Raw genomic sequence first — 264,825 nt, 5'->3', positions numbered from 1 at the left:
GGGGATAACACTAGTTTACAAAAAAAATGAAACTTCGTGAAAAAGTATTTTCTAGTCTAATTTTTGGGTCGCTGAACACGAAAACTGTATTCAACAGTGTTTTTGTTCAAAGAAGCGATTTTGAGACTTTCTAAAAAACTTGTTTTTGAGTACTTTTTTTAGTTTTTAGTCAATATTTCGTGTGAAAATTATACAATTAATGTAATTAATATGCAAGTTGGAAGGTGCCGAGATGCCCTTTCCATAAAAATGTATAATATGTGAGGATCATATGGTCGGTGTTAAGTCAGACCGGACTAAGTGACAAAATATTGATTTCGTGAAAAACGAGTTTAAAGTTTGAATCGCAGCATCCTTTACATTATGATTGGAAATTAATTTTTGCCGTAATTCTTGTTTATTGTTACATATTTCAAATCTGGCAAGAGTCGAATGTAGCTGACGAAATTCTGTATCCATTGCTATAATTATCTCATTTTTTTATGTTTTGCGACTTAGTCCGGTTTGACTTAACACCGACCATATGTAAAATTTTTAGTGTTGCAAGCGTCCCAAGTTAGAAAAAGAGATTTTTGACCATTTTTTAAAGTTATTGTACAGTCAAGGCTTTGTAATAGCAAGACGTAGAGGAAATGTGTATGCTACCACTTAATGGAATTAAACATAAATCTTCTTTCTACCGTCTATTAATATACGCTGGTGCTGTTCACACAATCACGAATTTAGCTTAGAATCCGAAATAATGTTTATAAACAGTAAGAGCATTTTCAGCCAACCGATTTCTGGAACGATTGGTAAATATGTAATCACCACAGACAAAACAAAGCTTTTCAAACGAATATTTGCACATTTTTAAAAAGAACACTTAGTTGTACAATGAAAAAACCTGTTTTAATCCACCTAGCGGTGCAATTGTGCCTTTCTCAAACATCAACACGAGAATTTTTGCGTTGTTTATATTCATTATAAGCTTCCAAATGTACATATTACATTTTTATTATACACGACATGACAACTATATACAAGAATAGAAATCATTATTCGAGTTCTAAAACTTTGTAAAAGAAAAAACAGCCACATTAATATTAAATTGAAAAAAAAGGTGCGAAATCGGCAAAGTCCTAAAAAGTCGATTTTTATAAAAAAATTTTCTTCGTGATAATATAAAATCTCGACGTTTCATGCATTTTAAAGATGTTTGGCATCAAAAATACGAATTCGATTTCTGAAATTTCATGGGGTCCCCCCTTTGAAAAAAAAATTAGAGTTCCGGCTTATATAGGAATTTCATATGTGACCGGACGATTTAGTCTATATTTCCGGACCCATATAAGCGATCCGTACGAAATTTTATAGACATCTGTGGGGATATTATAGCTATCATTTGGGACGAAGTTTGTGAAAATCGGTCCAACCATTTCCGGGAAACTGATGTGAGTACGTAAATTTTGAAACATGGCCGCTTTTCCCGGGCACTTCCGGCACCGTCTATGGTGGTCAATGTAGTCAACGAAAGTTTGGTTGGCCGTCGGTGACCTAGAACAGCAAATTGAAGTTGTTTGAGAGACATTTTAGCGAAATTTTTACCTTTTTTGCTTTCATCGGAGTATCGGTTTGAATCACAATTTGCTATGTGATCGCACGCCACAACCTGTAACTCCGGAACTGGAAGTCGGATCGGGATGAAATTAAATAGCCATTTACGGGGACGCAATACCTTTCATTTGAGACCAAGTTTAGTTGAATCGGTCTAGCCATATCCGAGAAACCGATGTGACTATTATTCTGAATTTAGATACTTCCGCCGGGGCTTCCGGAACCGATGATGGTGGCCAATGTGGCCAAATAGACTTTGAATGGATGTTAGTGACCTAATACTACAAATCGAAGCAGTTGTGGTTATATTTTGGAAAAAATTTCACCTTTATACATTCATTGCAGAATTTATTAAAATCGACATTTTCTGCGTGTTCGTACTTATCACCCTGTAATTCCGGAACCGGAAGTCGGATCCATTAGAAATTCAATAGCAGCCTATGGGAACGTTGCACCTTTCATTTGAGACTAAGTTTGTCAAAATCGGTTCAGCCATCTCTGAGAAAAATGAGTGACATTTTTGGTCACACACACATACGCACATACATACATACATACACACATACATACACACACAGACATTTGCCGAACTCGACGAACTGAATCGAATGGTATATGTCACTTGGCCCTCCGGGCCTCCGTTAAAAAGTCGGTTTTCAGAGCAATTGCAATACCTTTCTATTGAGAAAGGCAAAAATCCGAAACAATTCAAATCTCGACAAACATATGATTACGGCCTAAAAGCCAACTGTCAAAATCCACTTTGAGTGAAAATTCCGAACAAACCGTTACGCGCCAATCGCAGATGTTGGTAGTAAAGGAAAGAGAAAAGTTTTCTCTTTCATAAACTGTTGTAAACTGTGTTCGGCTAGTAACGGTTTGTCCGGAATTTTCATTCAAAGTGGATTTTGACAGTTGGATTTTAGGCCGTAATCAAATGTTTGGCGAGAAATGTCGCAGTTAAAAAACGCTATACAGGGTGGCAACGTGAAATGATACATTCATTTGAGAGCCCCTTGTTGCAACACCATGAGAAATCTATTTGTATTTTTTTGTCCAGCAGTTAATATATTATATTGTCTTCGAATAAATAATTTTCGTACAGACTAAAATACTATGCTAACTTAAACCTATTTTGAATTTGAACATTTTTCTACTTATATTAAAGTCGTAAAAATGAAAAACGCTATTGAAGAGCTGGCAGCAAACATCCATTGGGTTATTCTGGCTGTACTGCGTGCGATGAGAAGAGCGCCGAAAGAAATCTATTCTTCGCAACGATCTACTGGAACGTTGAAGTTCAGCTTTGCAAGAAGCACAGGGCAGTCAATGTTGTCTGCGAGAAGATCGAAAATAAAAAGTCGCTGCAGAAAAACTCTCCTGTTTCGTAGTGTAGGCAGGTTGATGAGAGCACAGCGATGTTCATATGGTGGTAGTTCAAATCGATTACGCCAGGGAAGCCGTCGAAGTGCATACCAGACGAAGCTCTTTTGCACACGTTCTATACGATTAATGTGCACGGTGTGATACGGGGCCCAAACGATAACTCCATATTCTAGAATACTGCATACTAGACTGATGTACAGTGCCTTCAGGCAATACACGTCGTTGAAATCTCGGGTGTTTCGTTTGATGAGTGCTGGTACTGCATAGGCTTTAGCAGTTACTGCGTTGATGTGTTCGATGAAGCGTAGCTTACGGTCAAGTATAACACCAAGGTCCTTGATGGAAGAAACTCGTTCTACTGGAACAGCGCTCACAGCATACTCAAACGTAATTGGCGAGAGTATTCCTGTGAATGTGATTATGTTGATTATATCACACCATGCCTTGATCCTATCGATGTCCATCTGAAGTGCACAACAATCTACCATAGTTGTTATGATGCGATAAATTTTCAGATCATCTGCGTACATCACTTTACACGATGTCAATTCGCTGCAAATGTCATTCACAAAGAGCACGAAAAGAAGAGGTCCAAGGTGACTCCCTTGAGGTACACCCGATGTGATGTCGAAAGGGTCTGAAAGTACAGTTCCAAGTCTCACAGATGCACTGCGGTTTTTAAGGTACGAGGAGATCCAATTGCTCAACCAGTTCGGAAATCCGATTCTTCTCAGCTTTTCAACAGCTAGCTGATGAGGAAGACGATCGAAGGCTTTTGAGAAATCTACATACACTGCATCAATTTGTTGTCGTTTCTCTAATTTATCGATCAGCGTTGACACATAGCTCATTAGGTTCGTCGTTGTTGAGCGCTTTCTAACAAAGCCACGCTGATCACTAGTGATGATGTTTTTCACTGCAGGGTAGAGAATATCTAGCAGCATACTTTCAAAAACTTTTGGAAGGCAGCTCAGGATTGAAATTCCCCTGTAATTTATGTCGTCATGGACGGTGCCGGCTTTATGAAATTGTTTTATTAAAGCTTCCTTCCACTTGGCGGGAAAAATACTTTCACCGAGAGAGCGATTGAAAAGCATGGATATCGGTGCAGCTAACGAAGAAGAGTAAATGCGATATCAGGGTTCTTGGGACGGGGACATGGTAGGTGACTACTACTGGATACAAGCTCGAGAAGACTGTACCCAACACAAACGATAAATAAAAACAAATTTATAACTATCAAGTGTAGAAGATCATTTCAGCCCAAGAGGGTGAATGTTTTGACGTTTCCTTGAAAAATGAGTGAAGCCATCATAAGCTGGCTTCCTGGCTCGGCTGGCTTACCAAAAATGACAGCGAACGCGCTTTAAGCAACGTTCGCATTGCTACAAGCCAATGTTGTTTACTCGACCTGAAAGTAGTCGAATGCAAACAAACTTCATTTTGATGTGCTTAGCCGGTACTCAGGTGACAAAACTCTATTTTTGCTCGCTTTTTGTTCGATCGTTAAGACTCTATTTTTGCGCCCACGGTTCAAAGTTTACAAGAGATTTCGTCTGGGAAAATTGACATTCACAAAATAATTCCTCCAGGAGTCGCCCATTACCTCCTAAAAATAAATAGATATGTTTTCATAGGAAATTTAACAATGAAATAAAGTCTCAAAGACTGCGACACGATCTGATGCTTGTGAAAAAAAGTTATTAAGCAGAAACCGATCAATGGTTTGACGATTTATAAAATATTCATTTCTTCTAGCAGTTGAATTTCGAATTATATACAATGTTCTATAACTTTCTCTTATAGAGTCGAAAACAATTATCTGAGCTGGTCACTTCATTATAGTTTTTTTTAATAAAATGAGACTTATTTTGTACACAGAGAAACTTTAAAAAATGTGCATAATTCGAACGTCAGCAGTAGGGATGCTATGAAACTTTAAATGTTCGTCAATTGTCAGAGAATCAATCACGCAAAGCCACTCCACGAACGTTCCAAGTAGAGCTTCCATTTCTCAACAGTTTTCAGTTTCCCGGGATTCGGGAAATAATTAATAAATTTACCGGAAAATCCCGGGATCTTGGGAATAAAGAAGAAAAATAAAAAGGTGAATGATTTTCTTGAAAACAAAATAATAAATTGAAAAGTTTTCAAACCTCGTTTGATTGCATGTATATCTGTCCTAAAAGCAGTTGTCAGAAGATGGCGATTTGGTGGCCTACACATCATTCAATCATTTGATAACGTCAATAAGTTTACGCAACATCAACTTCTTTTGATGATTTTTCTTGGCTATAGTACAACCAAAATTTTGGTAATTACGATTATGATTGGGACGGTAACCAAACCAAAAATTCTAATGTAACACCATGTATATATTCGGGACAAACTGGATTTTAGAAAACACAAATAGTTTCATAAATACTAGGTTTATTATTCGTAATGTCAGGAGCTTGGTCACGGTTTTCGTAAATCGTTCAGTTCACGAGATCATGACCTTTTGTTCATGAATTTATGAACTGATTTTTTCCGTGTATTGCTCGGTGAACTTTCAATGTAGAGACATGCCACCTTCACTGGCGTTTTCAAAAATATATGCTCAATAATATACATTTGGGCAAGAAATATGCTGCCCATAAAAGCATAAGAGCATAAGGATTTTTTTCGAAAATGAGTTATATGTTGGATTGTATTCTGTACCACCATTGAATCACAATGCACAAATAAGATTACCAGGTTTGTTTAGTAAATATTGAAAAAAATATCAAAACATGGTTGTCCCATCCATAAGGCTGAATGGAAATGGAAATCTTGAACAGCGTTTATCTCGGCTTGCTGTTTTTCAATATGAGACTCTTATGCTTTTATGGGCAGTATGTATTAATTAGAAAATAGGCATACATATCAAGTGTATGAGCGGCCCTTACCTTCAGGAATGACTCCGTACAATGCAATCCAACTAAAAACAGTATTATAACGAGTTCACCGATATGTGAGCTACAACACAAAATTTACTGATTGCGAATCGATTGACTACTTTTTCTTAAAACCTCGGAAAACGAACGAGAAAACTTGAATTTCCGTAAGACTCAATGTGGGGTTAGACCCTTTTGGACGCCAGCTAGTACTGGGGTTACCTCCATGGTCAACTTTGACTGCTAATAGAAAAAAAATCCAAAAATTATTTTCAAAATTCTTGTATGTGATTAATTAGAAATATCAAACAATGTAAAAATGTCGATTTCGGAAAAAAATTTGGACGCCAGCCATTCAAATTTGTAAAAATCGGTTAAGAGTTTGCTGCGAAATGGGGCAATAGCTCGGGAGCTTGGCGATTTATCCCCGGAGGCATCAAGATCCGTCATAGGTGGCCAATGTTGTCAACACTACTTTGATTGGTCATTAGTGATCTAGACCCGCAAATCCAAGTACTGTTGAACGTATTTGAATAGGGGAGACTGAGGAGACTTGATCCCCTTTTTTATTTTTCAGTCCAACTCCGTGGAATGATAAAAAACTATGTATTTTTTGTAGTTTTATATTGTTTCTAGGGATGACTAATAATCATAAAAAAATTACATGGAAATATTATACTGGACATGAGCTATGAGCATTTCTGGAAAACAACAAAAAAATGGAAAATTCTTAGATTAGTGGAGACTCGATCCCTAATTTGGGGACACTTGATTCCTTTATGAAAACGTGTTTAAAAGAGCATGTAGGGTAACAAGCCTATTTTTGCCCTGTTTCTACTATCATCCTATCCATCTGAAGCCTTTGGTTAGAGCAGCGTCTGCCATCTTTGCTCAACGCATTGACTCAAATGGTATTGCGATAATGGGGGTACTCGATTAGAGATTTTGCTGCGCTCAAACAGAAGATTTTCACAATTCTCAAGACAATTTTGTTATTATATTGGCTCTTAATACGAGGCGAATGACCTTAACGTTAAAACCTCTATAATCGAAATAAAAAAAATGGACCTTAATAACAAATCAAAGAAGCTGAAATAATAAAATTATTGTAGTAATAATGTGGTACCCTTCTTAATAGGGCAAAAACGGGTACATTACCCCATTCAATTTTATAAACGGATTGTAGTATTGATTAAATTGTTATGATTAGATATTGTTATTTTTGTTACTACATATTACGCATCTCTCACCTGATTTTTTTTACGAATTCCCCAAATCTCCGTGTAATTATTTGAAAGCTGTCTTTATTATGGTTGAGGAACGTCAAATGTGGGATGAATGGTTGCTACGTATACTGTAGTAAACAATTACAGTTATGTTTCTTTACGATGAAGCGTTCATTTTTGACATTTTTTATGACAACAATGACTTCAATTGTTCTGGTGTGAATTTGGTTCTTTTCAGTGGTGTGTATGAAGTATGGCGAAGGGGATCAAATCTCCACGAATTTGAAGGGATCAAGTGAACCCATAGCATCTATTTCAGCAAACTTTAGTAAAAATATAGTTGAACAAAAGAATCAGCTCAATCATAACGAATTTATATAATTGACATTCTCCTGTAATTCTGTATGCAAAAGTAGAGTATGTAGTGGGTGATTTTATCACTTTTATAAAAATTTGAAAATTTGAAAAATAAATCTTCTTCAGTTCTTCTGAGACTTTTTTTAAATCGGTAAAAATTCGGTTACACAAAAGACCAATTTCTTTTTTCTGTGTTAATGAAATTTATGTTTAGATAAAACTACGCAACTTTATAGCGTATTCGATTAATGTATTCTGATCCGCCTTTGAGTTACAATGATGGGATCAAGTCTCCCCGGGGATCAAGTCTCTTCAGTCTCCCCTATGTGTTACATCATTAGGACCTCATAGGGTTATCAGTGTATGTGGAAATTTGCCGTGTGACCGCACTCTTCAACCCTTAATTCCGGAACCGGAACTCCGATAAACGAAAAATTCAAGAGCGTCTTATTGGGCCATTATACAGTTCATTTAAAATCAAGTTTGTGTAAATCGGTCCAGCCATCTCTGAGAAAATTTTTAGTGTCCTTTTCCTGCATTATATGACAGACATTTTGCGATCTCGACGAACCCTCCGGGCCTCGGTTGAAAAGTCGATTTTTGGAGAGATTGCATAGCCTTTCTTTATATGAGAAAGGCAAAACTGATATTTTGCGTTCAATTCAAACCATTCGATGCATCGGACGTTGAACAGCTTAACATTTTACAAGAACATTTTAGCGCAATACTTTCTTTGGCAGTTGTTGGGCATATCCCAGACTACCCATATACATTATAGGTTGCATTTTTCCCGGATTTTCCAGGGAGTAGACACTATGTTATTACCGCGTTTGGATCCGAAAAGCAAGACCATAATTTACGTGATCCTTTTGATAACGAATGATGAAACCTTGTATGGGGTACAGGCATAGCGTAATGGATAAGCCGATTGGCTTTTATGCAGTTATGCGTTACGTTTGATGTTACTTACCGAAGCTTTCGCAAGAATTCATCTCAGACAGAAACCATGAAATCTAACCAAAATAACAAAGAGAATAGGGAAAGAGACGAATAGTGTGAAGCCAAAAATACCTTATTGAGCAGACCAATCGTGCAATGTAAATAAACATTACTCACGCCTGAGTTGGAGGAGATAAGTATTGTACATCTATCAAAAAAGAAATTTCAATTTTCGTCAGAATTTGGTTTAATCGTGATTGTGAGGTGTATTCTAGAGTATATGTATGAGTAAAAACAAGCTCTAGAATTATTTCATCTCTTTGTTTCGAAATGCGCATCGTTTGATAAACAAATCCAACGATCGACAAAAGGTTTGTTTTCAAAATATAATAGGAGTCATTTAAAGTGCTGCCTGTGGAAGCGGTTGCCAAAATTTTAGTGTTGAAATCATCATAAAGGTAGTGTTGCCGTTTTGACTGATTTTCACTCTTCGTCTCTTTCCCTATTCTCTTTGCAAAATAACACACTGAGTTGTGCGGTGTATGTTCCGTTTCGTTTTCGTTACCCTTTTATACCAATTCACTCGCTTAGGCGTTGCGGCGGCTGGTAGCAACATATCGTTTTTCTGTCACCCAGTGAGAGTAAACCTCCCGTGGTTGTACATTCTGCTCTGAGTTGTCCATCGCGTTTTTAGTATCCTTTTCCTGCTCAAAGCTCAACTGGGTAGCAAAAAAATTGGTTTGACTGGTGGGTGGTGTGGTGTTTATGTTGGAAAATTTGGATTTTCCTGCCGGATGACGGCTCTCCCGGCTTTTTTTCGCTCTCACTGCTGGTGTTGACTGCTCACTGGGGTACCATCAGAGTAGCAGGCAGAAGTCCTATACCTTTCCTGCATCGGTCATCATAACACATTTTCCCTTGTGATCGTAAGCAAGCGAAACTTTTCCTCCCAGTGTGTGGCGGAGTCGCCTGGTCCTAGCACATATGAAAAAGTGAAGTTAGTACCGAGATTTTGTTTCCTACCATCCGTAGCACAATATCCTATTTCCTGGTCGTAGTGTATTAATCTAAGTTATTTAGTAGATGCTATAAGATCCTCAGGGATGTGAAAAAGTTCAACACTTAGTGGTTTGTGGATTAATGTGAAGAAGGGTGAGAAAAAATCACTTATTTGCAATCTGCAACAAAGAGTGTAGTGGCGATTTTTATGCAGGATTAAAGACGTTCGAGCAAGTATCTGCTATTTTTTTCGGTGCCGAAACTAGTGCTAAATAGTTAGAATTTCAAATTTATATTGTTCTACTACAAGAGGACTGCTTATGTTTCGAAAAATATTTCTGTGTGAAAAAAGTGCAACAGTTATCAGTGCAAAAGTAGAAATCAAAATCCACTGTTGGTCAGGGAGACGGTAACAACTAATCGCCTAATGCATTAGCCTTGGTAAACAAAGTAGGTAGTGTTTCCTTAAACTATTACTCCTGCTCTGAGGCTTCAAAGTATTGGAATCGTCAAAGAAAAACGAATGATTATAAGTTTGTTCGGGAACCTTTTCTCGTTTCACTGGCCTTTCTTAAATTTGTGTTAGTTGGAGAAAATATAAGATTCCTTTATCCCGCGTCCGGTTAATTTTCCAACAAATAAAGTGTTTCGAGAGCTTGTGTCACACAAATTCCGATAGCAGTTAATTTTTCTCCAGAAAAGTGTAAAACTAATGTGGCAGCGTTGTTCAGTTGTTTAGGCGTAAAATACAACCAGAGAAAGGTGACCTGTGCATACCAATGTATAATTGTCTTTAGTCCTGAATTATACTTCTTACCACCCGTGACTTGGGACTACAGGTAGTGCAGATTGTCAAAAACAAGAGCGAGTGGAAGAAAGAGCGAGCACGCGAGTAAAACTTCTCTCGACCCGTGACCCAAGCTTTTCTGCTGCGGAATTCTGTGGCACCCCCTGCTCCTATCACAACCAGAACCAGAATAACAACATTAACATCGAAAATGTCGGCGAATGATGCGAACTTTATGCTGTTTCCCAAAATTGGCGATTGTTCCTACGATTCGTGCTACTGGTAAGTATGAACTAAGGTGCTTTGAAAAAAAGATGACTTGTTGAAGCCGTTAACGCTTGGCTTAGTCATGTTTCGGTTTCTTGTGCGGATTTTCGGACCATGCTTCACATATTATTCAATGGATTTCAATGTCGTTTAGGAACATATTTCCGTACACAGCTAGTTCATACTGAGTACATGTTGCATTTCGCTTACAGCATTATTCGAACACATTGTTTTCCTTTTCGAAGGTTGCTTGAATAGTTACTTTATTAAAGAATGCATACTGCTAGTTAGACGGAACTCTGTTCATTTGGCGTTTGTTCAATGGAGCTATTTCAAAAGCACAATATTCCAATGGGTTGCATGATGTATATTTTTTTACAAAAAGGTATTCCTTATAGGATTACTAATCTAGTTAAACTGGAATGCCGAGATCCGTTTATCGGAGCAAACTAATTTCTTTGTTTAGTTCTTATTCGACCAACTAGTAAACTAATCCGCTGGGTATTTGATGCGCGTGGGGAATAAATACGCATGGTCTTGTATGAGTGAATGATGACTTTTGAATTATGTATGAGGCTTGAGACTTGACAATTCGCAAGAAGAATTCAAAACCAGTTACCAATTTTCGGCAGTCATATCAGCACGAAGAACAAATGTTTTATTGTAATATTCATTAGTTTGTTTTGAGTCCCTTAAATCATCAATAAATCATTAATTGTTCTTATTGTATTGAGTACTTGCATATGCTTTGGAGTAGTCCATGCACTATATTACTGTCACGTTAATCATATTTCTTCATGAGTATATTTTATTGCTTGGTTGCTGTATTTGTTGCTTGATTATTGACGCAAATAGTGACAAGTTAGTTTTTTTTCGTTCATATTGTTTTCAATATTGTTCTAGTAATTAGCGCAAAAAATGCGCACATGTCATCGGTTGTATATCAGATATTCAGAGTTAGCCGTTTCAGGTATTTCGGTAGGGCTTATTGTATACCGTTTAAAATGTGCCAATTGTCCGTGGAGAAAGAAGCCAATACATTATGGCCAAAATTTATACATGATAAATAATGCATTTATTACGAAACCTTTAATTACATAGATATGTTGACAAAAGTCTCAAGACATTGAAAATAATTGCCTTTCATTATGATGTCTCGTTTTTGGAATGTTATGTTTCGGCGGAAAAGGAACAAGGAATAAGAAAATTGTTCACCTGCCGTTTGATTCCATTAAACATAAGCACGGGAGGTTTGACTGTCCGGAGCTGAAGTTGATTTTTCTACAAACCGGGCATTTAATAAACGATAAACCTATCATAAATTCTCGTCAACCGGCTGCCCAGAGCAATAAACACATGATAACACTTCTGAGAGTTGCATAGATCGTATCGCTAGATTTGTGTAACTCTTTACCCCATTCTACTATCAAAAACTCCTGGCAAACGTGGAGATGCAGAGGTCTCCATAATAACGTTTTTTACACTAACATTCCTTCCCTTCCTCAATGACTGTAAGGACGCAGCCGGCGACGTCATTGGCAAATCAAAGTATAGAACTCTCGAAACGTGCACATTGAGGATGGATAGATACTCCCAGGCCCAATTCGTTGAATCTCTGTGCAAATTTGCTTGTTTTGGTCAATCACGGAGTAGCAACTAGGAATTGTATGGACACCATGCTCTTGTTCAATGCTAAGACCCATGTGTTTATTAGACTTATTGAAATTCTTCTGAGGTATTTTGAAATTTGATAAGAAATTGTCTGAAGCAATGAAGACACGATTTTGCCAGCCCACGATTTCGTCAGTTTATCGATATCACCCAAACTTGATGTTCATAGAGCATGGTAAGGTCTAGATTTGTTATATTAGGCGAAGGGGTGTTAGGGGTTTATTAATAGTTGATATATAAATTACGACAGGTTTTAAAGTAGATGTTTTACTTCTACTGTTTTAATAACTAATTACTAAGCATTTTTATCAAAATTTGTGGTAAAAATTCAATAGAGAGAACTAATTATTTGACATATTGCAAGGATATCTAGTCAACTCTCGTAAAAATATGTCGTGTTATCTACATACACAATTAAAATTGTACTACTGACACAACTTCCTATGCAAGCCATTTGTCCTTGGGGGGAGATTATACAAAACTGTTCTATTTTGTTACTTCTCACGAAGATTCCATCTTTTCGGTAAAGTAATAAATTCCTATTACCGAAAAGATAATAAGCGGTGGAGACAATCTTTGAAAGCTATATGTGTCAATATGTGTGGAAAACATTTTTATTGAAAGTTTCTCTTTGATCCAAATATACTGAATAAGTTTCTTTTACGTCTTTAAAACGACAAACATTGACATTTTATGATGGGGTAACGCGAATAACTTTTAAAAAGGTCATAATAACACGAAATAATTATTTTTGTTGGAGCAAAATTCCAAATATCTCGATAACTATCGCCTTTTGGAAGATTTTTGTTAAATGCATTTTAATTTAAAATGATACTTAGAATTATATTCTCCCTCTCCTAGGTTGACGGGTTTGACGGTATCGCAAACATCTTCAAGCATATTTGATCATACACCTGCTTTAAGATGGTCATTGCATTACGCCTCGGTAGTGGTGCATCGAGGAGACCGAGAGGGCTTATGGGCCTTTTTCATGTTTTGTGTTTTTTCATACTCTACACCAGCCCAAACTAACAGTCAACTAAGAGCCTGTGCACACTGGCGTGGCCGATTGGCGGGTCGCCGTGGATTGACTTTTTCTGTGGGCTGTGTTTGCAGATGTTGTTCAACAGCTTAACGGCAGTCTTTGTGAGCACGGCTCGCAGTGGAAGTCATTGTGTGTCGATTTATCGGTCGACCTCGTCAACGTGCACAGGCGCATTAAAAAAATAACAGTAGAACCCTATTAGTTGTGTTGTGTTGTAATGACTATTCGCTGACATCAGACGTCGCCAGGTTTTAGAAAAATTGAGATGTACTTTCATACTCAATTGAATCAGATAAGTAGGAACGAACAACAAACTGCAAGTAGAATATTACACATGTCTTATTTTAACATCATGCATATTTGTATTAACATATTATTTACAGAGTTTTTGGCATTTTTCAATGCACGGCTAGCGACCTCAAAAAATATAAGAAATCCGCTTCAAGATGATGATTACAATACGCCTCGATAGTGGTGTATCGAGGTGGCCGGGAGGGCTGATATGAGCCTTTTTCTGTTCTATACCTTTCCTTTATTTACCCTCTCATAGCCGACAAACAACCAGTAACAAATAAATAACTGAGAAAGGATGTGGTATGTGTGGTGGTGGGCTATTCACGTATTGCTAGAGTTTGAAGTACTAATGTATGTCTTTCATGTGATGATCATGAATTCAGCTATATCCTGTACCTATCTAATCTATTACGTCTCTCATATGTTGTCCTTTATTTCTTCTTTTCGAGTCCTATACTACCATTCTACACCCGCCTTCAGCTGGGTCAGTAAAGATGGTGATAATGAACGTCTTAACACTCACACATTCTCAAACGCGGTCTCAAGCGGGACCCTACAAAAATGCCCTCGCGCACGCGATTACGAATCGATCACGTCCGGAAGTCTATCCTTGATCCTAGAAGCCTAGGTCCATGCCTTCAGCTGGACCAATTAAGAAAATATTAGACAACACGTCTCATGGCGACATGACCGGGAACTCTATGGACATAAACGATCCCACTCTCTGCCAGAATTCTAACCGCGCACCGAAAATTTAATATCAGACTCACGGTTCGCGCGACCATTCAAGAACACACGTTATAAAATCACGTTAGCGCACAAACATTAGAGCCCCTCGCGATTTTCCAAGCAACCTACGCCCACGAACTCGCAAACATGATAACACCCCGGTGATAAGGTGAAAATCTCAGCACTCGTAAACTTACCAACGCGATCTCAAGCGTCAACCTACAAACTCCCGCGCTCGCGCCGTCATGAATCGGGATCGTCCGGAAGTCTCTATCCTCGGTACCAACAATATAGGTCCTTGTTAATTATTAAAAAAATAATAAAATTTAAAAATAACTCCCATATCCACTAGACAAAACGTTCCATGGCGACATGACCGGAAACTCTAGTGATATGGGGTAGCTATCTCCCTGTCAGAATGTGATCCGTACACCGATAACTAAAGATCAGAATGACGGTCCGCGAATATATAAATGGTTTCAAAATCGAATTTATACACGCGAAGTCACATACACGCGAGCACACGCGACAAACACGTCAACATACGAACGCTTAAGCCCTTCGCGATCATCTACGTACACCTATGCCAGCGATCGCGTAAACTTGATAACACTCCGGCAATTGTGTAAACGTTTTAGTACTTACGAAGTTACAAACGCGGTCTCAAACGCGAACTCGCAAACGCGTGCGATCATGAATCGGTCACGTTTGGAAATCTTTGGCCTTCATTCTAGCAATTTAGGTCCATACATTCAGTTGGACCAATAAAAAAAATAAAGCTCATATCCACTAGACCACGCGTTCTACGGCGACATGATTCGGAACTCTAATGATATGGAAGAACCCACTTTCTTCTGGAATCTGAACCGTACATAAAAAAATTAAGTATCAGATTCACGGCCCGCGCGCGATCATTCTAGAACACACGCGAATGTGCGAAAGGCACACGGTTGAAATAGAATTTATACACGCGAAGTTACATACACGTTAGCACACGCGACATACAAACGCACACGCGATCGAGCACGTTAACGTACAAATGTTCGAGCCCTTCGCGATGATACACGCGATCGCGAGTCCCTGCGCCCGCACATACCTGAACCGTACAATGAATATCACATTCAGAATCACGGCCCGCTACAATTGGCCTAATGCAGTGTTTTATTGGGCGACATTGCCTGTCTCGTCTGCAAATTGTAGTATGTGATTCTGACGGGGAGCCCTTCCGAGAACCTAGCTCTACAGCTCCAGTAGGACAACTCCCGAAAAAAATGATACTTAGAATTATATTCTGTAATAGAATTACAGTTTTGTATGTCATCGATTATGAAATGTAGAAATATGTATAAAGTCATTCTTAGAAAAACTTTTTTACCGATAAGTACTCCATCATGCAATCACATTTAAAATGTTTTTCTCTATTGGTCTTTGTTGACAAAATATTAAAAAATCAAAAAATAGTTGTTTTGCTATTTAAGTTTTTACATAAATTTTTGTTTTTGTGAGAAATGACGCAACATTTTTTGTGTGTATTTTTTGTACAGGAGTATTGATTCCTTGTAACTCGTTCTCATATAGTTTTTCTGTATAAAATACAGTAATCGAACATTTTTTTTCAAAAGTAATGCACGTAGAAATGTCTACGCCCTTTTGAAAGATTGCTCTTGTATCAAAATATTGCATTTGACAGAGAAAATCATGGAGATTCATAAACCGATATTGACACCAAATTAGAGGTAATTTGAAGCTCTTCAATGTTAACCCATAAAAAAGAGAGAAAAATTTACTGTTTACATTTTAATTGTTTATTGAAGTAAATAGCTAAATAAAACTCCCCTATAACTAAGTTGACATTTTAACACCTACGAAGTTATATATGCGGCCTCCAGTGTTACTATACATATACGTTATTCCACGCGATCGTGAATCGGTCACATTTAGTTGGACAATTTTCAAAACAGATAGACGACTCTCTTATATTGTTTTATTTGAAGCAGGGAAAAGCTCCCTGGAGCTAGGTTTCATTCAAACCCTTCTCCAGCAGTACCTATTTTATTCATTAATGTTATTAGTTCAATAAGCTATCTTGTACTAGATAAGCACCTTAACTCTTCATTATAATTTACGAAAACAAGTATTGATGAAAGGGTTGTATACACGCGCTTTTCTACTGGATTACTTTGCGGTGGAATAGGATGGGGGCATGTGCTGCTGCGTACCTCGTCATGGAGCTGCCAGTGTTGGTCATTGTAGAATGAAACTTCTTCAATTTGAGCCATCACCTGTTAGATTTTGTTTCGATTATAAAGTTTTTAACATTAGGGTCATTGGCTTCTTTTGCGGATTAGAAATAATTGTCACTTTAAGTGCAGTGGATACTGAACCCACGTGAGCTGCATACAAGACATTAGGCCCGCCCACTCTCCACTGTTAGTTGTTTTATCTTATTATCGTTGACTTGGTGAAAATATTTTGATGTTTGAAAAATGGGAAATGATAAGAACAGGTGTTATTCGTCACCTGCTTTCAATTGGTTGTGATTTGGAAAATTTTGGGATCATTTTTCATCATTTTTTAAAGTTTACCTGGAAATACAATTTTCAAAATTTCTTTATGGTATTTCCGCGGAAACTATAAAATAAGACGAAATAAGACAAGATTAAATTTCTGCTGACAAAAAAAAAAATCGTCACAGTTATCTAGATGAAAGATGGGTTTAATTTTTCCATAGTTACGAAATTATCAGCAAAAGTCCAACAAGGCTCATTAAAGTGCTCACCATATGCCAATTTCCAACACAGAACTTTTTGAGACCCTTCTGTGGTCCTCAATGGCTGTGCGAACTTTGGTGGCGTTTGGTTTCTTCTCGGATTTGCGGATTGTGTTTAAAGTGTGTATGGAAATTAGTATGGAAAACACTATATTTTTGTCATCTCCGCATGTTCAGATCGCTATTTCACTCAAATTGGAAAACCAATCCTGTAAAAAGTTAGTTCAGAATGTGGTCAACATCTTTGCGTCAAACAGTAACTTGATAGATTTTTTTTACAAAAATGTGATTACGATTTTCAGATAGAAAAGTCGAATTAATTGTGCCTCTAACACCTGTGATTCAATCTCAAATATCTCAGAACATGTTCATCGCAATGGTTTGATATCTCAGAAATTTTTTCGGAATGATTTTTTGTATCAAATAAATGTAGTTGGAAAGTCAATAAACTGATTTAATTTACCTAACATTGAGATTGAACCATTCCGATACTAGCTACCACTTATATTTTTTGCATTTGATCAACCAATTGCCTTTAGCCATTAGACACATAATCAAGCCCTCATTAGTTCGATTTCCGGTCAGAAACGATAGTCAGTGTCACTAGAAGTATTTTTATCAAGTTTGTCTGAGCAGTCAAATACTTTACGTACCTCATTACAAATTAGTTAGAAGACTATTTGAATCACATTTGGGATCACAAAGGTAGCCAAAAAGTGCTGTACTCACTAATCATGATCATTTTTATTTTTTTTTTACATATAGCCACGAGCCAGTCTAATGGCCTACATACAAATGGGGCTTAAAATGTAGCACTCTACTGACATTTTTAATGCAAAAAGAAAATTCGCACCAACAATGTTCTAGTTTCGTTTCCATTAACCTATCATAGCGGTTGGAATCGTTTCGCTTTACTTAGTTGGCTTTCATTCTTCCTACTATAGCATCTAGCTATCGTTATGATGAGAATTGTGAGATTGATGTTAAGCATACATGGTGGACTCTGAGCATATCATGTAGCAAGTTTGAAAATGTCACATTTTATGCAAATTTAAGTGCCCTTGTTAGGAGAAATCCAACTCTGCATGGTTCTTTTGTTGCGCATATTCTCGACGATTTACATGTTTGGATTTTTATTACAGTTGTATTAAAATTCGACCCATGTTAGAGGTCAATGCGGGCATGTAAACGATTTTTCTTATACGTTGGTTGGACATGGTCTCACCATGTTCTGTGCTACTGGAAAATTTTCTTTTATATATGTAACTGTATGGATGTTTGGATTTGTTATACACATCATATCGTACATTGTGTTATTCTTTCCAGCTGCGTATGAAACTGATGATATCATGTTGTGCTGGGTACAGGCCACCGAATGAGCCAGACGTCGGGGCGCCAATATGTGTCTATATAGGATACACACTGTTAATTGCACTGAAGGCTTTTACATCACACTTTAGTGGTGAGACTTTGTAAGCGAGAAATCTCATACCGTAATAGCCGCGGACCGAAGCCGACATTCTTCGAGCCGGTTGGAATTTTACACATGTGCACATCATAAACCAGTGAAATCGTCTTAGGTCATATTTGCGTCTGGCGGTTTTTCTGAAAGCCCTAAAGGAAGTGGTCGAATTTCAGTATGAACCATTACCGTTTGAATATGGGTAATGGGTAAGTTCTTTAAGTATGCATACATATATAAATAATTATTGGACATTAAAATTGTCTAATGTGTTCAAAACATTAGACACAATATTGGAAGATGTCAGAATCCATTATCAACCTGTCCCAATAATGATTATCAAAGTTCTTGACATACAGATATCTAATAGGGTGGGGCATTGTTATATGGAAAAACGTAATCATAGCCACATCAACCGAGCACAGTACTTTTTTGGTACCTTTTGGGGTCCCAAAAAACTGTGCAAAATTTGGAATTGATTGGTGTTGACCCGGCGTGGCGCATTGCGTTTGAAATTTGTATGGAGATTAGTATGGGAAAACCTACATTTTTGCATTTTAAATTCTACAGACTACAATTCTTCCTGTAGTATGCCAACAAATATATAGAAGTATAGTCCAGGATATGCTGAACAACTTTGCCGAAGGATGTATGGTGTTAGAGTGTCTCTAAGTCAAGTTATAGCTGTTCAAAGTTCGATACATCGAATTAAATGCCAAAAATCATTTTTATTGCCAACACTGCAGGTGTACCAATGGTATTTCATATAGCATTCCAAAATAACATTATATATTTTATATTTACCACATTGGAATGTTTGGATGAATTATTCAAAAGCCTTAGCTCAATTTCATGAGTGTAGGTAGTTGAGCAATAGGGCGTAGCGAGGGGTGAGGGGGGGGGGGACTTTAATATGTAGAAATTCGAACTGGAATGTTGTCGAGTTGGAATGTTCAGACGAATTATTTCAAAACATTTACACAATGTCCTACGCATAATAGTAACAATGAAATAAAACATACTGCATCCTTTTACCTCGACTTTTATCAATAGAAGTTACGTTACAGACTGAATCAACTGATGTCGAGTTGATATGTCAGAGGATTGCATTGATTGTATTTCAGTTTAATACGGACTATGATTTGATGGGATGCTCATTTCGATGCTGTTCGATCACCTGAAGCAAAAATTGATGTAGGGATCTGGTGGATTTCATGTTGAAATCCAGAAATTAGCTTAACGCCTCGTGATCGAACAGCATAGAAATAAGCATGCTATCAAATCATGCATATTATACCGAAATATAATCCTCTGATATATCAACTCGACATCAGTTGATTCAGTCTGTAACGTAACTTCTATTAATAAAAGTCGAGGCAAAAGGATGCTGTATGTTTTATTTCATCGTTACTATTATGCGTAGGATATTGTGTAAATGTTTTGAAATAATTCGTCTGAACATTCCAACTCGACAACATTTCAGTTCGAATTTCTACATATTAAAGTCCTCCCCCCCCCTCACCCCACACTACGTCCTATTGCTAAACTACCTACGCTCATGAAATTGAGCTAAGGCTTTTGAATAATTCATCCAAACATTCCAATGTGGTAAATCTAAACTATATAATGTTATTTTGGAATTCTATATGAAATTCCATTGGTACACCGGCAGTTTTGGCAATAAAAATGATTTTTGGCATTTAATTCGATATATCGAACTTTGAACAGCTATAACTTGGCTTAGAGACATTCTAACACCATACATCCTTGGGCAAAGTTGTTCAGCATAGCCTGGACTATACTTCTATATATTTGTTGGCATACTACAGGAAGAATTGTAGTCTGTAGAATTTAAAATGCAAAAACGTAGGTTTTCCCATACTAATCTCCATACAAATTTCAAACGCAATGCGCTACGCCAGGTCAACACCAATCGACCCTAAATTTTGCACAGTTGTTTGGGGCCCCAAAAGGAACCAAAAAAGTGCTGTGCTGAAAAAACGATCATTTTGCCCCACCCTAATATCTAAATCATTGGAAAGCTTTAATAGTTCTGACGCCCTCAAAACTATACCGGGAAAGTTTTTAACATTTAGTATTAATAAAACCTTCAAATAATTCAATATTGTTAGAATTGTTGATACATATTTTCGTAGCTATAGAACGTGTTTTAAAGCTGCATACGGAATTATTATGTATTGTAAGACGTAGTGTTAGTTCAACGTGCTTGTATGATTGTTGTTATGTAGATGTTAATATAATCAGCATGGGATGAATTAGTAAGGGGCACCGAGACTAGTTGATGGTGTTTTAATTTTTCATTTTTTAATCTGTTTGATTTAGGCAGTTCGCGAAAAATAGAACTAATTGCATTAAAAACTACATCTAAAAATTTAATCAATGTGATAGAATTTTTGTGTCAGTTTTAAGCACGTTGATTCTAATAGATTTAAAGCAGGTTTTACGAAGCATGTTCTGTCCTAACCACTTTTATTTTCGGTAGCTCATATGTGACGCGGAAACTCCACCGACTCACAAACAAAAGGATCTGCTTGGTTGAATTTGATTAAATACTTCAGGAGTATAGGTACATATTTGAGTCTAGGTACATATTTGTGTGTACGTTTTTTTAGAACGTTACTTGAGGCTTGTTTTTGCATAACGGAATAGCAGAGAGATGATGATGTTTTGTTCCACAAAGGCACATTTCCGTTCGCGGTATGATGTTTTATTTGGTGTCGCATCAAATTTATCTCGAATGGATTTTTAATAGTTAGCGACAGCCGTGGTCGAATATCAGAATGGTAGAAGGCGCTCGCTATGGCCAAAAAATGCCAAAGCTCGGTCATAGTCTCCATCGGCACATCGAACTGTAAAAACAGAATAAAACGAAACGATAAAAACCAGAACCCCCAAACTGGTTAGTTGTTATAAAGATGGGGCCAATATTTGCCTTGATTTTATGACAGTATTTTTTGAATCAAAAGACGATGCCTCCTTCTTTCCTTTTATGTGCTCGATAGGATAGAAGGGTTTTTTTTGCATATTTCCGAAATTGAAATTTTATTGTTTCTTTTTGTTCTGCTTCATGTAACGCTTGTCACTGGATGTTTTCGTAAAATGACTGACAGATTGAAAGGATACGAAAGTGAAGGAAAAATAGCCAATACTAATCTATATAATGGAACTTTAAAATTACTTATAAACAAAAAAGCTTAACTCTCTTTTTTTCCTTTTTTATTTCGACTATGTTAGTCACATTTTCTTTTTTTTACATTTTAACGACATTCAATTAGCTAGAGATTACTGGGTAGGGAAAGTTATGAAACTTAGAGCCATAGTACTCAAGTGAGAGCAAGGATGTGAAGTAAACAGATCGGAAAACTAGAAGTGGCAGGGTCATTAGAACAGGCTTAATATCGTACATGCTTAATCTTTGTCTTCTGTTAATGAGGGTCGAGCTCGAGCTAAGCTCGACCCTCATTAGCGGAAGACAAAAATTAAGCCCGTACGATATTAAGCCTGTTCTAATGACTCACTTCTAGTTTTCCGATCTGTTTACTTCACATCCTTGCTCTCACTTGAGTACTATGGCTCCAATTTTCATAACTCTCCCTACCCTGTAATCTCTAGCTAATTGAATGTCGTTAAAATGTAAAACAGATAATGTGACTAACATAGTCGAAATAAAAAAGGTATGTGTTTAATTTTACAAACTCCACAAATTTTCGAACATTATTCATAGTTCCACTGTTGACTCGTGATTGTATTCATAAATTTAGGAACATTTTTTTGTGGTCCGATCATATGATGTGAACCCTTTGTACATGGGCCTAATATTTTCACGTGAACAATTTTATGTAACAATTATTCGTGGTTCATTTTTTTGGCTTTTGAAGTATACTAGTCACTTATTTAGAAGATATCCCTAATAATTATCACTTTCTTAAACTCAGATCATAATAATTCGCAAGCGTAAACCATTGCACCTTATTTATAATATTATTCATGGATCTAATCTTGCTTCGTGGCCTGGTTCCTGATTCATACTATATTGTTTACTATCTTATATTTGTGCCCGTTAAATTATTCACGCAACCACAACATATGTTTCCACTTATATGATATAGGTCATATAATATGTAATGTAGTAGTAATATAGTTTGATTGTTTTTAGAGAGAAATAATATTGGAACAATTAATTATATTAAACTAATGATTAAAAAATGACAAAGATCTTAAAACTAGAAATGATGTTCAATAAACTAGAGGGAGTGATTGAAATTTATTAGACTATTTTTTGAGTAGTAGTACAGTTGGGCATTTTTAACGACAGTATTGAGTTTCTGCATTAAAACCGGAAAAAACGAGGAAGGCAAAAATGCTTCGAGGAGATACTCAGGAGGGGGGGGCAACTTCCTCCTTTTTGTTATTAAAGAGAGTGGAGTGAGGGTGGCCAATGATAACAGGGAGAATAATAACTTTTAGTTTCGAGCAAACGGGAGATCAACAGCATTGATTACAGACTCGGACGGTCTTCATCAGAAGACGACAGGTGATCTTTCCTGAACCGGGAGGGGTTCTTCCAATCGGTTGCATAGTACGGCTCAGATGCAGATTGGCAACACACCGTGTCTCATGTGTGATGTTTGTGCTGTAGGTCCCGTACTTGTTAACCCATTCGACAGAGATGTTTCGTGTCACCTTGCAGTCGCATCAAACCGTAGATGGTGTACGGTCGACATACGCGGAAGAGGGCACTTCTGAGAATGATAATAAAAATAAAGCTAGTGAATCTGTGGAAGGGCATCCAATAGTTAAGATCTGGTAGAACAATACTCGGCGTATGCCCAGACAATATGTTTGATATCGTGATAAACGTCGCCACAAGCGCAGATACCAATACGTCGAAGATGAGCGTCTAATGTGGACTAGACATGTGCCAAGGTATCATACGAATGAAATCCTGACTCACATTATTTCCTCTAAACCAGCGGTTCTCAACATTTTTCGTATTATGGACCTCTTAGAAATCACTCTGGGTTGTTGCGGACTCCCATGGAAAAACGTCGATTTTGTATGCTATCAATATGCTATTTTCAGTTTGTTAGGAAACAAGACTTGAAATTTCAATGTGCACTTGAAAAATATATTTTTCTTTGCGGACCCTCAGCAACGACTTCATGGCCCCCTAGGGGTCCGCGGACCCCAGGTTGAGAATCACTGCTCTAAACCAAGGTCTCGATAATATCTTCAGGACAATAGAATGTAGTCACTGTTCTAGCTCTCCATTGCTCCACGATGTCTGCCAGCGTCCTCTGACAAGAGATATTGAAAAACTCATTGAAGGCCCGCCTTAGTACACTTCTCATTACGCAGGATAGACAACGCGAGCAGACCCAAACGAAGGTAATTTTATCTTACAGATAAGTTACGCAAGAACTTCCATATTTTCTCCAGAAAATAAGGAATGTGCTTTCTAGGTTTCACCGAGCGAAGAGCCTTTATTGGACTGAGGCTGTCCGAAACGATAAAATAATGATCGGTGGGCAAAGTATTAATGATCCTAAGGGTGTACTGAATGGCAGCAAGTACTGCGACGTAAACTGAATCAGGATCATTGAGTTTGAATGAGGCGGCGAGGTTTTGGTTGAGTATACCGATGCTAGTGGAGCCGTCGAGTGTTGAATATCTTGTTGCAGTCGACTTCTTGAAATTTACCATAAAAATGTTTGGGATCAATTGCAGACTTATGCTAATCTCATCTTTCATGAATGTGTATTCTTCGAATTTTCGAGTTGAATCAGAAGCATGACATAGATTGATATGGTTGGGATAATACGAAGAAGAATTGATATTTTGTGCCATGTAATCGAAGTACAACGACATAAATCGAGTATGAAAATTGAGGTTGACAAGCCTTTCGAAATTTGCAATTACTAATGGATTCAAGATATCGTATCAAATGAGCAAACGATATGAGAGCAAATCGACATATCATTTGCCTGCTTCAGACTATTTACCACCACCTCAAGCTTATCAGTGCCAATTTCCTGTATTTCTGTCACGGCCAAATATAGTTCCGTCAGAGCTCGAGAAATATGTAATAGATTTAAAAAAATTGTCTGGCCCGGGAAAAAGATAACACATAAAACTCGGTTAAGAGGCATGAAAATAATTTGAGCCGGGGAGTCGACTTTATTTCGATCTCCATCTTACCTTGAGGTGGATTACTGTCGATCTTCACTAATGTTTCTTCTGATCGAAGCGAACCTTAGTCAAACCCTCAATACAGCCCAATCGCTATTAAAATATATGAACTGACAGTGGTTGAGTCTAAAACCAGACTTAGCCCTTCCTTACTAAATCGAGACCAAGATAACGGATATTCATGGCTCTTCGAGATTTAACCTGCATGAAAAAACAGTTAGCTTCACGCATCGAGGTACCGACCGACCACAGCCTACCCGGTTTCTTAGATAAAAAGACTTTACAATCCCGTAATTTCCTATAGACTGATTCAAACACTGAAGAAGAATTCAAGTAGTAATCGATATTGCCGGTATCTGTTAAATAGTGAAGTGCAAGTGCATTTAACTATAAAAAACATAGTGGAATTAAAAGGAAGAAAACCTTTGAAATATTCCGTACATTAGTACGTACATTGTATCCTGTAACAATTTTAATTAATGATAAGATTCAGTACCACTACCGGTAATCTATATTGAATGCATTTTGTTTCAATCCAGTACCTTTATTGACTTTTGTATAGGATTCTTAAAATGACCAATCCCCTGCTAGATCAATTTTTTTTGCATGTTAAGCTCTCATCGTAGACCACACCGTCGATTTCGACTTTGTGGGTCAGCACGTAGACATGATAATCATACGAAAAACGTATCAAACAAACGATCTCGTTTGCCTGCTTTCAACTAGTTGGAACAACTATCAGCTAAGCTCGGTTATGGTCGAGTAGTATGTCGTCAGATCGTAACGGTAATTGTACGCCTTAACATTTTTTCTTCGTGTTCCTTAAAAAATATTTCCGAAAAACTTTACGAAAAAGTAAATTGAAAATTCTTTGAAAAATCGTCAATATTTTCGATAATTTTACTTCGGTATGTTTTGTAAGGTTTTATACTTCTAGTTATAGACGTTTATATGAGTTTGTCTAGAAACCTGGTCATATTTTCCCAAGTTTCCCTTTGTTCAGACAAAAAACGCAGTTCGGATACATTTTTGGGCTCTGCTGCGTAGAATTACAAACTAGTATATACACTGTACGTAACAATGAAATTGACGAGCGAGTTTCCATTGAAGTGGATTTATGCTATAGGTACATGAGCAACAAAATTTCCACTGATGTGCTTCAGGATTTGATATTCTTATAGGCCAAAATGCTGACAAGAAAATATCCGAGTTAAATGAACATGTTCAACGTTTACATAATGGAAATGTTTTACGATTGTGATAAAGTGTATTATTCATTTCTACAGTTGCAAATTTCCAGTAGCATATTGTAGGGTATTGCATCTGTATTCACCCTATTCCTATTATCACACCATTGGTTGTACAGCACATTGGCATCAGTGGTAGAGTGAAAATTAGGACATTCGATACGAGTTTTCGTTGCGCTCAAACACTTTTTTTATTTCACTGTTTTCTATAAACGAAGCAAATGTGTTGATACCTATTTATAGACATTCCATCGATTATAATTCGAGAAATTAACAAAACTGTGTTAGACTTTCCCCGATGTTATTAAAAACGCCTAAATAATATAATTACCCTATATATCATATTTTCAGTTCACCGTTCAGATATTATAATTTGAATCCCAGTTCACAATCCGACGATGTGTGTTATGTGGGAAATTCGCCAGTAGGGCGAATATGCCTGATGAACTTGATGTTTTGCATAATAGAGAAAGCATGGACGCTCATGGTATATTTTCATACGGTGTTAAGAAAACGAGAATGTTATTCAAAAAACCAACTCCTGGAAAATAAAATTGTGTAATTCGAAATGTGTGATAACAAGTATTATCTATCATTCGGAGAATATCTATCTAACTACCTAATCACTACACATTGAGATTTTGACAAAATGTCGTAAAACAAACAATTTGTATTTTCAGAGCTTATATATCCACCAAAATATTTCAAAAATGTGGTTAGGCATGTCGTCTAATAGAATACCTCTATGATCGTGCCTCGTTCGAACAAAGGATACTTATTCGGAATCATAATTTGCGTATAATGTTTGTCATCCCTCTCGCGTGGTGTCAGATGATTCTAACGAGTAGCACAAAGTCACATGCCTGATACAGATATCGCATGCGTATGTAACCGGCATGAAATGACCATTTCTCATAGAGAACTCATATGGCGCGTATACGTTCTGGTGCACAAAACTACTGGCTGTAAATGACACTCCAGCCAACCGTTCACAGCGCTAATTGCCCAGCGAAGAGCGGAAGGTAGACGATGGGCGAAAACCAATTCGTTTACAAACCAGGTATTGTAGCATAGCACGAAAGCACAGGACTGACTTTCGCATTCGCTGGAATCGTGTCACGATGATGTTTTAATAATTAATTTCTGCATATTTATTCCGCGGATATACTTGGCAGTGGAATGGCAAAGTGGAGCTAACTACACACTACTGAACAGCTGGATAGGAATTCGTGCGACAAATAGAGGCTCTCATCCGGTCATAGCAATAGGTTGGTTGTGGCAATAAATTACACAGTCCAATTGGACTAGAACAATTTTTTTTCCAGCTAGAATATCAAGGTACCTCCAGAAAAGACGAATGAATGCTTGACGTTATCCGATATATAATCCATTGAGATTATACAGTACATTATGTCTCATAAAAATAAAATTTTATGCTGTAATAGAGGCCTCAGTTCTCTGTTGTGAAATGTGCTTTATTTTCGTCCATAACTTTTGATCGGTTCATCCAATTTTGATAGTTGAAAAAGCAGTCAGCTTTTTTATGTTTGTATGTTTCCGTTATCTTGAAAGTATCAATTCTTTTCTGTTCATTTTAAATTTCTGAAAACTAGGAGATTGCCATTTGAAATTATTATTATATTGAAAGCAAGGGGAACAATTTTGTAGCTATCTTAACACTAGGAATACATTCGATGCACAAGAGGGAATAATTGAAGGAGGAGAGGGGTCAATGAAGGTTGTTTTTAGAATTAGTAATTCATTTTTTAAAAGAAAGCAACAAAAGCAACACAGCTAATTCCGTGCTTCAGTAGATCAATGCACGATGAATTCGAATCGGTGACTACATCGTTGATCTCTACTTTGTGTGCAGGCATGTAGACGCAACAGTCCTTCATAAAATTCTCATTCCCTGTAATGCTATTTGCTTGATTTAGACATGAGTAAAGCCATGTCAAGTGATCCTCGAATTTTTCGCAAAATCACCGATCTTCATGAGGTATATTTTATTGTATAGGGATTATGGTGATTAGCTTTTGGTATAAATATTTCGTTACAATTCCTTTTTTTCTTTAAGATATTAACCCTTAAACTTTATTACATGATTAAATTGAAAATTTTATATCTCAAAAACTACTGAAGATAATTCAATAAATTTTTGTACACTTATGGAATGATACTTGCACTATCTTATAAAAATATTTTTACTTTATAATTGTGTGAATAACGGTACTTTGCATCTATTTAAAATTTTCAATTGTATTTTTTCTTATGTTCTTCACGCTATATATTCTCAAAATGTATATCAAATTATGCGGCAATCTTTCACCTTTAATAATCTGTATTTATAATTTTTCATTTTTGTTCCTATCGAGAGTTATAGAGGATTTTGTAACAGTGCGCTCTTTCAACGCACGGCCCACTTTGATGCAACCCGCGAGAACGTACATATTGGCAATGCCGCACGTCGCATCGTCCTAATGCGCATCGCTTTGAAGAAGCGTATCTCATGTTCAAAATTGGCATCTCTGAGATTAAAGCAAAAAGACAAGCTTTTCTTTATGGATAATTGAAAGTGAATGTTTTCTGAGTAATTTGCATGCTCTTTAGCGTTATTATATTGTTCAGGAGTTATTAAATTTTCTGTCACTCAATACCTCGGACAAGCGCGCTCGGATGTTGCCATCCGATGAGCAAAGTTGAGCAGTGGGCATGTTTTAACCTGCGTTGACATATTTTTCGCAAATTGACATACTCCACCACGTTTTTTTTCAGTTGGTTCGTCTGAGAAGTAGCACGGTATATTGCGAATCTTTTCTTAAATCCACATTGCGACTTTTCAGCCATGCGCCATTAGGTCGTGCGTTAAATTACGCGCTCATTTGATTTGCATCAGTGCGAGTGAGAAAACGTTTTGACGTTTGTTTTTGTTTCGATTGCACTTGAGTGTTTCCCATATAGAGACAACTCGACGAAATGCTATATTATCTGAAGATAGACAATATTTGCTCAAAAAAACATTCGATTGTTTTATGTTATAAATATGGGTCGATCAGACGAATGATGTATTCCGTTAAAAAATTTCATCAGTATGTTCGTCGTATCTTGTTTTTGTGGCATCCATGTGGAGTGATAAATTTAAAATTATATTGGTCAACACATGTGTAGCATATGTCGTAATGAGCGCAAAAAATACAACGAAAATAAATATGGACATGAACAAAACACAACTTTCGTTAAATTTTCAATTTTACATCCCATGTCTATAGTAATTGGTTCCTCTATAACGCGTTTAAAATATAGGAAATTTTACACGTTTAATTTTCCTTCTTATAGGGTTTTTGCCAAAGTAATGGGACTGGAATATTCGATGACTCAACAGGTACATGCGGAAAACTGTAACGATGATTTTGAAATAAAGATCGTAGATGATTAATTGAAATTCGATAAAGTAAATAATATCTTACTAGAACTTAGAGAACCACCAATTAACAGAATTAACAGAAGCAATATTGATAAAAAAACCCCAACATCGATGCGATTGAACAACAGATTTTATGTAAACTTTTTTCACAAGACACATCGTTGTTTAAAGGTAATATCACTCGGTGAAAAAAAAACGTGAAATAAAATGCTGTTGACATAAGATTTTCCATTTTCATATATTAATGTTGCAGACTAAAAATGAATTTGGATATAACGTAGATGTATTTTGACTAACAAAAGTGTTTTTAAAGATGTTAATTGTTAGTAACGTTAAATTATAATAATAAAAAATATATTACGCAACTATAATTTTTGTTGTGCACTTCGGTCTAAAAAATTTAACGCATCTCAAAATATCCAGAAAAAATCACCTTCGATAATCCGTATAGAAAAGTTTGCCCTTTTGCGCTAATAGAGAGATGTGATTTCTTTTAGACATGCGATGCGCACTTTCCACGCGATGCGCATTCTGACGAAGCGACGAGCGACGTTGCCAATATGTACGTTCTCGCGGGCTGCATCAAGGTGGGCCGTGCGTTAAAAGAGCGCACTATTACAAAATCCTCCATAACTCTCGATAGAAACAAAAATGAAAAATTATAAATACAGATTATGAAAGATGAAAGATTGCCGCATAATTTGATATACGCTTTGAAAATTTGTAGCGTGAAGAACACAAGCAAAAATACAATTGAATGAATGAATTGATGTACGTTCTCGCGGGCTGCATCAAGGTGGGCCGTGCGTTAAAAGAGCGCACTATTACAAAATCCTCCATAACTCTCGATAGAAACAAAAATGAAAAATTATAAATACAGATTATGAAAGATGAAAGATTGCCGCATAATTTGATATACGCTTTGAAAATTTGTAGCGTGAAGAACACAAGCAAAAATACAATTGAAAATTTTAAATAGATGCAAAGTACCGTTATTCACACAATTATAAAGTAAAAACATTTTTATAAGATAGTGCAAGTATCATTCCATAAATGTGCAAAAATTTATTGAATTATCTTCAGTAGTTTTTGAGATATAAAATTTTCAATTTAATCATGCAACAAAGTTTAAGGGTTAATATCTTAAAGAAAAAAAGGAATTGTAACGAAATATTTATACCAAAAGCTAATGACCATAATCCCTATACACTAAAATATACCTCATTAAGATCGGTCATTTTGCGAAAAAATCGAGGATCACTTGACATGGCTTTACTCACATGCTTTCACAATTCAGACGGGTTGAATTCCTCAATCAATCGTTTGCTCAGTTAACCGTTCTGCGTGTCTCTCAGAAGAATGATCCGCCGGGTACCTTCAAATGTCTAGCGTCAACTGTTTTCATAAAGTCTCTCGAGAAGATGCTCCGCTCATCGTCTTCAAATACAGCGATGATGAAATTATAAACAAATTTGCAGTCCTACTCGTCCAGTTTGTGTCAGTGGAAAGTTATACAACTTCTGTTGTATTCAATTTTTTATGTAAAATCGTTCATTCTTTGAACCTGAAATCACCGCGACATATTAGCTAATACAGTGAAGACCCGATTTCATTAGCCCCCGATTTTATCAGCTTTTTGACTCGATTATGTCATCCTCATATGAAAAAAACATTAAACCCTTTCTGGAACATACTTTTCTTATCTTAAAGATGCCCAATATGCAAAAAATTCATTTTTTTTTATTTTGCACTGGCCCTTAGGTTCATAAATTACGTAACGCTTTTAGGGGGGGGGGGGGGTTCGACAAGTTCTGACATGTTGTGACATAGGAGAGAGGGGGAGTAAACTAGATTGTTACGTAACATGTTTTTACCGAAGAAATATTTTTTTCATGGAATTTGTTACGTAATAGGGGAGGGGGGGATGAATAAATTTGTGACAATTTGTTACATGGGGGGAGGGGGAGTCAATTTTGGGCAATTTTTACGTTACGTAATTTATGAATGGTCCCTTACTTATCCTTAAGGGGGAGGTAAGGGCTTCAGCGTGACAAAAAAGCCTTTTTGAGATTTTTTAGAAATTTGGATGAAGCGAATTGATCGAAATTTTTGTTCATTATACTGAATCATTTCAATAACATTTTGGACTTTTTCTATGCAAAAATATCGACAAGCGACTCGGTGACGAAGCATTTTTTGGAACATCTCTAGAAAAAACACGATGTTATCATTATGCTGAAAACTTATACATCTGACAGTTATGACTTTTTGCCACCAATCGGTTCAGCAACATTTGACTCAAATTTGATAGTTACACGGTTGTTGTATGCTGATACTGATGAAAAATCTGCTACATTGAAAAGTTTGCGAACACGCCGAAATCCTCATGCATGAGGTGGCCTTTTCTCTAATAGAAGTTAGGAACACCTAAAGGGCACAATCAATATTTCGTGAGGTTGTGAATAAGGTATATTAACCATAGATAGTTACTTTAGTGACGGTGAAAGAATACACAATAGGGCATTGCAAAAAAAAAATTTGGATTCTCAAAGCCCCCCCCCTCTCATATTGTGATAAATGTCAAAGTAGTGTCACTTCTCGTGGAATTTTTGAAAATGGTGCTATGAGAAAATATGGAGGAAAAATATATTAAATGCTATAACTTTTGAAGTAGCAATCAAAAAATTACAATTTATACCTCTTTTTAAAGGAAATAACCTTAGTATTGGAAAGGAGGTATTCCTGTTTCTATAAAAATACGGAAAAGTGGGGTACTGAGTCATTTTGACCACAAAATCCCCTATTTTTTAAATTTTTCTGCTACGTGGTGCAAACCATACATATTTTGCAGTTTTTCTAATGCAAAAAAATCTCAGAAATCGAACGGAACCTTTTTGACCTTTGTTCAAATACGAGAAGTTGGGGTTTATAGGGCTTTTTGTCATTCGTATTAAATTTTATCACTTTCTCGTGCATATATCTCTATTATTCTTCATTAAATTTTCATAAATTGTACCATACCTGGAAAAATAGGTGAAGTTGAGGTATTAGGACCAAGGATGCAAAATGCCTTTATCGGTACCGTTTGCATCCCTGATTAGGACAGTTAATGAAATAAATGTAGTTTGTAGAGTAAATGTCAAAAAATTTGATGTTTTTGAATTTTAACGCAAACGAATCTATTTTTGTTTTATTTCTAAGAATTTTCCACGTTCAACAAGGTACAATTTATTCAAATTGAAGGAAGAGAAAATGATAAAATTTAATATAAATGACAAAAGGATTTTGGGGTCAAAATGACCCAGTACCCCACTTTCCCGCATTTTTCTAAGAGCATGTCCATTCCAATACTAAGGTTATTTCCTTTAAAAAGAGATATAAATTGTAATTTTCTGATTGCTACATCAAAAGTTATAGCATTTAATGTATTTTTCCTCCACATTTTCCCATAGTACCAATTTCAAAAATTTCAAGCGAAGTGGGCGGGAGTCTAGAATTGTCCAAATGATGTGAAATTTGGCATCTGAGCTTACTTTGACATTTGTCACAATATGAGAGGGGGGTCTTTGAGAATTAAAAAAAATTTTTTTTCAATGCCCTAATGCACAAACCGCCGTAGATTGTTCGCAACACCGTCCGTTCGAAAACACAGAGAGAACGTTGGTCTTCCGTCAGCCCGACTACTTTATTCAAACGAAGGGTTTTTCGAAGCCCAAAGGAAGCAATGATTACCGGTTGGTGTGAAACGCGAAAAATGTGATGGTTTTGAATAATTTTGAAATTGTTAGTGGAAGAGATATACTACTTTCGGAAAAATTTATGACAATAGGATGACTCTTCGTTTTTAGAAAAAGTTTGTTGAATTATTCTCCTATAAGTGAAGTTCAAAGTTTATTTCTCGTATAATTAGAGATAGAAAACTGGTTTATTCTGCAAAATGTACTAAATTCTTCTACAAGAAACTTTGCCAAAGGTGTTAAGATCCTATCTTTAATAATCTTTGAAATATGGAGCATTATTTGGGAAAAAAATCAAAAAAAATAAGATTTTTCATTAGAACTTCTTGAACCGACAAAATTGTGTTTGGTTGCTCATCATACGGTAAGGATTCACACATGGTACTCATCCCCTAAATGCCAGATATCTCCACCATCATTCGTTGTTGGTTGTTCGCACGAACTTTTACGGATTAATCGTAGCTTGCTCCGCATTAATTTGTGTACTTGTTTACCAGGGCAAGGTTTCGTCTCAGTTGCAGCGAATTAATTTGCTTGTTGCATGCTAAAATGGGTTGTGTACGCCACATTCAAATTATGAATATAGTAACTTTTACGAACATCTACTCGCAAATTATTTTTCACCAATCAATTTTTCAATTGCATTTGCACACAACTTTATTTTTTGTACCGTAGTTGTAATAGCGGTCACGGTCACTATTTTCTTGCTGAAGGCCTGCATGACTTCCGTTTCATGATTATTAAATAGAGCTTCTCCAATCGCATACAGTACAATGACATCAATAACCTTTAGTAGCCGCACATTTTCCCTCCCTCGGAAACAACAAACGTCTACCGACGTCATTCCGACAAAAATCAAACAGATCTAATTTCCTTAGCTTTTCGGCAAAATATATTTATGCCTCCATTGCTCTACCAGAGCTAATTGGAAACCTTAAAATTTTTTGGACAGGGGGATTTAGTACTTGTAGGCAACCTACTTAATTGGTCCGTGGTTGCTAAATTAACAGTGCCAATTCCCCACCCTCATTCTGGTGTAAGTTTCTCATGACCAATAGTCACATGTGCGTGTGTTTTAAGAAGCCGTTAAGTTGCTCCTGTAATCACATTATGTGGATTAACTTTACTGGCTGAATGTTACTGTGCTGAATTCTCCATAGTGGACTTTTTTCTCCATCTAAGGACATTTGCGTGTTAATGGCACAAAACTTTGAATAACATAAAATTGAAGTAACCTATGGATTCTTGAATTGGCTCGTAATTTATTCCTATTCCTCGTAATTTCAACCACAAGCTTTCAAATCCAAAATTAGTGATATTTGACTAAGTCACAGAAGATTGAATCAAATGATTCAGGCAAAAAAAATCTCGAATTTCGCGCATTTCTTCTAATTTTTTTTGATGACAGTTCGTCGCTGTTGTGCTATCTTATGACAAACGCCATTTTGGGGTAAACTGAGTTAGATATGCCACATTACTTGTTGGAAAATTCTCTACAAAGTGGCGTTTTCAAAATTTTGAAATTCTACTTGGTTACTTAGATATAGCGAGAAACGTGATGAGAAATTGTGAGTTTTTTGCTTCAAATCACTGTATCTAGCGATTTGCTCAAGTTATATTGAAGTTTTAGATGTTTTTATGTGTGAAAATGTCTGAGGAACGCAATGGCATAAATGTTTTTAAAAGGAAATTACACGAGTTGTGAGAAAAACACAGTTTTAGTTTTAAACTGGAAATAAAGCATATTTGGCAACACTGCAATCAAAAATAACAATTTTTTCTAGATTCCCTGACTCAGTTCCTTCAAAATGCATTTCACCGATTGTTTATAGACTATATGAACGCAAAGATATGAATAAAAGTTAAAAATTGATGATTTTTTTCTATGAAAAATTTTCCATGCACGATTATGACACGTCATACAAATTTTGTCATCAATACACGCCTATGACAAGTGTGAGTGCGACTTTTGTTTACATTCATAGTAAAAACTCGCAACATAATCAACTGATCTTCGTAATATTTGAGAGATTAATGCAGAATAGACAGAAGCATCAATTGTCTTCTTTGGATTGTTTATACCATTTATAAGTTTCAAGATATTCAATCTCAAACTTTAAAAATCGTTTTTCTAGAAATGTGCTAAATGGCGCTTGTCATAAGATAGCACAACAGCGACGAGTTGCCATCACACACTAGGTTGTTATAGGGTAAAGTGCCTATTTTCACCATACTAAGCAGGGTGCTTAACTAATTCATTAATTTCTTGGCTTACAATCAACGGAATGCGTAAAAAATTACATCAACAGCTTTGCTTCGTTGTTAAGAACCAATATAATAACACAAATGCGCTGAAAACACTTATTCTCGTGTTTGAGCGCAACGAAAACTCAAATCGAGTGTCCCTATTGTTGCGCTACCATTTGACTCAATGCGTTGAACAAAGATGGCAGATACTGCACTAACCAATGGCTTCAAATGGGTAGGGTGATAATAGATACATAGCGAAAATAGGCTCATCATCCTAGGCACTTTTACTATTTCAAAATCTTGAAAAAAAATTGAAGGTAAGCGCTCACACCAATGACAATACAAACATTTGCGATACCCCCTTCCCTTCCCCATGGACAAGCGTGGACTTTCTCGTGACCCCTACCCTCCCCTAAATTGTCCACGTGGTATATGGATGCCCCGTTATTGAATTTAGTTATTGAAACTAGAAAAACACAGAACGTGCAAAAATTTATATATTAACTAGTGTAAGCCCGTCCCGTTCCGAAGCGCCATATGGCCGGCAGTTAATCCCCAACCAATAGCACATAAAAACGCTCCATAACAAATGTCTACTACATGTAAATTTTTACGGTAATCGGTTAAGCCGTGTGGGAGTCCATAAATCATATACATACAAACATTGACTTTTATAAACACTCAGGTTTTTTTACGCGGGGGATACATGCCGCGTAAATGAAAACCGCGTAAATGAAAACCGCGTAAATTTCAAAGTCCGCGTAAATGAAAGCCGCGTAAATTTCAAAATCCGCATAAATGAAAACCGCGTAAATTTCAAAATCCGCGTAAATGAAAACCGCGTAAATTTCAAAAACCGCACAAAAAATACCGCGTAAAAAACTTGAGTGCATATACTAGCTAATACCCATCGCGCGTTGCTGCGATATTCAACGAAATAGGAGGAAAACACAATTTGTTCCAAGGCGCCATCTGGCAAGCAGATAATCTCCAATCAATATCACACAAACACACCCCATAACAAATACCTACTGTGTACAAATTGTTACGGAAATCGGTTAAGCCGTTTGGGAGTCTATAAATCATATACATACAAAATGATTTTTTTTACAGATAGCTATTTATATATATATATATATATATATATATATATATATATATATATATATATATATATATATATATATATATATATATATATATATATATATATATATATATATATATATATATATATATATATATATATATATATATATATATATATATATATATATATATATATATATATATATATATATATATAGATTTTTATTTATTTACTGATACTTATTGAAATGCAGTTATCAGTCTTGTGATCTTTTGTAGTCATAAATTATTATTTTTATGCAAGATCAAATTTGTGTTCATGATCTATGCTATGCGATTTTCTCGCTGAGAGCTAGCACCTCATTGTCGGTATAGCTGAGACCGTTTTTGATGAATTTCGCTAACTAGTTAACCCTTTGCGACTCAGTAGGACGTACACGTCCCACCTACTTCTCCTAAGCTTTTATTGGATTTCTAGTTAGCGTTCACATATAAATACGAATTCTTTCTTTTAATCAACTCTTATAGTTGTAAGGAGTACAACTAACGCAAACAACTATGTGAATTTGTTAATTACTTATTAGTTATAAGCAATTAAAACTCGAAATATTCGTTTTTTTTTCAATATATACGGCTGTGTCTGAACTAAAAGTCGTAGAGACCTAAAATTATTTTTGGAAGTATCTCAAACATCTGCAAAATGGAGTTACTATTTTGGTCTATAAAAGATTCTGAGAGACAGGGATAACTTCTCAACTAGCATAGAAATAGATTATGTTATTTTTGAGGATGATTGATTACGATTCTTTTTTTATTTTGGATGGATGATCACGATTGTTTTTTTTTTATTTTGATTATAGAGGTTTTAACCTTAGAGTCATTCGCCTCTTTTCGGGTTAGAGAAATCTTGGAAAAATCTCTAACCCTATGGGCGGGGTTGGGAATCGAACCCAGGTGAGAAGCGTACAAGACAATTGATTTACCAACTACGCTATGCCCGTTCCCCCTTGTAAGACGTTTTTGGCCAATATAAAAAACATGAAATTTAGGCAAGCAATGTCGCCATATTGGATCCGCCGTTTTGAATTATACATTTTCGACGTAAGAATCTGAATCAGCAACCACGAATTCTATATAAAGCTAAAAATAAAAATATCAACAATGAAAAAAAATTCGCGTAGCAAAGGGTTAATGGTTGTTTCATTGTGGCCAGATAGTCTGGTTTTCAGGGGATTGGTCGTCATCCCAATATATCATGACTGGCAATTTTGTCAGTGAATGCTGTACATAACATTGTAATGTTGTAATTTAAATATGCTATATTTAGCAGGAGGAAAGACTCTTCCGGCATTGGTCGTAGCGCTATAGAAAATTTTGTTTGCGTCATACTTTATGAAAAATTCTGCGATGTGGATGAAACCTGCGGTTGTTTGGTTATTTTGATTGCATTGTATCCAGGCTTTCACTAGAAGGACATTGCATGTGTAACCATTGTACCTATAAGGATTGAGGAAAACGTTAAAACGTTAACCATTGGCTTTTATCAGAATCTTTAATTGTTTTTAATTTTACGATGTGTCGTCCTTGTCGAAACAAGCTCACATTTTTTCCGACTTTTGATATCTTTGGTTCCAAGCGTTTTCCGTAAGTAGATGGTAGGACTGTTATGAAATAAAAACGCTTGTAAGGACGCACAGTGATCACCTTCATTACAAAAGTCGGACAAAACCTCAAAAGTGGCCCGAATTTGATGAAAACTTCACATTAGGGTAATTTTGTGACGCTGAATTCATATTTGATGTTTATTTTTTGTTTTTTATTTCCTCAAAATTTTGGCACTTAGGGTGGTTCGAAAATTCAACATTTACAAATATAAAGTGCACTATTTCCAAAAATTCACTTTCAAAAAATTAGGTGCAGTGAATTTTTTAGCAGAACACACATTTTTTCAATTGTTGATAATGATAAGACACATCTATAAATTATATTGCGAACCCTGGGTAGTCAAAGGCTACCATGCGTCTCCTTCAGACGTATCATGAAAAATCACCTTTTTTCATACCTCGGGGCAGAAAGGGGCAAAACAAGATATTCATTTTCGGAAAGTACACTAATTTTCGAGTATCGTGAACAACAAGCGATCTTTCCGAACCGTTTCAAAAAAAAGTACAGCCACTTTGAACATTATAACTTTAAACTATTGCTCGATTTATTATTTGTTTTTCATGTCTGAGCGAGAAGAAAGGCATGTATTGCACAAATTGAATGGCAGCTATAAGTCCAGCGAATAACCTTTCACATGAAATCAGTTTGATCCCAATCGGAATCTTAACTAAAAAGATATATGCATTTGAATAACTTAGATTTGAAAATAGTTTTCCTCAGAATTTATCATCTATTTCACCTTTGAAGTCATGTAAAAAATCGAACTATCGTCCTCGGGACTTAATATTTCGAGAAGACTCTATTCAACCTGTTAAGAAACAGAGAAAAATGTTAAATCATGAAAAATCAAAAATAAAATTTTGAGGTTTTGTCCGGCTAGGCGACACTGTGGGACGTGGCCAGGTGTGTGGAGTTGAGCGGGTCTACGTCATTGTAGATCATGGTGAAATCTGATATGACAAAGGATATGCTTAATTCTGCAACTCCATCTACAATTTGTGCAGGTGGTCGTGCTATGCTACACCCAAAACTCGGCCGTAATACTTTTACGGTAATAAGGAGAAATGCTCTAATAGCAAGACGTTTAATACTAAAACAATCGCAACAAAAAATTCCCCAAACGGCAATGCCAACACATTCAAATCTTCTCTGCGTTGCACTTATGTTTCATCAATTCTTATACAATAAATATTACCGCGTTGGATTGTCTGGAACTGTGTAGCACTTCGCTTGTCATTACATTGCGCATCAAGTGAAGCAAACATAATGTAGATAAAGACGATTTTCCATTTTCTCTACACGACGCATTGCGTATTTGAAGAGGCAGCCCTAAGTTTGCGTCGCTAAAACAACAGAAATGATCCATAAAAAAATGTAAAACGATCCATGAAAAAGTTTTCCATGTTCCATAAAAGAAAACTGAAAATCCCTAAAACAGTGTCAATGATCCATACAAAAGGGCGATTTGATCCATAGATTATGTAAAATTTAACAATAAAACGGTCGCAAAAGAGCATTAAAATAAAGTAATAAAGGAGCAATTAAAATCAACCATATTGGAAATGTTCCATAAAATGTTACATTTTGCGACATAATTATAATATTTACATTGTACATTAAACACGTTGATATGTTCCATAATATCGACAAAAAATTTTCACGGTACTATAAAAATGAAGCAATAAAATGTTAGAAAAAGATTCATAAATTTGATGAAAATGTCTGCTAAATAATTTTTTTGGTCCATAGAAAATGTAAAAACCAACATTAGAAATGCTATGTATTGATTCATAGATATTTACAAAACGATCCATAAGAAAAGAAAATGTAAAACGATCCATTAATATGTGCTTTTGTACCAGAAAAAATAAACTTAATGAATTCATGCGAAATTTTTGCCATTCGAACCAATAATAAAGTATACTACATTTGGTTGTAATGCCAAACTACAACAAACAATGGACGGGTAGGAAATCGATCACTGCTGTATTAATGTTTCACAGTCCCATGTGTTTGTTCTTGAATTCGTTCATTTCTATAGAAGCATAATAATATACCATAATATACCAGCATAATAAGACTTGATCAACAGCAACGGACCCAACATAGTTTGATTTGAACAGTTGAAATTCCTCTAATCTAGATTCAAGTAAATAGGTTTAGATAGGGTGACCATATCAGGCGAGTAAAAACCCAGGACAGTCGAAAGGGGACTATCGCCTCCGTTACCATTTAATTTAATCGGCAATCCAGCATTGAGCGGATGAGACGAAATATTTTAAGATCGTCTGTACAGGACCGGCGATGAGTTTTTAGCACTAAGTACACGTCATTGAAGTAAAGCAGAAACATCAACAGTTCCAAGTAGCTTCCCTGCGCTATTCTTGATGTAAAAATAAATACCTGACAACCGCCAAGGACAACCACTATCTTTAGTTGTGAGAGCTAGGATCAAAACGTTTGCAAAAACTGCCGTTGATTACAATTTTCTCCGTTTTAACGATTGTTATATGAAAAATATTCCGATCTATATGCCATAATATCAGTTTAAGTACCACATTCCATACTCCCTGTTATGTAGCATGCTAAACTCGACAGGTTGGTCGCTGTTCAGCATCCATTTAATCGTGGATTAGGTACTGCTTATTCCACGAAAGTTATGGATGTTTTTCCATTTCCCTTTTATGGATTGGAAACTCATTCGCGAATCTCGAATAAGACGAACAAATGCAACTGGCAAGAGAACCTAAGCAGAAGCAGAGTCACTAATACGTCGATATATCTTCTCCCGGATTGAAAGCTGATTTAAGCCGAGAGGAAGTTCTGGTAATCATTGTTTCATTCATATTACTAGCGGCCAGAGTTTGGTCCACAACTGTAATTGCAATTCAATTTGTTCGGCTGCCAAATTCCCTAGAAAACGGACATCTCGTTCTTTCTCTCTTAAATATCCTTCAAGAAAAGAAAGTTGTGAAGCGAAATAACGAGGTACTATTGAGAGATTAAAACTGATAGGATTGTACAAATGGAAGATTCGAGTGAATTAAACTGTTGTGATCGGTTATAACTGCGATTTGGACAAGTCTGAATAACTCGAAGATTCAATAAAGAAAAATATTTTGAGCTTACAGATGAAAAACCAGGACAAATCAAACGTTTTCTTCGACTTCCCAGGACACCAGGACAGTCAGCGAAAAACCAGGACATGTCCTGGGAAACCAGGACGTATGGTCACCCTAGGTTTAGAAGGGCCTGTCAGTAATACCAGCCTTGGGGCCCGACGCGGCTCTCGACGGCCCTGGTTCGGATCACAACCCCCGCTCTATGGCTAAACATTTTGTTAGTTCAATAAATAGGTTAATAGCCCTAATATTAAAATTTCCATAATAGAAACAAAACAAAAAAAAAGAAAATGAAAATGAGCTTTAAAATACGAATCAGAAAACCAAGTTTGATTCTTTAATAAAATAGCTTTGAAAAGTTTATAAAACTAAACTACTTCAATGATTCGAAGCTTTTACCTAAAACCGTAATTATTTCTACTCGAAGAAACTTTTCAATTGCTGCCCGCAATCAGATGACAAATGAAGTTACAAGTTGCTGCCAAACCTCGTTCCCCAACGAATGACTATCTCTATCCAATCCGCTTTGGACTTCCTGTCGTTGAGTTAACTAATTACGAACTCGTTAAAACGCTTTCCCACAACAAAATAAAAAGAGGTGGAGTCGTGTTCCGCCATTATTGCTAGCCTTGTCGTTGCATCAGCATATCTATCATCGTCTCGGCATCAGTTTGCCACAAGCACTTCTGATTGGCTTTCCTTCGCTGCTATAATGCCTATTACGGAGCACCGCAACTCATGGCTGCTTGTTGGGACCTTCGTGCCAAGATTATACAGATTTACCGGCACCCGTTTCACTGTTAGCTCACTACCATCTACCATCGTAAGCAGCACCTATATTTATCGTGACGACGATAACAACGAGTGTGAGTAAGCAGTCAAAACTTATTAAGTGCTTGCAAGGCTGCTACGTAGCATTAAAATTTCATCCTTTTGTTCCAAGTTTGCCATTCCTGGAATCAGAGAGCGGAACGGTACCGTAGAGTCCGCCGGTTGGTAATAAATAATGCAATTGTGATTGTTTCGCAAAATTAGATGACCTTGAGAGGTGCAACTTTAAACTTTTTCAGAAACAAGGTTAACATTTTACTCGTTAGGAAAATCATAATACTAACTTTTAGCACTCTGGTCAAAATGAAAATTACGAAAATTTATAGGAAAAGTTAGATGAAATTTCTGTTCTGTCATCCTTGCTGTTCTATTGCAACTTGAATGTGTTAAATGAGCTACGAGCGGTTAGAACGAAACTTCCAGAAAAAACTAGGAGCCTATGTTCTTTCGCATACACAAAAATCCTACATCGTAGCATCAACAGTGCAAAATTTGAGCAGCACAATTTCAGTCACAATACACTGGAAAAGAGCATCCGTTCGAAAAATGAAGAAAGCGAGCGTCGTTCTAAGTTTGAACCAGAAGTCTGCGTCCGCCAACTTTTCAAGCACCGCTGCAAGTGGCACGAAAAAGTTTCGGTATAGAATTATCAAACATTCATGTATGCATCATACGTGAACTATACATTTACTGGATACGGAAAGTCTTACAGCGTCCACTAGCTTTGGCGAATAGTTTCAGTGGAATCCAGTGTTGAAGGTAGGAAGTTGAAACTGTAACAATAGACCATGCGTTCTGCATGGTAATAACACAGACTAACAGACATAACACTATGAGGGAATTCCCTAAAAAAACATCGATCCGACAATTTTCCCAGAACACTAGCTCCACCTTTTATTCACAGTCCCAAACACTCATTAACTGGTGGGTTACCCCTCAGGTTTGGGAACAATTTTTCACTAGTGGTCTATCCCCCATATGCTTGTTCATATGTCAGTGGCGCCATAATTTCAAATGTGGCCACAGTCCCAACTACAAATATATTTAAAATGACCGTTAAAGCGGGCGAAGCTTTGTTTTTGAGTGTTATGTCTGTTAGTCTGTGGTAATAATTTGAACGTAAACGCCGAGTACATTTTGTTCCTTTTCCATATATCCAGATGTAGAGTTGATCGAATTCAGGTTTTTGGTTCGAACCCTGGACCTGATGCATACTGAATGAACTCAGATTGTATTAATGTTCAAAACATTTTGAATTGCAAACTTCTTGTAGCGTCGGCGTCTAAGAATCAAAGAAATTGCGAGTTTCGAAAGGAATTAAGTTACAAAGGGAAACCAGACTATTTAATATTAAATGGGTTAAAATGGCATTTTATTTTCCTCAATACTAAGTTATCACCAAGAAAAAAAAGTGCAAGAGGATGAGAATAAAGATTCATAGCATTGAATGAGCAGAAACCACTCTCAGCAGTTGAACCCTGGAACCAAAAAAGTGCTCCTCTGCCACCACATTGGAATGTGAAGAGCGTGTTACTTGCAATGCATATACGATGTTCAAGAGTCTATTGTGTGCCTGCAAGCTTTGCAGCAGGATCATGTTGTTGGCTTGTAACAGTTCTAGTATAATTCCGTCCGAACGTCCTCACATCCACCACCATCGCCACCCACATCGAAACCGGTTCGGTCTAGGAAGTAAATTGCACTTTTACACCGGACTAAGTGAGCCGCCAGCCGAACGACACTGGGTACGTGAGAGATAGTCGGTAGTGAACGTAAAGAAAATTAGAATGATAATTTTTGTAACGGGCAACCTGTTGTCGGTGCGGTTGTAGGTGGTTCCGACACTGGCTGTTGACAGTATTTTACTACATTTATATGAGAATTCCAACAGAGCGACTGTACATGGAAGAAATTTAAAATTGGAACTTTGTCATTATGACAATGTTAAACCAGTCAATGAAATTTTACGACCGTTGTTCAAAAGAAAATAACTGAAAACAAAAATTAAAATAAACGGGCTGTTACATTGCTCTTGAAATCGTTGCGAATTCATGCGAGAATAGATGGTCTCTACATTCAGCCTTGGCCATGCAGTGGTCATTAGACTGCCCTAGAAAATAATGAATTTTTGAAAACTCAATAGGCCCGCCGCTAGGTGGCACTGTATGAATCGCATTATCACTGTAAGTGAAAACAAGAAAGATAATTTAATTGTCTACAACTTTGTCGAAGACAGCTAGTCAATCCGGCTTTGCTAAAAGAAGTTATTAAACTTTTACCGAACTGATGTCTGAGTTAGTTTTGCATGGGGCCTAGCAGTGCATGGTTGTGTATCGGTACTCGATTCCCACCAACTATTAATTTTTGTGAGTTAATGGTTAGATTCAGCTGAATAGTATGTTCAGCAGTATTGTAGTACATAATATGAGTTATATTTTGGTTAGAAAATTTTAGTTCCACCTGTTACCGCATAGAGGGCGCCAATATTAACTTGTCAACGAAGAGAGATAGAATATCGATATGTTCGGAAGAATTACTGAAAAATGTCTATTCTACAACTTTGTAGAAGACATCTAATTCCTATCTCTCTCCGTTGAAAAGTTAGTGTTGGCGCCCTCTATGCGGTCACAGGTGGAACTAAAATTTTCTAACCAAAACATAACTCGTATCACATACTACAATTCTTCTGAACATTCAGCTCAATCTAACCATTAGATCACAAAAATTAATAGTTGGTGGGAATCGAGTACCGATACACAACCATGCACTGCTAGGCCCCATGCAAAACTGACTCAGACATCACTTCGTTAAAAGTTTAATAACTTTTTTTAACAAAGCCGGATTGACTAGCACTCTTCGACAAAGTTGGAGACTATTAAATTATTTTTTTTATTTTCACTTACAGTGATAATGCGATTCATACAGTGCCACCTAGCGGCGAAAATGCGCTCTAGTGGGTTTTCTCCATGTAAATTGTCGAAGAATCCCATACAAATTTCGAGCATGTTGGTCCGGTAGCTAGACTTGTACGATTTGCTTTGCTAAAATAGAGTTAACCGTTCCATTCCCAAATTTTCTCGTGGGTATAGAGTTTCAAAACTTTGTTTTTTCTTGAAAATGGTGGAGTCAAGAAAGACGAAAACACTCTTTTCATAAAGATAGCTGCTTCCCTCGCCGTGCTAGAAGCTACTCAATTTTTATACTAAAAAATTCAATATAATTCTCCTCGAATATTTAGAATAGTCCAATAGCGTGGAAAACATAACCGACAATGGTCTAAATTGATAAATTTTATGAGTTTTCAACAATATTGCAAATATTGAAATATTGAAAGAATAAAGATAATAATAATAATTGCAAAATAATCATTTTTCGTCTTCATCGTAAACTGCCCCTGGCAGCACTGTTCCATCGGAATCCAATCAGACTTATTGCAATAATTTCTGTTCTAAAGCTGATGCTTGTAATTGTTAGTGCTCAAATGAAAGGTAATAGTCACATTTATTAGCCTTACTTGTGTTTTTGAGCAAATCCGATATAAATAAAAAAAACTGTTTAAATACCGATTTAATTCACCGAACAGTGAGATGAGACATTTCTTACAAATATCACTGTTGGATAATTCATTAGTTTGCAGAACTCACGCGAAGTTGGCACCAAAGTAGAGGTGAACACAGTTTTAAGTCATGCACGAAGAAAATCTCGAATAAACTGAATAAATTTCAGAAAATCAATAAAGCAAATAAAATTAAAAAATTAAGAAAATAAAAACATTAAACGAAGATATCAAATTCATGAAATCGGTAGAATGATCAATATAAATCAAATTAATAAAATAAATAAATCAAATTATCTCAGCTCTAATGCAAATTGGGCAATTCAAACTAACAAACTAGATGAAATGAATTAAAAGAATGCACAGTGGAAGAAATCCATCCAAAAAGACAATTAATTGGAAGCCACTGAAAAAGTATCACAATATACCCACCAAAAGTTGCGGAATTTTTAAGGTAATAAAATGCAATCAAATATGTTCACCGCACGCAACTGTAACCGGAGATATGGGACTTTAAAGATCCGGAATATTACCGGTTTTCTTCCAATCTGAGGCCTAATTCGAAAGCCGCTGTAAAAGTACAAATAATTATACCCTTAAAGTTGTGGAAAACTCCAGCGATCAAAATGCAATCAAATTTGTTCACCGCACGCACTTGTGACCGGAGATATGGGGCTTTGAAAATCCGGAACATTACCGGTATTCATCAAATCTAAGGCCTAATTCAGAAGCCGCTGAAAAAGTTTAAAGAATTATACCCTTAAAGTTGTGGAAAATTCTAGCGATCAAAATGCAATCAAATTTGTTCACCGCACGCACTTGTGACCGGAGATATGGGGCTTTGAAAATCCTGAACATTACCGGTTAAAATTACAAAGAATTATAACCTTAAAGCTGCGGAAAACTGTAACGATCAAGATGCAATCAAATTTATTAACCGCACGCACTTGTGACCGAAGATATAGGGCTTTGAAGATCCGCAACATTACCGGTATTCTTCAAGTCTGAGGTCTAAGTGAAAAGCCGCAGTAAAAGTGCAAAGAATTATATCTTTAAAGCTGCGGAAAACTCTAGCGATCAAAATGCAATGAAATTTGTTAACCGAACGCACTTGTGACCGGATATGGGGCTTTGAAGATCCGGCACATTACCGGTATTCATCAAATCTGCGGCCAATGCAGAAACCGCTAAAAACTTTAAAGACCTAAACCCTCAAAATAGCGGAAAACTCTAGCGATAAAGATGCAATTAAATTTGTTCACTGCTCGCACTTGTGACCGGAGATATGGGGCTTTGAAGATCCGGAACATTACCCGTTTTTAACAAATCAGTGGCCTAATTCAGAAGATAACAAATCTTGATCGCTAGAGCTTTCCGCAACTTTTGGGGTATAATTCTTTGAACTTTTTAAGCGGCTTCTGAATAAGGCCTCAGATTTTATGTAGACCGGTAATGTTCCGGGTCTTCAAAGCCCCATATCTCCGGTCACAGTTGCGTGCGGTGAATAAATTTGATTGCATTTTATTACCTACTCTTTCCGCAACTTTTGATGTGTATATTGTGAGACTATTTCAGCGGCTTCCAATTAATTGCCTTTTGGTTGGATTTCTTCCACTGTGGAATGGCTGAAGAGAATTGATAAATTTAGTAAACTGAATAAAATATAGAAACTGGAAAAAATGATAAAATAAATAAAATTAATGAAACGAATAAAATAAAGGAAATTAATAAAAGAGCTGTTTGAAAACGTTGTTGTGTATAATCAACATGGACATGCAAGAGTTAATAAAATCAATCAATAATTAAGGAGGTTTTTACTTATAAAATGGCGGAAATGCTATTTTTCATGAAAAATTCTGCCCTTTTATGAGTTAAAAACCTACTCACCTGAAAAATTATCTCGAAAACTCAACGTAGAGGTTAACTATTTTTACATAGAATGTAGATGCAAAGTTTGAAATAAATCGGTTAAGCACATTTTGAATGGCAGTTAACAACGCAAATCGTGTTTTTCCAGAGACGTTCTACAAAAAGCTTCGTCACCTGTATGGAAAAGTTCCAGAATGTTATTGAAATGATGCATTATAATGTACAAAAGTTTTGATCAATTCGCTTAATCTTTTTATAATCTTATGCTTGTTTATTTCCCTGCAAAATGTGCTGCCAAAATACTATAAGTTTGATGTAATGTAATCATTGCATTTGGCATTTTTCGCATAAAAAGGTATGTAACCCCTTAACCCACATTGCCAAAACAAATTCACAAAAAAAAATTATGCTGAAACCCTTACCCTCTCCTTAATTATAGTGTATATTGACGCGATTTGTATAAAATTGAAGTTGATGTAGTTTTCGATTTTTGGTCACATGCCTCCCCAACGTTTCGAAGGCATATGGGTCATTCCACGCGAAGTGATCAAAAAAAGATGCAAATTTGAAATCGACCTTCACGGATTTGAACCAAATTTGGAGAAATAATTCTAGGGACAAAATATAAAACCCCAATTTTTTGTGTCGATTGAACTACCCCTCGGGTCATGGAAGCACAAATACCTTGATTTTCTTTTGATTATATTTCCGGTTTTATTTACTCTAGAATAAAACCGCAAGATGACTTTTGACGAGAATTGTTCAAGGAACCTAGAAAAAGTATTAATTTTTGGCGGCAGTGCTGCCAACTATGCGATTTTTTCAGTTAAATATTAAAAGTTAATTTTACTCCCAACACATATATTTTAATTTTGAAAATTCCAATGCCATTGCGTTCCTCAGACATCTTTACATAAAAACACTTATCATCTCAATATAATATGAGCGCATCCTGAGATATACCGTTTTGAAGGGAAAAACTTGCATTTACTCATATAAAGCTCTTTACTGTTCATTAGTGCGTTCGATGCTAGAATTTGGCAATGTCGTTTATAACCCTTGCCATGCTGTTTGGATCAATAGGATCGAAGGCGTTCAGAGATGGTTTCTCAAGTACGCTCCGCGTTTCTTGCCATGGAGTGATCCGCAAAACCTGACGCCGTAGGAAGACTGCTGTCGTTTGTTAGGCTTGCACACCCTTGCTGAAAGGAGAATGACATCGCATGCAGTCTTTGTGGTCAAAATACTGCTGGATAAATACGATGTACCTGACCTACTAGCACAAATGCATTTCTATGCGCCATCTCGTACTCTTCGTCAAAGAGTTATGCTTATTTCTGAAATGAGACCAACTGGCTATGCTGCCAACAGTCCTGTCATCGCAATGGTTCGGAGGTTCAACGAGTTCTCCGAATTATTTGATTTTAACCTCACCGCATCTGGATTTAGAAGACGAATCGAATCACACTAGTTTTAGGTAATATCATTGAGACATTTAATGCTAGATGAATAAAATATTAACAAATACAAATCTTCAGGGGAAAGTAGGGTTTGAACACAAATTAGTTATAGTTTTCTCATAATAGAAACATTTTACGAATTTTCTCAGAACCACAAATATTTTCTTTGCCAAGTAGGATGTAGTATTAGATATGTTTCCGCGATTGGCTCTGCTCTACACTATTAAATTAAAAAAAACTATTTATAGGGAAACAGCAGACAAAAAAGCTGTCTTCCAGAACCATGAGTATTAACAAATATTTCAGATTAGTAGACATAACACACAACTTAGAAAAAGAGAAATAGCAAGATAGATTTAAATCGTGACATTTACTACAAACACGAAGAAAAAGAGAGATAGGGGGAGAGAGACAAAAAAGAAAAAGAGAGAGAAAGGTTGGGGAGACATGTGAGCAATGGTACATGAGGATTCCTTACATCTTTATTATAAATGCTGCAACTGACAACGTTTGCACCATGATCATAATAAAGGGCGAACACAAAATTATTGCGACACCGAAAATGTCATGCCAATTTTCTTATAATGTTTAAAATCAAACCAAAATTTTAGGGTAGTTTTATACATATATTTACTTCAAAAATCAAAAGAAAAGTTAATCGATGGAGCCTTGAGTGTAAAATTGAACGCATTTTCGCTTGATGCCCTCCATCAAAGTCTTTACAGTGTCATCCGGTACCAGTTTCTCAGTTTTTTTCCATTTTCTTAACATGTCCTTCTCGTCTTTGACTGTCTTCTTGCTCTTCCGAAGTTCCCGCTCCATCATTGCCCAGTACTGCTCCACCGGGCGCAGCTCCGGACAGTTTGGCGGATTCATGTCCTTTGGAACAAAATGGACAGAATTGGCCTCATACCACTCCAGGACACTTTTAGAATAGTGGCATGATGCAAAATCTGGCCAAAATAGCGGAGCTTCGTCGTGCTCCTGCAAGAACGGCAAAAGGCGCTTCTCGAGGCACTCAGATTTATAGATCTTGCCATTTACTGTGCCCTTTGTCACGAAACGCTCACTCCTCAGTCCGCAAGAGCAGATGGCCTGCCAAATGAGATATTTGGAGGCGAACTTCGAATATTCTTCTTCTTAAATTTGTCGTCCACATAGAACTTGCTCTTGCCGGTGAAAAACTCCAACCCCGGAATTTGCTTAAAATCGGCTTTTATATACGTTTCGTCGTCCATCACACAGCAGCCATATTTTGTCAGCATCTCGTAGCGCTTCCGTGCCCGAGTTTTAGCCGTCGATTGTTGCCGCTCATCGCGGTTTGGGAAGGTACCTTGTATGTATGTAGCCCAGCTCTCTTCTTTGCATTCTGGACGTAGCTCTGCGACATGCCGATCTTTTTAGCCAAATCACGGCTTGAGACGTTGGGATTTGCTTTAATCATCCGCTTCACCTTTCCCTCCGTCTTTTTGTTCTCCGGTCCCGGTTTTCTTCCAGCTCCTTTGCCGTGGTCCAAAGTCAACCGCTCCTGGAACCGCTTCAACACTCTGGAGACGGTTGAATGGTGAATGTTCAACATTTTTCCCAACTGCCGGTGCGACAGGTCAGGAAATTCCAGGTGTTTGGAAAGAATTTGTTCTCTCGACTCACGTTGGTTCACCTCCATTTTCGTTGAATCGAAAAACACGACTGCGAGTTTAACAGCATGTAAACAATACACATCAATGAGAAAGTGTGCAAAATTTGGTTGATTTTTACCCAATGGTAAAAAAGTTATACCCTGTTGAATGTGTCGCAATAATTTCGTGTTCGCCCTTTATCAAAATCTGGCAAAAGAAGTCAAATTTTCATTAGAAATTATGAGTTTAAAGTTTTGCTCGGAGATGCCACGAGTATAAAATGAATATGAACTATATGACAAATCTATTATCTCACTGCTAGGGGGATTACTTTGTGATCAGTGTGATCATATACTACCCCATCTGCCTCATGACCAAACGCAATGCCAAAACCAACGGGTAAATACATTAACTCTGGGCAAATTTTCACTTTGAAGCGAATTCACACATCGTTTTTTCTTTGAAGGGAACTCACATATTAATTTTTGAGAAATAGTTCATGTAATATTAAGTTAATTCAAGAAATTTTTTCGGAAATAAATTCCTCGAATAACGTAGATTTCATACCCGGATATTCAAAATCGGTTTAGTTTTGTTAATAGTAATGCAAAACTCTTTATGTAACGATCTCATTTTTAGTTTTGAGAAAATTGGTAAGAGAGAAAAAAAATAAAAAAAAAGTTTAATGTCTCCCCCGCTCGTGAACGAATTTGGACCATCTATGGCTTGCTCGGAAGGTGTTTTTTAAAGTTTAAAGCTTTAAATTTCGTATTTAGCGTGACGTAACTACTTTGTTTAAAACCTGTTGTATTTTGACAAAATGGCCCACATCTAAGAAAGTAAACAACATATCCAAAATCAAAAATAATAGTGTCGAATTGTCACGTTAGGCCTTTGATTTGAAACTCGTTTCGCGAAGATCGGTTCATCCATTGCTAAGATAATTATACGACATTAGTGCACATACATAAAGACATTGTCCCTATTTGTCGAGCCGAGTTGAGTGGTATATGAGACTAGGCCTCGGAAAAATGTTTTCAAAGTGTGAGCGAATCCTTTACAGAACAAATTTTTTAAAGGATTTTATGCGCTAGGGGAGGGGCTAAAAAAATTGTGACGAATTGATACATGTGTGGAGAGGGAGTCAATATCGGGCATTTTTTTTACGTAATATATGAATGGTCCCTAAGACACTACTTAAGGCTAATTACAGCAGTCCGCGATTCTGGTGTATGATTTTGATGTACGGTTCAGATGAGGGACCATGGACGCTTCATGGTCGCATGATTATGTTTGTGACCAGGTTTGTATTATGGTGAAGGTCACGAGCGATTCTATGATAACGTTTGTATGTCGCGTACGCTAGCGGTATTTGACTTACCTTCACTTTACTGCCCATGATCGCATATTTGTTCTGTTTTCTATGGGATTTCCTATCTTTACGGGACTGATTTGCGATCATGGGCAGTTTAGAAGTGCATAACTTTGAAAACCACACTGCACTGCAATATTTAATTCAGGGATCTTAGATATTCTTCAAATAGCCACTTTTTGACTGATTTGCTTATTTATAAAGTATAAAAGATATGCAAATGCTCGTAATTATCGACACTGACCCGGTAAGTTGTTTCTTATCATAATGTGTTATAATCTTAAATAGTATTGACATCGATATAAGTGAAAAAGGTGATTTTTTAACTTTGTAAACAGACTAACAGACTAGATACACGGAAGCTAAAGCGTTTATTCGATAAACTTAACAGCAATCATGGCATGTTTACACTGATTGCATCAACTTTCGGGAAACTCGCTTACTAATGCCAAAGTTTGAATCGGTACGGTATAGTATAACCGTTGCAATAGAGCTACAAGCTTCGTTCACCACCTCAGATGGAGTTTTTCAAAGTATCATCTACTATCCACTAGAAGAGTATTTCCCCTGATGATTGTAGAACCGTACGCTGTCCTTCGTTTTGAAAACGAATGAATTTATTTAGCTCGTAATTGAATTTTCATCCGTTCCATTCGATTAAACGAACGTTATATCTTATACTGTACCCCGGCAAAATTGAAAAACAGCATAGGAACAAATGAATTTTCGAATCCATAGCTATAAATGTGGCTGTAAACCTTCAGCGCAGCTGGATGCATTTGCATTGTCACGGGCTTCGTTTTGAATAATGAATCGGTAATTTTCGCATTTTTGTGTTCTACTGTGATTTGAATTCAAATCAATTTTGTTTGTGTTTCAGGGCAGATAACAAAACAAGCAGTACTCATGAATGGGACAGTGACGGGGTTGTTTGCTGTTTCTAGTTTATTTGTAGACTTTTATTCAACATGGCCTGTGTCGTGTTCAATTAAAATTTGTGACTTGCAATAATATTTAATGTATCCTTCTGATTGATTTTGTATGCAAATTTTGTAGCATCAGATTTACGTTCTGAAATTATTTGAATCAGTTGCCGGAATCTAGGGAATATCACCAATATTATCTTATGGTAGACAATTAGCAGCGGTATTTTTTATTCATACGGATTACAACTTTAATTATCGCTTCAATAGCTATTCGTGATAATGATCAAATGGTCCATACGTATTCTGCATCTAGATATCTCTATTCCTTTATGATGGTTTTGCAGCACTACTTTAGTTGTGTGGTTTACTGAACAAACATTGACCTTTATTACGCTCAGGGCCAACGGATGCCTTGTTAGGGGTATAACAAACTCCACACCTGAAAATTTTCGTGTGAGGAATTTCACACCTGACCTTACGTTGGAGCTTTACTGCAAAAATTTTCAAAACGCCTGTGACTTTTGCTATGTTAAAAAATAATTACAAAGTATAGTTCTATTTTATCTTTATATTTTATTAAAGTGTAGTTCTATTTTATCTTTTTAGACTTTCCTTTGCCCCCCCCCCCCCTACTCTTCCTCCCTATTGACCGTCTTTTTTTTATTCCACACGAAGAAACAAACTTTTTTGTCAGCCCTAATTATATTAACCGGGAGAATCAAACATGGTTTCGACAAGGACGACATAGTATACACCCAAAATCCGACAAGTATGTTTCTATTACTTTTGGATAAGATTCTGTTGTTTTTCCGGTAACAGACCACGCAATTGCATATTGCGGTATTAAACTCATATTCCCGCAAATGTAGTAAACGGTGGAATGACACTTGTTCAGTATGTGACAAACACTTGTTCAGTATGTGTTAACCTCGACTCTGTTCATATGTAGGATAATTCGGTCGATTTCTATGATAGTGTTAGTACCGGGTCAAACCAACCGACAGACTTGAATCTGTTCCAATATTGGCAGAAACCAGCCGGAATTACGGATTTTTTACTGGGTAGGTTTAATAGTGAAATAAAAAGTATAGCCAGTTTCCGGATCCGGCACAGCTCCCAATCCAGACCAGTTCTCAAACTCGGTTCTCCCGGATCTGGACCAGTACCCGGATCCGGACCAGTACCTTGATCCAGCCCATCCCCTTTTCCCCTTACCAGGTCCGAACCTGAACCTGAAAGTGCCAGACTTGGTGCTTAGATCCAGACAAGTCTAAATCCGGATCCTCGGTTCAGATGCGTGTATCCAAACCGTATGTCTTGCTTCCCGTACATGACGAAAAAGACTATGCATGTTTTGTGCAGTTGCTACCTTGCTGTTGACGTCCGTGATAGAAAAGAAATTTCAATTTAGCACCCACCGAAATACCCCAGCACTATTCCGAGTCGGTTTTTTCTGACTGTGCTTTGAAGCTAGCCGAGTGTGAACCGATCTTCAAATGGCAGCCCTAAGTTTACGCCGCTAAAAGAACAAAAATGATCCATAAAAAATTGTAAAAAGTTGTCCATGTTCTATAAAACAAAACTGAAAGTCCCTAAAACAGTGTGAATAACCCTTAAAAAAGGGCGATTTGATCCATAGATTATGTAAAATTGAACCATAAAATGTTCGCAAAAGAGCACTAAAATAGTAATAAAAGAGCAATTAAAATCAACCATTGCCCCATAAAAATATAGGAAATGTTCCATAAAATGTTACGTTTTGCGCCATTAATTAACTGAAATTTATCCATGCACACCAAAATTTGGTTGTCGATTTCAGCAATATTTTGTTGAATTTTCATCAGCTGAAAGTTTCAGCAATGCAAGATGCCGAAAAATCGGCAATTTGAATTGAACCTGTTTGACAGATTCGCTTTGCTGAAAATTCAGTAAGTCAAATTGTCAAATTGACAGCGCAATTACCGGATTTACAGCAATATATCCCAGAATACTGAGAATCCGGCAATTGCGCTGTCATTTTGACAATTTGAATTACTGAATTTTCAACAAAACGAATCTGTCAAATAGGTTCAACTCAAATTGCTGATTTTTCGGAATCCTGTATTACTGAGACATTCAGCTGGCGAAAATTCAGCAAATTTTTTCTGGAATTCGGCGAAAAAAATTGGTGTGTAGAATATTAATCATGTACATTAAAACACGTCGTTATGTTCCATAATATCGACAAAAACGTTCCACGGTATTACAAAAATAAAACAATAAAATATTAGAAAAAATTCCATAAATTTGATGAAAATGTCTGCTAAATAATTTTCTTGGTCCATAGAAGATGTAAAAATGTACATTAGAAATGCTATGTATTGATTCATATATGGAACTTTAAATTATGCTTCATGGACATTTACAAAACGATCCTTAAGAAAAGAAAATGTAAAACGATCCAGTAATATGTGCTTATGCACCAGACTTAATGAATTCATGCAAAAATTTTGCTATTCGAACTAATAATAAAGTTAATTACATTTGGTTGTAATGTCAAACTACAACAAACAATGCATACATGATAGTTAAACTTAAGCTTCCGTATCCCACTTGTCAGGTAACTGACCTTAGCTAACCTGAAATCATTGTGGTAACTCTCAAAACAGCAGGGTATCTATGACATTAGCGGGGTGAGAGTTATTAGACCACTTATACAGGCTGGCATAAGTCGCAAATACCAACTATCTGAAGCGAAAACGGATACTTTATACTTGAACACTGACTAATGTGGCTATGCCACATCGCTTTCTAGTGCACTGTCCGACTTCGCTGCCGCTCAGTCGGCTTTTAACTAGCTATAGCCCTTATATTTAAGTAAACCGGGCAAACGAGTGGATCACAGGTTCGCTTGCAATTCCAGCTACGGGTTAATCAATGCCTCGTTCAACGGATTCTCAGCGGCTTTGCGCCGCTTCGGATCCTTGGCCTCGGATATGCGGCCAAGCCGCAACACACTAGCTCCCAGTATAAGCTCACTTGTTAAAGCACTGTCACTGTTATGAGTAGGGGAAACCGAGGGGATTTGAAACAGGAGAGTTGAAACACTGCCAATAACTAGCGAAACAGTGCCGTTAGGGATAAAACAATAATACATTTGTTTTATCTATATCGTGCCCACAAATCCCCCAATACACGCCAAATACGTCACATAAGTGGCTGAGTATTTACGGTAAACACACTACAAAAAATTAGCAAAGGAAAGTTTTCATTATTTCCTTCAAATTGGTATAAATAGTATAATAAGTGATGTTCGATCATGAAAATATCACTATTTTGTAGTCTAAGCTTTAACATTTATGAATTGTATGCGTTTCTTTCTATCTTTGCGATGAATAAATTGTAAATTGTCCAACCTTTACTTCCCGGCCTAGGAGAGTTGAAACACATTGTTTCAACTATATAGTATTCCAGCAAACGCCCATTGGCTCCTGAAAATAAACGATATGTGTTTTCCATAGAAAATTTAACAAAGAAATCTAAGTCTTGTAGACTTGTTGAAAAAGTTATTAAGCAGAAATCGTTTGATGCTCTGACTATTTTTCTAGCACCACTGCTGTTGTCTGTCGAATTATCGAAATTTTTTTAGACCTTTTCTTATTGTGCCCAAGCAATGATCTAACCTGTTTAGTCACTTCACAAGAGTTTCGAGGGATAAACCGAGGCTTATTCTGTACAGAATGCATATACATATTAGTTGCTAAGAACTATACAACATAACATGCTGATCAAAATAAAAAACCGACAGCTGGTTACCAGGAATAAACAAAACAAATCAAAGAAAAGCAAAGCATCCTCGATTACCAACGTGTTTTCTGTTTGACATTTCGAGGAACTTTCTAGTATAACCAGGGGTACCAACCTTCCAGATTTATGTGGATTCTTACAGATTTTCAAGCGTCGTCCAGACATACAGATTTATGTTTGTCTGATCCAGATTTGAAAAAAAAAATTGTCCAGATTTATCCACACAATTTGAAAAATGAGGAAATAAGTTACAATAATGTATAGTCGATTTTTAAACTACCTTTAGAGCTACAATTGTTCAAAACAAAACTTTTTAGAAAAGCTGGAAGTACACCATGCCCTAGTTTTTTCTTCAAAAAAAAAATTGTATCGATTTCGTTGGCTATTTTCGGCAAATTTGAGACTAAGAGAAACGAAAGCAATGAAATTGAAAGACGGATAGGTATTCTAGAGCGAATCAGTTATAAACTTAGAACGGAAAACTCATTATGTTTTACCGCCGGCGTCGGCGGTAAAACATAATGATGAGTTATGTTCTACCATAGACCATGCGGTAGACTTGGGTTAAACGCCCAACTCCTACTCTGCAGAAGGCAAAAAATTCTTCACATTTCCTTTCGATCATGCCCATATGAGCCTGCCTAGTTCTAGTTTTCCGTTCTAAGTTTATAACTGATTCGCTCTAGAATACCTATCCGTCTTTCAATTTCACTGCTTTCGTTTCTCTTAGTCTCAAATTTGCCGAAAATAGCCAACAAAATCGATACAGTAGAACCTTGCGGCAATTAAAACATAGTAACAAAAAAAAATTGGTAGAATTTTCATCAGCTAGAAGTTCAAGCAATCCAAGATACTGATAGCTCAGAGACGCAATTTTAATCCATATGCTCTACGCTGAAAATTAAGCGTTTGAGATGGTCAGATTGACAGTGCAATTATCGAAATTTCAGTAAGCCGTGATATATTTGTTAACATACAAATATGTTTCATTATTATTTTTTTATTATTTCGATTATAGAGGTTTTAACCTTAAGGTCATTCACCTCTTCGGGTTAGAAAAATCTCTTATGAAAAGTTTCTAACCCTATGTGCGGGGTCGGGACTCAAGCGCAGGTGCGCTGCCTACAATGCAATCGATTTACCAATACGCTACGCCCACTCCCATGTTTCATTAATAAATTGTAACATTTATAACTCTCCCAAAAAAAAATTAGGCTCTCCAGACAATTCCAGATGTTTTCAAAGAATATTACAGATTTTCTGGAAAAACCCTTGGCATCCCTGAGTATAACATGAGTTAATACCTTTTGAGTCGTGGGAAACTATATCTAAAAACAATATTTTGCATGCCATTTCATACAGTTACCATGAAGTTTTATCTTAAATTTGTCATCAAAAATGTTTATCAGATACGAAAGTGCAAATAAATAGGGTAAGGGGTCTATTTATCCCCCCCCCGTATCCATTATCACTCTACCCATTTGATGGTGTAGGTTAAAGTAGCGTCCGTCATCTTTGCTCAATGCATATCATTGGCTCCACTGGTTAATTAGGACATCTGATAGGAGTTTTCATTACGCTCAAACAGAAGTATTACACCGTTTTCAGGCCAGCTTTATTATTATATTGATTACTAAGAACGAAGCAAAGATGTTGATGCCTACACGTTTCGTCAATTGTAGGCCAAGTAATTTATGAAATAGTGCCGAACTTTTCCTAACAGAGCCAAAAAAGGCTCTTATTCTAAAAAAAAAACAAAAAACCTGTTTTAATCCACCTAGAGGTGCAATTGTGCCTTTCTCATTTCTCCAAATTATGATTTAATAGCTGGTTCGTACAATATAACATTATGGAAATGTCTTTCATTCTTATTACACTTGGTAAGTATATATAAGAGCACCTTTTTGCATTCATCGCGGTATCGGTTTGAATCGGAGTTTTCTATATCATCGCACTCCACAACTCGTAGCTCCGGAGCCGGAAGTCGGATGGAGATGGAATTTAATATCAGTTTCCGGGGACGCAACACCTTTCATTTGAGACTAAGTTGATCAAATCGGTCTAGCCATTTTCGAGAAACCAATATAACCGTTATTCTGAATTTGGATGCTTCCGGATCCGTCGATGGTGGCCAGTGTGGCCAAAGAGACTTTGAATGACTGTTGGTGACCTAGATCTACAAATTCAACAGTTGTGTTTACATTTTGGAAAAAATTTCACCTTTTTACATTCATCGCAGAATTCGTTAGAATCGGGATTTGTTGCGTGATCGTACGTATCACCCTGTAATTCAGGAACCAGAACTCGGATCCACACAAAATTTAACAGCATCTGATGGACCTTTCATTTAAAATCAAGTTTTTCAAAATCGGTTCAGAAAATTCCGAGAAACCGATGTGGACAAATCAACAAATTTTGTTTTGTAACTATACTCTTCAACTCGTAATCCGGAACAAAATGTCGGTTGAAAACGAAATTCAATAGCAACCTATGGGAATATTATACCTTTCATTTGAATCTTAGTTTGTAAAAATCGGTTCAGCCATCTCCAAGAAACCGATGTGGACATTTTGTTACATACATACATACATACACACATACATACACACAGATATTTTGCGATCTCGGCGAACTGAGTCGAATGTTATATGGGACTCGACCCTCCGGACCTCGGTTAGAAAGTCGGTTTATGGAGCAATTGCATAACCTTTCTATATGAGAAAGGCAAAAGAATAATATTTAATTAGCTTAATCAGCATGAGTTCAATGTTATCTTCATGTGATTATATTTTGAAATGTTGGTGGAATGGGTTTGAAAGTGGAGGGAATGGGGGCTTAGTAGAGTGGGAGTGGAGGATGCGTCAGGAATCCTTCATCTTATTTCGGTATACGGGGTGGATGAAGGAAATGCGGGCGTGAGGGCGGTCCAAGGGGAGGGGAGTGATGAAGGAGGGAGGTGTAAGGGCAAGGCGGGGGTGAAGGGCGGCGACGCAATACTCAACTGCATATTTTGCCTTCCATTTGAGATTTGGTTTGAGAAAATCGGTTCAGTCATCACCGAAGAACCGATGTGACTTTAATTGTGGAATATGCCCGGAATTCCGGAATCGTCGATAGTGGACAATATTTTCAAAGAATGTTTGATTGGCAATCAGTGATCTAGATCTGCGATTAGAAGTAATCTTTCATTTGAAATCAAGTTTGTAAAAATCGGTAGAGAATTCGTTGGGGAATGGGTGTGATATTAGCTTAGGAACTTGGCGGGTTCCCCGGGGGCGTCATGAACCGTCATAGGTGGCCAATGTGATCAAAGCTGCTTTGATTAATCATTAGTGATCTAGACCCGCAATCTAGAGTAATGCTACATCAATTTTAATATGTTTTACATCATTTTAACATCATGGTGGTACCAGTTTATATGGGAATTTGCTGTGTGACCGCACTCTTCAACCCGTAACTCTGGAACCGGAAGTTGGATCAACTAAAAATTCAATAGCAGCTTATGGGAGCGTTATACATTTCAGATGAAACTAAGTTTGCGAAAATCGGTTCAGCCATCTCTGAGAAAATTGTGTGAGTTTAAATGACACACACATACATACACACACAGACATTTGCCGATCTCGACGAACTGAATCGAATGGTGTATGACACTCGGCCCTCCGGGTCTCTGTTAAAAAGTCGATTTTTACAGTGATTGCATAGCCTTTCTTTATATGAGAAAGGCAAAAAAATCATTCAGAATGAAACATCGAGGCTTTTATCTCATAGAAATGCTTTACTGTACAAAGAACGGCGTGACTGTCCACAAATAGTATCACTTCTGTCAATACGAGTCGTTTTTCGCATACGCATTGGCGGGGACGGCAACACAATTTGAATAATGGACAGAAATCACTTTGCACTCCGAAAGATTATATCGAAAACTAGCATATTGCATATTTACCTGATTGGGTGCGATGAGAATGTGATGTGCATTAATGCAATCAAACTTAAAAATATTTTCGGAAAAATTTGTAGCTCGAAATACTGGATAAAGTGAGAGTAGGCTTACAATCTCCCAAAGTTTGTGAAAAGTGAGCTCGCGTCAAAATATGGTAATGACATGCATGGTTTGACATAGATGTCACTAGTACTCAAACTATTTTGGGTGGCCCCTTTCTGTCACCTTTAGGTATAAAATAGTTCAGGTTAGGTATAACTGCCACTCGAAAAAACAATTCGTGAATAAAATACTGGATTATTATTTCGCGTGTTAAACACTAATCACCGCCCTTGCACTTTCTCCTATTCCCATACTGATTCTTCGCGTTCACTGTTTTCTCTTGGTGGGTCATACCAATCATTTTCGAAGCCGAGTGTGTATCTGACCATCAGTCACGTTATATCCAGCCCAAAACAAAGCCCCAATGAAGGTTCCCGATCAACACCAGGCTCGGGCTAGTGAACCGTATATAGTGAGTGTTTATATGGGGTTAACGTTGAGTATCAAACACATCTTTTCTGCCCATTCTGTTGCTTGTTCGCACACAACCAACTTTAAACGGGGGCATGAAATTCGTGCGGAAAACGGGGCCTTCCGAAAGTAGCAAATATCAAGTCATAAATCATGTGAGCTTAAGCAAGTCCTGCAATGTTGCGGGTTCTTCGATAGGGGTGTTCTCATTTGTCTTTCTGGTTAATGACTAATGTGTATTACTAAAATTCTGTCAAAGTACAACTGGCATATGTAATATTGATTTTTGTTCAACATTCTTGTCTTTATTGTATTTCAATATATTTTGCGCGTCCCTAGTCATCCTGTAGCATTTGCAGCCTTGGGTTTCGTTCGGCTAAAAAGTTAGTCAGAAGTAGTCATGGCGGCTGCTTCACAAGTCACGATGACCGAGACCACAATTGTTGTTCGCCTGTTGACTACCTACCGTAGGATGGAAAACGTACTGGATTCAAAGGTTCCAACTACAAGGACTGCGTGGGCACTTTGGTACTGAATTTCTTTGGGAAAACTCGAGTTCCTTTTCAACCATTATTCACAGTGCAATGATTTTTGATATTAAAGAAACGCAATGTGCTGTGCCAGATGGTCGTCTACGCCATTATTGCAGCTTAATGCACACTTGTACTTCTGAAGGACAATAATTTTAGCGGTCGAATTAACTGACACGATCAGCCATGCCGCAATCGGAAGGCTTAAACGCATACTAAAAATCGATGGCTTGATTTGAAAAAGATTGCATGAAACTTTGAGTGGAATATACTTTGTCTTTCATGATTACGTTGATTCCATGGATGTTTTATTCAATTATAGATACATATTGACAATGCGCTTTATAGCAGCTTGTTGAAAAACGTAACATTCATGGGTGTGACTACCAACTATCCCGAATTATTATTTCTAGTAGGAATTCGAACACAAGGCAATTGTTTTATCACCAGGCTGGGTAATATTCCTGCGCTGAAGAGGTTGGCCGATTTTTGCCTTTCTCATATAAAGAAAGGCTATGCAATCACTGTAAAAATCGACTTTTTAACCGAGGCCCGGAGGGCCGAGTATCATACACCATTCGATTCAGTTCGTCGAGATCGGCAAATGTCTGTGTGTGTGTATGTATGTGTGTGTGTGTGTGTCATTTAAACTCACACAATTTTCTCAGAGATGGCTGAACCGATTTTCGCAAACTTAGTTTCATCTGAAATGTATAACGCTCCCATAAGCTGCTATTGAATTTTTAGTTGATCCAACTTCCGGTTCCAGAGTTACGGGTTGAAGAGTGCGGTCACACAGCAAATTCCCATATAAACTGGTACCACCATGATGTTAAAATGATGTAAAACATATTAAAATTGATGTAGCATTACTCTAGATTGCGGGTCTAGATCACTAATGATTAATCAAAGCAGCTTTGATCACATTGGCCACCTATGACGGTTCATGACGCCCCCGGGGAACCCGCCAAGTTCCTAAGCTAATATCACACCCATTCCACAACGAATTCTCTACCGATTTTTACGAACTTAATTTCAAATGAAAGATACAGTAATGCCATTGACTGCTGCTGAATTTCATTCGGTTCTGACTCTTGCTTCCGGAGTTACAGGGGTGTTAGTAAGGATACACTGGAATTTCCCATATAAATCGGTACAATCGTAATACCTCAGAGGCTAAAAACTATTGAAATGGTCACCAAATTACTTCTAATCGTAGATCTAGATCACTGATTGCCAATCAAACATTCTTTGAATATATTGTCCACTATCGACGATTCCGGAAGTCCGGAATTCCGGGCATATTCCACAATTAAAGTCACATCGGTTCATCGGTGATGACTGAACCGATTTTCTCAAACCAAGTCTCAAATGGAAGGCAAAATATGCAGTTGAGTATTGCGTAGCCTAGGTCCCCAACAGTCTTGTAGATCTAGGTCCCCAACAGTCATTCAAAGTCTCTTTGGCCACACTGGCCACCATCGACGGATCCGGAAGCATCCAAAGTCAGAATAACGGTTATATTGGTTTCTCGAAAATGGCTAGATTTGCTCAACTTAGTCTCAAATGAAACTGATATTAAAATCCATCTCCATCCGACTTCCAGCACCGGAGTTACGGGTTGTGGAGGTCGATCACATAGAAAACTCAGATTCAAACCGATACCGCGATGAATGCAAAAAGGTGCTCTTATATATACTTACCAAGTGTAATAAGAATGATAGACATTTCCATAAAGTTATATTGTACGAACCAGCTATTAAATCATAGTTTGGAGAAATGAGAAAGGCACAATTGCACCTCTAGGTGGATTAAAACAGGTTTTTTCAATATATAGTTGAAGTTTTATACAAATTAGCTAAAACCTCTTGGTTAGCTGGCATATTTGCATGTGGTCATTAAAAAATTGTATGCAAATATTAAAAATAGTGCATCGCTTTGGCTCGTATTTGAAGAAACGGTAAAACAGTTTGTCTGAATGTAATAAGTTAGGGACTCCAACTTCAGAATTGGCTATTTTTGCATGCACTAATATTTTAGGTTCAAGTATAGCATTACCTTATGTTGAGTGGAGGTTTTTTGAATGGCAATGTCAGTATTATTAGAAAAAGTAAAGAGTTTTTCATCATCCAACATAATCACGACGTTGGGCTTGAACGATTTTCGCCGTAGTTTGTGATATTTACCAGGAATCACTTGCTGCTATTTTTCGGTGTACTTCGGTTTTTAGCTCGTAAAAACCTTTTCACGCCTTCCATGATTAGTACCGACTGCGAAGTGTTGAATTGTTTTGATAACCATGCAAACATCATCAAGCATATTGCGTGCATCAGTGCTAAAGATCCCCTGATAGACAATTGTTTGAAGATGGTTATTGCATTACGCATCGAGGAGACCTAGAGGGCTTATGGGCTTTTTTATGTTTATGTTTTTTGCCTTTCTCATATAGAAAGGTTACACAATTGCTCTAAAAATCGTCAACCTAATCCCGGCCCGTAGGGCCGAATGTCATATGATATTTGACTCAGTTCGTCGAGATCGAAAAATGCCTGTGTGTGTTTTTTTTACAATGGAGAAGACCTTTACGTCCTAGCCCAGTACACGTGCTATTGGTAGGGTCCAAGCTACCGCACGGGGTGCACTGGGGGCGTGTCGGGCTCGAATGGTGACGCTGCCATTAATACCGATTAAACTCCATTGGGCTCCGCCGCCTCTGTTTCTCAGAGATGGCTGGACCGATTTGCACACTTAGTCTTAATTGAAAGGTACAACCTTTCCATCGGCTGCTATTGAATTTTTTGTTGATTTAACTTCTGGTTCCCTGGAATTACGGGTTGAAGAGTGCGACCACACATCAAATTCCCATATAAACTGAAATGAAAAATTCTCAAAGGGGGGAGTAAGGGAAAATTTCTAAATCGAATTTGTATTTGGATGCCAAATGACTTTAAAAAATGAAACGTTGAGATTTGATGTAATCTCAAAAAAAATTGCTGGCGAAAATTGACTTTTTTGATTTTGGCACATTTTTACCTTGCTCATATAGAAGGGTTAGGCAATCGCTCTAAAAATCGTCAACCTAATCCCGGTTTTTTTGGCTTGTATTGGCTTAGGTAGGAGTATGCAGTAAGGGGTTGCTACTTTAAAATTATAACTAGTTTAAAATTTCTTAACGGATCTTCCTCCTTGATCTGCCGCTGGTTTCAAGCGATGTTTCAGTGTTGACACATAGTTTCTCAAAATCGTGGCTGTCGATCCATTGTATGTAGTATATGCAAATCGTACTGAATATGTAATATACATTTCTACCATTGTACTGAGCATAGCCAGCTATGGAATCGTAGTTTGGACAAATGAGAAAGGTACAATTGCTAGGTGGATTAAAACAGGTTTTTACAGGTACAGGTTACAGGTTGCGCCTGCCCTTACTAACACTACTCTGTGCGCGCTGGTGTGGCCGGCTGGTGGGTCGACGTGGATTGACTTTTGCTGTAGGCCCGTTTTGGTAACATTGTTCCTCAGTTTAATGGCACTGTTGGTGGACGGGGCTCACAGGGAGGGTCATTGTATGTCCATTTATCGGTTGATTTCGTCATCACGCACAGGCTAATTAAATTTACTCAATAATTAAATTAATTTAATAAATACATAGGAAGAAACTTATTAGTTGTCGTTTCGTAATAATTGTAGTTTTGAGTACTAGTGTACAATTGTTATATGCTAGTCGTATGTGTATGTGTTCGTCCAGGGGCGGCGAAAAACTTTACGCCCGAGTGGGTAGAAAGCATAGGGTGAGGGGTCCATTAGTAAGGATTTTTTCCCTTTTCGCAAAGCACACGCTTACATTACATTCACATTAAATCACGTTCGTTAATGCAAATGGAATTATGGTACATCAATGTTTTCAAATGTTTATAGAGCGCGATACATGCGTTGCACATCTAAATTTTTTGAAATGGTTCAAAATTTCGAGTGGGTAATTACCCACTCGGTTATTTTTGAGTGGGTAGTACTACCCATACTACCCACGCTTTCCGCCGGCCCTGTGTTCGTCTGAGTATTTGTGACAGTTGGGTCAGGGAATGGATGCAGAACTGGCGTATATGATAAAATAGTAATTAATACTTCCGGTGTTCAATTTGTGCTTTCGATTCTATTCATTCAGGAAGGTCGGATTGGATAAATTAAGGAACAATGAATTCACCGACGCACGTGAATCATCCATTCCCGGCCAGCATAGCATGATGAAAGTCTAACAGAATGCAATTGTCGATAATGGTGAAAAAACAACATTTGCTGCATTTAGACGAGTTAAAGTATTCTACTTCATTAGTCTATTTGCTTTTCCATTACTCATGTATACCAGAATAGTACCGGTCAATTTATACATTTCTAATTCAGTTCTTTGCATCTCTTTTTCTTTTTTCGGCATGTTATGATTCCTTTTATTAGTATATCTCTACTATACTCTATATATACTCATATAGGTACAAACGTACAAACGCTCGTGCTATCTTATGACAAACGCCATTTTGGGGTAAACTGTGTTAAATATGCCACATTACTCGTCTAACGAATCTCTATGAGATGGTGTTTCCTGAATTTTGAAATTTTGCTTGGTTACTGAAATATAGCGAGAAAAGTGATTAGAAATTGTGAGTTTTTTGCTTCAAATCATTATGTCTTGGGATTGGCTCAAGTTATAATAAAGTTTTAGTTGCTTTTATGTGTCAACATGTCGTAGGAACATTAATAATTTTCAAAAGAATAATAAATGTATTGGGAGAAAAACGCAGTTTCAGCTTTAAACTGGTAATATAACATATTTGGCAACACTGTAACCAAAAATAACTATTTTCTCTAGATTCCCTGACTCATTTCCTTCAAAATGCATCCAACCGATTGTTTATAGACCTAATTAAGCCAAAGATATGAATAAAAGTTCATAATTGGTGATTTTTTTCTATGGAAAATTTTCCATGCACGATTATGACACGTCAAACAAATTTTTTCATCAATGCACACCTATGACACGTGTGAGTGAGACTTTTGTTTACATTTTTAGTGAAAACTCGCAACATAGTCAACCGATCTTCGTAATATTTGAGAGATTAATACAGAATAGGTAGAAGCATTAATTGTCTTCTATGAATTGTTTCTACCAATTATAAGTTTCATGATATTCAATCTCAAACTTTAAAAACCCTTTTTCTCGAAATGTGCAAAATGGCGCTTGTCATAAGATAGCACAACAGCGACGACATACTTACGCTCGCGATTTCGCTAATATGAAACACTCCGGTAGTTAAGTAAACGTAGCACCTATAAACTCCCAAACGCGGTCTCAAGCACAGAGCTGCAAATTTTCAACAGTTTATTTTGAACTTGAAGGAGGAAAAAATCTCAAATCATGCCCTACTATGTTCAACTAGAAGTTGTTCGTTTCCATTATTCATTCAAACAGCCGACCTGCTCAATCATTTTCCATTCATTTTCAATTTCATTGACCCTGTGAATATCTCTTTACTGGGGTATTGACTAGGTTTTTCCAACAAAACTACTCTGAACATAGTTCCTACAGTCCATGTAAGCTTGAAAACGCAAAACATGTTGACATTTAACCTAAACTGGCCTCTACAGAGCAGATGACAGGTTTGGTTGGTGAATGAAAAAGCATCAATTTGAAATGAAGACGTACGATTCAGTTATGAAAATCCTGCCAAATTGAAAGTGAATGATTGAGGGAGGCTTTGAGTTTGAATCATGGTTGGGTTTGATTGAACTGAAAGTTTGCATTTGAAAATGAAAATTTGCACCACTGCTCAAGCATAAACCCACCACTCGCGCGATCATGAAACGGTCACGTCCGGAAGTCTAACCTCGGTCCTAGCAGTCTAGACTAATACCTTCAGTTGAACCAATCAAAAAAGTGACGCTCATATTCACTAGACAACAGGTTCCAGGGTGACATGACGTGGAACTCTAGTGATGTGGGGAACCTGACTCTCTCCTACTATCTGTACCATACACTAAAAATTAAGCATCAGATTTGCGGTCCGAGCGCGATCATTCATGAATACACGTTACATGATTATAAAATCGAAATTATTCACGCGAAGTCACATACACGTGACAAACACGTTAACATATAAATGCTTGATCCCTTCGTGACCATCCGCCCGGCACCTACACCCGCGATCTCGCAAACATGATAACATCCCGGTAATAAGGTGTACGTCTCAGAGCTTATAAATTTTTAAATGCGGACTCAATCGTGAACTTAAAATCTCCCGCGCTCGCACGATCATGAATCAGTCACTTCCGGAAGTTTCTATTCTTGGTATCATCAGACTAGCTCTATGCCTTCAATTGGACAAATTAAAAAATGAAAGCTCTCATATCCACTGGACAACACGTTCTATGGCGACATGACCGGGAACTCTAGTGATATGGGGTAGCTCATTCCCTGTCAGAAAGTGAATTGTACACCGAAAACTAAATATTAGAATGACGCGAATTACAAAATACAACGGTTACAAAATCCAGTTTTGTACACGCGAGCACACACGACAAAGACGTTAACATACGAACACTTTAACCCTTCGCGATCAACTACGCACATCGACGCCTGCGATCGCGCAAACTTGATAACACCCCAGTAATAAGGTGAACGTTTTAGCACTTACGAAGCTTCAAACGCTGTCTCAAACGCGAACCTACAAACATCCGGGTTCGCGCGATCATGAATCGGTCACCTATTACCCTCTGTCCTAGCAACCTAGGTCCATACATTCAGTTATACCAATAAAAAACAAAACTCATATCCACTAACAATACGTTCCATGGCGACATGATCGAGAGCTCTAGTGATATGGAAAATCTCACTATCTTCTCGTATCTGAACCGTACACCAAAATTAAGTATAAGATTCACCGATCATGTTAGAACACACGTGAATATGCGAAAAGCACACGGTTATAAAATAGAATTTAAACACGCGAATTTACATACACGTTAGCACACCCGACATACAAACGCATACGCGATCGAACACGTCAACGTTAAAATGCTCGAGCCATTCGTGATGATACACGCGATCGCGAAGTCTCTACCCCCGCACATATCTGAACCGTACAATGAATATCACATTCAGAATCACGGCTTGCTGCTATTGGCCTTAAGCAGTGTTTTAGTAGGCGACATTGCCTGTCTCGTCTGCAATTGTAGTATGTGATTCTGACGGGGAGCCCTTCCGAGAACCTAGCTCTACAGCTCCAGTAGGACAACTATCGAAAGAAAAAAAATTCTCAACGAAGATTGATGCACATACATAAATTTAATAAGAACTGACAGTCAGCGTTGCCAACATTTTTTTCAAAAAGACTGGAACCTTTCTAAAAAAAACTGGAAAAACTGGATGCTCGAAAATTACCCTTGTAATGTTTAAGTCAACGATTCAACGAACGCAATTTTAAGTAAACACGTATGTTCCATACGTTTTACTAAAAATTCGGAGTCGGTTTTTTGATATTGTGTCCAAATTAAAAAAATATATTAAAGCTCTCGAATTTGATTGTAATTGTAATAGTTACAGTCGAATTCTACTGTTTTGAAGGTTTCAGTCTACACATCCACAAAATCCTAAATTTAAAACCATTTGCTAACTTGAGGATGCGCTTAAACCTTTCTTACGATACCACTATAGCAACTAGTTGAGAATTCAACGAATGTTCATCAAAATATTTGACACAATGTACAATATCTTTATGTTTGAGTAAAATTCATTTGAAATCATATCAAAATGTACATTCCCGATCCGTTTTACTCACAAGTGGTATAAAAAGAGTTCAGATTACGGTGGATTAAAATCTTATTCTGGGGCACGCGGCATCATCGCTTGCTTGAAAATTCTATGAATTAAGTTACAATTTGTGAAAAAAAAACTAAATAAATGAATATTTTAAACAACTGGATAAAACTGGCTCAAATTTTAAAAAAAAACTGGAAGATTTTGCGATTGTCTGTTTGACTGGATGTTTTTAAAAAAACTGGAAGAATCCAGTTTAAACTGAAAGGCATCGCTGCTGACAGTCGTGAGCATAAAGAAACTTGCAGGATTTGGACCAAGTAAATTGTGTTCGATAAAAAATCCAATGATAAAACTACGACTTACTGTTACAGTTTTCTGGCAGTATATTTGATACCCAGTTAGTAAGCAAAATTGAACCGCACAAAATCCGATAGATGCGACCGCAAAAGTTCCCAGAAGGATTATACAAACAACCTGATAAACATGTTTCACTGCGGATTGAACTGATATTTAGATTTTCAGCTTGTGGTGTTAATACGACAAATGTTCTGTTCATGAAAGCATCCTCCATAAGTATGGAAATGGCCCGTAAACTATGAGACACGTGCGATCGAGTTTCCACTCGAGCGCGCATGGCAGGGGGAGGGTGTCATATACGCAGGCTTTCGAAATGTGTTCGGCTGAACGTGAAAGCTATACGATATGATTCGGAAACATTTTCGGACCAGTTGTCAACCCGTGCCCTTACGTATGGGAAAGCATGTGGTTTTGACTACGCCTGTCGGCAAACGCATGGCTGTGCAGACATGTTGTGGCTCTGTCCGTGTTTATGTGATTGTAGAAATATTTGCTTCCCCACGGGTGGTGAGTTGATGGCGCCGAAGTTTCATGCTGCATCATCGCTAGGGCACTTGGTGATGACTCAATGTTGTGCCGTAATTGAATCCATTTTGTGGATGAAGAGTTCTCGTTTACAGATTTAAATTGAGTGCAACGGTATGAAACATGCTCATGACTTATCCATTACTAGTTTCTGTGGAATCATAGCAGAATTTACACGATGATAAAAGTTTTATATTTTTAATAAAACATTTGCAGGAATCTAAAATTGTTTTTTCTCTCTTTTTGTAGGTAAGCAGATTTTGTCCAAATTCGAAAATATAAACATCAGGTAATTCAATGTTTTAATGTTGATTTGGATACTTGATCAATCAATCAGTGATGCGAATTTTCATTGTCAAATGCAAACTTTCAGTAAAATCTACCGCAACCAAGATTCAAATTCAAAGCCTGCCTCAATCATCACTTTCAAGTTGGTGGGATTTTCATGACAAAACCGAACGCTATCGTTTCAAATTTAGGCCAATGGAAATGAATATGAATTGAAAATTATGGAGTGGTGTGGCTGTTTGAATGTATGATGCAACTAACAACTGCAGTTTGTATATAGTTGGGAATGAATTGACATTTGTTCTTCCTTCATGTTCAAACCAACTTGTCGAAAATGTGCAGCACTGCTATCAGCATCGAAGCAACGTTTCTAAGATGCAGTATAACCTAAGTAATCAGAAAGTTGTGAAGTACTTGTGTTTGAGTGTAACGAAAATTCAAATTATTTTATCTTAGTAAACTAATTTAGGAAAATTCATAATTGCATAATTATTAATATTTGCGGTTTATTTCATTACATTTTATACTATAATTTTAGCTTTTTTGGGAAAAACCGGCGTCGGCGATAAAACATGGTGATGAGTTATGTTTTATCAACGATCATGCGGTAGACTTCAATTTCATTGCTTTCGTTTCGCTTAGGGCCGATTTCTTCACCCTCGCTTAACTTTTAAACCAAATTCACCAGTACGTTTAAAGCATCAAGCGAGGGTGAAGAAATCGGCCCTTAATCGAACATTTGCCGAAAATAGCTAACAATTCGATAAGTAGAACTTTGCGCCAATTAAAACATAATAACTACGATTAATTTGCCGATTAATCGGAAATTTAGAATCGTTGGTTCTAATTAGCCCTTTCATGCCCATGTTTTTTTTATAAACAACTACGTTTCAAACAGCTATAACTTTTAATTTAGGCAAGATTTGCTCACAAATACAAGTAACGGTAATAAATGTGACTATTACCTTTCATTTAAGCACTGACAGTTACAAGTATCAGCTCTAGAACTGAAGTTATTGTAATTAGGCTGATTGGATTCCGATGGGGGGCAGTTTACGTTGATGACGATACATGATATTTTCTTTCTCTTCCTTATTTTGCAATATTATTGAAAACTGATAAAACCAATCAATTTACACTGCCTTCGACTACGTTTTCCACCCAATAGGACTATTGTGAATATGCTAGGAGAATTGTATTGAGCATGGGAAGGTAAAAATTCAGCAGCTTCTGGCACTGCGCATGAAGCATATGACAAAAAGGTTTTACGTGTTTCTTGACTCCAGTGTTTTCAAAGAAAAATAATTTTGGAACCCTATAATCACTAGAACAAAGTTGGGACATGAAAGGGTTAATACTGCTAGTTTGTGAAGCCATGAAGTATGTAGAGAACTAACATTAAATATGCAAATATCCCAGTGTTTAGATTATTATTAGAGTGTAGCTAGTTTGGATGAAGGCAAATGTGAACAACCGCACTACCTTGGTATTTCACCAGAAGAGCGGCCTGATCATTGAATTATATCCTTTTCCAGAGCATTTCTTTTTCGTTAACTTCTGAACCGCATTCAATGTGGTTTAATTTCCAGGCAGAACCAGTCCACCCACTTCTATTTGAGGTAATCACGTTCATGCAAAAGCTTCTTTTCTGCTTCGAGTCGCAAATAGTATACTAGAGCGCGGTAGATATTAACGTAAATGCTTTGAAAATTCTGTGTCAGCATGTTTCAAACTGTCGGATGCAGTACATATTATATTTTCACTCTTTGTAATATTGTTTGAAGTCTTCGTTCTTCTTTTCTATGCCGCATTTGTAATTGTGGTTGAGAAATTGAGCGTTGTTTTGGCATTACTAAAAGTAAAGACTTGGTAGTGCATTCCGTTGCGGAACTTTACTTTTTATTTTATCTTCGCAGCCGATCCTTGATGTAAAGGATAACTAAGAACCTTGCCTGACTGGGGTGCAAACGCGCGACCAGATACTTGTGGGACAAGCGCACAATCACCATGGGCCACAAATCGATTTTTTTTCGATCCAGAACTTATAAACCGTTAGTACTAGACTTTCAGTGTCTTTGGAACAAATTTTCTACAATAAGTGCCCTTCATTTTGGGGAAAACAAAATTAGGGTAGTTCTCTCGATTTTTGAAATAAAAAAATTATCTCCTGAATGAAAAAAGATAGAAGGATATGACCTTCCAAAGAAATGTAGAGAAATCAATTTTGAGTAACTTTACTGAAAACGTCGAAACTATCTTCAACGGTTGTTATTTTACAGCAATGTCCCTTGTTCCGCTTAGGGTGACTCTTAAAAATTCAGCTTTTTTAATATAACATCTTTGAAGTTGATTTCTCGTGAATGTCGACTTAGAACAAAAGTTAGCTCTTTCAAATGCGCACATTTCTTCTTCAGAGTCCAACTCATTATCTTTTAAATATCTTTTATATAAACAAATATAAACGATTTTATGCTCAAAATTCGATATTTTCTAAGCAAAATAACTCCGAAGGTGGCAAAAAGTGGCAATCAATGTTATGACCATCTGATAGTACTTTAAAAACACTGCAAAATAAGGGGCACATGGTTTGTCTCCCAGCGACTCTTCATGTGAAATGTTTGCTTATAAACTACCTCTGTTCCATGGGCCAAAAATCGATTTTTTGTTGAAAGTTCTTATATCCCGTAAGTGCTAGATATTCAGTGTCTTCAAAAGAATTTCTTCGCAATAAGTGCGCTTCATTTCGGTGTAAAAAACAGGGTGGTTTCCTTGATTTTTGAAATGAAAATAATTTCTCCTGAACAATAACAATAGAAGTATAAAGCCCTACTGAAAATTAAAAAATAATCATGTTTGAGTAACTTTGTTGACAATTCCTAAACTATCGACAGAGGCTTTTATTTTCCGGCGTTTTCTTTTAATTGGTTTGGCCTGACTTTTTGAAAAAATAGTGTTTCAATAAAATACTTTTGAAGTCAATTTTCCAAAAAAAAAATGAAATTTTGTTCTGATAAATGTCTATTTTTTCTTTGGAGACCAACTTATTAGTTTAAAAAACTAAGATATTGATTTTTTTCAGTGGTAAAATTTTCTCTCAGCGTTTCAACAATTTCTACACTGATAAAATAAAGTACCTATTAATGCGCAGAAAACTGCCAATTTTTAATAAAAGTGGAATAACCCACTTCATGGGTAAAGAGCTTGTACGTCAACCTGGTTACCTTTTACCTATTATTTCTTGTGGAAAAATCGTCCCAGAATGAAAAAAATCCTGAATTTAAAAAAAAATATACAGCACCAGTTTTACACTATTTCCCTGAATGCTGATAGAATCTCTATCTTAAAGCCTAAAATCAACATAAAAACTGTCACTTGACAGAATCCCTGAATCTTCTAGAGCAGTCGAAATTGTTGAATTATCGCATATTTGCACCATCCTTAGAAGTCTAAACTGCCGTTTTTAATTTGTTGGTTATCTCGCTTGAAGTAATTCATAAAGGACCCATTATTAGCATCAATATACCCATTGGCATAACCTTATCGCGCTATTGTGAAATGGATTAGAAGTACTCATTGTTAGAAGCAAAAAAGTACCCACAGTTGACAGCTCGAATAACTTCCGAAAATAAGCAATTTATATTGATATCATTGATAAAGTTTTTTTTGTCGTGTATGGAAAATAACTCCGAAGGAGGAGGCCGTCAATCTATCCGTTTGATAAAAATAAAAAATACTTTTAAATGAGAGCTGAGCAGCTTGTTCCCCAACGTACATTCACGTGGAATTTTTTATTGTTAATTTCCGACGGCAAGAAATGATATTTTGGGAATTTTTTAGGGCAAATTACAGTAAACTGAAACAGAGGAGGTAATATAATTAATAAAAGACAAGTAAATCATTAATGCTAAACAAAGGGTGCTTCCTTTACCATAAACCCGAGCTTTCAATAAATTGTAATATGTTGATAATAATTTCTTTTTTTGCCATGCCAATAAAACGTATGCCATGCAAATACTCCAAACATTCATTTTATAAACTGTAGTCCAAAAACCACATGTTTTATGTACAATTTTACTCCACGAAACAAGTTTTGAATAACATCTTCTGAGAGCACCATTAAATTTGATTTGCATCGGAGATCCGGATGTGTGTATTTAAGAACGGCGACTATGATTAATATATATTTTAAGTACGAATTTAGATGAATACCACATACCTTCTCTATAACAGAGGTAATTTATAAGCAAACATTTCACATGAAGAGTCGCTAGGAGGCAAACCACGTACCCCTCATTTTGTAGTATTTTTAAAGTACTATCAGATGGTCATAACAGTGATTACCACTTTTTGCCACCTTCGGAGTCATTTTGCTTAGAAAATATCCAATTTTGATCATAAAATCGTCAATAACTCTGTTTATATAACAATTAATGAGTTGGTCTCTGAACAAGAAATGTGCGCATTTGAAAGAGCTAACTTTTGTTCGAAGACGACATTCACGAGAAATCAACTTCAAAGATGTTATATTAAAAAAAAAACTGAATTTTTAAGAGCCACCCTAAACGGAACAAGGGAAATCGCTGTAAAATAACAACCGTTGAAGATAGAGTTTCAGCGTTTTCAGTAAAGTTACTCATAATTGATTTCTCTACATTTCTTTGGAAGGTCATATTCTCCTATATCTTTTCATTCGGGAGATAATTTTTTTATTTCAAAAATTGAGAGAACCACCCTAATTTCGTTTTCCCTAAAATGAAGGGCACTTATTGTAGAGAATTTGTTCCAAAGACACTGAAGCTCTAGTACTAACGGATTATAAGTTCTGGATTTTCGACCAAAAAAGTCGATTTGTGGCCCATGGTGCAATGGTTGGAACCTGTTAGAACATTGAACTGAAATTGCTACTCTAATGTCGGTTTCGATTGAGAACCTAGAAACCAACCCAGGTAAGTTACTTCAAACCAACGTTTTTAATGGAATTGAGTTCGGTTCTAGCAAAACAGCGGTGGTATGAGCGAACCCGAAATATATTTCAGATTAGAACCCAACCCGGTTTTTAGTTCAGTGGCGCATAACCTGGCTTCAAACAAACGGTTTGACAGCAGTTAGGTCCAGTTATCAAGTAGCGAGCTTAACTTTCATCGCAATTATTTCGCAACTAAAAGGTGACCAATCGATGAACAACATATTTTGATTACCGTTGAACAAATCAATCAGAAATTTTTAGAGGCAGTTCATATTTACAATAGCTAGTAACTGAATGAAAGAATTGCAAAGTGAACCATCATTACTAATCCTAGGGACCATTCATAAATTACGTAACGCAAAAATTGCCCAAGATTGACTCCCCCCTCCCCCATGTAACAAATTGTCACAAATTTCTTCATTCTCCCCTCCCCTGTTACGTAACAAATTCCTAGAATTTTTTTTTATTCGGTAAAAACATGTTACGTAGCGATCTAGCGGACTCCCCCTCCCCCCTATATCACAACATGTCACAACTTGTTGTACCCCCTCCCCCCTAAAAGGGTTACGTAATTTATGAATGGTCCCCTATTACTAAAAAAACAAAATAAAATGCTCTCAAAATTCGATGTATTTATCAAAATCGTACCAATTTTTGTAAAAAAAATTCAGGGACTCGCGCGATATTGTAATTGCCACAAGCGATGAAAAAAGCGCTTTGGGGCGGTTGATATCTCCGATGTTTGTTGAAATCTATCGATTCAAATTTTTTTATTGGCTGGGGACGGCAAACGCTATTGACATGGCATTACTTTCGCATTGGTAAATGCGGAATCAACTCATATGTTCACTTAACTAGCGACTAAATATACCAAACAAAAAGTTTGTTTTGATCATTTGTGCATCTGGTACGAGGAGTCCCGGTACAAAGTAAATTAGTGCAAAACATTCCTTGGGAAATTGGCTTTTATTGACAACAATATTTTGGATGTCGAATGAAATACGCATTTCCAAAATACGTGAATTGGGTAGTTGTGAATTATAGTGGGTATAATTTTTATAAAAGAACATCATAGCTCGAAACTCAGCGATGTCCCATACATATTATACTATCATTTTTGTATGAAGAACAGGATTCTAGAATAATTAAGTTACTTTTTAATTCAAAGACCTACAATAACTCTAAAAATTACATATAATAAAGGAAATTCATTCCTTTTCTATATAAACATAAAAATTTTCGCAATAACACATACATATTATGATGCCGAAATATTCGAAATAATGTGAGGGACACGTTGCTAGTACATTTGAGATTTTTTTTTGTTTTGAAGAGCTTCAATATTTTCACAGCGCAGAAATTTACATCTTTCTGTTCGAACATTAAATTTAACGAAATGATCCATATATCCATTTTTTCGTGTAATGTGAAGAACAAGTATCTAGAAAATTTAGAACCCTGTATGTTAAAAGTTTTTTATATAACTTTTAGCAACCCAGTCAACCGATAATTTGTTGGATATATAAATCAATCATTAACACAAAAAGTAAAAAAGAATTTTTATGAAGGAATGCCAGACAAATTTGTTTTAATTACGTAAAGACAAATTTGATTTTATTACCCATGGGTATTTTTCCTCTTTTTCGTCTTACAAAAATCTCTTACCATATGTGTTGGGATTGGGAATCGATCCCAGAAACTGCGTACAAAGAAATCGGAGCGCTAGTGATCTGAAAATCTAGCGAAATCGTCTTAGGGCACATGCTGCTGCCTGCTCAGTGAGCCGTTTGCGCATCTTTCGGAGGGTTAAAGATTTTCTAGCGATACAGAAAAAATGCGAATGATTCGAGATCTACTGGACAAATTGTTTTGAAATTTTGCACAGAGCTTCTTCGCGTAATTCTGCAAATACAATTGAAGCCTTTGCTTTTGTAGGCGCACATGGCTTACTGTTAATTCACATACTCGGGATCAGAGCCGAACAATGTTTTTTTCGTTTACCAAAATCAGGCGAAAATGACGAGAGAGCGACGCTACTTTCTAAACCACCAGAACATTGTGAAAACGAAAATGATACAACGGCCTACGCCAAAGCATGCATGTAAATTCAATTTCATTATTTCTTCCGTACGCTCGTTTTCGCTTTGAGATTGAGAGCGACATTAGTCCCTTCAATATTGAACATAGTGCTGGATAAACTAAAATATACTATTAACGATATTTACTTGTCGTTGTTCGATTTCTCAGGCGCGAACCGGCAAACGTGCGCGATCATGATTGGGTCACGTCCGGAAATCTTTACTCTTCATTCTAGCAACTTAGGTCCATACATTCAGTTATACCAATCAAAAAATAAAGCTCACATCCACTAGACACGTTCTATGGCAGCATTATTGGGAACTCTAGTGACATGGAAGAACCCACTTTCTTATAGAATATGAACCGCACATGAACAATTAAGTATCAGATTCACAGCCCGCGCACGATCATTCTAGAACACACGCGAATATGCGAAAGGCACACAGTTTTAATATAGAATTTATACATGCAAAGTTACATATACGTTAACACATGCGATCGAACACGTTAACGTACAAATGCTTGAGCTCTTCGCGATGATACACGCGATCACGAAGTCACGGCCCGCTTCAATTGGCCTAAAGTAGTGTTTTAGTGGGCGCCATTGCCTGACTCGGCTGCAATTGTAGTGTGTGATTCTGACGGGGAGCCCTCCCGAGAACCTAGCTGTACACAGTTCCAGTGGGACAACTCTCGAAAAAGAAAAATAAATTTTGATTTGAAATGTTGTTTAGAATATTCAAAAAGAAAATTGTATTTTTGACTGCATGTAGTATAAATTATAAAAATATGTCAAAAGGTGTTGTTGATCCAAATTCACCAAAAAAGTTTCTTTTACGTCTGTATGTTTATCGTTCCAAAAATATAAAATCCTCAAAATAAAACAAATAAAAAATTATAATGACGTAATTCCAAACATGAAGCAATTTGACAAAAAAATCAAAAATTGACAAATTATTTCAGCTTTTTATCTAATGTTTCATGAAAGATACTAAAAATATTTCTTTAGGTTTGTAGCGACATACAATCTTTTGGTTCATGGAATTAAACGTCATGCAAAATTATAAACAACCGTAGAACTATATCTTTTTTATGATGAAGCCTAAAGTTAAATGATTTTTCTAAAGTGTGTTCAAATCACAACAATTGGTCGGTGTTAAGTCAGACCGGACTAATGTGGTTTTTGTTTGAGGCGAAACTGAGTCAGTTCCTAACCCCAACTGCTGTCCAAATGTATGAACTGACAGCGGTTGGGGTTAGAACCTGACTCAGTTTCAGGTTCAAGCGAAATCGCCATAAGTAACAATTTATTGATTTCGAGAAAACGAGTTTGAAGCTTGAGTCGCAGCATGAAATTACTTTTTACAATACTTCTTGTATATTGTTACATATTTCAAATCTTGCAAAATTGGAAGGTAGCTTAGGAAATTCTAAATCCAATGCTATCATTATCTCATTTTTTATTTTTTGCGACTTAGTTCGGTGTGACTTAACACCGACCAATTGAGATGTTGTTTAACGCTGTTATATTTCTTGCCTGCTGAGCTAACTTACCCTGTTTTCCCCTACAAATGCTACAGAAACAATTACAACATGTGGTGTAAAATGTGAGAGCATAGCGATATGTTATCGACTTCATTGGTTAGCTGATGTTCGCAGTATGTTCTATGTTCAATCGAATAATGTGGGGGTGGATGATAACGGTCGAACATTTGGAGCCTAGTGTCTTTAAGCAAAAGCAAATATTGATCGTTTGCTTGTTGTCGTTTGGCATGTGATGATTACGTTACTTGTAGGATACAAAAAAAATCAGCTATTTTATTATTGGCATTTCTGGAATCCGTGGTTCAGTGACAGTAATACTCTCATATTGTTTCTTATTTCGGATAATGTTAACTTCTTGTACCCTATGAACCACAGGTTGAGACTAAAGAGTTCAATGTTAAACCTTTATTTTATTCTGCATGTTACGAATATTTTAAATACAATTGAAATGGATCATTTCCACCAATGGCAATGATCAATAGTATGCAAAGGTCGAATCTGTGACCTGCGAATAGCAGCGTATATCCATGATCCAATTGTAGATAAGACCAAACTGAAAGCCGTCCCAAACCCACGCTACTTTTCCAGTAAGCTAGCATATCAACAAACATGTATTTTGATTGAAATATCCATCGACAGTAAATAATGGAAGTGTAGCTAATGCCATCATGATTGTTGATTTGTATGTCAACTAAAAAAACAAACTGATTGAATACTATGACCGGTGGAAATTTTGTGCAACTCGAAGAACGAACCGTGCATCATATACAAGTAAATCTCTAATCTGATTATACGTAGAAGATTAATGTACGCCAACATGCTATATACACTAAGCTGTGTATTCATGGTAACCGGTTGCTCCAGTTCCAGAAGGTTGATTTATGATTGACTTGATTTACGGAATTTGTCTGATTCATAAATGTACTTTAATACATGCAATATGCTATGCTGCATGCTTTGTTACGCTGGCGAACGGTGGCTGGTATTTATTGTCCCATTATATTGAAACATATTTTCTGGGTTATAGCAATGAAATATGATTTAAAATTATTGTAAAAATATGAAGCTTGGAGAGCACAAACAGCTAAACCGATTACAACAAAAATATGTGTGATATGGTGAAAATCAATCTATGCGATGAAATATCAACTGTGGAACAATGCTGGTTGGAGATTTTTGAAGCTCTGCCCGCAATTCGAGCCCCCGTCTTGTCTACTACTTCTGCTTTGAAAAGAACTGATAAAGACAAATATAACAGTCTCTAACCACCGAGCGTCAAACGTTCGTCCGGCACAGAGATTTTTCAAAATCTCAGCGATTGGAAGTGGTTAGAGCGACAAAAAAAAGCTTGGCTAACGAAGTAATGTGCTTGATGTTTGCATGGCACTTCTCGACAATTAACATGCCAAAAACCCCTTTACCTCACATTTTCACCACTATGTGGAACTGTACGCATCAGAGATGTTCATTAATAAAGATATTAAGACACCGCATGTTTTTCTCCTATAACTTTTTTAATAAACTACGTATCAATCCAGTTGTGTTAAGAAAAGTTACTGAACTTTTGACGCAGTAATGTTGGAGTCGGTTTTGCATGGAGCCCAACAGTGCATAGTGGTGAATCCCATGATATTTTTTGTTAAAAAAATGATTGGATTTAGCTAAATCGTTTGTTTGGAAGAACTATAGCGCATAAAATGAATATTTGTTTGGCTAGAAAATTTAAGTTTTACATTAACTTCTCAAAGAATGATAAAATTTTGATGTCTTATACGGAGCTCTTAAAAAGGGCTGTTATAATATATTAAAATTCTTCAAAACATACTATTCAGTTATACTCATTACAACAACAACAACAACAACAACAACAACTACAGCGAATGGTGGTGAATCAGTAGTCGATTCCCTTGATAAGTTCACAGATATCCACTACTGATTTTTTGGAAGAGAAGTAAAAATTAATTAAAAATACAACAAGCATTTTTAGTAAGTCTGTTGAACATCTTCATGCTCTATCTCTCTCCCTTGGAAGTTGGCGTTGGCGCCATCTATTCGGAGAAATGCATAATGAACGTGAAACTGTCCGCTCTAACAACGGTACGATGGTCCGATCTTGCTTGAATCCCTTTGCATTGCAGTAAGTGTTCATTCTCTGAACGAAGGCTCTCCTATTTTCCAAGATGAGTGAGTGAGAATTCGCTGCATAGATTGACTGAACAAGACAGCCACATGTTAAACAATAACTCCATCAAAAACTAGGCCGCTTTTACGTTTGCTCCTTAACTCTTAGCATAATATGCTAGACGACATCAGAGTCTTTCGATATTTATGAAAACAATGTTGGCAAGTTTTATGATGACGCCCTAATAATCGAAAGAGAAAGTAAACACAGAGAGGCTCTCATTTGCGATATGCCCTTTTCACATGTTTATCCAGGTTGACGGATGAAATGAGAAATCTTCGCGCAGGGTTGTGCGCGATCGGTGTGCGTAGGGATGCATTTGTTTTCACTTTTTGAGTTTTCATTTTATTCTTAATGTTGAACATCTTCTAATTATTGCAGCAATCAAACTTAAACGTAACAAATGTTGACCATAACAGCTCTTCAGGTGATCCATTCGAGGGGTCTAATTTTTCTTGACGTGTTCGAGCATTTCAAGTGGTGTCTGGCTAATTATTCGAGTAATGTTGACTTCCAATGCTTCAATCGTTGTAGGCTTAGACTTTTTACTTCAAATAGTCTCACAGGAAAAAGTTTAGAGTTGTGATATCGCATGATTTATGCGGCCAATTGACAGGTCCACAGCGACAAATTAAACGTTCATCGAATTTTTCACGCAATAATTCCATTGTTATATTAGTGTCATGTGGCGTCGCCGTCCTGTTGAAACCAAACGTTGTCAGGAATACGGGCTACAAGTACGTGGCCATTCACAGTAACATTGCGTCCATCCTCATTTAATACGCCATGTGTTGCATAAGACAAACCAAGCTGTTGAGAACAATGTCGGATCGATTCTTCGCGATCCTCGCGTACACTCTCTGTCACCACCTCTATGTTTTCTTTAGTGCGTGTTGGATGTGGTGTGGTCGCTTATCATCCAATATCGTGTACTGCGACTCTAATTTTTCGATTGTATGGCGGAAAGTGGAATCAGTTGGCCGATTATGTCGACCACAGACTTGGTCGGAGCGTACGGAACACAGAGTACTGATTTTAGTTGAGCTTGAAATTATCAATAATTTGATTACAATATCAGGAAAAGCGCTTAAGCAGTTCTCTTGCAATCCGGGACGTCAACTGAAAAAAGTGTTGATTTTGCGCTTTAATATCTCTGAAATGAAGGAGATATTAAAGCGCAATGTTAACGAATAAAATTTATCATATTTAAAATAAAGTCCTCAAAATTTAAAAAAAATAACGTTTCACGTGTAATTTTTTTTCAAGCATGCGTAAAGATTCAGTTTGATTTTGACCGTTTATATGATAGTTCCCTCTGAAGTTCGTTTTTTGTCGAGCCATCGTGCTATATTTTGTTTTGATATCGAGATAAAAAACACTCAAATCCGATCGGATTTTTGCCAGTGTATGCTAGGGGCTTGGAATTGCCTGAATCACTATGATAACTGTCCCAGCACAAGTGGCACAATTTAAAAATTTAGCTACCTACGTTGGCATTATGCTGAAATGCAAAATTCGCAGTGCCCAAAAGAAAGAATCCTTTGTCGGCAGGGAGGCAAACTTTTTCACATCATACAAACTCGTCATTCTGTTGCTCTCGAAAGGTAGGGCCAAATAAAATTCACATCATCATCATTATCCGCCCACCAGCAACTGACTGATTGGACCAAGAATACTTCAACAAGGGTTTGAAACTGGGAGTAGTCAATGATACAGGGTCATGCAGTGTTAGACAAATGCAACCATCCGAGCACAGTATGGTAAAAATGGACTAGAAATTCAAGTTGAGCGATTTTTTTGCGACGACATCGTTGCTGGTCGGAGGCTGGCTATATAAAATTGCCAATGTAATGGAAATGAAAATGGAAATGTGATATCCATTGGGGGTAAAGCTTCCTAAGTCTGGTAACAAATAAGCATTGAATTATGATGATGTATTAAAAGGGGAAAATCCGTTCGTTTATATCGCAGCGATGTGGGCAGACAGTGTTTGTTGTGGGGGACATAGTTGATGGGAAATCAATACCATTTTTCGATGGATCGGAAAAGGTTAGATTAGTTCCTAGTGTCTCTCTGTCAATAAACGAAGCAATTTGAATACATTGAAAATGGAAGAGTCAATATTTGGTTTTTATCAAAGTTTTTTAAACTTCATGAGCTATTAGGCCGCGATCCTGCGTCAAATGGGTTACTTAAGCATTATATGCTTCAACTTTTCTCAATAGTTGTTTGAAACGCGAAAATAAATAACAAGACCGCTCATTAGTTGTATCAGAGCCATTAGATGAAAAACTTAGAATGAGTTAGTTAGAATTTTTTTGAACGGCCGCTTAACCGTTATGTGTTCGATGGGGTAGGTTTTTAGGTTTCAATTAAGGGGGGGTAAGGGTTCCAGCGCAAAAAAAATCAAAAAAAAATTTTTTTGTCAAGTTATTTTAGAAAGATGGGTGAAGCGAATTGATCGAAACTTTTGTACATTATACTACATCATTTCAATAACATTCTGTAATTTTTCCATGCGAAATTATCAACTAGCGACTCGGTGACCTAGCTTTTTGTAGAACGTCTCTGGAAAAACCTGTTTTAATCCACCTAGCGGTACAGTTGTACCTTTCTCATTTATTTAAACTATGGCTCGGTGGCTGGTTATGTTCAATATAATTGTGGAAATGTCCATTACATTCTTAGTACACTTTGCACATATACACAATGGCTTGCCAACCACGAACTTGATGAGCTACGTGTTGACGGTGAAACACTTGAAACAAAAAAAAATAATACATAGTTAGCCTAATCAGCATTAGTTCAATGTTATCTGCTTGCTAACTCATTTTGTCATGCGGGGGTGGGTGAGTGAGGAGGGCGAAAATCCCACGAACGAACGACTCTCCAGCTTAATTTGGCATGGTTTGTGATATAGTGGTGGCTTAAAAATTATGGGTTTGAGAGGATGGGGGTATGAGGGCTGGATGGGGTGGTGGTCTGAGGGGTGATTTAAGGGGACTTTAAAGGGAAGAGAGTGAACAGTAGAGGGAGAGGGGGGGGGGGGGGGTAAACCCTCTCTGTATACCTTCAACTATGCCCTGTTAAAATCCAGAAACCTTATGCCAGTTAAAAAAAAATTTGGCCTTTGGCCGGGATTATGTTGACGGTTTTCAGAGTAATTGTATAACCTTTCTATATGAGAAAAGCAAAAATGCACCAAAATCCAAAAAAAGTGAATTCTCGTCATTTTTTTTTCAAATTTGCATCAAATCTCGACGTTTCATGCACCTTAAAGACATTTGGCATCAAAAATAAGAATTCTATTTTAAATTTTTCCTCTAGTTTATATGGGAAATTTATGTGTGGCCGCACTCTTAAACCCGTAATTCCGGAACCAGAATTCCGATCGATCCAAAATTCAATAGCAGCCGATAGGAAGGTTGCACCTTTCATTTGAGACTAAGTTTGGGCAAACCAGTTCAGCCATCTAAGAGAAAAATGACATTTTTGACACATACGCACATACATACACACACATACAGACTTTTTCCGATCTCGACGAACTGAGTCGAATGGGATACGACACTCGGCCCTCAGGGCCGGGATTAGGTTGACGGTTTTCAGAGTGATTGCATAACCTTTCTATATGAGAAAGGCAAAAACATGATTTGCGGTGTTACCTGCCATTAAAAAAATATTTAACCGATTTCTTTCAAACTTTGCATACACATTCCTTGTAAAAAATACCTAACCCCTACGTTGAGTTTTTGAGATAATTTTTCAATTAAGGAGGCTTTTTACTCATACAATGGCGAAATTTTTCTTGAAAAACAGCGATTCCGCCATTTTATTAGTAAAAACACTCCTTGATTGAAAAATTATCTCAAAAACTCAACGTAGGGTTTAGGCATTTTGTACATAGAATGTGTATGCAAATTAATCGGTCAAGTAATTTTTGATTGGCAGTGAACATCGCAAATCGTGTTTTCCAGAGACGTTCCGCAAAAAGCTTTATCACCAAGTCGCTTGAAGATATTATTACATGAAAAAATTATAGAATGTTATTGAAATGATGTAGTATAATGTACAAAAGATTCGATCAACTCGCTTCACCCATCTTTCTAAATAAAATTTGACAAAACTGATTTTTTTACGGTGCAACCCTTAACACCCCCCCACCCCTTAATGAAATTCCAATGGTTTATCCATAGTTGTAAAATTTAAACTTTGTGACATCTTAGAACTTCACTAAGTCAAGCTTTTAGGTTAATAATATTGTTGATGTAGTAACGGGGGGGGGGGGAGTGAGGAGGGATTCCTGAATTTTTTTTACTACGTAAGGACAAGGGTACCCGCATACCAACAAAACTGAAATGCCAATAGCTAAGGCAATTTCCAACTGATTTCGACACTGTTGGGTGTTTTGGGTTTAAGAACTCATCCACTATTAGACTTGGTAAAATGAATTGGGTTAATTCATTCGGTTCCCGGGAATCCGGATTTCCGGAAGCATGCTCCAGTGCTGGGCTTGTGATTTTCAATGGAATACTGACAATATGGGTATCAACATTCTTGGAATTGCATCAGCAGGCTGTATCTTATGCTTTTGGAACCATTTGGTGATTTGACCCCAAAACGGACATTGCGGAGCAGATTCGTCTTTCGTAGATGGCACCTTCTAAAGCGCCCGCCTTAGCTGAAGAGTCATAACCTGGAATGGAGCAATGTGAGGGACTAAGGTAATCTTGTACGATCTTACAGACAGCATACGCAGGCGCTCCCAGAAAGCATCTACAACTTTCTAGAACATTGAAAAACTGTAAAAAATTAAATAAAAAATTACAGTAAAAACACTTTTTAAGAAGGTATTCCGGCATGTACTTCAATTTCACTCAATAATTTTTTTTTCTTAACAGATAGCAATTTCGCTACTTCAACAAAGTTTCATAAAATCATTTCGTCTACAAACTTTTCATACATGACTATCAATTTTCGCAACAACTTGTAAAGTAATTTTTTTATCTGCGTATATACCCCCTTAAATTAAAATATTCCATCATTATATTAAGCTTCTTAGAAAATAAAGAAATCTTTCCGATGACATCAAAGTGACATAATCATCAAGTGACATCTTTCGGCTTTTTTTTGATTCCGTCCCACTGCACAGTGCTTCCAGCCCTTCAGAGAGACGGTCATAAATATATATGCAATGCAAATATCGATACAAAACTACATTTCTTTAGTAAATTTTGGGTCGCTAAATCCGAATTCCGCATTAAAAAATTGATTGTATCCACCTAACAGTGGTATGTAACCTTTCTCATTACACTAATCATTCACATTTAATTATTATTATTTTTACTCTAACATAGTTTTAGAGAATCAAACAGTACATGTTTTGATGCGCCTGTGAAATTTTTTTATGATTTTTCATTAAAAATTCTCGAAACTGCCCCTTGTGTGCTTGAACGTCAATATTTTGTTATTGTTTTCAGTGAGCATGATATCTCGTGAATCAACTCACAGACCAATCTTCAATTTCGGAATGTTGTTCGTGATTATAATGGCAAGTTCACGACATAATTTGAAATTAGTTGTAAATTTTTCCTAAAGGACATTTTATGAATATAAATAGTTTACTCACCTTAAAAATAAATTTTTGCGCATAAATAAAAATACCCTCGTTAGGGTACCAATTATTTTAAGTAAGTAATAGTTCATGACTTCAAATTTATTTGTATATTCGAACTATGGACATCGTATGAATCGCAACGGGCTTTCTCAAAAAATCAGTATTTGAGAATATCATTGTGGTACGAAGTGGAGTGAGCCGTTTGCCTCGTATATTGAATATTCTGTACCGACATGTGTTTTTCCAAATGTAGCGACCAATAAATTTACATAACTGAAGTTGCAATGATCCGATCGAAAAGAAATTTTGGAAAAATGATGATTAAGCTATATAATTTTAAGTAATAATAAAACAATAAAATTTTAAACCGCGAAATAAATTTTTTCATCTTGTATTATCTCGTCAAACATATACAACATATTAGATCCTCTAGGCATTCTGAGCGCAGATTTTCGCAGCTAAATTCTAGTTTAAGTGGAAGTGAATAGTATGAAGATCATTTTAAAGAAAAAATCGCGAGGGATATCGAGGGAAAAAGTTAGTTAAAGCCAAGTTCAATATTTTAGCTAATTTCGTCGAATGCATATACAAACATACTCATTTTTCTGCACTCCATACTTACTAAAACACGATAATCATCGTTCAACACACAACTACTAGTAACGTTGTCCTATAAAAATACTAATATTGATAACTACAGTTTGACAAAAAAAAATTCTGACAAGCATCAACGATTATCAATATTTAACTTATCGGTAAACAATGAACCACCCTATGCATTCTTCTATTTACTAAAAAATCAGTTCATTATTGGCAAAATAAAGTTTGAAACAATAAAACATACATCTAAAACCATATAATCGCAAGATGAAAACATGCTTTTCCCGAAATATTTTTTTTTATTATTGGGACCACTGTGCACCGTGCGTCGGCGTAAAAAATCGTGTGACAGACGACTTCTCGAAATTTACTATGAAAGATGCTTGGGATCACTTGCGGAGGTACGTGATGCGGGATTCCACTAATCTTGTACGCGGGACATGACGGGAGATTATGTGGGGTTCTCCCACAGTAGAGACACTTGTCGACATCCCTTCCACAGGAATAATCCACATGATTCCCACCGCATTTCCCACAACGAACCTTATTGCTACAATGGGAGGCTGTGTGTCCCAATTGTTTGCAATTAGTACAGTTCATGACCCGCGGCACAACAGACAGACGAACCTTGGCAAAGAGGAGTTAGTTAAGTAGGACAGACCTGGCAAAGGTCACCCGATAAGAGTCTGAGTTGACATATGTCCTCTTTCCGTCAGTTGCGACCAACGCGGCATGCTAACGTTTGCACTCCAGTATTTTCACTGGCTAAAGCATAGGGTCTTTAAAACAGCCAAACCCATGTGTCAGCAGGTTCTCAGACTCGAATCGGAAACTACTCCGCAGATTTCAACCCTGTTAGCTGGTATATATACTCTGTACTCCTCCGTAAAGGGCCCGTAGCCAGCAATATCGTTTGCCTGATTCAAACTGTTTTCCACCACACGAAGCTTATCAGGGCGAATTTTCTATATGTCTGTCATGGCACAATGTCGTTCCGTCAGAAATCTGCAATAGATTCAAAAACTTTTTGTATTTGGCCCGATCAAAGACACGCTCGGTAACCGAGGATGGATCAAAGTATAGTCATTTTTGCACGGGCCTACTGCCCAGTACAAGCTGGTAATATAAGCTAGAACCAAAAGTGTAGTATTATAGCGGTACTTAATTTGTATGTATAATGGCATCCAGACGGCTTACTAGATGGTAAACTCGCAGAAACACAAAGGAAGGGAAAAAATACTGAATCCTCGACGAGGTGGAGAATGCGAAAGATAACCTTGGCAGTGGATTATTTTACTATTATTTTCAATGTTACACTGCACGGATTTGAAAGATAGGCCGTTCGGTCCGAGAGTCACAGAACGAGTGTGTGTAGATACTGGTCGCAATTGATAAAAGAGGTTTAATCATACTTTGATGCAGAATTGATTTTTAGAAATGTGTGGCATCTCTCCCGAATTTATCATTCCCTGGAAATCTTGTCAATTCACAAAATTAAGTTCATTGTCTTATTTGTCGCAAATTCGTTTATTTCCGCCCCCTCTCTTTCCCTAGCGCGTATAAATTCTTACAATCCTTTTTTTCAGTAAAAATATTTTTCTCCTCCTCCCACATTTGTCACATTTTATCGTACCAAACCCCCAGCCCCCATGCCTACAGTTGTAACGTGTACCTGACATGTGTCAAATTTCATCTAGATAGAAACGGATCTTATCTATTATTAACTATTGCTGTCGAATTTGTCCTGGGAGTGCTCGAATAGCTGCAGATGAACATTGTTGTTTATAAATATCAGGGACACGAGAGGGTAACCAGCTCAAAATCATATATATTTATAATGACTTTGATTCCGTCCATTTTTTAGAACTTTCTTATTTTCATAAGAATTAATTTCTAATCCTATAGCTTAATGCTTCATTATCGCAAAGAAATTTAAATCACGTTGTTAATATACAATACAGTACTGACATAAATGCAGAATTATGAAATTTAAATAGTTGTTGCAGTTAGCAATTTATCGGTTCTAACAGATGAAACTAAAATAGTGACAGTAGCAAGCTATTCAATCCGCTTGAATAATGCCGCAAGTCGTCAATATCAACGCTTTAATCATACCTGTGCCTTATTCTAAAAGCGCCAATGTTCTATCTTCGACGTGATAAGCTCTTCTTAGAGTCAAACTCGGCACAATATTCCCTGAATTTTGTGAATTTGATTATGTTAGGATGAGGATTTCATGGAAAATGAAAAGTTCAAGAACGTTATGGTGAAACTGAAAGTCTGTCCTTTTTGTATAGGAGTTGCCTGCACGTACTCGTTCATAATAAGTAGCCGCATGACTTAGGATCCTCGGTCACAGTGCGAATGAATACATTGTAATCCTTCATAGTTTACTTGTAGCACGTTCGTTTGCGTGTACGTGAATTGAATGTGAAAAAGTTTGAAACGTTTTTCACCGATTGGGGTTGGCATTTAATATATGGTGTATGGCCCGTCAGTAACAGTACTTATCGAACTAGTTTAGTAGTTTACATTGATAGATTGTATTTATTGTTGTTTACAGTTGGGACTGACGTGAACAGCCGTTAATGTTGCTTTTGATTCATACATAGCAAAACCAAACTGAGCGCTAACATTTTTTACTAAAACTTATCACATGTGAATGAACATCATTATCAAAAAATAAATGGTCGTCACAAAGGAGATAGAATAGCGTATCAAGGAAAGGTTTATAGTTTTGATGATATTTAAAATTTCATTTTATTTTTTTTTATTCGGCGGGGTTGGTAATCGTGATCTGCCTACAAGGCAATCGATTCACTAACTATGCTATGCCCGCCCATATTTTCTTCTGATGTAGAGATATTCGTTGCATTTATAAGATTGGAATGAAGAATGGGGCAATGTACACCGAAGTGAGCCAGTTTCGATTTCTGGTCGTAAAGCTGTTGAAATCGGAAATTTCTGCGTTTTCTGTATCGAAGAGGAATCAATCATTGCACCATTTTTTTAAATTGGATCTCATTTTTTTTTAAATATTTTAAAACAAGTGCTTTTTTGTATTTTTTTAAATTGAAGGGAAAAGTGGGCCACTCAAATTATTTCTCAAAGAATGCACAATTTTATAGTTAAGTGTAGATTTGCAAAATTCCTTTCGATCATGTCCATATGAGCCAGTCTAGTTCTAGTTTTCTGTTCTAAGTTTATAACTGATTTGCTCTAGAATATCTATTCGTCTTTCAATTTCATTACTTAATCCAACGTTGCCATCATTCCCAGCGCTCTGAAACTGATCCCCAATATAGGGAAAAACCGAGGAGAGTTGAAACAGAGGAAAGTTCAAACAATGCTCATTTCTAGCAAAACCATACCGTTGAGGATTTTGCAAATATACTTAACATAAACATATACGAAGGTGCAAAACAGAAGTACTTTGACCAGATTTCTAATGGCATGGTTTCGCTAGCAATGGGCGTTATGTTTCAACTCTTCTTCACGATACCATACAGCATTGATTCTGAGAGTTTCAATTGCGTCGTCCATTATCGTATAAAGGAATGATGTGTATTTTTATGTTCTAAGCTATGCTTTGAGACTTTTTTCGCTTCCCTTGACATGTAGGTCTAATATTCTGTAGTGACTAATGTATAATGCAAGTCTTAAAAAAACAACAACAAAAAACAATCAACGCGGTATTTTTCGACCATGGAATATCCAGATATTATTGCATAGATTAAATTAAATTTCATTGCGACATGACAGCCAGACAATATTTGGGATTTGTACTTGTACTATTATTATCTACCGTACGATCACAGTTTTAGGACCATCAGCGAATAAATAAAGCAAAAGCAGTTCTTTCACTTTCATACTGGTAGGCACATAACATAGATGTTTCCCAGTTGCATACACTATAAACATAAACTTCGTGCCGACATGCGATCGTAAAAACTCACAAGATTATTATCATGCAGGCAGGAAGCGCGTGCATTACATTGAAAAGGCTGTTTCATTATTGCTACATACTTCCTTCACCAACGCTGACCGACTGTTTTTTTTACCGAGAGTAAGTACAGTAAGTACATTCTATGAAGGTCCATTTTTAGTTTCCGGTGAACCATCAATGTTTTGCTGCACAATTAAAAACGCTCCAATTTCATAAACATAACTACCAATCTTATTTTAAATCATTTCAATCCTAATGGCTAATTCTACTTAAATCATAAAAGTTGTAACTACAGATGGATTCCATGACAAAACAGCAGACCATTAAAAGCGATCTTCTTCCATTCCAACGCAACTTTGCAGTTGTGATTCTCCATGTTTTACACAGGCGATCAAACCTTTTTGAACTCACGAGGAATTTATGCGTTAAAATCATCCAAAAATGAGAGAATTACGTCTTCTTTGTAAAAGATGTTAGGTACTAAAAGTAGTATATGGGGGTTTCATTCGAAAAAAGAGGTCCAGAAGACTTTTCTCCTAGGTTGTTACAAACAATTAATAAAAATATCGAAAATGAGACTTCACAAATCGTAAAAAATCGGCATGTACCAACTATGATGAGTTCATTAAAATTAGTCAATTGGGTCGCCCGTAGTAAATTTTTCAATCCGATCGGACCAAAAATTTCAAATGGTAATAGTTTCCTCCAATTTTTTTCGCGAAGTTTATCTGGATTTGATTTTGCAAGAACAATAATACTTCTGAAAAAAGGATCTTCCATTGAAATTATCATTTCACCTGATTTGGGTAACCCGTTTAAGAAATTTTGACACAATAAAAAGTCTACCTTAACACAGTTTCTAACACATTTTAAAACTTACACCACTTGAAGAAATAAAACAATGTTTTTATTGAATATGATAAATTTTAATAAATATGATTTCAAATCAAAATTTTCCAAGAATCAGTAGGTTAGAATTCGGTTCCAACAAAAAAATTAATTTGTAAAATTATTCATGTTTCTCCTTCAAGAACAAGGTTATTCAAAATGGACAAGTAATTTCTTGTAATTACCTTTTTCATATCTTTACTATATTGCATGGTAATAACCATAGTGTCTTCAAGATATACTTAAATTGGGGCCGTAGAGAGTTTTTGGAATTAAATAGGTTTTAAATTTTCAGTATTTGTGCTACGATTATTTTCTCGCGTTTGGTGCACTAACATATGCAGGTCACCGCTTTGAATATACATTTATTTGGGATTAAAGTGCTTTTGTGAATTTTTACGTTTTCTTTCGCACTTTTCATATCGTGCGGCCAAGGTTATGCAATCACTCTGAAAATGGACAAACTAATCCCGGCTCGGAAGGTCGAGTATCATATTGCACTCAACTCAGTTCGTTGGGATCGCAATAGTTTAAGGTTTAGTTTGTACGTCTACCGACTAAGCTTTAAACTTTTGTATCCTCCCTGTTTTCGTCCTCCCGGGACTACTGTTGGGTATTACTACACAAAGGATTGTAGTCTTGGACTTCTTCTACCCTCTCGGTCCGTTCTCTGAGGCATTTAGCTTCGTGCTTTTTGGCGATTTACTCGAGTAGTCCCCGGCGATGCCTACTTCGTCTGAGAGTTCCCCGGTGGCGGAATTTCACCCAATACCGATGGCTATTTCTTTTAAGCCATTTAGCTCCCAGCATTGTCACGATCTACTCGGACAGTCACTGTGAATCTATTCTACTCCTACTGAGAGTTCAACGGCGGCGGAACTTATCGCGATGCTAATGCCCATTTGTTTGATCCATTTAGCTGCCATCTTTCTCGCGATGTAAATACTTGGATAGATCCAGGCAGTGAATCTACCCCATTACCACGGAGAAGACTTTGGACTTTCTCCAGCAACCGAATTCCCAATTTTCTTCCAATTGGTCATTCTGCTTTTGCCAGCACGCTGTTTAATCCGTATGTCTTCCGTTTGTCACTAATGCCAGAACCTGTCGAGAGTTGAATCAATCCGAACTTGTCTACAAACATGGCTTACATTCCTGTACAGCCACCCTTGCAGGGTTTTTTCACTGATTTCGAGCTTACCCGTTCATATTCTCCTGCTAGTTGCGTTAAAGCTTAAGTGTTAGCATACCGCTATAGATCCCATTCCAGCGCGTGGGAGCCAGGATAGAGCTATGCAGGACCTGCCGAAATTCTAATCGATTTCTGTCTCATGCTTTTCTCATATACTAGAACCCGGTTCTGGAAATAGTTCCTCGGAATTCAGCGATGGCTTCTCATCTAGCGATACCGAATGCTTTCTTGACGTCTATTGTCATCACGGCACAATATCGATTTCCTTTTCTTTTCTCTTGAAGCACCATATCAGCTCTCTCGATCACTATCCAAATACCGTCTACAGTTAACTTGCCTTTTCGGAATTCAATCCATCATTCCATCTACATAAATGTTGTCAGTCTTTTGAGTATAATCCTAGTATAAGAGTATCCTGAGCGTATCCAACAGACATACTGGTCTATACGATGCTGGATCATCTGGAGGTTGCCTGATTTTGGTAGTAGCGCTAACTTCTGTATCTTCTATGTGTCACGGGAGTGACCTTCGTCCAGAAGTTTTTGGAGCACTTTTCTAAACATATCCGGGAATGATTTGATGGACTCACTTCCTGCGACATTGGGGATTACATCTGATCCGGGTGCTTTCTTCACCACAGCTACGAGTTCCTCGTTTCAGATTTGTTTCACTTTGGCGTTGTCCTTCTCTACTTCGCCAAACGATGTATTTTGGCATAACATTGAGTCTTGCTCCGGGATATCCTTTAGTTTGTCGGATATCCTTTAGTTTGTCGGAGAACTTTTTCAGAGGTGTCACTGGGCTATTGATCTTTGCCGACGCACTGTGTCGCCTAACTGGACAATATTTTAATTTTTTTGGCTTTCTCGTAATTTAATGTTTTTTGCCTTTCTCCCTACAAGGCTATAAATCACTTTGAAAATTTGGCCAAGGCTGAGTCTCTTATATTATTCGACTCAGCACGTCGAGTTTGGCAACTCCTCGACACACCACCAGTTCTCCATTATCCACACAGACTGGCAATTTCTGCATGGCAGTCGGAAAGCTGGCTGTTAGTCGAGTTAGTGCTCCTCCCCTACGAAGACAATCAGGGCGGCAAAGATAATTCACCGAGCCTTTGGGCTCGCATATGCCATTCAGCACCACGACTCGGCTCCCTTGTGTCAGTTAGTACTGCAACTCCCTTCTCGTACAAATCAGCGCCATTTACTCGATGAGCTCCCGACTTGTTCGCGAACCTGTCGAATATCCACTGGACTGAAATTCTCGACAATGATGATGTCAACGTTGCAGTGCAGACCTTCTCCAATGTTATGAGCTATGCTATCGATCGCTATGTACCCAAAAGAAGTGGCCTTCAATCTAAGCACCCAGCGTGGCACACTGCCGAGCTGAGACGGTTAAAAGCGACTAAAAGAGCCGCTCTGAAGAAGTACTCCAAGTTTGGGGGCTACGTGCTGCGACAACACTACGTTCGTGTTAACCAAGTCTATAAAAAGACATCGAAGCGTTGCCATGCCGATTACTTGCGAAACGTGCAACGTAAGTTGAAGTCCGAACCTAAAACATTCTGGAAGCATGTAAACGAGCAAAGAAAGGAATCCGGGTTGCCTTCAACGATGAGCTATGGAGGACGTATGAGCTCTAGTTTACAGGAGATTTGCCAACTATTCTCTGAAAAGTTCGCGAGTGTTTTCTCCAACGAAAAGCTGACACCGACCCAGGCTTCACGCGCGGCTCTCAATATACCTCAATCATACCAGTCTTTGAACTCTATCAATATCGACAATAATATGGTACAACTGGCGGTTAGGAAAATGAAGGCTTCAACCTCGGCAGGCCCAGATGGTATACCAACTATTATTCTAAAAAAAATGCTCTGCCGGTCTAATTGAACCTCTTTGTCATCTGTTTCAATTGTCGCTAACAACCGGAGTATTTCCCGAACTCTGGAAATCCTCCTTCATGTTTCCAGTTCACAAAAAAGGTGATAAAAAGGTAGTTGACAATTACCGTGGTATTACAACGCTAAGCGCAGTTCCTAAGCTGTTTGAAATGCCTGTGTTGGAACCCATCTCCAGCCACTGCAAACAGTATATCTCCGAGACTCAGCATGGATTTATGCCGAAACGTTCAACATCTACGAATCTTCTGTCGTTCACAACATATGTTACAGATGCTATGTCGGACGGCCTTCAAACTGACGTTATCTACACGGATCTTTCAGTTACTTTTGACAAGATAAATCACGCTATTGCAGTGGCAAAATTGGATAGACTTGGCTTTGGTACTAATATTCTCCGTTGGATGCAATCGTATCTCAGTGATCGTCGTCTAGCAGTCAAGATAGGTGATTGTGTATCCGAAGAGTTCTTTGCTTCATCTGGTATTCCGCAAGGCAGCCATCTCGGTCCATTGATTTTTCTTCTGTATTTCAACGACGTTAACTTTTGTTTAGAAGGACCACGGTTGTCTTTCGCCGACGACCTCAAGTTATACCATAGAATACGGAATACTGATGATGCAGCTTTCCTTCAACGCCAACTGGAAACCTTTGCGGAATGGTGCGAGATCAACCGAATGACCCTAAACCCCAAGAAATGTACGGTCATTACGTTCTCGAGGAAAAAAACGCCACTTCGATTCAATTACTGTCTAGCTGAATCCACAATTGACAGAGCGAATTGCGTCAAAGATCTCGGAGTTTTTCTCAATGAACAACTGACGTTTAAACAGCATATCAGCTATATTGTCGCAAAGGCATCACGCTGTTTGGGGTTCATAATGAGAATATCTAAGCACTTTTCAGATATTTACTGCTTGAAATCTCTCTACTGCTCACTCGTTCGATCAACTCTGGAATATTGTTCAGTTGTGTGGAACCCTCATTATCTCAACGGTGTCCATCGAATTGAGACAGTACAGCGCAGATTTGTTCGGTTTGCCCTTCGTCGATTGCCTAGGAGCAACCCTCACCAGCTGCCAAGTTATGAAAGCCGGGGTTTGCTTATTGGACTCGATACATTGCAAGTGCGACGGGATCTATTCCGTGCTATGGCGATTTCGGATATTTTGCAAGATCGAATTGACTGCCCCGAGCTTCTCAGTGCGATAAATATGAATGTTCGCCCTCGCGCCCTTCGCAATAATTTATTCCTCCGATTACCTCTTCGCCGGACTAACTATGGAGTAAACGGTGCCATCATTGGTTTGCAGCGGACCTTCAACAGAGTTTCATCCGAGTTCGATCTTCACATTCCACGTAGCAGATTACATGTTGACTTTTTAAATAGATTAAGAAATTATCATTAGGACCACACTGTGTCTGTTGATATTAATTAATTATAAATAAGAACCGCTCGGTCTAGTCCCCTACGGTGGACCTAGCCTACTCCGACGGAGAATTCCCCGGTGAGATAAGTTCTCCCAAAACCGAGTCAACCAATCAGGTGTCGATGTCAGTATGGCGATTCCGGTGGAGCAGAGCATCCGGTTCGCTGGTGCTCCGACGACCGGTTTACCCAAACTCGGTGCTACGTCACGTACCACTCAACTGGTCCCCGGCGGTGGACCTAGTTTACACAGACGGAGAGTTCCCCGGCGGCGGAATTTCTCTCGAACCTGATTCGTGGCTTTTTGTTGGCCCCTTTCTCCTTCCTTTGCAGCTCGGAGAGTATGCTCGTAACCACTATGTTGACAGCGTCCCAGCTATGCTCGTCGTGGCACATCTCTCGGCATTGTCAACTGTCACACCAGGTATACCCCTACGAGTTTCTTCGAACATATGGCATTGGAGGACCACGTGTTTCGGTGTCTCTTGCACGGTCGCACACTCCGGGTCCGGGCAAAGGGGTGAAGAAGCATGTCCAAACCGATGCAAGTACTTTCGGAAGCATCCGTGCCTCGATAAAAACTGCGTCAAATGGAAGTCCACCTCTCCATGCTTCTTATGCACCCAAGCCGACACATTTCGGATGAGTCGGTGGGTCCACCTTCCTTTCTCCGCGTTGTCCGACTCCTGCTGCCATTTAGCCAACGTGTCCGCTCGGACCAATCTCCTTGCGTTACGTTCATTTCTCCGCTGTTAGCATTCCACGTCCTCCGCCAGAGTGATGCAGATGGGGATCATCCTGGCGATAACGCATACTGCCTCCGACGATATTGTTCTGTAGGCACTCGCGACTCGTACGGCCATCCCGGAATGTGCTGTTCAGCTTTTCACGGTTTCGCTTGGTTTTCAGCGCAGCACGCCAGGCAGAAACCCCATATCGGAGTATCGATGACTAAACAGTAGATAGCAGATGTCTCGTGCTGCTTCTCGGGCCGCCGACGTTTGGCATGATTCTCGCTATTGCGTTCGTTGCCTTCGCCGACTTTTCGCAGGCGTAGTCGACGTGGTTGTTGAAGCTCAACCTGTCGTCGATTATCACTCCCAATTGCTTCAATGCACGCTTCGATGCAATCACGTGCCCTCCAACGACGATCTGCATCCGCTGAACCGCTTTGCAGTTGCTGACCAACAACACCTCCGTCTTGTGATGGGCTATTTGCAGCTTGACCCCGTTCATCCAGCTCTCGATCGCGTCTATTGTTTAAGTCACCGACACCTCCACTTCTTCAAGTGTCTCGCCCATCACCGTTAGTGACACGTCGTCCGTGATACCCATGATTTTAACTTTCCTGGGCAACCGCAGTGCTAGGACTCCATCGTACATCCCGTTCCAAAGCCCTGAGGAACGCCCGCTCTGACTCGCATTGACTTCTGCCCTTCGCTCGTCTCGTGCAGCAGAACTCTGCTCTGGAAGTAGCTTTTCAGGATCTGGCATAGATAGTCGGGAACCCTCATTTTGTGCAGTGCTGGCTTCCAAGCTGGCGCTGTTAAATGCATTCTTCGAGACCACCGCGCAGTATTGAACTCCTTTAAGCTTCTGTTTAGATGCCTTCTCGGCACTCTCGAGTACTGTCCGAATTACATCCACTATCGATGCTCCTTTGCGGAATCCGAACTGCATCGTGGACATCGCCTTCCGTGAATTTCGTCAACCTGTTAAGAACGATCCTTTCCAGAAGTTTTCCGAGTATATTCAGCAGGCATATGGGCCTGTACTAGGCCGGATCGCCCAGTGGCTTTCCTGGTTTCGGCCGCAACACCAGCTTCTGGACCTTCCACATTTCGGGGAAGTTGCCTTCATTTACACACTTCTGCAGCACCATCTTGAACATGTTCGGATATGCCAGAATCACAGCTTTCATCACCACGTTTAGTATTCTATCCGGACCGGGGTCTTTCTTTGATTTCAGGCTCTTCAATGCTTCTGCGACTCATCATTAGTTACTTGCCGATCGTCCGTGTTTGCTCCTTCTTCTTCGCCGTACGGTGTTGGTGGCCAGACAGTTGGATCGTGCATCGGGAAAAGACCCTCGACGATTGTGTTCAGCTTAATCGGGCACATTTCGGCAGGCGTCGTCGAGCCCTCCATTTTCGCCATCACGACTCGATACGCATCACCCCAGAGATTGGCGTCTACTTCTCGGCACAGCTCCTTGTGGCAATCTAACTTGCTAAGTCTAGTCTCCCGTTTTAAAGCGGCCCTAGCTTCCCGAAACGCTGCCTTGCGCTCTTCTCTATCTGGTTCCGATATCTCTCTCTGAGCCTCCCTTCTGGCTCTGAGACAAACAGCGCGTAGCGTGCTAAGAGTCTCGTTCCAGCATTTCGTTGGACGCCGTTTGTTGTGTGGTTTCAGCTTTTGCGGCAGCAGCATCCACGTTCTCGGTCCCGCCGTTCGGCCGAAGTGCCTCAACGAAGAGGTCTTTGTTGAAGGCTTTCGTCTACAACTTTCGTTCACCGGACTTCTTTTTCCATACTGCAGCAAGGTTTCGTTGACCGATACGGTTGGGAATCGCCTGGTGGTCACTATGCGTATTCGTTTCGCATACTAACCAATCCATGTCCGCCATCAATGAAGGACTACAGAATGTGATGTCGATGATAGACTCCCTCCCGTCTCTCCGAAATTTACTAACAGAACCTTCAATGTACATTCGTTCGTCTAACTTCGCTAGAGCTTCCTGCAGGATACACCCTCTTGTATTGGATACTCTACTGCCGCATTCCACAGACCACCGATTAACTGTTCGGTTAACTGCTCCAGCATTAGGCTGAACTGCTCTACTGTCCACCTTGATTTTAGCGATCACGAAGCCATCATATGAGCGTTCTAACACTTCTTGAATGGGGAATCTGCCCATAACTTGTATCACAGCCGTTTCTGATCTATCCGCCACCCAGTTACCGTTGCCAGGGGGGACTTGATGAAGCTCTGCGATCAATGCGACATCGTACATAGTTTCTGTCGTAGATTGCTACAACAGTTGCTGTGCAGTGTCACAGTGATTCAGGTTTATCTGGGTTATCTCCATTACCGTTGACCTGCAGTCGCCTTCTTGTAGGCAGCGCATTTAAAGCCACCCGTCTGGTTGTCGTTTTCGTCTGCTAGGGTGCAAAGCAAGAACTTCGGCCTCTGCGTGCAGTCTCTTGCAATATGTCTCGTCTCCCCGCATTTCCAGCACATCCCGGATCTGCCCGGGCCTTTGTAAGACTCTGCTAAATATCCAAAGCCCAAACACTTGAAACATGTTTCCGCTTGTTTATTTACTCGTGGGGCGGCTCTCAGTAAGCGTCTCGACCATCCAACCGTAACTTTGCCTACCTCCAGTGCCGGCAAATGTTTGTGTGTGCGTATGTGTGTGTATGTGTGTGTATGTATGTATGTACGTATGTATGTGACTAAAAAAATGCACATCGGAGTTGGCTTCACCGATTTTCTCAAACTTAGTGTCAAATGAAAGGCACAACGTTCGCATAGGCTTCTATTGAATTTCATTTAAATTCAACTTCCAGTGTCGGACTTACGGGTTGAAGAGTGTGCATGAAATGTCATATAAATCGGAATCAGCATGTTATCTAAAATATGCAAAACTTCATAAAATGTGTTCTAAATTGTTCATTTCCCCTATAATCGTAATATCTTCTAAACATTCTTCGGCTGTACATGGTGCCTCAGAATAGGTGTCACTAAAACAAAATCGAATAGTAGCAAAACAAATCAACTGAATTCAATCATTTATCTTTCATTCAACAGATTCTTGTTATGGAACCAACTAATATTAATCGTAATAACTTTTTGCAAACTTTTCTATGGGTCTTTGTACTTGAGGCATAACTGCTGATAAATGAATGAGGAGGCAATCCCTTTTTTCATCAGTGAGCAGTCAAAAGGATAGCCTCAAATATTAAGAGATTCCTCTCTTCCGTGAATTCTACCAAAAAATTAAATCAAAAAATGATCACACCGATTCTGAGTTACCAAGTATGTAGGTTCTGACATGTTCTTCATAATTTAAAGTAGCATTAAGGGGTTATATACAAAGTTGGAACTCAAAAAATCGAACAATATTTTATTGGATATTCTGAAAGTACATACTTTTGGAAATATCTGTGCGAAATTTCATCCAGATCGGAGCACTAGATTTCAAACTACAGCCGTTCGCAGCGCGCTGGTTCTTCCGCGTATGAAGTTAACACAAAACTTTAAACGCAATTATCTCGGAACTAAGTTGTTTGAAAAGTACCGTTGTGGCGAACGATATCGCAAAAACTATTCATTCGATTTTCATAATTTTTTTTGAATTGTTTGTATTTACATTCTCATGTACTTGAACGGTTCCTTTTTTATCCAAATTTTTTTGATTCTCTGCCATGAATTTTTGTTTAAAATTTTGAATACCACAAAACTCAATTTTTTGGTTAACACGTTTTTTTGCAGGAACATTTTTTCGGGAAACCGACCCGTTCAAGTACAGCATAATACATTTTTCTTCAACAATCTTTTTACTTTTTTTTATTTCAGTTGAGCAGTTCGGCTTGGAGAGCGTTCACCGCAAACCTCTTCCAAAAAAAAACTCGCTACCGGGGATGGGCCATAACTCCGCCGACCTTCAATATTTTTTTTAATTCAACTTGTTTTTTCGAACTTCGATAGCACTACCAACGAGCTGTCTTTTGCTTTTTCAAAAACAATTTGCATGAAACGCTTTAAAAAATTCACGAACTTGGCTCACTTTTTCGCCACAACTTTGTATATAACCCCTTAATATACCACAAATCCACGTTGGAAGAACGTAATTTCCATGCAAATTTAAACTTTTGTTCATCCTCAATGAAACAATTCTGCCCTCGTCGTACTTCAGCATCCTGTAAATCGGGGCGCTATAATGACGATAAAATGCTATCGTAATCAGCTTTAATCCATAATTAAATGTGAATCTGATGACTGGTTGATTATTGGCGATGTCCCTGTACTTTTTCTATCGATATCGAATAATAATGTGTTTTTGCTTTACCCAGCCGCCATTGCGGCAAAGTAGAACTTGGAACTGTGAGTTGATTATCTGTGGGAGGCAGGGAATGAGAAGAAAAACAAATGAATTTTCATCATTTCAGAGCGACTGCACAAATACCTAACTAAATATTTAAAGTCTTCGCTGAATGTGGAATATGGCTCATACTAGTCAATCGCGGATTACGGATTCTAAGCCTATTGGAGTTATTGATCTTACTATTTTTTATCAAAACAAAACACACTTTTTAAAACAATTTTCCATGGTTTTATCCTATTAGAAAAATTAATCAAATTGCAATTAACTGTTTTCAATATGTACTAATCCATTCTTTCTCATCTGTCTTTGTTCTTTTTGTCCATGGTTAGCGAGGAGAACGTGTGGAAGCTGTGCGAACAGGTGAAAAAGACACATCCGGCCGAATTGTCGAAATGCTACGCCATATTCGTGTCGAACGAGAGGAGAACGGTGCCACTATGGAGGCAGAAGGCAGGTCGTGGCGATGAGAAACTGGTGATATGGGACTATCACGTGTTCTTCATGCACAATCCATCGCCCAACCGGTGTCTGGTGTTTGACTTGGATACCACGCTACCCTTCCCAACCTATTTCCACAAGTACGTCACAGAAACATTCCGCTCCGACTACGCGGTGACACCCGAACATCACAGGTGAATGCATCCATATGTGGCTATGTAATTGAACTTATATTTCAAAGTATTGTTCAATCTATCGTTCGAACAGATTTTTCAGAGTAATACCTGCAGAAAAATACCTGGCGGAGTTTTCGTCCGATAGAAGGCACATGCGTAGACCGGACGGTTCCTGGATAAAGCCTCCGCCGTCGTATCCACCCATTCAAAACAACTGTGAGTATTGTTGGATTACGTTCATGATGTTTGTTCTTGAAAGCTTTCGATGTGTTGGATTCAAAAAACGGTTCATCGTTTTTCGTTGTTCGCTATTGACTCATATTAAATATTTATTTCGAGATCCCGGTCTATTTCTAATTACTAAATAACGCAACGCGATATCCAACAGTTCCAGAACTTTAATAATTTGCTTCGACTGAAAATATCAGATCTACCTAAACAAGCCTTTTCTTTATTACTCTGTATTCAAAGTTCAATTATTCACGTTTTTCATGTCGCTCGCAGTGGTACAAGCTATAATGATAGATACTATACTATAGATACGATATGTGTAATTGAGATACTAACGTTCGGTATTTTGTACCGCTACCTTCTCTTGCTCGTTGCAGCCAACACGCACAGTCTTGATGATTTCATCTGCATGAAACCTGGCAAAGGACCCGGCAGCGTGTACGATCTGCTACACTTCGTGCAACAATTTTACAAACCGCCCGATAGGAATATAACCAAAACCCAGAACTAAATTATGCTTAACGGGTTTGCTGCTCCGGTTACTGGTGAAGCGACGGAGAGCACCTCCTCCTACCTTCATTTGGCTTCGGGGTACCGGCGAGTGGAGTTTGTAATAATAATGATGGGCGCGAATTTGTTACTATCCGTTGTTTTCATGTTTTTGGTCGGTGGCAAGCTTAATTATTTCCACCAGGTGGAAAAAATGCCGGGGATTAACTGGAGGGGCGGGTGAAAAGTTTGCTGAAAAGGGTGTAGTGTAAAACGAATAACAATTTATAGTTAAATATTGTACGAAGAGATGTAACACAAAAAAGACGATTTAAAATTTTATGATGATATCAACTTTTTCAATGTGAGCGCGTCCAACAAGAAGACAAAAGAGGTGTGAAATCATATTTGAACGTATGTTTTCGTGTTATGGATTACTAGCTAAGCAAATGATAGGTAAACAGTTTAACTAACAGTAAAGTTACAATTTATTATTATCATATTATATTCGATACCTTATACTGCAGAAGAAAGACATGTAGGTAATTAAGGTAACAATCTGTGGAACAAATGTGGCATTTATAACATAATATAAGTGGAGCGGAGAGTAGCGGCATGGCAATAGAATTGAATGATTGATTAAAACACCTTTCCCAAAACTTTTGAGCACAAATTTGTACCGCAAAAACTGATACGACTTATTAAAACGTAACATACAATGTGAAAAAATAATCCGTTTTAATTCCAGTGTATTAATATATCAATATACTGGAATTAATATGGAAGATTTTTTCAGGTTTAAAGCATTTATATGGAAGTTGTTCGAAAAACAATGGTAGACGAATTTGTTTAGTCTTAATAATATTTTTGTTTTTGATAGTGACGAACGTGTCATATTAAAAGAAGCGTCAGATAATTTTGAAATACTACTACTATGTGATATAAGTTGACTAATTCCAAACAGCAAACTTTGCTTCCATCGTGTCGTCTTCCCCGGCTTTGTCCCATGTGTATGATCTTAACTCTAGCATTTTTGTGGATGAAAGTCGCTCTGCGAACGTTTGTATCAACATTTACATTGTACATGTTAAACCATATGAATTATTAATCCGTAGAGACGCGTTGACCTTGTAAAAATTTATTATTTTTTTTATCTAAAAAGGGTCAGTACGCTGATCGAAAAAATTCTAAGGATAAATTTCTAATGTCTAGGATGCCTAGGAAGAAGTTGGGATACATGAACCAACTTTTGTTAATTTTTATATGTATTATACCTTTTGCGATAGAATATTCTATATGCATGAATATGAACAAACATTGCTTTACTACATGCAATACCATTTGTATACAAAAGTAACGTGTTTTCAAAATTATATGCATTTTTGTTAAGTATATCAATCTTATTTATAATCTTATTTATAAACAATGAAAAAGATAAGTAGTCAATTCTGTTTCTTGTTGTCCAAAATCAGCTTCAATTACTTTTCTCGTCCTTTTTAAGTTAACGACTTAAAGTAGGATACGAGATATTGTGTATTTTACCTGCTCGACGTATTCTATGTCCCTTTTCAAGATTGTAAATTAGCGCAGACTTCATAGTTACACTCATAGTATAGCCTGTTTGCGCTTAGCGTTTATAGTTGCACATTATTTTGACAACCCTTAACAAAAAATTACAAAAATCCGAACCTAGAAGTGGTTTATGTATCTCCACATGCCATAAGCAAATTTGAATTAATATAAAGCTGGCAGGAAATATTTCCCTATGCAAATTTCTTCATCAAAATAACATATTTTGCACCTACTTACAAAATAGAAAAGCCTTGTAATGTTTAGTCTCACAGAAAGGACACCACAAACTTTTTCCAAAAAACGCGAGGTCTCAATTGAGGCAACTTTTAATCTACAATAACTTTGATTATCTATAAAAGTGACAACAAACACTTGACGCTATCGCAAATGCGTGTGAGGTTAGCTTACCGACAGCTATCAAAACGCATAAGGTTTGCATTAAAATTGGTGGAATGTGACGTAATATCCTTAGTGGTCCACCTATCCCCGTGATTCATCTATCCTCACTCTCCCCTACCTAATAATTGCAATTTTTCTACATTTGACATGCGCGCCGCCGCCGGCTCGTGGAATAGTCCACTAATTCAAAAGAGAACTTCCACTTTCAAGACATAGTTAATGAAATTTGCGATTTTGTGCCTGATCTCAATTTTTGCAAGTAAACGATTACATGGAACTTAGTGTATTATTCATGGATTATTTAACCGGTTCATGATTCCTAGTATGCTAGTTACGAGTCACCAGCAGACCTCGTGAAACAGTTCATGAAGTAATTAATTTTCTGTATGACCCTAATATATTTACATATACAATTTAAGGAACTCAGACTATGATTCACGGATTTGAGAACTGTTTCTTGTGTGCTTTTGAATGTCACTCTGCTCTCTGGTCTTGCAATTTATATGTGAGCTATTGTGTACAACTGTTAGCAACTAGTTCCATAGGTGCGAACATTAAATGCAAGAAAACTACTGGGACCTGCAATCTTATCATTCTTTTGTTAAGATTCGATGGATTGTTTAGAATGAAATTTGCTAAGCATCAAAAATATATCACATAGCCACAATTCATGTTCGTGAAATAATTAAGAAAACTATAAGATGCTGCTGATCGGATACAATTTAATTATTCAGTTCATAGTGTCACGTGACTCTGCGTAGAAATTCGACGGTAAGCTCAATACTAAAATATCACGATACTGTGTGGCGTGTAATTTCCGCATAAGATAGTGTAGTAGCAACCTAACTGTTAAGCTGCATGAACACTGTTTGGCGTCGACATAACTGAGTCGACACTCACAGCGACTTCCGCCGAGAAAGAAGCAAACCGCCATTATTCGCGGCTTTTGGATTCTTAACGCTGAAGAGGTAAGACGTGCAATCGAAGTCGCTGCTGATCGTCGCACTGGTTGATTTCCTTATGGCGTAGAAAACCACATTGGCGATCCTGCCAGTCTTTCAACATTATTTCTATATCAAAATACCTGGCTTAGATTATAAAAGCAAAAGAAATCAACCAGAAGCTCAAATTGAACCCCCAATTCCCTGAATTTGAGGCAATAAATTAGTAAGTTAAAATCGGTTAGTGGCTTGGTAAAGAAATACGTTGGTGTTCTAATTCAGGTAAGCAATTACACAGCCAAAGTTATTCACGTCAAAGTGGAAAACGGAAAATGTACTTGTATTCCGTGGCACAGTAAGAACATAGTGTTCCGGCGGAACGGGACGTCCGCAAAACAAAATGGCTGTTTAATATGAGTGGCACAGTAAGACCACAATGCCTAGTGAAATGGAACGTTCAAAAAATAAATAAAAGTACTCTTTGTATGTAATCAAAGTGGTGTAAGACCACAGTGCTCCGGCGGAACGGGACGTCCGCAAAACAAAATGGTTTTTAACCCAAGTGGCACAGTAAGACCACAGCGCTCAACAAAACGAGTCGTCCATAAAATGTACTTGTATGTAATCACAGTGGCACAGTAAGACCACAGTGTTCCGGCGGAACGTGACGTCCGCCAAACAAAATGGCCATTCAATCCAAGTGGCACAGTAAGACCACAATTCCCAGCAAAACGAGTCATGCAAAAATGTAGAGTGGCACAGTAAGACCACACTGCACTAGTGGAACGGGACATCCGCGGAAATTTACTTAAAATACTTTGACAGTTTTCAATGGAATTGAATGGAATCGAACAGAACGTATTTCTTTGACCCCTGCAAAAATATTTTTTTTTTAGTTGACAGATCTTTTATGTTAATAATGGTAGTTTATAAATATCACCCGATTGAATTGCGAATATTGTTTTACATGTTCCGAATATATCCCATATTTCAGATTGCGACTAAGTTAAAAAAATGGCAAATAACGGAAAATACGTTCGAGCACCTGCGTGTGAGGACAGTAATGAAGAATGTACTCAGGAAGTTACGAGTGACCAGCTCCCTGACGATGTTTCTGAAGCGGAAAACAGTTTTTCGTGCAATGAGGTTGGCGACAGTAGCCACCAACGCGAGCAGGATGAGTCCACCAGCGGTGTCAACTCGGTTAATGAACTACTGAGTTCTTGCCAAGCGACCAGTAGCAATAGCAGCGAAGCTCCCGTCGACACTGTAAGCAGCCCTAAACCGATCAGCACCGATGACCGTCTTCAGAGAATGGAAAATGTACTGGCTGATATTACGAAAGCAATGAATTTCTTTCAAACCTCAACCTCGACCTCGACCAAGGACATCGATCAGAGTTGGGGCGCTCCAACCGCCTTCACCCACACCTCCGACGCCGTCGCGCCAAGCATCCGCTGGGATAATATTAAACCTTTCCCAAATGGTGTGGCAGCTAACAAAATGTGGGAGGCGTGGAACCGTTATATTGAGAATTTCGAGATTGCTGCTACTCTCAATAACGCTAACGACCCAGTCCGAAGGTCACAACTCCTATTCTTATCGGTTGGCGAAGAATTACAAGAGATCATCAGAGCAGCGAACTTAAAACCAAGTCTAACCGATGCAAATTGTTACAATACCTTCGTAAACAACATCAAGAACTATCTTCAGTCGATGACTGATTCAGCAGCCGAGCACGAAGCATTCTCAAACATGAGGCAGGAAAAGTCTGAGTCGGCAATTGCTTTTCATGCTCGTCTAATGGGCAAAGTCCGCTTGTGCGAGTATAGCCCAGCAGATCAAGAAAGATTCGTTCGAGCACAGCTCTTGAAAGGCCTGAGGAACAAGGAGTTAGTGAAAGCCGCTCGTACATACGGGTACGTAACGAAATACATCGTACAGGCTGCGACTCGTGACGAAGCATACCAAGCCGAAGTAGCGATCACGGATTCGACAGAAGTGTGTACAGTATACCGTGGCCGCCAACAATCGCAAGATCAACGCGACAATAAGAAACGGACATGGACCAATAATCGGTATAATCGAAAACCAGCTAAGCGACCCTACGATGATGAACAAAACTATCGACGTGACCTGAAGGATCGTGGTCGTCGAAACCGCTGTGCAAGATGCAATCGATTCCCCCACGTGAACTATCCTTGCCCGGCGTTGAAACGAAAGTGTAACTCGTGTCAAGAGTTTGGACACTACGCAGTCGCGTGTCGTAAAACAATTATACGGCAACTTGGAACGACGAAGGATGAGCCTTCTAAGAGAGAAAATGAATTAGACGATAATCAGGTATAACAAGATTTTATTTTGTTTGCTGTAATATTTTTGTTCGAAATACATCTCGTAAACATATTTTTATTTTGCATTTCACACAAAAATTTCCGTCTCTCCTATTGTAGACTGTGTGCACACTCTCTCTAGCAGACGTACTGGTCAACTGCCAGTTAGGATCATCTATCCCTATCCAGTTCCTGGTCGATTCGGGCGCAGATGTCAACGTCATCGGTGGGGAGGACTGGATCCGTCTGAAAAAAGAGTTAAAATCAGGTATTGCGAAGCTCAAGATTCTTGATAACACTAACTTACAAGGTTTGCATGCATACGGCTCACCATCACCCATGATTGTGGAATGCCTAGTGGAAGCGGAAGTTATAGTGCCAGGGTGCAAATCACTAGATAGCGCGATCTTCCATGTTGTTCCAAGAGGGCTGAGATCGCTCCTCGGTCGATCCACGGCGAGCGACATGGGACTACTACAAGTAGGGCTAAATCTTAATAATATGGAAATTCCTCTGAAGGCGGAGAAATTCCCAAAAATGCCGAAAGTCAAAGTGAAATTCAGTGTTGATAATACAGTACCTCCAGTCAAGAACGCTTACTATAACGTGCCTGCGGCCTATCGTGAAGCTGCAAGAGCGAGATTAGAAGAAATGGAAAAGCGTGGAATTATCGAAAAGGTTACATCGGCGCCCAGCTGGATAAGCGGAATGTCCGCAGTTGCAAAAGGCAAAGATGATTTCCGTTTGGTAGTCAATATGAGGGCTCCAAACAAGGCTATCAACCGCGAATATTTCCGCTTGCCCCTATTGGAAGAAATGAAAGTGAAGCTTCACGGTTCCAAATTTTTCACAAAACTAGACTTGAGCAACGCTTTCTATCACCTCGAACTTAGCAACGAGTCGCGAGACCTTACAACTTTCCTCACCGAAAGTGGCATGTACCGCTTTACAAGGCTAATGTTCGGGGTGAATTGTGCACCTGAAATTTTTCAGCGAGAGATGACACGAATTCTTAAGGATGTCGAAAATGTTATCATCTATATCGATGACATTCTTATCTTTGCAAAAAGCCTGCAAGAGCTACACAAAACTGTGAACCAAGTTTTACACATACTACGAGCCAACAACCTAACATTGAATCCAAGTAAGTGCGAGTATGATAAAACGCAGCTAAAATTTCTCGGCCACCAGCTTGACGAAGAAGGATTTCATGTGGATGAAGAGAAAATCAGAAGCATCCGACAGTTCCGAGAACCTACAACCATTTCTGAGCTGCGAAGTTTTCTAGGTTTGGCTTCTTTCATAAGCGCACATGTAAAGAACTTCGCTGAGATCACCAGCCCCCTGTGGGCCATCACCACCACTAAATCATGGACATGGGGGTGTGAACAAAGTCGAGCATTTCAAACCATCAAAGAGCAAATTCTACAAAACTGTGTTACACTCGGATTTTTTTCTGAGAGTGATAGAACAATTTTATACACCGATGCTTCCCCTATCGCACTGGGTGCAGTTTTAGTTCAAGAGGAGGAAACTGGATCATCGAGAATAATAAGCTTCGCATCAAAATCGTTAACCACCACAGAAAAGAAGTACGCCCAAAACCAAAGGGAGGCTCTCGCTGCGGTATGGGCAGTAGAACACTTTTCGTATTTCCTATTGGGGAGAAAATTTACTCTACGGACGGATGCACAAGGAGTATCATTCATACTGAACCGTTCCCGGGAAGAATCCAAGAGAGCCTTAACTCGAGCTGACGGTTGGGCGCTAAGACTGAGTCCTTATAGTTATGAAGTAGAGTATATACGAGGAATAGAAAACATCGCTGATCCACCTTCACGACTATACAGCGGTGAGGATACGGCATTTGACGATAATTCAAGCCCTTGGGAAATAGCTTTCCTTGAAGCGAACGCGGTTGGGTTCCTGACAGACGACGAGATAAAAGCAGCCACATCCGATGACACTATTTTGCAAGAAGTAATTTGCTCTCTGAACTCGGGGAAATGGCCAGTGCATTTGAGGCAATATCAGCTCGTAGCCCATGATTTGACCACTCGAGACGGAATGTTAGTGAAAACTGGCTGTGTTGTCATTCCTACTACACTACGAAATAAAACAATGAAGCTGGCTCACGATGGCCATCCTTCAGCAGCTAAACTCAAGAGTATCTTGAGACAACGTGTTTGGTGGCCTGGAATGTCAACCGAGGCCCAGAAGTGGGCCGAATCGTGTGAAACATGTGCAGTTAATGGGAAACCTGAAAAGGCTACCCCAATGCAACGCATTTTTGCACCAAAGACCGTTTGGGAAACAATAGCGCTGGACTTCAACGGTCCATACGTTAAGTTTGGAGGCATTTCCATACTAGTTATTGTAGACTATAGATCGCGGTACCTTATCGCTCGATCCGTCAAATCTACGAGTTTTGAATATACGCGGAAAATTCTGGAAGAGATTTTCGAAAGAGAGGGCCTACCTAGAACTATAAAAACGGATAACGGACCTCCTTTCAACGGAGAAGAATATAAAAAATACTGTGCAGATCGTGGGATAACTACTGTCTTTTCGACCCCTCTATTCCCTCAACAAAACGGACTTGTTGAGGGTTATATGAAGGTTATCAACAAAGCAATGATCAGCGCAACGATCAACAAAACGAATTATATCGTAGAGTTGCGCGAAGCAATACATGCGCATAATGCAGCAGCGCATAGCGTGACAAAACTACCTCCAGAGGAGGTGATGAATGGCCGGAAGATTAAGCGTAAACTCCCCCTACTAGAATACAATAAGGTATCTGTCAATGAAGAACTCCTCAATAAGCGGGACCGAGAAGCAAAGTTAGCCGGTAAGAAACGAGAAGACGAACGCCGTTGTGCGCGCCAGTGTCGAGTTAAACCTGGAGATAAGGTGATTGTGGAGCGTCAAACTCGAGGAAAGGGGGAATCGCGGTTCTCCCCAATCCAATATACAGTTACGGATGAAAATAATGGGAGTCTAACGCTTAGTGACGGAAGTGGTCATTTGATGAAACGTCACGTTACTCAAACTAAGAAAGTCTTTGAGTGGCGAAAAGAAAAATCACCAGTTGCTGAGAGGCGCGATGACCATGCTTCGAATTCGACTGATGTTTCTCAACGGAAGACTCGCGAAAAGAAAACCCCCATGTATCTGAATGATTATGTGCAACCTGTAGCAATTAACTGAATTCGAAATGAAGCCAGCAATAAAATTTCACAAGCGCAATATTCTTTTAAATCCCTGGAACATTTTTTTTCGAACTCCTTTTAGAACTTACAGTACTAAAATGAGAAAATAAAAAAGTTCAACATCAAACGAAAATCATTACCTAATGCAGTACATCACTTGTACGCTTATCCTTAGCTCTGCTTCCAATTTGTTTTCAAAGCAAGGTTATCATTACATCGGCACTTGCTACCTTTTTGAATGGAATGTCTCCCCAGGTACTTCCAACTAATAACTCGATTGTTCGTCAGCATCTACATTTACCATTCCACTCTTGAGCACCAATCAAGGTCGGTAGCTAAAACAATTACCGCCAACGGCGACACATATCATTTTTTAATTAAATTAAATGCATGATTCTTAAGCTACAATTTGATAACGACACACAAAATGATTTGTCATCTCATTTTTGTTTTGCTTGCCACCTTCGCTTGTGGAGTAATCCATGTGCATTTGTATTAGTGCGAGATTGAGGATAAACCGGGTGAAATTCTTGACAAATTTGACTAAATCAGAGGGAAAATCTTACTCACACACTTTTATTTCGTATACGTATACGTGTTCTAGAAATCAAATAAGCACATAACTTACTGGGCTCACAGTTGATATAGCCCCAGTTTACAAACTGTGGTGCGACTGATAGGGTTGTGTTGTAATAATGTGTCGGAGTTTAGCGTGCACCTAGGATAATACGAAAGGTGGAAACATTTATTCATGTATAAAGTAGGTTGTCATTATACTCCATAGAACCGAATGATTCGAAAAGCAAAACGAACTCTATAATTAAGATTTTTGATTGCCTTTTCATAACCACAGATGCAAAGTCAAGTCAAAGGATCTTGGTTTGTTCTGATCACGGAATATTTCAATGCCTTTTTTTCAACGTGTATAGAAATGCTTATATAAAGATTTGTTTATTTCGATTATAGAGGTTTTAACCTTAAGGTAATTCGCCTCTTCGGGTTAGAAAAATCTCTTATGGAAATTTTCTAACCCTATGTGCGGGGTCGGGACTCGAACCCAAGTGTGCTGCGTACAAGGCAATCAATTTACCAATGCGCTGCGCCCACCACACATTTATATAAAGTGATTGTAGTATACTATAAATTAAACGTATCTATAAGGATGAAGATGTAAAGGTGGCGCCAATAAAACGTATTTGTGGAATAGTAAAGTTTTCGTTTTTTTGCACCCCCTGGACTTTTTTTTAAAGAAGAGGGGAGATGTGTGGCGTGTAATTTCCGCATAAGATAGTGTAGTAGCAACCTAACTGTTAAGCTGCATGAACACTGTTTGGCGTCGACATAACTGAGTCGACACTCACAGCGACTTCCGCCGAGAAAGAAGCAAACCGCCATTATTCGCGGCTTTTGGATTCTTAACGCTGAAGAGGTAAGACGTGCAATCGAAGTCGCTGCTGATCGTCGCACTGGTTGATTTCCTTATGGCGTAGAAAACCACAGATACCACGAAGAGAATTTACGAAAATCGAACTCTCGACTTTTTTTTGTCGATAAAGTTGATACAAATCAGTGTATCCTCAAGTTATGAATTAGAATCATAAAAATAATGAACATATTCAGACACAACCACAGTAACCCTACTAAACGTTTGAGAATAACGCCATTTGCGTGAACTAGTTTTATGAAAACAAAAATTAATTTCAATAAGAGGTTTATTTATCATTGATTAAAACGTGATCATTTTTAGTTTTTTTCTCAAAGAATTGTTGACTTTTCGCGACGCTGGTGCTCTGATGTGGTGATACAGAGGGTAAGATTTCTGGTCTCATAAATTATTCGCCGTGTGGGCGAGCCAAACTGAGGAAAGATTTTCAGTGCCACTGTCCTTACACGATAATTGAAAGTGACAATTCTACGCAGTAATGTCATTAATAACGCCTTGTGATAGAGAGTACAGTAAGCTTCCGTTTTTGGCACGTTCCGTTTTTGGCATGCTCCCAATTTAGCACACTCCGATTTTGGAAACAAATGGGTTCCGTTTTTGGCAACATTCTTGTTGTACATAATAAATCTTTTAAAAATGTGCAATAGATATTTTTTGAATCAATTGAAATCACATTTGACTTTATTTCCAAACATGGGAGTCATATTAACCCTCAAAGGCGTAAATCATTTTTTGTTTTCAAATTTTGTTAAAATTTTCTCATAGTTTCAATACATTACTGTAATAATTTTGAGATGATTTGCGCAATGTTATTTCATAACAGCGTTATGCATTTAAGGGTTAACTATATTTTACACTATACATGTCGTATTTAATGATTACAATAAGTATTGAAATGTATTATTTATGTATAATATAACTGGCAACAGTGCAACTAGTGTCTGACGGAATCAATTTTTATAGAACGACCCAGAGCCTGAGATTTTAAGAGTCAAGTACAAAGGAATGCGCTACACTGCATAATAAGATTAGATCTGGACAAAATTTTCAATTGATCTTAATAACATTGCGAAGCTCTTTCTCTTTCGATTAATTCGACGTCACTACAAAACTTGGCACTAAATTTTCAGTACATACTCCGTATTTTTGAATACAAAACTGATTGCTCTCAAAAAATTTGTTTCAGCTTTATGATGTCTTTGGCAAATTTGTTAGTTTTTTGCCGATTTTTTGAAATGAATTGAATTAGGGTGGTCCTTGTGGTTAGGGTGTTCAAAGTATAGACTGTTTAGATATGTGAAGTTTTCCTGCACAATGCCCTACAATATAATAACACAAATAAATTGAAGCAAGTTTGCTGAATAAACAAGGCTATCTATAATGGTTAATTCGTTATGATTTATTTTTAAGATTTGAGGTAGGGTGGCTCTTGAAATGCCGGGTTGCATTGTTCTAGAGATTTAGGAACATTCATTGGAGCACATTTTTACCGTAGCACTGATGTTTCAATCCCTTTTGTTTGGACAACTGCAAGTGATTTTTACAACAAAAATGGTTTTCTTCAAACCTAAATATCTTCAAGCATTGCGATTTGATTTTCAATCTATCAAATCTATATGAAAGACGAACGATTGGTTAGCTATGGAGAGTTGATAAGTTTATTTATTTTTTAAAAGAGCTGTGTTTTTTAAACCAAATTGTTCATTAATTTTCAGAAAGAAAAGATAACAGCCCCAGGAGCGAAATCAACACTACTATGCAGTGAATTGTTTGAGTTTTGACGTCCAGTGGTCGAAGAAAAGCGATTCGAATTAAATGATATGTTACACCTCCGTCATGAGGGGCATTGCAACCGAGAAATGCGCGAAGATTGTGAGAATTTTACTAGAAGGGGCACAGCGTCGCCTAGCCGTACAAAACCACAAAAATTATTTTGGGTTTTTCATTATTTAACAATTTTCTCTGTTTGCAAACAAGTTGAATAGAGTCTTCCCAAAATATTTATATTTTGGGAATATTAATATTTGTCTTGAGGTCAAAAGACAGATTTTTTACAGAGCGTCAAAGGTGAAATAGATGATCAATTCTCGATAAAACGGTGTTCAAACCTATGATATGCAAATGAATATATCGTTTTAGTTAAGATTACGATTAGGGTCGAACTGATTTCATTAGTAAGGTTATTCGTTGAACTTATATTTGTCATTCGATTTTGTTGGTACAAAGCTTTCTTCTAACTCACTCTTTCAGAAGAACAAATAATAAACGTGCATAAAATTATAATTATAATGTTCAAAGTGGCTGTACTTTTTTCGTAACAGTTCGGAAAGATCGCGTATGGTTCATGTGTGAACCATAAGCACATGAACCATGAAAAAGGTGATTTCTCATGATATGTCTGAAGGAGACGCATGGTAGTTTTTGATTACCTAGGGTTCGCAATATAATTTATAAATGTCTCTTAGCATTATCAACAATTGAAAAAATGTGTATTCTGCTAAAAATTCACTAAACCAATTTGAATTTTAAGATATAGTGCACTTTATATTCATAAATGTTGAATTTTCAAACCACCCTAGGTGCCAAAATTTTGAGGCAAAAAATAAAAAATTAACACCAAATATAAATTCGTAAAATTACCCCAATGTGAAATTTTCATCAAATTCGGACCCCTTTTGAGGTTTTGTCCGACTTTTGTATGGAAAGTGATCGCTGTGCGACGACTGAATTTGATAAAAACATGAATAAAATTGAATTTTCTTATTTTTTTTCTCATCGCATTCCATTTCACACATGATTAAAAATCCTTGAAACATTTTTGAAGTCGCAGATTGAAAATCCTAAATTTAAAAATAAGGTTCCATTTTTGGCACGGTTCCGGTTTTGGCAACTGAAAAAAATTAAGATTTTGCCAAAAACGGAATCCTACTGTACCTGATACCCGCGGGATTCTAAAAGAGCGACGGTAAAGAAGAATAAATTCAGACCAACATGTGAAAAGTGCGTAAGAGAGGCTCTCATTTGCACTAACGCCCTTTTTACGTGTTGGTCTAGAAATATAAACAAAAAACAATAAAACGACAACAAGAATTGATTTTCGCAAACAAAAAAAACTTTTTTACCGTTGCTTAATTTCCTAAATATAGAACAAAAGTATATTGTGTGTATTCCCTCCGATCGGTTGTTTGTCTGCAAATCTGCTATCGATTTTTCGTGGAAAATTGTGTGATCGATTTACACAACATATTTGGTTGCCATTCGCTTATGCAAGTTATAGTGCACCGTTTTTCGGATCGTATATTTTACATCGGTAGCGATATTAAAGATATAAAGCCAATTTTTCTCCCGCTCAAACGAACAGTCCATTTTTGCTACTATTCGACACTACCGCTTCTATACAGTCGAATACGATAGAACGATTTATCATACTAGCAGTATTGAATAAGAGAAAGTCGCGCTGATTGAAGATGATTTGCTGTGAATGTGCCTTGCCTATCGCGCCCGGAGAAGTAATCATTTCTTGTGATGGATTTTGTCAGGATAATTATCATGCAGAATGTGCTGTGCTGACTACTGCAGAGGTCAACTGCTGCAACAGGTACAAGAATATCTGGTGGATGTTTACCCCGTGTACGACGATCATGGACGGCGTTCGCATGATGCAGATGCGAGGCGATCACCGATACTACTTCATTTACCCTTGCTGTTGCTACTGCGGCTACTGTTGCTGTCGATGTGAATACTCAGACAGATAAATACAGTGCTAATTTAATCGAAGATGCGTCTAACATGAAACATGAAATCGCCGCAATTCGTGAATCGATTACCGAAATGGCTGGTTCGCGATTTTCGTTCACGGAAACAAGTTCACCTCTAGCTCAATCCATCCCGCAAATGTCATCCACTCGATTGAAACAGGGGTGTAGGGTTGCTGGTTCTTCGGAGTCAAATAATTCTACTAATCTTTGCTGGCTCTTCTTTACTCGTGTCAAGAACACAGTAAGTGAGTAAGATATTGCTACTCTGGTCGCTGAATCACTTGGAACAAATGCTGCAATTGTGAAGAAACTCGTACCTGAATGGAAAGACGAGGCATTAATGCCGTTCATTTCATTCAAAGTAGGAATTGACGCGAGGCTAAGAAAAACAGCATTATCTCCATCAACCTAGCCGTTAGGACTCTGTTTCCGACAATTTCACGAGAAATTTGACATTTGGGAGCCTCCGCAGCACTGAATTTAGAATAACATTTAGTTTGAAATATTGTATTGTTACTTTTGCACATTGTTCGACTACTCGTTTTGTTATATATTGTTATTGAATATGTTAAATTAATTTAAACAGTCTGTACGGCAGAATTCGCCAAAGAAAGTCGAAGTATGTGACATCAGCAATTTTTCAATTCCGCTCTTCAAAATTGATTACTATAAAAATAATCCCAATTTCATTTGTTATCTTACACTAGGCAAGCTGGGTGGGTACTGTCGGTTGCAAGAAATGTATTTGATACGGTTGCGAGAGTCACATGCAATGTGTTCAACAGATGTGGGCAATAATTTTTTATGTGGCTGTATGCCGCGAAGTCTGTTACAGTAGAAACCGAAACTTCGGGAAAGGAATTGTACTACTAAGATTTTTTTTGGTTACATAGCTTGTCAACATTCGTCACGCCGACATACGCCATCGGGCTGATGCCGATAGGGTCCAACGGCGTGGCGCCGCTAGCACCGCCGCCGCCGTCCAAAAATGTCAACTATGCCGCCGTCGATCAAGGGCCCTATTCTCACAGTCACGTCACCTAGTGACTAAAAGAAAATTTCCTTCTAGTCACTAAGCGACGTGACTGTGAGAATAGGGTCCCAAAAATACATCGGCACACATATCTATAGTCACACCTATTTTCCTGCGAACTTTTAACCGATTTCTACAAACTTGAATTCTAATGAAAGAAATAATACTGCCATAGCCTGCTAATGAATTTCGTTCAGATCTGACTTTTGGTTCCGGAGTTACAGGTTGATTATTGCGATTTCTGATATAAACCGGTACAATCGTAATACCTCATGGGTTAGAAATGTATTGAAATGAGCTCCAAATTACTTGGATTCGCAGGCCTAAATCACTGATAGCAAATCTAAGATTGTTGTAACATATTGTCCACCATCGATAATTCCTAAAATCTCGGGCTCCGGGTATATTTCAGAACTAAAGCCTCTTCGGTAATGAATGAACAAATTTCCGCTAACCTAGTCTTAAATCGAAGGTATAATATCCAGTTGGGCGTTTTTCAAAACAACCATGTTTTGATTAAGGGTTGATATTTATTTGGTGTCATATCTTACGAAAACCGAGCGCAATAGAACTATGTGCTTCGTGATACAGCAGCTGTTAACTCGGGATTCTGCTGAAGAATTTGCTCAAAAGCTCCACGAACGAATAGAAGAACGACCTGGAGATACAAGGGTTAGTTGTGTTAAATGTTAGTTGAATACCTACTTAAGAAGATACGGGGAACCCATGCAATCTCCATAGGTATTGCGGATGTTCGATTTTGTTAGCAGGGAAGTAAAATTGGATGTAGGTTTGGAGTGATTTTATATATTCAACAAAGTGGATAATTATAATTATTATAAATCGGATTGATCTCACCAGATTCATTTGGGTGGTGGCACCACCGACAGACTACTTTCTCCAAACATACCGCTTAGCTGGGTCACCACCGCAATGAAAAACTTGAGATGTAGTTGACGAAGAACGCATCGGTGAGGAACCGGGTGACGATTTTGACTGCAAATCAGCAACAAACCGATACCGATGCTGACGTTTACACTAAACTGACTGATTTTCACTATTTTGCACAAGAAAGCTTCACAGTTTGAAGAATTTATTTCTTCAGTAAAAATAGTCTAAACTAACAGTATCAAGAACTATTTTTCGATCGGTGAAAAAACGTGACACATCAGGAATTTGCATCCAACTTTGCTCAAAGCCTACTTCGATCTTTTCACCTGTATATGAACGAAAGTTCCACGAAAAAGATTTCAGGAAATCCGCGGGCAACTTTACTCTTAACGACGTGGAATTTTTTGACGAAACGATTAGCAGCACAAAGATAAAAGCTCTATGGTGGTACCAGGTATGATTGGGATGAGAAATCGGTTGATAGATTGTAGAAGAGTAACTCCCAGGTGGAGGAGAAAGAATCAGTTACAAAATTTATAGATTTGGAGATTAGAACCTCGCCCGATTTCAACTCAAGTATATACTATTTGTTCAGTTACTCTTGAATATTATATTTTTAAATTCCTATACCGTAGAAAAATGTAAACTTCGAAACAGATGTCAAAGCAGCTAAAATGTTAAACATTATATCCTCCAGAAGGACAAAATTCTACTGTCTCTTTGAATGTATGGGTCGAACTATTGGTCTCGCTTTAAAATACCGTTACCCATTACTTTGATTTGCATATTGCTACGCAATTTTCAAATTAGAGGAGATAATTTATGTATTATTTTCCCACTGTGTTTTTTGCTGTGCATGTTTTAAACAGACATTTGAAAAGAGACTTTTTCAAATGAAGCTCTAGATCATTGCATGGTATTTCTTGTCAAAACTAAAAACGCTGAATTACTGAATAAAGACTCGCCATCTTATCCCAACTAAATAAAATGGTTTGGCAACATTATTTTCTTCAAACTAGCACCACTGTCACAGCGTTAACATCAGTTGACTCGTTAACTACAGTTACCTCAGTTTTTTCATCATGCTGTAAAGTTTTGTACCAATAAAACTACCGCCAGTTTTAAAAATATTGTTTTTTTTTTTCGCTTCCTGGTAAACTACTACGTGCGGAATGGGTCTGGTTCTGTGATTTACCAGAAAATTACAACATTACGGATGGCTGAAGCATTTTTAGAACACACCGTAAAGATAAAAGTTATATGTTTTACCTTGCCTTAGAGATTCGATTCAGAAATTTATTCAAAATATTTTAACTCACTATCACAATGCTTTCCAAAATTCATTCATCAGATTGCAACATCTGACAAGTCTTCTGCTCGATTGGAATGATATTGACAGGTCTCGTGCTCGATTGGAATGACACTGACAGATAAATGGTAAACAAACAATTGACGTGTCGAGTCTTTATCCAGAGGGATTCAGCGTCGTTAGTCAAAACAATCAAAGTAACCAACATTGTTCCTAAAATACTTTCACCGTCAACATATTTTCTTCCATTGAAGTGGTCCCTTGAATACAATTTTTTCGCAACGTTTCTTAGCAAATTATTGAGTCTTTACTTCAACTACCTGCGTGATCCTTCACACTATACGGTGATCAATTTTTCTTCCTAACTACGGTCAAACGTTCGTTGTACCGTTTCAAAACACGATTTCACGTAGATTGACCATTCCCAGCTTACTGCTAATGACACGGTGACGGAGATTCGGATTTTTAAGTACATGTGCAAAAACTTGTTTATGCCAGCTAATTTGGCTGGTTGCTTTACTATTATTGCTTCTGAAAGACTAAAAAATGGATAACAAAATCTAATTTCTTATTGACGAGTATTCAATAAGAAATTAGATCCCCCCTAAAAGCGTTACGTAATTTATAAAAGGTCCTCAATACTGATACTCTTTTAAAGCATAGTATCACAGACTAACAGACATAACACTATGAGGGAATTCCCTCAAAAAACATCGATCCGACAATTTTCCCAGAACACTAGCTCCACCTTTTATTCACGGTCCCAAACACTGATTTATTGGTGGCTCAGGTTTGGGAACAATTTTTCACTAGTGGTCTATGCCCCATATGCTTGTTCATATGTCATTGGCGCCATAATTTCAAATATGGCCACAGTCCCAACTACAAATATATTTAAATTGACCGTTAAAGCGGACGAAGCTTTGTGTTTGAGTGTTATGTCTGTTAGTCTGTGGTAAGATCATCGAGGTCTTGATGCTTCGACAACAAGACAACGCAATGGAGTTTATTGTGGTCTGAAAATCGAGCGGTAAGGATTTAAAGTGTTTGTGGATGTATTTAACGAGAGGGACATCGTGTACCAAATCCTCAACACGAAAAATATAAAGGATGCAAACAGTTAGTGCAGAAAATCACATGGTTCATTGATCGGGGGGAAGTGACACGAATTACTTGCGTGATTTAACCAAACAAAACAAACGTTGATCAACAAAGAATTAATAGTACGTTTACTTTTTTATCAGTGATAATGATTACTTCAAGAGTATTATCATGAAACTATTGTAACACCGTAAGTTATTTTTGTTTAAAGTACGCCCAACTCCTAATTATTTATTTTAGACTATGTACATCCAAACGAGCAATATTCTTCTCAGTGTGCTTGAATATGTTTAAGTCGACGTTTTCCATTTATAAATCAATGTGAACTTAGAAACTGTTGCTACATATTATAACTAAAAGAATTGTTACAGAACTGCTTAAAACTGGAAGGCCTACTCATCATTGAATCATTAAAATAATCGAAGTAGTGATTTGCATACAATTAGTAGTTTTTTTGTTATTTTTATCAACTTACGATACCTTTTCGCAATATTCTGAATCAATCGAACAAGTATAATCATGAGAGCCAAATTTTGATATAGTGATGCAAAACAGCTCAAGAACTGATAGACATAAACAGCTAATTTGCAATCGACAGTAGCGCCACCACACTTTCAGTCACAAAATATCATCTTGAGCAGGCGAAGTGTTAGTGTTATTGCTAAGATTGTTACTCTTTTCCACTATTCTGTACTGTTGAAACATATATTGAAGGAAAAGTGAATATATTCTTGGTGCATTATTTACCCTAGCTAAAACATCTATACATTGTTAGTATTTTGAGTAATTTTTCCCGCGTTTCTCTTAAATCAATAACATTATAACTTTTATCGAATGTTTGACTATAGTTAATCTTAACTAGAATGTCGAGTAGAGTTAAACTATACTACAAACGAAGTTTTTGATGCCTGCACACAAAACAACCCTCCACATATTTTTTTTAATACATTAAAACGGATTGATATAGGCTGTGGCGAACAGACAGAAAATGTGTTTGAATTCCAATAATAAAGTTCACGCTGAATAAGCATAGATACCTATTATTTTTCCACTTGCATACATTTTAAACACCTCAAATCCAAATAAACTGAGCCGAGAGCATTGCAAACCTTTTTTTTGAGTACTTCGACTTGCATCGTCACTATGAAAACGAATGTTAACATTTATTGAGAAAGTAATGTGAAAGCGAAATAACTAGAAACAAATCAACAACAGTAACATTGCTATAGAAAAAATAAACTGTTGAAAATACGTTTAGAGAAAATATGTACTCCACTTTAATTTTTAATTTAACTTGATATTCTTAGAAAAAATTAAATATACATGAAAACCTATCGATTGGATACAGCACGTGAACAAAACAAAAAAAGCAGCTTTGGATAGCAGCTGCCATTATACAAGCTCTTGCAAATGAATTTAATTCAATCCTAATCGTAAAAATACATTCAAATATTTCAAGACGATATGCGATAGTCTAGCGTCTGCTGTCAAAAATCCATCTAAACAGTCTATGCAATATTGGAGCTATTGAAGCTCATTCAGGAATGTATTTTTTTGTCTCGGCCTACTAGTTTTCAATTATTTTTTATTCATTTCCAATCGGGCACTTTAAGAAATTGAAAACGATAACTTGAACAGCCGAAGGAAATCTGCAGCTTTGAATCTGCGTTACCTAGTGTTAAAAGCTCGTCAGTCGCGAAACATTTCGCGTCAGGCAAAAGTTCCACGAGTCTGTGAAATATTTCTCACCATGTGAAATATTTTAATGGACAACGTGTTATTACCCATTACATCTCAGCCAGATAGGCGTTATTTTAAAACTACGATTTTAGTAACCAACAACGGTAAATTAACATTATTGTAATATTAAACAAGTAGAATCCATCAGAGTACACAAAAAGGTGAAATCTCAATCGGGTAACCGGTTCACGAGTAAATATATAAGAATATTGTGATTGCAAATAGTCTTGTGGTTTACTGTAGTTTGTTTTTATTGAAGTAATGATTTATATCAAATCAATTTTTTTATACAAATATATAAACAAAAAAAGAAAAAGGGTACTTATATTTACAAAACAATAATCAAATTGATCTGTGCAAAGAAATAATAACTAAAACGTTTCGAACTGCATTTGAAAGCGGCATAAATTTTTTGTTCAATCGAACTGGCAAACCTGCTCTAAGGAAACCGAATCAGAAGTTGCTACACGTTTTGCATTTGTATCCGATTTTCCCACTTACACAACGTCCAATTCTACGAACCATTTATGAGCAAGCAACACAACCAAAAGAAGTGCTCTTTTTACTCCCAGAAAAAGTGCACACGTTTTTCACAATAGGTAACCTAATTTTTACACATACCATATTTGAACAGCAAAGCAAAACAAATAGGTAGTAAAAGTTAAGATTGGTAAAGACTTTTGTCCGAGGCACCTTCTTGCATTAATAGTTGTACAATTTGAACATTTTGATAACCAATTACCTTTAAAATACTATTACAACCACCTTTCATCGTAAGCAACTCCTCAGTTGTACTACATTAATTATCCAATACGCTGCTACAACAATTACATCTACTTTTACAAATATATGGTAAAGACTATGCATAAAAATCCACCTAGAACTTTATATGTTTGTTAATTTTCTCCAAAACCTCTTACACCTAGGAAGCAAAGAAAATTGAATCCAAAATCATACAAGTTTAGGATAATAAATACGTTTTGATGTGCGTCTTGTAATTCCAAAAAATACTTACGAAAACATGTTTGATTCTAATATGAAATATTATTACCAAACCAAACAAAAACTCGAATATGTAAAGAAGTCGTAAAGAGTAAGTTGTAATCATTTTACTGCATTTGATAACGCTAGATAACGAAAGGATACAGGCACAACTAACAGAAGAAAAAATAGAAGTAACACAACACTAATGAGAAGCCAGTTCAAACCAAAAGTCACCAAGCTATTGCAAAAGATCAGAACATGAAGCGAACCGAACAATGAATAAATACTTACTCGATACGGCGATGGTTGTTGACAATTAAAAGCGTAGGTAGCTTGAAGGGCAGTCTTAGGTCTTCGGGCCAACAAACGATGAAAGTGGATAGGTTTAGAGAGAGTGAACAAAAGATCGAACAGAAGAGCAGATTCAAAGTGTGATTGCTTCAATAAAATTAATATATTATATACATAAAGCAGTTATAGAAAATTACTTGCCCCTGATGACTATTCATTTATTCATTCATTTATCTTATTGAGATTTTGGCTTGTAGCTTTCCAATATAGGTATACTTCGATAGTTTGTAACGTGAATATGTAACAATGTAATAATGTAACCTTCATTTACAAACATATTTATTTGTTCCATTTGGTGAACTTCAAGAAAATGGGACACATTTTTAGGGAGTCCTATGGGTTTCAAGGGAATTTCTGCAACCTTTACTGGACTTCTATGCAACTGAGAGCAGTTTTGCGAACTTTAGAAAAGTATTTCGAACTTTAAGTAATACATAAGTGGACCATGGAAATCTATCAAGTTTTAAAAGAATCCTACAATCATTCACTCCTACTAATTTCAGAAAAATTCTGCAAACTACAGGAATTTATTGAATTTTAGTGAGATTTTTAGAACTTTAAACAATATGTACGAAACTCAGGCCAATTCTAGAGTATTCAGGAAAGTCGAACAAATTTTGAGGTGTTTTTGTTGTAAAACATTAGGGATCCGATTAACTATTTAATTTTTTAACATCCTACTAAGTAATACATCGATCTCAAGAATATCGTACTGAATTTATGAGATTAAATTCTGATTAAAGATAGATAAATTAGCATGAATATGTTTCTCCTTGAATACAATTAATTTTAGTTTGAAGAGGGTTTTAACCCCCAAACCCTTCTCCCCCCCCCCCTTGGCTACGCCACTGAATTTGACAAATAACCCTCAAAATATTCTCCAGTGCACTTGTTTTGCCAATTTATGAAGTTTGACACACCGGTCGAAAAGTGACCTCTTTGACGGAGGAACCAGGTTCTTGGAATATCCCGGGTTGTGGCTAATTCAACCTAAAACTCTCAAAATGACCTCCAGTGTACTTGCCCTGCATAATCATGAAGTTTGAAATGTCGTAAGGCGGGTTTTATGACTGGTCAAAAAGCGTCCTCTTTTCCGGAGGGTCCAAGATTTTAGAAGGGTGTGGTCAATTCGGAGAAAAACTTCAAAATTTCCTCCAGCGCACTTTTTTTTTACAAAATTATTAAGTTTTACATGTCGCAAGACTGAAAGTGTCCTCTTTGTCGGAAGAACCACGGGCGGCATTGTGGTACCATTTCGAATCGACTTTTTCATACAAGCTACAAAAAACCTTTCGTTTCGAGATGTGCAATGTAACCCCAGGTTTTCGGAATACCTCGGAAATATGGCCAATTAGACAAAAAAACCTCAAAATGTCTTTTAGTGTACTTGTTTTGCAAAATCATAAAGTTTGATGTGTTTGGTCTTGCAATTAGCCGAAACGTGCTCTCTTGGCCTGTCAAAAAAAAAAATTATTACCTCAGGCGCTTTATAAAACAATAAACTAGAGAGTGGATTTCATCTCTGCTGCAATCCCTCTAACGTAACAAATTTCTCGGATTTATCAACGGCTATATGGTTAGTAGACTGGTTCAATTTTTGACTTTTAGCCTATGATTGCTATGATTAATAATAAAATCCACTTGTTTTGAAGCCATCCTGCTTTTTTAGTTAATAACTTTTCTCAGCGAATTTTCACAAACTTACAATGTTCCACGAATGTGTTCAGTAGAAGAATACCTTTAGAAATATATAGTTTTCTCATGAATTGATTGATGAGGTGATTTTTTAAGAATTTATTTTTAATTTTAACCGATTTTCCATACTAATTTCCATATAAACTTTGGAGTTTTTGGAGCAGTGGCGTAGTAGCGGGGGGGGTTTTGGGGACGAAACCCCCCCCCCCCCCCGAAGTATTTTGGAGAAATTTGAAAAAATTGAATATGTTAAACAAAAATATGCCTAATATTTTAAATGAAATTCTCAAAGTTTCATTTGCAAAAGTTATCTTGTGAAAATATTTCCTTGTAGTGAAAATTGGCTGCAGACTCGACACCTACCTGTCGGCACGTTGTGGAGGCTTGCTCAACCGCCGAGGACTATAACGAGTAGATCGCGGCGAAGCGAGGAGCTAGTAGCTTAATGGTTCACGAAACGGATATCGGTACCGAGAGAAATTTCGCCACATTCTGTAGTCTTTGACTGACGGCGAACATGGACTGGAGAGTGTGAGAGAAGTATCCCCAGAGAGACCACCAGGCGATTCGCTACCGCATCGGCCAATGGAACCCTGCCGCAGCACGAAGAAGGACGGGCGGCAAGCTAAAATGGAAGACGAAAGCCTTTAACGAAAACCTCTTTGTTGAGTTACTTCGGCGAACAACGGAATCAAGTACGTTGATACGGCTGACGGCTAACAAGAAGGATTGTGACGGCTTGTGACGTTACAATGTCATGAGAACTAGGACCATGCAGTAGGCGGCGTGCAGCTTACTGGTTAAATGAGTAACTCAGTACGCTACACGCTGCTTGTCTTAGAGCCAGAAGGCGGGCTCAGAGCGCAAGATCGGAGAGTGAGAGAAGAGCGCAAGCGACGTATCTAGAAGGTAGGGACTCTTTAAAACGGGAGATCAAGCTTAGCAAGCCAATTGCCATAAGTAGCTGTGCTGAGAAATAAACGCCAATCCCTGGGGGACGCGTGCTGATTCGTCATGACGAAGACGATGGTCCGTCGACACCAGCTGAAATATGCCCGGGTAAGCTAAAGATAATCGTTGAGGGTCTCTTCCCGAATCACGATTCAACTGCCTGGTCACCGACACCGTACGGCGAAGAAGACAGAGGTAACACAGTCGAGTGGCAAGTGACTAACGACGAGCTCAAAGACGCGTAGATGTGACTAAAATCAAAACAAACCCTCGGTCCGGATGGAATACCAACCGTGGCGCTGAAAGCTGCGATCCTGGCATATCCGAACATGTTCAGGATGCTACCAAATACAAATATGTAATATGTAATAATAATAATAATAATAATAATAATAATAATAATAATAATAATAATAATAATAATAATAATAATAATAATAATAATAGTTTGTATTTGATGCTACTGCTGAAGTCTTTAGACGATGGTAATCCCCGAAATGAGGAAGGTGCAGAAACTGATGTTGCAGCCAAAGTCAGGGAAGTCACCAGGCCATCCAGCCTCGAATAGACCAATGCTGCAGCGTGACTTAAAAGAATGAGCCAGATCATGAAGAGCTGCTTCCAGAGTAGAGCACTGATGTACCAGACGAACAAATGGGCAGAAGGCAATGCGAGTCGCAGCGGGCGTTACTCAGGGCTCCATTCTTTGTCCAACACTTAGGATGCACTGATAATATAAATTTGTGAATATAATGAATCATGCAATGCACGAATTCATTCGTCGTTTTCTGCAACGAAGTATTTTCGTGCATTGTAAATAGTAAGTTTCGTTCAATTCATGAACAAGAATGGCCGTATGGTGAACGAAAGCTTTCGTAAATTTTACACATTTAATGTACACTGCACGAATGTTATCGTTGATAACGACATTATTTTTCGTGAATGAAATGAAATGTTTTGTTTATTTTAATAAACGTTTGTGTATATTACGAACGATTTCTTTGGTCGCACGAAATCTTTTCGTTTATCTTAGAAAAGTTTTCGTATTTATTAGTCTCTTATTGTTTTCAGTCGATCTTTTCGGATCGATGTCTTTTTTATTTAAACAAATCGATGTGGCCAAATCGATTTTATTGTGATACGAATAAATGGCCGCTTGATTGATGCACGAAAGTTTTCGTAAATTTTACTTATTTAGTTTACATTGCCCGAAAGTTATCGACATTATTTTTCGTGAAAGAAACGAAACGATCTTTTAGGATCGATGTTTGACAGCACGGACGCGACGGCTTAACTGATTCTGTACTGCTCCAGATTCTGAATCAACTGGAAGGTTCAGGAAATCTTCCTGCAACAGGCGGACACGGACACAACTACTAAATAGTCAGACAACAGCAATTATCTGACGAATAGCAACAATGGCTCCATATTGCTCTTTTGGCGTGGACGGTTTGACGAATGGTGCTCGTGAATATTATAAAGATATTCGTATATAACAGCGAACGACTCGTTTGCTGAATGAAGCTGTTTCGTAATAAGCTAACGAAAGTCATTTCGTGGTTTTCACGAAAAACTCGTAATAAAAAATAAGTGTTTCGATAGAACTACGAACGATTCATCATATGTACGAAAAATTCGTATATTTTATGAAAGTTGTTTGTACGAAATTAATTCCTAGCGATTTACGAATATATTCTATCAGTGTGGGGTCTTAACACTGCGGCTGCCCAGGAAAGTGAAAATCGTTGGTTTCGTGAACGATGTGTCACTAACGGTGAGACACTTGAAGAAATAGAGGTGTCGGTGACGGAGACAATAGATGCGATCGAGAGCTGGATGAATGGGTCAAGCTGCAAATAGCTCACTACAAGACGGATTTATTGTTGCACAGCAACTGCAAAGCGGTTCAGCGGATACAGATCACCATCGAAGGGCTTGTGAATGCATCGAAGCGTGCACTGAAGCAATTGGGAGTGATATTCGACGACTGATTGAGCTTTAACAATCACGTTGATTACACATGCGAAATGTCGGGTCTTTATCGAGTGTCTCGTCATCGATACTGCGATATGGGGCTCCTGCTTGGGGTGCGGCGCTGAAAACCAAGTGAAACCGCGAAAAGCTGAACAGGACGCTTCGAATGCTGATCGTACGAGTTGCGATTACGTACCGGAGGCAGTATGCCTTGACGCCGAGATGATCCCCATCTGCATTACCCTGACGGAGGATATCAAGTGCTACAATCAATGAAACGTCAGAAACGTGAGGAAGATGATGAGAATCGATTCGATGATGACGCAGCAGTAGGAATGGGATAATACGGAGAAAGGAAAGTGGACCTACCGGCTCATCCAAACCTGTCGACGTGGGTCAATAGAAAGCACGGAGAGATGACCTTCCACCTGAAACAGCTCCTACCGAACCATGGCTGCTTAAGGAGTATCAGTGTGGGTACGTAACGTCAACACTGTGCCTGGAGCGTCTTTGAATGTCCGAGGTTTGAAGTGACGTGCAGGGAGCTACTTAAAACGGGAGGACCGGACATCAACCCGGATACTGTAGCCTACAGAATGACAAGCGACGTAGAGACGTGGAACGCAGTAAACAGAGATATGGTGTAGATCAGTGATTCTCAACCTGGGGTCCGCGAAGTCATTGCTGGGAGTCCGCGAAGAAAAATATATTTTCCGAGTGCATATTGAAATTTCAAATCTTGTTTCCTAACAAATTGAAAATAACATATTCATAGCATATAAAATTGATGTTTATCTGTGGGGGTCCGAAGCAACGCAGTGTGATATCTAAGGGGTCCGTGGTACGAAAAAGGTTGAGAACCGTTGATGTAGATCATGACCGTCTTACAGCAGAATGGACATCGAACAACGGTTTCGGGAGAGCAATCACCGCCAGGGAACTCTCCGCAGGTATAAGCTAGATCCACCGTCGAGGACTAGTCGAATAGACTGCAACAGAGCAGCGAGTATGGGTCGTCGAAACGCCAGCGAACCGGACGTCACGCTCCATGATTCGCCAGACCGACCACGGCACCCCACCGGTTGTTCCGATATAAAAATAGCGAAAACCAAAGAAGAATCGATATTGAGAAAACTTCTTTCGCCAGGGAACTCTCCGTTAGCGTAAGCTAGATTCACCGCTGGGGACTAGACTGAATAGGCAGCGACGAGACACCACTATTCGCGAGTCATCGGCGCACCAGTTCATCGGATACCCTGCTTCACCAGAATCGCCGAACTGACCTCGGCACCTAGCTGATTAGCTCGATCTCGGGAGAACTTCTCTCGCCGGGGAATTCTCTGTTGGAGTAGGTCAGGTCCATCGTCGGGGACTAGACCGAGTTGTTCGCGAACAAGTCGAGGACTGAATGGACCATCAAGGAAGTAGTGCTAAATGGCCCAAGAAGAGAACTAAATGGCTTAAAAAAGTTGCGGTGCTAAATGGCATCGGTTACGGAGTCAAAGGGCTCAAGAAGTTGTGGTACTGAAACCAAAGAAGAATCGGTATCGGGAGAACTTCTTTTGTCTGAGACCTATCCGTCAGCTTACAGTCAGATTCACCGCCGGGAATGAGACCGTGTAGACCGCGACGATACACCACCAGTCGCGCCGGGGCTCCAGCAAACCGGATGCCCTATTCTACCGGAATCGCCGAACTGACCGCAGCACCTGGCTGGTTGGCTCGAACTTCTCTCGCCGGGGAACTTTTCGTTGGAGTAGGCTAGATCTATCGTCGGAGACTAGACCGAGTAGTTCGCGAACCAGTCTGAAGCTCAACGAGGAAGTGGTACTGAATGGCACAAGGGAACTGAAGGGCTCAGTAAATTAGACTGTCTGAAGTTTGCCGCCCAGATTGTCCTCGTAGGGGAAGAGCATTTATTCTATACCAACAGCTAGCTTTCCTACCTTGACTACCCAAACCCGTTCCCTGAGTTGTTGGTTTTTGAACATTTTTTTCCTGCTCAGAATGTTTTTGAACATTTTTTCATATATATACAAAAAAAATTTCATATCCCCCCCCCGAAAAATTTTCTTACTACGCCACTGTTTTGGAGGGTCCGTACATACAACCGATCGGTACCAAAATTTGCACAATTACTAAGGGCCATAAAAGGAATCAGTAAAGCCTGGTGGAGCTAAAAGTCAAAAATTGAACCAGTCTAATGGTTAATTTAGTTCATCTTCGGTAGATTGCTGAAAACTTTCAATCGAAGAATATACAAAAAGATTCAGTAGTAAGTGAGGTAGTTGAAAAGAATCTCCATATTGTCATATTCCTGCTTCCGCCTCGCCATCGAAACGATTCACACCATTTTCTTTACGTTTCTGGTGTTTCTTCAATTGTACCACTCGATATACTTCGCGAGGATGATGCAAATGAGGATTATCCCGGCGATAATGCATACTTCCTCTGACGATATTATTTTGTATACGCTGTACGGTCATGAGTCTGAGTGAACAGTTCTGCTTTTCGCGGTTCCGCTTGGTTTTCAGTACCGTGCCCCAAACGGGAATTCCATATCGCAGTATCGATGACGAAACATTAGATAGCAAACGTCTCGTGCTGCTTCTCGAGCCGTCGACGTTTGAAATGATCTTCACTATTGCGTTCATTGCCTTCACCGATTCCACGTGCTTGTTGAAGCTCAACCGGTCGTCGATTATCGCTCCATATTAATTCAGTGCACGCTGTGATGCAATCACGTGCCCTCCGGCGTCGATCTCCATCCGTAGAACCGCTTTGTAATTACTGGAAAACAACACCTCCGTCTTGCAACTGTACCCGGTTAATCCAGGTCTCGATCACGTCTGTTGTTTCCGTCAGTGATACCTACCCTAACTCAAGTGACCCATCACCATTAGTGACACGTCGTCCGCGAAACCTACGATTTTCTGGACAGGCGCATTGTCAAGACCCCTCGTTCATCCCGTTCCGAAGAATTGGATCGCGAATGGAGCCCTGAGGAACGCCCGATGTTACTCGCATTGACTTCTGCCCTTCGTTTGTCTCGTACAGCAACACTCTGCGCTGGTAATAGCTCTTCAGGATCTGGTATAGATAGTCGGGGACTCTTATTGTGAGCAGCGCTGCGGCGATGGCTCCCTGCTGGCGCTGTTAAAGGCATTCTTCACATCTATCGTGACCACAGCGCAGTATCGATCTCCTCTTCGCCTACGTTTAGATGCCTTCTCCGCGCTTTCGAGCACTGTTCGAACTGCTTCCACTGTCTATGCCCCTTTGCGGAATCCGAACTGTATTTTGGACAGTCCGCCATCGCTTTCCGTGCATTTCGCCAGCCTGTTAAAAATTAGTAAACGCAAGCTTCTGTACCTTCCACATTTTAGGAAAGTTGCCTTCATCTAGACACTTCTGCAGCACCATGCTAAACATGTCGTGGTATGCCAGGATCGCAGATTTCAGCACCAAGTTTGATTTCAGTCACTTCTATGCCTCTTCGGTGTCGGTGGCCAGGTAGTTGGATCGTGCTTCGGAAAGATGCCCTCAATGATTATCTTCAGCTTAGCCGGGCACATTTCGGCTGGCGTCGACAGGCCCTTTATTTTCACCTTCACAACAAGGTACGCGTCGCTCCAGGGATTGGCGTCTACTTCTCGGCACAACTCCTTGTGGCAATCTGATTTGCTACGCTTGATCTCCCGTTTTAAACCCGCCATAGCTTAGCTCTCGTTCTATCAGTAAGCTGAACGCTGTCTATTTCGTGGCTCCAGTTTTCTCGGCATTGTGCGTCACAATCCTTCTTGTTAAATCCAAGTTCTTGGCCTCGCCATCTGGTCGAAATGCTTCAACGAAGAGGTTTTTGTTGAAGGCTTTCGCCTTCCACTTTTGCTCGCCTTTTTCCTTCGTGCTGCAGCAGGATTCCGTTGTCCGATACGGTAGCGAATTGCCTGGTGGTAGCTATACGTATATTTCTCCCTTACTCTCCAATCCATTTTCGCCGTCAGTGAAGGGCTACAGAATATGACGTCTATGACAGACTCCCTTCCGTCTCTCCAAAATGTGTTAACGGAACATTCATTGCACAATCGTACGTCTAACTTCGCTAAAGCTTTTTGCAGTATTTAAACTCTTGTGTTGGTTAGTTTACTGCTCCACTCCACAGCCTAAACGTTGAAATGACTTTCGGCCGATTAACTGTTCGGTTAACTGCCAAATCATTAGGCTGAACTGCTCCACTGACCACTTTTGGGGAGCGTAACAGATGCACAAGAAGACGCCGTTGATTTTTGCGATTACGAAGCCTCCGTATAAGCGTTCAACCACTTATTGAATGAGGATTCTGCCCTATCTATCCTCTTCCCATTTACCGTTATCGATTGGGAACTTTAGATGGCTCTGCAATCAAAGCAACGTCACACATTGTTTATGTCATAAACTGCCACAACAGTTGCTGTGCGGTGTCAAAGTGATTCAGATTTATCTACACTTAAAAAATTTAAACTTTATGCCTATTGATTTTACACATAGATTTTTGCAATTAGCGGAGGCAGATAGACACTATTTGCTGGCATATAAACCTAATGTGTGTATTTACAAGACATACTAATCTTACATTCATATTTGATAACCATAAGGCACATAAAATCCAATTCTATAGCAATACGCACATTTAACTTATGTGTGCGCACAAGGATGCAAAATAACTACCTTTTCTACGGCTGTAATTTTTCTGCCTACATTCTCCTTACTCACGCGACGCTGCTGTCGTTCGCTCGTGCAAGACGCCCAGCGCAGTACGGCACAAGGATGCAAAATAACTACCTTTTCTACGGCTGTAATTTTTCTGCCTACATTCTCCTTACTCACGCGACGCTGCTGTCGTTCGCTCGTGCAAGACGCCCAGCGCAGTACGGCAGCCTGTAAGCAAAGCAGAAACATGACAAAAAATAATGTTCCCAGTACAGCCACCAGTCGCGAGCGATACAGCTTCTCTTTCCTTATTGTACACTTTTGACTACATTTAATCAATTTAATATTTTTAATCACAAACTACGACAATGAATGCGGTTTATTTACGCCACGACCGGCATCAACGCTTTCGTGTGCGGGCCTCTCCCTATGTCTATGCAGAGAAAAGTGTACAAAACGAGAGAACAAACTGTACTACGCCACACCCTCACCGAGCAGTCGGGGTACAGCAGCAAAACAAAAATGTATTTTGCTGCTGTACGGAAAAGTGTACTCAGTTGGGCTACCGTTCTGGCAAGAGCAGTGAAGATGCGTCGCTGTAACGGGCTGTAATGCAAATGGAAATGTACCAGTAAAAATTTAGCTTATCGGTACCGTTCGCATTTCTGTGTGCGCATACATAGTTTATACAGTTGACACATAGAAGGTATGTGTGCGCGTGATAACATTAGCATTTCTTCTTCATATGGATTTTAAGTGATTTGAAGCAAATAGAATTAATGTTTGAATTTTTTTCAGTGTAGGTTATCTCCATGACCGTTTGCCTGCAGTCGCCCTCTTGTAGGCAGGGCATTTGAAGCCACCCGTTTGATAGTCGTTTCCTCCCGCTGAAGTGTAAAGCATGCTTTTGGCCTTTGCGTGCAGTCACAAGATGGCCCGTCTCCCCGCATTTCCAGCGTATTCCGGATCTATCCGGGCCTTTGCAAATCCCCGCCAAATGTCCAAAGCCCAAGCACTTAAAGCATTTCTCCGCTTGTTTATTCACTCGAGGGGAGGTTCTCAATGGGCATCTCGACCTTCCAACCGGAACTTTTCCTACCACTCGCTTTGTCAGCAGTGGTTACCGGTAAACGAATCATCACTGTCTGAGTTTCCCGGCACCCCTTTTCTAACCGGATCGTTATGTACACCTTGTCCTGGTTGCACTGCTGCTTCGGTACACCTCTCAGCTCGTCTTACGTCGTGATCTCATCATGGTCTTGCAAACAATCACCGTCTCTGGACACAAGGCTGTAACTTCTGTCTCCGCACTAGCCAGGCAATTTTTGTAACCTCACTCGATTTCGAAGAGCACCGGGCTGAAAAAGTTTTCGTTTGGCCCAGAGTGTGGAGCTGTATTATATGACAACGGTTTTTGTAGCTGGGCAGCTCAAATCTGTTTCGCCAAGGAAGATGTCGGAGTGCAAAGAGTATGAGCCGGCGTTGGACGGCCTCGATTCTATCAACGCCGTTCTGGTAGTATGGTTTCCAAACAGCAGAACAATATTCTAGAGTTGAGCGAATCACCACGCAAAAGAGGGATTTTAAACAGTATACGTCACAGAAATTTTCCTCTATTCGAAAAATGAACCCAAGCTGTCTTGATGCCTTACCCATGATGAATGAAGTATGTAATTTGAAAGTAAGTGATGAATCCATGATGACTCCAAGATCCTAGACGTGAGAGTGTCCCAAACCAACAACTAGCATCGCCAATAAAGAAAAAAGTACCGATGTAGACGGATTTACAACAGCGACCCGTAAGAACAAGAGACAAATAAGAATCTCTGATCGTGAACAGCAAGAAAGCAGTAGGGGACCGCGGGGCAAGTCCGACACCTTAAGCGCAATAATTTTTCTAAAATTCCACAAAGCTCCTAAAATTGTATATTCTGTGCATAATCCTTGTTTAGGTAGTTCTTAACAAAATATAATTTTTTCAGCGTTTCAAAAAATTGAATTCATTAAAAATTATTGGTTGCCAAAAAATGGAGAAAAATGACATTTTAAAAACGGTGCGGGTAAGAGCGACACCCCAAAGGGGCAAGAGCGACCCCCTTTTGAACTTTCTTTTTGTCCAATTTTTTCCATTTAAAATGTATTGTGTATGTGTGATAAAGTGCAATTATGTGTATATGAGTATGTGTGATGCAAACGCATGCTTTTTGTAGTTTCATCGCGTAGCAAGAGGAAGAACATTCGAATGCGTGGTGTTATGAATAAATAATGTTTAACGCATGGTTTATATTATGGTACGGATTTTCTTAAGTAATTCTTTCGAGCTTTATTGCCACTTGTATAGCAATTATAACGAAGAAGAGCTGTTCTGCAAGCATATTATAAACGCTGTTACAAGGACTCATTCACTTAAAAGTGACGCACGCTTCGTAGTGAGCTATCCGGTTCGTGTTGTGATTTTTCGGAACACTGTTGATCAATAATCCGACGGTCAATGAAAATTTTTCATCAATATTATTCATATTAGATTATACTTTTCATTTCTTTTTGTAATATAACTATGAATCACGTTCAATTTAATTCTTATTTTTTGGTCGGCTTGAGATAATACTGAAAAATAAATGAAAAAAAAATAGTTTCCGTGTATATCAATTGTTAACATGACGTAATTATAGTATAATTGAACACAACAAATATACCGAGTCGTTTGTATCGAATCAAAAACGAACCCAATCATCTAAACACCGTGTCGGTCTTACCCCACCCAAAAACTGTCGGTCTTACCCCAACAGCGCACATTTTTGTTAAATGCTCAATTAACAGTATTGAAATACTCAAACATATCTTCAATACACACAAATAACGATATGAAGAGTAGAATAGAATGTGTGACACAAAAACTGGTTATTTTCAAAGCTTTTGTGTTATTAAAACCTTAAAATGTATCAACTAAAAATAACATCCAAAAGCGCATCAACTTTGCTTTCGCTTGTTTTGTTTATTTCGTTGACGTTTAATGAACCCATATGGCATCGATGTGTATCGAAATGCCTAAAATAATCGTACTAATAATATCCTGTCATTATTGTATGATTTAAAATTTGATATCTGGGAAAAGTCGTGGGGTGTCGGACTTACCCAGGGTGTCGGGCTTACCCCCAGTTCCCCTACCGATGATGACATGGACGGGAACGATAACGCGAGAGAAGGCAGACTGAATTACCCCTAAGCGGCTTCACCGCCAAGGAAAAGAATCTCAACACGCAGCAGCAAACTGCGCCAATAAGATCTGGAAGACCGACATTCTTAGCATCTTATTTTTTTATTTTTACTTATTGTAAAAAATTAAAAGACCCACGGCACAGTTGTACTAACGCATTGAGTCGTTTCAAATAAATCTTTAGATTAAAATAAATCTTTGACATCAGTCAACATATGATGGGCCTAGCCGCCCATGCTATTGCATTGGGTTGTTTTGATTTTAACAAAGGCAGGACAAAATGGCCGCCTAGCAGGGGGCTCGTTCACCCGCATGGACTATGAACCACTACACGCTGTGTTACATAGCGGTACTTTCCGAGCCCCTGCTCGACCGGAATGACATTTGCTGCGCTCTTTGTTTAGTTGTCTGATCGGCTGTTGACAGGATTCCTAAAGAACAGCTGATCAGCCAAGTAAACAAAGAGCGCACCAAATGTCATTCAGCTCGAGCGGGGGCTCAGAAAGTACCGCTTTGTAACACAGCGTGTTTTGTTTGATTAGCTAACCTCTCGCCGAAAAGCGTTTTTGGGAGATGGCACAAAACCAGCGTGATGTTTCAAAAGGGACCAACACATTTATCAGTAAAAATTGATCAAAATTCAATTTTTTAAATAAATCATGGTAAATTATTCACAAAATAGGACTAATTTAAAACGACTTTACGTTATTTGATATTAATATCAAGCTTCTGTTGATTGATAGGAATATAAGATACGATATATTCTTTCCGTCGTTATTTTCTCAACATCAGCTTATTGTATTTAGTGCCATATGAAATGTTGACGTCAATATTTACTATTCTGTGGTACCTGCTAATACACGTACACGTTAATCATGTCAGAAAAAATCCCACCTTAACCACCAGTCTATATCTTTATGGTACTAGTAAACAAAGTTAGTAGTTATATGGCCGATTTCGTAACGTTCACACTACAGACACTTTATATAACAGACTAGCGGAGAAAAAAACAGTAAAACTAGCAACCATGAATGTAAACTGGCATCACGATAGCTCCCATAAGCTGTGCATGGGCTTCCTCTTCCACTTCCCCTCTCAAAACCTTCATGCTCGTTTGGCTGCACTTTTTGACAGTCCGTTTGGCTGCAATTTTTGACACTTCGCTAGTCTGTGTATAAAGTGTCTGTAGTTACCACGTGCAATGTAATCAGTACAGCTAATCCCAAAAAGAAAACACATCAAAACGTCAAAATTCATGAAATACAATCCTTTTATATTTTGTACTGATACTAAAAACCTCAACAATAGTGAAAAAATTGATTACAGAATGTTTTATGTCATTATTTTTAGTTCTGATATTTTTGGTCAAGATTCCCCGTGGTGGGAAGACTATCACAGAAAAACATTTATAACTTATATAAATGATCAATTCTGCAAAAAATGAATACGCACAATAATTTGCACATTACATTTCAACAAGTTTTGCAGAATTGAAAACTTTTCAGAGATTTATTTAGGCTTAACTGAAAACCTGATAAGTCTCTCCCTGTTCCCCTAAGTACTAAATACTAGCACTAAACATATTGGTCCAGAATTTGGAGAATTGTAGTGTTCTCCTGCCGTTTCGATGTTGCAATAATACAATTATAAGTAACACTATTTATAACTTAATTTATGTTTTTCTGTTGTGGGATATTCTGCCTTCACATATTTATATTGTGAAAATTGCAGTGCATAATAAAATTATTGATGACATATGATTACATGATGACTGTGCAATCATTTGTCATCATTAACCAAGCAGGAATCCTGGAGTCACTAACTATGCAATACTAAAGTCTGCTGCGAAATCAGTTTGGATACCCAAGATACACAACATAAGGCAGTACCAATCAATTCTTACGGTTTCTATGGCAACTCACTGCATCTTTATCGAAGGCCATCCGTTCAGAGAAACCGCTCCTTTCCTAATTGGCAAACATTGGATATATCCCATGCTTCCATAATTCGACTAGTCAGGCGATGCTATTATCATATCATTTAGCATCAGTTCTGCAAAAAGTTAGATAACTCAATAATTCGCACAGCACAAGCGACAAACGAAAGAATATGGCGCGACGCTTTCAAACGCCCGTTCTAAATAGACATTGACGCTCTATTGTTTGCATAATATTCCTGACCGTTTATCAGACAATCGCCGATTTGGTACGCCTTTCATGATAATCGAGTGATTCTTTGAGTGGTCTGCTAAATATTTATTGCGTTTATAATGCCGTCTGATATTTTTTCAGACTTTTGCTGTGTTATCATCATTCCCGACATCAGGCGATTCTATGCGTACAATACCCGGCTCTTATCTAAGGAATCCTCAGAAGACACTGTAATAATGACTATATAATTTATGAGAAAGCTCTCCGGACAGATATATCCATTTTTTTAATCGGATGTCACGTGCAGCTTCCAGGGTATGACCAGTTCATGATACTTGGCATTTTGAATAGTGCGTTCAACTCCACGCGAGATTCACGAACCCGTCCCATGCTTTCTCGCGACACACAGAATCATACGATGCGAACAGTCACCACATTTAGCATCATTAGTAGAGCTGTTCAGACCGCTTTTGTGCAATCTCGTCCCCGCCCAATTAAGCGAATGCTGTCGTTACGTTGACCAATTTGAAATGTAGCTAACTACCAGTGATCAGTAATATCATAGTACATAGTAGAAATTGACCAGACATAGTGCATGACACTTCCAGGGAGCCCTTGAAAAAAAACTCATTTGATTAAATATTGCTTACATTAGTGTTTATTAGTTGAGAAATATTTTCTACAAGGTACAATTTACTTATACATTAGACGGTTCTGGCAATTTGTTTTCTATTCGGATTAACATATTGAATGGGCGTCACTACTATTTTGACACGCAAAGTTCTCAATTTTTTTACCTCAACCATAAATGCAATCGGAGTTAACATTCAGTGACTTCGTAACTGTAGATAGAAACTTTCTATTAATCAACAGCATCGCCATTGACTCTGTCGTATTAGCTTTACAGGGTTGTACGGTGTAGTACTATATCGTCGATGCTTGTTACAAAACACCGGAATTTTGCAAGGTTAATCAGTTTATGTGTGAACGACTTGCGCGGCTGAAATAGCTCTAGCTAATCATGCGGCGTGGCAATAACAGATTGGAAAAAAAAATGTAAACACACGGTATTATAGGCTCAAGAATCGCTCCAGACATTGCGTCGTCGTGATTTCTCGTCATATTCCCCTTCTATCACGGGAACCTATTACTGTTGTGAGTCGATTAGTCATTATAAAAGTGTGCGAGTCGTGGAGGCTTGTTCGCGAGTTCGAGTGGTGTTAATCAGCTGATTCAAAGATCGGAACACAGAGTTAATTTAATTGAGTTCTGGAGTGTACTAATGCATGTTATCAGTATAGAGTTCAATTGTAGCCAGAGCCGTAGCGTGCGGTTGGCTCCTACCAAGGGCTTCAACCTTAGAGGGTCCTTAGTCTAGAATAAATAACGCACAAGACAAGGATTTCAAATTTCAACGAAAATAGTAAAAAAAATTTGTAAACTTTTTCCGCTCGTTTTCTCAGTTTCATAGAAACAATGGAAACGGAAACGTGGTCATAGGCAGTACAGCAGCCAACCTTTTTAAAGCTATAACAAAGAGTGTAGGGGAAGCCGCCGTACTCATTCCGTACTCATTTCTGGCAGAATTACCTCTTGCAGGTATATTTGGCGGCCTCTCAAGAGAAAAAAATGTGTAGCAAAGACCCATTCGCTTGTAACTAATGCAATACTGCATACATAACGCGCGGCACAAACAACCGATCATGCAGACGATCCTTGTAGAAGAAGGCGCAAAGCAGTCTTGCCAAAGCCAACACTAGTTTGAAGGGACACCTCTTTTTTCCGCGTCCGGTGCGATTGTAATTCAATATCTTCGCTCACTGGAGCAAGGGTTCCTTGAAACAGCCAATCCTGTCCTTTAGTAGATCCACACATGCCTAGTTCTAATCGATAGCTACACCATCGATCTCAGCTTTGTGAGCGAACATGTAAACGCGTTAGTTCTTCTTAAAAGTCTTGTCGCCAAATTTGTTTGCTTTATACCAAATATCACAATTCTGAGCTTATCTAGTCGAGCTTTCGAGATATCTGGAACAGCTGAATATTTCTGCGTCTTGTGGAATATTAGAATACCTAGCGGACTACCTTTAAGCCGAAAGAAGGTAAGATATGGTCGAACCCAGTTCAATGTGTTTTATTTTAAATGGAAACTAGAGCCAGATGCAAAGTAAAAACTGAAGAATATAAAGGAAAAGACAGGAATCATGGGAGATATAATTTGCAAGACAAGTCTGAATTTGATAATAAAGAAATAGTTTGGTTATCTATCTTCACACGATATAGGGCTGGATGCAACCTATTTTATTGAAAATTGGAACGAAGAATATGTGAAAAACTAAATCAGCAATGGATCATAGAAGCATCTTTGTTTCACTTGCTTATACAAAAAGATTGGTGGGTGCTGTCTAGAATATAACCCGAATGCCCTTGGACTGGTAATTCAAATCTAATGATATGCACCGTAATCAACAATCCATCAGTTCAAAGTTCCCAAAAATTGTTTCCTCAACAATATAAAAGCAGTCTTTTCAAACCCCAGTATCAACACAAATCTAGAATTTTTCAAGTTCCATTAAGGCTATCTTAAAAGAATATTTCAAGGTGGCAGTAGATTTCCATGTTACATTGTATCCTAAGCCATTTAGCATCAAAAACTCGAATTCAATTTCTGAAATGGTTACTGCGATCTTCTTCGCAGCTTCTCAAAAAGAATGCTGATATAAAATTAATCAAAAGCCCCCTGTCCAAGAAAACTCATGCCATTTACTCCTTGCTAGCAAAGGCCATTTGAATTTCTGTTGAGAGCAACGCAAGGCTCTCGTCCTTTTGCCTTTGCGGAAACCAAATTGTGTATCTGACTGTAAGCCATTTGCTTTGACGCAATTGTCCAGGCAAATACAAGATCATATTCTCAAACAACTTCCAGACACACGAAAGTGTTGGGATTGGTCGATAGTAGTTGTGATCGAAGGCTAGTTTTCCTGGTTTTTGGATGGTTGAGTCTAGTTTTCCTGATGCTTACTTTTCTCCAATCGTGTGGGATAATGTAACCCTAAAGAAACTTATTGAATAAATTCAATAAGCATCTCTTGGCAGAGTCTGGTCGGTTCTTCAACAATTTGATTCAGTCTTGTAACAATATAAGAGAGCAAGTGAGAACTTAACTCTCGATAAAGGTGTTTCATCCGCGGTATCGGAAGGGGTCACCTTCTCATCTTTACAAGGAAGCTTCCTATAAATGCGAGTCATCATCATCAGAGTCGCTCTCGTCAGAGGACAAGAGAGCAAAGAGATTTGTTGGTGATGGTGGCGTAGCATTCTTTAGAATTTCTGCAAATGATCGCTTGGAATGTTTCTTAAGAGAACGTCCCAGTTTGTCTTCGCATAGTTCCACTTAATGCGCGGGACATGTCGATTAATTCCCCGCGATTAATACCAAATTCATTCGCTTGCAATCTAGTATTTTCACCGGCTGAAGTAAGGGGTCTCTAAAACAGCTGACCCCGTTGTGGACAACCCCAACTATCTCTACTTTGTGAGCTGGCAAATATACAAAATGATCCTTCGTTAAACGCTCGGAAGATGTAATCTCATTTACTTGCTTTGAGCTGGCTATCACGACGTTAACATTGTCTGAGCGGATCTTTGAAATTTCGGTCACAGTTGGGAAGCGTTACGTAAAGTTTTTTGTAATTTGTAATAGATTTAAAAGCCGGCGATTATAACTACGGGTAACGATATTTTTTTTTGCAAAAAATTGATTGGGGCGAACGATTTAACACGACTAACGCGTATACCTGCTGCGATCAGATATTGGGGCCAAAACTTGTTAGAACTCTAGGTTTTATATCTGTAAGCGAAATCGAATTTTGTTAAGCGTTTCCACTTTGAAACACCAATAGCGTTTTCGTTTTTTCCTTGTGCTACACCGGTGTAGTGCAAAGAGACAGACACCACAACCAGATTACACCCAAGGTTGAATAAGTGTAGCACCGACTACACCGGTGTAGTGCACAGTCAAAAACAAAAATGGCATAAATCTAAAAAATACAGCATTCCCATAACAAGCATTTCAAAACACAAAAATTCGAGTCCATGTGAAATTAGACCAATTCTTTAAATAAATTATGTATGTCTGTTATTCACTATTTTCTAGTGAAAAAATATATAATGATCTGCTGATTTTTAGGCATTTTTGAAGCATGGTACTCGTGTCTTATATCACAATTCTTGCGAAGTGTGAAGCTCTCTGTTTCTCTTGCTGAGAAGAAACATGTGTTTGTTTTCGTCAAAATTAGCACAAATTCATAGAAGAAATGTAGATACATTCCTGTATTCTGTACCAATATCCAATTTCATCAACTTATGAATACTGAATTATTTAAAATCGTTAAAATCGAAATTTCACATCCCCCTCCCCACGAATGGTTTTTTAAATGGAATAACATCACTTTAATTTCAGAAGCTTTGGAGTGTTGAATAATTGTAAAAATTCAAGAAAATTATTTTCCCTAGCCGGTTTTTCTTTCAAACAAGACATGAACATGTGGATTTTTCAATTACGTCAAAAATAAATTAAAATCAGACAATTTCCCATCAACAATGCACTTGGATGACAAAGTACATTTTAGCTCGGAAGAAATCTACTATCTATTTGCAACATTCTTCCAAGAAATATATTCTACTTTTTCTGAACAAAACCGTGAAATTTAAACGTTATACCTATTGATTTTACAATAGATTGTTGCAATTAGCGGAGGCTGATAAACACCATTTGCTGGCACATAAAGCTAATGTGTGTATTTATTAGAAATATTAATCTTACATTCACATTTCATAACTATAAGGCACATAAAACCCCATTCTATAACAATACGCACATATAACTTATGTGTGTGCATACATAGTTTATACAGTTGACACATAGAAGGTATGTGTGCGCGTGATAACATTAGCATTTCTTCTTCATATTGATTTTAAATGGTTTGAAGCAAATAGAATTAACGAATGGATTTTTTTCAGTGTATGGATATTAGTGTCAATCATGTCATAGTGGAAGACATTTTCAATGCTCTAAAACATTTAGATGCATCAAAAGGTTCTGGCCCGGATGGAATAACACCATTATTTATTAAAAACCTAGCAACGGAGTTAACTGCCCCATTGTTCTGGCTGTTTAATATGTCTTTGCAATCTGAACAGTTCCCTAAAATATGGAAAAAATCTTTTTAGTGCCTATATATAAATCTGGCGAAAAATCTGACGTACATAATTATCGTGGGATAGCCATAATCTCCTGTATTCCGAAACTTTTCGAATCAATCATTAACGAAAAAATATTTCTTCACATAAAAAACAGAATTTCCAATCTCCAGTATGGCTTCTTCAATGGTCGTTCGACCTCAACAAACTTACTAGAATTTATTAACTATTCACTGATTGCAATGGATAATGGAAACTACGTGGGGGCACTTAATACAGCCTTTAGTAAAGCATTTGATCGCATTGACATCCCAATGTTACTTTATAAATTGACAAAGATCGGCATTGAGCCTGGGCTACTTACATGGTTAAAATCATATCTCTCCGAACGTCAGAAAATAATTAAATTTAAAGGAAAGCAATCTAATCCAATTAAAGTCACCTCAGGAGTTCCACAAGGCTCTCATTTAGGCCCTCTATTGTTTATTTTATACGTGAACGATATCTCCTTCATTCTCAAAAAACTGAAAATATTAATTTATGCGGACTCGCATTTCGTTTCGCATCGTATCGATTCAGCTGAAATTTTATCCAAATTGAACTTTTATTCACCCTCACGACAGCTACGCAATCGAAGTATATTTTCAATAACTCCTTTTCGCACAAACTATGCAAAATATAGCCCTATAAATCTAATGATGTCTATTCATAATCACTTTTGCGACTCAATTGATTTTACAATGTCTAAACTGAAACTAAAACAATATTTTATACACAAAAGAAATTCTAACGCGTAAGAGGATGATTCTGTAAAAGCCAAAATTGCTTCATTTATACTAAATTCACGGAATATACACAATAGTAATTAAGGAAAACTGTAGTCTACATCGATTGACGAAATAAATAAATAAATAACTGAGTTGTATTAATCAAAACATGATCGGGAACGAGAGAACTCACTCCCTTCTAGCATCTGAACCGCACACACTAAAAAATGAGTATCAGATTTACGGCCCGCGCGATCATTCAACGACACGCAAATATGTGAATGGTACCGCGGTCACAAAATCGAATGTATACACGCGAAGTCACATATGCACTAACACACGCGAAAAACACGTTAACACACAAACACTTGAGCTCTTCGCAACCACCCACGCACACCGACGCCCGCGATCTTGCAAAGATGATTACACCTCGGTGATAGGGAACGTATTAACACTCATACATTCTCAAACGCGGTTTCAAGCGGGAAAAATGCCCTCGAGCACGCGATCCCGAATCGGTCACGTTCGGAAGTCTATCCCCGTTCCTAGAAGCCTAGGTTAAGAAAATTTAAAAAAAAAATAGGAAAATGCTCATGCTCATACCTATTAGTCAACACGTCTCATGGCGACATGAACGGGAACCCTAGCGATATAAGGGAACCCACTCTCTTCTAAAATCTGAACCGTACACCGAAAACATAAGACTCACGGTTCGTACGACCAGTCAAGAATACACGCAAATATGTTACAAAATCACGTCACCATACAAACGTTTGAGCCGCTCGCGATTATCCAAGCAACCTAGCAACGCGATTACCCAAGCAGCAGTCTAGGCCCATGTCAATTAATAGAAAAAAGAAAAATGAAAAAATATAAAATTGAAAAAATAAGAAAAAGTAACTCACATATCCACTAGACAAAACCTTCCATGGCGACATGACCGGGGACTCTAGTGATATGGGGTAACTCACTCCCTGTCAGAATGTGATCCGTACACCGAAAATTTAATATCAGAATGGCCATCACACGCGAATAGGTGAATGGTCACAGGGTTACAAAATCGAATTTATTCACGCAAAGTCACATACACGCCAGCACACACGACAAACACGTGCCATGGCGACATGACTGGGACATCTAGTGATATTAAAAAAACCCACTTTCTTCTAGAATCTGAACCGCACACGAAAAATTAAGTATCAGATTCACGGTCCGCGCGATCATTCTAGAACACACGCGAATATGTGAAAGACACACAATTTTAATATAGAATTTATGCATACGAAGTTAGCATACGCGATCGAACACGTTAACGTACAAATGCTCGAGTCCTTCGCGATGATACACGCGATCGCGAAGTCCCTACGCCCGCACATTGGCCGCTGTAATTGGCTTAAAGTAGTGTCGTCTGCAATTGTAGTGTGTGACTCTGACGGGGAGCCCTTCCGAAAGCCAAGCTCTACAGCTTCAGTAGGACAACTCTCGAAAAAAAAGAATATGATTCGAGATTTCATTTTAATCAAAATGCATTAAACGAAAATCTTCCTAAATGGTATACTTTTCGAATTTTGCTTCAAAAAAACTATTCGCCTTTCTTCCTTATGAATTTTAATATTAATTTTAATATTTTTAATATTAAACGGTTTATCGCTTTGGAAAAAGAAAAAAATATTTGTATTTGGTTCATAGAGAAGCTATCAATAAGAAAGTTTTCATAATAATGACTTTGACATATTTTTATAATTCATTCTCTTTTTAATCAAAATTACTATTTTCTTATTGATTCTAAATGCCATTTCAAATCAAATTGTTTCTTACAAAAAAAATCGAAAATGTAGTAGTTTTGTTTTATTACGACCTTCTCATATTTTGTTCGCCTTTCTCCAGTGGGTGTGGTAATTCTTAATACAACCGAAGTGAAAAACAATTTACGTTGAAGCACTTGAGGGATCGTGGGATGACATCGATCTACAGCACTTCCAAAACCTATAGTAGAGAGTATTCTAAAATGCCTGCAATAGTACTGAAGGCGAAATGAGTACAAATGAAATACTAACAATCTTTGCTCATACAATCGTTTGTTCTTGATAAATTATAATTAGAGGTGGACCCTTTTTATCATATAACCTTTTTCAGAATAATCCATATTGTTTCGATTGAACATGCATTTCTACTTTATTTCAATGTTTTACGAATAAAAATTGAAAACGATATATCTACTAAATAAGATATCAAACTTTTTACAATTTGTTCATTTGTTTTATTGAAAGACAAAATTGGGCACTTTTTTCGCCAATGATTGTAGGGATTCATCAATGTACATTTAATTTTTTAGCATTGTTTGTTTGTTATATGTATGGAGCAAGTCAAGTTTTAAAAACATGATTTATGCGAATGTTATGTTCACTTAATCATACCATTTATTTAAACTCTGGTATAATCAGATGGAAAAGATACCGTCTACCCCAGATCAATTTCGTTATATGCAGCTTTTTATCGCGTTATAACATAACAAAGTGCTTTGTAATCAGTAATCACGCTACACAATCCGCCAAGTAGTCATGTACTTTCTTTTCGAAAAAAATAACAATAGCGTCAACAGCGGTGAAATTATCAACAGTTATTCTTATTCCAATTGCAATATGATGTATCGTATAACGTAGGGTGACCATACGTCCTGGTTACCCAGGACATGTCCTGGTTTTTCACAGACTGTCCTGGTGTCCTGGGAAGTCGAGAAAAATGCGTGATTTGTCCTGGTTTTTCTCCTGTAAGCCTAAAATATTTATCTCTATTGAGTCTACGCTGTTTTCACTCTGGCCCAGCTCGCAGTTACGACCGACCAGCATACGACAAACACCGCTTAATACACTTGAATCTGCCAATTATAGCATCCGATGTATTCTGTAATCACTCAAAAGTGTCTGGTTATTTCACTTTTCAACTTCGTTTTCTTACATAGAAATTGAAAAGACTAGGGGCGTTCGTATGTACGTTGGATATGAATGAAGTGTAGTCCGTTTGCAATGAAATTTGGCAGTCGAATAAATCCAACTGATTCCAGTTGTGGACCAATATCAATGTCGATATCACTGTCGGCCTATATCAATGTCGATGAAACGAGCTTCTTCTCGGCTTAATGTGTCGTTCAATCCGGACCTGAAAAATTTCCTTTGGTCGCTGAGAAGCCAAGTCGACGTTTTGACTCATCTTCTGCTAGAGTTATCTTGCCAATGGCATTTTTTTTGTTTCTGCTGGAAATTCGCGAACATGCTTCCAATCCTTAAAACGGGAAATGGCGAAACTTCAATAACTATCGTGGAATAACTTCATTGAGCGCTCTCTTGAGCTGGTGATTATGGAACCACTTAAGGATCAATGCAAGCAGTACCTAATCTACGATTAATATAGCTTCTCACCTGGACGCTTAACAGCGACTAACTTGCCGAGTCTCGCATCCTACATAAAAGGAAGTATGGAATGTCGTGCTTAAACTGATTTGATTTACACCAACTTATCCCCTGTTTGACATATAAAAATTGAAATTTGGTATAAACGGTAGATTTGCGACTGCTTCGGTCCTAGCTATCCGATCGAGAGATGGAGATTGTCACGTACTTATTTTTACATTAGGAATAGCGGATGGAAGCTACTTGAGACCGTTGATGTTTCTATCTTACTTCAATGACGTGTATTTAGTACTGAAAACTCATCCGCTCAATTCCGGATTGCCAATTTTTCCAAAAATAGCATGAAACCTTCGCTGAATGTAGTGTAGCAAGCACTGGAGGTGTGTTAATCCGAAAAAAGTGCCCGGTGATTGAATTCTAATGGTAACGGGGACAGGCGGTCCCCTTTCGACTGTCCTGGTTTTCTACTCGTCTGATATGGTCACCCTATATAACGATAGCGTTAACCGCCTATCATCTAGAATTCTCTTATACGCACAATTGTCTTATATACTGAACATGGAACAATTATGCGTAGAACGGCAGTAAACAAGTATTGAACATGAAAATTCGTTGCAATTGCTTGCCCCGCTGGCGCTACCAATTTTTGTAAATCTGATCAATGGTAGCCGTCGCTTGCATGTGTGCGTATATGGCGCTTGACGCCCGCCGCAGCCAGCAGCTGACCAAGAGTGGTGAACAGTGTTGGTGATAGCGACCAGCGCCTGTGTAAGTACACCTCACGACGGCATTCGCTCGGAAATCGCATGTGTGGCAGCATCGGCTGGCACATGCAATACGCCTGTCTACCCTGAGCCAATCAGAGTCCATCGTACGATCATCCGATGTCGAAACAGCTGTAGTGGTGTGCCTACACAAGCAGCCGCGTGCTAACCCGGTTTACAGTGTTTGACAGTTGCATGCAGCACGCAGAAGAATCGGGCCTTTTTGAATCAACAAAACGTTTAGTTGAATCAAAAACGTGGCGAATGACTGTTTCAAACTGAACTGGGCGTTTTTCGAAAGCATGTATTTGGCTTAGTTCAACAAATATTTCTGTTTACATTTTAAATAGAAACATTGTTGAATCAAAATAAAATTTGTTAGAGCTAACTGATCCCTTTGTTAAATTTCAACTAAATTCGAGTTGCTCTCTCCTTTGGTTAATACAAACGATTTGTTTTTGTCTCTTCAAACTTGTTTGTTCGGTTATACTTATCATGATTTTGTTGTTTCAAACGAAATATTTGTTGAAACTACTGAAAAGCCAACAAATGAATTAGTTGGTAATTTCAACCAACAGTATTGATTGAAGCAAACCTGAATCTTGTTTGTCACTATATCAAACGGGAAAATTGTTATTTAAAACCAAAATTTGTTTATTTTTATTTACACATGAGTGTTAAAGTTAGTCGGAATCTAGAACAGGACCCGCCGGCTCTTTTGTAGCATTTGAACCATCAGCTCGTGATTAGGTGAAACTTGCGTCAACGGGAGTTTGACATCACAATATGCTCATGTTGAGAAAATGAACAGGAGCTTGATTTAAGGACCAAACAACTCAATGCCGTGTTAAATTAACCATTTTTTTTTCCGAATAATATACCAGATTTATTAAAAAAATTGTATTTTGAACGATTTTTGCAGATAAATGTTTTGGTCCCTTTTGAAACATCGCACTGGTTTTGTGCCCTATCCCATAATCCCGGCGAGACGTTAGCTTATAGTGCGTTAGCTTATAGTGCGTGCGGAGCCCTTTTGTTTACAGCAAATGATTATGTGACGTTTATTTTGATCCCTTTCTTTGTGTTGCTATGTTTTTGTTCCCTTTTCAAGTATAGTCTATTTCATTAAGAAAAGGGCCCATAAACAAATTTTTCCGTTTTTTTGTTTGGTGTATATGAACCGTTAATTTTTGAGGGGAAGTGAAAGGGAACATAAGCAAAACAAGTTATTTCGCTTATGTGCCTTTTCGATAATCAATTATTTCGCCAACAGCCAGGCTTCAGAATCGGCTTATTCAAGGTATGTATAAAGCATTGTTAGTGTCAATTTGAAGTAAGTATTAACCGGAATTGTTTACGTTTTGTTTATCGGCCCATTTGACATGTTCTCGTTGAATTGAAGTTTTATAGCACACTACCAGTGCAATCTAAGTTTTATGAGTGGCTATAAAACTTTCATAGAACCAGAATTGTTACTAGGGACATAAAGCAGGTGATGAAAAATAAACTTTCGTTTCCAAACACATGCAAAATAGTTTGGACTCTAGTATTCAAGCAAATTCGCACGATGTTTTTAATCTAAGCAAGTTAAATGCAGTATATAACAAATATATTGGCACCAGTGTTGTTTTACTTTTAACAGGGGTCAACAAAATACGAGATTTTTTTTTGCTTGAGAGAAGGTGATTAGCTGATACTATCTTTAGTCGAAATGAGAAAGACTATATTTGCATAGAGAGAAACAGTTGTATATGGCTGAGTCGAGTGAGAAAAGAGCATGCTGGTTAAAATATCGTGAAAAGAACACCTCGTGACATATGAATAATTTGCATATTTTCTTGATTCTACCTGATTTTAGCCATAAGATATCGATAATTAAGTTTCGAATATGTGAATCAGTCTGATAGCCCGAATACTGTTGGTTACCATTTTTAAAACACCTCGAAAATGATGAAAAATATTTTTTCGGTGTAGTGCGCCTTGTTCTTGAAAGAGTGACGAATAAATTGTGAAGTATGCTCTCTATGTATGCTTTTATATTATGTTTTATCCACTTCTGCCCAGATGTTATAGTTTGGTCTGTTAGGCATTTTCTTTTTACTTCACTCAAAGAACCGTGTTGACACGATTACATACTGTAACTCAACTCTTGTTTTATCCCATCAACGTAATCTACTTATACTAATACATGTAAACCTTAAAGCTAATTTTCCTAACTGATAGCTAACTTAATTCTAGCGGGCGTTTGTTGTTTTCGTAAAATGTGCTGATACTTGGATCGGCTTTTGTCGTTCAAGTGCGGAAGGTTAAATTATTACGGTCAATGATTTGAGGTTTGTTCTTGTTTTTGGGCTCAAGTTTGTGTTGTTTTATTGCGTGCTAGAAACGTGTTTTGAGATTTGGACGTAAGGTTGGTTCTGTGGCTTGTATGTAGATCAGTTTTCGGTTTGGATGTAGGTCTGTTTTCGAAAGTGCTAAAGATGCAGGTCTGTTTTAGAAATGTGTTTGGTTGAATATTACTAGCTGTGAAAAACGTAGTTGTTTGGTACTGTACATGTTGTCTTTTACGAAGTGAGTTTTTATGTCAATAGGGGCTAAGTGTTATGCTTGAAATTCATGGTCTGAGAGTTTAATTTATTTTAGCTTTGTCAGTAATTCTAGTGTGGTATGGTTTTGTCATGTTCGTTGTAAGATTTTCGAGTCGTTCAATTAGTATTATGTTTGGGGTACGCTTGGTATTGGTATAGTACAGGCATAGTACACTTTCTTGTTCGTTGAGTTCGTTTTTTCTTTTGATCCCTAGCTTTATGTATAATATTCTAGTTAAAGTCACAAAATTTCGATATGTAGAGTAGAATGGGGTCAAATAGGTATGGGGTACAATAGGTATAAGGGATTTTTGCTATTTTATTGCAAAGGTCGCTCATGTTGTGTCATTTCGGCAGTTACCGTGGATCGGCTGTAATAGTTACGGCGTTTTTCTTACGTAAAAGTTCATGCTGAACACGAGTATTGTATTTTTTGTTTTGAAAAAATACGGGCATCAACATGAAACATACGCTTGGCGGTGCGATAGGTCAGCCGTTTGGGGGCACTATAGGTCACTACTATTAAGGGGGCGTCTGGTGTAATGGCCAAAAAAATCGATTTCTTTTTTATCCGCTTAATTGTTATTATTGAACCTCTAGAATAGTCTCCCGCAATATCGGTGGCCATGCTGAGCTTCTTTTGTTTTAAACAGCCATGCATTCATCACGCGTATTTACTTTAACACACGCACATTTCAATCTACCAGCAACAATGGGTTTGCGGCAGCGCGAAAAAAAAAACACTTTCTTTGCGATTATTTAGAACTTTGCGTGAAGCGAATTTATCAAAACTTTTGTACATAATAATTCATCATTTCAATAACATTGAATAATTTTTTATGCAAAAATATCGTCAATAATAATTTATGTCGAATGTCCATTATGCCAATCATCTGTTATGCCTAACGTATTTATGCCTAATGGGGTACGCCCGGTCAGTTCAATACCAAGCTCAAATAAATAAGAACAATATTTAACAATAAGTTGAATCTAATTGGAATTAATACCGGAATCTTAAAGCCTTTTTCTCTGCGTGCTAGTGCAGTGGAAATGTGTGTGTACCATGTGTTCAGTCTGCATGTGGCAGTGTTGGTACCCATTTGGCTACCAACCACGCGCGTATGCCACCGCACCGTTGTTCGTCTGTGCCTCGTCATACCCGATCAAGAAAACAGTCATCAGTGCAGTCGCAAACCGAGCAGGCAGTTATAGTAATATTCAAATCAAGGCTGCTGAACATTAGGATCCAAACGCTCGGTCGCGCAGGTTGTGTGTAGTCGGTCTTTCGTTTGAGAAAATCTACTCTTGGTGGAAGCAAAATTATTATTATTTATCTTCACTTGTCCCGTTCATCACGTTATCTACTTATCAGGGAATAAAAACGTTGTGTGCTGCAGAACGGAGAGAAAATTGAGGTTTTTGTAATCGATTATACGGGCAGTGAATTGAATCGAAGCTTTGTGTATCCGACGGTGCGCGGTTCGAATACGAAAATAATAATTGTTCAGTGTGCCACATTACAGGAAAAGTGACAACTTTGACCAAATACTGGCAAGGTTTAGTGTTGGAAGCTACCGAAAAATATATTGATGAAATTTATTATATTTGCTGGTAAAAGCGAATCCTCTGGAAACACCGTTCCCTCCAACAGGGCCAACTTGTAGTGAAGTGCATTGCCACCGTGGTTTATTTATTGATTGATCTGTGTTTGGAAATATCGTCTGCTGCAAGCGAGCTGTCAAAATCCATACAAAATGAACGGATACGCAGACCTGTCGAGCTCCATAGAAAACAACCGGTAAGTGAAAGTGGTCCCATCAGTTGGGTTTCATTGTTGACGATAGAATCATTTTTACAAAGCTGGATGCCTGCTGCTTTGTATCAGTGATTTTTCCACCCCAACCTCAAATTCCCCCAATCACGAATGAACGCATTGCATACCGTCATAGCAATGTGAGTTTTTTTTTACTGAATCATCAGCTTGGGCGCTCTGGGAAATGGTTACGCATTGTAGAAATCGTTTTGTATGCTTTGTTCTTACCTGGGAGTTCTTACTAATGCTTATAGTGCACGTAGTAAAGGCTCAAACGGATTGTTAAAACACGGATTGTTAAAACACGGATTGTTAAAACACGGATTGAAAATTTAGTCCTTGCATGGATTGCTGTCTGTTTCAAGGGAAATAAGGGTGTCTCGATAGCTTGGATAAGTATTGTACTTAAAAATGTATCTACACTCTCAGTGGTTGAAGCTTGAGGATCAACTTATTTACTAGAACATAAAACAAGAACAAAATCATAACACTACATTATTGTGGAAAACCAACTAAAAATAAAAATCATTTACTTAATTACCTTTTGTTGTCCCAATTTCAAATTTGAATGATGTCAAAGAATATGGAATTATTCAATAATAGTTGTAAATCAAACTTGAATTTGAAACCGAAGTTAGTTATTGCAATGAACTTACATTTAAGTAATTTCAAATCAATACCTATGATCACTGCAAAAGCGTGTAGATGGTTCAGCAAATGGCGCATTTCTTGTTATTTTGTACAGCTGCTTGTCCAACTAAAATCGAACTTCACTTCCGTTTGTCGATGCTAACATAAACAAGTTAGTTAATTTTCTAATAAGAACGGTACGTTTATTATGATTAATATGCAGCTAGTCTGTTGTAGGTTGATGAAATTCCTACCTTTCTTATAGGGTTATGCGCCATTTTTCGATCGCTTTCTTTGGACAATGCGATTCTTTTTATAAAGGTACGATATGGACATAAAAAATGTTTCTAGAAGCTCCTACGTACCTACGACCTCGTCTTTCTCCGGCAGCTGTTCAACTGTACTATTCTTTCGTACGGAATATGTTGCACTCCAATTTGATTACAAATCGAACACAGACCGGGAATGCAATGAACAATAATATTTTAAAACTTCTTATGACGACTGTATCTAGTTGCAATGTCACAATATGTTGCCAAATATTGTTATTTTTCGGAGTGATGATTATGGGTGCCGGGAAATAGGTATTTTGTGAAACCTGAGCTGAGACCGTTTCTTTAGTTTATATGAACTAGCTATTGATAACACAGAGCCACAAGATAAAACAAATTGAATGTACTTTTCAAGTGATATAGTAAAGGTTGTATGTCTTGTCAAATACAATACAAAGCCATCTTTGATCAATTTAATATACCCTCAAAATCTTGATGTACAGCAAAAACAATTTTTGGGACTATCTGCACTAAAAAATTAACGTCACCGCATTTTTTCAGACTATTTGACTTTTTTAAATGTTGAAAAAAGACCTTTCCAGTGGTATGTTTGTTATGTTCTTTTGTTAAAAATACTGTGCGGTTTTCAGACAACAATATGAAAATAACAATTATATTGCGACGAAAATTTGTTAACATTTTTATGAAGAAGCGTCTTCTGAGAAAATGTTTGATTCCGCATCTAATGACTAGTTTATCACCGAAAACGATTGTTTTTGATTTTTTCTTAAAAACTTACTCGCATAAACTTTTAGAGATGGTTTCATAAAAATTTTCAAAATTTCGATTTTTTTGTTCGATTATGTATACAGAGCGCGCAATGCCTCACTAATTACGATCAAGTTCCCAATTTGATAATATATAATAACTAGCATTTTTCAACCGATTTTCATAATAAACTGGTCGTTAGATATGAAACAACATGTTGTTGTAATTTTCAACTAGAACGTAGACGTTCCATTATAAACATGTTGAGAAATTTTCATATTTTTCATGAAAAAATAAAAAATAATGTTTATGTTCATATTGTTGTCTTGAAACCACAAAGTATTTTTAACAAAAAACGTAACGTAGCACCATTGGAAAGGTCATTTTTTCTTCTTTACAGAATTAAAAAAAGAAAATCGGTTGAAAAATGACAGCGTGGTTTTAATGCCGAAAGTCCCGAAAACTAGTTTTATGCTATAAATAAAGAAATTTAGGGGATTACAGTGAAGACCCGATTTTATCAGCTCCCGATTTTATCTACCCCCGATTTTGTCAGCTTTTTGACCAGATTTTGTCAACCTCACTTAAAAATCCGCTTGATGGGGTCTAGCAGACGAACCAAGTCAACTTCGAGTAAATTCTTCATGTGCATATTCTTTCTGATGCCAAATATGCAAAAAAATGGAATTTTGGGCAGTAAAACTCTCTTAAGGGAAATTTATACTGAATAATCGGAAATGGTTATAAGGTTGTGGGTAGGGACTAAAAAGAATATTTTAACAGGTTCGCTTTATCAAAGAGAAAGAAAAAAATATGTTCCGATTTTGTCCCCGGTTTGTCAGCCTTAAATTCACCAAGTGGCTGTGGAACATTACCTAGTGGACCGATTTTTTTTCAAAATTGAAGACAATAAACTATAACCTATTAGAAAGCTTCTAGAATATTAATTTCATTCAACTTAAATACCATAGCCGTAAGCTCGCACCTTAAGCTTAACTCCACTCATCTAGTTGCAGTTTCTTCTGTAGGAAAACCTATTTTTCTTCATGTCTTCCTCAGATTTGACCTCCTTGGGGTGCTTTCTTAGTGCCTCATAATTTCCCAGTATTTTTCGATGGGCCATATTTTCGGTGCGTTACAGGGTTTATGACTTTGGGTACGAAAGTGACCCCGTTGGCTTCGTGCCACTTCAGGACAATATTTGAATAGTGGCACGAAGCTAGTTCTGGCCAGAAGATCGTAGGCCCTCGTGTTGCTTCAACAGAGAAAGCAGACGCTTCTGTAGACACTTCCCGAGGAAGATCTCCCCGTTTACAGTCCCAGTAATTACGAACGGCGCACTCATCTTGCCACATGAGCAGACCGCTTGCTAAATCATCTATTTATTGGCTTATTTTGAAAGTTTTTGCTACCTTACTTTCTTCGAAACATCAAATTTGCACTAAGTCTTGGAGCCTTCTGCACTTTGTACGTATGCAGTCCCTCCTGGTTCTTGGCTCTCTGAACAAAAGACTTGGACAAATTAAATTTTTTGGCCACATCCCTGACTGAAGCATTGGTATTCCGCTTAAACGCTTTTACTACACGCTTGTGATCCTGATCACTAATAGAATAACCATACTGATCGCATTTCTCTTTCCGTTCGATGCTCAGAGTTTAGTAACGTTTAATCACACGTGCAGTCAACGGTGAGACTGAACGATTCCGAGTTTTCCAATGTCCCTATGAGAGAGTTGAGTATTTCCTAGGCACAAAATTGCACAAAATCAATTCGCTGCGTTGCTTTTCGGGTGACGCAATTTTTTCTATTTTTCGAAAAACTGAAGGCGGTAAAAATACAATGTAAACAATACACTTTAAACTCCAAAGGGGTTTTTGTTGTTGTTGTTGGAGACGAACCACTGCGACCAGTATTTAGATCTATTGTGGTACTCCAATGGGTTACTTTCTACAGCGTTTTTTTCCATGATGTAATTTGATGAGGGACACCCTTTAGATATCATCTCATCAACCCATGGACAGGGAGCAACGGCTTTACTTAGCTTTTAAAGTAAGACATGACTAGAAAGATTTTGCGCCTCAGAAAATTTCAACGATTTCGGCTAGGATTGAACCCAGACCCACCCACTGAGAAGCGCTTACTGGTGCCGACTACTTGTTGATTTAGATGTAATTTGACAAAATATTTATGACAATAAGCTTCTACTTTTTAATGGAAAATTTGTAGATTTTTGAGATTAGAATTTCTATTATTTCTGTCCAATTCCGATCAGAATAGTTCTACTTGCATAAACCAAAAAACGCGATCAGTCAAACTTTCAACAATCAACAACAATGCTTGTTCTGGTTATTCCAACTGACAAACAAATCACCATTGAGAAGAATATTCTTGAAAATATTCACGCTCAGCAAAACTGTTCCGCACAAGTGCCCGATCGCTCGCACCCAACCGAAGCCGCTTAGAAGGACATCCGCTTGTTTCGTGTTTGGCTTGTGTCGATATATTGCACATATTCTGTCTGCTGGTGTTATACTGCTATGTATGTATATGCTGGGCATTATACCCACCTTTCCTCTCCTTCCTTGTATCGATATTACGCAAAGAATAGACCTCGCTGCGTGGCTGGTCGGTGCGCACGAACGGCGGTGTCCAAATCAGTTATCTTTCGACGCGAGCTGCCCCAGCAGTGTCCGTTCGTTCGGTTTGGCGGCGGTGCGTAAAATCCGTCCGACGACGATCGAACGCGCAACTGGATGACCTCGAAGGATCACAAAGGCCTGGAAAATATGCGAACGCGGCGAGTGAGATTTTTGTTGTATTGCGACTAAGCTTAGCTTTCGATGCTAGGGGGATTGATTTATTTTCAGCTTTCGAAGCAGTTTGCTAAATTGGCTAACCAATTTTCGGAACCTTCATAGGTGATAGTTTTTTAGAAAACCGCGCTGAAATCTGTTTGCAATTTTCCGTTGCAATCTGTGCTCATGATTTTGCAGTTTGCTATTCCACAGCCAAATCAGCTTTGTTTGAACGACAGCACCGATCTGAATCGTTGTGCGAAGAAACAACAACCGAACTTTGCATAGCACCCGGATTTCCTAACCGAGAGATTAAAAATTTAAGTTTACCCTGTAAATATTATCCAATTACCGGATAGCTTAATCGGTTTTATTCGCATCGCAGAACCGGACCGGTTTACTCGGGAGGGTTTTTCGTATTTTTTCGCTCGGTTTCTACCACATTTGGTCCATTGGAAACAGCAGGTTTCTCAGGGGAGGCACAATCAAAAGATTCTCACCGAAAGGTGCTGGAAATTTGAAGAAATAACAACAATGCCGATTGAAACTGTTGAGAAACGATCAGATTAGAATAATAAAACAATTTGGTATAATTTTGATCTCTCGTTTTCATTTTGAATTGACTATATTTATAGGTGTGTCTTTTGATTATTTTTAGCAACAGTTTTGTCGTCTTTTGTGAAATGTAAGTAACGGAATATTTTCTAGAATTTGTTCTTCTCGCCAATTAATAGTTATCCGTCGTAATGTTAGTCGGGTTCGCTTCTTCAGTAAACAGTTGATAGTCTAACAGAAATTACACATCAATATTGTCATGTCCCCTTTGTAGATGATAATTTTTTTCACCGGTCTGAAGACTTCTTTGACTCAAAAACTTTTAAAATGGGCGTATTTCATTAAAACAAATTAAAAAAAATCTACCATCATAATCTTTGGAACATAACCGAAATATTGTGACGGCACTTGAACTGGAAATTCAAATCTAATGATTTGACTCGTAATTTATAATTCACCTATGTACCAGTTCACAGCTGCTAAAAACGGTCTCCTCAGTATACTGGTCTTGATATATAGTCTCACGAATAGATGCTCGATTTGTCGCCTACAAAAAATAAATTCACGCATATACAGTTCAAGATTTGCAACTGGAATTTACACGAAATGAGCGGCAGTCATACACGAACGAACTTCGGTCGAGTCTTTTAAGAGTCTGGTTTTTGATACTTTAGTCGGGTTTTTGGTACTTTAGTCGGGTTTTTGGTACTTTAGTCGGGTTTTTGGTACTTTGGTCAGGTTTTTGGTACTTTAGTCGGGTAGTAAATTAAACTACGGTTGGTGAAGGAAAATAAATTCAAAAAAATTCTTCAGATATTTGTATGATAGAAGTGGGTTGAAGTCGCCAATTGTTTCAAACGATCTGTACATACGTTCTCCCAAAAAAAAAACAAATATTTCGTCCGTCACATTCAACCTAACTTTCAATGACAGTACAGACAAATTTGTAGTGCATAAAATTTCACAAAACTTTAGTATTTTTTGGTGCTCCATATTGATGGCTTTGTCCGAAATAGGCTGGATAATTTCGGTTTTCCGCATCGCTTTCGAAAGATGTTCACAAAATTAGTTTCGACATTTTTTTTTTTATAAAAGTCGATTTCCACATCAAATTGCATAACGGACAAAACACTGTAGAAAATTACCTAAAGGACCGATCCTTTTCAAACTTTCAGACAATAAAATATAACCTATTTGTAAGGTTTTGGTATATTTATTTCATTCAACTTCAATACTATAACCGTACGCTCGCACTTTACGCTTCACTCCAGCCACCAGGTTTTGTACAACATTTGGCTGCAGCTTCTTCTCTTCGGAAACCCGCTTTTTCTTCATATCTTCCTCAGATTTGACCGCTTCCGTAGTGCCTGCTTCATAATTGCTCAATATTTTTCGATGGGCCTTAGTTCCGGTACTTTAGGGGGGGGGGGGTCATGTCCTTGGCTAGGAAAAGGACTCCGTTGGGTTCGTGCCACTCCAGGACAACATTTGAATAGTGGTACGAAGCTAGATCCGGCCAGAAGATTGTAGAGCCTTCGTGTTGCTTCAACAGAGGAAGTCGACGCTTTTGTAGACACTCCTTGAGGTAGATTTCCGCGTTTACAGACCCGGTAGTCACGAACGGCGCAATCCGTTTGCCACATGAGCAAATCGCTTGCCAAATCATGTATTTATTGGCAAGTTTGGAAAGTTTTTGCGTCCTTACTTCTTCCGAAACATCAAACTTGTGCTGGGCGGTTTTTCATTAAAACAAATCAAAAAATCTACCATCAGGAGTCAGAATAAATTGACCCAATCCGCACGTTTCACACACTATTCGGAGATTTTACCCTTGCTATGTCGATATTTCCTTTTCTGGTAGGAAGGGAATGGGAGAAATAAAAATGATAGGTAGAGTTAAATGGCAAAACAATACTATTACAAGAACAAAAATCTTCGCTGCCGAAGGAATAGTAAACGCTACTGATGAACAATTTCATTTTTTGGGTGTCAATACCTTATTTAAGACTTTTTTGGTGGCATCCAACTGAAAAAAGGTCGAAGCGGTGAGTTAAATGGAAGTGATTATTAGAAAAAATCGCCCCAGTGGCAGGATTCGAACCTGCAACCTTTGGGACTCCGGCCCGATGCACAATCCCTTAGTCGACAGTCTCTACCGAAGTCTGAAGGATTATGAGTTAAAATTAGAACACAGACGGTAATAAACACCCCGGCTTAGGTATTTAGCGGGGAAATAAAATAGATCAAATGTGTTAAATGGCAGCTGCGGTCGTGTGTGGTCTCGCTTTAGAGGCAGGGTACGATCACTGTTGCCATTGCGATAATCATTTGTTCTCTCTGGGACGTCATCATATAAGTCCCAAGGGTTGCAGGTTTGAATCCTGCCACTGGGGTAATTTTTTCACACTTGCTTTCGTTTAACTCATCAGATATCTAATAAAATCTAATAGATATCAAATGAAATGGAAATCTGTATTCACAAAGATTACGCGACGCTCAGTATCCTGATCAGTTTACAACATTCAATCAGCGTAATGATCAAATGTGCTTGGAAAATGCAAGTCTACTATTCCGCATTCGCATTAGACCAAAAACAATTTTCCAAACCTCGCCAATGGTTGGAACGTTCGGTTGCAGCCTAAGGCGAACCTTGTGATTTTTCCAACTAATAGGCAATGGTAATACTGGCTCTTGAGCAACGAAGTCAACACCGCCGCTTGATCTAACTATTTACAGTGATTCCAAAATGACCGGAAACTACAAAAGGTAAATGTTGAGCTCATCGAATTGAGCTCGACATGCAACTACATGTTTGGCATTTCACTCTCTAGAAGCACACACACAAACTTATACAGATGGACCTCTTCGTATGCGACTGAAATGAGTGAGTTTGCGGTATCTACGACCTCATGGAAAAGGTTTGAAAATTAGCCATAGAACTCAATAGCCAAGATCTCAGTTTGAAGATTTGGGTTTACGATTTTTGACGATATCTAGTGAAATGCTGCAACGATCAATGAAGATATCTTTAGGATCAGATAACGATGGTTAGTTATCTCGTTAGGCACAAGTCAGTGTGTTATACTGTTGGAGCAGAGGGTCATATCAAACACCTCTTTGCTTCCAGATCGTGAGAATGTTGCATTGAACATATCTAGATTCGTGGTACAGTAATGTTTCGATTATATCACGGTCGGTCTGTATTTTAGCGTGATATATTTGAAGCGTGATATATTCAAAACAAAATAAAAAATTACATTCAAGCATTAATCTATGTATTTCTTTAAACAAAAAGTAATAAAAAGTTGAAGTTAGTTAAAATAATAAATCATAGTAGGGTAATGAGCCTATTTTTGCCATGTTATTTTTAAAATTAACACGACATTGAACTTAAGAACTAATGTTGGGGAGACTTGACCAAGTGGCATTAAGCTGAAGAAAGATACACAATTTTTGATATTTACTACTCTGTGATACCTACTGTTAAGGTTAATCACGTCACAAAAATACCACCCTTAGCACCAGTCCATATTTTTATAGTACTAGTCAAAAAAGTTGCTTTTATAGGGCTGATTTCGTGACGTGTGAACATGCAATGTAATCCGTACAGTTAGTCCCAAAAAGAAAATGCAATAAAAAATCAAAATTCATGAAATACAATCCTTTCATATTTTTTTCCTAGTTATAAGGACCTTGATATTATGGAAAAAATGATTACAGCATGTTTAATGGCTTTATTATTTATTCTGATAATTCAAAATTCTCTTGGTCAAGTCTCCCCCAGTGGGATTTGACTAAAATAAAGGATCTTAAAAAACTTTTATAACTATTGAAATAGTAAATTAACAATTCTGCAAAAAAATATGAATACGCACAATACTTTCCCACATTATATTTAAATGAGTTTTGATAGATTGAAATCTTTTTTAGAGATTTAAGTAAGTTTAACTGAAAACCTGGTCAAGTCTCCTTATGTTCTCCTAACATCGATTCAAGAAAAAATGCATATCTCGGCATACCTACCATATCTTGCGTATTTTGTTTTTCGTATTTTCTCATTATTTTGTTAGATTTTCCTTCGGATAACTAACAATTAAAAAAAGAAGTCGATTTGTTTACCCGCTACACCAGACGGCCCTTTAAGGACACGGCAAATAAGTTATGAAGAATTTAAAACTAAAATTGGAATCGACAGAAATATATTTCGGCAATCCTAGTCATTGCAACAACGTCTTGGTAAAACATGATTTAGAGATTATTTACGTTTAAAGTTTCGCGCCACGTCTTCCGCCCCCGTAAAAGAACAAGATGAATACGGCTATAACATTACTTCTACTGCTTAGATCTCAATAATAATTTGAGATACTTTCTTAAGATTCTATACTTTAAGATAAAAGAATAAAAATGTTTGATTTTTTGACCGACCTCATCATATATAAACCCTTAACGAAATAATCAAAAACCCAAAAATAGGCTCATTACCCTACATGTAAATAAGCAAATCAATTGTAAAAATAATCCGGGAACTTCTAACATAACATGTGGCTTATTTGAATCAAAACGTAGTGTGCCTTGTTTGTTTTTCAAAAAGCGTGATATAATCGAGACAAAAACCGTGATATAATCGAGGGTGATATAAACGAGTATTGATATAAACGCATAGTGATATAATCGAAACATTACTGTACTTAAGTATTCCTCCGATTTAGAGCTTCTCAAATTATTATTTGGGCTGCACCAAATCATGTGATGGTTCATTTGAATCAAATTTTTTCAAGAGCTGTTGTACGCGAAATACTGTAATGTTACTGCTGTGATGTTCTGAATCACCCAAAACGTTTGGGAAATGCAAAACCTTCAGATCTACAAAGACTGCAAGCACTTCTAATTAAGAAAATAGCCAATATTATTGCAAACATTATCACTCGTTCTGCTAGTTTCAAAGGAATACGCAGGTGGGACAGATTTGTGATCATGGGCAGTAAAGCAGGCCACCTCTTTAAAGCTGTAGCAAAGATCGTGGAGTAAGGTAGATCAATTATCATAATATAGGCAACCCCATGCCGTACCGTGGGAATTGAAGTCTCCTGGATGCATGGAGGAGTTCCGCAATGTCGCAAAGATGCTGGTTTTCATCCAGTCCTGCACTAAATTTAGTCCATGGTTGAAATATCACAAGAGATTTTCATGTCCCTGGAAACGCTAGATGCTGCCTATTTGGTTTGAAAATTCTAAAACCATGAACGATTAGCTTCGACTTTGTGTCAGAGATTCAAGCTGTTATATTTTTAGGAGCAGTATAACTTGTTCCCACATGGGGATCATCAATGTCGCACTCTTCGTGAGCCAAGCGAGCCTAACGATTTGTCGTGGTGAGCGGTGTGGCTCTTTTTAAATATTTGCAAAAAAAGTATTTAGAGTGTCTTTTAAGGAAGAACTTCAGATTCCTCGGGGGCTGTTTGTACACAATCATATAGACTCTCTCCTCAATATGCACACTTTTCAACATTCCCAATGAGTAATCCTTACCCAAGTAGCATTTCTAATTTTATAGCACGCTACAAGTGCAATCTAAGTTTTAAGGAAGGCTTCAGGAGTACTATAAAAGCTTAATCATTACAAGGGTATGGTTCTCTGCGCAAATGTTACACTGAACCCAAAATGGCACATTTTTTTGTATTCAACGCAATGCGGTAATGAACGAGTCTTGTTGAAACGCAAAGTAGTTATACAAATATGCCATTTGCAGGCTATGAGTCCTCGGAAAAGGAACATTGAAGCCTTTTGATATTTAGACTGCAAATCCCAAACAGATAATCAACTTCATACGAAGTGGTGTGCCTAACTGGGAAGAGTGTGTATCTCAATAACGGCAATCACTCATCAATAGTGATAGGTCATGGTAGATAGTACACTTAGATTAAGGAAGGAACAATAGATTTAAATACTAGTCGCAGTGGTTCGTCTCCAACAAAAAAGCTACCATTCTCGTGCTGAGCAAATCCACACATGACAAATTCGAATCGATGACCACACCATCGATCTTAATTTTTTGAGCAGGCATGTAGATGCGCTATTCCTTCGTAAAAGACTTGTCGCCACGAACTTCATTTGCCTGCTTTGGACAGCATATCACTAGGCCCGTACGCAGAAAATTCTCAATGAAAGGATATTGATTTTTTCGTTCTTTGCATGAGAAAGGTATAGAAACCCTTAAACGTTGAAGATTTTTTTCCGAATCCTGGAGAGTTGAGTCTTGTGACGACTTGGCTCAACAAATTGGGACAATGTGTGTTATCGAGAAGACACCACCGCCTGCTGGCTCATCGTAGTGTCGAATTTTTACTATGTCTTATCCTTCCAGGGCCCCGTTAGGTGTTACTTCAGGAGGAATTGCTCTTGCTCTTTTTATTTTGTGTTAGTTGTTCGTGTTTTTTTCCATTGATGCTGTTTCTTGCTTACTGTCCAACCTTCGTGGTAATATCGTCACCAGCCCAGACGCGAACCGATCCAGATATGCTGAACATAATGACTAACGTATCTTTACAACGATCTTCGCAAGGGTTTCTTATCCTTCTTGGCGATACTCGTTCCTAAGTGTCTACTAGCTAGTACTGAGAGTTTTTCGGCGGCGGAATTTCTCCCAATACCGATGCCCGTTTTCGTAAGCCATTTAGTTCTCAGCCACTCTGGCGCAATGATCACCTACGGTGAAATTTCTCTAGACCATAATATCCTAATTCTCTCCGAGTTTGTTTGTTCCGTATTGTTTGTTCGTCATTTTTTCTTCTTAGCTGCTGTTGCTAGTTAATAACAAAACTTGACATCTTATTACAGCCGCCCTCGCAGGGTTTCTTCAAAAACTTGTTTCTACAATGACCGAACTCAAATGACATTGACGTGTGTCAAAACCGCTCGCAGTATAATTTTTTTTATTCCTGATCAGGAATTTAAAAAAATTTCAAATGTAATTCAAAATTCACACGGGAGGGGTTTGAACCCCTAAAACCCACCCCTTGTGCACGGGCCAGCATCTACTACTATTCTACCGAAAAAAATCAGACCTAGTTAAAACAGCTTCATCGGATAATTTGTACTGATAAAACAGCAATCGACTTGGGGAGATCTCTACTCGCCCGGTATAGCAAACCAATAAACGATGGCTAATGTTGATTGAGCGATTTTTACTGCTGCCATTATCTCTGTTATCAGTCTGTTGATAATTCCACTATCAGCTGGCGAATGGGGCGCGCTTTTTTCATTGTGCGAACTGTGGGTGAATCACTTCCTGTCTGTTATTCGGAGAATTGCTAAGGCATTTGTTTGGACAAGTGCAGTGATGTAATAGCTGTAATCGAACAGTTCGTCGCTCGTGTGCTGACTTGATTCAATTTCACGGTCATGTTCAGGATCTAGATTATCTGTGTTAATTCGATATTTCGAATTTGTAGGTTAATTATCTTCAACGCCGTTATCTTTAAAATCGTTTTCATTTTCTGTTTGTAACATGAGTGCACATGGACGACGATTTGTTTAGCGTTGTTTGAAATAGAATACATGAATGAGCGACAATATTGTACATCAGTACGGGATTCACACCTTGCAAAAACTTGTGGGTCAAGGTTCTGAATTTCAAACCAAACTAATCAACGGTAAAATAATTCAGTCACGGGCAATGTCCCTGGGTTTGCATCTGGTAACAGTTGACGTCCTCCAACCTCGAAAGCCAATCCGTTAATTTGTTTCAACACGCCACATTTTCTGTTAGCATAACCTCTGCTTGGGCACAAACAAGCCTGAAACGTTAGTGTGTATTGCCGTACCACACTACCCTGTTTTATGCTTTGTGACGCACAAAGCCCACCTCAACCACGCCAGGCCATTACGCCAGTGTATTGCAGGTCGTAGGTAGAATATGTCGCACTTACGTGACGTATGTATGAAGTTTCCCACAGCCGAACGCAAATTTGGCAACCGACAAAGCATTTGACGAAAACCAAAGGATCAACCAGTCAGTATGAGGGGGGAGACGGGGAATTCGGGGCAGCGCTGCGAAAATCATCTGATCCTAAACCCGTTGGTTTCAGACGCGTGTTTTCTCGGCTGCGGCGGCAGTGCGCATGTACCGAGCACAGCAGCACCAACACATTCAACGTGAACGCAAACACGGTGGTAACGACGAAGACCTTGCCGGGTGGTTTCTTACCGTGTACGCAGCGGAGGTGAAAGCATTTTTGACATTTCTGCTTTTGCTGTTGTTGTTGTTGTAGTATCGTACGATTTCGGTCTCTACCGCGCCTAGTTTCGCAATACCATTTCGCGGGATTGGCTTGAGTGCTGGATTTTTCTTCTTTTCTGTCGATTCGACTAATTAACGCAGCACGAAATACTTAAGATTCATGCCACGCTAGCTGGACTTCCTTGGCCAGTGGTTCTGGCGGCCACATGGCAGGGACCTACTGGAAATTCTCCTCCACATAAGCCGCATGCCATATCCAACCGTTCGAAGAAGCAAATAAACAAGTAAAGCTGAAATCCCCATCACGGCTTGTTGCACAAGCTCGACCTTAAACTTTTCGATGCCGTCAATGCAAGCTATCAATGCAGCAGCAGCGGTAGCAAACAACATACGCGAATGATAGCCCAAATGATATGCACCCGATTGTGCGTACCGAATCGGATACACATCGTTGCGACCTTCCGACCGACCGGATCATCGGTGTGGGGGAGTTCGTTCGAACACACACCCCCCATATCGGTTTTTCGATCCGGTCCGCTTGACTTAGGAATGCAGACTGCGATGTGGACGACCTTTGGGTGTCGAATTTTGATGGCAATGAACGCTCTGCTGGAACGAAACTAGTGACCAATGAGGCTTGCGTAAGTGTCCCGTGGGGAGTTGCGAATCAATGCGGCAAAGCGAATCTAGTTTATTTGGAATTTATACTGGTATTGCACGCTAGCATGTTGTGCAGAGAAGCGGCGACGGTTTTGCTTCTGAGCGATGGATAGCAGTTACTTATTCGCGGCTTGCATGATTTTCATTCATGTCCACGTTATAGCAGTGTAGTTTTGCACTAGTATAATAACACCGAGGATTCTGCATCATACGTTTTCTAAAGATATCACATAAACAAAAATGGACTTCCGAATTTGTGGAAAATTTACGAAAACAGAACAGCTAAAGCCCTGCCAATTTAAAATCAAGATCTTAAAATCTGTTTGTCATTCTAAACAAATCTTACGCATTTATTGTAGGTTAAAAATTCAATATGGGTTTAGCGATTTTTATTCCTATCGAATTCGAAATTTTTGGCTTGATATGTGCTATTAACATCCGCACAAGCCTTTGGTCAACCTCACCATTTGTTTTTATCCAGTATCTGGTTCGTGTAATACCAATTTTATAATCTACTTCTGTCTAGCTTATGTTGATGATAACCCAATACATTTCGATTGGGCAAAATTCTGGGCAGTTTTCAACGTTCGTCACTTTATCAACGACGGCTACGTCATTATCGCAGAACCAATGTTGCGCATTCTTACAGTAGCTGGAACTAGCCAAATCTGGTCAAAACGATGATCTAATTCACGACAATACTCTTTTTTCAGCCATTCGTTGATATATAACTGTCCGTTCATATTGTTGGTTGTGATGAACATCGCAATCTTCCGACCACCACTACAGATTCCCTGCCAAATCATCAACTATCTAGTGGAATTGTCCGCAAAAAGCAATTTATACTTTTTTTTAATAAGAAAAGTGACCGGAAGATGGTTATACGAACATCCGTATGGCAAGTTATACTTCTATGAAATATAAATGATCTATGGCAACATAAACCTTCCGACGGTGAAATTGTTTGAAATCAAATTTGACATACGTTTCTTTGTCCATAAGGATGCATCCGTTGAGTTTATTTACACTCTTGTCGCCTCCAGGCTTGTGTTTAGCCTGGGATGCTTCGCATGATGGTTCATTATGGTTCTTCTGATGCTTGAAGAATCCTACCCGAGTATATTTCGAACTGTACTGTGAACAACTCCGAGTTTGTTAGTCACATTCATCTCCAAAAGTCCTGGATTTTCCTTGAAAGTCTTCATGACGTTTTGATGCAGTTTTTGGTCTACTGTACAGCATTGACATCTCGATGGAACTTTTTTGAAACAGATAAACGTTCCTAGAAACGTTCACGAGCAGGTAGTTTTGGGCAACTTCTTTGCGATTCTATTACATTATAAAGTGGGGTTTTCATTTCTTTTATCGCGTGGCAAGAAGACATAAACGCAGAATTTTAAAAGAAAGATTTTGTAAACAATTTGTTGTCGAAAGATTCCAAAGCCGGCCATTAGAAGCACCATACCGAACGAAAATATTATTTGTAATTTGGAAATTATTTATGCTATTCTCAGTACGTTTTGTTGTCCGTGAACAAGTTTACAGTAATTGCGTTGCGTTGCGTTGCGTTGCGTTGTGACGATGATTTTGGCGGATTGCACACTGACTTCATCATGTTTGACTGCTGATTATCTAATAAGAGTTGCTTAGGAAGTGGTAAGTAGGAATTCATACCAATCCGACCCATATTAAAACCTCAACAGCATGATAGCCATCATTGCCGGCCGCCCCCATCTCCATCGTTCACGGGGAAGGATAAAGGATAAGGTAGACAGGAAGTGTTGATGCTCCACCTACTTAACGGAAGGACGACGATTCATCAGACTCTTCCATAGGTGTCGCGGAGTTGGTGGTTTGGAAGGGTATCAGGTCTAGGATTCGCTCCAAGCAAACGATGCGACCTGTAAAGCATATTTTATTAGGTAGTTGTTTAGTTAGTCTTCGAGTGCACGATCACTCGAAAAAGAGATGATCTTGTTTAGTTTTTGGTTATTTTTAAACTCTGGGCAGCCGGCTACCGAGAGTATACTATGTTCCCTAAACAAAAACAATTTGAACTCCACACAGCCGATCGTGGGAGTATTGCCTGGAAAAGCTAATCTTATCTGCGTAATGGGCCGGATCACTATTTATTGCAACAGTATTTGGACAGAACTCGCTACTTCTTCTCTACGATATATTTATTGGCTTGAAAACTACCAAGTGACAGCATATTATACTGGCAAAAATAGCGCGAGATGTTATAAATCAAGGAAAGTATTTCTTATTTTCCATATCGGATTGTTTGTGGAATACAAGTATACGAGCGATAATACCGAACACTGAAGGGAAATATAAAGGATTGTTAATCTGATGCACGGGCTTGTTAGCAATAACGGAGCTTTAAATTAGGTTCATAAAAACAGACGCGGCGAATTTTCAATACGTATTGAGCCGTGTTCATAGATACTAGTCAGATTAGTCGTATTGGGGCTAATTTCCGATCAACTATTCATTTTTACGGCAATGTTTTCTCGACTAGATCTGTTCGCACCCTCTCATTCTGTTCGCACCCTCTCATTCTGCGGTCTAAGGACCAAATGTCATCAATAGACTTAGAATCGCGTGGAGGCATGAGATAGGAAACTTGTAAGAATTTTGCTATCCCACCGTTTGACTACCAGAATGGATGGGAGAACAGTAATACTAGCAAATACCGACTACCATAAGAGCGGTGCAAATTTGAACGAGTGACGTAGAGTACTGCACTGAAAAAAGGACCAGGAGTGCGATTTTACGAAGTTTTAGCTTCCGATGGCCCTACATTTTCTGACAAAGTGAAGTTCTTGAATGTTGAGATTTTTATTACTGTTTAGAAAAGCAAAAGTATCATAAAGCTAGTGTCAGGCCTTCATGAGACCTCAAGAAGTCACTTTTGGAGGTATTCGTAAATGTAGATTTGTCGGTAGACGGTTCCAAATATAATAGAAAAATACCTAATTTAACACAACTACAGATCACTTGCAACATAAAAAGCTTTTTGTGAAATTCGACAGCTCCATCTTAGGCCAATTCAATAAATTTCCTGCATGAAAGTTTCCATTTTTTAAAAACGGTTTTTAAGCCAAAGCTTTGGAAGTTAAACCTTGGCGTGGAAGTGCCGGTATATTAATATATTCTGTTACTTAGTGTAGAATTAGATTTCGTCATTTACGGCTAATATACAACCGCCAGAAGAAACTTAAAACGTTGGTACACAATCAAGAAAGGCGAATCAGAAAAGGTATATGTCAGTGATTCACTAAATACAGACTGGAAAGAGGGTAATATGGAAAACCTTAAGGTCCGCCCAGATTAAGTCTTCGGTACGGAACAAAACCTCGGCCTAGGAACTCCTAGCATGTTGTTAGTCGCCTCTTACGACATGGGAGCAGTTCCCAGAGGTTCTATTCTTGGTTGAAATAGTGCAAAAAGATTTCAGCCCGCCGGACACCACACGGCTTGCGAACAAGTTTACAGTAATTGTGTGAAAAAATCGCCCCAGAGGCAGGATTCGAACCAAAAAGTAGCAAGTAATTACTTTCGTGTGACTCAATATTTCGATCTGGTTTTTGTTGGGCATTGCCAAAGCCACGATAATGTAGAGCTAAATTATGAAAATGCTTCTGAAATCATAACAGTCCAGGTGAGCGATAGTATAATAAACTCAGAAATAAAATTTCACGACTAAGCTTTTGAAATCATGAACATAAGTCACCTTGCTCCGTGCGAAAAATCCGATAGTCAAAAAAAGCAAAATATCATTGTAACACGAAAAGGAATTACAAAATCGCCACCAAGCTCCTTGAATCATGAATATGAGTCACATGAGTTTGTACGTAATATCACAATGTCGCAAAAATGAATTATGAAAATTTTTCATACAGGAGAAGTAATATCGTAAAGCATAGCAGAAAATGACAAACTTTGCTAGTTTTTATGAGTAGTTCGAAAACATTATTAACGTAAACTCAGCCGTTTCCGCGTTAACAACCAATCACTGTTTGAAACATTTTATTTTTCAAAATTTGTCAAATTACTTTGAAAATACACGAGATAAGAATTTGTTGTAATATCAAAAGTTGTTGGTAATTTGGTTTGGGTAACTCAAACCTTTTTACGCAACATACCGTACTTGTCAGAATCATATTTAAAAGTTATAGTAATGAATTGGCTTTAAAGGGATCATTCACAAACAATCAGCAATAATGTTGAAAATATTAAAGATAAAGATTTTGTGTCTTCGGCGAAGTTGTTCGCAAAAGCTTGCTCTACAACTTTGTCGAAGACACAATTTTAATATATGCACTTGCAAGAAAGTTGGTAAATATATCTAACTTTCAGGGGGATTAATCATGAAAATAGCAACACATATGAAAGGGTTTTGTAATGTCCACAAATTTCTCCGAAGACGTCAATAACCCAGATTTAAAGACTTAGGCGTTATTAATAGATCACACAATTCTGGCTAACAAAAACCACTGTGCAGCCCTAACTAAAGATCAACCACTAGAGGGTGTGTGCACTTGCGTGGCCGTGTTGGGGGACGCGGCTCGCATTGGGGGCCATTGTGTGTTGATTTATCGGTCGACTTCGTCATCGTGCACAGGCTAATTAAAGAAATGTAAACCTATATATCTATGTGCTCATCTGAGTATTTGTGACAGTTGTGTCAGGGAATGGATGCAGAACTGGCGTATATGATAGAATAGTGGGTAATCTTTCCGGTTTTCAATTTCTACTTGATTTCTTCTACTTCATTAGTCTGTTTTTGTTGGATTTCTATTAGTTTGATTTTCCACTACTCGTGTATCGTCGCTGTTGTGCTATCTTATGACAAACGCCATGTTGGAGTACCCTGAGTTAGATATGCCACATTACTCGTTTAAAAAATCTCTACAAAGTGGCGTTTTCAGAATTTTGACATTTTGCTTGGATACTGAGATATATACTGAGAAATTTTAAATTTTTTGATTCAGATAACTGTGTCTTGGGATTGACTCAAATTATCGTGACGCATAAGATGTTTTTATGGGTAAAACTATCTGAGGAACACAATGGCAAAAAATTCTCAAAACATAAATACACGAATTGCGAGAAAAATGAAGTTTTTGTTTTAAACTGGAAATATAGCATATTTGGCAACACTGTAGCCAAAGATAACTATTTTTTCTAGATTCCCTGAGTAAAGATATGAATAAAAGTAAAAAAATGACGGCTTTTTTCTATTGAAAATTTTCCATGCGCGATTATGACACGCCATACAAATTTTGTCATCAATACACACCTACGACACGTGTGAGTGCGACTTTTGTTTACATTTTTAGTTAATACCCGCAACATAGCCAACTAATCTTCGTAATATTTGAGAGATCAATACAGAATAGATAGAAGCATCAATTGTCTTCTTTGAATTGTTTACATCATTTATAAGTGTCAAGATATTCAATCTCAAACTTTTAAAATCGTTTTTCTCGAAATGTGCTAAATGGAGTTTGTCATAAGATAGCACAACAGCGACGGTATAACAAAAATAATTCATACAACATACAATCGCTTGAGCTTCGTCCACGCACAACTACGCCCGCGATCTCACAAACATGAAAACACCTCGGTGCTTGAGTGAACGTTTTAGCACTTATTAACTCGAGAACGCGGTCTCAAGCGCGGACCTACAAATACATGGCGCGATCATGAATCGATCAATTCCGAAAGTTCCTTACCCTCAGTTCTATTAGTATAAGTCCATGCCTACAGTTGAAGCATTCGAAAAAATGACGCACATATTCATTAAACACATGTTGTCCATGACGAAATGACCGGTACCTTTAGTGATATCAGTAATCTCACTCTCTTCTAACATTCAGCAAGTCAACATACAAATGCTTAAAACCTTCGCGATCATCCACGTACACCAAAGCTTGCGATCTAGTAAATATGAGAAAAAAACATCGGCGATAAAGTGAAAGTTTTAGCATTAATAATCTTGTAAACGCGGTCTCAAGCGGGAACCTACAAACGTCCATGTTCGCGCGAAAATGCAACGGAAATCACTTCCTTCGGTCTTAGCAGCCTAGGTGTATGCCTTCAATTGAACAAATAATAAATGATGTTCACTAGACAACACCGAAATTGCTATATACCTGCACTGAGTGCCTGAGAGTGTAGACGCGTTCTGAATAATCGCTCCACAAAATTACAAAATTTGGCTAGAATAATAGCATAAAATAAGTGAAAACTACGTTCCCATACAAACTTTCAAGTGCTACTCGCATGTGACGAATTATCATCTGTGAATTCGAGTGATTTGAACTGCAAAATCCCAATAAACTGATTGGTCGATTGATCCAAAGCCATTAAGAGGCGCGTCTATGGCGCGTTAATGATGAGTGTCATGTCTAATCGAAATAAAAGATCAGCTATGGATGAATGTTCAATCTGCAACACCGAAATAAAAGCAGACGAAAAACAATTGAAATGTGTCTATTGTAGCAATTCGCTGCACGTGAAGTGCGCGGGACTCTCTGAATCTCGCTATAATAGGATTCAGAAAAACCATTGCTACTATTGTTCCAATCAGTGTGAATCTGCACATATTAACAGCAAAAAAATGGATGAACTACTGACATCTATGAAAGGCCTACAAGCATCGATGATCAAAATTGACCAAAAGTGCGAAGAAAACGGTGATAATCAGAAAAAGACGGATGAGGCCGTGAAGAAATTGAGTGTATCCATTGCTGAACTCACAAAATCGCAAAATGACATTAAAAGTTCGGTCGAAGAAGTGAAAGCCTCCCAAATGTTTATCTCCGAGCAGTATGATGACATTAAGTTGTTACACGAAGCAATGCGAAAAGACATAGCAGACAACCTGACTAAAGTTAGTGAGCATGACGGTCAGATTCTGGCCCTCAACAACACTATCATCGAGATGAAAAAGCGACTACGTTTGGCGGAGCAGAGCGTTTTGAAAAAAGAAATCATCGTAAATGGCATACCTAAGGAACTATCCCTTGCTGATTCTATCATCGTTACAAAAGTTGCTGCTGCCATCGGGGTGCAACTGTTTGCTACAGACATTGAAAAAACTCATCGTGCTAGGAATGGTATGATCCAAGTGGAATTTAGCAACACCAAAGTGCGAAATGACATCCTTCGTGCTCGTAAGGGTAAATCGATATATATTGATGAAATCGATTTTGGCAATGCGGTGCTACCCGGCGCCTCAAAGTCCTCTCCAAATAATAGACGAAATCATACTAAAGTGTTCATAAATGAGAACCTTACCAGAGAAACCAGATCTATTTTCCGTGAAGCGAAGTCCCTTCGAGGATCCCACGGTTATAAGTATGTGTGGTGCAATAATGGAAATATCTACTGCAAGCGAGACGAATCCGCTAATGTCTACATTATTGATTCTATTGATGACCTCAACAAATTGCGCTCATCTCCCAAAAAGGCCTGACGAGTACCTTCTGTTGTTGCTGCTGCTGCTGGGTGCTGATGAAGATGGTGTTTGTGCGGTGTTTTCTATACACTTTCAATAATCGCAATGGGAACAATCGACTGCAATGATTTTATCAGCAATGTACGGTTAGGCGATAACTTGAATATATATTATCCACATTTAAGTGATACATTTAGTAATACTAGAATAAACTTGTTGTATGTAAACATTAACTCTATACGAAACAAGCTAGAAGATCTGCTGGTTTATATAGCCAAGTTTAAAACTATCGTTCATATCATCTGCATAACTGAAATACGACTAAAACCAGATGAAGTTTATATGTGTAGATTACCTTGCTATGATGTAGTTTGTTGTCCACGATCGAATAGATCAGGTGGGGGCGCCTGTATGTTTATTCACCAGACAATGCAGTACGACGTGACGAAAAATGAGGAATTTTTGGAAGGTAGTTCTATCGTTGTATTTTTGAAAGAGGCAAAAATGAGCGTCGCAGTAATTTATAGGCCTCCACATGCAAGTGTAAAGGACAGCTTAGATTATCTGGACTCTCTATTGGAATGTACAGGAAATATGCTGTGTGTAGGTGATTTTAACATCAATTTACTTAATGGAACCTCAAGGCAATATGCGTCGATAGTGGATTCCAACGGATTCACGTTTTTGAACAAAATCGACGATGACTATGCTACACGAAGGACTGGATCGTCAGGAACAATAATTGATCATGCTTTTACCGATCTGTATTCTCAAACATTTTGCATGTGTTTAGACAACGTCAGTTTTACAGATCACAAATCACTATTGATCAGTTTCGGCTCAAATAACCGCTCATCGAGTAATTTTGAAATTTCAAATACCAGGAAATATAATTTTAACCATATCTCAACTGACTTAGCCCAATCGATAGGTTCAGTCGTCTGCCTAAAAAGTTTTGTTCAACTCATAATAGAAACTATGGCGAAAAACTCGTTTCAAGTTCGTCTTCATGGCAGATATCGCTCTAAAGCACCGTGGGTTGATGAAACAGTTATAAGAGAAATCCGATTTAGGGATCAGCTATACCAAAGAATGTATCAATGGCCAGATAATCCTTCAATCCGTCAAAACTACAGAAAGCAAAAAAACTATGTAACTAGACTTATCAAGCAAAAGCAAAAATATTACTACCAAAATCAAATAGCACAGAATCGAAGCAATATTAGGAAGGTGTGGAGCATTTTGAATGAAATTGTATTCCGTAAAAACACTAATGTAGCTCGCACAACTATATCAACAATTGCAGTAAATGAAAAAACTCTAAACGAAAAAACAGAAATATGCAATGCCTTTAACAGTTATTTCGCTAATATACCTTTTGAGTTGTTTAACAATTTGAAACAGATGTTTAACAATGAAACACAGAAGTTTACACTGAATAGATCAACTCAAAGCTCCATTATAATGTTACCAGCTTTGACTAATGAAATAAGTAACTACGTTCGTGAGCTTAGTAATTCAAGTGCAGTAGGACTTGATGGCATTCCATCAAAAATCTTAAAAAATAATGCAACATTGATTGTTCCTAAATTAACATGTCTAATTAATCAATCACTTGAAAATGGTGTCTTTCCTAATTGTTTGAAATCAGCAAAAGTAGTTCCGATTTTCAAAACTGGTCAGAAATCATTTATAGGTAACTATAGGCCCATTTCAATTCTGCCAACTTTGTCAAAACCATTCGAAAAGCTTATTCAACAAAGGCTATGTAGCTTCTTAAGTCGGCATGACATAATCCATAAAAACCAGTACGGATTCCAACCGAACTCGAATACCACTAGTGCTACAGTTAATCTAGTAAACGAAATCCAACTGAACCTAGACCGACGTAAAATTTGTTCTACAATCTTTATTGACGTGTCAAAAGCATTTGATTGCGTTCCTCATGCAATACTATTAAACAAACTGCAAGACTACGGCATAAGAAATAAGGCGTTAATGCTGATTGAATCCTATTTAAACAATAGACTACAATGTGTAGCCTTAGATAACCACATAAGTTCTGAAATCGCTGTCGGTTTTGGTGTGCCACAGGGCTCAATATTAGGACCACTTCTTTTCAACATTTTTATCAATGATATATTTGATCTACCCCTGAAGGGCAAACTTCAACTATATGCTGATGATGCTGCCTTAGTTTACAATTCAAATAACGTAGAAACCTTGTATCAAGATATGCAGCATGATTTGAATTTGATTCATAGGTGGTTCTTTGACAACGGACTTACTGTCAACGCATCAAAAACGAAGTATATTATATTCTCTAGTACTGATCGTCTAACTACTCAGGATTTTGACTTGTGGCTAGGAGAAACGAAATTAGAAAGAGTTGCCTTTCTGCCTTACCTAGGACTGATACTTCAACAAAACCTTAAGTGGAATTTGCACATTGAACAGATTCACAGAAAAATAACCAAATTTCTCGGTATACTTCGACAGAGTAGTTACATGTTACCTATTAAAGAAAAAAAGAACCTGTTTTACGCACACGTCCACTCACAATTATGTTACTTGAGCATTATATGGCAAAATGCACCTAATTACGTTATCAGTAAAATCTCTATAACATTAAACAAATTTATGAGAACTATTTTCTGGGAACAGTACCTAGACCCCAACGTTAGAACCACTGATCTGTACACTACCAATAGCATAATGAACTTTAACCAGATCAAATATTATGAATCGGTTTTGTTTATTTTCAAAGTAAAAAATAATTTAATTAAACAAAATCTAAATCTTCAATCGATGAGTGAACTACACCGATTCAATACACGAAACGTTAGGAATCTAAGGATAATGACACCAAGAACCAATTACATTAGACATGGTTGTATATACCCTGCTATCGAAAATTTCAATAATCTGCCGTTAAACTTAAAAATTATTAATTCGATTTATACATTTAAAAAAGCACTACGGAAATACGTTGTAGAAAACATAACTTAAAAATTTACTAGAACTTGTTCAATACTCTCATTTGCACAATTTCCTATCGAAAAAAGACCTCCCAATCAGTTTTAGGACTGTCTGAGGTCTATCAAAACTAACTATTTGCGTTGTATTGAAATAACTAAGGGAAAATTCAAGAATTATAATAAATAGTAATAATTATTGTACATGTTTTAAAGGGGTTTTTACGCCTGAGATTGAAACATATAAAAGTTATGAAATGTTTCCATCTTGGCTTTTCCTCTTATCGAAAAAAAAAATTAATGAATAAATAAATAAATAAATAGTGTAAAAAAAAAAAAAAATTAGTGATATGGGGAAACTTATTCTCTTCTAGCATAAGTGCCATACACTGAAAAATAAGCATCAGATTTACGACCGGGAGCGATCGCTCAAGAACACAGGAATATGCCAATGAACACGCGGTTATAAAATCGAATTTATACACGCGAAGTTACATACACGCTAGCACGCACGACATACAAACGTCCACGCTATCGAACCCGTTAACGTACAAACGCTCGAGTCCTTCGCGATGATACATGCGATCGTGAAGTCCCTACGCCCGCACATATCTGAACCGTACAATGAATATCCCGTTCAAAATCACGTCCCGCTGCAATTCGTCTTAAGCAGTATTGTAGTGGATGACATTTCTCGCCTCGTCTGCAATTGTAGTGAGTGATTCTGACAGGGAGTCCTTCTGAGACCCTAGCTCTATACTTCCAGTAGGACAAATCTCGAAAAAAAATTTGAACATCTATGTTCAAAATGAGCTTAATATAACTAATAATATAATATTACTGCTCATGGTTTACGTAATAGTGATTTTTTTTTAATAAATTCGTGAATCGATTTTTTCTGTAGTATTTAGATTGGTGAGCTTAACTTAACGTTAGTGCACGATTGTTGTATGTGCATATTTTTTGCTTCTTTGTCAACATAAAATGTTTTGCAAGTTCTATACTTTATCATCCTGGATCCGTGAATTGGGTCAAATTTAAGTATCGAACCACTCTTATTATTATTTTATCACTACTGAATAAAAATTGAATTCAGCGAAACGACTCATTCATCGAGATGGCCTTAGGCAAAATAACCCAGGCCCCTTACAACTTTGGATTAATCTTTAGAAACTGATTGAAATTCTCAGACAATGCACTAATATTCTCCATTCATTTTCTAATTGAATGTCGTTACAACATAAACAAACATGAAGAACAATTAAATTGACGGTCCCGGTCGAAATTACGACACAAAAATAGATTGAAATAAGATGGCTAAATCATTGGTTTATTTGGATCGCACGGTTATGATGGAAACCAAGGCATCTGAAATTGGTGACCGCATATCGATGGAATCGATCTTTCCATTAGCCGATTGTTACTGATTTCATTCCGCCTGAACAAAATAGTAATTTGCAAATACATAATAAATGCAAATTATGATTGAATTTCGTTAAATTATGCATTTCCGAAGTATCTACTGTCGATGTGGGTCAAGCACTTAATAACTTAGTAGTAATTACGATTACTTATATCCTTTTAGATACGACTATCCACAATTCGGTCAAACTTTCAAGGGCTCAATATAGTTTGCCATTACTTTTTTTTTCTATTTTACTACGTTAGAGCTACCTGTTCAATCACAAATGCCGGAGCATTTTCTTTCGACAGTGCTGATGTTAAGTAACGAGAAAATCTCAATCAATCAGTTCGAAACTGGGTTTTTGTATCATTGCATATCTTCCACGATCGTTCATTTAGTCACGCAAAAAATCCAACTAACCTAGTTTGGACCCTATTCACTGCTTTCGGAAAATTTTCTCAATCACTTATACCTACTATTTCGAAAGAAAAGAGATTTAAAGGCATTCATTCAGCCCATAGCAACGGCTTCACTACCGAATTGGTTCGACATCTTTTTTTCTCAACCAGCAAGACCCAATCAGCTCCGCACATTCAATGGACCAAGAACCGGTTGACTGGCACACCGTATATATTATCTCTGCACGTGTTTGTCTGGTAGCGTCTGATTCTAGCTGCTAATCGCGCCATACGATTCTCTGGTTCATCCTCGTGGTAACTGCTGGCTGTTCCCGATCATTGCGAGTGTCGATCAACGGGGAGAATGTGACGGTGTGGAGTCCCAGTTCATGATACGGGTTTTCGCAACTTGTTTGTAATTAGTTAGCAATGTCTGCGAAGGATTAGGTGATGCAATAGCCATACGTACGTATAAGAAGTCGTGGAGTACCGGTTTGCGGCGGGTCATGTTTTGCGACTTTGGGCATTATGACAGAATTCCGATCCGAATAGTTTGCATCAATACGTAGATCGTAACAGCTGTTCAGTTGGAACACGATTTGATGTGCCTACGTATGATTCGATAGTGCCGCATTTCATGAGTCTAAGTCATTGAGAATTTGTCTTCTGGTTTGAGTTTATATGGTGAACTTTTTTCTGGTGTTTCACGGGCCGTTCTTCCTTAAGACGTGCGTACGTGTCATTTACACTATTATTTGTCGTTAATTTTTTTGTTCGTTGCGCCGGGTTCTGAGCATGATACCTATGGAACATTATCCCATAGAGGTGAGGCTGTTGGTAGCTAATTATAGATATACTGTTTGTGTTCCGCTTCGCCATGATTTGAATTTACGGTTCGTTGATTCAGCGACAGTTTGACTGGCGTCTTAGTAAAGTACTCGATAAGCAAATGCAGATAGGGTTTCAGTCAATGAGTTAAATTATTCAACTTGACAAGTCAACTTTAACATTATGGCATTCGTACCACTTACGTTGCAGCGTATCTTCACCTCGCTCAACTCTATTGCAATACTTAACACACGCATCGCAGTGACTGAGTCTATGCGGCTGAAGGCATCAATGCAATGTTAAAATACCTGAACCAAGGCATTTGCCCAAGGCGAAAGGTACAGGGTACAAACCCGTTCGCTTCGGTAAACAAACATGGCTCGGTGTCAACCAGCGCTTGAATTAACCCACTTTCGTCGGGTGGCTAAACAAAACAATCAGACCTGCAACAAGTGCGGTAAACAAATTTCACTTGCCTAAGCGGAATAAGTTCTTGACCCTATTAGAATTTATAATTCGTTGGTGACAATGACGACCCGCAAATACCTTTCCGAACGTCTCGCCCCTAATTACGTATGTCAAGTTTCAAGCTGACCTTTCGAAGAAAGCAATAATAATGAGAAAAATGTAAATCACTGGAGCCCGCTTGCCATGCGCGTGTCGACGATCGCTTGGAATAGGTGCTGGGAAGTGTCGCGGGAATACTGAACTTTTATCAGCCCATTCAAACGCCGTTTTGAGAACTTGTTTTTCGAATCGATGAGTATGATAATTTTGGGTTCAACCAATCCTGAATGGAGCTACTAATATGGATAAGAAATTCAAATCAGTGCTGTCTACCCGTTGAACCGGATACGCTTTTGCGAACTGGGGTTAATTGTATGGCATTCGTCTAAATATTTTAGGTCGTTCTAGTTACAGAACCATTGCATCTGGTCAAACCAACGCGCTCAAAGCGTTAGAATTGCGCATTAGTTTTATAGATGTTTGTTTCGAAAATAACCAAATCGATCCCGATTTAGCCCAGATTGTTCTCTTGCTGTGGTACTATTCTACATCGGCATGAGTTCTTTGTTCGCACATCGCACATTTTCCAACAGCAGGGAAAATATCATACGATACTCTCGGTGTGTTCTTTTGGTTTTGTTTTCAATTTCTGCACTGTTCAGTGTTTCGCGCAGCTTAATAATTTGAACGAGCTGACGACCTTCGGCAACGACCTCCCCACTGACTACCGCCTGGTCAGCCAATAGCGGCAACGATGAGGCTATGGATGTTTCTCGATGCTGGTCAAGTCAAGTGGACATGTTCGCAGTGGCACAGGCAATAACGTAGCAGGTACGGAGAATTCGAAATCAACTTTTACTTTTACATTGCAACTCTACAGTCCGGCGATCGTGGGCACTCACGAGATCGATGGTGGCGGAAAATCAGTGATGTTTTTTTATTTTGATTCATTGAAAACCGAGCCGTAATGAGCTATTTTTCTGCGCGGACCGTGCTTTGTTACGCTACGAGATTGAACACACGCCATCAGCATAATTGGTAGTTGTGGCATGCCTGTGCCAACTTAGTACGTTACTTCTCGTTCTAGCTCGTACACTTTCGGTGTATGAGACCTGTTTACTAACAAAGGAGTGGGCAAAAAACCAGTAAGGAATATCAAGTGAGCGTACATTCAGCGAAATATTTACAGTTAGTGACGACCTTTGAACTGGATGCATCTTTAGTGTTATGGTTGGCGCTAGAAACGTGACTCCAAACGTCCGTCATTTTGCAATGTCTTCGGAATTTATTCCCAAGGACAAGTTTGGTTTCAGTTAAGGGTACATTATTTTCAGCGGAGAAAAAAATTGTAATCAATTGGATCGTTCCAATCATGAAAATTTTGACATCCCGAAAGAAGTTAACTCTAATATTTGCTCACAAGGGCTTAGAGTGTGTACGCTTTTTCTCGCAAAAATACATGCGCAGTATAGCTATTTATGATATACCAAATGAATATGACGAGTGTCAGAAGATACTAAAATGACGCAAGTATTTCGAATTTGGCTTATATTATAGGGTATCACAGAAAGTATAAGCATTACAAGATTTCTACACAAAACCGGATGACGCAAGATAACTGATTTTCACTGCATTTCTTTGCATTCTGAAAAATAAATTTGTTTTTCGGAATTGGATTTTTGCCGCGAAGCGTTTTGCCTGCCAAGCATAAAATATTATGCACAAATGATGCCATTTTCCCAATATTTCACTTAGTCAACTGGTGATGCTGGAAAGTGTGAGTATCAGAGCTGATCGACATCCTATCCGGAAGTTTGGTGAGGACTTGCGGACGCACCAAAATGTTGCCGAAAGCCATGACCAATTGACCCAAAAATGGACCTGAAGATCATGATGTCTTTTTCGAATAAAAATGCAACTCTGTTAGAGATGTTGCGAAAAGCTGGGTACTTCTAAAAGTAACGTCCAACGTGCCAACGTTATAATCAATCTAAAAACCTTCAAGAAGTACAGGAAGCAGCTGTATGACGGATCCCTGTTTTGAAAATCAGCGCGTATTGTCATAGACGATTAAACAAATGTAAAATTTAACTATAAGAATCCTCCGGTAAAAAGGCGATGGTTTGGCAAGCTCTTTGCGAGTGCTGAATGTGGTCAGAGCTGTTTGTATAGACAATGAAGATTGATACGTACTTCCCAGAATGCTTGAATCGGCTGTCAGTGCTCAGGAGGCATGAGAGGCCATTAATGTTTCGGCCGGATTTGGCATCTGTGCATTACGCGAAAGAGCCACAGCGGTACGGCGCCAATAAAGTTCAATGCGTACTGAAGCTTATGAATCCTCCGAACTGTCATCAAGCTAGACGAATCGAGACATTTTGTGCTCCGAAAAAGGAAACCATTTTCAAGCAGCAGATACTAACGAGAAAAATTGCGAAGGACTGGAAAAAGTGAAAAGTTCGTTCCTTGGCTTATGACTAACGATAATAAAATCTTTTTCTATGCCATTCAGAAAGAACAACAAAGAACGCGATACGGGATGAAGTGTTGCAGTTAACAATGCTCACGGCGAAAATTTCTGAGCGATAAATCACTTCCAAAATCTTTTAGCCCTGTATATTAAATCAGATTTTTCGAAACAGTAAGTGAAAAAATTTCAATTCGCATACCAAAGCAACAAACAGTAGATGCATTACACACGCTAGTCGAGAAACTGGAGAATTCTATTGTATCAAAAGAAATCTCACTTGGAGCCTTTCTCGACATAGAGGAAGTTTTCGACAATGCATCTCACAGCTCAATGCAGAACGCTATGAGGACACATGGGTTTGATATTTACACCATAAATTGGATCCGCTCGATGCTTATAAGCCGTGAAATAACTACCAGGCTTAAAAACGCTACCCTGACTATGAAAACAAATCAGGGATGCCGTCAAGGCGGAGTTCTTTCGCTCTTATTGTGGTCATTGGCTGTAGACGAGCTATTGCAATCAATAATTAAAATGCGATACGATGTGATTGAATTTGCAGATGATGTTGTAATCCTCGTAAGGGGAAAGTTTGACACTGTTATTTCAAATGCAATCTGTATTAAACTTCATTTCGCCGAAGTGAAAGAATGAAGGCCTAATCATACATCCATCTGAAACAGTCATCATCCCATTTACTTGAAAAAGGAAATATTCCATATCAACATTTCTGCTTGACGGAACATTAATTGAAATGTCAATGTCTGCAGAAGCAGAGCCTACTACGAAATACTAAAACTAAACTAGTATGCATATATTGAGCAGGTTATAAGCAAGGCATTATACATCTAAGTATTATTTCAACTCAAAATGCTCATGCAAAATTGTCTTACAAAATGCAGCGGTTTTCAAGTTATTTTAGGTTTTTTTTTCAACCTAAAACATTGTTAAGTCACAACCTATTATTCACGTCTCTTTATCAAGAATAATGTGGTTTTCATAATAAGCATGAAATTTCCTGTAAATACTCATTTCCTAAATTAAAGATGCTCTGTGTGCGACAAGCGCAACGTGACAGATTTTTGAGAATACTCTATAAAATGGGACAAAAAAATCTTCAGGGAAACTAATTTTCAAACTCTCCTTAATTTTCAATGCTTTAACTTAGAACTGTGTTCACACAATATTAAGGAGAAACAGAATAATTTTTTTCGAGTTCGTCGGAAAATTTCAAAACTTGCAGCTAAAATTTCGTAACGCGATCACTCACGTATTCCTACGCCCACGATCTTGCAACTATATAAACGTCCCGGCGATTTTGTCAAAGTCGAATTTATAAACGCGGTCCCATGTGTAAGCATACAAACGCCCGCTCTAGCGCGGTTATAATCATTGTCTGGGAGCTCTCAATCTTAAATACGGATCTTATAAACACTAGAAAAGTCTCAGGGCGTCATAAGCGGAACCTTCCTCTATACTTCGAACTTATCTATCATTTACTAAAAAAACAGCGCCTGTCAAAATTTAATTAGATTCATCTTCTCATCTCTCATCCATGACTAATCATTCACCAATTAAAGTGTCTTTTAATATTCAGTTTTGTTTTAATTTCGGACAATAGCAGAAAAATGTAAATAAATACACCCGAAAATACAAGATCATTATGAAATACAAAAATCTAAGAAAAAAGCAAACATCAAAGTGATTACAGTGTTAGTTTTAGAAAAAATACCAGTATAGTTAAAATTGGTCTTAAGGATTTTTGTAAATAGCAAAAAAAAGAAACTTTGGCGTAAAAAGCTTTCGCAAATGCCGTGTCAAATAAACGTATGAAAAAAAATAAGCGGAACCTCCAGCGAGATTGAGGAGCTAACTTTCTTCTTTCATCTCAAACGTACACTCAAAATTAAACATCAGAATGACGACACGTGCGAAATTCAATAGCCTATGCGAATATACAAAACGGCTTCTTGGTAATATAAACGAATTCAAACACGTGAAGTTATACACACGATAGCATATACGACATCGAAACGCCTACGCGATTAAACACGTTAACATAGAAACCCTCGTGTTCTTCGCGATAAGACATCAGTTCATGCATGTGATCTTGTCATCGGGATCATCTGCGCACACCTACCGCAACCGCCATCTCGCATACATGGAAACGTCTAGCATCAAGTGAATACGTTAGCATTTACGAATTCATAAACGCCGTCTCTAATGCGATCATGCCGTTTCCCAACTGAACCTGAATCGGTCACCTGCGGAAGTCCCTACCAATGCACGTAAAATAGGACATCAGGCTCGCGGCCAGCGCGAATGATCAAGAATCCACGCGAATATCACTAATTCGCTAAATTCAATATCGACACAGTTATACAAACGAGGTTATACAAGCGTAGTTATATACACATACGATATACAAACGCCCGTGCGATTGAAAGTGTTAAAATAATTACGTTATTTGCTCGAATTTTTCGCTGTTATTATCAAACACCTAGACTCGCTATCTCTCAACATGAAAAGTGACGTGCACTTACGCTTTAGCACAACTTAAAAACGCTCTCAAGAGCAACAAACGCCTACGCGGTCGAACCCGTAAACATACAAACGCTTGGGCATTTTGCGTTGATTCACAAAGACGAATCCAATCGCGATAATCGACGCACATCTTCGCCCCAATTTTCGCATACACAAAAATGCCCTGATGACTTAGACAACGCAATAGCACTTATGTATAATCTGATAAACGCCCATTCCCACGCGATCATTAAGTCCCTACGCTTGCATATCCGAAAATTGCACTCAATATCATAATCAGAATCACGGTCCGCTGCAATTGGTCTTAAGCAGTGTTTTAGTGGGTGACATTTCCTGTCTCGTTCGCAATTCTAGTGAGTGATTCTGACGGGAAGCCCTTCCGAGAACCCAGCTCTACAGCTCCAGTGGGGCAACTCTAAATAAAAAATGAAGCGAAGCCCGGTAATGATAGAAAAAACTCCGTCGAAAAAATGTAGGGCTTTTAGACCTTGATGATGTGCAATTGTGCAAAAATTCCTTTTTTTGCAGACTTACCTTATGAAAAATGCGTACAAATGTCGGACAAAAACCTTTATGGTTTAATCCACGATTTGGCAGAGAGAGCAGAATTTTTCTAAATAATAAAATCTCAAAGGAATGGTACCATAAGACCATACTACAATATTTCATTTTATTCATAGAGAATCAGAACTGTTTCATAAGTACTAGTGTTGGATTTATCAAACGGGCAGATTACTATGTCAGAAGCTTTGTACGGATTTGCTTAGGTGCAAACTCACCTATTTGGATAACTTATTTTCAACACTCAATAAAACAGCTGATTGCGTTGGTCTTCTCTTGGCGCTGTGACTAACGGGTTTTCCACCAGTCAACTTGTTTTCTACGAATAGCTCTGTTTACTGTCAGAGTCGTGAACCTAAAATAAAAACGTAAGCAAACAAAACATCTGAATATATGTATTTAGGCAGTACGTAACAAACTAACATCAGATGAGTTTCTAAAATTAGATACGGCTTGTAATAGATACGAGAACGCCTTAAAGTAAAGTAGTGTGTGCGTCGCACCATCATCATTTAGCATCTCAGCTCGAAGGTGACAATAAGAATCGTTCCTCGTACCTGCCGGATCTAAACTATGTTTCCCGTTTCGTCACCATAGAGCTTATTTTAGAGGACATTCAGTAATTATGACACACTTAAGATACAAGCTGTGTAACCGATATAAGTATCGAATTGACCCACGATTCTTCTCACTGATGACATCGATAACCGTATGTCACGAAAAACACTATCTATGAATGATCCCTCAAATCTCACTGATGCGTGGTTGCGGTTTAAGGCAACATCTCACTACTCGATTACCTCACACTAAATTATTGAGCGCTGCCAGAGCCAGTGCCAGTGCGGGACTGTCAGAGCAGGCGACCTTGGCGAAAACGGCAACTCGGTACCTATCTACCTACCAGCAGCATACTAACTCGACCGGGTCGCTGGCTTGATGGTACGCGGGAGAATGCGATCTGGCGTGATCTCGATAGCCCCTGTCGGAGCTGACAGCATTTGGGTTTGCAAAATCACAGCTTTTGTACTGAGTACGGTGTTAGTAGTGGAGGGAGGTGGGGGGATCGGTATGTTCGCTCAGACATGGGTGAAGGCAATTTACTTGTTATGTTTGCCAATTTGAACTGGCGGAAAACAGCCGTGGCGGACAAGAAATGCATCGGCTTTTCGGCTGTTTAATCTTGGACCACTTCGAGCGAAACGATCGATCCGAACGGGCGTCGTCGTCGTCGTCGGTTGCAATAGAGACGTTGACTACGGCAGGGCTGCTACGTTTGTACAGTTGGTTTCGAAACCGATCGTCGTGTACACTTTGGCCTGTTACATAAAAGTGTGTAAGTTTAGAAAACGGGGTACCCCATTTGGGCCGTTGATGACCGACGTATTGGTAAGGTGAGGTGGAAGCTGTGTAAATATGAACCAATGCTTGAAGTGATCTACCTTTTACTGCCTGAATAATATAGCTCGTCTGTTGCGGACTGTTATTGATGGTGAGCGGACAGGTCATTTACTAATCGGGAAATTGTCTGCGATATGGCGAAATCGCCAAAATTTATTTTCAATTCAAATGATCTCAGACAGTTTGCAACCGATCGATATTCGCCTTTCTACATTTTTCATAGATTGCATAAGGACAATGTAATATACTGTGATGATGAAACAAATCTGGCGGACTCATCATCAGTTTGCATAGTTTAAGCCATTGTATGTTTCAGTTAGACGAAATGAACTATAATATGACTATCGGCGAAACTGGGGAATCACATGAATACCTACAATTATTTTGGGTGATTCATTTCAAGATCTCCGTCAGGTTCACAATGTTACTTATGAATAGTTACTTATAACGGTGAAAAACTAGTACACCAAATTCGTAACGTTTTTCTTAATCGTTCCTTTAAAATGGTATTCGCAAAGCTTTGTAGGAGCGTGAGTTGAAAAACTTCTCTTGATCCTATTTTGGAAAATTTCAACTGATTGCCGTCAGAATCGCGACAAATTGAGAAGAACAATATATCAGTTTTTCGCTCGCTCATGTGAAAAATCCTATGTAATGTTAATTTTTTGCTAAAAGAAAAGAATGGTTTAACAAATTTACTCATAAGAGCACAAGACCTAACTTTAACAAGTTAGATTTTAATATTTCGTATTCCACTCGTCAGTAATTGACACCAACTTGCTGCCCGTTAAACGAGGTATTAACACTAAATTGGCACCAGTTAGACACTAAATCCAAACAGTTCACACAACGTGTGTGAACGCCTACAGCAACTAGCTGAAACCGAATGAAGTCTCGGTTATCCTAGCAAAGAATCTTTGGGCCCCTGCGAGTATTGGGAACCGAACTGTTTTTGGTATGAGAACCAAAAGTATACAATCTTTATTTTTGCCTAAAGGAAAAAAATCCTACTTTAGATGAATTTTAGATGTGACTGGGTTAAATTGCTGGGAATATAGACCGTCGAAAATGATTAGATAATGTTTAACAATTGCATGGAAGCATCAGAAATTCAACTCTTAACCAAAACAGGAAAGCGAAAGGAAGAGTGATCAATTCGTTCAAATATATTCTGAACTATTCAGTGCTGTCGGATAGAAGTTATGAATATCGCACTCAATAGTGCAATAAGCTGAACCAAGGACGAGGTTTTAGGGATTTCTAATTGAAATGCCAAACAAAACATCACGGCTAAATAGAGTAAGTTGTATTCGACGTTTGTATATTGAGACGGGGAAAAACAAACAGCTTCCAGGTGAAAATTTCTACAAGCTAACAGTAAAATTGTGTTTCAATATAAGCAACCCAGCTTTAACGCTTTTTAATATAAATTATTAGAATGCCGAGTTTCAATATAGTATTTCTCACCTGCTAGTGGCATACCATAAGTCCGACTGTTATTTAGTCATAACTACTTTACAATATTAGACAGAACAATGAGCCTTATAAATTTGAAAATAAATATATAGCATTCCGTCATACACGATGCTTTATTTCTCCACTATGAAGAAAATTATTTAGAACATAATTTGTGCATGAAGAGCGCAAAACCTTTAAGTAAATTAGCTAGGCCGGACTGATGCTAGCTCCTAAAATTAAAAAAAACTTTTTTGATTCTGAGCAAACCCTTAGTCCTGCGTGATGGTCCGACAGAAAAGCCGCTAGCTTAGTCCTGGCACTAAGTTAGTGTCAGATTCTGATGAGACGAAGTCGAAACGCAAATCCTGTCATAATTTAGTCAGCCGCGAAGAGCAGTACGTCATATACAATTATCAAATATGTTGACTGTTTATTGACATTTAATCATATATTGAATTTAAAAATGATAACGATTGATTTATTGACCTTTTAACTATACCAAGCAAACTTAAACGTTGCAGGGCGTTCTATGGTAGTGGGAACTTATGCACATTATGGCATCAAGTGGGCAGCGAAGCAAGAATCAGAAAATACTTTATTTATCTGCTTGACGGTACAGAGCTCAAACGCTAGTATGTCGACTGTGGTTCTCTAGGAGGTCGACAACAGTCTATTATCTGTCGCCGGACAAATCCAGCCTAGAGGCCGTGTGGCATCCAGTGGGTTGAAGCCAAGAATCTGTCCACTTCTGTTCCAGCTCCTATGTCGTAAGAAGTGATTGAAAACGGGAGTCCTCAGGTTAAGGTGTTTCTCCGTGTGCCGAGGACTGAATGCCTGGCGAGACTAAAATATACGACTTGCGCAAGGGGTCTTAGCCTTGCTGTGTCAAGCGAATCTCTGACACAATGGACATTTATTTCCTTCCAAATCGTGGGATTCAAATGATGGTCGTGTCTGTTATACCTATTCCAGGGTTGGCTATAGGCGATTATAAGCTAACGTGTTTGGTGTCTTCTAGTTGATGTACATGAAGTGCAGGTTATGAAATGTGTAGAATGTAGCACAAATGAATCTTCAGTATAAACGTACAGCAACTATTCATCTATGCTGCCTTGTGTAGAAAGGAAAAACTTCCACAACTTTGGTTCAAGAACGGTATTTCTATAAAAGATGCATCTATGTAGGAAATCTACTTAACAACGTCTTTGAAGCTAATAAATAATGGCATGAAAAGTCCACGTGAAAAGCCTCGTGCATGTGTACTTAGCAATAGTGCTATTGACGCATATTTTATGTCTCATCTAATATTTGTGCTGTCACAGTCAATATGGTTATTGATATCACAGACAGGAAATACGCTTATTGTCCGGTAAATTTGCCGCATTCACCTTCTGATGGTTTCAAAAAGGTTATACTATGGCAGAAATAGACTTGCACTCATAATCGGAGATGATGCAAATGACCATTACATAGTTTGGAACAGCTAAGATATCAATTTGGGAGGCAGTGAATGAATGTAATACATAAGCAGTAAAATCTGGAAATAAAATAATGTAGGAAATCGTTCAAAATTTGCATGATCTGGCTGGGAAGAGGTGTTAGATGTTACTTCCTGCTCCGACGGTATCACGCATGAGTTGGCAAACTACCAAATGAGCTCGAACCGTCGTTATTTGGTCGTAAATATATCATGTTTAATCATATAAACGTCTCGCTAGATATCGTCAGATATCGTAGTCCCAAATCTTCGAACAGGAATTTCTTCGAAGAGGGCGACTAGATTTTATGAGTGTTTTCCAATGATTAAATCCTTAAGTGACTTGGATAAGGTCGTGTATAAAAGAAACTAAGTCATAGTAGCAGCATATCAAGAATTTACTAGATTCAATAAATTATATATAAGAGTTTGGAATCGCAGACGCAGAGACAGGTCGAAGGCATTCAAGTTGACCCGCAAAAGTTACAGAAATGCGAAAAATCTTTGCACAAATGTCCCATGTCTTAACGAGTCTAGTAGTTACGCTCGAAATCTATCTGTCATGCCAGTTTGAATAAAATTCGTCTGACGAAGATGAATGTACTCAGCTACCTTCTTGGCACATACTTTCCAAGCTAGAGGGACGACTGCCCCTGAGTTCTTTACAGGTAGTTCTTGAGTAGGTAGTTCTAGTGATTTTTGAGCATTTACTCGTAGCATTGTGGCAAACGAATCGATCGAATAAGGGCTTGAAAATTTTGCTCCGTATAAGTCTCCGCGATAATATGTAATCTTTCAAGTTCTATTTCTAATAGGATATGAACTCTACAAGCATATTTTGAAGACAGTTCTTACTTGTAGCCTTGTAACAAGATACATTCCATTGGCGTGGCATTCTTTTCCAAAGAATGTGTTACCTATGAGAAGGCAAGGAACTTCATTCCGATCAGTCATACCTCCTCCCTTCTCAAACCAGTTGAACGTTTAATCGATCACACTACATTCGGAATGTTATCTTGGGCAGGTTCAAAACAGCGTCTTTCTCACAATAATAGAGGAATGAGACGTTCTCCTTAAATTCTTATTTTTACTCATAACTTTTTTCGTTCTGATTTTTCGAGTTAGCAACGTTCGAAGATATTGTTTATCATTACAAAACGCACAACTTTCCCGAAGAGAACAAACAGCCGTGAATACTTTGTAAATAGTCATGGCTATTTTTGGTCCCATATAACTTCACTATGGGCAAAAATTGTGAGTATATTATAAATAATTGTAATAGGACTAGGTTTCACCTACAAAACGAAAAGAAAACCGTTTGTCCTTAAGCATCGGTTTAAAAGTTATACACTACACTGTTGAAAGCTTTATGTCTGGCCCTTCTGAAATTGCGTGAATGGCTCACTGTACCAATAGGCACTGGTTTTCAAAGAGGCTTTCGCTTGATATTGTACTAGCGCGTCTGCCAGAAGGTTAACACTGATATTGTTTGTTAAGCATTGTTGGTTATCAACCAGAAGCAACACCATTATCCGAACGAGCAAAAGTGTGTTCTCAAATCAATTTTTGTGAGATCATGTGCAGAACTCGTGAAGCATGTCCGGTGTAATTCATTAAAGATTTTACCAAACTTGAAGAAAACCTGAAAAAATCGATCAGCTGCGTTTCACTTAGCAATTGTAAAATTGAAGAAAACTGAATGTTATATGTGTCAAATTATGCTCGATCTGCTTTTGCTAAGGTTGGTTGCTATTCGTAAATGTACCCATTAGATAACAACACTCATCATACTTTTCCTGCGATGCAATCAGCCAAAAATCTCGTAGTTATGCACCAACTTTCAATGAGCCCAAATATCGGAACTTTAAATTCCACGATGTAACTGAAACATACGTCACCGTTACCGATCGATGGGGTGTGCACTTCGTTATGTACAGACACACCCCCATCGGCAGTCGGTCGGGCGGGCCAAGGCCTAGGAACATTTTCACCACCTCCGCTTTCAGATCCAACCAACCGTGAAGCCATAGATTCACTGTACGATCTAGACCAGAGGCGACTGGGCAAACTGGGTTACCACATTTCATTTCTGTAGACTTTACCTGGCAATCAAAGGTGCTACTGCTACTGAAGATACACGTATTAGGTTAGGACACATATCGATGCTACTCGCTTTGCGCGTCGAACAGGTTGAAACTCTGACGACAATGTCGCAGACGTTTTTCTCGATTCTTCCCAACGTATAGTATAGACCTGTGCGCCGCCGCGCCACGCCGCCGCCGCCGGTAATTTTTAACGCACGCCGACGCCGAACGGTAGATCGGCGGCGCGCCGCCGATGCATTTTTCCCGCGCCGAAAATTCGCGAACTCTAAAATTGTTGACTCATGATTTTATCCACAAATCTAGGAACATTGTCTATGGACCGAATATACGACGTTAACTGATTCATGATTTATCACAGCTTGATCATTATTTGGTATTAGTGGTCCTCAATTGGATTACAAAATTAAAATAATCTTGATCTTTTCTCGAAAACCATTACACGACACTCGTTATATAATTCAAAGATCCTTCGTCAACTAGTTATGATTGTGAGCATATAAGTTTCAATTCACCATTCGTGTGCGTGAAATGGTTCACAAATTAAAAAAAAACTTCCACTTTCAAGATATATGTGCCTGAAATATACGATTATGTGCCTGATCCTAATCTTTGCATGTAATCAATTTCACTGGAACGCAGTGTATTATTCATTGATTTTTTAACCGATTCTTAATTCCTAATATGCTACACACGATTCACCAGTCGAGCTCGTGAAACTGTTCATGATGTAATTCATGAAGTAATTAATTTTCCACATAATCTTATTATACTTAGGTAAACAATTACAAGGAACTCAGACTATTATTCATTTCTATGTGAGCTATTGTGTACAACTGCTAGCAATTAGTCTCATAGGCACGAGCATTAGATACAAAGACATTACTAGGACCTGTAACCCTGTTATTCCTTTGTTAAAATTCAGAAAAATGTTCGGATTTAAATGAAACTGCGCTGAGCAAAATACATTACCTAGCCACAATTCATGTCCGTGAAAAATTTTAGAAAACTATAAAACACGTGACTCTGTGTAAAAAATCCAACGGTAAGCTCAAGACTAAAATATCACGATAACACGACGAGAATTTACGAAAATCGTTGCACGTCGTTCAATTCTTGACTGTTTTAGTTAATAAAGTTAATACAAATCAATGTTATGTTATGAATGAGTTATGAATTAGAAAAAAATATTAAACATATTCAGACACAACCACCTACTAAACATTTGAGTATAATGTCATCTTTTTTTGCGTGAACTAGTTTTATGAAAACCCAAAAATTATTTTCAATACGAGGTTTATTTATAATTTATTGAATCGTGACCTATTTTCTCGAAGAATAGTTGAGCAAAGTGATCTTGACTTTTCGCGACGCTGGTGCACAGATGTGGCGATGCAGAGGGTAAGATTTCTAGTCTCATAAATTATTCATCGTGTGATCTAGCCCCACTCAAGAAAGATTTTCAGTGTCAGTTGCACCAGCCCGGTATCACAGACAAATAAGACGTAACACGAGATGAATTTTCATCACTCGTAGAAAAAAAACGGACGATTTCAATTACAAATCGGTGGCGTTAGTGAAGAGATTTTGACACAGAGCTAAATGCGTTATTTAGTTTCCGCACCCACCCGAAAACGTTACGGTCTTTTTAATCTCATGCAAACCAAAACAAACAATATGGGCCGGAAATGTGACATTCATTCTTGTCGAAGTGCCCAAGGTAGGAGTTGTTCACAACCATTTCTTAAGTTACAACACGATGCCGACCGGTGAGTAAACACATAACAGGATGTTAGTAATTTAATTGATTCGGTCTATCGAATGTATGCAATGGATTAAAATTTGTTGGTCCCCGGAACTGCTGGAGAAATTGGTGGGGTGCAGGTGCTACGAAAACTAGAGATACGCTCAGACCATTTTCAATCAGACTTGTTTAGTGATCAGTTTCAACCTAACACGTCAAGTTGTGGAATGATTATGATTGATAGTAACTGTATGTTAAGGTTTCGTTAGGGTGTAGATCTGTATGATTCCAGCACATCGAGCATACTTTGCACTCAAGATAGAAGCAGATCGTACGTTGTAAGAAAATGTAGTGCCAGGGAATCGTATTCCTTATCATCGTGGCGATTTTGTACTTACAAGAAGTAAAAGTAAACACCAGTCTGGAAAATGAAGTAATGTGTCTACCTTGAAAGGTGTCCTTACACGATCATTAAAAGTGACATTTCTGCGCAGTAATGCCAATAATTACGCCTCGTGTTAGGGTACCTGATATCTGCGGGATTCTAAAAGAGCGACGGTAAACAACCCAGGGACAACTTGACAGATAGTGTTTGTTTCATATATGCACCACCGATTTGATGGTGGCGCTAGTATGCCTTCTCTGTATGAGTACCACGAACAACGAAACGAAAAAGTTTCAAGAGAAAAGCGTGTTTCGTTACGTGTGTTACGAACGCCGTCAATGCGGCTAGAATAACATTTAGAAAAAGCTTATTCCAAAATGTGAATAAAGAAAACTATTATCAGAGAATAAATTTATCCCTAATTGAAAACCGTCAGCAAAGTTACATAAATCTTATTATATATTTAGCTGGAAGTCGTTGTTTTAACAACCGGCTCTCTTCCTTCCTAAACATGTTTTGGTTTTCTTGTTGTGTGAAGTTTGAAATCGTTAAATCATTGGTGCTTTTTATCTCGAATGAATGTATGTAAATGTAAATGAAAAACATTTTGGCCAATGAAAGTACATCACCACCAAGCTTAACAATTCGTTTTGAATAGAATTTGTGTTTTTATCAGAATTCTAGCAGCAAAAAGAAATGGTAGAAATGCTTAAATTGATCATTTTCCACAGATATGGAAAATAATCAATGGGATGCGCCTTTTTCAAATTTTGCTCCACTCGAGCCGCCATGATTTCACCAAATCACCCCAAAATTTGCTTATGAATTCAATATATGGGAGCTGTCAATTGTCCCCGGGCTTACGGTAAAGATGACCAAATAGAAACAAAAAAACAATGAAACGACAACAACAATTAATTTCCTCAAGCAAAACAAAAACTGTTTTACCATTGCTTAATTTCCCAAATATAGAACAATAAATAATTATTATGGGTCATTGAAATACAGTCGTTACTCTGCATTCTTTCAATTTGTCCATGGTAATCATTATTTCATGCGAAGTCGTAGTATGCGACATCGACAATTTTTCTATTTCGTTCTTCAAATTTTACAACTGTAAAAATAGTTCCACCTTTCATTTATTATCTTGCATTTGGCAAGCAGGGTGGGCACTATTGGAGCTTCAGTTGAAAAAAAAAATTTGATATGGTTGCGAGAATTACATTTTGTGCAATGTGTTCAACAGATGTCGCTAGTACATCGTGGGCGATGATTTTTTTAGATTTTCTTTAAGCTGTAACGTTTGTTTGTATGTGCTGTGAAGTCTGTTACAACATAAACCGAAAATTTGGGAAAGGAATTGCACTGTCAAGAATTTTTTTTAGTTACATAGGCGTCAATATTCGTCACGCCGACACACGCCGGCGCGGCGCCGCCGATAGGGTCCAACGGCGTGACGCCGCCAACGCCGCCGCCGCCGGTCAAAAATGTCGCTTACGCCGCCGCCGATTAAAAATGCATCGGCGCACACCTCTAGTATAGTATAGTGAAGCTACAGTCGCATACATCTGAAAAGCGAGCGGTCGGGTGGGACATAGCGCGGGTCGGGGATTTTGCGATCACGCCACTTTTTGGAAGCGAATTTTCGCACCACACGAGATGTCTGTGTTGGTGTGCGGAAAGTATAAGACATGATGAATGAAACATTTTACAGCTGAGTGCCTCTTTTGAAGCGGTTTATTCATTGCAGACACGCGGATTGCAGAGACGCGTGGTTGTTTCAACGTTTGTTGGTGTTGGTGATCTGCCAGAGGGGTTTCCGTCGGATGATTCGGGCTTCTTATTGGAAGTGGATCTGATCTTCGAGTATGTCCGAATTTTTCCGCGTCTGCTCTATTCGGGCAAAGTACTGATAGTTTTTATTTCAATTGTTCTTCACACTAAAGTTGCTTAGAGTGTGAGGAGCCATCCAAGTGGTTTACCAAGAGTTTCTAGGGTCAGCACAGTAACGCTATTGCGCAAGGTTGAGAAAATGAACTCATCCATAATAGCGGTATTCCGAAGAAGAGCTCAGCCTTCGATGCAACTAAAATCTCCATTACCAGTTGGTCCAATGAACATTCGTTCATGTTGAATAAGTTTCCAAATCCAACGAAAGCTAAAGAAGAGACTGGAAAAGTAAGCAAAAGCGATGCATTTTGGAACGTTGCTACTTCTTCTTCTTCTTCCGTTGCGCACAGCTGTTCAGCAAGAAAGTAAAAATAGACTTGTTTCAAATACAGAGTGGGTAATAGACAGGCAGACAGAATAACCACAAGTTGTGGGGAATCTGTGCGATAGGGACTAGTGCACCGGTTGATCGGCTGGACTGGCGACAACATGTCCACCATCGATCCGATACACGAGTGTACCTGTACTCAAAGAAACCCCCACAGACAGGTCTGGATTGCTCCAGAGACCAACATACCGACATGCACTGCAGGCGACCATTGAGGGTAAAACCGGCACGCGCTGTAAGATTTTCACATTCTGGAACTGCTTTGGTATGAAAAGACATAACATATGGAAGAAATCGTTCAACTGCTGAAAATAAGCTGTGAAATGGAATTCCTTGTAGATCCAAAATGTCAACATTCAATTTTAGTTTTATGTAACAGCTATTCATTTCACTGTTTTTTTGTTTGTTTTGTGGTGTTCATTACACCCCCAGCACCCCTGCATTCTGCAGTTTTATGTCACACCGAGCGTGGGTTTTTGCCCTCCTCCGTCTTTGCCTACAAAACGACGGTCGGGGCAGCTATTATGCGGCCTATATTATGCACAAACACGCTAAGCTCGCGTAATTTACATATTGCACTTGCACTTTTAACAGCAAACAACTTCATGAACACTACGCTTCCGTTGCGGCTCACCTTCCATCTGGCGTTGATTTGTATCGTTTTGTTGATTGATGATAGTCAAAGCCGAGAGATAACACTCCAGATGATCAGCAAGGGCGTTGACAGTGGTGATGTCTGGTGGCGAGTAGCAATACCCGGTGGGAAAGATTTCACTCACAGGAATACTATTCGAGATATTAATTTAATGCTGTGATTGAAGAAAGGCAGAAATTTGAATTGCAAAATAAATAAATAAAATGTAAATGTCGCAGCGTATCATGAGCTTGTAGCCCACTGTTGTATCCGGTAATAGATCACTTTTGGATTCAGCTAAAAAACTTTCGGTTTTACTGGTATTTTCCTAATGAACTATTTCTGCGAAAATAAAACCACTAGAAAGAAAAGTTGTTTCATTTGAACAGTTTTGTATTGTACTTTTATTTACACGGACTCTTAAAATCTTGAAACCATGAATTCTGGATAATCACGTTTTTACGTTACGAAAACAGGACCGTGAACTAAAATCTTTTATTTTATAATCGTGTTAAATTTTTCATCAGTAACGCCTGCATAACGCTTTTATTAGCAGAGATATTTGTTTTTGTTTTAAGAATTTAAGTCACAGTTTCCGTTATATCATTACCTAATCGATTTACTGCACGTAAACTAGTTCACAATTTTATGCTCATAATTTGTAAAGTAAAAACAATTAGTGTGTATGGGGAATATGCATGGCCTTGTCTGAGTGGAATGATGACTGTTTAATTTTGTATGAGAATTGAAAATTGACAATTGAGTACTTTCATAAACTAGCAGTACATGCATTATATTGAATGTCATGTTAAATATATTTCTTCATGAGTTTATAAATGTTATAACTTGATTATTGACGTGAAGGTGGACTAAACCAGGAGTCCCTTCTTTATTTGCTCCATTTTTTGAGGCACATCGTTGCACATTGTCCAATCAAATTAGTTTCTTTTCGTTCTTATTGTTTTAGTAATTCTCGACAGACATGTCAAATGGTCCTAAGTGCAAATTAGATTAATAATATTACGACGTCAGCATAACATTTTTCAATATTGTTTCAGGATATATCGCTGATTTCAACTAGCATATTATGCTAAGAGTCAATGACCAAAGTTATTAGCGAAAAAGAAAGTAAACAAAGAGAAACTGTCATTTTCACTTAGGACCATTTGACATGGCTAGAATTAGCATAAAAACCCGCCCCATATTCGACTTACAAAATTAGTCGTTTAAGGTATTTCAGTAGTGCCTATTTTGTCCCGGTTAAAATGCGCTTCAGTTAACATAACACCGCGCGCGAATAATGATAATATAAAAATCGACAACTCATTCAAACGTTCGCGGAGAAAGAAACCGATACGTAATTGACATTTCATTTCCTACAATAATAATAGCAAAGTTAATACACAACAATTAATGCTTCTGTGACGAAAACTTTCATTACATAGAATTTAGCATATTTATTTCGATAAATGTCGAGTCAGTGAAGTTCATCGCTTTTCATTATATTGAATTGTTCTTGGAATGTCGGGATTCGTCGCACACAGGCAACACGCCCGATTGTCGGTTGTCCGGAGCTTATTGCTTATGTTAAGTTGTTTTTCACAAACCGAGGATTTTCAAAATATTTCAACAAACGATAAATCTATCACAAATTCTCGGCAGCTGGTTGCTCAGAGCAATGATCATATGATAACACTTCTCACAGTTGCATAGGTCGTATCACTTGTCAAGGTGAATCTTGATTTGTGTAAATCTTAACCCGATCCTACTAACAAAAACTCCTTCCCGTGGTCAATGTGGTCAGCAGAACAACGTTTGCTACACTAACATTGTTTTCCTTCCCCGACGACTGTAAGGAGGTGGCCGGTGCCGATACTGGTATTTCAAAGTATAGAACTCACGAAACATGGACATGGATAGTTACTACCAGGTCCCATTCGTTGATTGTCTGCGCAATTTCGCTTGTTCTGGTCAGTCAGGAAGTAGCAATAACGAATTGTCAGACCATCATGCTCATGCTCATTCTTCATAAACCAAAAATTGACTAGAGATTTTCTTAATTGGGAACTGATTCATGATTTATTACATCTTAACTATACAAAGAGAATTGATTTATGATTTATTACATCTTGATTATGATCTGGTTTTCGTGGTTTTGTATTAGTTTGCCAAATCGGTCTGAATATTTTCTCGTGAACTATTTCACGACAGTCGCAATATTATTCATGAGTCCTTTGAATCTTCGTGAATTAATTCATGATTCCTAAGATATTAGTTACGATTCAACACCACTCGTACTTGTGGAATGGTTCACGAAATCATAAAATATAAGTCATGTATTCCTGAAAGGGTTCATGATTTTTAGCACAATTTTTATTTTAGACTGACCATTTGTGCTCGTGACATAGTTCACGAAATCATAAGGTATAATTCATGTATTCGTGAACTGATTCATGATTCTTAGTATAATAACCACGACTGATCATTCGTGCTCGTAAAATATTTCACGAAATCGTAAAATAGCATTCATGGGTTCGAGAACAGGCTCATAATTCCTAGTAAAACAGCCACAATTGACCATTCGTGCTGGTGAAATTTTTCAGAGACTAACAAAATATTATTAATGTATTCGTGAACAAGTTCAAGTCACAATTAACAACCATTTAATCATAAAATTTTATTCATGTATTCGAGAACTGGTTCATGATTCCTAATAAAAAACCCCGACTGAACATTAGTTAGAAATTAGTTCACGAAATCATCAAATAGCATTGATGTATTCGTGAACTGGCTCATATTTCCTATATATCTTTGCATATTTAAAATTATTTTCAATTTCATGCAACTCTGCATAAAATTTTCACATGAATTACTTAACAAAATTTGGGTTTCTATTCGTGGAATCATTTTTGTTCCATGCGTTTTTCATGAAATATTATATACTAATGTCCAGCTGTTAGCGACCAATAATTACATAGAAAAAATATTTTGTAATTTTACATTTATTTTCATGCACGTAGTTGGAGCATGGAAATAGATATAAAATTAAATCATTCCTCAAATGCACGTGCTTTTTTCAACGAATTATGATATATTTTACACGATGATTGAAAAATACAGTTTCATTTACTGAAAAACAATGCATTTATATTTGTTTTTATTCTAAAATGGTTGAAAAATATGTTATGTGTAATCACACACGAATAAAAGTATATGCTTTTTGATGCTTTATTTATGTATATTGATTTTAATTTGATTTTAAATTAAATTTTCAATACAGTTGATATTTCTTTACAACCGTGCCGGTATGTACGTCATGTATGTCGTTTAAATTTCATCATTTGGTGCGTAGGTATACGAGCTATGGATATATGAAAACTATTAGGACCTCGAGCAACGAGTTATTCATTCGATAAGGTTGAATGTGGTGGCCGGACAGAAAACGAAAACTGCGCTGAGCACCTAGAATACACTATTGAGCCAGAAATCCTGCTTTAGTTCACAAAACAAGATACCGCGTATAAGTCTTTTGAGATACAGTTATCTGTTAAAAAATCTTATGGTAACAAAAAATTAACTAACAGCGCAGACCCGATTTTATCAGCTCCCGATTGTGTCTACCCCTGATTTTATTAGCTTTTGGCTCGATTTTCTCAGCCCCATATGAAAATATGTTTGATGAGCTCTAGCAGACGAACTAAGTCAAATTCGAGTAAATCCTTTCGTGAGCATATTTTTCTTGTCTTAGAGATGCAAAACATGCAAAAACCAAAACAAAATTTTTTTTAAGATTTTGCACTGGAAGAAAGGGTTATAAGGCTATGTTTAGGAACTATGGAGGAATCTTTTATCAGCTTTGGTTTTTTTAAAAAGAATGAAAAAATATGTCCCGGTTTTGTCAAAATCCCTTTTTGTCAGCTGAAAATTAACCAAGGGGCTGATAAAACGGGTCTTCGCTGTATCTCAATATGGCGCAGAGAATCCACGATTATCATGATAAAACTGCTGATAAGAACATGAGTCATATTACTCTACGTGCCATATTCGATAGTAAACTCAAGACTAAAATATCACAATAATATGCGCATAAATTACGAAAATCGTGACTAAGATCCTAAAATCATGAGAATACATTACGCTACTTTGACAGAGAAGTCCGATTCGAATTTCGTTGCTAAAATGTCACGATAACGTCAATAGATATTGCGAAAATCATGGATAACGTTCTGAAATCATGAACATAAATCACGCTTCTTTACCAGAAAAATCGGATAGTAAACTCATGAATAAAACATCACGGTAACGTGGTGAGAAATATCAAAAACCCACGACTAAAGTCATGCACATCGTTCAGCTGTCGGCTCGTATACAAACTAGTGTATTCCCAATTATGAAAACGATTCATAACGAAAACTAAACATGTCCAGGGAACGACAACAGTAACCCACCCAACCCTTGAATACACTGCCATTAATATTGTTTGTGCGAGCTAGTATTTTGAAAATACGAACATTTTTTCTATTATAGAGGTTTTAACATAAGGTTCATTCGCCTCTTCTTTCGGGTGAAAAAAAAATCTCTGGAAAAATCGCTAAACCTATGTGCGGGGTTGGGAATCGAACCCAAGTGAGCTGAGTACAGGGCGATCGATTTACCAACTACGCTATACCTACCCCCTAAAATACAAACAGTTTCATGAATACGAGGTCTATTATTCACAATTGTTGGAACTTGGTATAGGTTTTCGTAAATCTTTTAGTGATTTTTGATTCATGAATTTCGGAACGGATTTTTTCCGTATACATCTGAAAATATTTTTTAGGGAAGCCATCCACACGTTACTATTGCTTTGCAACTACTGAAGTGAAACATTTGTTTTGTTCAGCAGAGGTGTTCGCAACAGAAATCTGTACAACTTCGTCAAAGTTGTTTGCTAAAATACGTTATACATCTAGCTGTAAGTTTTGTGACAACCTGGAGATGACCTGAAAACGTCGGAAAAATAAACGTTGTCTTTCAAAAAGTAACGCAGTTTAGAATAATCCTAGCCTGTTGTGGAAACCAGATTGCTATGTCATTGATTAGTAAATGTCACATTTTTCTCTGTACCAGAGTACTTTGGGAAACTACCGAGATTATTCAAATAACATCTGGTGTGGCAAGAGATTTGCTCCTATGGAAAACGAAGTATAACTAAGATTTATCATTTTATTATATTGTACACGAGCAGCCCTTTCCGATCCGCACGCAGATTACCTGTACCTGTGCACCTTCCTAGTGACCGGTTATCCTACGTGATTGAAGAACGACCTCTATTCAACCCGCCAGCAGAATGTCCCCGGAGTATTAAGAAATAAAATAATCGCATTCTGATTGATTGCTGATGGTTGATCAGGATTCTCGATATCAGCAGCCGATGGTTCAATGTTTCCTTCCGTTCGCCTGGCACATGGCACGTAAACTTTCGAAGGCAATCTGGCGACCGATCGAATAAACGAGCCGAGCCGAGCCGAGCATAATAGGCCGGTTATGAAGATTTGAACTTGATGGGCTTTTTGTTTCTTGTGTGTTTTTTTATCGGTTTTGCCGATTGAAAAGCTTTTTTTTCGGTTGCATCGGATCAGTGTTAGTGTTGTTTTGTTCGGTTGCCAAACTACTTTTTATGCTCTTCACTGCCCGTACGATGATCGTTAACTTTTGGTAGGAGGGTGGCAGGCAAGCGAAACAAAAAAATCCACCGTCTCAAAGAGGAGTGAAGAAGAGTAAGGTATCATACGATACGCGAAGGCAACGCGTCTGGCGCATTGTAGAAGGTCACCCGGTAAAGCACCTGTTCTCCGCATCGTGTTTTCGCTGGAAGTTTCGTAGTTTTGGACGTCCGCCGTGGTGAATGATTCGATTGATGCCTACTGATGAATTGATTTATAAAAAAGTACTATGACCTCCGGAACTGGGTTATTGATTCTTTGCCACCCATTGGATGGTGGTATCCGGAAACAGTCTGTTGCGCGTGTGCTTTGTTTATTTTTCAACAGATTGTAATTTGATTATTATTCTTTCCTAACTTTCAGAAATTGCCTACGACGAATCGCCCGACATGACGATCAGGAATTTTCGAACCAAAGTATTCTCAACGCCATGGAAAAGTTTGTAAAGACAGTCAATGCCATGGAGGAGACTATACTCGTGCCCTGCCGGCTAATGGACCGAAAGGTAAGCTGATGCTCAAAGTTCATCTGGCCGGTTTTCGGCAGGTGCACCATAAATCACTCTCATTCATTATCATTCAATGGAACTATATCGAATACATATGTGTAAAAAGGAAACTGTCCTATTTCAAAGTAGTGGGTAATATTATTGTTTGTAAAATTTAGTGTGACCATTTTACAATAGTGAATTCAACAATTCATAAACGGCTTTTACTAAGTACACATTGCAGACCACTATGGATTGCAATTCCGCTCGACTGGTAATCCGATCAGATGATCTTAACAAAACACACTGTAAACTATATTTCTTATTGATAGTTGTTCTAATTTTCTGTTCTTCTAAATACTAACAACACCTGATGTATAATACAAGATGTGATGAAAATCGCATTCTATTATAATCTTGTTATTTCATTCTGATCGGGACAGGTTTCAACACACTAGTCGCTGCTCTGTTGCAAAACGATCAATTTAACAAAAAGGTATCATATAGCGGTGGCAATATCTATAATAGAGGCAATCGGAGGGAAACACATATACACACAGAAACGAGATGGGTGGCCTGACTTGTCTTATTGAAGCGGAAAGCCATCCACGTTTCGCCCCACTGCAGCCGTGTCGATGGCCCACATACGGGCGCACTCGAGAGATGATGAGCTAAGCTCAGCTCGAGAATATGCATCAGGTGTTTTGCGCAGTTCGTGCCTGCTACCGTTAGAGCCGCGTTATTGGGATAGATTGAAATTGACGATTGTTTGGTGGAGTTGCGCAACGGCCGATCGGAAACGAATTCGTTGCGGTAAGGACAGCCGAGGCAGATTTAGTCGTGTTGGCTTAGAAATATATAGCTCTGTGTTTAAATGACGGGGACACCCTTGGTGAAAGTCGAAGGTGTGACGGTGTTTTTGAAGGTGTTTAAGCAAAGAATTAAGAACGCTGTCAGTGTTCCCGGGATGTCGACTGGTTATCTGAACAAGAATTTGTCGCTGTTATGCTATTTTGTGACAAACGTCATTTTCGGGTAAACTGAGTAAAATATGCCACATTCCTTGTCTAAAAAATCTCTACACAGTTGCTTTTCCAAATTTTGAAATTCAGTTTGGTTTCTGAGATATAGTGAGAAACGTGATAAGAAATTGTGAGTTTTTTGCTTCAAATCTCTGTATTTTGGGTTTGGCTCAAGTTATATTGAAGTTTTAGATGTTTTTATGTGTAAATGGCATAATTTTGAAAAGAAAAATACATGTATTTCGAGAAAAATGCAACACTGTGACCAAAAATTGCTATTTTTCGAGATTCCTCAAACAATTTTCTTTAAGAAGCATCACACCGATTGTTTTTAGGCCAAATTAAGCCGAAGATATGAATAAAAGTTAATATTTGATGCTTTATTTGTATAGGAAATTTTCCATGCATAATTATGACACGTCATACTTATGACACGTGTGAATGCGACTTTTGTTTACATTTTTAGCAAAAGCTCTTAATATAGTCAACCGATCCTCGTAATATTGGAGAGGTTAAAACAGAATAGATAGAAACATATATTATCTTCTCTAAATTGTTTCTAGCATTTACCAAGTTTCAAAACATTCAAACTTAAACTTTAAAAATCGTTTTGGAAATGTGCTAAATGGCGCTTGTCATAAGATAACACAAGAAGGAACGAACTAGCATGTACATTGTACAATATGACACTATATTTAAATAAAATTCGGTAAACGAAGTAAAACAATGAACTACAAATTATCACCTATTTTGAGTTGTCAAAAACATCTCATTCGTTTTTTTGCAGTTATAGTTTTGCATGCGAAATAGTAATGTTTCTGGCAGTAGTTATTGACATTTGAGTGAGATCATGAGCGGAGTAACTTTATATAACAACTTTCTTTTAATGATCAGATTGTATGGCATAACATACAGTACCTTCTGATCGAAGGATGTTAATGATTAAAGTACAATAAACTATAACACTGTTCTCATATTTTGAGCTCAAATAAAGTTGGATTTTTAGTGGTAAGTGGTAAGGTGCGGGTTGTTAGCGTTTCGGACTCTCCTCATCTCCTTTATCAACTTGGTGCCAGTTAGTTGATATATTTAAACTTGTATGAAAGTTGGCACTAGTCACACGCTAAATCCAAAGAGTCAGTAAATGACAGCGCAGCACAAAAGTTTTCGTGATCGCGATTGAAAAATCTAGGACTTCTGAATCTGTTTTTTTTCAAATCTATAAGTTGCTCGATCTCGAGCAACTATTCTCCAGTCTACCTGCACTCGCACCATAGATCAGAGAATGCGATGCCTGCCGCAAACTTATCTTCCTTTTCCAGATGCTATGATTTTGCTATTTATGCGCAGACTCGTTGACTGAGATCCCACAGTCTACTGCATGTTATTTAGTTAGTTAGAGTTAGTTTATTATTAAGATATCTAACAGATCATTTTGAGTATTGTTCCGCCAGATCGCAGTCATTGGATTCCTTTCGAGCCCGAAGAAAATCACCCGAAATCCCGGCACGGGATGTGCTGGTATACACATTCCATAAACCATTTAGATTACTCAATAATCTCGTGAAAAATGTCTAACTGTACTACACCTCATAAAACTAGCTCCAACGAACCCCGTAATCTTAAACCGACAGGGAACTTGGGTACATTTTCATTTACATTTCATTCCTATCCATGAAATTTCAGTGATCTTCCCCGAGCTGGAAATTGGTATTTGGTGACATCTTAGAATATGACCAAGCATAGCTTTTGGTGGAATAAAATGGTTGAAACCGGAAACGAGTACCTGAAGAAGGGATTCTAGATTATTTTACCCCGTAGCAGGACGTCAAGGGTATCCGAAAAACTGAAATGCACATAACTATGGTATGTTTAATCGATTTGGGCACATTTGAATGTATTGGATTTAGGATCTCGTCTACTTTTAGACGCTGTAAAAATGCACCAAATGAATTCACATGGTTCCTAGGTATTTGGATTTCTGGAGGAGTTTCGGGATACTTTTGTGAATTTCAATGGAATACTGGCAATATGGGCAATATGGGTTTGATTTCATGGAATTATCTCATGGTCCTGGAGTCATCTCGCAATTTCACCCCGGAACGGACATTCCGTAGCACGTTCCTATGAGGCCTTGGGTGACCGTTTCGAGGCATAATTTGTCATAAGATTCCATAATGGTGAATAACAGACTTCTGAGACAATTACAAGCATTTTGAAACCCATTTTGCCAGTATTCCTTGAAATTTACAAATAGTATGCCAATACCGGAACATGCCTTAAGATATCCGAATTCTCGGGAACCATATGAATTCATCCCTTTCCTTCCACAGAGTCTTAAAGATGATGATTTTCCAATCCAAAACTCCTAAAAGTGTCCAAATCGGTTTAAAAATTTCATAGTTATGAGCTTTTTAATCCTTGTCGATCTGTAATGGTATTTTTTGTCACATAACGGTTAATAAAATTTAATAATTCACTCTAGTATATTGAACTGTATTCGTAGTTTTATGATTACATATTGTAAAATAGCAACGTCCCCTTAGTTTAATATATAACTAAATTGTTTCTATAGTCTCTCTGTTTAAAAAACGTCAGACTGTATTAATAACTTGATAATAGATCTGACTACCCCCCTCCTTTTTCTTTTGATAAAATCCAATTACCCCCCCCCCCCCCCCTTGCATATCAACAGTCACGCACGGCATAACAGAAACAGTTTCTCGTAACACATTTAGGTGGGGGGGGGGGTACGACAAATTGTGACGTGTTGTAACCTATGGGAAAGGGGTAGTAAGCTAGATTGTCACGTAACATGTTTCCATTGAACAAAAAACTATTTATCCTAGAATTTGTTACGTAAAAGCAGAGGAGGACAGAGAAATTTGTAACAAATTGTTACACGGGTGAAGGGGGAGTCATTTTTGGACAATTTTTGCGTTACGTAGTTTATTAATGATGCCTAACACTGTTGAGTGTGAGTTTACTAGGGTCAAGAACCCCGTCTACTATAAATTTAACGCAATCGAGCTACGACTGCATGATCTGTGTCCGAATACACACTACACCACTATTCGCAAATTCATGTCACAATACGAAGATGTTCTCACAATTATAGGCACTAGTGACGGTGTTGGAGTGGTGAGATAGTGACTGATGCACCCCATTCCTTCGTTTGTGGCCATGTGATCTGGCACTAGGGGAGAGAGGGTAACAGTGGATCAGCAGGAACTATGAAACATTCGCAATAAAATCATAATGCATGATCAGAATCGTCTAATTCCCTCATATTTCACGATTTCTAATTCTTTACACGTGTTGCTATATTTTGGAAGAGATCTGACAACTCTATCTCTTTTAATGGATATTTGTTTGTTTTGTGATAGCCAGAGTAAATTTGCAATGAAAAACATTCCATCTTTGTGAGTTACCATTCATTGAATAAATGTTTAGTCTATTGCTATTTATAGCAAATTTTATGCTCAACATTTGCCGCGAACAAAGTTTTTTGGTAACTTCTCATGGTTCTGTGTAATTTTACAATTTTCATGAATAGACCCATTGGGTAACCGTGAAACGATGGCGTATGGGGAACAGTGATTTTTTTTTGTTTTTGTGGTCTGTCTCAAAATGTGAATGGGTTCCGATTTTCCACAGTAAATACTACTCATATAGTGCAAAATTAGTAAATTTGGGCAAGTTTTGTAGAAATTGTCTCTTATTTCAGGATTGCTGCTAATATGCATATATGGTGGTTCGATGCAGGCCCGATGAGAGGGGGGTCAGCCAGGGCAATTGCCCTGGGGCCCGGGCCGTGTTCGGGGCCCGCGTTTTTACCCGAAAAATAGGCGAACACGTCCGGTATTCATAGTATAGAACCAAAAATAGTAATAGTAACTTCTTTGTAATCATTTGTCTTATTAAATTGTTATATGATGAAAGCGTAAAAAAATGAAAATTTTATTTGATAGTTGAAATTTGTTAAAACAAACGTTCTTAAGGGAGTTGTCTACTTTATGTACAAGTTAAAATAAACGAGTTTTATTGCTTGAACCGACGGAATACACTATAAAATATTGAGAAGCCACTTCAAAATTATTTTTGTAGAAAGCAATTAAGCGCCAAACAGAAATGCGAGTGCACGGACAAACGCATCCGTCCTCTTCTACGTTCGCTTCTTTGATGGTGGTGCCGGTTGTTGGCTTCGAGGCACTGGGCGCGATTGTTGTTGAGTGAATATTTGCTCCTGACAGATCCGTAGATATTGGTTTTGTATTTGTGCAATCGTATATGCTATGCTATGCTATGACAGATCCGTAGATATTGGTATAGTAACCGTTTGTGGTTTGACATAAGATAACGGTGCGTTGTTTACGGTTATAATAGGTGGGCTTTTCTTAGCTGCTTTTGCACAATGTTTTCCGTGGTGCAGTGTCTTTTTGCAGAATTCGCGCATAGGAATCTACCATGGGTAAAATATCCAGTGTTATCTGATGAAACGTCCAATTTTCAGTTGATCTGCATAAAATGGTTACGTATGAAGGAGTTGGTTTGTACGGAAGCATTCTCACCACAAGAACAACTTTAGGGATACCCGGGAAAATGTAAAGGTTCAGCTGTTATGGAAGCCACTCCGTATTTTGTTATAAATTTGTTAGTCACGATGTCAGGGGTGTGTGAAGATAATTCGTGTAATTCTCTCTAGAGCACTTGCCTATATATACGGTGATGATGTTGTTGACGTGGCAGCTTTCGTTGGGGTGCTGCACGTTTTTCCACGAAACAAACGACTGTGTTTCTTAATGTTTGATATGGTGAATTTGAAGAGCGTTAACTTGTCCCGGATTGAGCATAATCTGCACGTTTAGTGTTCGTTTCACTTCCCAAATAGCTGGTCTTACAGGTCATTCACAAAAAACAATAGCAACACAATTCATCTGCAGTCGTTTTTGCCGTATATCTATAGCGGAACGATTTTTAGCTTCTGCTCTGGGCGAGATGAGAAGGTAGACTGATCTTAATCAACCGGTGATTAAAATGGAGAATTTTTGTATTTTGATAGCACATTCAAGGAATTTTCCCCCTAAAAATGTATTGTGTTGAGATAGAACGGTGATTTTGGGCCTCGCCAAAGATGCGTGTGATGTCTATAGGAACCCACTTATAATGTGCGAAATAAAGAAATCAAATCAGTTCAGTTCAGTCAACAGCAGTAGCAAATAAATTAATCCATGTGTGTCGCTTTGTTTGCACAGTAGAAGCAAAATATTACACTCCAACCCACTATATCGAAAAAATGAGTGACGATTATAATCAGAAAGTACCTTATTGTGGTCAAACTGTATTTCTGTTTACTTTTCGAGGCGTTCTCTAAGATATATTGTCAAAAGTACAAATGAAGCTAAAGATGGCCAATGTTTACACCCTACAATTTCACCATGTTAGACATAGTGTGCTGATTATGTTTCAGACCATAAATCAAGCAGAAACGTTTGTTTCGCAAAACGAAATATTTCGTTGAATGTGGCAACATGAAGTCGGTACCTCTGTATACATCGGCGATGACATAAACGAGGTACCAATACACGAATTAGCACCGTGCACCTCTAATTACGTTGTACATCGTTATGTACACCCGAGTACCCGCAAATTGAAAAACTCGTAACTACGGCAATTTTACCCGATTTGAATACCACGGAATAAGAAGTTGTCGAAATTCACCTGCCTGGTACGCTATCTGTGGATCTTGCAATATGAGTCAACCGAAGACTAATAGAAACCACGAGTTTTCCATGGCTGAAGAGGTACTAACACATGCTGAACTATAGGGCTTAGGTTTAAAAGGGCCCGTTAGTAATACACGCCTTGGGGCCCGACGCGGCTCTCGACCGCCTTTTCGATGTTTCGCGATGATATAGTGGATTCTTTCGTAAACAAACGACTTTCGCCTGAATATAACTTTAATTCAAAGCGTTAGGATCATTCTTCGTCAAAACTAAAGAATAAAACTTATAAGTAGAATATTTCACTATATACAACATCGTGTTTCATAGTTCCTACCCATGGGGCACACTGATACATTTTACCACCGACTGTTCATTATCCAAAAAATGTTATTTCCCGTGAATTTTACCAGCTGGAAAAAATATATGTATTAGTTAACAACAGAGTGGCACTATGTATCACTTTTTGTTACACAAATAACACGTATTATCATCAAAATTAAATTGTAGAAAAAATGTGTTTCATTGCTACCCTCTCTCCCCTACTTGTGCTCGAACCACGCGCTATTGTTATGACGATCAGTCTCTCATGTGTCAGTATTGCGAACAATTTGAACTCTACAAAAATCTCTGCATGGCAGTACGTAAGAAAGTTCAATAACGGAAAGAAATACAGTGACAGGGTCGGGTATAGCGTAGTTGGTAAATCGATTGCCTTTTTCGCAGCTCACTTGAGTTCGATTCCCAACCCCGCACATAGGATTAGAGATTTTTCCAAAATTGATTTCTCTAACTCGAAAAGAGGCGAATGACCGTAAGGTTAAAACGTCTATAATCAAAATAAAAAAGAACAATGCAGCGGCTTCATCGTCTGTATAAATTGTTGTCTAATCAACACAAGTTGAACCATCAGCTAAATTATATACGATTACATCCAGTATCAAAGTATCAATAATCTCCAAGTCACAGGCGTGATTGCAGCATGGACAAAGTCGAGAAAAAAGGAAAGATAATTGTATGTTTTATGTTTTATTTGTTCTAAACATTTAAAAGACAATACTTTAACCTCGATTGGAAATTCGCCTTTTTCTATGTATTTTGTTCTTTTATGTTCTAAGGGATATCATTGTATAGAATCTCAGTACATTTGATGCAAATTTGTGGAATTGAAAAGAAGTTACCGAGACAAAACACGCTTTGGATGTACTGCCGTCATACGCATAATTAACGACAGTGTACTGCCGTTATACGCATATTTGATCCATGTTAATAAACTTTATAACCATGTTATAAACTTTAAACGTAAAAATCGGACTGAGGCCGTTCATCATAACAATTTCTTAAAGAGTTCTGACCCAAAACATTCGGCAAAGATGAACCTCCAATATAAAAATCGATCAAAAGTAAATAATTCGTGTGTTGGAAAATCCGTATATCGTTGCATTCAAGAATAAAAATTGGCTAAAAAACTACTTTGTAAGAGGCGAGTCCGATTTTAGCGCTTGCAATTCATATCCGATTTTAGTTTTTAATATATTTAATGCGGGTTTCACGAAGCTGTTCTGTTCTTCCCTTGTTTATAGTTGATTAGTTTTTGAGATGTTGGCAGTATCTCAGACACTGGATTAGGGAACTTTTGGATCTTACCTCAGGTGACCGACGATGCATCCTGCCGACCTATGCTGTGTTATTTTGAGGAGATCCCATTCAAATGCCACAGTGGACAAAAAGAATTTATAATTTATATGATGACGTTCTCTAGTCTTTTCTTTATTTAGAAAATCTATCTATCTATTTATCTATCTATCTATATATATATATAAAAGTCAATGTTTGTATGTATATGATTTATGGACTCCCAAACGGCTTAACCGATTGCCGTCAAAATTTATACATAGTAGGCATTTGTTCTGGAGCGTGTTTGTGTGCTATTGGTTGGGGATTATCTGCCCGCCAGATGGCGCTTCGGAACAAATTGTGTTTTCCTCCTATTTCGTTGAAAATCGCAGCGACGCGTGATGGGTATTAGCTAGTATCCTATAATAAATACAGACACACCTCTCGTAAAGATTACTTGATTCTGATTTTCTGATGTTTCTTGTTTTAAATAAAATATTGTTACTTTGTTTTACTTGCCAAAGATTAATTGCACCATCGTGCAGGTCTCATACAATATGAAATCCCCCAGCACGCCAAACTAACCGCACTGTTCGAAACAAACTTCACTGTCGGTAGCTCGCGAGCTGACGCATTGTAGCATCCGAGTGGTAAACGAATACCCAAACCCAGTGCTTATTTATAGAAAGCCATCCGATTTTCCGCTCGCGCATTGTGCGCACTATGTCATCACCATCGCGTATTCATTCACTTTCATCATCTCTGCGATGTTGTTTGCCACGAACTAATGATTTCCCCCTTACCTGTGTTTCCTTTCAAACCACTCGACAGGTTGGCGACTCGACCGACACAACACCCGTGGAACAGAAGCAACATTCCCATCATCACATGAAAAAGACCGGTAAAGCGTCCGTGCGGGACGCGCTGAACACATCGGACTTGTTTAAACTGTACAATATGCTGAACATTGTCAAAGTGGATTTGCTGTGGGGTCGTCAGGATGCCGAGGAGGTTTCCGAGTTACCTAACACGACATGCTCATCTGCGGTCACGACGGAACTTCAAGACAAAAACGCTGTTCGTTACAAGCAGAAATCGGCCTCGCCGGCTCCGGTCCAGCAGCCAGCGGCAGTGATCAGCAACAGCTCAGAACAAGGTCTAACCAGCAGTACAAGTGATACGACAGGAAACAGCATAAAGGGTCACATTCGGCGTCCGAGCACAGTGTCCACAACTTCAACTAACAGCGTAAGCACACTGAGCGATTGCGAGAGTGAAATCAGTGCCGAGAATGATTCCGGAATTGAGTCCGAGGGTAGCGTGGATCAGGACAAAAGCGCCGAGCTGGCCAAACAGTTCCGAACGCACCTTCTAGGATTGTACCGATCACTGGAACAGATGACCGATGCGGCCAACTATTTGACCAATCGGTATCAAAACGATGTCGGACCAGTCTAAGAAAGCGTGCGGTTTGTAAGGCCCACCAAACAAAATAGAGGTAGAAGATAGACGGAAAATGTTCCCCCGGTGATAGCAAAGTGTCCCCGAGACTACACAGGCAAATGATCGCGCAGCGCGCGTGCGCGTTGAGGTATAGGTGAACGTGAAACCAAATTTCTATAAAACAAAAAAAATAATATAAAGAAAATTGCAGAAGCATGCATTAGCGGCAGACGCTGTATGCATGTACGTCAGCCGATATCTTTTGCGTTTCGTACGATTCCTCTACCGTTCTGTTTAGATAAGTATGCGTAGATGAGAGAGTGAGTGAACGGCATGAGTGTTTTGGAATGATAGTAGAACCCATTTGCCTTGCGAATGAGATACGAAATGAAAATGATGCAGAAACAGACACACACAAAGTTAGTAAAATATCAGTAGGGTTTTAAATAGATCTGCGAATGTATGAGTAAGCCTCAGATCTCTCGCGCTTGATGAGCTAGATGAGTGGTTGGCTTCAATGAGAACGGCACTCATGCATTTGTGCATTTGTCTCATTCGCTCGCGCTTAGTTGGTTTCGTTCACATTAGTCGGTCTCTAGAATAACAAGGTTGCTGCTATTTAGTAGAAAGATGACTAATCAATATTTAAATTAGCAAAGAAAGTAAACAAGGTGAACTAGATTATTTATTGTAAAATAACTAAAACTGCGCTGAAACATTTTTCTTGGATTAAACGCTTGTGTGCCTGCTTTTTTTTAATTTGTGCGAAGAGTACGTATGTGTTAGGTCATAGCGCAAATGAGATAACGGAAAGAAGAATAAGGCAATCAGGTGCGGTAAGCTGGAAGGCGACATGTGTTTTGAGATTATCGAAATCATTTACACCTACTACAATGAAAGTAAAGTGAGAATGTAATTCAGAAAGTGCCAGCAGAAGACAGTTTAGGTTTAGTGACTAAACAATGGAAGGAAAAAATCAGTGATATAGTTGAAGAATGTTATCTCGAAGAGAGAGAGGGAGAGAGAATTTGTAGATACAATATCAAATCAATGTCAAACAGACGTGTGCGAGTAAGATATTTTTGCAAAACTTTGAAAACACTGTATATATTTGTTTTGTAAACATTAGCGTATCTCTTTGGGGGGTTTTCTTCGTGACTGGTAGTTAAGAAGCTAATGAAGAAGAATACGACGTGTAAACTGTATGAGCTTTGTACAGCACACTTGAATTTGGGTGACATGGTTTCAATCTTTAATCTGTTTTCTGCATAAAGCTTTTAGGTTGAACTTAGTCGTTATGGTGGCAGTTTAAACTGACTGACTTCAGTTCGTAATTTGAAAATATAAAGACGGGATGATAATAGTCAGTGATCGCGTTTCTGTAGCATGATTTGGTGTTTGCCGTCGATCTTATTATATGCAATTTATCAAAAGAACACCATTGCAATGGAAAGTAAGATGGGATAATTGCATTTGCGGTATTCAGAGTTTCAAATTCGTAGGCGAAGTTTCTATTTAAATTTTTTACTTTAAAATTGATATTGCCGCCGAATGATACTTATCTCTGCGAGTGTGGCCAGAAAAGAGATTACAAAGCTCACCTCCTTTTTGTTTCGCTACGACACAGTTGGTATCTTTCTTGTTGTTGCTTTGTTCCATCCAAGATTTCCTATTTACTGCTTGCAACGAGTCGTACGTGCATACCAAGCCGGACCACGCCAGTTGCTATCCAAGTTTAATTTCCTCGGGCGCAAAGGATTGCGCAAGTCGGGCTTGAACAGCTCGATTAGTGCATCAAATGTTTCTAAACATGGGAACACTGCCTATTACTCAAACAAGTACCTTATGTACACACTGAATTGAAACGCTTCTTCATCAACAGTTACTGTTTGCTTCTTGTTCAGCTTTTAGGGTTTTGCTCAAGGTAGACTTAACAGCTAGTGATAAGGTTATTTCATTTATTATAATTACTTTCCCTTTATAGGGCTGATCAGCAAACAAACGTCATTTCCGACAAAAAAGTGACAGCTAGCGAAATCCAACTGTGCCGAACCAAAAACTCGCCCTCTTTGCTACGTGAAAAATAAAAATCTTTATCTACTTCCAACACAATTCAAGTGGAAGTTGAGAAAACGATGACACGATAATCTTTTTATCTCTCTTAGTTTTCATTTGACGTGCACAATCCAGCTCTTGTTGTTCGGCCAAACACTACAACAATGGACTACGACGACTTTATTCGTTCGCTATCCGTTGAGTTGAAAGGGAAATTGCAATAAAAGGCGATTAAGTAAAATTGGCAGAGGTGAGCGAGTATGGGGTGGAAAAAATGTTCAGGGGACGGCATGCGAAGCAAATATTTCAGGCAAGGCTACAGAACCAGAAAGTGAAGTGTTTCATATGATTTATGTTTAGTGTTGATGCATTCCGTTATCTTTAATTAACTGACACATAGAGAAAGGCGTTTTTCTTTTCGCTGCATTAAAAGAAACAGTAATAGTCCACAGTTTATGCAACTGCAGCAATACGAACTCAAGCCCTTCTGAGTAACGTCAATAAGAAAGTGACGAAAAAATGAACTATGCAAAAGTAAATAGCTTGGTACAAAATTCAGGTGGGTTCCATTTGATCCACCCTAGTGCATTGGTAAAAAGATTGCCTGAAAATTAAAAGAAACTGATTTCAAACTAGAGCAAACACATGCATACCAGAAGAAAGAAAAAAGAAAAGAAAATAACATGATAGAGGAACACTGAATGATTTAGAAAAAATGTTATAAACAATATATTTCAGAAATAAAATAAACTTGTGAAAAAATTGTAGCTGGTGTTTTTCTGCATTATTTAACTGTTTAGATTTAAGATTTCACGCTAACGGTCACAGTAAGTACCATAAGTTAACTTTTTTTTCGTATTACATTTCGAAATTTCTTAAAACTAGAGGATTACATATTGCTATTTTTGTAATGACACTAAGAAGATTTTATTGCTATCTTATACATACACACGAGCGGGTAATATAAGTTTCGTTAGATTAGGTGGGTCATTTAGTGTTTTTATAGTAATACGGTTTGACATTTTTAGCAGGGAGAGTATTGGAGCAAATGATTATTAACTAAGGGGGACCAGTACGTCTTGAACCGAAATATTGGGTAATCTTCCTTGGGCCCGAAGGGAATTAAATAGTTGAACTCTAGCTGAACAGTATTTGGCGCATGCCCAGACAATATATTCGATATCATGGTAACCTTCGCCAATGTGATCCGGAATTCCACGAATTTCGACTTACATGGATATGTCGAAGAATACAGATGAATCAGAAGCATGAGGGAGATTGACACGGTTGGGGTAATATGAAGAAGGATTGATATTTTGTGCCATGTAATCGAAATACAAGGACATAAAACGGGTTTGAGAATTGAGCTCGACAAGCCTCTCTAAATTTGCAATTACTAACGGGTTCAAGATATCGCATGGAACGACCAATCAATATGCGAGGCCCCAAAATCGATTTTTCAGCACTTCTAGACCCATTGTATGGGGAGTGCATGGAATCCAAAGCATAACGCAAAGAACAATATTGGATTCGCTCTAATTTGATGAAATGTATGTTTGCAGCAGAGCGGAAACAGAAGCTCCCGTAATCCATCCCCGACAATATCGTTTTTGGTACAGTCTGATCAGGTCTCCTGGGCGGACACCCCACCATGTTCCGGTTATTGTACGGGGAAAGTTGATCCTTTGTTGGCACTTCTATTTCAGATACCGAATGTTATCCCCTAATGACATTCCCAGGTTCCTTTAGAGTCGAACCAGACCCCGAGATATTTGAAAGTTGAAACCTGAGAAATCGTTTGACCCATTAATTGAAGCTGTAGTTGCGCTGGTTCACGCTTCCTTGAAAATAAGACTAGCTAAGTTTTCTCAGTGGAGAACTCGATAGCGATTCTAACATCGCGTACTATCGATAGCTGGGTAGTCCATCGTCTTGGAATGTCGCATACGTAGCGGCCTTCTCCGCTTACACGTCTGAGCACTCTTTGTGCCCACCATGGATTGGGAGGACGCCTGCGAGAGTTCGCGTTTGGCCTGAGCTTGAATCGCGGTATCGAGAATCAAGCCAGTCAGGAATCCGTACTCTTTCTCCGGAGGAAGCTCTTGTGTCAACTCTACTTTTCCGGATATCGCGGACGTGTAGCTATTCCAATCAATATTTCGTGTGATGTCATACGAAACATTGATTATATTTGGTGGCCCTGAACCGTTAGCAATATTAATTACGATTGGCAGATGGTCGTTGCCGTGGCAATCAGAGACTACCTTCACATACAATCTAACAGCAGCGATGCTGAGCAGAGGGACAGGTCTAAGGCGCTCGGCATCCGTGTCATTTCACTCGTGTTCAAAATTTTTATACTGAAGTTGTCGTAAAGGTTATGGGGTAAGTTAGATCGACTATCGTCATAAAGACAACCCCATGTCATACCGTGGGTGGGAGTTAAAATCACTTAAAACTAGCCTTGGTGCGGGGAGAAGTTCCGTAATATCTCCAAGCCGTCAATGGCTGACTGTGGCTCTAGGGGGGATATAAGTCGAAGCAATGCCAAGGTCGATTCGATTAAAAGAATAGCACTTTTGATTCCTAAATATACGCCTCCGTAAGGGTCTTTTCAATCAAAACGAATAATAATAAAATCGTGGAAGCTGAGATCTATTTCTGGAGTAAGCCATGTTTCACATAATGCACATGCATCGCATTTCAAATTACTAACATTTAAAAAAAAATCGATTTTCGGGGCTTCTGCAATTCCACTGTTGAGCAGTGATCAGATCCGTGACCTCGTTCGTTGAGTTAGCCATCGAAGCATACAATTGCTGAAAGGAGAGGTAATTTCACAGTGAGCTGCATCAAAAAAGTTTTTACAGCTGGGAGAAAGCTTACCAAGGTGCTTTTAAGAGGGTCAGAAATATTTTATGCTGTAAAAATACGGTCCACAATGTCAGAGAAATTTATAAGGCCAGCGCTGGTTTCTTTCTCTGTCTGAGATATGGGAACACTTGGGGTTTTTGATGTGCCTGGAACTCCTTTTCTGAGCTCAGGCTTCTGAGACCGGGAGCGACTTGCTTCGGTTTTGCACCAGTAGTTCCTCGAGTAGTGGAAGTGATACATTACAACGAAGCTTGTGGTAGGAAATGTTCCTACTTTTTCTATTGCTTCTAGGAGAAGATTTTCCCTCCTGGGGTTCATCACTGTCGCCTTTGTCAGCAGACAAGTTTGTATAGATGTTCCTAGGTCCCGACGGCATAGCTATCTTTAGCATTTCTGCCAAAGAACACTTAGAACGTCCTGTGTAGCTGCTTGCTGTCGTATCAACGGGAACTCGCGCGAGACGAATACCCCTCGCTTCACTGTTACCGCTAGAATACGATTGTGGCCAATGTGTCTGATTCGCATTTCGGCTTTGCGCTCAGTCATAGTTCGTGCATCGATTCATACCTGTCAAAGTGAGCTTAAAGTTCAAGGGATAGGAAACAGCGTAATACCTCACATGGCAGACACTAGAAAAACTCTAGTAAGAGAACTGCGGAGAGAAAAACAGCATTTTTGGCAACGTATGCCCCAGCATTGTATGGCAACACTTCCAATGTTATAAGGATAGGCAATGTTCGATTGGATTCGTTTTTTGACAGCTAAACGCGAATCCAATCGATCCAAAATGGAGTCTCCGCAGTTCTCTTTCTAGAGTTTTTCTAGCAGACACTATTCGTTCGCACATCTTCCCCTTACTCAAAAAAATGAAAACAAGAAAAACAAATTCTGGTTCGACAGACAAACTAATTCTGCTATATTCTTCACGTCGGGTGTTGCAGAGCGATCTCATTGCTCTATCGAATGTCAAATGATAGTTAAATTCGAGGAATAATCTACCATTCATGTAGCATCTCGCTTATTTTGTTTTTTTCTTGACTCGATCTCTTAGAGGTGAAACAAAGCTTCTCGACCCGTTGCGATCATCTTCATGGATCAAATCTGTCAAAAGAGAAAAAAAGAGTTGGACGCCTCGCCAAAAATGACCAGGCAACAAATTTTGATACATTTTATTTACTTAACTAGAAAATGACGTTTCTAGCGCGCTCACATTACTTCGGTAACGAAACCTTTTTTTGTTCACCCCTCCCGCTATCACTGTTTCCAAGATATCTTTTCCCACCTTGCCGCAAGTTTCTCATCGAGTTCAACACTTCTTGACTTTCTTACTCTTGACTTATTTCGTGATGTACTGACAATACCGCCTAACCCTGAACCGCATGGTGCTCTGTAACGTTCGTCTCTTCTTTTATTGATAATTGAATTATTATGTTTGTATCGTAATTAAACAGTCGAGTAGACTTCGCTAGCTGTCTGTGTGTGGGCCCTTTGATTCATTATGAACGGTAAAAATGATCATCGGAGATACAGTAACCAGAGACCCTATCGAGTATAGCCAGCCGGACATACCGTGATGCTGCTGAATCACCAACGTTTCGACACATGGGCAAAATATCTCATGTTCTATAATAATGCCTTAAATCGACCGCAAATGCAAGTTGACATCTAAAGTTTTAGGACTCGAATTCTATCTTGCTAACAAAATGACATTTTGCATATCATCCTCTAAAGCATCAGCGCAAAGAATAACAAAATCGTCGACCGAATTAATTAAACCTAACTTGAATTATTAAACAATGAAAAGGCGTTTTCAAAATTCGCCAAATTCCGCTGGTTCTAGGACAGTTGGGTCGTCGGAATGACTTTTGAAAGCCGATCGAATCTGATTCACTTAATCAATTCAGTACGGCATTCTGCACGTTCGATATTGTTAAATAATTAGATTAGAAAACATTTCACTACTTCACAATCGTATAATTAATCATTCTTTTGTCCTCATTTTGCTGAGATGTTAAGATAAAACTAGTATATAATCGACTGCTCAAAGCTTAAAGCTAAGTGATCACTTCTATCGATTACCTCACTACTCATAGCAAGCCAAGCCATCTTAATTACTCACGTATTTGAAAGTGTTCATGTTAAAGGCTCAAATTTTTTATTTTGAAGACTTTAATATAAATGTCTAAAAATCCTTAAACCGATGCGTTATTGTTCATTCTGAACCATAAAACTAGCGATAACCGGCCTGATTAATCGCTCGACTAGTCGTCCCAGGCCAAAGGATTCAACCTAGATTGTCTTTATCACACGCATTGCTAGTCGTCCCAAACCAGAAAACAAGCGGTAATCGTCCTAAAAAATCACGCGACTAATCGTTCCAAACCAGTGGAATCGATATTGCCTTAATCTAAAGCATTACCATTTAACCCGAGTCTGTAAAACTATTAATAACTGCACCGATTAATTGCTTGAATGGTTGTTCTAAACCATTTGATTCATTATCGTCTCGATCGCACGCCAGCAAACTATTATCTATTCATGAAATCGCTTGACTTGGCTTGCTGAAACAGTGAATTCAACTGTAATCATCTCTGTCAAATGCATTACTGGTCCTTCCATATCTGCAAACATGCGATAATCGTCCCGATTAATCATCCAACTAGTCGTCGCGATTTATTGAATTCCAGAACATATTCAGGATTGAGTAGTCATCCTGAACAAGTTTTAACTAAGATCATCTTTGTCGAACGGATGGTCATCTTGAGCAAGCACACTATTGATAATAACCATAATGAATCGCTCGATTTGTCCTCCCGAGCCAGGGGATTAAATTTTACCTCAATCAAACGCATTACTGGTCATCTTGAATCTAGAGACTAGCGATAATCGTCCCGATTTATCGCTCGACTGGTCGTCCAAAACCAGTGGATTCGAAATTACCTCGATCCAACGCGTTTCTGGTCATCCCGAACTAACTAGCGACTATTGTCCCGATTAATCGCTTAACTAGTCGTCCCGACTTAGTGGTTTCGGAATCGCCTCAATCTAACGCGTTTCTGGTCATCCCGAACCAAAGAACTAGCGATGATCGTCCCAATGAATCGCTCGGCTAGTCGTCCCGACGTAGAATTTTCGGAATTATCTCAACCGACGCGTTTCTGGTCATCCCGAACCAAAGAACTAGCGATTATCGTCCCAATCAATCGCTCGGCTAGTCGTACCGACGTAGAATTTTCGGAATCGCCTCAATCCGACGCGTTTCTGGTCATTCCGAACCAAAGAACTAGCGATGGTCGTCCCAATCAATCGCTCGGCTAGTCGTCCCGACGTAGAATTTTCGGAATTATCTCAACCGACGCGTTTCTGGTCATCCCGAACCAAAGAACTTGCGATTATCGTCCCGAGTAATCGCCCGACTAGTCGTCCCGGCTTAGAATATTCGGAATCGTCTCAATCTCACAACTGGACGTCCCGCACCAATGTATTCAAATATAATTGTATCGATCAAACATACTACCGGTCGAAATATATATATATATATATATATATATATATATATATATATATATATATATATATATATATATATATATATATATATATATATATATATATATATATATATATATATATATATATATATATATATATATATATATATATATATATATATATATATATATATATATATATATATATATATATATATATATATATATATATATATATATATATATATATATATATATATATATATATATATATATATATATATATATATATATATATATATATATATATATATATATATATATATATATATATATATATATATATATATATATATATATATATATATATATATATATATATATATATATATATATATATATACACGAGACTGCCCAGGAAAATAATGAATTTTTGAATACGCAATCGGCCCACCCCTGAGTCGATTCCGGGTCCCACCAGGAGTACTTGTGCCAAATTTGAAGCAAATCGAACAAGTCTAGTTACCGGACCAACGTACCTGAAGTTTGTATGGGATTTTTCGACAATTTACATGGAGAAAACCCACTTGGTCGCATTTTCGCCGCTAGGTGGCACTGTATGCATCGTATTATCACTGTAAGTGAAAATAAGAAAGATAATTTAATTGTCTACAACTTTGTCGAAGACTGCTAGTGAATCCGGCTTTTTTAAAAGAAGTTATTAAACTTTTAACGAAGTGATGTCTGAGTCAGTTTTGCATGGGGCCTAGCAGTGCATGGTTGTGTATTAGTACTCGATTCCCACGAACTATGCATTTTTGTGATATAATGGTTCGGTTTAGCTCAATAGAATGTTCAGAAGAATTATAGTAAATAATACGAGTCATATGCTGGTTAGAAAATTTTTGTTCCACATTTTACCGCATAGAGGGCGCCAACACTAACTTTTCAACGGTAAGATATAGAAATTAGGTGTCTTCCACAAAGTTGTAGAACAGGCATTTTGCAATAATTCTTCCGAACATCTCGATGCTCTATCTCTCTTTTATGAAAAGTTAGTGTTGGCGCCCTCTATACGGTCACAGCTGGAACTACATTTTTCTAAGCAAAGCATAACTCGTATTATATGCTATAGTTCTTCTGAACATACTATTGAGCTAAACCTAACCATTATTTCACAAAAATGCATAGTTCGTGGGAATCGAGTACTGATACACAACCATGCACTGCTAGGCCCCATGCAAAACTGACTCAGACATCACTTCGTTAAAAGTTAAATAACTTCTTTTAACACAGCCGAATTCACTAGCAGTCTTCGACAAAGTTGTAGACAATTAAATGATCTTTCTTATTTTCACTTACAGTGATAATACGATGCATACAGTGCCACCTAGCGGCGAAAATGCGACCAAGTGGGTTTTCTCCATGTAAATTGTCGAAAAATCCCAGACAAACTTCAGGTACGTTGGTCCGGTAGCTAGACTTGTTCGATTTGCTTCAAATTTGGTACAAGTACTCCTGGTGGGACCCGGAATCGACTCAGGGGTGGGCCGATAGGTGTCATTTTTTTCCTGTCACTCTAATATACACTCTGTACTCTTTCGTAAAGGGCCCGTCGCTAGCATTATCGTTTGCCTGATTCAAACTATTTACCACCACCCGAAGCTTATAAGGGCGAATTTTCGATATATCTGTCACGGTCGAATGCCGTTCCATCACTGCTCGAGAAATCTTTAGTAAATTCTTTTGTCCAGAAGAAGATCGTGTAAGGCCCGGTGGCCGAGTATGGATAAACCCTGTGCCGGGGAGCCGATTTTGTTTCGACGTCTCACCTTGAGATGAACCACTGTCAGGGGAAGACAGTTTTGCACGGGTCTATTGCCCAGTGCACGTTAGTAGGAGAACTAAGGGGAAAAATAATAACGGTAAATAACTGGTGTGTATAACTGTATCCAGACGGCTTACTAGACAAACACTGCTTCGCTGGTCGGATAACGGTAAACCCACAGAAACACAAAAGAAGGAAAAAAACACTGAAACCTCGATGAGGCAGAGAATGCACAAGATAACCTTAAACGCGGATTAGCACTATTTTTGTCGATATACACTGCACGGACTGGGAGAAAAATACTTGTATCTCGATCGAGCGCTCGAAAACGAATGACCAAATTGTGTTTTTAAATGTCAAATTTTCATATTCGTGTTGCAACTTGTGCTTTCCAAATGAGATTTTCTGACTCGGCTAAACTACTGAACGCAATCAGTACACAATTACGAGGTTACTTCTGTGAGATTAAGCTACATTTTCATATTTAGTATCTTCCACCTCGAGCACTTTTGGTCAAATATGAGTTTTTTTAAGTCATTTGAAATTGTGTTTTCCTTTAGTAGGGCTATGCACCTCCTTTTATTTTCTGTAACTTACTCATTTCATTGCGCAAACGGAGGCTACGATATAAGGTAAGTTTGTGCAGTGGATTAGCAACAACGCGGCAGTTATAAATATTTGCTTGCTTTACTGTTAGTTATGGCACAGCGAGTATTAGCTTCTGCTCTGAGTGAGATGAGAAAGAAGACAGTTTGTATATAAATTTATATAAAAATTGTTTTGTTGAGCTAGCACACTAAGCTATATCGAATCAACGATTTAAATACATATATGCATTATTTTGTTGCGTTGCAAATTTTATTTTGGATATCTTAAACTTATCTAGATGATTGTTGGGCTACTATGCATAGCTACAACTCAAATGTGAACAATATAAAAAAAACTGCTACTAATGTTCAGTAATAATGTGCAAAAATCAGTGGAAGTTACATTCTTCACAATCCTCGAATATCTCGTTTTATTCCTTTTAATTTATTTGGTTTAAATTTTCCTGAAATGAAATACTTTCAAATCCCTGAACAAATCTTCACCATAGACAATTCTAAACTATTCTATATTATCTTTCGGGCGCTGAATCACGCAGTAATCTGCGCAATTTACCAAAACGGCGAACCTTTCAGCGTATAGTATATCAATAAACTATGCGTTTTAATCAAACGGTCGTTCGACGCGTCGCACCGTGCCGGCGATGACATTAATTTGCGACTAATTATAATGCAAACAACGATCCGGTGGGGCGCAAACTGCGCACGCGGTCTGTTGTTGACTTCGATTGTAGAATTAGAAAAGATTTAGAATGACCGACGCTTTTCCGTTTCGTCATAATGTATGCACAATCCGGCTGCGGTGACAGACAGACTGAGCTAGCGAGAGGCTGCCTGTCGTCTTCGGTGGAAATAATACTGAAATGGCTGGTGTTAATTTAATTCTCTGTCTTTCAGCTGAATTGTTCCTGATGGAATTGTGCGAATCGTCGAAGCACAATTAGCAGATCCGATTGGCGATCTGTCATTCCTAGCATTCCTTGAGCGTGAGCATCTCGTCTATCAATGCCGCATTTGGATGCGGAAGTTGAGCTTCAGTTGGCGCATGGGATGGACGAAACGATTGGATCTAATGACAACGAGCAATGAACCGTTAGTTGGAGATACGGTCAAATCTATTAACGAAACTAGGAAAGAATCAATTAACAGTTAATAAATTAAGCGTAACATTTGTCACTACTGAGATGTAAATCGTACGAGTTTTCTTTTTTACATTTTAACGACATTCAATTAGCTAGAGATTACAGGGAAGGAAAAGTCATGAATATTTAGAGCCATAGTACTCAAGTGAGAGCAAGGATGTGAAGTATACGGATCGTAAAACTGGAAATGGCATAGTCATTAGAACAGGCTTAATTCCTTACGGGCTCAACTTTTGTCTTCTGCTGATTCATTCCGTTTGCCACTCAACCACCGCGCGGCCCTATTAGACGAAATGAAAAAGGAAACAAGAAACTAGTTTTTTATACTGATGAAATAGAAAGTTAGTGTCTTCGACAAAGTTTTAGAAATACTCGTAGTAAAGAATCTTGCTGAAGAACTTGAACTCAGTGACCACAGATTATTTATTTATAAAGCGTCTTCTATGGAAACCTACTTAACCCTCCGGCACACGCGCCGTTGTATTTAGTGCAACATCTTCAGAAACTCTAGCGAAAACTTCTTTCTGCACCAGTGGCTGCTCATTCGGGGAGCCATTCGCGCGAGTGCCGGAGGGTTAAGGTTAGTTTTTTTTTCAATACAACTTTTTTCATCGTGACTTTTCGTGCAAATTATGTTTAAGACAAATGCTTTTAGGGGGTCTTCTACTCGCGAAGCCTAAAATTGAGCACTTTTTTGGATATCAATTGTGAAGCATCTACTGAATGGATTTTGAAACTTTATTGAGAATCTAGGGGCAGATCACTTGTGATGCATTTTTAAAAATCAGCTAAATTAAATGCATTTCTTTCCATCAAAATAGAAATTCATAATGTATGTTGCGTACAATGTATTTTGCGTTACGTGTAAGACGTCAAAACCCTACAGAAAAACTACCCCTACATTCAACAAAACGTCGAACAAAGTTAATCAGCGTAGGACGTTTGGTAAACAAACTTTTCTGCGAGGGAGTGCAATTACTAATTTGATAGGGTTACCAAATAGACTGAGAGCAAATTAAGGACATCCCTGCCAAATGTTTTGCCAGTTATGTCACTTGATCCAGAATTCTGAAAAAAAATAGTCGAAATTCTGGCGGTTGAACTGGGACGTAGTATCTCAATCGAGACAAATTAGAATAGTGTAGTGCCAATACCGAACTTTGGCCAAACCTCATATTGAGCTATCCAACAAATTTTGGTTACTTCTGAGTAAAACAAATTTTGGTTGCCATGAATCGCAGTGAGCATGTATTGCCAAAAAAATCGCTGGAAGAAGTTGATTCTTTTGGAATAAAGTTGATCTGAATAATTTAATACAGGGTGATTCGTCATGACGTTTTTTTAATCTAGTAAAAAAGTTGAAAAATGTAGTAAATCGCGAATTGTTTATTTGTCAATCAAAAGAACATTTTTTACCATTTATTGTTTGAAAACAATTTCTTTTAAATGTTGACCATGTTGGAGCTTCAGGTAGTCCATTCGACTGGTCCAAAAATTTTGATGACAGATTCGAGTATTTCAAGTGGTATCTGGCTAATTACTCGAGTAATGTTGGTTTCCAATGCTTGGGGATGTTACCGCCGCTATGTTTTCTTCACGGCGTGCTGGATGTGGTCGATTTGTTCGCTAATCATCCAATAACGGGAACTACAACGCTTACTTTTTGGTTGTATGGTGAATAGTTGAGTCAGTTGGCCGATTATGTCGACCATATTATGGTCGGAGTGCACTGAACACATTTCTCATAGATTGCTGATTTTCGAAATATAGTTGAATAATTTGAAGATGGTGAGCCAGTGTAAGTCGTTCCATTATGAAATGGCAAACAATACTAAACTACAATAGCATGACAGATTGCAGTTAGTACCCGTTAACTACTGGAAAATGCCTGTTAAAAAACTTCATGTTGAACCACCTTGTATATGCCAAGGTTTAAGACTAAAATTAAGGACATTTGAAGTAAAATAAGGACGCTTTCAAAAAACCTCGAAAATGAGGACATGTCCTTTAAAATAGGGACGGTTGGTAACCCTAAATTTGATGAAAATTTGTTATACATTTCTAGAGTGATTTACCCCTAGTTGAGAATATATGTTTTGACTTTTCAATTTTACTTTTGAAGACGAAATGGAAAATCTCTCGCGACCTTGAAACACATTTTTTCTACAGAAAGCTATTATCTATCATGAACGGTTTTCGCTTTATTGTCATTTTGATATGTCTGTCACGTTCAACCCAGGGACAACTTGACAGATAGTGCTTGTTTCATATATGTACCACAGATTTGATTGTGGCGCTAGTATGCCTTCTCTCAACATTTAGAAAAAGCATATTCCAAAATGTGAACAAAGAAAACTTAATAGAGAATAAATTTATCACTAACTGGAAACCGTCAGCAAAGGTACATAAATCTTATTATAAATTTAGCTTGAAGTTGCTGTTTTTAGCAACTGACTCTTTTCCTTCCTAAAAATGTTTCAGTTTTCTTGTTGAGTGAAGTTTGTAATCGGTAAATCATTTGTCCTTTTTCCTCGAGAAATATAAATGAAACATTTTGGCCAATGAAAGTAAATCACCAAGCTTAACAATTCGTGAACCTATGACATTTTGTTTCAAGTTCATTAAGAACGTCAAGAATTCTAGTACTATGATCGGAAAAAATAAACAATATATGTATGATTTTCTACACATTTAGCACAATTGGTTTTGAATAGAATTTTTGTGCTTTTATCAGAATTCTGGCAGCAAACCGGTAGTGCTCAGCTTCAGCAAGAATGCTGCCAGGAATGGACAATTTTGTTCGACTCCTGCCAGAGTTTTGTTCGACTTTTGCGATAATTCTGTCCGGAAGATATTGCGATGGTTTTGGTACGGATCCCTTCAGAATTATTCTGGTATTTTACTCTGCTCCGATCTGATAGAAATTTAACGGAACGGCATCTACCGGAGGATTTCATGTCTGGGTAGATGTTTATTCGATCCGGAAGATTTTCGGAAATTCCAATATAGGTGGAAGTGGCTTGATTTTTAAGATCATCTTGTATTTCCGCAAATCGATTTATTTTATTTTGGATTTTTTAAATTCAAAACGGTATCTATGTTTCTGTTTAGGTACGGTGGAATGAATATTTTTGCCGATATGGAAAATAATAAATGGGATACGCCTTTTTCAAATTTTCCTTCATTCGAGCCGCCATGACATCACCAAATCACCACAAAATTTGGTTTTGAGTTCAATATATGGGAGCTGTCAAGTTGTCCCCGTGTTAGTCACGTTACACAATTGTCGCAATAAGTTTGGATGTTGCCCGACTAAATTGAAAAAGTTTGTTCCGTTGGCCCCCAAATTTGCATGAACACAGTTTTAAGTTGAAACTTGGAAAACAGAGAAGACTTTGAAAGATAGTTTTCCTTAAGAAAAACTTTTTTTCGAATTTATGGACTAGGGTAGACGAGCCCTTATTCATCTCATTAGTCAGGTTATCACACTATTTCGTTGATAACTCGACTTAGAGTTAGTGGATTGCGCTTAAATAGGTATCATCATCTTTGCTTCGTTCCTAAGAAGCAGTACAGTTTAAAAAAATTTCCTGGGAAATGTAAAATACTCGCGTTTGAGCGAAGCGAAAAGTCGAGCACAACGTACCCTTATTCATCCTACCATTTGAGCTAATGCGTTGAATAGAGATAGCAGATACTGCTCTAACTAATGTGTTCAAATGGGTGAGATGAATAGAGGTGCTAAGATGAATTAGGGAGCAGTTACCCTATTCTCAATAATCTGTCACGTTACAGCCAGAATCTGTCACGTTACAGTTCTGTATTTTTATTGAAGCAAGTATATCGAGACAGTCATACACAGATTATTCTTGATTTAAGAACTGAGTATTAACAAGAAATTTCATGTTTATTTTGAAAAAACATATTGGTTTTGATGAACAAATGTGAATAACATATGAAAAGGTCGTAATTTCACCAAATTACACATGTCGAAAGAAAATCTAAAATTACTTAAAAATATCTGCATTTTGAAGGATAATTTTTTTGAGTATTTTGAATTGGAAAAACATTTTGAAATACATTCTATAACTAAATAATTTACATAAAAAATAAAAATTAAAAATTAAATGATTTTTGAAATATGTTTCATGTTTTTAGTATGAAATCATTTATTGTTATTTTCTCCACAATGCAATTATATTTTAAACCTTTTTATTTGATTAAATTTTATACGCGTTATGTTTCTTAGTGTTTTTGGTATTTGTGAGTAACTTATTAAAAGGGCGTATTTTCACTATGGATATTTAAAAAAACAAAATGTTTGGGAAAAATTTCTTTAGAGCAATTTGCTTCGATATGATATTTTGTATTAATATTGTATAAGAAAATATTAGGAAATTTAGAAACATATTTAAAGTCGTTGTGAAAAATGCTTTATTACTAATAACTTCTTAATAATGTAATTGCTGTTTCTTCTATTTTTAGGCTTGCGTTAACAAAAAAAAATCATTTTTTTTGTAATTATGCTTTTTCAATTTTTTTTGTCTTTTCTTTTCGAAAAATTTCACCAAAAAATATTCACACAGAAGAATTAATTCCCTAGAACTCGCTATCATATAGTTTGGCTGTACAAATGGCGATTTTCGAACAATATATTTTTATAATAGTGCATTCAAGATCTTATCCTTATTAAATATTACTCGTAAATAAAAATTGTTTGTTTAGCTTTAGGTTTTGCTATTCAAAATACTAAGTCTTCCATGAAATGTAAACAGTTTCATCAGAATCGAAGATCACCATTTTTGACGTAATTGAATCAAGCTTGATGCAATTGCTTTATAGCAGAAAACATCTGTCACGTTACATGAGATCAATTGTGCTTTCTCAAAAATGAATAAAATTTTAAGGTTTAAGGTCACAGTTTCAAAAAGTAGACTCCAAGTAGTAAGAAAAAATGTAGGTTAGACATTGTATGCAAGCTGTTGGTGTGGTCCACAAAACTTTTTCGAATTTTTGATGTGTCACGTTACAAGTTATTTGTTTTTCATTTCTTCACAATTAAAAATAAGCATTAATCCATATTCATTTCAAGCAATGTCATAAAATTTAAATTAAACTACGATGGAAAAATGTGGATCCAGCCAAAAAGTTGAAAATATGGATTATGTTTACCTTTTTATCTCCTTACAGTCTTTTAGTCATTTCTCATTTAGCCATCAGGTCATGCAAGAAGCATCAACAAACTTTTATAAATGACAGACATGGAATTTTTGTCTGGGCTCATTCATTTTGTTTAATATTAGAGGTTATATACATACGGAAAAACAGTTTTACCCAAAATTTGATAAAAAAAAATTTCGCCTGTGGTTGTCATTTTCGGAGCCTTAACCACATCGTTGAATTTTGCGAGTCACGTAATTTTACAGAACACTGCACAGTGTTTTAAAACGTCGTTTTCGTGCTCAAAATTAATAGCGTCTAAACCGTTAACTTTAGAAGTATAGTTTGTTCGGAGAAGTTGTTGTTCTTATGATTGCGCATCCACAGAAGTATACCGTTCAGTGATTAATTCACCTATAAGTGATATACGAAATTTATTTTCCGAAACAATTAGGATAGAGTGTCTTCGGCCAAATTATAGCAAATCTTACTACAAAAGAAATTGTTGAAGACACCATATATCTAGTTTTAATAGTTTACAAATTATGGAACATATTATATGGAAAACCCCATAAAATTAGTTTTTTTTGATAACTTTTTTAGACATTCTTCTATCTTCTTGGAATCTTTCAAAAAGTTATTTGCGGTATCAAAACATATATTTTTGCCGAACATAGTTACTTCCTATCTGTTGAATTTAAAAAGATATTCCAAATTTTACGATATTTTTGGGGTAACTTCCACCTTTAATAATTCGTTAGTGAGCAAAAAGGTGCAAACAACATCATAACATACTGAAAGTACTAGCTTTTAACTTTTATATAGTCGCTCGACTGTTAGTCGACGCGATTCTCCCCGAGTGTTATGTTCAAAAAAATATCCCTTCGCAGTGGTTTAAAATGAAAATTTAATATTCATGCGCACTGCTATAAGCAGCTTCTTCTTTTCCATGGTAAATTGCATAAAACATATTCATCGATGTCAAAAAAAAGGAAAAGGGAACTTTGACCACAATCAAGATTAAAGTAAGAAACGTAGCATATCGTGCGTTCGAGAAATGTGTCAAGTGAAATTTAAACAATCAGTGGATACTGGTAATCGTGAAAAAAATGATGGAAATCCCACCAGAAGGTTTGTTAATGTCTTTCGTGACATTCATAATGGAGCTTGATAAACGTCACCTGTTCACAATGTGGATCCTGTCGTGACTGAAGCTTGGGAAGGCTAAAAAAGTATAAAACGATTTTTAGAAGACGCCAAAGCTCTTCTAGCGGAAGAAGAAAGCTTTGAAGATAACGGAGAAAACGATTATTGAAAATAAATTTATTTACCTAATTTAAAATGAAAATATCGACATTATTAAACACATCCAAATCTACATTTCCATTTTTGAAAGGCAAACCATACGCATTGCATGTTATAGGCGAACGTGTTCTATGCAATTTACAATAAAAAATTCTACACATTTCTTTTATAAGAAATGTAAAACGTGAAGCTGTTTGTCGTAGTGCGCATGAATATTTCATTTAATACCACTTCGATGGCATATTGTATTGAACATAACACTTGGGGAGAATCGCGTCGACTAACAATCGGGCCACTATATGAAAGTAAAAAGCTAGTACTTTCAGTATGTTATGATGTTGTTTGCTTCTCAACGAGTTATTTAAGGTGGAAGTTACCCCAAAAATCTCGTAAAATTTGAATATCTTTTTAAATTCAACAGCTGGAGGTAACTATATTCGGCAAAAATATGTTCTGATTTCGCAAACAACTTTGTGAAAGAATTCAAGAAGATAGGAGAATGTCTAAAAAAGTTATCATTAAAAAACTTATTTAAAGTGGTCTTCCATATAATATGTTCCATAATTTGTAAACTATTAAAGCTAGATGTATGGTATCTTCAGCAATTTCTTTTGTAGTAACATTTGCTACAACTTTCCTAAAGACACAAGGTCTCTATCTTAATTAGTTCGGAAAATAAATTTCGTATATCACTTATAGGTGAATTAATCACTGAACGGTATACACCTGTGGATGCGCAATCATAAGAACAACAACTTCTCCGAACAAACTATACTTCTAAAATAAACGGTTTAGACGCTATTAATATTGAGCACGAAAACGACGTTTTAAAACACAGTGCACTGTTATGTTTTGTCATTTCGACAAGTGCGGTTTGTAAGATTGTGACAAGTTTGGAATTACGTCAACGATAAAATTCAGAATTTTTCTGTGTGTATGTTTGTCTGTGACTTCACTTCTTAACTAGCTGACCGGCGGGTATGCTTTTCAATTAACTGACCGACAATATTGGTCGGAAATTGAAAAAAAGTTGAATTAAATAATAACTCCTCGTTGTTACGTTATTGAAGTAGTGTCTTCAGCAAAGCTGATGTTTATCATATAAGCTTACAGTTAGTGTCATCAGAACTCGGCAGTTAGGACGGCGCTTCACTCAAGGATGGTGTCTTCGAATAAGCTTTAGACAGTTCTATTTTAAACATTCGGAAGGTGCTGACTCTGTAGGTCCTGAGAGTTTTGAGATATTGCGTATTTCTTCAAAACTATTTTTGATTGTTTATTTTTTACCAAAAACTTACTTAGTCTAATTGTATAGATTAGTTCTACATTTTTCCTCGGTATCTACTAGACTAACGGTTATCAACCTTTTCAAAACCATGGACCCCTTCAAAATCATCCTGGTTTGTTGCGGACTCCCATGGTCCGCCACGAAAAAAATGCTTGAAATTTCTGTACACACCAAGAAAAAAGATTCTTCGAAATTCAACATGACATGTTACATTTACTATGGCATGAACAGCGCCTAAACCCAAAACAAGTGGAGCCTAAACTTATTTTCGGACAAAATTTAAAAATATAGAAAAAATCGGATATTTTTTGCTCCCGCCCAATTTTTATTTGGAGTCAAACAATAATCTTCGAGCTTGCTAGCACCTAACTAAGACAAATTTGTATGCGGTAACTTTCGGTATTTCTTGTATGTACGGACAATCAAAATGTAAAATGCATTTGAAAAAAAATATATATATATTATATTATTATATTATATATTCTCAAACGATTACAATTAAGTTTTGTCTTAAAATCGTTATCAATAAATGTTCATTACAGAAGAAATTACAATTGAGGGAAATTTCAGAAAATGTTATGTGTAAGGACTAAAGATTAATATTCCAATATCTTCGGTATATTGAAAAGAAAGGAAAAAAAATATGATCCGATTTTGTCAATGTTCCCGTTCTGTCATCCTAAAATACACCAAGGGGCTGATAAAAACTGGTCTTCCCGGTATTGTGTGCATCATGTGCACTCGTGTTAGGTCGAGAAAACATTTCCAAGCCTTGCTCATGGAAGTCATTTATCATGGAATTCATATTTAAAGCAAGTTCCAAAAACATAAAATCACGTGCCAAGCGGGTGCCGATCACGTGATCATTCAAACTAGATCATTACACTGATTATCACAAGCGCTGCAACCCATCGAGAAATACAACAGAGAGTGACTGGTCATATTTTTGTCCCATTCGTGTTTCGGAATTTGAGGAACGCAACGTTACTGATACAAGCTTCAAGGAAATATTTTATTTATTAACATGGCTTCATTAGTGAGATGCAGCATCAGTAACAGTACGTACTCATAACACATCTTTAAGAATTGGTGAATGTAAAAGTGTATAAAAAATTTATTTCAATTCGAAAAAAATGATTCGAACATTATTGTAATTGTTTTTAATGTTTAAATGCGGTTGTCGCAAAAGGAAAGCCGTACCCTATACGCAACAGAGACGATAACAACCGGCACAGATAAAAGTAGACCCGTTCCCTTCGAATCGCGTCGTTAGGGTCGACCTTCATCAAGTGGAATTCTGTCTAGTCGGGGTTTCGTTTCGTTTTGAATTGGACTTTGGACTGCTGACTCCTACTCGGTTAGTTTTCTGCTTGATTCTTCGCATTCCTTACCGTAGTCCGGCTTACACAGCTTTTTTTTCTTCTTGTTTCGTCACATGATGTTCATAATCGGCAGTGCAAGCATGGGAAAATAAAATTTGAACTGCTATTCCGTGAATGAGGAATGGGAAACAAATTTACGAAAAAGATTGTTTTGACTGCATTTTACTAGTACAGGAACTATTATCACAGCGAAAATTTCTTTCTCTTCCGGGTTATATGTGTATGTTTTCTTCATTAGTTCTGTTTACTTGATATTTATACCTGGTTTAGCCAACCTCCATAGTGTAATGTTAAGACTATAAATCATTATGGTATTCAGGTTTCAAAAATACGTATTCGATTTAGTGCTTTTTCACATGTGTACTTTTTTCACTTTGTCAACTTTGCGCAAACCCCTTATTGAGCTCAAACCTTAGCATAGGGACTTATTCCAAGTGCTAAAAGTTATGAGTTATACCCGGCATGGAAATTCAGGATGATATTGGCGTCCTAAGGACACTGACGTTTAATTCGTTTTAATCAGCATTGTGAAATGATCGACCTAAAATAATACGCCTCGAGAGAAACTGAAAAAAATATATCAAAACTTTGAGGAATCATTGACCGTATCCAATACATAAATAAACATTGCCAACATTTTTCATTGCCATGCTTTTTTCGCTTTCGAAGTTTATAAAATAAAATACTGAGAAAAAATTGGAATTTGTATTATCTTAATTTAATAAAACAGCTTTTAAATATTTTGTAATCCTTTTTTTCAAAATATCCATCTATTCAAACTGCAATTTTGAGCCCCAACTTTTTGATGCCGGCTACACACACGCTAACTTGATTATCATGCACTTGCCACATACGGCACGCGTGATTCGTCGTTTAAGGCATGTAATTTGAGTCTGATCGGACGAAGGTCGCTATTATGGGAACACACGCACGATGAAATGCAGGAAGAAATTGCGTCAACTTCATTCGACTATACGTATAGGAGGCGGACTTTGGCATGATTATCATCCGGGTTCGATAGACAGCTGCAGCAGCCCAGCTTTAGTCGCAGTAGACAAGGAGCGCAGTGAGTGATCACTTTGTAATTGCGTGCGATGGCATTATTGCGCTCACATTTCTCTTGGAAAACTAGTTCTTCGACCTAATGAAAGAAGGGCGAACATCAGAATGCCGGTTGTGTTTTAGTCGCTGGAAATTTCCAATCGTCGGCTGTACGTGATCTTGGTCGATGAAATATCGAATAGCAAAGATCAATCAACGTTGACAAACTGCATCGAATACAATCAACCCGTCCAAACTGATAACCCCGCGAGGAACAACGGAAAAATTTAATTTATTGCTCGAGTTGAAAAATAAATGCACGCGGTTGCACTGCGATCAAATGTCGCGGGGGTCTAGCTTTAAGGGATTTGCATTACATTATCTGGTCAGTTCACTGTAGAAAGGTTGCTTTCCTTTTTTGTAATTGTAAATCGATTCGCCACACCCGATGAAGGCTTGACACATTGAAAGAACGAGTACACGACTAGTGCATTATGCAATTCGAGTGAACTTCTTTTGTTTAGGTTTTAAAGTTTGCATTTTAAATTAATTGAATGTCATGAACAGTAAATTAAACTTTGGTAACTGTTGGTATCTCACCTTAAGAAATGGATGTTTCCGAATAGCCCTAATAAACATCTTATGATTCAAGAGCCTAACGACCTGTTCAGGGTATCGTCCAAACAATATGTGAAATCGTTGGAATATTAAAGTTAAAGTTCGTGTATAATATTTTTTTATTAGGTAGTCCAATGATGATTCTTGGTTGTACTCGCTTTTGACGTTTTTGAGACACTTATTTGGGCTACTCAGCTGGCTGTGACAATACATGTGAAAATGGCCTACTTATTGAACATGTTATTATTTTGCAACGAAAAAAAAAACAAACAATTTATGGTAGATGACTCACCTCAAACCGTCTGTTCATCTCATTTTGTGTTGCCTCAATTTCGAAAAAGAAAATTTTCAATGTCACTGCGGTAGTATCTTGTAATTGATGTGCAACTTCCAGTGGTGTAGCCAGGGGATGGTGGTTAGCCCCCCCCCCCGCACAATTAATTGAAATGAGTAAAAAAATGATACTGACAAATTTAATTAAATATTGTACAATAATAATTTTGAAAGTGATAATTACATTGAAATTCATTGTTTCAAGTATCATAGGGAAAAATGTAGGAATGGGATCTTGTAACTGCCCTCTTAACCCATTCCCCGTGCGTGATGCCATTGTGCCATTTTATAGTAACAGCATGCTTGAACACATTTGAAATGGATTTTGTACTGAACGAACACAGCATAGATTTAACTGTTTTTTGCGTATAGTACATCGCAATTTGCTCAACTATCATGTGGTAATCATAAAATGCTGAGAAAATACCATGCTTTTTTGGTGCGTCACTCGCGGAAAATTGGTTAACCGAGGTTCCATATTTGTCATTCATTCATATTCATACCAAATAAAACACCTACAGGAATTATCATGAGAATAATCTTTGATAATTATTTATAAAGTTTTAACCGCAAGGGTCATTTGCGTTTTGCAGAAATACATGTAGCATCTCAACGATCATCACCCTCGCAACCCACCTGCAATATCAACGAGGCTTCATCGCAGTGATCGTTCTTCATTTGTCATGCTCAATGCACAGGCAGTGGCTATCGATCGAGTGATCGATCTTTATCAGCCGTGCTCGATGCGCGATCTGAAGCCACCGAGATGCATTGTGTGGTGATCGTTTATTGGTCTGTTGTGCTCGATGCACAGACCGAAATCAAAAAAATCATTTGTTTCAATTCTCTTCTCTGCCCTGTGTAAAATATTTTTTCTTATTTTTTCGATAGTTGACTTTTGTATATAAGCCGGTAGGCAGTAGCAATAAATTGTTAGTTTACTAAAACAAACCCAACCGAATACTTCTACCGCGTTTCTAAACGATCCGATAACCATAAATTGGTGACCCCGTTTTAAAAAAATGGTGAACGAGGACAAACCAGGCACTGGAGCAGGCAACCCAGCGGTACCGGAACAGCAGCAGGAAGCCAACGTGGACACCCTAAACCTTCCACGACTGAGCCCGCCGGTGATGACGCAATCCAACATCGAGTCATACTTCATGTCATTGGAGTTCTGGTTTGCCGCTTCCGGTATTGGAAATGCCCACGACACCAAGAAGTACAACATCGTCATGGCACAAGTGCCACCAAGCAAGTTGAAGGAGTTACGTTCCATTATTGAAGCCGCCCCGCCTGCCAACAAGTACGTGTATATCAAGATGAAGCTGATTGAACACTTCGCCGACAGTCAGTCAGCAGAAACGTTTGCAGCTCGTATTGTCTGATATGGCGCTCGGTGACATGAAATCGAGCCAACTTTTCAACGAAATGAGGAGAGTGGCTGGAAATTCGTTTTGTGAACCCGTGCTGCTCGACCTATGGGCCTCCAGACTTCCACCGCATGCCCAAGCTGCCGTGATTGTCTCCAAAGGGGACCCGATAGAAAAAGCTACCATCGCAGATGCCATCGTGGAATCCATGGGCCTTCGCAGCATCAATACCATCGGTGCGAGCGCACCGAGCACACCAGCAGCGTCCGCTAAAGTTGCAACAGAATCGCCTCCTGGCAGAATTGAAACGCTCCAGCGGGAAATCGCTCAACTGACCAGGATGATCAACAAAATGTTCCGCTCAAACGAAAACCCACGGGAGCGATCACGTTCCCGCAGCCGAAGCAAAGTGAATAAATTTCGTGATAATGAACCGTCCTATGAAGTCTGCTGGTACCACTCTAAGTACGGAGGGAAAGCACGACGGTGCCGTAAACCGTGTTCCTTCGGACTAGTAACCAAGCCCAGCAACCAACAATGACGTCGTCCAGTTGATCCTGCGTTGGAAATTGGCGAACTTTCCGACACAGCCACACTATTTCGCCTAAAGATCTCGGACACAATTACCAACATGAAATTCCTCATCGACACCGGTGCGGATGTGTCCGTCATCCCGAGAGATCTTAAATCAACCCGGATGAAACCAACGTCATTTAAATTGTTCGCCGCTAACGGAACACTGATTAAAGTGTACGAAGAAGTTATGCTGAAGGTTAGTCTTGGCCTCCGGCGCGAATTTCTGTGGACATTCCTCATCGCAGACGTGTCATCAGGGATCATCGGTGCAGATTTCATTTGCCACTACGACCTGCTGATTGATTTGAAACGTCATCGTCTCATCGACAACACCACGAAGCTGGAAGCGACGGCAGTTTTGACACGGACGAGTGAGTACTCTATAAAAACATTCAGCACGTCATGCCCCTACGCCGAGCTGCTGGCAGAATTCCCATCCATAACCAAACTAGCAGCACCCGGTACAGTGAGTGCATCATCAACAGTGCATCGCATTGAAACCACCGGTCAGCCATCATACGCCCGGCCGAGACGTCTTTCATCAGACAAACTAGCAACAGCGCTCACAGAGTTCGAGCATTTGATGCAACTGGGAATCTGCCGCCCCTCGTCCAGCAGCTGGGCCAGCCCACTTCACATAGTGAAAAAAGCGGATGGAACCTGGCGCCCGTGTGGAGATTATCGTGCGCTGAACGCTCAAACCATCCCCGATCGGTACCCACTACCATACCTGCAGGACTTTACTACCATTCTGCAAGGAAAAACCATTTTTTCCAAGGTTGACTTGCAGAAGGCATTTCATCAAGTCCCCATACATCAAGATGACATCCCGAAGACTGCGATTACCACGCCGTTTGGACTGTTCGAATTCACATACATGACGTTCGGACTTCGGAATGCCGCTCAAACCTTCCAACGGCTCATACATGAGGTACTACGAGGATTGGACTTCGTGTTCCCATATATTGATGATATTTTCATCGCATCATCGTCAGCAGAGGAACATCGTGAGCATCTTCGGCAGTTGTTTATCCGTCTACAAGATCACAACTTAGCAATCAATGTTGCAAAATGTGAGTTCGGGAAGACGGAGATAATTTTCGTTGGCCACTCAGTCTCGGCCGATGGAATTCGCCCATTGCCCGAACGTGTTGAAGCAGTCAGCAACTACAAACGCCCGACAACAGTGAAGGAGCTACAAAATTTTCTCGCCACAATCAACTTCTACCGAAGGTTCATCCCGATAACCATATACATATTTACATTTCAGATTATAGCAACTCAGAAAGCAAAACAAAACAAAAATTATTGCAATCGTCTATCTTGGGCGCACTGCTTGCTATTCGATCGCGTCATCTTTCTCGAAGACGACCTGTAATTGCCATTATCTACTTTACTATTTGTTGCTATTCTGTCTGCCCTCTCCCTCGTTCTGGTATACGTCCATGTCGTTGTCGCTAGTGTAGTTTTGGTTCTCACGTACCAGCTTTTCACTGTTGGTTGTTTTTGGATACTTCTTGTGTTTCGGAGTGACCTTGGCGCATCCGTTCATTATTTACATTTCTCCTATAGAAAGGCTATGCAATCACTTTGAAAATCGACTTTTCAACCAAGGTCCGAAGGGCTGAGTCTCTTATACCATTCGACTCAGTTCGTCGAGTTCAGCAAATGTCTGTGTTTGCGTATGTATGTATGTGGCCGAAACGATTTACTCAAACTTAGTCTCAAATGAAAGGTAGAACGTTCCCATAGGCTGCTGTTCTGATGGGTTGAGGGCAAACGTTTGTAGATGGCGCAGTGATCGATACAATGCAGTTAGAGTGCAGCTGTCAAACTCGTGTAGCAAACAGTTGCGCAGATGGCAATAATCAAACACGGATTTCCAACGCTTATCAATTTGAAAGTTTACACAGGTTTTTGAAGAAATTTTGTTCTAGCCTAAACGTCTGTTATCTGTGTTTTCTGCTCACTGGTTCCCAATGAAACCAACATTGATCACTTTGGACACATTCGGCGAAACCGAAAGCTTCGGGAACGTGGTTATGTTCCTGAAGTGAATTCACATCTGCTTCTTAGAAATATCAGCCTCTGTTTTAATCAAATTTAAAGCTACAGCATCCCTATTGACTGCTATCAAATTTCATTGGAATCGGTGCTCTGGTTCCCGTGTAACGGGTTGAAGTATGCAGTCACATGCGACATTCCCATTCAAACCGGTATAATCATCATATCTAAATGATGCAAAACTAATTGAAATGAGTTTTAAATTGCTTGAAGTTGTTGGTCCAGATCAATAATTGCAAATCAAAATCTCTTTGACCCCATTGAGAACTGTTGAGGATCCTAGAAATTGGAGGAAATGGCCAAGTTCCAAAATTAGATTCACACCTGTTTATCATATATTGCTGATTCGATTCTCACAATCTGTCTTAAGATTGGACAGAGAATGCGCAAAATTTGCAAACGAAAAAAGCAGTTTTTTTCCACACCGTATGTCAGATCTTCATAAAAATCAATCAGCGTATGTAGAATGTTGTTACAGTACTGCTGATTGATTTTACGGTGTGGAAAAAAACTGCTTTTTTCGTTTGCAAATTTTACCCTTTCTCTGTCCAACCTTAAATGAAGGGTATAATATTCACATTGATTGCTACCGAATTTCATTTGAACGAAGTATTGGTTCCGGAGTTGAGTAAAACAATTCGATCACATGTGAATTTCCCATATATTGTATATGGGAAATTCACATGTGATCGAATTGTTTTTCTTATAGAAAGGTTTTGCAATCACATTGAAAATCGACTGTTCAACAGAGGCTCATAGTGCCGAAACTTATTCCGTTCTGTGAAATACCATGACTTCGGAAGAATTCACTCGACACGAGAGACACAAGAGCAAAACTTACCTCTACAGACGACTGCTGCACAACGAGGATGAAGATGGACTGTGACAAGCATATTTGATATCCAGTGTGCAATGGTAGTGCTGCCAACACAGCAAATATGCAATAAGCAGAATATGCGAGGGGTAAAGGGCGAACACGAAATTATTGCGACACCGAAAATGTCATGCCAATTTTCTTATAATGTTTAAAATCAAACTAAAATTTTAGGGTAGTTACATATATTTACTTCAAAAATCAAAAGAAAAGTTAATCGATGGAGACTTGAGTGTAAAATTGAACGCATTTTCGCTTGATGCCCTCCATCAAAGTCTTTACAGTGTCGTCCGGTACCAGTTTCTCAGTTTTTTCCATTTTCTTAACATGTCCTTCTCGTCTTTGACTGTCTTCTTGCTCTTCCGAAGTTCCCGCTCCATCATTGCCCAGTACTGCTCCACCGGGCGCAGCTGCGGACAGTTTGGCGGATTCATGTCCTTTGGAACAAAATGGACAGAATTGGCCTCATAACACTCCAGGACACTTTTAGAATAGTGGCATGATGCCAAATCTGGCCAAAATACCGGAGCTTCGTCGTGCTGCTGCAAGAACAGCAAATGGCGCTTCTCGAGGCACTTAGATTTGTAGATCTCGCCATTTACTGTGCCCTTTGTCACGAAAGGCTCACTCCTCAGTCCGCAAGAGTAGATAACCTGCCAAATGAGATATTTGGAGGCGAACTTCGACATTTTCTTCTTCTTAAATTTGTCGTCCACATAGAACTTGCTCTTGCCGGTGAAAAACTCCAACCCCGGAATTTGCTTAAAATCGGCTTTTATATACGTTTCGTCGTCCATCACACAGCAGCCATATTTTGTCAGCATCTTCTCGTAGAGCTTCCCTGTCCGAGTTTTAGCCGTCGATTGTTGCCACTCATCGCGGTTTGGGAAGTTCTGTACCTTGTATGTAGTCCAGCTCTCTTCTTTGCATTCTGGACGTAGTTCTGCAACATGCCGATCCTTTTAGCCAAATCACGGCTTGAGACGTTGGGATTTGCTTTAATCATTCGCTTCACCTTTCCCTCCGTCTTTTTGTTCTCCGGTCCCGGTTTTCTTCCAGCTCCTTTGCCGTGGTCCAACGTCAACCACTCCTGGAACCGCTTCAACACTCTGGAGTGAATGTTCATTCATGAAATGTTCAACATTTCCCAACTGCCGGTGCGACAGGTCAGGAAATTCCAGGTGTTTGGAAATAATTTGTTCTCTCGACTCGCGTTGGTTCACCTCCATTTTCGTTGAATCGAAAAACACGACTTCGAGTTTGACAGCATGTAAACAATACACACCAATGAGAAAGTGTGCATAACTTTTTTACCCAATGGTAAAAAAGTTATGCCCTGTTGAATGTGTCGCAATAATTTCGTGTTCACCCTTTAAGAGACTAGGTGATTAAGTATTCATTCATGTCATCGAAGGTACGGTGTCGCCATCTACAAAAGTTGTGCCTGTGGGTGATGCAAATGTAAACAAATGATGTTAATTTTTCGTCAGTTTTCAAATGAAACATTTTCAAATTTTCTAGAATATTGAGTTAAGTAAATAAGTGAAAGTGGTTAAATAGACTTCCGCTAAACCTTTCTACTAAGCCACCAAACCTTTGTCAAAGCTCTTTCGCAGAAAATATGGAATAAGAATTTCACGTTTTAGTATAGCTTTTCCTCTTGGTTAATTGCAAATTGTGATTTTTAATATACAAATATATTGAAAAGTGATTTTAATGGTATGAGCCAATAGAGAATCATCCCAATAAAGCGTAACGGATATAGTTTGGTAGTTTTTTTTTGCTAGAGAACGCGAAGAAAAGTTCTTATAAACTGGTCGAATTTCACTGAAAGTATAACTATAAAGACATTCGTGTTTCTGAACAGAAGTATGAAAATTCGGAATCGCCGAATTTTGACCGGTGTGTATTGCTCCTGATGACAAGCGGAAACATCTGCCCAGCCAAAAACTACCTAGATAGCGTTCAACTGCTCAAAACCCACCCGTGTTTCTTTCAAGCAAACTATATGCAAGTATATAGTCGTAAAATCTTATTCGCCATTACTGTGATATCCTCTTCGTGGTTAAAGACATCCGTCTGCGTGGTTAAAAACTGCAGATAACCTGCACATCAGTATATTTTTTAATTTTGTTCCATATACATTGATAGCTCCTGGCGGTATAAATATGGCAAACGAAAAATACACATTTTACCATAACAAACTAATTGTATTGAGAGAAATTTTTACCATAACTTGGATACATATTGCTTTTCATTCTGTAAATAAAATTTTGGGCGACTTTTCAATACTTTTTATCAGTTTGAAAATTGTTTTTTGCTTCACAAAAATGCGTAATGTTGAGGACGCAAAATAAACATGTTCTACGACATTTTTACTCGTTTCATTACCAAATTAGCTCGTTTGATGATTTTTGTATTGATTTGTACTAACAATTTCATATATTTATGAAAAAAACCGTTGAAAACGACACGTTTAAAATTATTCATTTTTCATCATCCATTTGTTTACATGAGCTGCACGCACACAAGCTGTCAACATCAGCTTCGTAGTCGCGAATTGCTTTTGAATTTATTTCTGATATGACATCCGGATCCGGAGTTACTGGATAAGAAGCGCGGTAATACAGTAAATCCCCATATAAACTGGAAGCACCATGATACCTAGATGATGCAAAACTTATTAAAATTGGTGTTAAATTACATTGATTTGCAGGCCAGTAGTCGCTTTGATCACATTGGCCACCTCGGACGGTTTTGGCGCTGGGAGAACTTGCCAATGTTCACAGTTAATTTCATAATTTCACACTTTTTCCTCATAAAATTCTTGACCCATGTCCACCATCTTCCAAATTTGAAATGATTGATGCAATGCTTCAATTGCCTGGTGTTGAATTGCATCCCGAATTCACTTCAATTGGTTAGTGTGGTCCCATAGGAATTTCCCATATAACTGTACCATCATAATACTTAAATGGTTAAAAACCACAAAATGTGATTATTGGCACCATGGCAAATAATCTAATTTCGACCGAAGTTCTGGCAACATGGCCCACACCGACTGTCAAATGAACTTTGTGTAGCTTTGGTTTCGAGTTATTAGTGGATACGCGAAAGTATCTCGATTACAAAGTATGTTTTTTGTGCTGCTATAGTACGTAGCTGAATCCTTATGTAGCATTATTATCGTTCGTAAATAATTGCACAACTAGCTGTCGGCTCTTTAAACATGTCAGATCGAAAATAATTTGAGATTATCTTCATCAGCAGCTTCTGTCCCAGCATACTTTAAACCGCGTCACCGGATACAATGACCGACAAATTTGCACCTATTGAATACATTTGATTAGATTTAATATATCGAGACATTTAATTTAGCAACAACAAACTATGTGTAAGAAAATATGAAATAATTTTGAGCAAAAATTTGCTTAATATCGTTTTATATCTTAATATGCTGCATACATGTAGCCTTAATCTTTTCAACAAAGTAGTTTAAAATGACATTAGCAACAACTTTTCTGATAACGACAAGACTTTTATTATTTTTTAAGAGTTAATTTTCCATAATTAAATCTAGTTTCACTAAAGTTCTTGTACCAAAAGATGAGCTGTTTTATGTTAGAAAACTTATTCCAAGTTTTTAAAACTTCTGATGGTTTCGAAATTATGTGATCTTAACCGTTTCAAAAGTTTTCGATCATTCAATTCACTTCATAAGTGAGCATTCTTCATTTACATATCATAAAAGAAAGTAATCTATGGAGGATTGAAAGCTGTTCTATATTATTTTTTCTTATTTGTGGACTGGAATGGCTTCAATAATTTATCAAACTTACATTAAATTTAAGCTCTTTGAAAATGTTAAATTTTCATGAAACCCCTGCCCTCTCCAAACCGAATTTCTGGCTACGCCACTGACAACTTCTTTTATGTTTTTCTTCGAACAACCTCTTATCTTAATGTTTTGGCGGAACTAGATAACGCTAGACACCTTTCCATAGAAAACATACCAACGAAAATTAAAAGTCATTCTGCTTTAATTAACGCAGCATCACGCGATAACCACAGCCACAGTCAACACCAAAGACTGGTTAGCGCCTGTTTGTTTCCGGTATTTCGAGCATGATCGCACCAGCTCTTATAGTGCTTGATCATTTGTTTGTCTTCTTCCCCTCGGAGCAGCCTGTCTGTAGGTACGTCACCGCCACTCAGGTTTATGTGTACCAAGATCCTCATTATTGGTAAATAATACTGATGTTCACTTTTTCCTCTTTTCTAAAAGCGATAGAGGGCAAATGCTACTGGCGTCAATGCCCACCTCGCAGTTTTAGCCGAAAGGTGCAAAAATTACCGTTTGCACGCGTCAGGTACAGGTGAACTCAAAGAGGATATACAAGAAAGTTGAGCAAGCAAATCGAACGATTTTTAACTTCGCAGCAGAGATCTGGGGGCAGAATCGCAAGATCGCAGCAATCATTGGCGTATTTGCTTCCAGAAATTCGCGCGATCTGCGTTGAGTTGCTTTCGCAACATTTTTTTTTACCAGTAGCGGCACGGCATGACCAACAAGCAAAAAGTGACTCTGCCCGATTTTGGCAAGTCATCGTTACCATAAGAATTCTACCTCGCCACCCACTTGCTGGGTATTTCCGAGAAGAGAGGATGAACTAGCGTCACAGGTTGATAATTTTGTTATTTGTGAAATCGCGCAATGGAGAGCGCTTGGATTTATTTATAAGATTAATATTTTTTTCTAATTAATATGCTGATATTTTGATTTCACCTGGCTTCTCTTACCCCGCGTAGTTTATTTGTATTGAATATAGTTAGGTTAAGGAAAACTTAACCCTCTTCGGCAGAAATAGCTATATTTCAACGCTGGACATTATGATCTCCGCATCAACCATTCTAATCTATTTCTATATTAGTTGGAAATTAGTTCCTGCTTTATTTTTTACAGAAAAAATTTAAAGTATAACTAATTACTAAAACTATAATTCAAAGATGCTCAAAAGCTAGTTTCTTGCTTCACCCAAAGCCCTACTTACAGTGAAATATGTCCGACAACAAAAAGATGGCCAACCCGCAGCAATCGGTGAGGATGTCCCATAAAAATCGAATTATTAAAATTTTTATGATGCCAGCTGCCTTTCGTACATTTTGTAAAATTTAATTCAAAACATGTGCACATATTTTCGATCAGATAGTGCAAAAATATTGCGATTTCATTCAGTAGAAAGAAAGTTATTCGTATTTAACAACTGGGAAAATTTCACTTCAGTATTGAAACTTAAAAAGTATTCTACTTTAATAACAAATGAAACTTGTGCATTTCTTTTTGTTTGATTTAGCTCTTTCAAATGCACCTAAAACAACTCAAACAGTAAATATAATATAATAATTATCAAATGCTCCACTAGAGGAGCGACAAAATTAGAAGAGGGGCAAAGAATAGTGCTTCTATCCTATGTATGAAGAGGTGCCACTGTGCGACAATGGAAGCATTAAAATAGAGCTGGAATGTTGGCATTGGGAGGTCAATGAGTAATGATATGCAATGCAATAAGCAAGATAGTATGAAGTGGTATGACTTCCAGATGATATGCCAGCTAAAACAGAAAACCGAAATAATGCTATTGATTTCTGAGCAGAGTAACAGCCCAAAGCTAGTTTCGTCATATTTCGTAACAATCGTAAACCATGTTTGTTCAGTAACGATAAATGCTGACACAAACTATTCCTTTTATATACCATTACCTGATAGTCACGTTGATCGGCATACTTTCATTTGCAAAAAAATTTCTCATTCAAATAAACATTGAATGTCTTAATATCGTATGACACATGGCGTGCTCTATGATTATACGCAAAATTAAACGCATCACTCAGCATCGTATTTTCTTTTAAGCGGTATCACTAATTGACAATAATCTGTTGCTGTCGAACGCTGTAAAACAATGTTTGTCTCGACGAACAGATAAAGACATGATGTCACGGGTTGGTCAGTCCCCAAACATGAACAGTTAATCAAGATCTCGTTTCGCGAGTATAAAATATTCGCCAGGTGTCATGCTGAGTTTCGTTTTCTAATCAAAACAATTTTATTTTGTACCACTCTGCACATGTGTATTTAGGGTACTGCGCCTATTTTGGTACTATCAGGGAAAGGACCGCATTATTTTTTGAACATCTTTTAAATGAAGCTATTTATATTATCTATAACCTTTTTCAGAATAAAGTATGAAATTATAAAATTAACTATAATAAATATTCTATTCTGTGCATCTCTTCTCACCACAACGATCCAATAATCGTCTCTTGGACGTGCCAAATTTCATCTTATCGAAAAACAATGTGGTATCCAGATCATGGGCGCAATCGCATGATTTGTAAAACGAAATATTCTACTTCTTTCAGCCGATCAAAAAAAACGTTAACATCACGTACATGAAAGAAACTCATCAGCTGTTGAAAAAAAGCACCCAGTATTTTACTTGCAGGAAATAATCATGCGAAGGGCAACACCTGGTAATGACTAGTTTTACATCAAACATGGCATTGTTACGAGCCGAATTTTATGTACAGATGAATCAGTTAAATAACTGATTTAGCAATCAGCAATCAGTTCAATAATTTGAAATAATTCAATATTTATACATGAAATTGCAACAAATTTTCAAGGGTATGTTTTAGTAGGTCCGCATTGCTGATTCGTTCCTGTATGCTGGATGCAAGAAGTTTGTTTTGATTGTGATAGTTTATCGGAGAAAGCATGTCGATAATGTGTACCACCGTATTTCTGAATTACGTATTATAATACTAGGCCTATTCTAACTTTTCAGAGTTTTTATATTGCATTTACCATAAATAGTTTCTCCAGCTAAAATAAAGGAATGTATCAGTGCAATATTTAATAGTTATGGTGGATAACTGATATACAGTATGTAAAATAATAGAAGACACCCTTTCTCTTTTCTTTTTTAACTCATTGCCATTACTTGACTACAACTCTTTGCTACCTCAACAAACTGAAGTGCTACGCACTTCCAGACAATCCGACGCGTTAATATTTATTGAATAAGAATTGATGAAACATGAGTGCGACGCAGAGAAGATTTGAATGTGTTGGTATTGCTGTTTGGGGAATGTTTTGTTGGGACCGTTTTAGCATGAAATGTCTTGCTATTAGAGCAATTTTTTCTTATTACCGTAATGGTATTACGGCCGAGTTTTGGGTGTATTTTTGTGCTAAGAAAAGGATTTGAAGGTATGATTTACCATTTCAGTGCAAATAGATAAGAAATTTTTAGGCAGTTTCCGGATCGGGCCTAGTTGCCAGATCCGACACAGTTCCCGATCCGGACCAGTTCTCGGATCCAGACCAGTTTCCAAATCCGAACCTCCCGGATCCGGACCAGTACCTAGATCCGGACCAGTTCCCGGATCTGGACCAGTAACCGGATCCGGACCAGTACCTGGATCTAACCCATCCCCTTTCCAAGTACGGACCTGAACCAGGCCCAGACTTGTTGCTTAGATCCAGACAAGTGTCTGGATCCGGACCCTCGGTTCGGACACGTGGATCCAAACCATAGGTCTTGCTTCCCGTAAATGACGGGAAGGACTGTTCTTGTTTTGTGCAGTTGCTATCATGCTGTTAACGTCCGTGATAGAAAAGAAATTTCAATTTAACACCGGCCGAAGTACCCCACCACTATTCTGAGTCGTTTTTTTCTGACTGTGCTTTGAAGCTAGCCGAGTGTGAGCCGATCTTCAAATACGGAATGTGTCGCGTAGAAAAATCAAACCTCGTCTTTATCCCCATTGTGTTTACTCCGCTTGAAGCGCAATACAATGACAAGCGAAGTTCTACACACTTCCAGACAATCCGACGCGTTAATATTTATTGAATAAGAATTGATGAAACATGAGTGCGACGCAGAGAAGATTTGAATGTGTTGGTATTGCTGTTTGGGGAATGTTTTATTGGGACCGTTTTAGCATGAAATGTCTTGCTATTAGAGCAATTTTTTCTTATTACCGTAATGGTATTACGGCCGAGTTTTGGGTGTATCCAACCTACCCAGTAAAAAAATCCGTAATTCTGGCTGGTTTCTGCCAATATTGGGGTAGATTCCAGCCTGAATTTGGTTGGATATCCGCCAGGATTCCGGTTGGTTTGACTCGGTACTAATACTATCTTAGAAATCGACCGAATTATTCTACATGCGAACAGAGCCGAGGTTGACACATACTGAAAAAGTGTTTGATTTTGTGATGCATATACATGAACAGCAATCGAAATTCTTCATTCCACCGTTTACTACCTTTGCGGGAATATGAGTTTAATACCGCAATGCGCAATTGCATGGTCTGTTACCGAAAAGACAATAGAATCTTACCCAAAAGTAATAGAAACATACTCGTCGGATTTTGGGTGTACTGACACGATAGAGTAGTGTCTTCAATTTTTTTACATGCTGAATGAGGCAGTAATTGTTGGTTTTTAGCACATAGTTTTATTAAGCGCCGTTGCGTCCTGTTTCGGTTAACTTTGTGAATTTTGCAAATTTTTAGCAAATATTTCAAGAGGATGATTTAATTTTAATTAAAAGTTGGATTTAGAGGTTAGCTCGAAATAAATATGCACACAACAAATAATGAATATGCAATACAAATTAAACTATGCAAAATGTTGCATGCCCTCAAAATCTTGATTTATAGCAAAAAACTATTTTTCGCGACCTTCGGCACAAGAAATATTTCTAAGCGGTAATTTTTCAAGTGATTTTAAATTTTTTGGGTGCTCTGAAAAGGAGAAGAAAATACCTTTTCAACGGTAGCAACATGAAAACACCTATTATTTTGCGATTTTTCATGTAAACTGCTCAACATGCTTTTAAACAAGTGTTTTTGTTTGTTACCTATTCATCATCAATATCGGTTGAAAAATGGCAGAGTTAAATTTTTTTTCTAAATTAACTTGCTCGACTTTGTTTTGCAAAGTATACAAGTACACGTTAAATTAGATTTTTTTTTCTAGTTTTCCATCTCCCTTTGACACACATCGCCACTTCACGCTTCACCCTTTTGAGAATTCGACGAATTTCGCGCCAACTCGAACAAATGTTGGCAGCACTCTCTCAGATTTTAATGAAACTTTCTGTACATGAGAACTTTGCAACCACTTTGCTTACTTTGTTTTTCCAAAAATGATCTAGACTGTCTTTTGAAAAGGGCCAAACTTTTTTTTACAAATGTTTTCAAATGGCTGTAGTCTAAAAATGACAAATTATACAAAAAATGTTGCAGGAGTGATTTTCACAAAATTAGTCAAATTTTTGAAAAAAAATTGTGAAAAATCCTTCATTGACTCGTACACTGAAAAGAATCGATTTTAAAAATTTTAAGTCGATTTACAAAAAAACCATTTTTGATTTGGATGAAATTTTGTTGCAAGCTGGGTAATTGTTTCCTACCTACCATCAAAAATTCAAGTCGGGCACTTTCAAGGAAAAAAAGTTATTTGAAAAAAAATTTTCCTTGTCCAAACTGAATTTTTTTTCAGTGTATTTTTATCGAAAACTGATACAGCTGATAGTTGCCTGATACATGCAAACAGTATCAGTAACGAATTTGGTATATATTCATAACAAACTTGAATGAAGACTGGAAGACAAGAAGACTCGAAGACTGCAGTTCATTTGTTCCTCTCAAAACTGATAAATTTTATGAAACAATTGAGAAACTTTTCTAAAATTTATTTTATGTCTTATGGAGCAGCAGCACAGTACAAAAATAAGAACAACTTTGCAAGCTTGTGTAGATTCCAGTCAAAGTATGAGTTAAGCGCAGAATGGCATTTTGTTGCAGCATCCCATGGAAAAGGACCCTGTGAAGCTATTGGTGGCACTCTCAAGCGAATGGCAAAAAGAGCCAGACTTGCTCGCGACTATGAAAATACCGTAACAAGTTCCCGAGAGTTATACAACTGGGCAGTTGAACAAACTGATAAAAATATCACAAAATTAATTTTCTGCTGCATATTCACTGAACAGTATAACAAAATGTTAGACGAAATCTAAGAGCTGTATAATAACGCCAAAACAATATCTGAAACTCAAAAATTCCACAGTTTTGTGCCTATTCCTGGGGGCAAAGTAGAGACGAAAAGGGATTCTAATTCAGAAGATGAACCAAAAATATTTTCCTTGTATAGAAATATCACAAAATAGCATGCATGAAGATAGTTTTAAAACAAATGTAATATATAAAAATAAATAAATAATTATATAAAATTCAATACATAATGTTGTGGTGGTTAATTCTTTCTCTGATTCTTCCTCCGCACTAAACAAGAAAAAAAAGTAATGGAATATTTGTTTAACGACATGAATTCTTTTCAATGGGATTCTTGATTAAGGGGTTACATACCTTTTAGTGATAAAAATGTCAAGAAAGTTTGAATATACGTAAAGGAATAAAGCATTGATTTCATTACCTCAAACTTATAATATTTTGGTAGTACATTTTGCAGTAAAATAAACAAGCATAAATAAATAAATTGATAATTGGCGGAGTTATGGCTTTTTTCCCCGAAACCCTTTTTCATTTAAGAGGTTTGCGGTGATCACTATTGGAGATCAATAGATCATCTAAAATCTCAAAACTCAAAAAAATCCATTAGTATATTAGTATTCCTCGTACCTTAACGATTAGTTGAATAAATAATAATTCTTTTCTGCATTCGAGAACGTTTTTAGTAAAAAAATCGCTGTTTTAAGCTCTAAAAATTGTATTAAAAAATTCTTATCCATGAATCAAAAATTTATGAATAAAAAAGGATTCGTTAAAGTACGAGAAAAATTAATTACGATCAATTGAAAAAAATAAGAAAATTGATTGAGTAGTTTTTCGGCAATCGTGATCACGGAAAACCATGTTTAGTAAATCGACATTTCAAGATAATCGAGTTTAAAATTTCAAATTACCACTGCTCTTGGTAGACGAAGCGCGCTTGGAAGCGCTGTAACTTTCGATCTATTTCTCGGATCTTTCTAAAAATTTAGGAAAACATTCTCGATTCGATTTCATGAAAAATGAAAAAGTAATTAACCCCTTAATAAAAATATTCTTAGTTGCTAAATTAGACAATATCTTCTCACAAACTGAGTTTTATTGGATTCTGAGATGATTATGACTTTCATTGGTTTAGTTTTCGATAAAAATATACTGAACAAAAAAATTCAGTTTGGACAAGGAAAAGTTTTTTTCAAATAACTTTTTTTCCTTGAACCTTGAACTGCCCAACTTGAATTTTTGACGGTAGGTAGAGAATATAATTATCTAACTTGGAACAAAATTTCATCCAAATCAAAAATTGTTTTTTTTGTAAATCGACCTTAAATTTTTAAAATCGATTTTTTTCAGTGTAGGAGTCAATGAAGAATTTTTTCAATATTTTTATTCGAAAATTTGAGTAATTTTGTGAAAACCACTCCTGCAACATTTTTTTGTAGGATTTGTCATTTTTAGACTATAGCCATTTGAAAACATTTGTAAAAAATGTTTGGCCCTTTTCCAAAGACAGTCCAGATCATCTTTGGAAAAACAAAATATGCAAAGTGACTTTTTGTTACAAAGTCTTCATGTACAGGAAGTTTCATTAGAATCTGGGAGGGTACTGCCAACTCTGAATACGATTTGGCGCGAAATTCGTCATTTTTCTTTTACTCCTAACGTGGGCTCAAGCGCTTCTATTTATTAAATTTACTTCATAAACAAAATCCAAATCTCTTCCTTATCATGCTAATTCAATAAAACATCCTAATCAGAGCAAGAAGTGCGCCAGCTATTACATAAATATAAATATACAAATATCAATTTCGCGAACGTTGCTGGGGGGCTCGCTCGCCATCGAATGACACATTATTGATAAGCACCATAATTGAACATTTCGCTAAACGTTATAAACCAAGGAAGGTTATCAGTAACTGTTGTTTTATTTTCGACATGTTTACACCGTCTCAGACTGCTATTTCATTGTTTATGACTCGAACGTGTTTTGTTTCGAAAATCGCGTGATGGATTCATGTTATTGGTATTTGGCAATGATGATTTTGATTTGATAAACTTGTTTTTATTTGTCTTTGTCACCGGTTTAGGCTAGGATTTGGTCTTGATTTCGCACTTTTTTAAGGTTTTCAACAAAAAAAAACCAATGGGAATTCCAGACTAAGATAGCAACCGGGATATCCAAAGAAACCTTGTACGTAAACACAGAACGGGATTATAGAATTAAGCGAATGATAGAGGCACATTTTGATACATAGGTGAAACATTTACAATCTGTTGTTTACTATAGATTAGCTAAGCGTACATAACCTCTACAAAGTGATAACCGATTTGGCTTGAATGTTTTATTATGTAGGGTGTCTGATAATCGGAAATGACATCATATTCATACTTTACAGGAAAAAACTTTTAAATACTGACTTCAGTGGCGAAGCTAGAAATTTGGTTTGGGGTGGGTTTTGATGAAAATCTTAGATTTTTGAAAAATGTTGGCGGGTCTATTGATGACATTTAATCTGTAGGCCGCGATCGGCCGAGTACTACCGTGTTCTGCAGTAATAGCGAAATGGGATGGTGTGAGCGGGCATGGGTGCTATAACCCTACCTAAATACCTGTCGCAGGTGTCAGTTATGTTGGGTGGCGGACTATGAGACAGGTTAGGTCGAGTTCAACGAGTGGCCCAAAAACACCACTTTACTAACAATCAAGCAGAAAAGGACGAGCTGAAAACTCGCAACTTCAAAACCGTAGCATTGGAGGAGCTTTGCTAGACGGGGCAAAAGGTGTGGAAATTCGGGGATCGAGCGACGGCACAAGAGCTGGGCAAAATGCGCCAACACGTGATCAAGTGGCAGGCGATCAGCAAAAAGATGTGTGTAGTGTGGATCAAAGGCCATTTCTTCGACTAGAGCGTTATCAATGTGCACTGACCTCACGACGCCGAGAAAGATGCATTTTATGCGCAGCTGGAGCATGTCTATGATAGCTGCCTATGGCGTAATGTTAAGCTCGTCATCGGTGACATAAACATCCCGATTGGCCGGAGGCATTGTATAAACCGGTTATCGCACAGGATAGTCTGTACACCTTATAAATAATGTGCTGAAATTCTCAGACAACACTGCAAATTCAAATTGGATGCACAAATCATATGCAAAATATGAACTGTTTCTGATAGCTCTAGTTCACTCACAAGAGGTTTCAAGTTTCTATAGTAGTATATATGGAAACACGGAAATAAAAACTTTAAATAATATAATAAAATCCACAGTAACTCTGAATTTCTCAAAACCTGTGGCCGCAAAGCTTATTTTATAACGAACAGCTTTGTTGAAGGTTGCATATTGATTGGAGGTTGAAGACCAAATTTCCTATTTCAAGCATATGCGAGAAAGAGAGACAACGCATAACTTTATATGAGAATATCTTTTTACTGAAAAATCGGATCAATTTGCAGTCTTCGGCAATGTTGATCGTTACACCTTACGCTATATATCTGCGGTTTGCGAAATGTACAAGATGATACTGGCATTTTTTACTGAATTTCTTGTTTCTTTTGCCTATTTTTCATATATTTTCACATACAAAATTGAGAAAACTCTGGTGAGTGAACTAGACTTTTCGGAAAAAGCTTATATTTGGTATGTAAAGCCAATGACCGTTTGATTTAATAGTGTTTCGAAAAAAAATGTTGCCGGTCTAATGGGCATCCTTTTTAGTAGAATCGACCCGGAAGTGAAAATATAAGCAGTGTGCCTTACTTATATCTGATCATACATTTGTCTTTTTTATGACGCCATAGCTTAAGTTTGACACGATACCACAGAACTATTACTGCCTTGTGCATGAAATTAGTGTATTTAAAGTGATTACATATTGACGTCATTTATGAACGAATAGGTTATTATTGTGATACGTCTTACCACAATTCTCATCCTACTCATTCGCTGAGTGGTACTGTGAACAAACGTTTGGCTGAGTTTCTCTTCGGCTCACTCACCAAGAACACAAATAGTAATAATGCTTCGTGAGATGCGTTCCATTAAATCAAATCATGCGAAGTTGTACATCAATCAACATGATAGTGATGTTGGAGGCAGCTTACGGACTCGTAAGCTTTATTGGTTTTTCGCACCTCCAGTCGCGGCGTGGCGGCTGAGTTTTGTTCGATTTGTTTGAATTTCTTTCGTTTCAGGAGTTTACTGCACTTTGCTTGCTGAAGCGGTTAAACTAAGTCAAGGTGAGGAAGAAAATATCGTGCTTTACAAGTGACGGTTGTTGATCGGCGGTTGGTGCTGCCACGCGGGTTGTTAAGCATTGACACATCGATTTACATTTTCTGCTATGTTATTCGCATTCGCTTATTTGACCTAAACGGTTATTCTGTGCATTTTATTTGTCACAGTTGATGCATATAACGTAATTACAGTAATTTATTGATCCATTTTAAACCCCATTGAGTACTTTTAAGCATTAAGCAGATTTAAAATGTTCAAATTGACACGGGTGTCAATAGATACAAGCTTAAATTAGGCCTAATGGGCTGATTTCAAATTAATGTCTATTGTATTTAGAAATTAGGAAACATTTATACTGTTCAGAAACATCTGGCTTGAGAAATGCATTTTTATCAACATAATAATATTACTGAAATAGAATTAACTCTTCTAAGATAAATGTCATTCGTTTAATTTTTTTTAATAAATTTTAGTTTACAGAGGGTGATCCAGGAGAAGGGTCCTGACCTTCTTAAAGATATTCAACTTGTTGAGAAATTTTATATCAGTTTCAAGTTCAAAATCGTTTCAAACCAAAATTTGGCGTTGTAATTTATTACGTATTTTACAATGTTCATTTCAAAATCGAAAATTCAGACCCCCTGGATCCGCCCCTATCATAGCGCAATTAACCGGTATTATAGTGGAATTAAATGAAAGGCATTTGTTGTAATTTAAGAGGGTTGAATGTGACAATCATCTAAAGCGCTTATAAAGGTTGGTTTCAAAAGTTGTATGTTAGTATTATATTTAAAAATCTATTAAAAAGTTTTTAGACGACGCGACCGCGAAAATTATACTTCGAAAATACAGCCATCCCATTTCTAGGATAAATGAGCCCTGAAGAGTTGCTTATATCGACTGGTTAAAACGAATTCGCAAATAGTGCTTCGAGTTCGTGGAAAATGCTGCACCGTGGTCGTGTTTGTACACAACCAATTAGTTCAATAGTAATTCTTCAAAAAGGGCAGATTTTCGTAAAGAAATTTATTTCGCGTGCAATTGTTAAATTGATTTTTATATTTTTGCATCCTTAAGATAAAAAATAGCAGCCCTTTCCGACTGGCGCGTCGGGTGGTTCGACCAGGGAACGCGTGGAAGCGTACAGTGGCGGTGTCGCTGTGAGACGAGCTTTGACTTGTGCGTCGCTAGATCCGTAACGGTCCGGAAAATGCTAGTCGGCGGGAAATTCGCGGGTAACTAAACTTGCTTTTCAGAAACCACTCGCACACGTTTACCGCACAAGCTGTGGCTTATTGACATTTACATTAGCTCGACATTACACCGTGAAACAAATTAATCACTCGTCCTGCTGGCACTCTTTCACGATCAAGGACAAAATTGGATTGGAAATTGCGATAGGTCCTCAGCTATACTGCGAGTGTTAATTTTCGAGTTTTCTAACCGGAAGTATGTTATCAAGTCGAAACAGGACAACGACCTTTACCAAAAACCGAATTCTCCCAGAGCTCAATATTTTGCTGATTCAATCCTACATCTCCCTCACTCTCAAGCCACCCAGATCAAACCATTTCGTTTAGATGCGCAGCTGTATATGTGTGTGTGTGTGTTAACCTTCCTATCTCCCACTAGCTGGTAGTGATTTACAGAAAAAAGATGTTTGCATGTATTTAAACATTCATGCAAATAACTTGGTTCACGGATTTAGGAAGGTGTTAGCTCAATTGACTTTCCGATGACCCATTTCGTGTACAGTGCCAGACATGTTCCGAGGTCATCGTTCCATCAACTAGCCCCGCCTTACTGTAATGTTTGTATCAATTGGATTGTAACATTACAGTAAAACTTTCGATTCCATTTAAGCAGGAAATCGACGCGTATTTATTATAATGGTTCAATTTGTATATATAAAATAACACATGTGTACTAGAACTTACCATTTTTCAGTTTTCTACCTTCATTCCTATCTCCCATTTATGTCTCCTTTAACTCTCATCCACATTTCTTGAATTCCTGCTTATTAAAGAAAGAAAAGGGGAAATAATAAAAAAGAACCAATGGACTCCGTATTTTCCTCAGCGCTTCCGTTTCTCCTAGTCTGGTGTCACTGCCTGTTGGACTTATGTAAGTTGTTCCATTGGAGATCTCCAAGGAGCTGTAATTGGAGGAAGATCTGACTTCTATCCAGAAGTATCAGTTTTTCACATTAATAGATTATATGTGTACACTACAAAACAATCCCGTGTATAATGCAACCATTTTTTGAACATTTATATGTACATATACACACATAAACACATACACATATATACACACATGTATACATAAAACCGATTTAATCCACCCATCAGTGGGATGAGACACCTCTCATATATATAACTGTTGTATTATTCATTAAATTGCCAAACGCACGAAAAGCTGGCAAGCAACTATATGTGAGACAAGCACAGCCTCGAGTCCTGCACGTATAACACGTATAATAAACTGAATAAATTAAAAAACAATAACAAAACAAACCAAAAATCAAAACAATTATGAAGCAAAAAAAAGTTATTCATAAAATGAATAGAATGATCCATATAAATCAAATTAATAAAACAAATCAAATTAGCTCAAATGAAAATCAGATAATATTAAAAAAGTTTTGAAATTAAGAGAGTAAACTAAATTGTTTCAAGCTAACTAACTGTCATCTAATAACTAAAAGAACTGACTAAACCGAATTAATAAAATGAAGAAACTGAACAATATATGAACTGGGAAAAACTAACAATATAATAAAATGATTAAAACAAATGAAACAAATAACATGAATAACATGAATAAAACAATAAAAAAATTGAATAAGATAAATAATATGAATAATGTGGATAACACTAACCGCCATGTTTGAAAAATGCAAAAACAACCAAGTCCATTGCAGCCGCCAGAAAATTTGTCGTCTAAGTATTGAAATTGCCTTTAAATCGCATTCGCAAATAGCATTTGTTCCTAGGGGCAATTAGCACAGGTGAGTTGAGTCAAACGTCAAACTATTTAAATCGCCTGATGATCTTCGTCCGCATTTTTTTGACCGGGTGCAGACTCCATTCAGATATCCGAACCGGTTCCGGAATGAGTTTAACTGGGAATCAGTGAAATCGTTGCATCAACTAGTCAAATTCAGATGTCGCTGTCGATGCTAAGTGGGAACATTTTTTTGGTAGCTCGCTCGAGTCGCGCACATGCATAGTAAAATAATTGTGATGTGACGATAAAATCACTACGTCAAATTACACTATTCCAACGATATTTTTGCCTACCAACACATAACACAACAGGAGAAACGACCTACCGAGCGATTAACTTCGATTTTCTATTAAATATATTGTATTTCACTGCAAAATTTTGTAAACTATGGGAGGAACACAAAATCACTTCCGATCTCACGTTTTAGCTTAGCTATGGGTCGTTTAGATGCGCAGCTGTATATAATTACAAAGAATCCCCCCGCCGGTTAATTCTTGCCAGGACTAGAAAACTCATGGGAAAGCAATTGGGCGCTTACCCCAAACCTCTCGCTAAGGTCTACGCATTCGTGCAATAGAAAGAGTCAGTTCATGTCCATTGAGTTCTTTGCGACCGGTCTCACGAACACTAATGAAGTTTCCTGGTTGTAAACAATCCCATTTACTTTTGCCGTCTTTGTTTTTTATTTTCCACCAGCTTGTAATGTAGTATTTGTGTCATGTGGCGTGTACGTACATGAGCCGTAGAAAAGTCTATGAACGGGATTATTTGTATGCGTGTGTTTAATCACAGACAAACAGACATAACACTCTAAATTTCACCAGCGCTCATGTTGAAAACAAGGTTTTTAAAAATATATTAGTGTGCAGGAAGTCCACAGGAAGTGCTGTGGCGCCACTGTTCGCAATATAATGTTAGCTCATAGTAGTCGGGGTGTGAAGTTGTGCGCGTGTTTATTTTCTGTCAAAGTAGGAAAAAAGCAAAATTCAGCTGTGCTCTGCTGGTACATCTTTGATAGTTGCTGGACTTTTAATTGTGTTCTAATAACTTATAGTGAATTATTTCTTGAATACTCTAAACAACGGTAAGTTCAAAATCATGGAGTCATACAAATCACTAACTCATGCTGTTGCAAATCGCGAAATGAAATGCTTCCAAGCGTATTCTTTACCTTTTATGCGACGACTTTTCATTGCAAGGATCTAATTTGGAGCAAGTACCAAAAGCTGGTGCTGGAGACAGTGAAAAGTGAAAAATTTAACATATGGGGCGCGGACAATTATATTTTTTTCGCATCCTTGGAACTGAAACCATCGATTACATTGCCGAATGTGCTGCAGATGAATCCGCAATCTATATTCTTCAGAATTTGAAGCAGAGCTCAAAAAGTATGTTGATACTAAGGACGTGCTGTGGGAAGATTTAGAATAAGTGGAGGAAACTTTTTTCCGAAGACGAAAAACGCCTCAAGTTGCGCAGTGTTCCTAACAGGTGGATAACGTGACAAATGAAAAGAGAAAAGCCTTCGTTTTTGATTTCACAAATAAATTGCATTTATTTATACATGTATATATCTTCATTTAACTATTATGACCGGGATAATTCTTTTCGCAATATCTGTCTATTCTCCGAGACGAAAGATGGAGGATGTCAGAAGCAAATTGATCGCACTAAAATGAGATCATATCAATGCAATGCTGCGTGGTAAATGAAAAAACTCTAGAGAATAAGGTTAACTAAATTTACTACATAGTAAAGAAGTCGATTCGATGGCTTATTGCTAGAAAAATATTTTAACAGTTAACGCTGGTTTTATAACTAATGATCATGTTGTTATGACTAGCACTTGAATTAGCCGCATTTAAAGAAAATAAATATCAATCTGTCACAGGTGACGAGCATCGCTGCCTTCGATGAGGTGAATGCAAAAATTGAGCAGAAACGATGATAGATGGCGCCAGTGGCATTCAAGTATGATTTTTTTCAAATCTGATCGATGGAATTCCTGAATAATTCTTCGAAGTGTTATGTCTGTTTGTCTGTGGTTTAATGTTCAATGAATGAACAATGAGGTATACACTCAAGTTTTTTTTACGCGGTTTTTTTTGCGCGGTATTTTTTACGCGGTTTTTTTACGCGGATTTTGAAATTTACGCGGTTTTCATTTACGCGGATTTTGAAATTTACGCGGTTTTCATTTACGCGGTTTTCATTTACGCGGATTTTGAAATTTACGCGGTTTTCATTTACGCGGATTTTGGAATTTACGCGGTATCCATCAATGAGGTTCCCTTTATCGCGGATTCTTAAATTTAAGTGGTCTTCATTTACGCGGATTTTGAAATTTACGCGGTTTTCATTTACGCGGATTTTGAAATTTACGCGGTTTTCATTTACGCGGATTTTGAAATTTACGCGGTTTTCATTTACGCGGATTTTGAAATTTACGCGGTTTTCATTTACGCGGATTTTGAAATTTACGCGGTTTTCATTTACGCGGTTTTCATTTACGCGGCTCGTATCCCCCGCGTAAAAAAAAAACCTGAGTGTATATATATAGGTGTGACAGAAACCACGGTTTGCTAACGTTGGCAACCAAAAATGTGTAAACAATCCAGAATCAAAACGGGTCGAAGTCATGGCAAATACAAATATGTTAATACGGAATGCTCTGACGATTTTTCGAGGACACGTTTTAAGCTACCCAATCGTACACCGAGGTACACTGTCAAAGTGACAGTGTACTTTGATGAAATAGTGTTAAAATTGGCTGCACGGATGAATTTCTTTAGCAACGATTGACACATGCAATTGTTTTGGTTAGCTGTTGACGAAAATTTGAGATTTCTTTAATAATTACAGTAATTAGTCGGTGATCCTGTTGGATAACATTTTCACTTATTAGTTTTGAAGTTCATTGGTTTGTTTCGGATTACGATCGAAATGCGAACGATCATAGACGAAAGCTGAGTTGAGTACTAAATGACCTGCGTTAAGCCAAAGTGAACTGAGCACCATATTTTTTCTAGTATTTTTCATGTTAAAATGCATTTTTAGATAATTTTCGAGTCACATAGTAAGTTAAGAAACACTTATTTGCTTTCGTTTGCTATTTGTGTTCACAAAAATAAATAGATATGGGTATTGCAAGTGATATGTTGAATGCGATAGCGTTTCAGAGCATGTTTCTCAAAATGGCGCTTGGTCCTCTTTGGCTTAATACGCGCCAAATATCGAAACGACCGAGTAATGTACAGAAGAGAAAGACCCCAAAGAGAAGTTCTCATTGTTTCTTACCTTCTATTCTAAATTTCCCTTGAAATATAGTATTCGGACTTCTGGTACCTGCCTACCCTCAAAAGAACACCATTTACATTGCGTTTGCATAATTTTTTTTTTTAATGAAATAGATTATTTGAATCAAATACAAAATATAGACATACGTTCAGAAAAGCCAAACAAGTATATTATAAACGGTTTTGAGAATGGTCACTAAGTTTGTGGATTTCTGGATTCGAATATGTATTGATTGTTTTAACCAGGTGCGGCCACTCTAAAAAAAGCTTAAACCGGAGTACGTCAAAGCAGCCAAACTAGTGCACGGTAAGGATTCACCAATCGCCCTGGCCAAAGTTGATTATATTGAGGTAGGCAAAGATACGTGTAGCAAGTTCTCCGTCTCAGGCTATCCTACGTTGAAAAACTTCAAGAATGGCGTAATTTCGTAAGAGAATAATGGAACACATGGATCGCGAAGTATATGAAATCTATCGTGGAACCAGCTTCCAAGGATTTGCCCACACTAGATGAATTTGAGGCTTTTATGAAAGTACAGGAAATCAGCGATGTCGATTTCTTCCAGAAAGAATTGGACTTGAAGAGTGTCTTCCTGAAATACGCGGATAGTCAACGTGAACGCATACGATTCGGCCACAGCATTGCCAAAGAAGTTCTTGACAAACAAGGCTAATCCGATGCGATATGTTTGTTCCGTGCCAAGCAACTGGCCAACAAATGCGAAAATGATTTCGTAAAGTTCAGTGACAAGACGAAGGACGAGCTGACCGGTTTCGTCAAACTTAATTTCCATGGACTTTATAGCGTTCGTACTCTCCAAGTGATTGCAAAAATCCTCTGGTTGTAGTTTACTACGCTGTGAATTGCGTTAAGAATCCGAAAGGAACTAATTATTGGCGTAACCAGATCTGAAAGTTGCAAAGAAATTTGTTGGCCGCGTCAATTCTGTCGTTATCTCCAAGGATTTCCTGCGCGAATATGGCTATGACTATATGTTGGCGATAAACCGCTGGCGTTGGCTCATGTTAGCAAAAATAAAAAGTTCGTCATGAAAGATGAGTTCTCGTAAGTATCAAATCATTGTTTATTTAACTTAGTAGATATCTCCCATCGCGAACCCTGAAATGGAGCATTGCAAAAAAGCCTGTGATTAGAGCTGCATGTTGTACGCTATTTTGTTCCTACTAAAAGCGATTCTCCTGCTGCATAATACTTCTATGCTGTTCTATGATTGATTTGATATGGCTTTTACAAGCTGGTAACGGTAAGCACTAATTATCTTTTGCAATTATCCTTATTGAGTTGAAAATCTGCAAGCTTTTGCTACCGCGCTGGAGGAAGGCAGCCTGGAACCGTACGGCAAATCATAACCAGTGCCAGAAATCAATTATGCACCGGTAAAAATACCTGTCGGTAAAATTTTTGACAATGTTGTTATCGACAACGGCGTGGACACTTTAATGGAATTCTATGCCTCATGGTGCAAGAAGCTAACGCCGATCTATGAAGAACTGGTTACTAAACTAAAAGACGAGGATGTTTCTGTCGTGAGGATGGATGTCACCGCCAATGATGTTCCGCCAACGTTCAACGTCCGAGGTTTCCCAACGCTGTATTGGTTGTCGAAGAATGACAAAAGGGATGATTTTTAAAAAATATGTCCGGTGAAACTATCCAGTCTAATGAACGCACCTGTTCACACTTTTCTTCTATGTTAGCTGCAGCATCAATGAACTGACGTCCATATTTGAGTAAAAACTCTATTTTAACGGGATTATCTGAATTGCGTTTCATTTTATGAATCTGCAATGGTTTTTTTTTAGCATTTGACAACCAAATGAAAATAAAACAAGACCACCAGCATGCTTCGATCAGCTGGCGTTGCCAGTTTAATTGTTTTCTGACATCTCTAAGCTGTCAAGACAAATCATAGGAATTGGGTAGCATAATTAGTTTCTTCGATAAGCCAAAAAATGATGCCCCTTTTGTATGGG

General features: G+C 37.9%; 3 protein-coding genes and 1 pseudogene across 3 annotated transcripts; all 4 read left to right on the top strand.

Annotated features, from left to right (window-relative positions):
• The first annotated feature begins 9,184 nt into the window (after positions 1 to 9,184).
• LOC131689961 (protein N-terminal glutamine amidohydrolase) lies at positions 9,185 to 106,125 on the top strand. The gene is made up of 5 exons (XM_058975378.1): positions 9,185 to 10,180; positions 10,258 to 10,487; positions 102,356 to 102,658; positions 102,732 to 102,856; positions 103,249 to 106,125. Exons 2-5 carry the CDS (start codon positions 10,417 to 10,419, stop codon positions 103,380 to 103,382), a joined length of 633 nt encoding a protein of 210 aa, XP_058831361.1. The 5' UTR covers positions 9,185 to 10,180; positions 10,258 to 10,416; the 3' UTR covers positions 103,383 to 106,125.
• A 46,878-nt stretch (positions 106,126 to 153,003) lies between these two features.
• Positions 153,004 to 216,719, top strand: LOC131687140 (uncharacterized). The gene is made up of 3 exons (XM_058971190.1): positions 153,004 to 153,633; positions 204,272 to 204,413; positions 213,589 to 216,719. Exons 1-3 carry the CDS (start codon positions 153,590 to 153,592, stop codon positions 214,213 to 214,215), a joined length of 813 nt encoding a protein of 270 aa, XP_058827173.1. The 5' UTR covers positions 153,004 to 153,589; the 3' UTR covers positions 214,216 to 216,719.
• A 22,034-nt stretch (positions 216,720 to 238,753) lies between these two features.
• LOC131687923 (uncharacterized) lies at positions 238,754 to 239,236 on the top strand. Its single transcript, XM_058972019.1, has one exon. The coding sequence runs from the start codon at positions 238,754 to 238,756 to the stop codon at positions 239,234 to 239,236; it is 483 nt and encodes a 160-aa protein (XP_058828002.1).
• Positions 239,237 to 247,268: 8,032 nt separating this feature from the next.
• Positions 247,269 to 264,483, top strand: LOC131687921 (protein disulfide-isomerase A3-like; annotated as a pseudogene).
• Positions 264,484 to 264,825: the final 342 nt, after the last annotated feature.

This window comes from Topomyia yanbarensis, chromosome 3, assembly GCF_030247195.1.
Source record: "Topomyia yanbarensis strain Yona2022 chromosome 3, ASM3024719v1, whole genome shotgun sequence".
In the NCBI taxonomy this organism is placed as follows: Eukaryota; Metazoa; Arthropoda; class Insecta; order Diptera; family Culicidae; genus Topomyia; species Topomyia yanbarensis.
This window is presented reverse-complemented; position numbering and strand designations above follow the sequence as displayed.

What these genes read in the sequence shown, in the direction of transcription:
- LOC131687140 (XM_058971190.1), top strand. Translation starts at nt 153,590, where the DNA reads ATGAACGGATACGCAGACCTGTCGAGCTCCATAGAAAACAACCG. An exon ending in AGCTCCATAGAAAACAACCG is followed by an intron (nt 153,634 to 204,271) that starts GTAAGTGAAAGT and finishes CCTAACTTTCAG; the next exon opens with AAATTGCCTACGACGAATCG. An exon ending in GCCGGCTAATGGACCGAAAG is followed by an intron (nt 204,414 to 213,588) that starts GTAAGCTGATGC and finishes ACCACTCGACAG; the next exon opens with GTTGGCGACTCGACCGACAC.
- LOC131689961 (XM_058975378.1), top strand. Translation starts at nt 10,417, where the DNA reads ATGTCGGCGAATGATGCGAACTTTATGCTGTTTCCCAAAATTGGCGAT. An exon ending in GTGACACCCGAACATCACAG is followed by an intron (nt 102,659 to 102,731) that starts GTGAATGCATCC and finishes TCGTTCGAACAG; the next exon opens with ATTTTTCAGAGTAATACCTG. An exon ending in TCCACCCATTCAAAACAACT is followed by an intron (nt 102,857 to 103,248) that starts GTGAGTATTGTT and finishes TGCTCGTTGCAG; the next exon opens with CCAACACGCACAGTCTTGAT.
- LOC131687923 (XM_058972019.1), top strand. Translation starts at nt 238,754, where the DNA reads ATGAGGAGAGTGGCTGGAAATTCGTTTTGTGAACCCGTGCTGCTCGAC.